This window comes from Dipodomys spectabilis, unplaced genomic scaffold, assembly GCF_019054845.1.
Source record: "Dipodomys spectabilis isolate Male_0828 unplaced genomic scaffold, ASM1905484v1 ptg000125l, whole genome shotgun sequence".
NCBI lineage: Eukaryota > Metazoa > Chordata > Mammalia > Rodentia > Heteromyidae > Dipodomys > Dipodomys spectabilis.
Window position 1 is genome coordinate 95,470 of NW_024870802.1, and position 242,002 is coordinate 337,471.

General features: G+C 44.2%; 4 protein-coding genes across 4 annotated transcripts; 2 read left to right on the forward strand and 2 right to left on the reverse strand.

Annotated features, from left to right (window-relative positions):
- The first annotated feature begins 15,736 nt into the window (after nucleotides 1-15,736).
- Nucleotides 15,737-76,619, forward strand: Pdzd8 (PDZ domain containing 8). The gene is made up of 5 exons (XM_042689126.1): nucleotides 15,737-16,803; nucleotides 38,980-39,102; nucleotides 54,626-54,728; nucleotides 69,012-69,174; nucleotides 70,846-76,619. The coding sequence occupies exons 1-5, from the start codon at nucleotides 15,923-15,925 to the stop codon at nucleotides 73,044-73,046; spliced, it is 3,471 nt and encodes a 1,156-aa protein (XP_042545060.1). The 5' UTR covers nucleotides 15,737-15,922; the 3' UTR covers nucleotides 73,047-76,619.
- A 64-nt stretch (nucleotides 76,620-76,683) lies between these two features.
- Slc18a2 (solute carrier family 18 member A2) lies at nucleotides 76,684-109,270 on the reverse strand. The gene is made up of 16 exons (XM_042689127.1): nucleotides 109,201-109,270; nucleotides 108,816-108,951; nucleotides 107,197-107,551; nucleotides 100,309-100,367; nucleotides 99,964-100,047; nucleotides 99,561-99,653; nucleotides 98,488-98,577; nucleotides 98,338-98,381; nucleotides 98,208-98,268; nucleotides 96,292-96,387; nucleotides 89,212-89,290; nucleotides 88,975-89,026; nucleotides 87,752-87,815; nucleotides 86,748-86,867; nucleotides 86,487-86,620; nucleotides 76,684-78,766 (listed from the first exon to the last, which is right to left on the reverse strand). The coding sequence occupies exons 2-16, from the start codon at nucleotides 108,934-108,936 to the stop codon at nucleotides 78,662-78,664; spliced, it is 1,557 nt and encodes a 518-aa protein (XP_042545061.1). The 5' UTR covers nucleotides 108,937-108,951; nucleotides 109,201-109,270; the 3' UTR covers nucleotides 76,684-78,661.
- An 18,247-nt stretch (nucleotides 109,271-127,517) lies between these two features.
- Kcnk18 (potassium two pore domain channel subfamily K member 18) lies at nucleotides 127,518-136,238 on the reverse strand. The gene is made up of 3 exons (XM_042689691.1): nucleotides 136,016-136,238; nucleotides 133,572-133,700; nucleotides 127,518-128,347 (listed from the first exon to the last, which is right to left on the reverse strand). Exons 1-3 carry the CDS (start codon nucleotides 136,236-136,238, stop codon nucleotides 127,518-127,520), a joined length of 1,182 nt encoding a protein of 393 aa, XP_042545625.1.
- A 38,047-nt stretch (nucleotides 136,239-174,285) lies between these two features.
- On the forward strand, nucleotides 174,286-178,192 carry Vax1 (ventral anterior homeobox 1). The gene is made up of 3 exons (XM_042689665.1): nucleotides 174,286-174,526; nucleotides 175,652-175,839; nucleotides 177,614-178,192. Exons 1-3 carry the CDS (start codon nucleotides 174,286-174,288, stop codon nucleotides 178,190-178,192), a joined length of 1,008 nt encoding a protein of 335 aa, XP_042545599.1.
- Nucleotides 178,193-242,002: the final 63,810 nt, after the last annotated feature.

Genomic DNA, 242,002 nt, shown 5'->3' on the forward strand with positions numbered 1-242,002 from the left:
TTTTTCTGAGGATTTTTGATCACGGACACTCGGGGAAAGGCTGGAGTTACCTATGCTAGCAAAAAAGTTGACAACATCATAGTCAATCATAGGAGGCAAGGTCATCAACCACTCATGAAATCAACTCCTCCCATCCTGTCTCATCGCTGGATGACTGTAGTTTTGCTACAATGTGTTAATGCTTTGAAAACAAGTATGCTCCCAGCCTGCCTGTCACTGACTATCCTACTCACCACAATATGTTCAGACAGGCCGCAGACAGCTGACAAGAAGCATATGTGTCTGCCCCCTCGTGCGTTCCTGTACATGGGTTCTCTCTAATCCATAATGGATATTCTTTGCTTGTCCCTCAGATTTTATTATTACAAGACACTTAATGTAAGTTTATGTTTCTATGAAAACAAAAACACTCTGAGATTTATTGAATTTGAAGTTCAGCCAGCAGCTGTCTTGGCAGAGCCAGATCCGATGGTTTTGCAGGCCTTCTATGGCCCACAGGCTGGACATTCCACACCTTGTTTTAGAGGGAACTGCACTCCATCTACTCCTTTATCCTGGGGGCCCGAGTCTGCACCAAGAGAAGCAGATCATCCTGTTTATCACAAGTTAGCCCACTGGTTCTTCAGACTATCTGGCTAAAAATACCTTTGGGAGTGATGATTCTTTATGTTTCTATGTGAGAGAAAACCTATGACAGGAAGGCAGTAGAAGATCTAGGCCCTTCTTCCCACTTCTTCAGCTATGGTTTTCCTAAAAAGATAGTTTTTTTTCTCTTTAATTAAGCACTGAACTTACATCTAGTTTTTTTTTTTTTTTTTCTGTTTTGACCCTGTGTCTATCATGATGCCAAATGTACTATTAGGAATGTTTTAATTTTTTAAAATCATGATTAGAGGAAGGGAATTCTTGACTTCACACACTAAATCTAATCCATGCAAGTTTGTTTTTTGTTTTGTTTTGGTCAATCGTGGGGCTTGAACTCTGGGCCTGGGCTCTGTCCCTGAGCCATTCAGCTCAAGGCTAGCATTCTACCACTTGAGCCACAGCACCATTTCTGGTTTTCTGGTGGCTTATTGGAGATAACACATGGACTTTTCTGCCTGAGCTGGCTTTGAACCACAATCCTCAAGTCTCAGCCTCCTGAGTAGCTAGGATCACAGCGGTTGAGCCACTGGCTCCCAGTACCATGTAAGTTTTATGTAGGAACTCTGAACTCTGAAGCAAGGCTGTAGCTGTGGGTGGTGGGAGTATGCAAAAGCCATTTCTAGTAGCCTTGTAGTTAAAAGTAAGATGAAATCATCCAGAGGGGATCCTTTGCAAAGTGTAGACCTGTGGCATAGCTTCAAAACAGAAAATTCCTAACCTGGGCACAGATAGCTCTTACCTGTAAATCCTAGCTACTCAAGAGGCTGAGATCTGAGGATCAAAGTTAAAAGCTAGCCCAGGTAGAAAAGTCCATGTAATTTTTCTTTCCAATTAACCACCCAAAAGCTAAAAGTGGTGTTGTAGCATAAGTGGTAAAGCAGAAGCCTTGAGTAGAAAAAATCAGGAGCAGTGCCCTGAGTTCAAACTGGCAGAAAGAAATAAAGAAAAAGAAAGAAAGAACGAAAGAAAGACGGAAGGCAGGAAGGCAAGAAAGAAAGAAAGAAAGGAAGAAAGAAAGAAAGAAAAAAGAAAAAGAGAGAGGGAGGGAGGGAGAGAGGGAGAGACAGAGGAAGGAAGGAGGGAGAGAGAGTGGGAGGAAGGGAGGAAGAAAGGGAAAAAAGGAGAGAAAGAGATAAAGAGAAGGAGAAAGAGAAAGAGAGAAAGATTGATTTTTAACCATCTTATTAGATTGAAACGATGTGTCCATTTTGTTCAGTGGGTAAGCAACCTGTACTAAGTGTGGTAGTGGGATATTGCCCTTAGTCAAACAACAAACAACAAACAAAAACCAGGTTTGACTCCTTTCCTTAACAAAGGGACCTCCCCACTACCCTCTAGCCCAATTGCATGGACTTTGGGGAAGAAGAACAAATAAGCAAATCTGTGGAAAGGACCCCACAGCCATCAGTCAAGAATGCTCTTAATTACTCTCATGCTGATGGGAGTGGCTATAAAAAGGTCTAGGGTCTAAAATGGGCCAGAGATCAATGTTCTTGTATCATGGCTTGGTTTCCCTTCAGTCTGAAGATATTTTGGTCTGAGCCAGGAAGTGAGCCAGTAAGGGTAAAAAACATCAGAAACCCATGAACCTCTTCCATCTATTGATCCAAAGGTAGCTGAGGATATAAAGAGCTTGAATGTGGTTTGAAGAAAATGGCTTCTGCGCAAATGAAAACAGAACTTCCTGGGGACTGAATGAGAGTCTAGGTCAATTTCTATAGAGTTCCAGGAAAAGACTAGTTTCAATAGCATGGCTTATTTAATCAATGCAATCAAGCATTCGAGAAAATTCAAGTCTCCAGACGGATCCCTTTTAAATATAGCTCTATAAGCTTCTTCTGAGTAAATCAATACCTGTCAATCCAATAATAATCCATTCTTCCCTTTGGTTTGTAAAAGAAAAACTAGTCCTTTGATATGATTGCAGGATTAATGGTTAGAAAATCTGTGTTCTTCTCCCCATAGGAATTTGTACATACAAAATTTACCCAAATCATTCATTCAATATGCTTTTAAAAACAAATATTTTAAGTAGTTGCACAGAGGTTCCAATTCAAAATGTGATTTTATGAGTACAATGCATCCTGATCAATATCAGCCCCTTTCTCTCAACCCCACCCATCCTCTCAATTTTCCTAATTCTATTTTCACATATATTACATTGAATGCATTCATCCATCCTTCTCTTTGACCATAACCCCTCCCCTACTCCTTCCCACCACAGATTCAGTCTTCCTGGTATTCATTTTCAACACACTTTGAATTCCTGAGCCTGGAGCTATAAAGGCAGATTAAGATTGCAGTCCCTGCCCTCAAAGAGCACAGTCAAGTCGGGGTGACAAACATGAGAGATAATGAAAGGACCTTGAGATGTAACCCAGGCAAGGATGGAGTATGCATTGACAACAATAAGAAACAGAGGGAAGAACAGGGTGGGGGAGTCAATAGAACATCTTCCGTAATAGACTAAAGGTGTGGCTAAAGTGGTCATGTACAGTCCTCTACCACTTATTAAGTATGACAAATACAAAAACAGACAGGGAAGCCATGCAAGATAACATTTTAAAAACACAGAAAGAGGGCTAGGAACTGGTGGCTCATACTTGTAATCCTAGCTCCTTGGGAGGCTGAGCTTGGGAGGACGAAGTTCAAGGCCCTTCTTGGCAGAAAAGTTTATGAGACTTCTTCATAAACAATGGTTGTGTACCAGTGGACCATGTTTGTCATCCTAGTTACATGGAGACTGAGATCAGAAAGATCCCACTTCCAGGCCAACCTGGACAGAAAAGTCTATAAAACTCAATGTACTCATTACTTGACTTATGTAACTATAACCTCTCTGTACATCAACTTCACAATAAGTTTTTTAATAAATAAAACATAAATTTAAAAAATCTCAACAGAAAGTACTTATTAACAGCTGGCACAGAAACAGAAGAAGTGGTTATTCAAGGTGGGAAGCAAAAAATTGAAGGATCACAGTCCAGGTGTGTGCCCAGACAGGAAGTCAGACCTTATTTCATGAACAGCCAACACCAAAAGGGCTAGGAATGGCTCAGAAGTAGAGGCCTTGCATAACAAGCACTGGCTCTAAATTGAAGTCCCAGTACTGCCAAAAAATAAAGAATAAGAAGCCAGGTGCTTGTAATCCTAGCTACTCAGGAGGCTGAGATCTGAGGATTACAGTTCAGAAAAAGTCTGTGAAACTTTTATCTCCAATAAACTACTCAGAAAAAAGCTGGAAGTGGCACTATGGCTCAAGTGGTAGAATGCTAGCCTTGAGCAAAAGCAGCTCAGGGACAGTGCCCATGCTCTGAGTTCAAGCCCCAAGACCAGCAAAATAAAATAAAATACAAAGAGAGGCCAGATCAGATCTTCTATGTATTGATTCAGAGTGTTACTAGATCTAATAGGTACCAGGTATATACTACTTGACATAACTCTTAGGGAGTTTGCATGCTGTTGAGATGAGACCAATAATAAAGTAAATGAAAATACCTTCAGATGATGACAAGTTGAAGGAAGGAGCTAATCTGGGAGATAAAGCAATGTCATGGGGTGTGGGAAACAGTTTTGAAAGAGAAGGCTCTTCTGACATTACAACTTTTGAAGACCTACCGTGTAGAAAGAACAGAGATGAGGACTGAGGTCCAGAATTTGGACTCTTATTCACAGAACTGAGGGAAGAAGTAATAGCAGCAAGGAAACCAAGAATAAATAATCAGAGATCTAAGACTTATTTTCAAATAGGATAGAGTAATGGAACTCAAAAGAAAAGGAGAATAAAAGAAAAGACATCACCTACATTCACTCACCCTTTATTTGGTAGTTTTCCTAGGAATACATCAAATTCATGGTTATGGATAGCAGATTGTTCTCAGCAATCTAATTCTTCTACTAATGAATGCATAAATAAATTGTATAGTCATACAGTACAATATTATTTGGCCATAGAAAAAGAATCAAGTACTGATACATGTTACTGGATTTCTGGGTGGAGTCCTTAGTTCTTGTGGCTCTGCAAAAGAAGAATTGAGTCAAGATGCAAAACCTAGCAAAAGTAATAACTGTTTATTGAAAGAAGCAAGATTACAGAGATGTAGGAATAGGAACTCAAAAGAAAGAGATACAGGAGGCGTGTCATCTCAAAGAAAAGATTGGCCCTCTGGCCTCTGATATTCCTTCCATTTGTTGGGGGAAAAAAGCCAGGTGCTATTGGCTTATACCTGTCATCCTAGAGATCTAAGGATTATGGTTTGAAGCTAGCCTGGCAGGAAAGTCCATGAAAATCCAACTAATCACCAAAAGGCTGAAAGTGGAACTCAGAGACAGTAAGTTGAAAGTTTGAGCTCAGGCCTTGAGTTCAAACTCTAGGACTGGTGTGTGTGTGTACCCACGTGTGTGCATGTGCCCGTGAGCGTGCACGCACACACACATGTGTAAAGTAATAAACTATTTGAATCTCTTCCCCATTTTTCTCCTCTTTGGGTAGGTTCTTTCCTATGATTGACATCTTGTTTTATAGCGAAGACCATTCTGCACATGCAATACCCATCACAGCCCAAGGAAAAATCTACAGAGAGAAATGGGAAGAAAAATCTACAACCACACACAGATTACAATGGACATGTTAATAACTCCCAAGACAAGTCCTGCTTACTCCACTGGTTTGATGTGAAGCCTAAGCAGTAGGACTTAGCAGCCCTTACCTTCTTTTCTAGAACTTGACAAGATGATGTATATAATTTCTGTGTAGCAAATTGTTTTGGCCTTACAAAATAATGAGTTGCTTGGCATTATAAAACACGTCTCTGCAGTTCCTTGGCTTACTGCTTGTGACTACCTGCTATCCATTACATGTATAACTGGGTAAATCTTAACATCATTATGCTAAGTTCAAGAAGCCAATCTCAAAAGACAATAAATATGGTTCCTTTTACATGGAAGTAGCCAGATGGGAATAAAATATTCACAAGGACAGAAAGTGATTAAGGACTTGCTGGGGTGGAAGAAAATAGGGAATGACTATTGATGGGTATATGGGTTTGTTTTTAGGGTGCTGAAAATGTTCTAAACTTAGATTGTGGTGATACAACTCTGAATATATTAAAAGCTACTGAACTGTACACCTTAAATGGATGTGTTTCATGGTATGTGAACAATGTCTCAAGAAAGCTGTTTAGAAATCTCATTAATCATAAAGATATTGTAACACAAACACTATCAATACGTTTGCTATACTACATGTTTTCTCATCTTATGACTCAAGGACCGTGAGGCACTTTTTCAACTTGGAGTAACCTCACAAAGCATGTTGGTCTTCAAAAGATGGACCGAGTCAGCACTTGGTAATTAGAGGCAGTCCAAAGTTCAGCAGTCAGGTTTTCACCCAATCAAAAAAGTAGGTCAGCAAATACTGCTTTATGACATCTTGTAACCTAAACTTTTAACACATGCTTATTAACCGAGGTTAATAAGACTTACATGTCTTTGGGGATAAAGCTGAAGTATAAGCAGGAAAAAGATGGTTAGCCAGGGGGTTCCACTGTATTTTTCTCTGCTCATGTTAATCATCTGGTTCCTTTGGAAGTGGGATGGAAAAGAACAAAGCTGTGTCATGACAAGCTCAGTGTGTGCACACAGGCGAAGCTGGCTGGGAACACTGATCTGCCACCTAGTAGCCATGCAACCTTGTACAAGCCACAATAACCTCTCTGTGTCTCCATTCCTGTCTCTGTAAAATGAGAATTCCAGTTTTTATTTATGGGCTTAGTGTGTTGTAATAGGCCCATAAACAGTGCCTGTATCTTAAAAGGCTGTTAGTAGATATTTATGAGTAGTTTTCTTGTGGTAATTTTTCCCTGACTTAAAAAAAAGTGTTGGCACTTTAACCAGGCCTTTATCCCTCTTTCTCACTAATTCTGTTCCCTTTTGATGTGTTTATTGCTAAGTTACTCATCCAAGTACTTTCCTGAAACTCTGCTATCAGTCAGGAAATTAAAAACTGAAGCACTTCATTGCCAAGTTCGAATTTCTTATCAAATGCAGCTGTACTTCTCCTTGGCAAAAGCATATCAAGTGCAGAGTCAATCGGAGAGCTGCTGAACCCCATCCTTCCCATCTGTGGTGAACAGAGAGGATCAGAAGCAGGAGGCACCCTACATTTCCTGGCTCCACGTTGCATTCTATGGCCCCATTCAGCCCAGAGATTCTTTAGAGGATAAGCACAAGTGTTTGCTCACAATGCAAACACCTCAGGGAATTCCCTTCCTACTGCTTTCTCCTGAGAGAGAGGAGGACCCTACAATATCTCTCTGTCTCTGTCTCTAATACACAAACATACAGACACAGATGCAAATTTGACAACATGATGTACCTCTGTCAAATGGCATTGGATAACATCACTACCTTAATTCTACACATCCATTCTTGCTCAGGGCATACTTTCCCACTTTCTTGTCTTTTGTCCTTTGCCATCTCCAAATGCTATGAAGGCTTGTGGGTTGCTCTTACAAATCTCAGAGATAGACACTGCTTTAGGGCACCCACAGCTGAAGAGGTAAAAGGCATCAGCAAGAAAAAAAGGGTGAATTCACTAAGTTTTCAGTTCCATCCTCACAGAGAACAGAAGTGAGACAGACCTGTATATAACAAAAGTGTCATTCCCTCTAATGTTGAGCATCTTTTTAGGGTTTTACTTGTGATTTATTTGTGATTCCTAAAGTACAAGTTAACACAAAACAAATGCACCTGCGTAGCTGAGGACACAATAACATTAAAAAATAATTTCACTCAAGTATTTTTGTAAGTCTGGGTATGATACAAGAGAATTGCAATGCTGAGTAATTACACTAAGAGAATGAATTCTACAAATGTGAATAGGTTTTCGGAAAAAGTATTTAAGATTTATTCCAATGTAAAATTTTGAAATAAAAGCCACAGATTTAAATAATTCTATTTAAAATTTTTATTTTGCCTTTCTAATATTAGTAACTTTCATGTTTAGAAAATACATTTTCTTCAACTGCTTATTTTTTTTTATTTTTTACTTACTTCTTTTATGCTTTTACAGAAATAAACTCAAATTTGTCCTTTTTAAATATAATGACTTGTTATTTTTAATCCTTTATGCAATCATTCTCAACAGCATTTAAATTATTTATGTAATCTAATCATAATTACACCATTAGTAATTTTTCTATCACACAATGAAAGAAAAAATAATGTATGGAATGTATAATTTGTGAAATATGTTTTTATCATTTATCCAAATATTTCTGATCCATCGATATAACACAATCACAATAAAAATTAAAGTTAGCTTTGTTATCAAAGTTATATTTGAGATTTTCCAGACTTTCCATCATATAAATAGTATTGTTTTCCAATTTTTAAAAACTTTGCCATTATAAAGTTCTATTTATCAGTAGAGGGAGAGAAGGCAAGTAACAGTTCAATTTATCATTTTAAACATTTAGATCATTTGTTGGATCAGCCCAAATGTTTAAATCAGACAATCAGATTGTTCTTTTCCTAAAGTTTAGGAAATGAATTTATTGAGAAGACACGTGTGCCAGACCTGTGTACTTTCTACATGTTCTCTCATTAGTCCTCCCAAGAATCCTTTGTAGTGACCCACTTTACCGAGAAGAAACTGAGGCTCAGAGCATTGAGACAAATTACTCAAGGTCGCATAACCACTAGGTCTAGGAACTAGGATCTGGCACTAGGAGGCCCAAGTCACTTCAGGAAAGAGGACGTGGGGAGAGCGACCTTGATGGCATCTCCTTGGGGGAACAGCACACATGCTTGGTCAGGGTGTTGGAAGGGAGGGCTTCACTGAAAGGCTGGTACCCTACCCTCCTTTGACTCCACCTTGTGATTAGAGATCTGATGTCACCTCCTGGGCACATTGCCCAGGCACCAAAGGCTACCAAGGGCCTGAATGGGAGGAAGAGTGTTAGTTTCAGCAATTCTTCATGATTTCCTGATCTCAACAATAAGCAGAAGGTGAAAATATCCACTTATTATTGTGTTCTTGAATGCTCAGACATGCTCAGCATGTCTCCTCCCTCTTTATCTCTTTTCCATATATAGCAAGTATAAATCAAGCTACCACCGTGTAGTAAGCACTATCGTAGATGCTGAACAAAACATACAGGGGCTTAGTCCTATGGAACTAGTCTGTGGGAAGAGAGACTGCAACCAACAATACTGAAAATTGTAACCATGCTAAATACTATGAAGGAGAGGTAGAGAGTGTTTAGAATGAGTACAATAGAGGAAGCTGGCTGGCTCTCAGGTATCAGGAGATGTGACATAGAAGCAGTGACCTGGTCTGGAGAATATGTCAGGTAGAGGATATAGTGAAGGTGGGGAGCCCTCAGGTTGAAGCAGGAAGATTGTGAGAGGAGGCCATTGAGGTTGGATGTGTATATGGGGCAAAGTGCCTCTACCACCTTCCCACTGCAACATAGGCACACTGTCCATTTTTGTAAATAAAGTTTTATTGGAACAGCCACACATGTTTGTTTGCTATAGTACTGCCTATAGCAACAACAGAACTGAATATTTCTATTGTCAGTGGAGGTCAATCCTCCCAAGCTCCACCAAGGACTGTGACACCTTTGTCCTAGCCGCAGTGGGACTCTATCACAGTATTTTAAGAAGGATAAGGATAGAGAATAAGAGAGTCCAAGTGCATGAAAAATATTTGGGAGCCCAGTATATATTTACATTGGCAAAATATCCCAAGTCAGGCTTTCCAAATATCCCTGTAAGGAATTGTAGGCTCCAATGCTTTCTTGCCTATGGCAAGTGGCCCCCATCAATTTCATTCTACATGCATTCTTATATTAGATCCTTTGTGAACAAGTGACAGAAGCATAGTATAAAAAAGCTATAGTATAAGAAAGGAATGTATTGGTTTATATAGTTGGGGAAAGACAGTAATGTGTTTTCAGAACCCCCCCCCAATAAAAGCAACAGAAAACAGAGCCTGCAGTACTTGACCCACATATTAGTAAGCCTGTCTCCATTTCCTCTCATTTTTACATGACCCTGCTTAGTTAACTGTGCAGGCTCCCATTGGATGACTTCAGATTCATATTCTCCCAGTTTAGACATCCAATAGAGAATTTGCTTCCTAAAGCCTGTGCATTCCTTTTGGGCTAGAATCTAATTGGCTTGAATCACACGCTCAATCTCACTAGAATAACTGATGTCAAACGAAATCCCTACTATAGACAAGCCTGCAGCATGGGTCTATGCATAAATCCAGGAAATGGGCCAGGAGTTGACAACTACAAAGGAACAATATAGAAGAGAAAAATGGAGTTACCAAAAGAAAGCAATGCTAATTTTTAAAAATTTGCTTCATTTGGACTCTCCTGGTGATTGATGACTGCTCTGAGATCAGTTGAGAGCAGTATATAACTATGTGACATATATCTGTTGGACACAACAGAGGCACGTCAGTTTTGAAGTTACTCAGATAAAGGTCAGTGGGGTACCACGATGAGTAGCAGTAAGCTGACCAATCAAATCTTCTCATTCTGAAATGTTAGGGGCTGGGCCAGCAACACAGGAAACGCACTTACACTCAGATTGATATTGTCCATGATACTTTGGAACATAGCTGGGTTTCTGCATGGCTCACTCCACATGCCAGAGTCCTCATGGCTTAAGAAAAGCCAGGCCCGGCATTTCCTAAGGAATATGCCTGTCTTCATTAGTTTAATCTGATGCCCTGGAAATTTCTTCATCTGACTTTTCAAGGGAAAATGTTTGGGTGGCTGGATTTCACAAATCAACAAAACAGCCACTCTTAACGTAGTGAATAAAACAGTTACCATAAGGATTTCCTTATCTGGAGAGATTGAAACTTCAGTGGATGGTCTGGGGACGTATAACCACAGGCTTTCTAGGAGAAGAGGATTAAGTGAAATCTAAGCACATAAAAATAGTAACCTATTAGGGGCTGGGAAGGTGGCTCAGTGGTAGAGCACTTGCCTTGCATGCATGAGGCCCTGGGTTCGATTCCTCAGCACCACATAAGAAAAAAAAAAAGCCGGAAGTGACGCTGTGGCTCAAGTGGTAGAGCGCTAGCCTTGAGCTGAAGAGCTGAGGAACAGCACCCAGGCCCAGAGTTCAGGCCCCACGACCGGACCCCCCCCCCCCCCCAAAAAAAAGTAACCTACTAGTAGTTGGGCAGATTGCTGGGTTCAAGTCTTGGCTGGGGGCCATAGGCAAATAAGTTCTTTTTCATTTGGAAAATTAATTTTCAAAATTATTCCTTTATCCTACAAAAAAGGAGTTGAAGCCAGATAGCAATATGGCTGAAGAGTGAGTGAGGTAGAGCATAGGAAATGAAGTTGACAGGTAACAAGCTTAATTTGACTTGGCAGCAGAAACAGGAAGGGAGTAAGGAAGGGAAGTTGGAGACAACTAGACCAACTACAATATACTAGTAGAAATTTAGGCACAAAAACGATTATGGCCCAAACTGGAGTAGTTTCAGGGAACAACAGAAGTAGAATGACTTGGAGAACAATTTAGGAGGAATATAAAAGCTAGTTAAGGCCACATCTATTTAAATGGGATCTGGGAACATGGCTCAAGTGGCAGAAAAGCTACCTAGCAAGCATGAGGCCCTGAGTTCAAACCCAAGTATTGCCAAAATAAACAAACAGATCACAGAATAGAATAGAATAGAATAGAATAGAATCTGGACACAGGCTAGTAATGCCAGCACTAGAAAAGTAGAGACAAGAGTATTGTGAATTTGAGGTCCGCCGGGGCTATATGCAGACCCTGTTTCAACAAGCTCTATTGGGAATGAGGTACTAGCCAAAGGGATTTGGCTAACAATGGTGAAAGAAGATGAATACGGTCGAAATAGATTGTTAACACGTACAAAAGTAGAATAATTTATATCCGTTGAAATTGCATTGGAAGGGGAAACGTGGGGACGATTGGTTGGAAGATACGATATACGTGCATGTAAACTAATGTATGCTAATAAAATAAGGGAAAAATGGGAACCTGTTTCAAAAAAAAAAGAAAGCAAAACAAAAAGAATCTGGCAGAACTGGCTATAGTTGTCCCAGGAAGGGAATGGATCAGAATTACTTTCTAAGAAGTCTTAAGCTTGAGGATTAACTCAGTTTGTGAAGGAGATTAAGCTTAGTTGAAATTGGTAGCCTCAAATGGAAGGACAGCTTTGAATTTGGCTGGTAGAATAAAGTATAAAGAAAGTAGAATGAGAAGTATCATTAGACTATCCTGAGAAAACTACTGATACTATTCCTCCACTTCTAATGGCACTGTAAGACTCCTCAGAAAGTTGGGAAGTCAGGTTTTATCTCCATTCCTAAAAGTACCACTCAAGGACAGGGACCAACCTATCCTAATTTGCCCAAGATTTTTCAAGTTTTCACATCAAAGGTCATCCTACACCCACAGGTTTCTTCAGGGAAGATTTTTTTTTTCTGTTACCACCTCAAGACACACAAGTATCTAGCAACTTTAAAGGGAAGTTTCTTTTGCTCTGAACCCAAACAGGGAAGTATATATAAAAGTTTACATTTACTTGATGTTCTTTATGGTGTTGTCAAGGAAAGGAAGGGTTTCAAGAAAGAAAGAATGATCCCTTTTTGTCAGAATTCTGATGAAAGACAGAGCCACAGGAAGTAACTGGGCCTCAGAAGAACCGGTTTCTTGGGGGTGAAGGGAAGCTGTTCAGGCAGAAGTAGTAGTATAACCAGTGGAGTGAATGGAAGGCAAAGAGGCTACCAGACAACTGGCTAGTCCTTTTAAAAGGCTGGATTCTGTTGAAAAAGAGTAGAAGCTGAAGGGTTTAATGTTGGATATTCCTTAAATTTTTGTCTTCACTTTTTAAAATAGAATGAAAGGAGAGTGGATAGATCCTGGAAGGCAGTAGATCTATAGTACCTGCTGGCTTGGGATATTCTTTTTCTTTCTCTCTCTCTCTCTTCTTTTGTTTCTGTTGTTATTTTTGTTGCCACTAAAGAAGCATAAAAAGATAGGACTGTTATGATTGTGAGCTTGAACATGCAGAGGAAGAAGTGGGCAAGGGTGAGAGACCTGAAACTGGTCAATATCTAAGGACATTTTTCTTGGAAATGGAAGCAGATGCTGGCTAGAATAACAGATAAAAGTATAGGGTTGGTTTGGTGCTCCAAGGGCCCTAATAAGAATGAAGACAACTGGCTTCCAGATGTAGAAGGAGTAGTCGAGTTGACAGTTGGATTATTCCAGCGTTGAGATTTTGCAGGTGGTAGAGATGATGGAAAGAAAACTAGTAATGTCACACTCTTGCTTTAATCTTTACAGACTTTAAGAAGAATAAAAGAATCTAGCCTCTCCCTGGAAATAAGCTCCATTGTAATTCAGTTGGCTTTACTTTGCTATCCTACCCCCATCTTTTTTCTCTTCTATTCATAAATATCAATTCTATTGACACTACCATCCAATCATCCTGCCTCAGTTTCCCTAAATTCTGCAGGACTTTCAACTTCTAAGCGTTTGCCTCCATCTGGCTAGAATACTTGTCTAATCGTCAAAGCAAAATTTCATCTGCCCCAGGAAGCCTCCCATCTTGCCCCCATCAAGTTAGAATCGCCAGTCATGCTTTCTCAACACCCTTCCTCAGAGAAACTGCCTCACCCAAGAGCTATGAGCCAATGGCCTCAATAATTGGATTACGGTGGCCAATTGGGGATTTTTTTTTTTCCAGAATTTGAGATTGAGCTAGCAGGCCACAGTGGGCAACAGAGACATGGGACTCTCTAGGTTCAGGTGCAGAACTAGTGCCTTCAGAGAATTCAAGCCTTAGTACCAGCATAAAACAACATAAAAAACAACAGGGAGGGAAAAAAAACACCTTCCTTCAAACACCTACTCAGAATCATGTTTTCAAAGTCAAAGCCAGTGGTTCTCAGACTTCTAAGTTCCTATGAACCAGCATTAATATTGCTAAATTTATATTCTCCCAAGAACTATTAAGGAAACAAAACTTCTATGAACACAGCCTTATTTCCTGACACCAAAATTATTGGATTACCACCTAAATACAAAATGCATTTGATTTCATAGTCATGATATTTTGATTTTCAAATATCAAAAAACACATTCCAGTATGTTAAATGATATTTAGCTCCATGCCTGGCATATGATAATCTTCTGTTTTATTATTGGTGTTTAATAAATGTGAATCATCTTTAACACCTTTATCTTTCCAAGGGGATTCCTGAGTTCCTTTGTGACTCTGGACTGTGATCCTGAAGATCAAGATTTCCTGAAGAACAGAATACGTAAATAAAAGACTAAGGAAATCTAGCATCCCCAGAGGTATTCTGAGGAGTAAGAAAGCAATGGGAGATGGGGCATAAGACTAAGTACTTATTACCACGAAGACTACCAACTTGCCTGTGGGAAGGAAAGTGGGTGGAGGATATTTTAGGATACACTCACATTTTAGGAGTCCACTCACATTTTTTTTCTTGAAGTACTGGAGTTAGAATCCAGACCTGGGGTTCACTTGGCTCACTGTTTGGTTGGTGCTCTGCCAGTTGAGCCACAGTTCCGATGTACAATTTGAGGTCTTCATATCTCATTAATATGAAGAGCTCCTCTACCAATTTGAAGAAAGTGTGTACAGTTCCCACTTGATACGTAACGCTGTGGAATCGAGAGAAAAACTTAAAAACAGAGAGTGACTATGAGAACAGAAGGTGCCAGCAGCTTACTGAAATCTCAGCCAGGTTTTGAATCTAGCAGCTCAGCAGACACCAGTATTATGTCTTCCTAGTAATAGAGCCATTCTGGTCTCAGACTTGGGAAGCCAATGGGTAAGGTGAGATCAGACTGGTTCCAAAGTTCTGAATCCACCCCAGCTGGATCAGAACTTTTGATTTTTGTTCTAGAATCACCCAGAATCAAGAGAATCCCTGGCTTGAAGATCTTTAAGGGTGAGACAAGAGGCATACCCTGATACGTCAGGATCACCTAGAAACGGCCTGAGGTTTAAGGCAGGACCTCTGTAAAACTAGTTCTGTAATGTCAGTATGGTCAGAGGGACAAAAGCATCTATGCAAAGTACCGAGGTCTCAGGAAAAATGCTAGGCAACCTGGATTCATTAACTTTATGACTGGGGTCAAAGGTGCAAAAGCCTCTTTCCCTGAACCCCTCTCTCAGCTCGGGAGCGCGGGGGGTGCAGATCAGCCTCCTTTAGCGATCTTGGTGTGAGGGTTGGGGTCGTGCCCACGAGCTGAGGGGTTCGGGGTTCGTGTCAGACAGACCAGGCTGCGCTGCGTGCCCAGGAGGGAGCAGGGGGTAAGAGGAGCTTGGTGTGAAGTCACTAATGCAACCTCCCGACAAATTCCTCCACTCAGCATGCTCCTTCCTCCCAGTTCTCAAGGAAACTTCTAGCTCCTTTCATAGTTAGCGGAAAGGTAGTCCCATCTTACGGCCTTTCCCTCCGTCCCTCCGTCCCCAGTGCTGGTCGGGAGGAGGGTGAGCCGTGGCGGTCTCTGGTCGGCTGGGGGCAGGCTCAGGTCCTGGGCGGCGCGGCCGGGCACAGGCAGCCGCCACCGCCGGCCGGGCTCCGGAGAAGGCGGGGGGACAGTGCGGTGGAAGGAACGCCACTGCAGGGAGAACAACGCTGCGCTGCGGAGGTAACGGGCTGGGACGCCGGCCAGCGGCGGGGGATGGGCGGCGTAGCGATAACGGGACGAGAGCGCCCGGACGTCCCAGTCAGAACTCCGAGCCTCCAACCAGTGCCCTCACGTAGCCTTCCAGCTGCCGGCCTCGCCTCCAGAAGTGACAGCCACGTGGGCCGCGACGCGCGCGGCCGCGAATGGAATGTGGGCGTGGGGTGGGGGGCGGGGCGGGCAGGGCGCCAGAGTGCCGAGGAGGGACCCGCGCGCCGCGCGCCCGGACGCCGGCTGCCTGGCGACGCTGCCGGGAGCGAGCACGTCCTTACGTCACGCGCCGCTCGTCCAATCGTCGGGGGCCAAGGGGAGGCGCTGTGCCCGCCTCCTCCCGCCCCCGCCGCCGCCACTAGCCGCCCCCGGGAGCGTCTGAAGAGGCGCGGGCCGCCGCACCGGCCGGAGTCCCCCGAACAGGCCGCGGGTCCCGACTCCGACGCCTGATGTCCTCAAGATGGAGGCCACGGGGGCGGTGGCGTGAAGAGAGCGGGGCTGCGGAAGAGGGGGCCCGGGTGGCGGCGGCGGCGGCGGCGGCGGCGGCGGCGGGATGGGGCTGCTGCTCATGATCCTGGCGTCGGCCGTGCTGGGCTCCTTCCTCACGCTGCTCGCCCAGTTTCTGCTGCTGTACCGCAGGCAGCCGGAGCCGCCGGCGGACGAGGCGGCCCGTGCGGGCGACGGCTTCCGCTACATCAAGCCGGTGCCGGGCCTGTCCCTGAGGGAGTACCTCTATGGCGGCGGCGGCGGCGGGGGCACCGAGGAGCCCGCCGGGGGCTCCCCCGAGGGCGGCGCGACCCCGGCCCCGGCCGCCGACCCCCCCTCCCCACCGACGCGGGAGACCTGCTACTTCCTCAACGCCACCATCCTGTTCCTGTTCCGGGAGCTGCGGGACACGGCGCTGGCCCGCCGCTGGGTCACCAAGAAGATCAAGGTGGAGTTCGAGGAGCTGCTGCAGACCAAGACGGCGGGGCGCCTGCTGGAGGGGCTGAGCCTGCGGGACGTGTTCCTGGGCGAGGCGGTGCCCTTCATCAAGACCATCCGGCTGGTGCGGCCCGTCGCGGCCTCGGCCGCCGGAGACCCCGACGGCCCCGAGGGGGAGGCGCTGCCCGCCACCTGCCCGGAGGAGCTGGCCTTCGAGGCGGAGGTGGAGTACAACGGGGGCTTCCACTTGGCCATCGACGTGGACCTGGTCTTCGGAAAGTCGGCTTACCTGTTCGTCAAGCTGTCCCGAGTGGTGGGGCGGCTGCGCTTCGTCTTCACCCGCGTGCCCTTCACCCACTGGTTCTTCTCCTTCGTCGAGGACCCGCTGATCGACTTCGAGGTGCGCTCGCAGTTCGAAGGGCGCCCCATGCCCCAGCTCACCTCCATCATTGTCAACCAGCTCAAGAAGATCATCAAGCGCAAGCACACCTTGCCCAGCTACAAGATCCGGTGCGGGGATGGCGCGGGGGAGCCGGGCAGAGATGGGGGGTGGACTCCGGGGTGCGGCGGGGTGTGGTGGAAAGGGAAGCCGGGCCTCCGGGGAGAGGGAAGGGCGAAGGACCCCTTGTGTGTCCGGCTCCTGCTTTCTGCAGGGCGCTCCCGGGTGCACAGGTAAGGTCCATAGCGCATGCTTTTTTCTCCTTCCCCCGCCGCAGTATAGTTTTCTGGCGCTGGAGGTCTCTCCGTGTGATCGGGGCTCTGGGGCACTCGGTGCTGCTACCTAGGCAGCTCCATCTCCCGGGGGTGATGAAAAGGAGCCCCGCCAGCCCGGGAGTCATCCCTGGGACTGTTGAGAAACTTCCCGTGAGCAGCGGCCTTGCAACAGCAGCGTGGGACCCCCGTTGAGAAATCGTTCATGAGCAGCGGACTGGCGTGAAGGGCGTGTATTTAGCGCTGCCACTGCGGCGGGGTTGGCTGCTGCTCTGGCAACTTTGAGGGCACAGGCAGCCGCACTGCAAAGGACTGCTGTCCGCAGGCGAAGTGCGGGGTGGGGGCCGCGCGATCTCAGTTCTGTCACTGCCCCGTGGGGCTAGGGTTTGTAGCAGATCTAGACTCTGCCCCTCAAGTGTCTTATTGGTGGTGTAAGGTCCTGGGCCTAGTGCTTGAAGCCACCGTGCCAGATTCCTGTGATAACCATAGGTAGTGGTCTTAAGTTCTACAGAGCCTTCCTACACCCGATGGCTTAATTTTATGTAACAAGCTGTTGTGATTTGTAGCTGGATTTTCCTTTACTATGGTAGAAATGGACTGGGAAAAGGGAGTTTTATAGGGTTAAAGCCTTCATCCACTTTGGTCTGGGAAGGCTTGTTGTAGGGATGTTAAAGTTCAAAGTTTAACATCTCTTTTAAACCAGCAGATTTTTTTCAGTTCTTCCTGACTTCCATCAATTTTGTGTTCATGAAAATGTTTGAACCTTTCGGATTTTGCCCATCATCATAGCAATCATGTATTAACCTACCTTAATGTCCTTTAGTAGAAGTTGAAGAGCCCTGTTTGTTAGCCCTGTTTTTCTACCACAGGTTCAAGCCACATCTTCCAGAAATGCTGTGGATTTAGAATGTATTTCTGCGTGGAGAGTGGGGCCTATGTACCCTACTAATTGTGCTTTGTTTAGATTATTAGCACACAGTGACAGTTTTAAGACTTGTCAGGAAAATTTAATTTGTAATGGAAATACTCCTACAGAGTTGCAAAAGAATAGTGAACTACTTGTTCACTATGTTTGGTTTCTACTTCTGTGAAATAGAACATACTTTGAAACCTACTTTTTTGCTCTGGAATATAAATAACTAAATTATAAATGAGTTCTACTGTTTAAGCTGCAAAATGCTTACTTATAGCAATGAAGCTAAGTCACTAGAAAAGTTGTGACATTGTGATAATCTATCACAGTGTCAATTCTGATGTTTTCTAGGTATCTTTTCAATTAATAACTTGAACTAAGTTATTTAGAGGGCAGTATCTGGGGTTTAAATTCAAGAGCTCCTATGTTTGTACTCTACCCCTTAAGCCACATCTCAGCCTTTTTTGCTTTAGTTGCTTTTTGGATAGGATCTTACATTTTGCCTAGATGGTTCTTGGACTGCTATCCTACAATATAGGCTTTTGCTGTAGTTGGGACTATAATTACATGATACCATATCCAGTTTGTTTGTTGAGCCTGAGGTCTTCCTGATGTGTGTGTGTATGTGTATGTGTGTACATTTGTGCATATGTGTATACCAGGGCTTGAAACACAGGGCTCACTCTCTAGCTTATCTTTTTTGCTCAAGCTGGTACTCTACCACTTGCACCACACTTCTACCTCCAAAGAAGTCTCTTACTTTATGATCTGTATCCTTGAACACAATAAGTATGGTAAAGCACAACATGACTTTCATTATGCTATTTTAGCTTCTAAATCTTTAGCACTAAATGATCATCTCCAAAAATGTATTAATTTGTGCTATTTATATTAGAGGGTATTTTCACCCATCAGTAGATGCTAGTTGGCAGATTTGGGGCGCTTTGTTCTGTGCTTGTTCATTTTCCGGGTTCTGAGACTTGAGAGCTGATAAAGAATAGACAGCTGCTTTCCACATAGAGTTTAGAATCTAGTAGATTCTAGAGTGGGAATAATGGGTTGAATTAACTAGGAAGCTGATTTTAGCTTAGTAAAGGAAAAACAGAAGTGTGAGGATGAAGACTGCCTTAGGAAGTGTCTGCTTGTTTGTATAGCCACTCTTTTAAATGGTTGGTAATGTTGAGCAGATCCAAGTTGCAGATGAGGGAATGAATTACAATACATCTAAGATGTGTCATCGGTCTCATAATGAGAATTAAAGTCACTGGTGTTGATGTAGATAAAGGAATGGAGCTCAGTACAAAATTTGCTTATAGTCACACAACTGTCAGTCAGGTGGTGAAACCTGGCTCTAATAAAATCAGGCTGCCTTTTAAAAAACTATTCTGTGTCATGTTAAGGATCCTTTGTTTTGAAGTATGCCATCAATGTAGTATATGTTGAATATCTTTCCAGTGTGACTTACTATTTATTACTATTATTTATTTATTTGCTGGTTCTGGGGCTTGAACTCAGGGCCTGAGCACTGTTTCTAAGCCTTTCTGAGCGCAAGGCTAGCACTCTACCATCTGAGCCACAGCGCCACTTCCACCTTTTTCTGTATATATGGTACTGAAGAATCCAACCCAGGGCTTCATGCATGCTAAGCAAGCACTCTACCACTAAGCCACATTCCCAGTCCCTAAAGCTTTTATTTCTTAAATTGTAAACTTTGAGAGGATCTTTTAAAAATTCAAATTATAAGATTAAGTCTTTGGGTCCTGTTCTAAATAGCACTTCTTTTTTAATCTAGCAGATTGTGTTTCCAAATAGAAGGTCTTGCAAGTTTATCCACTTTATCCATCTAATCTTCTTAGTAGAGCCAAGGTAGTAAAGAAAATTGTTTTGAATCTTAGGGCTTTTAGGGACTTTTAATTATTTTGTACAGAAATATCTCACCACTTAACATTGTTGTCACTTCTTCCCCCTTTGTTTTCCCTTTTCCATTTTATTAAAGTGAAGTGGCCTGACAGGAGTGCCCAGTCTCAGTGTTTCATCTAGAGATGCCCAAAGATACCTTTGGAAGGACCTACCTGATTGACACTTACATAACTAACACATTTTCTTTAGAAAAGATGGACTTTTACAAACTGAATTATAATATGCAGAAAATGTGTTTCTGATTTCTTAAAATCAGTTTTGAGTTTGATTTCTTAAAATTTTAAGTTTTTATTTTTTCTAAAAAAAATGTATTTAGTGTGTTAAAGTAGTAATATTTTTTTAAAATATTAACTCAAATTCACCGTCAAGAAAGATTACTGTTCACGTTCTTTAAAGTACATGGAGACTCTGATGTTAAGACTTGAGTAATAGTCCTTGGTCTCTTTTTTTCTTTCTTGTTTACAAATTATTTTTTTCAGTTCTGGATTGGACCCAGGGCTTTGTGTAGGCTAAGCAAACATTATTACCAGTGAGCTACATCTCTAGCTTCAAATGGTTTTGAATAGTGTTACATCCTCTCAAAAACTTTCAGAGTAAATTCACTGAAACCTGATAAAAATCATACAACCTGAAGTTTTAGTGTCATTTATTTATTCATTGACTCTTTCATTCTTTTCTTTAAAAATGTAACTAAGCAATTTTTTGAAGGGATTTTTCATTAGGTTAGAAAATACTTAATAGAGTTACTAATGCTGGGCACTGGTGGCTTATGCCTGTAACCCTAACTACTGAGGAGGCTGAGATCTGAGAATCACTGTTTGAAGCCAGCCCAGGCAGGAAAGTTTGTGACTCTTATCTCTAATTAACCACAAAAAGCTGGTGATGGAGATGTGGCTCAAGTGGTAAAGTGCTAGTCTTGAGGGTGGAGAAAAAAAAAACCACCTAAATTCCCTTAGTGATTATGGCACCCATAGTTATACTTAGATTTGTAGAGAATGTGACTAACATTGAAACTTCGAAATAGTAGAGACAATGACATTAGTCTTCTACTGGAATAATGATGTAATATAGTAGCTAATTCTTCAGTCTCTTGTGCTTTTTCTTGTACTGTTTATATCTCTTTGTAAATGGAATTACAAGATAATTTTTATAGAGAGGAATTATAAAGTCATAACAAATAGTTCTTTATTTTCAGTTAAGTGGTCACTGCAGACTACTGTACTAAGTGTTGTTAGTATTTTATGGGTGAGAGAAATGATTAGATGGTAGTTCATGCACTAACACTGGTTTATTTTTTAGGATAAACACATAATAAAAGCCATTATAATGGCATTGGATATATTTAAGACCTTCAGTTTGTGAGAAATAGGAAGAGGAAAAAATCAGTATCTCTGCTAAGACAATTAACTGATTACTTTGTTGTTACATATAGTATATATAGTAGAAGCATGTGTATGCAGGGCTCAGTACTTTCTGTAGAGTTTGACATCCACTGAGGTCTTGAGGTGAATCCACTGTAGATGACAGAGGACTGCTGTATAATATATTGTGACCTTAGAGCTTCCTTAGTACATATGAGTTTGGCATTAATTTTACTTCTTTGTTGTTGGATTTCCTGAAGCAGCTATGAATTACTGTGATTTAGATTTAGATGGAAAATAATTCATTGATAAATCTACTGTAAAAATGTGATTTATTCAGAGAGGAGAAGAGTAATTATGAGCACACTAAGGTCTAATCGGTTATGTATAAGTTAATTGACTGTCCCAGAAAGCTATAGGTTGTTCTTGCAAATAGCCCAAAACAGATCATTACAAAGTAGATTGAACTGGAAGAACATGTCTGATCAAACATTTCACACTGAAGTACAGGTCCATCTAACAGTCCATCTCCTTTCCTCTCAATTCATTCAAGCATTTTGTTATTCTTAAACCCCAAGCATGCTTTCAACAATGGGTCTGCCTTTCCTGTTCACTTCTCTGAAGTTTTGTTGTTGTTTTCTTTTCCCCACCAAAGGTTCACTGTACATCAACATTTCTGGATCCTTTTAATGCCACCGTTCAACATCTTACATTATTAAAATCTTGAAATTTTTTCCATTCAAATTTAGTGAAGTATATGAATATGTAGCTGATGTCTTTGTGCAGAAATTGCCCATATATTACATGCATAGTGATGAGTTTTAACAAAATTCAAGCATGTAAGTGAAATGATGTGATTTTGAACTTAGTCTCTAAAGAACACCTGTAATTTTGGATTTCTTAAAAGAATGTGTGGAATATATTTTAACTTTTTTTTTTTCAGTACTGAAGACTGAATCAAGGATCTTACCTACTTCTTGGAGCCCTTGAGCCATGCCCCAAACTCTTTAGTTTGCATTTTTGTTTCTGAAATAGGATCTCATCAACTTTGGGCTGTTCTCAAACTTTGTTCTTCCTACCTTCACCTCTCAAGTAACTGGGATTATAGATGTGCATTGCCCAGCAGTTTGTTTGCTTGTTTCAGTCCATGTCATTAAACATATTATAAGTAACACAGTATTATTGTAAAATCATTACTGAGGAATGAATGCCTCCTCTTTACCGAGTGCATGAACAACACACTCACATTCTATGCTGTTAATTGAAATTTCTAGCAGTTCACATGCTGATTTGTTTTGTCTTTTAACTTTTTAAAAAATATTTTTATTAAGTAGTTGTACAAAGAGTTTCATTTCCAGAAGTCAGGTAATGACTACAATGCATCTTGGTCAATATCACCCCTTCCATCATTCTTCCCCATCTTTTCCCATCTTATCCCTACCCTTGTTATATAGTTCAATTTTTACATAGTGTACATTGAATATAATGACTATATTTGCACAGCCTTTTTCCTTCCATTCAGGTACCCCCCATTTGTCTCCTGTCAGAATGTGTTTCAGCTTCTTGGTATTCATTTTGTTAAATTGTTCATTAGTTGTTCAAAGGAGTTACTCTGTTGAGCTCATCCCCTAAGTTTACTGTCCTTTAGTCAATTTGTGTGTATATGCATATAATGTTATATCTGTTATCACATGTTTATATTTTAAAACTAACTTGTACACATAAAAGAAAGCATGCCATTTATCTCTGACTTAGCATAATTTTTTCTAGGTCCATCGTTTCCCTGCAAATGACATAATTGTTCTTTCTAGTAGATGAGTAAAATTCCATATGAGTATATGTCCCACATTTTCTTGATCCACTCATCTTTTGTAGGGAATTTGGGCTGTTTCCCTATCTTGGCTTTTGTAAATAGTGCAGCAGTGATCAAGGATGGTCAAGTGTCTTTACTGTGTTGATTTGTTATATTCTGGGCAACATCTGCCCAAGAATGTTATTCCTGGATCACAGAGTAGTTCTGTGTTTTGTTTTGTTGAGGAATTCCTAAACTGCCTTCCAGAGTGCTTATACTAGTTAACATTCCCACCAATGGTGGGAATAAGGTTCCTTTTTCCTCACATCCCCACCAGCGTTCATCATCATTCATATTCTTGATGATAGCCAATTTTTACTGGGGAGAGTTGCAATCTCAATGTAGTTTTGATTTGTGTTTCCTTTATGGCCAGGGTTGTTGAGCATTTCCTGATGTATTTATTGGTCATTCTTGCTGCTGCTTCTGAGAAGTTTCTATTCAGTTCCTTTACCTACTTATTAATTGACTTATTGATTTTGGGGAGGGGGTTAGTTTCTTGAGCCCCTTGTGTATTCTGGATATTAGGCCCTTGTGGGATATAAAGCTGGTGAAGATCTCTCGTTCTGTACCTTTTCAGCTTAGTAACTATCTCAGGCAGAAACTTTTTAGATTGACGAAATTCCTACTGATTCTTTCCCAACTGTTATATTAGAATGTAATGATACTCCTTCTTATAGTAGTTTCAGCATTTCAGGCCTGACATTGAAGTCTTTGATCCATTCTGAGTTGATATTAGTGCAGAGTGACAAATAGGGGTCCAGTTACATCTGGCTGTCCAGTTTTCCCAACACCATTTGTTGAATAGGCTGTCTTTTCTCTAAGATATATGTCTGGCTTCTTTATCAAATACCAGATGGCTATAAGTATATCAGTTTGTTTCTGGATCTTCCAGTCTATTCTATTAGTTTTCAGACATGTTCTTGTGCCAGTTCTAAGCTGTTTATGTTTCTGTTTTAATTTCAGTGTCAAAGTCTGTATTGTCACCATATTACAACTGCTCCATAATTTGTACACATGAACAAAAAGCCAAATGGCTTTCTGAGATTCTAGGAACCTTGATTGTAAACATTTCCTATTTTTGTTGTTGTTGCTTATCCAGGCTTGAACTCAGGGCCTAGGCTAGTGCTCTACCACTGGCTTCTTAGTGGTTAATTGATGATAAGAGACCCACAGATTTTCCTGCCTAAGATGACTTCAAATCTTGATCCTCAGATCTCAGTCTCCTGAGTTGCTAGGATTACAGATATGAGCCACCAGAGCCCTGAAATATTTTCTATTCTTAAATGTTAATACCTGTAAGCCATAGATTATACTTTCTCTGGACTGATTGATGAAGGATAACAAAACTTGCTTTCATTAGCCTAGTGCATAATTTCCAGTTTGTGAAATCATCAGAATGCTTTAGAAAACATTTCTTATATTCTCTAATCGGCACTCATGTACTATAGGAAGAATACAACTAATGATATGGAAAGTAGGGTGCTAAAATATCTGGATTCTGATTTGTCTAACTAATGAAACAGCTAGAAAACTTTTACTCATTGTAATTTTTGTTGCTGTGCACTTAAAAATACTGTGATTAGTAAGAATAAACTAATTCTAGTTTTCTGTATTTATATTTATTTTTATTTACTTGGATCATTTGTAAGTTATGTACCTTAAATAGGTATTTGTGACCTGAATATATTTAGGACCAACTCTATATTCTACCTGTACAACCTATAGCTATGTGAGTACTATATTTTGATGTACAAGCGTACATAGTAGTATTGAGGAGATAATTTCTACTTAATAGCTGGACTATATATGTATGAGTATGTATTAGTACTACTAGAAATTGAGGATCTATATTTTGAAATTAACTTTTCTCCTTAGACAGTGGTTTCATTAAGACATCAGTATCCACTAAATAGTAAAGTTAGCGTTTGTGTCTTATGCTGTCCTTTTCACACAGTAGTTTTTCATACCAACTGGATTGCATGATTGATGATTGTTGTTGCTGGCCATACAGTCTTGCTACCCTGGACATTTGGTCACTCTAGTAAATAATTCAAAGCTTTTTAGTTCTTTGCAACTTGCTATGGCAGAAGTAAGCCATTTTAATATAGCTAATTTCATTTTATAATTATATAACAACGATATTTTGTTCTCGTCATTATTAAATGCAATGTTATTGTCTGTAAAATTTAGAACAGGTAATATTTTTCCATATATGGGTAGAATATTAGTTCTCCGTGTTCAACTCTTTGGATTTTAATCTGGAACAGAATGGCAAAATTGACACGGGAGCCATTAAAATGTTTATAATAAAACAAGGGTTTATAAGTGCTAGTGTGGTGTATAGTATGTCAGAATTTAGGTATTTTGAGACCAGTAAGATATTAAGAGAAAGTTTTAATTTGTAATAAACTCCCATATTATAAAATTATTCTAAATTACAGAATATATTTAGTAAATTACATAAAATTACTCAATACATTACTTCAAATATCTGAGTAAATTACTCAAAAATCATTGAACTTTTTAGTATTACAAAGTTAGGATTTGTTCAAGCCCCACGACCGACAAAAAAAAAAGTTAGGATGTGGACTCAAATTCTGAGAAGACTGTCAGCGAATAGAATTTAGTGAATCAGATTGTATGATAATAATTGTTGGAGCTCAGGAAATACTGTGTTCTTCATGTTTCTCCTGAAAGTAATTCAGCCTCTTCCCCTGAAGCCACTGTAGTTAGAAGGTTTCTGTTCTATTTCTTTAATTACTATTTGTTTATTTAGTATTTCTTGAGCAAATCGTGCAACTATTTTTTAGATAGATTAAAATAATTGTTTTTAAAGTTCTTAGACGAATTATAGAAATATAAGGTACAATATTTAAAACTCACTTCCCTATAATTTCTGCAGGTTGAATTTTTTCCTAGCAGGTCTAATATAGATTGCTCTCAGATATGCAGATACAAATTATCTTAAAAATGTTTTCATTTAGTAAGTTTCAACTTCAGTGAGATAATTATACAGTGAGTTATAAATATGTAGGTAACATTAAAGTTTTTTCTATTTCATAAGATGTTTTGCATTCACTTGGGTAGAGAAATGTTAGGAAAAAAACAACAGTTATAACCTTAAAATATTCATTTCCTTCATTATTTTTTTCCTTATTCCAAATCCTGACTTCATGTCTGAAATTAACCTTCCTCCCCCATTTACTTCTCTCCTTTCTTTGCCCTTTCTTTTTTCCCTTTTTTCTTTTCTTCCTTCCCTCTTCCTCTTCTTTTCCCCTCCTCCTTTCTTTCCTTCTCCCTTTTCTCTGTTGATTTCTTTAGAATCAATAAGTCATTCTAGTCCTTCAGTCAAGATAAACTTTAAATCTGTTAGAAATAATGGGCTTAAAGTATTAGATTGCAACTTATAATTTATAAAGAATTGCTATGATTAAGAATTATTCCAACTTTAACTCATTGGTTTTTGAAGTGTAGTTAAGGCATTCCTTTGAGTCACCTAGACTTTTACCTGGATTCTTTCCAGTCAAAACAATTCTCATAACAATACAAAAATGCATCATTATCATTCTCTTCAGAGTTTTCTAGAGTGGAGTTTTAGTCAAAGTAAAAGTGATAAAATCGTGACCCTGACAGCTAAGGAGATGTAAGCTTTTATATATCCTTATGTTGATAAATTGTATAATTTTAATTTCTCATAGGAAATATTAGTAGATGTAATCTATATAATCAACAGCTCTTTGGGGTTCTCAATAATTTAAGTATATAGGAATTCTAAGAACCACATGTTTGAGAACTAGTCTAACCTAGTTTGTTTTCATTATATATAACAGAAATACCTCAATTGTCTTGTTTTCTCAGTCAATTTTGGCAAACATTAGCTATAGACATTACTTTTTGTTGCTGTCTAGTATTGCTCATTGATCTTAGTGTTGTAAGGCGCTGAGGGTTTAGTGGACCTCTGCAGTTTTGCCTGTGCAGTTTACTGTGTAATCGCAAGCAAGACACTTGAACTTCCCCATGCTAAGTTTCCTCCTGTGGAAAATAAGCCTTATGATGCTGTGCATTGTTATGTATCATAGAGGATGTATACACGAGTATCATGTAAATTATAGAAGTGTTGGGAATAGATAAATTGGAAATTTCTTATATTCTCTTGATTCAAAGATACAGGTGTTGGTGGAGGCTAGTATAGTAGAATAGGACTTGAGATTTGCCCATTTTAGCTTTGTGAAAGCTGAGAATAGGCTATGGTAAGGGTTGCTCACTTTTTGTATTGTGGTAAACATAAAAGCATATGATATTGTCAGACATGTCAGAGAATTACTTTGGTTCCCTTGGCAACACATCTCATCATCTCATTTGATACCTTATCTTTCTGGTACATTGAGTATCAGTTAACATTGATTTACCTCTGAGTCTCCAGCTATTTGAGTTCTCTTATGTGGGATGAAGCCTGTATTACCACTTATGTTCAATGCATATATAAAGCCACTTAAGAACACTGTGAAGTGTTTTAGCTCTTGGTGGGACTTTTTGTTTGTTTTGTGATGCTGAGGATGGAACTCAAAGTCATTGCATAATGTTAGACAAATACTCTTACTACTGAGTTATATTCCCTGTACCAGATCTTTATTATTCTTACGCAAAATTAGAAGGTTAGAAATAAGTACTATTAAGGTAACTGTAACCCCTCTGTACAGTATTTTTACAATAAAAACATATTTAAAAAAATAAGTACTATTAAGGAAGTGAATGAGTAAGCTGGAGGGGAGTTGTTTATAACAGTAATAGATAATAGATAATAGATAAAACTAGGAAGCACAGTATTATTACTTTGTTCTCTTGCTTTGCAAGTTGGTACCATCACAAAGGACACACTTGGGATTTTTGTTTTGTTTTGTTTTGTTCTTAAAGCTGTTATAGTGACTGAAATCATGGCCCTGTTAATCTAAAGTCTGAGGAAGACAGAGCCGTGACTTGAGACTTGTCAATGTGAATGCTTCATCCTATCTATAGTCATTCTTTGTGGAGGGAACAAGTCTGCATTTTGACATGTCTATAGGAGGCCAACCTCCTGTAGGAAATAGTTCTAGAGCACCTCACTGTGCTGAATGCTTTGTGAGAAATTTCTCATGTACGTTATAGCAACTGTACAAGGTAGGGGCTATTGCTATATTGTAGTTTTACAGATAAAGAAAATGGCTTTCTCTCAAAGCCAAAAATAACTTATCTAAGTTCTCAAACCTAGTATTAGAGCTTAAATTCAAGACCAAGTAAGCCCTAGTACTTTAAACTGACTTACCAGAAAAAAGCAGAAAGGAAAGGTAGAAATCTTACAAAGTCCAAGAAAAAATATCAGAGGGAGACACAGATTAGGGGTAACACAGATCAGTGCCTTGTGCATCCTGGAAACATGGTTCGTGTTAATAGAGAGCCTGCCTAGTAAGTATGAGGCTTGATTTTAAACCTAGGCGTTGCCACTGCATGGGGGTGGGGCAGAGAAGCGGAATTAAGCAGAGAGGGGGTTAATGGCCAGCAATTCTACAGTCTATGATGGGGTGGGAGGCAGGGAGAGAAGGGAAAACCAAAGAGAAACAGAAGTAACTAAATGATTTCAGTTTCTGCTTTGGCCATATTATCTATATGTGTGTGTATGTTCATGTGTACTATCTTTTTAATCCTTGTAGTACCATAATAGTGGTATTTCATTTAAATATGAATAAGCACAAGTTCCAAAAGGTTAGATGGATTACATAATTTGAAAAAGTAGATCTGTGAGGAAACTCATGCTTTTATGTCCACTATACAGTTTTAAGAAGCAAAAGACTTTTTTTATTTGAACTTTTTATTATGAAAATTTTCAAATGTAGTTCAGAGGCCCAAAGAATAGTAACATAAACCTTTATGTACCTGTCATCTAACATTTTACTACTTTATTTACTTTTATTAGGAAAAAGTTTTAAGTCTCTATGAGACCTGTAAGTCAAAAAAATAATGTTGTATTTTGAAATACTTTTAAGCCTATAATCCTAGCTACTCAGGAGGCTGAGATCTGAGGATCATGGTACAAAGCTAGTCCAGGCAGGAAAGTCCAAGAGACTCTTATCTCCAATTAACCACCAGAAAACTGGAAGTGGTACTGTGGCTCAAGTGGTAGAGCGCTAACCTTGAGCTGAAGAGCTTAGGGACAGCACCCAGGCCCAGAGTTCAAGACCCATGACTAACCAAAAAAAGAAAAAACAAAAAACTTATTAAAATAATTTTATTTTTATTTATTTATTTTTGTTGGTTGTGGGGCCTGAACTCTGGGCCTGGGCCCTGTCCCTCTGCTCTTCAGTTCAAGGCTAATGCTCTACCACTTAAGCCACAGCGCCATTTCCGGCTTTTTCTGCTTATGTAGTACTGAGGAAGTGAACCCAGGATCTCATACATGTGAGGCAAGCAGTCTACCAGTGAGCTACCTTCCAGCCCCTAAAATATTTTTAAAGGTTTAAAGATCTTTGAATCAGAGGGAAAGAAAATGCTCTATAAAGTCTCAAATGACAATGACACAAAATTGTTATATAGATATTATAGTAATCTCTACCCCCTGTGAAAACTATTTGGTTATTTCTAATTTTCATCTTTCCCTTTTGTTTCTGCTTGACTCATTCATTCTTCATTAGGCAGAATATGAGAATATGGTGCTGTGTTCATTCTTTACTGAGCCCAAAAAAAGATTGTAGTATCTCACTTTGATAAGTCTTTTCATTCTCAAGAAATCTTTGTTGGAGGGCTGACATCTGAAAATTGTTCCAAGTTTAGCCTTAGACATAGGGAGAAGAGATGAAAATACATTGCTGAGTAGAAAAAAAATCACAAAAGAGTAGAATCAGGACTTCGTGGGCTATCTTTAGGAATTTAGTGAGGAAGCCAATTTGATAAACAAAAGGAGAGAAGAAAGAGCAGGCCTTGGGTGCTGTAACATCCTAGGAGCTCCTCTAGGTGCTGTACACTTATACATGCCAAACCTTTGTACTAGTTATTAAAAACTAGAAAAGGTTGAGCTCTTGTGGCTCACACTTGTAATCATTGCTATTCAGGAGGCTCAGATCTTAGAATCATGGTTCAAAGTCAGCCTGAGCAGGAAAATTCATGAGACTATTTCCAATAAGCTACCAAAAGCCAGAAGTGAAGCTATGGCTTAAAGTAGTAGACTAGGCCAGGTGCCAGTGGCTCACAGCTGTAATCTTAGCTACTCAGGAGGCTAAGATCTGAGGATCACAGTTCAAAGCCAGCCCGGGCAGGAAAATCTGTGAGGCTCTTATTTCCATTCCACCAGAAAACTGGAAGTGGTGCTGCGACTCAAGTGGTAGAGCATTAGCCTTGAGCTGAAGAGCTCAGGGACAGAGCCCAGGCCCAGAGTACAAGCCCCACTACTGACAAAAAAAAAAAAAAAAAAAGTAGACCACTAACCTTGAATAAAAGAAGTTCAGGGACAGGACCCAGGCCTTGAGTTAAAGCCCCAGGACTGGCACAAAGAAGAGACTTTGGTTTCCAAAAACTTTTTAAGGAAACACATTATCAAATATAGTTTTCTAAGTATGATGAATTCAACTTTTTAAGTAATTTTAAGTCCAGTGAAAATGTGTAACTACAAAGTGAAATCAAATGTCTAAGAGACCACTCATGTACATTACTCGTAACAGTCAAGATAGGCTCATCAATAGAAGAATAAGAGAAGGAAAATGTGGCACAAGTACAAATGAATGCTACTATTCAGTCTTAAAAGATGGAAGTCCTGTCTTTTAGGATAAAATTATTACCTTAAATGAAATAAGCCAGGTGTATAGTAAGAGAATAGCACCTTATTGAACTTAACATATGTGGAATCCGAAGTTGAAGTCATGCAAGTAAAGAGGAGAATGGGTGTTACCAGGGATTGTGATGGCTAGGGAGATACTGGTCAAAGGATACAAAATTTCAGTAGGACTATGGGGATGGCTCAAGTGGGAGAATGCTTGCCTAGCAAGTGAAGGCCCTGAATTCAAATCCCAGTATTGCAAACAAAATTTCAGTTAAGGATAGATTCAAGAAGTCTATTTTACAACATGGTAACTGTGTTCTTGACAATGATTGTACACTTTTTTTTTTTTTTTTTTTTGTCTGTCGTGGGGCTTGAACTCTGGGTTTGGGCACTGTCCCTGCACTCTTCAGCTCAAGGCAAGTGCTCTACCACTTGAGCCACAGCACCACTTCTGGTTTTCTGGTGGTTAATTGGAGATGAGTTTCACAGACTTTCCTGTCTGGGCTGGCTTTGAACCACGATCCTCAGATCTCAGCTTCCTGAGTAGCTAAGATTACAGGCGTGAGCCACCGGTGCCTGGTTAATGATTGTACTCTTGAACATAAATTGTATGTGTTCATACTGCAAAAAGTATAAAATATGTGAAATGAGGTATGTGTTAATGAATTCAGCCATTGTATAAAGCCTGTTGCATACATTAAATATATGCGATATTTTTGGTTAATTAAAAAAAGGCAAAAAGGAAGAATACTCTCACATTCATGTCAGAAGCATTTAATGAGTTGTTACAGATCAAACTCAGAACAATCCCTGGAACATAAATGCCAGGTGTTACTGTAGACATGCAGAGGGTCAGGGTTGGCCACAGAGATAATATGACTGCTAATGATATAACTTCACTTTTCACAGTCTGTGTTTCTCTGTAGAAAATAAAAGGATTGACCTAGATCATGTCTTTAAGATTTAGGAGATACTCATCTCTTTTATTCATTGATATACTTCATTTTTCTTAAATAGAGCCCAAGTGTTTTAAATATGCTATGGGGTGTGTGTGTGTGTGTGTGTGTGTGTGTGTGTGTGTGTGTGTGTGTGTGTGTGTGTGTGTGTGTGTGTGTGTGTGTGTGTGTGTGTGTGTGTGTGTGTGTGTGTGTGTGTGTGTGTGTGTGTGTGTGTGTGTGTGTGTGTGTTTACACAGGTGTGGAAGACAGAGCATGTCATGTGTATGTGTTCCTATATAAATGTGGGATAGATTTTTAGGGAGTGTTGACAGTACCTTAAAAGAGATACCGAAACTTTTAAGAATTCTTTTTGTGCTTAGCAAATAACATCTGTGTTACCTTGCAGGTTAGAAGGTGCTGGTTATGCATTTGTCTTACTTCATTAGTAACAAAACGAATTTTGAACTAGAAATTGAAGTAGAGGGAGACAAAAAGAATTTGAAGTCATATGATTTGTAAAGTGATACTATATATTTGTATTATTCTGTTTAATGTTTTTCATAATACCTTTCTTGACAAATCCTCATCTGATCCCCTGCTGAATAGATTTATTCTCCATTGAATAGGCTAATCCTTTTTTTTTTCTTACTAGCTCTTATTGCAGCATTTTTCTTATATTCTGCTGGAAACCGTCACATTTAATGCAGATATAGAAGCCTGACCAAACTCAAGAAGATCTGAACTTCAGCATTTTTTCTTTGTCTTTTTAATAATGTTTTTATTGAGATTAAGTGATTACATAAATTTCACAGTATTGTGGGATAGTGATAGTTAAAGTCACAAACACATTTTAACCTTCACAAGGCAGATTGTTATCATAGTCTAGAAAGTTTATGAATTCTATAAGCTTTGAAAATACAACTATTTCTTCCAAATCAGGTGATTACATACATTTCTTTCCTTTTGCTTAGTGTAAGCTGTTCCCTCTTTCCCTCTCATTCCCTCCCTCTCACAGCATATTTTTTATATTGGGTTTTCAATAACCTTTTTTTCTAAAGATCCCAGCGTTTACAAACAGTTTTACTTCTGCCATGTGATGTAGATGTCACCAGCTGGCATTCAGGGTGTTTTATAGAACAATATTGAAAGGACATCTGAGCAAAAACATATTTTAGATGTTACAAAAGATTTTCTCAGATTCATATATGAAAAGAGGGTTTGGCTTCTGGAGATGTAAAACAATCACTATCCTCCCTGCTCTGTCTAAAACTACTGCCCTGACCTTTAAGATCATGGAGGGTTTTTTTTTTTTCCTGTTTTGAACTGTCAAATCATACTGTGCATACTTAATTATTTCTTTATTTTGCCTGTCTACTTTGAACTAATCTCAACAATATGAGATTAGTTCATGTGGTTGGAAATAGGTATAATTCATTCGCGTTTACTGTGAGAATGTGCCTTAGGCTCACCATTCTTCTAATGATGGGCAGTGGGGTAGCAACATTCTTACACGTGTATCTTTTGAGGGGCATGAACTCTGGGCTTGGGCTCTGTCCCTGCACTCTTCAGCTCAAGGTGAGTGCTCTACCGCTTGAGCCACAGCACCACTTCTGGTTTTCTAGTGGTTTCTAGTGGTTTATTGGACTTTCCTGCCCAGGCTGGCTTTGAACCGTGATCCTCAGATCTCAGACTCCTGAGTAGCTAGTATTACAGGCGTGAGCCACCAGTACCTGGCCTCCCCAACATTTTATATCATCTGTTTTTGTTTTAGCTATTGCACATAATTTTCTTGATCAGTTGTGGTGTTTGAACTCAGGGCTGGCCTGGGCACTATCCCTGAGCTCTTTTTGCTCAAAGGCTAGAGCTCTACCATTCTGAGCCACCACATCACTTTCTGTTTTCTGGTGGTTAATTGGGAGATAAGAGTTTCTCACAGGCTTTCCTGCTTGGCCTGGCTCTGAACTGCCTCTTGAGTAGCTAGGAATACAGGCATGAGCTACCAGCATCCAGCTATTACACATTATTTAAAGGTCAAGTTGCACAGAAGATTTATAATAAAACTTGTCAGTTACCTCTATACCATCTACTTTCCTGTCATCAATCACACTCTAAGCAACTGTTTCTAATTATTTTTCTAACAACTATTAAGAGGCATTGGTTATGAGGACAAATTCTGAAGCTCAATTCCTTAGATTCCTGGCTCTACCACTTACTAGCCGTGTATCCTTGAATGAGTTATCCTTCTGTTTCCTCATCTATACTATACTCTCTGTTATACAGCTATACTCAGGGCCTCTCCCCTATGAATCACCGGCCCTATTTTGTTATTTTTCAGATAGAGCCTTGAGTTTTTGTCAGGTTCATTTCCTTCATTCTTGTTTTAAGCTCTCCTTTTGTGGGCATATGTTTTCTTGTTCTGTGTTCTCCCTGGACCTATTCCATATCTGTGTGATAGAAGAAAATGATTTGCAACCCTTTCCTTATCACACTATTGTGAGAACCAAGCACATTAATGTATGCAGAACCACAAGTTTCCTTGTCAGGTACCTTTACTCTAGATTTAGAAGCAGAAAATGGGTTTAAAAAATTCAACCTCAGCCAGGTACAGGGGATTCTCACCTGTAATCTTAGCTACTCAGGAGACTGAGATCTGAAGACTGTGGTTCAAAGCCAACACAGATAGCAAAGACCTTAAGACTCTTTATCTCCAATAAACTACTTTAAAAAGCTAGAAGAGGAGCTGTGGTTCAGGTGGTAGAGTGCTGACCTTGAGCAAAAGCAGCTCAAGTACAGAGCTCAGAGCCTGCGTTCAAGTCCCAGAGCTAGCAAAAGAAAAAAAAAAAATCAACTTCGTGGGCTATAGACCAAACTCGAGTTACACTGAGTTCTGTTACTGATTCAGTTGTCTCCTTTTATTTTCTGCAGATTCGTGTGTTTGAAGCCTTAAATCATCTGTGGCTGTATTTGAGATAGGCTTTTTTTGTTCATTTGTTTCCCTCTAAGTGTGTGATTGAAATGATAGCCTGGCAAGCTCAAGCCTCTGAGTTTAAGCTGCACTGTACACGTGTACACATACACACACACACACACACACACACACACACACACACACACACACACATACATACACGTGCGCATACTTTAGGACCTTGTCTCAAAAATCCAAAGGAGACACACACACACACACACACACACACACACACACACACACACGCACACACAGAGAGCATACTTTAGGACCTTGTCTCAAAAATCCCAAGGATACACACACACAAGCATACTTTAGGACCTTGTCTCAAAAATCCAAAGGACACACACACACACACACACACACACAGAGGCATACTTTAGGACCTTGTCTCCAAAATCTAAAGGTTGGGATTGCAGCTTGCCTACCATAATTATGCCCTGGCTTCAATCCCCTAGCACAGTAAAAAAATAAAAAAGAATAGGCCTTGGCAGTTGCCTAAATGGTGTTCTACCACATGGGCTATGCTTCTAGAATGTCTTTTTGCTGGTCATTTTTGAAGATGGAGTCTCACAGACTTTTCTAACAAGGCTGGCTTTGAATTACAGTCCTCTAGATCTCAGCCTCTTAAGTAGCTAGAATTGTAGGAGTGAAATCCTGGCATCCTGTTGATATTTTTAAAATTTTAGAGCAATAAAAAATTAATTTATTGTTGTTATTCTGATGGTACTGGGCTTTGAACTCATAACCTTGTGCTTACTAGACAAACACTCTACCACTTGTAGCCACATCTTTAGCCCTTTTTTGCTTTAGTTATTTTCCATGTCAGATCTTGTGTGCTTTTTGCTTAGGCTGGCCTTGGTCTGTAATTCTCCTACCTATACCTCTCAGGTAGCTTGGTAATTATAGGTATACTTCACCACCTCTAGCCTAGAGTGACAGATTTTTGTATGTTCCTCAGGAGTGGTAAGGCTTGTGTGTTAAAAACACTCATCTGTGATATAAATTCATATTGTAAATTTCCTGTGTTTTCTCCCTGTCTGAAACAAATGATTACTAATTAGTGTAGTAGTAGAGAAACTAAGGGGCTTTCTGCATTCTTCATTCAAAAAAGGACAAAGCACCAACCATCTGTGCACCTATTTGTTTCCTTCAGAAGTGTTTTCCTTTAATCCAGTTTACTCAAAAACCATAAAACAGCATTCCCTCTATCAATATCTTTCAGATATTTCTGAGAATATCGTATTTCCTACTTAGTGTTAGATTTTTATAAATCAGCTCCATATATACTCAAGTCCTTAAGTGGCAAAGCACTCTATCCAGGTATGTGAGAGGTATAGAGAATTGTGAAGCTAGGTCATATTGCAGCTTTCAAGACCTGAATGACTATAAGATAAAGCGGAGCGCACGCACGCACGCATGCATGCACACATACATACATATATCTACAGATTTTACACAGTAGCAGAACATACATACTAATTTTTCTACTTGTGTTTTTAGTGCCAGTAGTGAGGCTTGAACTCAGGCTCCTTGCTCTCTCCCTTGGCTCTTTCCACTCACAGCAGGCACTTTACTACTTGAGTCAACAGTTCTACTTCCAGCTTTTTGCTCGTGAACTGGAGATAAGTCTCTCAGATTTGCCTGCATTGGCTGGCTTCAAACCACAATCCTCAGATCTCACCCTCTTTTGGGTAGCTAGGATTAATATATGTGTGTATGTGTGCATGGGAGTTGATCAGGCTTTAAAGAGTAAAGAAAACTTCCAGTACCAAAAGCCTGAAGGGAAGATTATATAGTGAGAGTTACCTCCAGTGACTACCACTTGAGCTACAGTCTTTTTTTGCCATTAATTTTTCAGAAAGTATCTCCCTCTATTTTACTTATTTTCTGGAGGTACTGTGGTTATGAATTCATAGCCTCACATTCACTATGCTCTACTACTTGGCTACTATTCCCAGTCCCTTTCTGCAATGGTTATTTTTCAAGATAGGTTCTCATTTTATTCCTAGGCTGTGGTTTTCCTGTTTGTACTTTGCTTTGTCACTGGGATGTCAGGCACACACCCCTCTGCCCTAACAATTGTGTAACAGATTAACATTACCACACTCAGTCATTGGTTGAGATAGAGTCTCAAACTTTTATAGCCTGGCTGGTCTTAAACTGTGATGTCCCCCGATCTCTGCCTTGAGAGGCAGGATTATAGGCTTCAGCCCTGAACCTGGCTTTAGCTTGTTTTTGATATAATGTCACACTATTTTTTTTTGCCTTGAAACACATTCCTCTTACCTTTCCCTTCTTCATGGCTGAGATGACAGGTGTACTCCACCAAGCCCCCCCCCCCCTTTTTTTGTCGGTAGTGGAGCCTGGGCTTGGGCACTGTCCCTCAGCTCTTCAGCTCAATGCTAGTGCTCTACTACCTGAGCCATAGCGCCACTTCTGACTTTTTCTGCTTATGTGGTGCTGAGAAATTGAACCCAGGGCCTCATGCATGCAAGGCAAGCACTCTACCACTGAGCCACCTTCCCAGCCCCAGCCAAGCCCTTCTTGTTACACTTAATATTTTCTCCTGGTTTGGCTTCAAACTGCAATCTTCCTATCTAGGATTATAGGCGTGAGCCACTATGGCTGGCTGAAAAAAAATTTTTTTTAAATCAGGAGGCTATATGATTTGAAAGGTTAATTATAATATACATTGAATGTGAAACCAATAACTTCATATGGGGTGTGGGTGGGTGTCTTGCCATGTTGTCAGGCTAGTGTGCTAATCAAGTATAGCTGAGTATGTGTTTTGTTTTTGTTTTTGTTTTGTTTTGGTCATCAGTGGAAAGCCATGAGAACGTTTTATGCAGGCAGATGTCAAGTTTAGTACCCATGTGTAGGGTGAAGTGAAAACTAAACCTAAAGCCCAGTTTGCTTTTGCTTTAGTGGAGGAGTATGAGTTGTGTTTAAAATTAAGGTTACTTTAAAGCCTCCAATTTATAATTCAACACAAGTGTGTCTATAAAAACAAGAGTAATTGCTGGGCAATGGTGGCTCAAGCCAGCCCAGCAGGAAAGTCCATGAGTGAGACACTTATCTCCAGTAAACTACTCAGAAAAAGCTGGAAATGGCATTGTGGCTCAAGTGGTAAAGCACTAGCCTTGAGCACAGAGAGGCTCAGGACAGAGCCCAGGCCCTGAGTTTAAGCCCCAGGACCCACAAAAAACACAAAACAAAAAAATCAAGAGTAATAATAATGAACACATAACTGACTCAAGTATTTCATAGACAGAAGATGTTTTATAACTTGGGCCTTGATGGAGTTAGACTAGCTTGAATTCTGGTTTGGCCACTTTTCAAAGATTAGTAGTGTCTTAACCTTTCTAAGGTTCATATGGAGAGGGGTACTAGCAATATCACCTGCTCTGCAGTGTGAACATTAAGATAAAGTATGTGTCTTTGTTTCTGCTGTTTTTAATGTACTAAGTGATTTGTTTCTTTTGTATGTTCTTCCCCCATAATATAACCTGTTTTTACTGTATTTGATTCTGGTGTCCTGCATCTTGTATATACATTTTTCTAATTTGGGGAGGGAAAGGGAAATAACCAAATGTTGAAACAAGGATACAGGTTGACCCATTGTAACGATGAGATGTACAAAACACTATATTGAAAATGAACTTTACAACTGGAGGGAGGGAGGAGTTGGGGAGGTGGAGAAGGAAGGAATGGTAGGGGAAAAACAAAAGTGGGGGTAGCAATGCTCGACAGGTAACGTACTCATTACCTTACTCATGTATCTGTATAGTATCTTTACAATAAAAAATATATATTAAAAAAAAGATAAAGCACATGAAGCCATTAACCACTGCATGGCAAATAAATGTCCCCTGAATACCTTTGTTGTTCTTGACCACTACTGCTATTATTATTATCATTATGTAGTAATCGTTATTATTTTGTTTCTGTGGAACAATACGGCTGAATTTTTACCTTAAACTATAGAAACATTCTTCCCTTTTAGCATCCAAACCTCAGGGCCTACTGGCTGCCTTTAGATTATCCACTTCTTGTTTTGAATGGCCTGCCTTGTCAGTGGGGATATGCAACAAAACCCAGATTCCTGGGTGCTTCAGAGAGGTGCCATTTACTGCCAGTTATGAGAAAGAGTGGTAGGCTTTGCTTTTGTAGATGCTTTTTTTTTTTTAAATACAAATATATTCAGATATTTAGACTTCTTTTTGCTTTTTATTAGGTTTAAGCCGTTTTTTCCATACCAAACCTTGCAAGGATTTGAAGAAGATGAAGAGCATATCCATATACAACAATGGGCACTTACAGAAGGCCGTCTTAAAGTTACATTGTTAGAATGTAGCAGGTATGTTCTTTCTTTTGTTACTACACCAAGGGAAAAAAAGCACAATGGAAATATATTCAAAATATACTTGTGTTTATACTCTTTACTGTTTATTTGTGATATATTCTTAAGATGTAAATGTCATAAAAGTCCTTTCCAGCTTACAAAAATATAAACCATATTTTATAAAGTACTATACTGAGGGGCATTATGCAATCACTTTTGATTGCTTTCGATGCATAATTACTCTGTTGGCATATTTTAACTTATTTTGCCAATTGGAGATCTGTTCATAGTATGATAATTTTGAGAATTATGATAATTAGTAATGCCCACGAAAGTAGCAAAAACCAGACTTTCAACCCTGTACGTTGGAAATCATCTTGCCTAACCTCATTATTTTACCTCCAGAGTCCAAGGTATGTTCATTTCTTTCCTGAATTACTTACTACATTCTCTTTCTCACTTTTTTCTCTTAACATGTAGATATAACAGCCAGAATGACCTTTAAAATGCAAATCTAATTGCCACTCTCCTACTTAAAATTCTTAATAGTTTCCCCATCCCTCCCCCCCTTTCCTCTCACATCTGAGGAATTTATTGTATACAGCTCTCTTCCAGGGCCTGGCAGCTCACCTTCAGAGGGGGAGAGGGGCTCCATATAAGTAATCTCAGCAACAAGACCTCACAAAGCAGCACTCTACTAACAGTTACTATATAGTTTGGAGATAGGGCTACTCCATAAATGTATGAACAGGTGAAATCCTTTTATGAACAAACATCCATTGAAGAGAAAGATGACAACTCTTAATTCAGTCTTATACACAGCACTCTACAGTGATTGACAGAGTGGGCAGAGGTCAACATCCTTACTTGTCAGAGATCTGGATGGATGATGAGTGGGCCCATATGTTTGTCCACAAATAATGGGTACTCGGATACTGCCTATTTACAAGACCAACTACAAAGTGGGCAGTGTGTGTGTGTTTGTGTGTTCTGGAATTAGGAGGGGTGGTCTTTACATCATATTCTATGGTTGGTGGGCTCAGAGAGGGGTTATTTTGTGGAGATGATGACAGCCATCAAAAGGCTATAGAGATGGAGCACCTGGGCAAAGATGAGGATCAGGATCATGCTCACAAACAAAAGGCTGCTGGGCAATGCCTCACTAGCATCCCCTTCATGATCAGCTCTAGCTCATAACGGACATGGTAGGGTGCCATTGCCACTCTTGACTTTGTCATAGAAACTAGCCAGGGTACTGAAAATCGTGGTGCACAAGGTACTCATGATGTTGAAAAATGAATGAAGCATACTATTCTTACCTCAGACATGTCTGCAAGAACGTTGGAACAGAGATGGCAGACAGATGGGCACAGAAATGGGTGGCAGTCAAGGTCAAAGCACCTCCCCATTACTCTAAAGATGGGATCTAAATTCTCCTCTCCACCTACCAATGTCTGCTCCAACTTTTTTTCTCACTACTATTTGCCTATCCCCTTCATATGTAAGAAGGCTATCTAGGCTTTCTTAAGGGAAGGAAATGACAAAACTTCCTCTAAAATGGCCAGGTAGTAAAGGTTTTGGGCTTTGTAATGCACATGGTGTCTGCTGTACACCCCATCTCTGCTGTGTAGTGTAAAAGCAGTCTTAGACAACATGTAAATGAGTGGGCACTGCTGAGTGTTAGTAGCACTTTCAGGGAGCTTCACTGTGTTATGAAATGATCATTTGATTATCTTTCAACTATATAGAAATGTAAAAAACACTGGTAGTTGGCAAGGTGTACAAAGCAGGTATGGACTGGATTTGGACCACAGGTTGTAGTTCCTGGTTCCCTGCTTTGATATTTTGAAAATACCAAGCTCCTTATGTTGACTGCTATTTTCCTGATATATTCTCTGTTCCTTGAAACCAACCTTCCGTGGTAGAGCTCAAAAGCTATCTCCTTAATGTCTATGGATCACTCAAGTAAAAGTATGTTGTTCTTAGGCCACATTTGAGTACCTTTTTAAATCCTGAAGTGACTCAGATTATGCACCATCATGTTATAAAGTCTTATTGACAAGAAATTCTTTTATTGAAACAAAGATGAAATTGACATAGGCAAGGCTCAATGAAAAGCACCTGGCCTGGCAAGCAGGAGGCTCTTGGGTCAAACCCCACCCTGTACTGCTTCCCTGCAAAAAAAAAAAAGTCTAAAATGTGCTATATATCTTATAAAAGAAACCAAAGTATACTATAAAAAATTATTTTATAGTGTATTATAAAATTGACATAACAGTACTATTTCACATATTCAGAGAAAAGATAACTTCTTTTGCCTCAATGTTGCTGGTGGAGTTAAGAGTTGTTACCTTTATAGCCATTAAACCACTAACTCCTGTTGCCTTGGAGAAACTGAAGTCAGACATTATTTATGTCATATTTAATTGAGATCAGCGATATAAAGAAAAACATTAGGAATTATAATGTAACCTGCTTTATTTTAATAAGGAACATGGTATACTTAATCTTGAAAATATGTTAGAGCTGGGCGCTGGTGGTTCACGCCTGTAATCCTAGCTACTCAGGAGGCTGAGATCTGAGGATCGCGGTTCAAAGCCAGCCCGGGCAGGAAAGACCATGAGACTTTTATTTCTAATAAACTACGCAAAAAACTGAAAGTGGCACTGTAGCTCAAGTGGTAGAGCTAGTCTTGAGCTGAAGAGCTGAGGGACAGCGCCCAAGCCCTACAACTGACCAAAAAAAAAAAAAAAAGAAGAAAATGATATATTAGAAACTGGTAAAAATCTTCTGAGTTTATTTGGACAGGGGTCAAAGTAACAGCTAGATTTTTTTTTTTTTTTTTTGTCGGTCATGACCTGAACTCTGGGCCTGGGTGCTGTCCCTTGGCTCTTCAGCTCAATGCTAGTACTCTACCACTTTTGAGCCACAATGCCACTTCTGATTTTTCTGCTTATGTGGTGCTGAGGAATCGAACCCAGGGCCTCATGCATGCGAGGCAAGCACTCTACCTCTGAGCCACATTCTCAGCCCAAACAGCCAGATTTTTACTACAAATATTTTTACATTGTTTTGATTTTTATGACAATGTCACCTAGTCAAAAAACAAGTACAAGTTAATTTTAGAAAGAACACTGGAGTTGAAGGGGACAGCACAGAAAATAGTCTCTTTCATTCAGTCTTCTTATATTAGTTCTGTAAGCTTGGAATAGATAACTTATACTTTTTATCTAGGTCATGGCTTAATCTAGGGAACAAGTATGCTATCTGAAGAACTTTTTAGATACTATCTTTATAAATCCTAATGTATAAAATTCTGTGTTGTGCAGTGTTACTGTTTACATTCTTTAAAGATTATTTAAAAAGTGTTACTGAAGAGAATTAAGTTGCTATTCTCAACTCTCCTAGCTTTTTAAAATGTTGCTATTGAAGCTTGAACCTTGTTTTTAATATTCTTACTAAAACCTATCACATTCCTTAGTATAATTTTTTTTTTTTTGGTTGGTCATGGGGCTAGACCTCTGGGCCTGGGTGCTGTCCCTTGACTCTTTAGCTCAAGGCAAGTGCTCTGCCACTTGAGCCACAGCACCACTTCTGGTTTTCTGGTGGTTTATTATAGATGAGTCTCATGGACTTTTCTGCCCAGGCTGGCTTTGAACCTTGATCCTCAGATCTCAGCCTCCTGAGTAGCTAGGATTACAGGCATGAGCCACTAGCACCTGGCCTTAAAAATTTATTTTCCTTAGTATAAAAAATAAGAGCTGGCTCTTTAGGTAGATTCTAAATTTGGAAGATTCAAACTAAAGAGGAGATTCTACGAAGCATTCAGTTATTGTTTCAAATATAAATTCATCTTTTTTTGTGAAAATACCATACAGAGGGGTTACAATTACATGAGCAAGGTAATGAGTACATTTCTTATCAAGCATTGTTCTTTTATGGCTTATTGTCAATTCTGATGCAGTCAGTGACCCTAGGGAAGAGGGAAGAACAAATAGTAGGGTCTTTCTTTTTAGAGAAAGGACAAAAAATTGCTTACAAGTTCAAAATTTGGACATAAAAGTCTTAATATCTCTTGAAACTTTTTCTTGAAATAACTACTTAGCAATATGAAAAAACTTGACAAATAGAATGGCCAAAAACATTAAAACAATATAAGCTAATAAAAATTTAATGTTTCTAAATGCTGTGATAGGTTGAAGTTGTCTGGGTTTGTAGAATAAATGCTTATTAACATTTCTCTTGCTTGAACAAAATTTACTTAAATATCTTCACATTGTTAAATATCATGTGGATCAGTTACTGTTGCAGTTTTAGTTTACTATGTTTATAAATGCTTATTTCTTAAGCTTTTGAAAACTTGAATCAAATAAAGAACATAACTAGTATTTTTTCCCTCCAAAAGCAAGAGTAAAATATCATAAATATTATTCATAGTCAACTATAGTTCTTTGTGAGGACTGTTTTTTAATTATTAAGCCATTCATTTTGAAATAATGAAATGTTTCTTTGTAAGAATCTTTTAAATGCTTTTAAGCTGCTTTCAGTCATAAAAAAAAAGTATGTGTGAAGATTTTTATTGAACTTACCTGTTATAAAATTCTGAGAGTCAGTTTTACCAATGAGGAAATAAATTAGGAGCCATGATAAAATGCATTTTGAAATTATTAGAATAGACAACTAAAAAGTTTGTGTTTTAGAAGGCAGCATAAGGTGGGAATAATACAGGCATAGAAAGCATGGTGTTTACACCCTATCCTTGTGCCCATACTGTTGTGGCACAAGGCAAGTTCTACATATCTGTATCATGGTCAGGGGTGACATAAAAATAAACAGTAAAATAGAACACCACCCTACAGCTGCTGAAAAAATACAGGTTTTAGAATATGTGACTGAAGAAATGACCTTAATTAGTATCTCCTTCTACCTAAATAACATACTACTTTGGAATATGGAACCCTCACACAGCAAAACTATATAGCCTCTGCCTTCTTTCACTAGCCCTAATTTCTTCTTTCTAAAAGACACTAGTAACTAAACTACAGCCTTCCATTATAGCCCAAAGCAGTTAGCATTCAATGATTCTGCATCAACATAATCATTATATACAGTATTTATCCAAAACTGTGTTCTTCTTGGAATACTGGTTGTAAGAATTTGAACTTTACTAATTCAAAAGAATTTCATGTCTAATTACCTGAAGTATAATTTTGAATTTCCCAAGCAAAACATGGAAGTTGGAAGGCAAGTTTTTTTTTTTAATTGGTTCTAACCCTTCACTTTCATTGATTAGTTTTTACAAAGCAGTTATTCTATATGATTGCATAGTTTCTTGAGTTGACTGAAAGCTCTTTATTAACCACAGATATACTCAATTGCTATATTTGTAGTACTGCTGCTAAGAGGCTATATTATACAAGTCCTAGGCCTTGAACTCAGGGACAGGGACAGGCCTTTTGCATAGCTCTACTTCTAGCTTTTTTTAGTGATTAATTAGAGATAAGAGTCTCACCGACTTTCCTACTCAGGCTGGCTTCGAACCTTGATCCTCAGATTTCAGTCTCCTAAATAAGCCACCAGCCCTTGGCTACAATCATTCTTAAGATTTTGTTTTATTATTTTGTAATTTCTCATTTGCAGTTCATCTTCTATCGTAAAGGACTTGAGGTATTTGGCAAAGAAAACATACCTATTTGTAGTTAAATAGGAGGTAATTTACATTAAAAAAAAACTGCATAGAAGAGATTAATTTTCTTCCAACCATGGCAGCAAAAGAAACTTAGATTACTTAGTTCCCATTATCGTTTTTTTCAGAAAATTATTTTTATTTTAAAATTAACTTGTTTTGATTGACAAATTGTGTTTATCTTGTATAATGTGTTTTAAAGTATGTATATATTTTGATTTGGCTAAATTAAACTATTTAGCACATAGAATACCTCACACACTTTTTGATAACTGAGTTCTTTTTTTTTTTTTTTGGTCGGTCGTGGGGCTTGAACTCTGGGCCTGAGCACTGTCCCTCAGCTCAAGGCAAGCACTCTACCACTTGAGCTACAGTGCCACTTCTGGTTTTCTGAGTGTTTATTGGAGATAAGAGTTTCATGGACTTTCCTGCCTGGGTTGGCTTTGAACCTTGATCCTCAGATCTCAGCCTCCTGAGTAGCTAGGATTACAGGCATGAGCCACCAGCGCCTGGCTTAACTGAGTTCTTAAAGAAAAAAAAATTCTGGCTCTAGAATCTAAGAAGGATTTCTTAGGTAATCTTTTATAAGCCCTTGAATGTTCTAATGAATACTTGGGAAGCTGATTTTGTCAACTAGTTACACTTTTAAATCCAGTTGAAATTATTATTAGTGAAAGGTATGTGTGTAAAGTTTTGCTGTGTGTGAAACTCTAAAGCATTGTAATTACGTTGGTCTTACTTTAGGTAGAAGATACTAAGTATGGTCATTTCTTCACTTAAACTGTCCTAAAGTGTGTATATTCTCAGCAGCTTCCAGTGTGTGGTGTGATTGTTATTTTAATGGTTCCAAAATACTCACTTAAACTTTTTTATGTTAAATAATAAAAACAGAAAAACACAGTGTTGGCATTCTGTGTTTTCAAGAATCCTTCTTTGTCTCCATTTATCTATTATCATTGTGGACACATGGGTTCCAGTTTTTCTCAATGGTTATAGTATTTTACTGTCCTTATTTTAGTGTCTAAATATCCTCCAATTTGGCCAGTCAGAGTCTAGCTTTCAAACTGGCTTCTGTGTTTTTATGACATAATCTCATCTTTTGTGTGTTAATTCATTGAGAATTTTATTACTTTCCTGCTATAGCAGACAGTTACATGTTTATATTATCTCTGCATTCCTACTAAAATCAGCTATTTTTGTTTTTTTGCAGTCCTGATTCATTTTAGTAGAGAGTAGTGTTAGAAACCAAGATCTGAGCATTCAGGAAATGCATGTATGTATATGTGTATGTACATACATATAATTAACACACATAATTTAGGAATCATGAGATCACTCCTGCCACTCCTCCTGGTTTCCTTCTGTGTTTTTGGTCCTTGCCCTATTTAGTATTTCATGGCTCCCAAAGATTAGCACTTGTATCTATTTACGTAATCCTAGGCTACACTTAAATCATTTAAAACTTGATTTTTTCATACACATACAAAAAATTGCTTCATACAAATACTACAAGGAGTTCAGGATTCGTTTGCAATTTTTATGACTACCCAAAATTGATAGCAATTTAGTATGTTCATAAATTTCACTCCACTGCCTTTGTACTCCATCTCTTGTTATAGCCCTTAAAGCTTCAAGTTTCTGCTGTCAAAACTGCACCCACATTTCCCTGCAGACTTAACCCTAAGCTAGGCTTAGGTTGGATGTTGTCCTTACATGAGAAAACCACAAGCTAGCAATGTGTACCTTCCAGATGCAATTTTTATTCTGTGAGAGTTTGATTGACTATATTACTGCTGTTATATGAGGTATTAGCCACTTTTGTTTTAGATAGTGTTTTGCTTTTGTTTTCCTGTTGATTTTTATGCTGTTGTGGGAGGCTTGGGGAAGACAAACTGGACTTCGAACCCTGACATCCTTGTAGAAGAAGAAATAGTTTCACCTGATTATTACAGGCAGAAAGAAGTTCCCAATTATGGGCTGGGAAAGTGGCTCAGTGGTAGAGCGCTTGCCTTGCATCCATGAGGCCCTGGGTTCGATTCCTCAGCACCACATAAGCAAAAAGGAAAAAAAAAGCCGAAAGTGGCGCTGTGGCTCAAGTGGTAGAGCGCTAGCCTTGAGCTGAAGAGCTGAAGGACAGCACCCAGGCCCAGAGTTCAAGCCGCACGACCGGACCCAAAAAAAAAAAAAAAGAAGTTCCCAATTATGTGATTAAATGTTTCTTTTTCCTTTTTTTAAAAATTTTTCTTTTTTAAGAACAGTTTCACGATTGTAGTTCATGCTACATTAAACTCACTGTAATCTCAGGCTAGCCTCAAATTCCAGATCTTTCTGCCTCAGCCTCCTAAGTGTTGGAATTATAGGGGTATACCACCATCCTGGGCGAAATTATTTTTAAATGATAGTACTTTGTCCAGTTTCACATACTAAGTGAAACTGTCCCAAGATGTAAGTTTGATAGAAGGGAGAAATAAAAATCCTTTAGACAGCACTGTGTCATATTTTGTGAGATACGTAGTTCTTCATGGAAGACAGTTTATAAAAGTTTGAAATTCATTTACTGGAGGAGTTGACTTAGATGTTATATTCACAAAATATTTCTAGTCTGCATTTGTTTGTGAATGCCTTAAGACTTGGATAGGACAAATAATGCTTCATATGCTGTAAATGTTTTATGTTAAGAATAATAATGAGGGGGGACCAAGATGGCAATGGGGCAATAGGGAAACGTCACAGCTCCCCCAACCAAAAAGAAAGTTCTAGTTTCAACGCTTAATCTCCCCAAGAGATCAACAACAACAAAAGGACGACCACCCAGAGAAAAACAGGAGGCGGAAAAAAAAAAGAAAAAGAAGAATTTCAGAACAGAGAAGCGCGAAGACCCCTCCCTCAACCTTTACTGGCCACACGGCAGTGCGCCAAGCCACAGCCAGCCTGGCCCAGCGGGGGCTGCTGGAGTCCCAGAGACATAGGGGGCTATCTGCAGATCACCCACGCAGAAACCGCCTGAGGTACCGGTGTCCGCTGATCGCTACAAACAGAGAAACCTCCAAGCCAGGAGCTTGCACAAAGATCCCACCCCCCACCCCTCACTCTCCATCCAAGCCGAAAGGCTCCACCCCACCAAAGCCACTCGGCACCTTGGCAGGAACCCCAGAGCTACACTGGAGGCCCACAGAACACCAGAGCAGAAGACCTGTAAGGAACTGGTGCTGATCCAGAGAGCGCAAACAGACAAATCCCAGTGCTCAGAACCTGCACAGAGGCCCCCTCCCCCACCCCTCGGCCGGAGGCCCCGAGGCCCATCCCTTTGCAGACCGGAACAGCATCAACCAAGGCAGAAACACGCAGAGCCACCACCGCCCAGCCCAGCCCCCAACCACCTCAACTGAACTCTGATTGTAATGACAACCAATGATCTACATCACACAGACACAACTAGCTCCAGGGTGAGTACCCCGCAGGGGACAATGTATCCCTCAAGGGAGACCAGAGCTGGTGGGAATCCCCAGACCTTGACCCAGACTGCCTACCCCAACACCTGGACCACAGAACCCACTAAAACTGGGAACTGTTTGAGAACTCCACCAGCCCGTGGAGCACACTCAGCTGGCCAGGCTAGAGCAAGAGCCCCCCTGGAAGAGAGCTTTAATGCACAAGTCAGGAACAGTGCCCCTGGGTCAAGACACCCAACAGTGGAAGAAATTTGAACTGTGTACTCCAGGCTGCGTAACCTAGGGGGATACACAGCAGCACAGGTCTGACCTGCGTGCCCCAGGCTGGGGGCTGGGACCAGGCCTGGGATCTGGTGCCTGAGCAACACAACCAACTCCTCCCAACTGAAGTCAGAAGCTGAGCATATGCCTCAGCAGAAGGGAGAAAAACGGAACTGCACCCTTCTAAGCAATGCCTGGGTAATGGAAGAGATCAAAGAACAACTCAATGATAATGAAAACACATCACAAAGAAACTTGTGGAACACAGCAAAAGCAGTCCTGAGGGGCAAATTTATTGCCCTCAGTGCCCACATCAAGAAAATAGAGACAGACCAAGTAAATAATCTCATGTTGCAATTAAAACAGCTAGAAAAACATGAGAAAATGGAACCTAAAGTTACTAGAAGGAGACAGATAACCAAACTAAGAGCGGAGATTAATGAAATAGAGAATCGGAGAATCATAGCCAAAATTAACCAATTGGCGAGATTAATTTAAAAAAGAAGAGAGGAAACCCATATTAACAGGATTAGGGATGCCACGGGAAAAATCACAACACGTACCCAAGATATCCAAACAATTTTAATGGACTTTCAAAAGTTATACTCTCTAAAGTAAGAAAATCTGGCAGAAATGGATGCATTTTTAGAGAAATACAAGTTGCCCAAACTGAGCAAAGAAGAAGTAAATCAATTAAATAAGCCAATATCCTACAACGAGATACAGGAAGCAATCAGAAGTCTTCTAACAAAGATAAGCCCAGGACCAGATGGATTCACAACAGACTTCTATAAGAGCTTTAAAGAAGAACTAATACCCATACTCCTCAAGCTCTTCAGAGAAACAGAGAAAGAGGGAGCTAACCCAAACTCATTCTACAATGCCAATATCACACTCATCCCCAAACCAGGCAAAGACCCAACCAAAAAAGAATTACAGGCCAATTTCCTTGATGAACACAGATGCAAAGATCCTTAACAAAATTCTAGCTAACAGAATCCAGAAACACATTAAAAAAAATCATACACTACGACTAGGTAGGCTTCATCCCAGAGATGCAGGGATGGTTTAACATACCTAAGTCAATAAATGTAATCCAACACATCAACAGAGCCAAGGTCAAGAATCACATGATTATCTCCACAGATGCAGAAAAGGCCTTTGATAAAATTTAACATTCATTCATGCTAAAAGCTCTGGAGAAAATAGGAATAGAAGGAACATTTCTTAAAACAATAAAAGCCATTTATGACAGACCAGTAGCCAATATTATACTTAATGAGGAAAAGCTACAACCAGTTCTCCTAAAATCAGGAACAAGTTAAGGATGCCCACTGTCTCCACTCCTTTTCAGTATAGTCCTGGAACCCTTAGCCAGGGCAATAAAGCAAGAAAAAGACATTAAAGGGATTGCATAGGGAAAGAAGAATTTAAACTATCCCTTTTTGCAGATGACATGATACTATACATGATCCCAAAAACTCCATCCCCAAACTCTTAGAAATCATAAATCACTTCGGCAAACTAGCAGGATACAAAATCAACCCACAAAAATCAGTCACCTTCCTGTACACTGACAATGTACAAGCAGAGAGGGAAATAAAGGAAGCAACCCCATTCACAATAACCTCCCCCAAAATAAAACATTTAGGAATTAACCAAAGATGTAAAAGAACTAATGAAAACTATAAAAAAATTAAAGAAATTACAGAAGACACTGGGAAATAGAAAGACCTACCATGCTCTTGGATAGGCAGACCAAGTACAGTGAAAATAGCAATACTGCCAAAATTAATATACAAATATGCAATTCCTATTAAAATCCCAATGACATACATCTCTGAAATACAGAAAACAGTCCAAAAATTCATATGGAACAACAAAAGACCTAGAATAGCTAAAACAATTCTAGGGAATAAAGACAACATGGGAGTGATATCCATACCGAACTTCAAACTCTACTATATAGCCATAATAAAAACAGCATGGTACTGGCACAAAAACAGACCCAAAGACCAATGGAATAGAATAGAAGATCCAGAAATAAATCCATATGCCTACAGTCAGCTGATATTTGACAACTATCACAGGAAGGAACTTCCTGAACAGTCTCAGGGTCACAATAAATTGGAGAGAGACTCGACAAATGGGACTACCTTAAAATAAAAAGCTTCTGCACAGCTAAAGCTATTGCAACCAAGCTAGAAAGACAACCAACTAATTGGGAAAAAAAAAATATTTACCAGCAATATATCAGACAAGGGGTTAATATCCAGTATATACAGGGAACTCAAGAAATTAATCCCTCCCAAACCTAACAAACCAATTATTAAATGGGCAAGAGAACTAAAGAGAGACTTCTCAGAGGAAGAGATAAAAATGGCAAAGAAACACATGAGGAAATGTTCACCATCCCTGGTTGTGAAGGTAATGCAAATAAAGACAACCCTGAGATACCACCTTACCCCAGTCAGAATGGCCCACATCCTCACATCAGCCAACGACAAATGCCGGAGGGGATGTGGAGAAAGAGGAAGCCTATTACACTGATGGTGGGAATGTACACTTATACAACCACTTTGGAAAGCAGTCTGGAGGGTCTTCAGGAAGCTAAATATTGACCTCCCTTATGACCCAGTCATACCACTTCTAGGCATCTATCCTCAACAACAGGAACCAGTTTACGAGGACACATGCACCTCCATGTTTATTGCAGCACTGTTCACAATAGCCAGGATATGGAAACAACCCAGATGTCCCACCACAGATGAATGATCCAAAAATTGTGGTATCTATACACAATGGAATATTATGCAGCCATTAGAAATGACAAAATAATGGCATTTTCAGGGAAATGGATGGAGCTAGAAGAAATCATGTTGAGCAAGGTAAGCCAAGAGCAAAGAGACATGGTACACGGTCTCCCTGATAAGTGGATGTTAAATCCAAAATGTTAGGTGATACGACAAAATTAACAGGACTTAAGAAACAAAGGACTTCCACTCATCTGGTCGAATCACTACTAAATAACCCCATGCTGCTGATCACATGTATGGTATATATATATGTACACCGGAGGGGAACCAGGAAGATGATACGGAACTAGAGGGAATCAGGGAAAAACATATAACAGCGGGACCCATCAGCTGCACTGGACATTGACCAAAATGAGCTAAGCAACTTAATGGCAGTGATGGGAGGGAACAAGTGGGAAAGAGGGAACAGCTGATGGTATGCAAAACATAAGAAATGTACATACCACCCAATGTGGAAGAAATAACTATCGCAAAGCTCTTAGAACTCATAAATGTTATAGACGGTGATAGACAATTCGCTCCAGGAAAAGTTAGAATGTGTTTGTGACTTCAACTGAACATCACTATCCCACAATACTGTGAAATTTGGGAAATTATGTAACCACTTAATCACAATAAAAAATTTGAAAATAGAATAATATTAGAAACTGGGTGCTGGTGGCTCACACCTGTAATCCTAGCAACTCAGAAGGCTAAGATCTGAGGATCACAGTTAAAAGCAACCCAGGCAGGAAAGTCCATGAGACTCTTATCTCCAGTTAACCACCAGAAAATGGGAAGTGATGCTGTGGCTCAATTTGGTAGAGTACTAGCATTGAGCTCTTTTGGTCAAGCCCAGCAAATATTTCTGATATTTTAATGATTTTTTTCTTAGGAATCATTTGACTTAAATTATCCTGGGGGTGGAGGGTGGCAGGTGTACTGAAGTTTGAACTATGCAGGTGTTCTGCACTGAGCCATGCCTCCAATCCTTTTTTTTTGCACTGGTTTTTAGATAGGATTTTACTTCCTGATAAGCATGCATTTGGATTGTGATCTGCCTACTTTATGCTTCTTGTTGTAGCTGATGACAGGTCCCACCGCATACCTACCTATTCTTTGAGAAAGGGGTCTTACAAATATGCCTGAGCTAACCTCCAAATCCTGACCCTGCTGACTAACCTCCCCTGAGGCTGAGATTGCAGGTGGGAACTACTAGCCCCTGTCTTTTTCTTTTATAGAGTCTGTTATCAAATGACTATATCAGGTAAAAATCATTTTTACATTTTATTGAAATATACAATCTTGTCATAATACTTGTTTATAATAATAGGAAGTCAAGAATTTGTTATTTACTTTTCATTGTTTAGTTGAAGAGTTTATTCTTTCTGGGGAAAGAATAAAATATCCAAATGCATGGTTAGCATTCCATCCTCTGGATTGTCTTTTTATTGACATGATGGTGCCCTTTGGAGAACAAAAACAAATTAAATATTACTATTTATTAACATATGATATGTTCATGGTGGTTATGCATTTTGTGTCAAGCCAAATAAACCATTGCCTAGTCCTAGGTCAGAAAGTGTGTGTGTGTGTGTGTGTGTGTGTGTGTGTGTGTGTGTGTGTGTGTGTGTGTGTGTGTGTGTGTGTGTGTGTGTGTGTGTGTGTGTGTGTGTGTGTGTGTGTGTGTGTGTGTGTGTGTGTGTGTGTGTGTGTGTGTTCCTGAGCCTTGGATTGTGGCCTTATGCTTGCTTGGTTGACATTCTGCCACTTGAGCCACATCCCCAGCCCTACTTTTGCTCTGGCTGACCTCTACACATGATCCTTCAGCTCCCAGCCCCATGTACAGCTAGGATTACAAATGTAGCCATGGGCACCTAGCCAAAATTATTTTTACTGTGCTTTTTTTTAAAGGGTTTTATAGTTTTAATGCTTACATTTTGGTCTACAGTCATGTTTAGTTTTTGTTATGCTCTGTATTCCTATTTTAAGATGCACTTTTTAAAATACTATGAAAAATATGGAATAACTTATGGTTTCAAGGAGAATTCTACTTTCTCATTTCTGCCTCCTGAGTATTTAGTGAGGAGTTTGAGGCTGGTGTACTGCCTTGCTGTATGTAAAGGCACTGAGGTAGTTTATTTGTTGAACAGATGGTGGCAGCAGAGCTTTAGTGAATACAAATTCTAATTCTAAACTTCATATGGTAAAATTATGAATCTTCTTAATTTGTCTTCTTTTGGGTAATATGGCGATTAAACTACTTTAAGATTTCTTTTAAGATTTTTAAGAAGTGTTGAAATTTAGGGATTTTTTTTTCTGTTAATGTGTTCAGGCTTCTGTTTCTAAGTCCAGTTAGTGAGATAGGGACATGATTTTCTTGAAATTGTCATACTTAGGACCTGATTTTCTCAAGTTCCTCTAATGTATTTTTATCAGTTTTGTTCCATTTTCTCTTACCCATCATCCTTCTGTAGAGATAAATTAGTGGAGTAAAAGTCAAAATGTAGATTAATGCTAACTCATGCTTATTCCGGAAACAAGTGGGCAGATACAGTCTGCCCACTTGTGCATAGATAGTATATAAATGGGAAAAGCCTTGCTTTTCTTCAGTAATAAGAACTTTTATATTATCTTAAAATTGGACCTCACATGTCCTTTTAAACCTGAAATATAATAACACAATTAGGTAATACCATTATTCAGTTGTTTTCAAGATAATAATGGAAATAATGAACATTTTTGAGAACTTACTGTTTGCTAGCTCATATACTGCCTTGTGTATATTGCCTTCTTTTGGTCTCAAAATATTTCTCAAGTAAGTACTGTTTTGCCCCAATTTTCTAGAATGGGAAATGGGTTTAGAAAACTTAAGTAAAGTGCTTAGGATTACATTAGGGAATGGTATGTGTGTATATGTGTGTGTGTTTTCATTCATAAGCATTTGTACTTCCCTATGTTTAATTTTTACAGGTAGCATCCTATATATAGCACTCAGAAACTTATTTCTTTTAAATTTACAGCCTGTTTTGCAAATCTTAGATCTTGCTTACTACATAGAAAAATTTGACCAATTTCTTTAGTCATGAATAGATAACATCCCACTATTTAAATTAATATTCTTATTTGTTTGACTTTACTGAAAAGTAGAATACCACCTAATCACATGTAATTTTAAGTTTTGCTTCACTTTTCCACTAGAGGGTGTAGCAAGTGTATGATTTAATTTTTTCAATTTCTAAAACTGTGGTAGTAATAGAATACTATAGTCTTACTATAATGATGAAGAAAATTTTTTCTTTGTAGAATTGGCGTAATAGTCTTCTTCGGTTTTTGTATTGCAGGTTACTCATTTTTGGATCCTATGACAGAGAAGCAAATGTTCATTGCACACTTGAGCTAAGCAGTGGTGTTTGGGAAGAAAAGCAAAGGAGTTCTATTAAGACGGTATTTGCATAGTTTTACATTTATTTGTATAAACTTTTTACTCTACAAGCATGTTTTTATAAATATTTCTATATTCCTAGTTATTGTTGACCCTAAGCAATTATAAATAATTATGTCTTGTTAGCAGTACATCAGTAATATAATAAATCACATGAAGCTAGTTAATATTCAGACTGCATAAGAAACAATGTATGACCAGTTTTCCTTTTAGAGTTTTAAAATTTGATTTAGATAAGGGATTAGAAGGAAATAATTTTACTAAACACCTTACAAGGCATGTGAATTCATAGCATTCATTCAAAATACATTTTCATTGATTCAAAATTCAGCAGTATGTTTTGAGTACTTATTGCTAAGCACTCTTCCTTTAGCTGAGTTAACTGAGACAAGAAGAGACTATTGCTGTGGTACTGACGGGTTGCGAGGTGGCATAGGGAAGAAAACAGAGGGAAATGAATTACACTTTATATGATAAAATGAATAAACAAAAAAAAAAAGTGAGTATTATTTCCCAGGGATAGACAAAAAAAAAAGTGAGTATTATTTCCCAGGGATAGACAAATATTACCAAGAAAGCAGGGTTATGACAAAGGAGTTAGAAGTTAAGACAAATGATGCTTTTTAGATTTGGGAAAATGGGGGAGCTCCTCTACAGAGATGGCACTGGTTCAGGCTTGCCAAAATAACAGGACAAGCTAGGTGCCAGTGGCTCACGTCTATAACCTAGCTATTCAGGAGGCTGAGATCTGAGGATCGCGGTTCAAAGCCAGCCCAGGCAGGAAAGACCATGAGACTCTTATCTCCAGTAAACCACTCAGAAAACCAGAAGTGGTGCTGTGGCTCCAGTGATAGAGCACTTGCCTTAAGCTGAAGAGCTGACAAAAATAAAGTTGAGAGAAAGAAAGAAGAAAAGGAAGAAAGAAAGAAAGGAAGGAAGGAAGGAGCAAACAAACAAACAAGACACCCAATGAAATTTGAATTTCAGGAAAACAATAACTGCTTAGTATATATATGTCTCAGAATTTCAGGGTAACAGTCAAAATGCTGCTAAGTCTTTAATGAGAAATTATGGAGTATTTTTGTGAGTGGTCCTTTGACTTTTGAATTGTTTCTAATTTCTTGATATTATAATGAGCATCTGTACTTAAAAATTGGGTGGCATAAAATTCTCTTTAGAAATTGAACTATTTTGATCATAATGAAGTCGGAAGAAATAAAATTAAACTCACAAGGGAATATGGGCTCACTCACAGGGTTTAGAGTTCTCTCTCACAAGTAGAGTGCTGGTAAATATTTTGAATATGGTAGTGACATGGTCAAAATAGAAGTATAAGCTAGATGCTGATGGCTCATGCCTGTAATCCTAGCTACTCAGGAGACTGAGCTCTGAGGATTGCAAGTCAAAGCCAGCCTGTCAGAACTGTCTCCAAGACTGTTTATCCCCAATGGACCACCAAAAAGCTATAAGTGTAAACCTGTGCCTTCAGTGGTAGAGTGCTAGCCTTGAGTGAAATAGCTAAGGGACAGTGCCCAGGCCCTGAGTTCAAGCTCCAGTGCTCACATCTTTCCCCCAAATACACAGAAGTATAAGGAAGATTTCCTTAAGCAATTTGAAGCAGTTCCTCAGAGGAATAAAACATCAGTTTGAATGTAAGTACTATAACTACATAAAAAAGCATTGTTTTGTCTGGGTAAATTTTTAACTTAAATTTGAATTGGTCATAACTTGCCATTGCTGTTGGCATTTTCAACCTCCCTTATTTTATTGCAAAGATCTCATGAGATTAGACAGCTTTAATACCTTACAGCAAAGGTTAGTAAGATTTTAATCTTGAGTCATTAGCTTAGATCTTAGCATATGTCACAGGTAGTTTTCAAGAATGAGTTCAAGATTACTAATTACATATGGTGTTGAAAATGTCAACTGTGAGTTGTTACCGACATTATACTGCAAATATCTGAATTTAATAACCCTAGGGAAGAGAATTACTGTGTGTTTTGGGGGTTTTTTGGGTCCGGTCATGGGGCCTGAACTCTAGGTCTGGGCACTGTCCCTCAGCTCTTCAGCTCAAGGCTAGCGCTCTACCACTTGAGCCACAGCGCCACTTCCGGCTTTTTTTTTTTTTTTTTTTTTTTTTTTTTTGCTTATATAGTGCTGAGGAATTGAACCCAGGGCCTCAGGCATGCAAGGCAAGCACTCTACCACTGAGCCACCTTCCCAGCCCAATTACTGTGTTTTTTAAGGCAATATAAAACATCAGGGAATAGGACTTGATACTTTGGGATACATTGCAAATTTGAGTTGAAAAATAGTGCCTTGTTAAAAAAACAAGTGAAAACCTTTGAATTTAGAAGCTGCCTTTGTGATAGACCTTCTTTACATTAAATGTTTTTTGTTTTTTTTTGTCGGTCGTGGGGCTTGAACTCTGGGCCTGGGCGCTGTCCCTCAGCTCTTCAGCTCAAGGCGAGCGCTCTACCACTTGAGCTACAGCGCCACTTCCGGTTTTCTGGTGGTTTATTGGAGATAGGAGTCTCACGGTCTCTCCTGCCCGGGCTGGCTTTGAACCGCGATCCTCAGATCTCAGCCTCCTGAGTAGCTAGGATTACAGGCTTGAGCCACCAGAGCCCGGCTACATTAAATGTTTTTAAATGGTGACATTTGTTCAGCGAATTAGTCACTAATTGTACTGTATGTGAAAAAAGAAAAAAAACTTAATTTCTTCCATAGTCTATGCTCCTTTTTAAAGCATTCCATTGCTGCAATTAAAGAGCCTAGTTTCCTTCTCCATCATTCTTAGCATCAAGTTTTGTTCTGATGATTGCGTGATGTCTAATGCACCTCTGAGTATCCATCTTTCAAGAAAAAGGATAAGATATAAGGGCAGTCTAAAGGCATATGTCAGCCAGGTTTTAATCTTACATGCTTTTCTGGAAGTTCCTCCCAGGAATTTCCACCTAACATCTCACTGGCCAGATCTGGGTCATACAACAGAATGAAATATAAAAAGACATTTTTTTTCTAAAAGTAGAAAGCAAGAGAGAAGAATGGAGTTGAGAATGGCTTTAAGTGGCCAGGCTACAAGGAAACAATTAAAGTCTATTTTTCATGGCTTTTTATTTTCAAGGAAATTTTGCCATAATTGGAATATAAGGATTAAACAAAAAAGTGTCATATGTTTCCCCCCATCCCAAAAGTTTAAATTTCATGCTTACCTGTCTTGTTCACTCAGTTAGGGCTCTCCCATTTGACCCATGCCTCCAGCCTGACTCTTTGCTCGTTATTTGTGGAGATAGGTTATTTTGAAGTCTCACAGACTTCATTTCCCAGACTGATTTTAAACTGCCATCCTCCAGATCTCATCCTCATGAGTAGCTATGATTACAGGCATGAACCACCAGCACCCAGTAAAAAAATAATTTACCACATAGCCTACATAATGCCTATTTTAAAAATACCTAAAAATGCAAGAAAAGTTTGGAGAAAACGCATATATTCATGTCAGTGCCCCACTTAACTTATTTGTAAAATAGGATGAATTAGGTACTTGTTCATTCTTTAACAATAAATAAGGAATGATTCATCAGAATTCCAAAAAATATAATAGGTATAAATAAGGGAGACAGTAGGCTTTAACAACAACAAAAACAATAGAGGACAATTTTGCAAGAGATGATTTAGCTAATGCTAAAAACGCTTACTGCACGAAAAAAAGAATTCCATTTGTGATTTAAGTCCCCTGCAGTATTCAGTTTTAGTGGTGACAGTTTACTGCATTTTCACTAAGCAATATATTTAAGGAGTTTTCACATTTTGTAAGTTTCAGGCCAAAATATTTTGTTAATAAGCTATTATGAAACAACTATGTATCCATATAAGTGGTAGTGCTGATAAGTTAATATGACATATTAACACATAGTAACCCTTCCTCCTTATCTGAGATTTCCCTTTCTAAAATTTTCAGTTACTCATAGTCATCAAGAATGGTTAGTAAATTATGATGACATGTTTTGAGAGAAGGAGGGCAGGGCAGAGACCATATTCACCTAATTTTTATTATAGCTTATCATTCTACTAATATTTTATTTGTTAATATTCATATTTTATTGTTCCTAAGTGATAAATTAATTGTTATCACTGATAGGTATGTGTGGGAAAAATATAATGCTATAAATCTGTGGTTGGGTCCCTTATGTAGTTACAGGCATTAACTGGAGATCATGGACTATATCCTCTGCAGAAAAGAAGAAATTACTTAAGTTGTTATTGTGTGTAAAGCAGACAGATTACAAAATGTCACATTAGCACACATTCTTTCAAAGAGGACCATCCCAAATCTTGACCTTTCCTGCTCCAAGTTTTCCTCACCATCAATTACAACTGGCTTTAGGCATCCAGACTAAAATAGGTTGGTTATTAGTGCATTAATGCATCATTTTCTTTCCCTCCCTCTGTTACTGTTTTTGAATATTCTGTCTGTGCCTGTCTTCTACCATTTATCCACCAAGGCACCTGATTTTTCAAACTGATTTTTCTAATCTTTGTCTGTCTTAGAATGTTTGATGCCATTTGGGAAGAAGAGAAGGCATGAAGAAAATGGGGTATGGAACTTGTGAATCTGGGGGTTGTGTGGTAGAGGAAAAGGTTTGGGGGCCAGTGTAACAAACATGTAGATGTTCTTTTGGTCTGAACAGTAAAGGGGTATAAGGAGTTTTGATTTTAAAAAAAAAACAACCAAAAACCCACAACCACTTATGTGGTTTCTTTTTGTAGTGCTGGCAATCAAACCTCGGGCCCTATGCATACTGAACATGCACTCTGCAACTGAGCCCCCTATGCATACTGAACATGCACTCTGCAACTGAGCTCATCTCTAACCCTGCTGATACTGACCATATTCCGTTTCCTTCTAGCTATCACACTCTTCATTCAGATAGCAAATACCATTTGTAAAGACCAAGATGCTTTCTGCAGTTAGAGATAGAAGGTTAAAATCCAAACAAGGCACAGAGCCCAAAGTTCAAAGCTTCTTAGCAAACTTCAAAAAAAAAATGCAAACAACATACAAAAATGCAAAAAACATAAATAAAGATGTCACTCTCAAACAGTAAACATTAATGTTAATTTCGTCCTATTTTGAAATGGAGAAGAAATTGCAGAGGAAGCTTCTGAGTCTCTTCTATAGAGTATATGGGTGAAACAGAGATAGTAGAATGGTTATCTGCTCAGTATAAAGCAAAGAAAGAACTACCTCATGTCTTATGTAGCCCAATGTGCAGGTACCAGAGATAGCTCTGGTTATGGACTATTACCTCTAATTAACCAACAAAAAGCTGGAGGTCAGGAGGTGTGCCTTATGTGGCCAACTTTGAGCCAAAAAGCCAAGCAAGAGTGAAAGGCCCTGAGTTCAAGCCCCCGTACTGACACACAAGAGGAAGGGAAGAAAAGGGGGAAGGGAGTTACTTTGGAATTGACATAGGGAAAGATTTAAAATTACAGGGAGATTTGATTTGAATGTAGAAACCTTTCACCAAGCTTCCAGTTTCTTGATGCTCCAGCTCTTGACCTTTACTAATACCATCCCCTACCCACTCCTTGTCATTCCAGTCCAGGTTGGTAGTATCTTCTTACTCTTGCTAAAATGTCTTTTCCTCCCTGTCTGCTATTCCATACTTCATTCTTCTGTCACCAATATACATTTCCATTTAAAAATCTTGTGTGTCCAAAAACTCAATTGTTTTCCCTTTCCTGATCAGTGACTATAACATCAGTCCTTATTTCCTCTGGGAAACTTGTTCTTAAGTAGTACAAATATCCCTAGTAAATACTTGTTACAATGGTATTTTCATGGTAATTTGATCAAAGTTATCTCCAACAATATCTTCCATTTTAGCAGGTACTATACTTGTCTTTGCTCTGCATATTCAATAAATGTTTCTAGGAAGACAGCCTATCAAGACTCTTTCAGACCTTCAGAGTTTTGTATGACTTAGTATACTTTTGTCTCCTCCCTGCCTTTAAGGCTCTGTCTAACCCATTTTAACCAAATAAAAATCTTAGGGTAAAGATATCCACCAAAGGAGATTCGCTGCTTAATATTACCTTTGCAAAAAACCTGGAAGGCTTTGTTTTTATTTTTTGATGGTTCTGGGATTTGAACTTCAGGCATCTCAATTACTTAGCTTTTTTGATCAATTGGCACACTACCACTTGAGCCATACTTCTACCCTGGATTTTTGCTTATTAGTTGGAGATAAAAGTTCACAGACTTTTGTGTTCAAGCTGCCATCCTCAGAATCTTAGCTTCTGAGTAGCCAGAATTACGGTTTTGAGCTGCTGACACCTGTCAAAAACATGTTTTAAAGTGAGAATCTTGGTTTATATATCTAATACTACTAATGGTATAAGTATTTCTGGATTATTAAAAGTATCAAAAGAACTTCTTAAGTATGTATGTTATTTAGTGTAGACTAAATAAAATGAATTGGTGCAATCTAAAATTATACTGGCTTTACTTCTCTTTTAGTTTTGGAGAATTTTTAAAGTCTTGCTGAGTACAACAATGTCCATATCTGCCCACATAGTGTTTATTGTTCACAAAAAGAATTTAAAAGACCTCCCTAAAGAACTCTGATTTCAAGTAAGAACATCTGAGATGGACAAACTTATAAATAAATAAAGGCTGGATACCTCAGAGTTGGCATTTGTGTGTGCTTACTTAAGGCCAGATGCCTTTCAGGTAACATTTTGGTGTGCCTATTTAGCCATTTGCCATTTACAGTTTTAATCTTACCAAAAGGAAGAGAAAGATTTAAGCAAATAAAGCTTTTTTGAAAATGTCAGTTTTTATGAAAACTCTGGTTTAGTTCAATTTGATAGTGTTTGTGAATACAGTAGGGACTCAGTGAAATTTTAACCATGTATAATGTTTTATAATTTGGCTTAGATAGACTAAATGCCTTTGAGCTTTAATAGTAAATCCTAGGCAACTTCCACTCTTAAAATTCATCTTAGTTAAAAACGGGATATTGATTTTCTTTCTGTCACAGCATTTCTTACTTTCAGGATGATTACAAAATCCGTGAAAAGAGTAGGAGCTTAATGTTAAAATACAGAGGCATAAACTCTCCAAATCAAATCAGTAAAAGGCAGTTTAGGTAGAGAAACTAAATATGAAGGATGTCATTTTATGACCCTTCATTTCAAGGGACCATGAGCTTACTGTGTACATCAAATATTGGTATTAACATAGGGATACAGTAGTATGAGCATATTGAGTACCCAGTGAGTTGCCCAAGTTGGTTTTTAACTTGTGTAGAATGAGAGCCTCTTTTGCTTCTTCCTTCTATCTCCTCAAAACTCCAGTTTTTCTGGCTTCTGCTCTCCAAAATGACTCCTTTCCTAGAAGTATCCAAAGCCACAATGATTCTATTCCATTCCCTTGACAAGGGAAATTGCCATTCACCTCTACTAAAGCTCTTTCTCTCGCCAAATCATCTTTGACTTAACCCACTGATCAGTAAACATCACTGACTACCAACTATGCCACAGGTATTGTAAAGAAGAATTAGATGGGTTTAAGGACTTTCACTAAAGTCATGTTGTCAACCTGTAGTCTAGTTAAGACTCACATCCAGCTTCAAGTCACCTAAAGAAGTATTCTGATGAGATCAACGATCATTTTAAAAGCCTCCATGGCTATATTGTCTTGGGGAGTCACTTCTGTCGCCTAGTATTTGAAGCACTCTGTAACATAGTCCAAGATTTTATTCGTGTTCTAGCTTAAAAGTTCTTTTTTAGCTTTCAAGCAGGGAAAGGGAAGAACAGCAATAGCAGTACTTAATTCGCATTCTCATTAAATTAGTCTTTTTATTTTTTCCATAAAGTATTGTCCATTTTTGCACACAAATATTAAATGTGAGTAGAGTTTATACTGGGTTTGGGGAACAGACATGTTTCCCATATGTAAATTATTTCTCACCATTGGATTGGAGTAGACAGATAGTTGGTTGGATATCAAAGTTGTTTATACATAAATATGTTCTGTACTAGAGAGATAAGAATGTCTTATTAATTGATATAAATAAGACCACTTCTAGGTAATGCATTAAACTTCTTTAAGGGTTATCCAGTGATTATTGGCTTGTGTACAGATGGCTTGTTTTCTGAATGGATGATGTGTGAGTTAGCATTCATAAATTGATTACCAGTAAGAATGTTGTTAGTACACTGAAGTAAAAAAAAAATTAAGCATCAGGAGGAAAGAAAGCCTCCTTAAGCAGATCTTTCCCATTTTTGGTAAAATTGGATTTGCTCTCCAGCACTGCCAAAATATTTTTTTTTTGATTGTTGGTTCTTACCACTATATTGTTAAGCTACATTGAATTTTACCACTATATTGTGAAACTATATCATGTTTTTCTTAACCTATTTGAAAAAACAAGTTGTAAAATACAGCATAAAGCCCAAATAAAGTGTTAAACTTCAAAGTGCAACAAAAGGTGAAATAACAACACTGAAAATACAAAACCAAGAACAATAGATTAAACAAACTCCATTCCTGCCTTTTGGTAGTCATTATAACTTTCAAACTTGAGGAAATATGTATATTTTAAGAAATGGGCTATTTCTATAAGAAAAACTTTTTTAAGGAAATTAGTGTGGGCTATTTTTCCCCATTCAAAACAACTGAAGAAGACTGCAAAAGTAAACCATAGATAGAACTAAGTTTTCATAGAACTTTATAAACATATACTCATCACATACAGAATATACATGTATATTCTTCAAAGAACAAAACCAGGTCATTTGTTTTATATCTTGCCTTCTTCATTAGTTAACACTATCCTGAGGACATGCTTCTGTGTCCATGTATATACATACTCATCCCTTTTATGTCTGAGTGATATTGCATACCTTCATTTACTTAACTACTCACTTACTTTGATAGTCATTTAGAGTTTTTTTCTATTTTTGATGGTTTAATGAAATCTGTAATTAATGTGCATATACACATACATATTTGTCCCTTAAATCATGATTTGGCACACCTTCTCCATAAATACTTCAGGCACAACTACTTGATTCTGCTGTTTAATTTCTAATGCTGCTGTGGACAATACGTTGACAAATGCGCATGCTTACTTTCTAATAAAAATCAACCCATTGGTTATAACTTGCTGATTTAAATAGTTCCTTTATGGAAGTGGCGCTGTGGCTCAAGCGGTGGAGCGCTTGCCTTGAGCTGAGGAGTGCAGGGATAGTGCCCAAGCCTAGAGTTCAAGCCCCATGACCGCCAAAAAAAAAAAAAAAGTTCCTTTATATGCAAAAATAACAGGCTAATAATGATACTTTCAAACTTCATTCCCAGTAGGATGAGATAATATTATGCCAGGGTTAATTGTTAATTTTCTAACTTGATCATTATAATATGATTATGTAAGAGAATAGTTTTGTCAGGAAATACTCCAATATTTGGACAAAAGGAGCATACAAAATATTTTTCAAATGATTCAGGGGAAATATGACAGAGAAAACTAATGTAAAATGTTTGTCAGAAAATAAGGATTAAGAGATAAAGTGGAAATCTTTGTTAAGTTTTTGCAACTTTCTATTAGCTTAAAATTATTTCAAGATAAAAAAGTTGTTTATCTTAGCAGACATTAGTTGTACAAGGGGGTAGAGAACGCATTGTGACACGTCCTTCCATACTCAGATCAGAGCCAGCCCAGGCAGGAAGTTCTGTCAGACTCCTATCTCCAACAAACCACCAGAAAACCAGGAGTAGAACCGTGGCTCAAATTACTAGAACACCAGCCTTGAGCAAAAGAGCTCAGTGATGGTGCCAAAACCCTGAGTTCAAGCTCCACAACTGACATACACAAACAAACAAACAAATACTTTAAAAAAATTAATGCTATCTTTGGTTGGTGCCTGTGGCTCACACCTGTAATGCTAGCTAATCAAGAGACTTAAGATCTGTGGATTTGGTAGGAAAACACCCAGAAAAGTCCTTGAGACTCTTATTTCCAATTAACTACCAAAAAAGCTGGAAGTAGAGCTGTGGCTCAAGTGGGAAAGTGCTAGTCTTGAACAAAAAAGCTCAGGGACAACATCCAGGCTCTGAGTTCAAGCCCCTAAAAGTCTTCTGCTTCCTGAGTAAGGTATGAATCACCCTGCAGAAGTGGAGTAATACTATGTAAAGGTAAAGGCTCCTTGGTGATTCAGAATAAAGCTTATTTCTGTTTGACAAAGGAATAAAAAAGAGCAAGAGTGTGCCACTTACTTCTTCCATAACCTCAACCTTTGCTTGCTTTTCTTGGCTTTTTGTTTCAACAAATTTAAATTTGTTTCAACTCAAAACAATAGAGACTTCAATCAGATCTAAAAAGGAAAAATAAAGAAACCTGAGTTTTTTTTGTAAGGCAATCATTGAAATGTTAATTAGATTCCTATCAGCCTTTTGAACTTCCTCAAAGGATCATTGTTAATTCCTTAGATCTCTATATTAGTTGTACTTGTGTAATGGAGTTTACTTTTTCAGTGTATTTCTAGATCTTGTCTCTTTGTGACCAAAGAATGAAGTCCCAATTTATCAGTTGCTTTAAAGACTTGTTATCCGATGGCCGAGCTAATATTTTTTTTTGCGGGGAGTGGTGGGCAGTGCTGGTGTTTAAACTCTGGACCTTGAACTTCTTAGGCAGGCATTCTACCACTGAATCTCACTTCTAGCCTTTTTTGGGGGGAAGGGGGGTTGTTTTGCTTTGGAGGGTTTTTTTGTTTGTTTGTTTGACCCTACTTGTTTTTTGAGATAGGATTTTACTTCCAGTCCCAGGATTTCTCTTGAAGTACAGTCCTTCAGGTTGTCTCATGAACTTTTCTGCCCAGGCCAGCCTTGAACTATGATCCTACACTGATCTCAGCCTCCCAAGTAACTAGAATTGCAAGCATGAGCTACTGGTACCTGGTTGCCAAGCTGGTATTCTGTTTTGAGGAGCCTTCCTTCGATTTTTACCCAGAAGTCTTAAGGGAAAATTATGCAAGTGTCTATATTATGCTAGACATCTGTGCCCAGTTTCATTTGATTGTGACAAAAACTGTGTGGTAAATAGGGTTAACTTCTTTGCTGTGGTGGTTTTGATATGGCTTCAATATGTCTCCAAAGATTGTTATGTTGTAAACTTGGGTCTCCATTTTGGCAATGTGGAGATGATGAACTTTTAAGACATGGGTCCTAGTGAGGAGTCCTTAGGTCATAGAGCTGCCTTCAGAAGGCATTGGGGTAACTCCCAAGTGACTCTGTAATTTGCAAGTGGGGGAGCCCAGCCCCTGAATCATACTCTGGCTTCCTGTTTGGCTATGTGATCTTTATCCTACACATGTTCCCACTATAAGGAATATCTACTCTGGGGTCCTTACCAGAGGCTGATGCCAGTGCCCAGATGCTTTAAACCTCCCAACTGAACTCATTAAACCTCTCTTAAGGGAGGGGACAGTTCTGAGGTTTGAACTCAAGGTTTCTTTCCCTCCCTCCCCCCCTCTCTCTTTCTCTCTGTCTCTCTGTCTCTCTGTCTCTCTCTCTCGTCAGTTGTGAGGCTTGAACTCTGGGCCTGGGCACTGTCCCTGAGCTCTTCAGCTCAAGGCTAGTGCTCTACCACTTGAGCCACAGTTCTTCTTCCGGTTTTCTGGTGGTTAATTGGAAATGAGAGTCTCATGGACTTCCCTGCCCGGGCTGGCTTTGAATCAAGATTCTCAATCTCAGCCTTCTGAGTAGCTAGAATTACAGGTGTGAACACCAGCTCCCAGCTCTTATTTCTTATTAGTTAGCAGACCATTTCCCCTTACTTAGCTTGCAAGTTTAAGAACTGTTGTAGTTTATACCTTTATGAATTAAACTTTAATGAAAGGTCTTTGAGAAGTCCTATGGAAGTTGTTAGAAGTGTTTTTTTTGTTTGGGAGTTTTTTTGTTTTGTTTTGTTTTTTGCCAGTTCTGGGCTTGAACTCAGCTTGGGCACTGTCCCTGAGCTTCTTTTGTTCAAGGCTAGTGGTAGAGACACTTGAGCCACAGTGCCACTTCTGGCTTTCTCTGTTTATGTAGTACTGAGGAATCGAACCCAGGGCTTCATGAATGCTAGGCAAGCACTCTACCACTAAGCCACAATCCCAGCCGTTAGAAGTTTTTTATGCCGAGAAATAAAAGCAAGATAGCTGTCCTGTATTTTAGAGTTGTTCTTTCTTATAGCTGATTCTCTACCACTTGAACCATGACTTTAGTACAATTGTACTTTTTATGAAAAAGATGGTGTAATCACATGTGTATTTATATGAACCTTCATAGCTGCTAAGAGAGTTCCAAAGAAGGCATCTAATAGATAATCTTTATTCTGTAAGAATGATAGAACTGATGGAAGATGATCAAGAACCATGTGCCTTGGAAGCAAAGTATAGATTGTAAGCAGTTGAGGGTCCGGTGAAATATTTTAGCTTGGAAATATTTTAGTTTGCATCTTTTTTTTTCCTTTTCTGGAAATGAACCCAGGATGTTGTACTTGCTATGCAAGTACTTTGCCACTGAGCTACATACCAGCCCTAGCTTGTACCTTTGATGATGGTAAAACAGCCAGTGCTTAGACATAGATTGATAACAGGATGATCATTCAGAGACTCCTTATTTCATTTCTCTATGGTTTTTTTTTTCCATTCTTGAACCTACAAGGTTTTTTTTTTAAACATCTTGGAATTATGGTTTATAGAAATAACATTGTAAACAGAAATTGAGTAAGACCTAACAATTCTCATTAAGCTAGATGTTTCTTGTATTACCTTATGCCTAGTGTGTTTGGAAGGAAAGAGAATAAAGATGAATAAGAACATACGCTTTTTCTTGTGACTCATTTAACCTAATATAGATTGAGTTAGGGAGCACATCTCTAAAGGATAGGGATAATAAACTAGGTAATCTAGCCTACATCTTCAACAACCTTATTGCTTCCCATTGAGAAGTCATAGACATAAGAAAAATATTGAAGACATGGTATTTTATTTTAATCAGTGTTTTGAATGAGAACAAATAGTATATTTTTTAATTGACAGATGATGTTAATCTGGGGATCTATATTACTGATAAATTGGGTGATAGGTAACATTTATTTGAAAAACAATGATCTGAGTCCATTTGAACAGGGTACCATATTAATTGCTAATTCTAGAAAATGTAAACAAACTCTTTTCCTTTACTTCCCTCCAAACAAGAAAGTTAAATAATACAGTAACCCTTTCAAATCTTCAGAGAACTAGTTCCTCCCCGACTCAGCCAGCAGATGCTTAAGTTCCTTAATATAAAATGGCATAATATTTACACATAACCTATGCATATCTCCTGTGTGCTTTAAATGATCTCTAAATTGCTTAGAATAATAGTAAATGCAATATAATTTTCATACTGTGTTGTTTAAAATATAATGACAAGGAGAAGTTCATACATGTTTGACACAGATATATTTTTGGAACATTTTTTATATATTACTGGTTGAATATGTAGATTCAGAAAGACCAGTTATATACCATTCAAAGTGGTTTCTAGCTGGGCGCCAGTGGCTTACACCTGTAATCCTAGCTACTCAGGAGGCTGAGATCTGAGGATTATGGTTCAGAGCCAGCCTAGGCAGAAAGTCCATGAGACGCTTATCTCTAAATACCAAAAAAACAGAAATGGAGCTATAGGTCAAGCTATAGAGTGCTAGCCTTGAGCAAAAAGAACTCAGGGACAGTACCCAGGCCCTGAGTTGAAGCCCCAGGGCTAGCATTAAGCAAACAAAAAAAAGTGGTTTCCAAAGCACATCTAATGATGTAAGTTATTTTTATTGTATTTGAAGAAAGCAAGATACAGATTTATATTCAACATATATGATTATATTCACAATGTCAGCTTTGAGACAACTCAATTTTATTTTATATATATGAGAAAACAGAAAATATTACAGTTTTAAAGCATGTTTGCAAGTGGTTTTCTTTTCATTTTGCCTGTTTATTTCCAAATTTTCTACAGAGAGCATGGATCTTTAATAAGTCACATTGAAGACTTTCACTTTTTGATGGCTTACCTGTAGCCTAAGAGTTTATCAGTTTATATTGTTGCAGTGATTTCATCTTTTGTCTGTAACTATAGTCATCACATTGTACAAAAGTCACCGTCAGCTGTGGTGTTCTCAGTGTGTACTGTTACCTCACTCCACTGCTACAAATTCATTGGATCTGTTTTTATGTTTTTTTACCCTTTATCAAAGGTTGAATTGATAAAAGGGAATTTACAAAGTGTTGGACTTACACTTCGTCTTGTTCAGTCAACTGATGGGTATGGTGGACATGTCATAATTGAAACTGTGGCCCCAAACTCACCTGCTGCAATTGCAGATCTTCAGCGTGGAGATCGACTCATTGCCATTGGAGGTAATTATGCCAATATGTGCTATACTTTACATATATAGAGAAACTAAATGTAGAATTTGTCATCTCTTCCTGCTTCCTTATTTCTATACCATGTTACTTTTTGTTGCTGTTACTTTTATAAGGAAAGAAAGCAATAAGCGTAGTGTGGTGCCTTAAACCTATAATCTTAGCTAGGAGGCAGGGATTGAAGTTTGAGGCCAGACTAGGAAAAAAGGTTTCAAGACTCCATCTCAACCAATTGCTGTGCTGAGTGAATTGGATCTGTCATCCCCAGAGACATAGGGAAGTACAAGTAACAGGATTGCATTTCAGGCTGGCCTGGGCATAAGACGACTCCCTCCTCTGAAAAAAAAAAAAAAAACAATAGAAAATAGGGCTTGAGTAGGTAAAGCACAAGCCTAGCAAGCATGAGGCCCGGAGTTCAAGCTCCAGTATACAAAACAAAATAAAAAATACTAAACTAAGCAAAAATCTGAAGAAAATTTAAAATGTTCAAATTTGTCACTTTAGTTTTGTTATACTATAAATACTTTCAGGCCACTGTGTAATTTTCCTTCCCATCCCACCTTCTCTATATTTTTGTTGACTGTGAAAGTCGACCATCACCCTTCTGTACCACAACCTCTATCACCACTCTGAGCCTAAAATCAGCAGTATTAACACTTGTACCCACATTGGTTCAGACAAGAGAGGCGGGTTATTTGCTTGAATTTGTATGCCTAAGCAGTAGGGCTGAACTATGCACAGCTGTGAGAGCAGTGCACAGCTTGAAGTACCTACCCACCCATTGTAGTAGGCTAGTCTAGAGATGTCATCAACACGTGATTAGTCACAGCTGACCTTTTAAAGGCACTGTGATGTGTTCCTCCACAGCTCAGACAATAAATAAGGTAGAGCAGTTCCCAAATCAGAGAGCATTATCAATGGTAACATGTCACTGAAACTTGTCTTTGACTCAAATCCATTGTAACAATAAAATAGTAAAGAATGATTTAGTTATACACTTACAGCTCAACTAAGATAGTATTTTCACATAGACATCCCTCTGATCATGGCACAAAACAGGGCTTCTGTCACTTTCATGTATATTCCAGTTACCCAGCCTTGGTATTCAAAAGGGTGTTCCAGTTCAGAAGGCCTGGGGTTGGACCCGAGATTGTGCATCTATAACAAGCGCCCACAGGATGCTGGTACTGCTGGTCCCTAGACATTAGGAAAGGCATGGACTAGATCTCATCCATTACGTAGATTCCCCCCTCAACATCCCCTCAGCTGAAACTGCAATTCAGATTTTCAGTTTTTATATTCACAAATGCCCTGTTTGGGTTTTACCTATATGAGATTTTTAATGTCCCTTTTAGGATTTTGTTTTCATTTACTTAGTAGTAAATGTCTGCTCACATCTCATATTTGGTTAAAATATTTTTAACATTTGCTAAAATTATTGAGATATGAGACAGGTATAATACACATTCATTTTTAAAGTTAGTCTATTTCTTTTAATACATCATAAACTACCTAAGGTCAACAGATATTTCTCAAAAAATAAAGCTGTAGATAATTGCTTCGTTTATTTATTTTAAAAATATTTAGCAACAAAATTGGTAACAGTTGAAATAAGTAAATTTTTATTGCAGTAACTTAGGTTTTTCCTTTTAAATCCTTCATCAGGGGTGAAAATTACATCAACACTGCAAGTGTTGAAGCTTATCAAGCAGGCTGGTGACCGAGTCCTGGTATACTATGAAAGGCCTGTTGGTCAGAGTCATCAAAGCGCAATGCTGCAGGAGAATTTTGGCCATTTGGAAGAAAGCTATTTGCCAGGCGCATGCCAACCAGGCTATGAGGAGGAAGCTGCCGGGTTGGCAGTTGATGCTGAAAACAGAGACTTGGATTCTGAATTTGAAGACTTGGCCAGTGATGTTCGAGTACAAAATGAATTCAAGGATGAGGCACAGTCTTTAAGTCACAGTCCCAAACGTATTCCCACAACACTTTCTGTTAAACCACTTGGCGCTATATCACCAGTTTTAAACCGTAAATTAGTTGCAGGAAGTCATCCACCGCCACCAAAACTTCCATCCAAAGAAGGAAGTAAACCATCAGCCCTAAAACCTTCTGAGGTAACAGACTCAGCACAAGTGTCAAAACCCACCCAAGGACCTACTTTCAAACCTCCTGTGCCACCACGACCACAACTGAAAGTTCCTTTGCCTTCTGCAGACACCCCCACTCAGGCAGATCCGGATGTTGTTGAAAAGCCAGAAAAGGTGCTGCCACCTCCCCCTGCAGATAAATCTGCTGAAAAGCAAGCAAAGAGCATGGATCATGTAGAAGATGCACCTCCGTCTAAGCCATTTTCAGCCAAGCAAGAAGTGACAAAAGACTTCACTTCAGAAAGTTCCTGCCCTACTAAAGACAGTTCAGATGACCGCCAGACTTGGGAGTCATCAGAAATTCTCTATCGTAACAAGGTAGGAAAATGGACAAGAAGCAGAGCATCCTGTTTGTTTGACATAGATGCCTGCCACAGATACCTAAACATCGCATTGTGGTGCCGGGATCCTTTCAAGTTGGGGGGTCTCATCTGTTTGGGCCACATTAGTTTAAAACTTGAAGAGGTAGCTTTGGGGTGCCTAGCTACATCAAACATGGAGTACCTTTCAAAATTCAGGCTGGAAGCCCCTGCACCCAAGGCCATGGTCACAAGAACTGCTCTCCGTAATCTGAGTATGCAGAAGGGCTTCAATGATAAATTCTGCTTTGGTGACATTACTGTTCACTTCAAATATTTGAAGGAAGGAGAACCAGACCACCATGTAGTTACTAATGTAGAGAAAGAGAAAGAATTTCACGTGGTCGAAGAAGCTTCTGCCCTGCCTAAAGAGGAACACTTAGTTGGACAAACAGGCTCACCAGAAAATAAACATAGTTTCCAGGATACTCAGTTCCAAAACCCAACCTGGTGTGATTACTGTAAGAAAAAAGTTTGGACAAAAGCTGCTTCCCAATGTATGTTCTGTGCTTACGTTTGTCATAAAAAATGTCAAGAGAAGTGTCTAGCTGAGACTCCTCTGTGTGGAGCAACCGAGAGGAGAATGGACCGGGCCCTGAAAAACCTTAGACTGGAAGGACAGGAACCCCTCCTGGGCCTGCCTCCCCGTGCTGAAACCGAACCTAACAAGTCAGTCAATAAAACAACAGGTTTGACCAGGCACATTATCAATACTAGCTCTCGTTTGCTAAATTTGCGGCAAGTCTCTAAAACGCGCCTTGCAGAACCAGGAACTGATCTTGTAGATCCTTCACCAAAACATACACCCAACACATCAGACAACGAAGGCAGTGACACAGAAGTCTGTGGTCCCAACAGCCCTTCCAAACGGGGAAACAGTGCAGGAATAAAGTTAGTGCGAAAGGAAGGTGGGCTGGATGACAGTGTTTTCATTGCAGTTAAAGAAATTGGCCGTGATCTGTACAGAGGCTTGCCCACAGAGGAGAGGATCCAGAAGCTAGAGTTCATGTTGGATAAGCTGCAGAATGAAATTGATCAGGAGTTGGAACACAATAATTCCCTCGTTAGAGAAGAAAAAGAGACAAGTGATACCAGGAAAAAATCACTTCTTTCTGCTGCTTTGGTTAAATCAGGTGAAAGACTACAAGCTCTAACACTTCTAATGATTCACTACAGAGCAGGCATTGAAGATATTGAAACCTTAGAAAGTCTGTCATTAGACCAACACTCAAAAAAAATAAGCAAGTACACAGATGAAACAGAAGAAGATCTTGATAGTGAAATAAGCCAACTGATGGACTCTCAGCCATTCAGCAACATCTCCGATGACTTATTTGGCCCATCCGAGTCTGTGTAACAGATGGACTGTTTAAACTTTCATATGGTTGGGGACAAGGTACATCTATAGTACCACGAATGCAACCATGTTTCGATCTTCTCACAGTGCTCTGGCTTGCTTTCTCAGTTATTTGTTCCAGTAAGGACAAGGGTGTAAAAAGTTGTTTTCCAGCACAAATGTGACCAGCTCACCAAATTGTTTTGGGTTACATTTATAGCTATGCTTTTTTGGGTTTATACTGGGAATTGGTTTTTACTAATTTATTTTTAACTTTTTCTAATTATGTAATTATGTAAGTTTAATTCATGTTTATATATGTGTGATATCTCACTGTTATTTTCCTTCTTAGTTTCTGAATTCGTGTTAAATAGATTTTGTCCAACTTCTTGAAATCCTTTGATTTGCATCACGGTTATATAACAACAAATTTGCTGCATGCCCAAATTGACAACGGCAATCACTGAGGGAACAGGTTTTAATCTTCATTTTTTGTTAGAAAGTTTGTCAGCTCCACTTGCTTGAGATTTTTGTTGTTTTGGGCTTGGGGGTAACTTTGTTTTGTTTTGCCAAATGTAACACAAAAGCAGATGCTGCAGCTTTATTAATATGTTATGCTGATTTAGTAAAAAAAAAAAAACAACTTTTTTTTTTACATATTGCTTGCTTTCTGTGCTGTGGAAGTTTTTTCTAAAGCTTTTGTGCAGGTGAAGTATAGTAAAAGTAAAATGGTACAATGAAGAGCAAGATGTAATAGGGGATAAATATAATAGAGAGTTGGTGAGGAATTCTGTAAACGCTTCCTGAAAAACAGTAAGAGTAGGATTTTGAAATGCTTTCAGTGTATCAGTGCTTTCCCAAGCATTTAGGCTGATTTTTCATCTTCAGGTTTCCCGTAGGAAATAAAGCGTGTACAAGGATTTTTAAAATCTCAGAAGACTATTCTTAAAATGACTGTGTTGATAACTGGGTTTATTCTTTTCTAATTTTCATGTAGGAATATGAAGCAAAGGAGAAGAATCAAGCAAAACCTATTTATTGCTTTATCTGGTGTCTTAACAGGCTTTAAGGGAATGATGATCATTCTGAATACTTTGGTAATTCAGACTGTCTTAATTATTTATAAAAAGGAAACTAAAATAGTGTATATGGGAATTGATTTCTGAAAATAAAGTCTGCTCTCACACTGGGTCTATCTTATGGGTCCCAGTAATACACAACTGAGGGAAGATGTGAGCACTTGACCTCTCTTGGTATTCCTTAAAAGTCTGAGCCTGTTATATACCTATAAAATAGATAAGTATGTCATGTTTTTTTCCCTTTTGCTGATAACTGCTAAGATAAATTATACATAAACCAACATGAATTTTAAAGTAGGTGGAATAGCTCTTATGGTGGGCAGGAAAATGCATAGTGTAATAGCAAGGCTGTCCAGGCTTATACAGAGTGTAGTTCAAGCTCTTCCAATAATGAGCTGTGCAACTATAGGCAAGTCTCAGGAGGGCTTGGTGTGGCTGTTTCCCCATCTCTGAAGAGAGAAGAATCATACTTAAATACTCTGAACTACCTCACAGGATTGTTGTGAGGAAAAAACATAACTGCAAAAGCACTTAGCAAGCTACACAAATCAAAGCCATCATTTCTATGAGAAAAACATTTTTGAGGGTAGAAAAGTTTATTCCATTTTTAAACTCTATAGCCAACTTTCATTCCTATTATTTTACTAAGGGAAATCTTAGGGCACTCAATATCTTTCTTAGGTTTATAACGATAGTATATTGATGTAAGCTCTTTTTCACTGTTTATTTAAGCATGTTTGCCTTCTAAAAGAACACCCTCCTCATAGAAGACTTTCAACACCAAACTCACCAAAAACTAAAATGTATGCCCCCATAGCACATGCTTGAAATGATCTGCCCAACATATAACCGTGTTTCATCTTGTAAAAAGATAAGTTGGAAGATGAGTGTTGGTAAGTTGCTGGTGTTTACGGATTAAACCACAGATGTCTGAGTGATACCTAAGCATGCTTCTGAAACTGATGTGTTTGAAAGAGCTATAGAAATAATGCAGAACTTTGGTTTCCTAAGAATCTATTAATGTTTTAAAGTATTTAACTCTGCAGAAACACTGTTACGGGAAGCTCAGTAATGCTGCTAATGACATTTGTAAAATATACTGTTAGTGTAGTACGATATTTTTCTACCTTCTGGGAGGACAGTAGCAGGCATCACAGTTGTACTTTAGTGCAAGAGGGAACACTCAAAATAGCCTAGAGTATAGTAAGATATAAAGCTTCATGCTAAAAAGTTGTATTATATTACATTACTGATGTAATCTTGCTGCCATGCTATGTTATCAATAGCTTAAAATAATAATAAAGACTACCACAGGAAACAAGAATATCTTCATTTGATGACCTCTAAAAAACAAGGTGATTGCTGCATCTCTATAATAACCTTGCCTGGTATAATTTGGCCATGCAGCCAAGAGAACAGTCAACTTTTGCTAAACAAAATTGCAAAAGCAGTAAAGTTTAGTTGTTAACTTATTAGCTTATGAAATATATAGATTTGCTTCTGCTGTATAGTAATATACTATACATAAGACCCTGTTTCAAAAACAATCTATTTAAAATGTATTTTCTTCATTAGTATTTAGATGAATGGGTTTGACAGAAATGAGCACTAAGCATTACTTTACAGTTGTTATATACTACATCTCCATATTAGCCTCATTCTTCAGTATCACAACCAGCTGGAATATTATGTGGCTATTTTCTGATTCTGAGAGGAGGGAGTACTACCTGAATATTTTGGCAGTACTTTCAGGTTCTAAATTTAAGTATATCTACTTTAAGGCAGTTTGAAAATATTTCATCCTTACTAATAGTAAAAAATAAAATTGTAAGTTCCCTAAAAGTGAGTACATTTAATATCACTTTAACTTTAAAATATGTTACCTTAATTTCTAAACTGAGATAATAGTTTCCCTTACACAAGAAAGTGGAGGTTCCCTCATCTTTTTAGTCCTGGATGCCCTTTGAATTAAAACTGGACCCTCAGTCCTAGAAGCTGTACATATACATCCTATTCCAGAACTTCCAAGGCTCCAAAGACCCTTGTCTTACACAGCATTTGTCAAATGACTAGGCATTGTGGCTATTTTTATCAGACCATGATATACAGTAGTAACAAATAGAAATTAGGAGAAACAAGGAAAATACTCTTTCCACACATAATGTGACTGGTTGGATATTTCATTTGAAAACAAATTATGGGAAGACAAAAGGTATGGTTCACACTAACCTGCAGTGCCTTTTATCCAACCAATTCCTGCAAGCAAAATAGTTTAAGAAACTAATTAATATCCACAGTCAAAATAATACCTTACGAATATTATTCCAATAAGAATATTTGGTTTATGAAAAAATACAGGCAGACATAGTGTATTGGCCATAAGATTTATTAAGTAAACTAGCTTAAACATGAATAGGACAGATACACTTAGCAGTCAAATGGAAGCTGGATAGTCACTGCTACCTCATGGTTTTTGTGTCTGTATTATCAAGTACAAGCATAAAAAGCCACCTCTTTTTAAAAAAATGAATTCAGAGAGCTGTGTATTCTTTGTCCTGATACATACATAATTTCTTAAAACACCTGTTTTCAGAGTCTTATTAACCCAGACATTAGTCATATAAAAGACCTTAACTAAGGGTGTTTGGGTTTTTCCCAGATACAACATATATTTTGCTTCCCAAACAGCTCGGAGGGAACAAAATATATTTTTTCCCTAAGAATCAACAGCAGGTATATCTTTGCCAGTCACTCTTTAAGAAGAAGCTGAAGCCACAAAGGCAAAAATAGGAAGAACCTCAAACTTAAGAGAATCAATTTATAGCACTTGTTTTTAAGGCTTTTCTTTGAAGTAGAACAATGCTACCTTTTTTTTTTTAACCCATACAAGGAGCTCCTTCATTGCCACCTTCCAAAGTTGCAGACTTGTATAACTGTCCAATGTTATTGAATACAAAGCCTGTTGCTGTCAAACACACTGCACTTACACACCAGACTACAGAGCAACTACCACCCACACAAAAGCTTGATAAAGCTAAACTGTTGGCTGCTTTCCTAGAGAGTGTAATAGTTAATTTGATTGAAGAATATTCTAAAGTTCTGTGCTTCTTGATGTCCAAGTTAACACAAACACAATTTCAGCTTAGCAAAACTGACATTAGGAAATTTTTGTTCATGATTACACGACCGCAGAATCAACAAGCATTTGAAATATAGCCCCCCCACACACACACACATACACACACACACACACACACACAATCATCACATTCCTATCTTATACAAAGTGACGTAGATTGACTGTTCACAAACAGCATTTGCTGGTACACTGAAAATTCATCAATGTTGCCATGCTTAGAAAAGTTACACTACCTTGCACACAGATGATAAGGCAAACATATATTTTTAGATGTTTGGATGTTCTTTTCTCTCTGGGAAAGGCGATACACATCCTGGCCACCCAATTATCTTTTATCTGTTTTCCTAACATAATTAAAGACAAGTTCATTGATCTGTTTAAAACTTGCCTTCACACACTGGTGTCATTTTCCAGAGGCTAGAAAATAATAGCTGCAAACAATTTCAAAAGTAATAGATCCCTAGAAAAACACTCGGATGACCTGCATAGAGGTCATAGTTAAAAGTTTTATTTTTCAAGATATAGCAGCTACTAGTCTTGTAGGTTTCTTTTTCTAGAACTTGAACTAGGTGTTGATAAGCCTAACCATGCTTAGACAACCTTGACAGTTTAAGGTACAGATGCCCTACATTTTCACTCAATAAGACAAGCATGCGTCTTGAAAACTTGAAGTTCAAAACTACATTAGAGAGCTTTTCTCTACATTTAGAACATTGTTTTTCTCTGGATTTGTGTTCCTTTTTCTATGGATTTTGTGTTCCTTTCCAACCACATGACATAGAAACATAATTTACCACTTCCTCTCCAGGTGAGTGATTATAGAAAACAAATGCTGGTGAAGATTTATAACTCCAAAAGATGACTAACTCATTTTCTTGTCTTGCACTTGGGATAACTCAGTTTGTCTCAAAAATATATCAATACTAACTACAAGTTAACACTCTGTCAGTGTTGGTCCTTAACATGCTGTCTTAACATGGTTGTTTTTCAGACTTCTAGTTTCTTGTTGGAAAAGTCTCAGATAATGTGTGCTTTAAACACTCATTACCAATATTCAGAAAAAATAGATTTTTTTGTCCAAGTGTTTGTGAATGTAAGTTAAAAAATTATATTTGATTTGGATTCAAATATTTATAGATTTACAATATACCTATTTCGTCAAAATATATTGTATAATATTTAATAAAATCAAATACATAAAATAAAGTTTTCAACACTATTTATACAAACCACTAGAAAAGCCGCTTTTTCTTTATAAGGCTGTTGGCAGTCGTTCATAACCATGGAAAGAAAGAATCACCTTTGGTTGTTTTACTCTTTGCCAGGGATGGATGGTGTGTGACTAAGACAACTCTGCACGAGTCATTTCACTGGAAACACTTCTAATACAGTTAAACACTCCGATGACTTAGAGAGTCTCAGTCACTTTCAGATTCCTCATCATCGCCTAACGGGTAGGACTGGATATTATTCTGGGTGTACATTTTTGTTTTAACTGGGCAGTTGTGATCCATGAGAATAGCCTGGAAGAGAGCAGGGTGCAAGAACATTACTTGTTATGTAATGATAACCACTTTAACCCACTGCTTTTAAGCATTCCTAGTTTTAAAGCTCTGCCATAATCTGCTGTGATCATCCAGTCACTCAGCTCAATCCAGGTGCTCGTGATTCCATACTAAGTGAAAATTCCCGGCAACAGGGAATGGCAGAAGTCATCTCAGCAGTATTTTCATTATACCATTACACTCTACACTGGGGAGCCAAGTTAGGTGAGTTAGCGTTGAGAAGAGTTAGAATGTTGTAAATGGAGTCGCAGTCTACCCATACACTTCACTGCAACAGCACACTTCCAAAAGGTGGGTAAAGGGACTCAGTACAAACATGCAACAGCCTGAACTAAAATGCAATCCATTTGTAACCCTGGATCTGCTTCTGATGCCAACCATCAACACAGACCATTCTTATAATGTAAGACCATGTCACTGTCCCCTCGTAGGTCACTCCCTGTCCAAACATCCCAGAACACTTATTTTTCTGTACATGTATGCTCTAGGTCCTCTCTAGAACCTGGTGGTCCTCTGGCTCAAATGCATGGTTATCTTTTAACAAGCTTCATGCCTTTCTTTGTTGTTATTGATATATGAAATATAGTGTGACTACAATATATTTTTTTCCAACATTTAGTCAATCCTTTCAAGTGTCCAGAACCAAGCATGTACTCTGATAATACAGCTGCCATTTATCATGCCAGGCATAGGCCAAGCACTTTAGATGTAGTGCTTCAGCTTCACAGTTGCCCTGTGGAGTAGACTGAGAAAGAAGACAGGAGTAAAAGAACTTGACCACAGGACATGCTTCCATCTTCCTCAGTGTCCCAGGAGACTGGCTTCAAGACACACTCTTCATCAAGTCCCTTAAAGCAGTGTATTCACATGTAACATAGGCATATATGTATATCCTCTATACATTTTATTTTTTGTATGTGTGCCTGTACCAGGGCTTGAATTCAGATCCTGAGTCTGTCCCTTAGCTTTTTTGCTCAAGGCTAGCATTCTACCACTTGAGACACAGTTCTGCTTCCAGCTGTTTTGGTGGCTAATTACACCTGTAATCCTAGCTACTCAGGGGCTGAGATCTGAGGATCTTGGTTCAGAGCCAGCCTGGGCAGGAAAGTCCATGAAACTCATCTCCAATAAACCACCAGAAAACTAGAAGTGGCACTGTAGCTCAAGTGGTAGGGCGCTAGCCTTGAGCTGAAGAGCTGAAGGATAGCACTCAGGCCCAGAGTTCAAGTCCCATGACTAATTAAAAAAAAAATCTCATGGAGTTAATGTCCTATGCTGGCTTCAAACCTTGATCCTCATATTCTCATCCTCCTGAGTAGCTAAGGATTAAGGTGTGAGCCACCAGCACCCAGCCTGTTCTATAATGTATCTTTAGATAACTGACAGTATCCAATACAATCTAAACATGCTATGTAAATAGTTGTCATACTGTTATTTAGGAAACAATGAGCAAAGTACCTGTTGGTACACATTTCTTTTTCTGAATAATTTGTATCCAAGCTCAGTTTAATTCACAGATGCAGAACCTATGGATACACAGTGTTGACAGCCAGCTAGAATGGGGCAGAGGAGGCTAAGGCAGCCTCAGAACAGAGTCCACCCTGCCAACACAGGATGGCAGCTGCAGGAGTGCAGACAAGGGCAGTGGAAGGTCATGTGCAACTTGAATTCTCTCCCTCATCAGGTATGTCTCACACCATCCTCCTCCACACAAACTGTTCCCAGTACCTGTCAGCACCATTTGCGGATCTAAAGGGATTTAAATGTTTCTGGTATTGGTCTTGTTGCAATCTACCTTGGTGTCTGTGAGCTGCTTCTCCTGCACATGGGATACACGACTCCACTCAGTACTTAAGCTTTATTATTTCCCAGAAAATTCTCAAATGTCCTGAAGAAAAGGACTTCCTAGACCTCTGAGTCAGATTGGCAGCAGTGGACTTAACTGTTTCTGATTATGCTGCTTGCTGAGTGAATTGATTCCTGTATTTAATAGAGCCCAATTTCTAAAACTAATTGAGGCAACAGACACTGTACACCTGAACTGTTTCCCCATGTTACACAAAAGTTTAACCTTCTACTAACTATGATGTTCCTAGATTAGGATCTCACAAAGAAATGTTCCCAAAGAGCACTGTGGGGTAGAGCAGGTTAAAATGAAATTCCCAGTTCCTCTGTCATGTGACAGTGCTGTGGGAAGCTTCGAGAAACACTGCCGCAGTTACAAAGCAGGCTTGTAAGCAGTCATTCAACTAACAGGAGCTTCCAGGGCCCCTAGTAGGCACCTGTCCATCACTTCTTGTGTCACCAACTGAATTGTCCAAGTGAGAACTGGTCCTCCAAGCTCACAAGTGGATTGCTTACTGCCTGCTAGTTACACAGAGGAGGTGGGGGTTGGGAAGCTTGAAAGATAAAAGGATTTGAACAGCAAATTTGGTGGCAGATGAACAAAGCATGGATGATTTATCAAACACTTAAGCGAAACAGGGACACCAAGCCAGAAGATCACCAGTGATCTGATTACTAGGCAACATAAAACGTCCGCTGGGAAATCCTACCAGGACCAGGCTTTGCAAGGCCTACAATGCCAGCTGTGGGCTTTGGCCCTTACTCGGCTCGCAGGCAGCAAGATCATTGGAAAAAATGGCAGTTGATGCCTTCTTTACAATTACCTTCCATCTTTTCACCTATCTGCCATTATACCCTTGTATGTAATCTTCATAAATACCATTGGTCCTAGGGATAGACATGGACTATTAACTCCATAAAAACTGTGCATCAGGGAAAACATTCAGATAGCCTGATTAATTGGCATCACACAAACACAAATGATCGAAATTACCAATACAGCCAAACTGTATTTGTCAGGTAAATGAAATATTATTTAGGCTTTTAAAACCTAGTTTACTGGCTTCAGACCCTGTCCAAAAAGACAATAGTTGTACTTTCTTTTTTCAGGAAGTTACACATACTAAATCAGATGTATGTAATATTTCAGAAGTACCCTGAAAAGAGACATGAACAGCATCAAGTGGGTAAGTCGAGTATAGGAGAGACAATTGCCCATGGCCCACAGGTATGCAGGTAAAATAAATCTGCTCTCCACACACTGCAGTGGGAAAGAGGCAAAGCAACCTACAGCTGAAGAGGAAAGGGGAGGGTCTGGCACCTGAGGTGAGCAAAGTTCAGAAACTGAGAGCCCAGGCCCAGCCCCCACTGCATTCCATGCTCGTGTCAGACACAGAGTGGAACTGGAATTTGCAAGGCTGTGAAGACATGTCGCCCCACACGAAGCACTGAAGAACCACGAGTTCCATAATGTGTCTTTAAGTCTTAAGCTTTAAGTGAGTGCTCTAGTTTTAGAGACTTTGAAGGGTTCCAGCGTAGAGCAGAAGTTTTATTTTCTTTAGTATGACTAGAAAACACAGTGATGGCTTTGTATCCACTGTAGAAGTGCCCTCCAAGGGGACAAATGTCACCCAACAGAATTTAATATTCAGGGCATATCTGGTCTCATCTGCTTCTGGCTGTCCAGCCATGGTGTTCAGGAACCAAGGTTGTGGCTTAAAAGATCTCACAAAACCATCTGGTAGAAAGAACCTGAAATCTCCAAATCACCTCTTTTCCTGACCTGGCAACAACTAAAAACCAAGAGTAAGACTAGGTAGTTACTGGTAGCTTACATCTGTAATCCTAGCTGCCCAGAAAGAGGCTGAGATCAAAGCAGTTCAAAGCCAGACTGGGCAAGAAAGTCCCTAAGACTCTTATTCCAGTTTTAATCAACAAAAAGCTGAAAGTAGAACTGTGACTCCAGTGGTAGAACACCACCAGCTTTGAGAAAAAAAAAAAAAGGAAAAGCATCCAAACTCTTGAGTTCAAGCCCCAGTACTAGCACCTATACACACACACACAAAACTAAAAATACTTTTTAAAATAATTCTTCAGCCTGTAAAGGAAAATCCACACCAAAATGCAACTCTTCTCAACTGGGTTTTCGAGAGTTAATGACTGCCTGTGCATTGGTCTTCTCTCTGAATAGTTTTCCTCAAATGGCAGTGTTGATATTTCTTACACTTGAAGAGGGACTTGATTTGTATCACCCCCACTCCCACCCCCACTCTACCACCATGCTGCCTTGGTTGATAACACTGATAAAAAGAACAGAGATCCGGTAAACCAAATGGAAGAAAAACTCAAGTGCTCACAAACTAATTCATGATTCTATAACATGTGATCTGTGAGAATAGCATTGATTCTTGCAATACAGAACAGCTTAAGCTTAAACTCCTTTCACCAGGGTGCTGCTTAATGAAAGCATTCTTTGCTCAGGATGGATGCCTTCTTCTGGCTCAAATATCCCTTGCACTTGAGAGCTGCTAATTCTGGACACCAACCCTTGTCTGTGTTGGGCTTTCTCAAGTGAGTGGTAATGAATCCTTTCTCCCCCATGGCTCAGCTGTCCTGCTGCATGCCACCTTATCATTAGGTGCTATCGGCTTCCACCCGCTTTCTTCCTGCTCTGCTTGCACAATGAGCAGGCGGCAGCTGCTGGCCACCGCCCTCCAATGTTACTATTATGCCACTCAAATGGCATCCTCCATTATAGGCATCAATTATGGGCAGCAAGACACACATCTCACAATTTTAATGATTTATCTTGCTAGGCCCTTATTAAAGATGGTGGCATTTAACAGTGAAAGTGGCTTTCTGGAAAACTGATTCTTATGGCTTTGCCTTTCAGAATTGTCTCTTCCACTTCCTCCAGCATTTTTTAAATGAACTGAACACTGGTTCCGAAGCAGAAAGGGAAGGAGTCCAGAGGCCTGCCTTCTTCCATTTTGCAGAAAACTGTAGTGCCTGGTGGGCAGCACACCCCCGCCCCACTGTGCCCCCACCTCATGTATTTCCTCCATCAGCTCAGATAGGCTGTCATGCTGTCACCCACAGACAGATAACACACACACCCCCCACTACATCTGCTGCCTTAACCAGGGACTCCCGGCCAGCAATTCTGGTGCCTGTGTGGGAAAAGGAAGCTCTGACATTGCAAAGAGAAGTCAGGCAGGACATTGGGGGGTTCTGCTGAGTGAACGGGTCAGACTGAGCACCAGATAAACTAGGCAGAGTGAGTAGGAAATACTGAGACAGTAACACGTTTACTGAGCCTGGCAGAGGCCAAGCACCCTGATGAAGTCTATCATGTGATCCTCATTGTACTGCTCTGAGATCAGTGCTCTCATTAAGCCATGCAACAGAGGAAAAGACTAAGAACTATATAGATCCTACAAGGAGCGGCCCACAGTGTAGCTGCTCCAGGCCCATACCAGCCCCCTCCTTCCTCATGAGTCCGAACAGTCACCCAGGTGACAGAAGCATTTGCAGGTGATTCTGTTTGTCTGGTCAAAAAGGGGTGGAGGTAAACTTCATTCAACCTTAGTCAAATTGATAGGTAGCTCACGTGTCAGCTCTCCTCAGTGCTGTGCTGATAGTGTTCTGGCCCACTGGCCAACGTCCTCCGCTTCTCCAGCCACAGAAAGTAGTTGTGAGAATGGATATAGTGAGGCTATAGTGGAGTGGGAGTGGATAGAGAGAGGCCGGACACAGAAAGTCCCTGAGGAAAGGGAGCTAGAGATGCAGCAAGAGAAAGGAAAGGGGCCACCCCCACCCCAGGACCTCCACGGCACCTGCCCCCTTTCCTAGGGGTCCTATAGGTTGTGACAAACTCTAAGTTTGCTGGTTAAATCTCTTAACTCAAGGTACAAAGCCAAGGCTCAGAACTTGGTGTTTTTAAAATACAGTGTATGAATTAATGAACAATGGAAAAAATGCTCCCAAATGTAGGCTATGCATAAGCTAACTGGAGGCTGTGCCTTTAATTCCACTTTTGGGAGAAACCATCAGAGTGGTTCAGGAAAATGCCAAATCATGAAGACTCACTCGGTTCAAGTTTCAGAAGGACTGCCAATGTACTTCCAAGAGAATCTTACAGAGGAGCCCCACATGTGTTCAAGAACAGGGAAGTACCCTCTCCCTGTAGCTCCCCCCCCCGCACCCCCTCCCCCGCATCCCTTCCATGACAGTCTCCTTATAGTAGGATGAGCTCTCAGCACCGGTTCTTAAAAACCAGCGCATCACTCCCGGTTTGAGTGGTTACCACAAACACTTAGCTGCTTTGGGTTCGGTAAAGTACACACCATTGAAAGGGTATTCATTGCCATGGAGAAAAAAAAACCCACTGTTTGAACTTGTTCAAAAGAGGAACCCCACCTGCATTTTACATCTGGCTATGATTCTGTCATGAAGTTATAGAATAAACGGGTCTCTATGCTCAGGTGTATATCTCATGTATGTGCTCATATGTGTGCATATACACACACATACATGCCATGATTCTCCACAGGAAAAAACTTCTAAGATCATTACAGAATCTAGCATACAGCAAGGATAAGATATCAGCTATAACAATGTTGTCAGGGGAGGAGAAAAACCAGCAGCACCACAATGGCTGCTCTGGGGAAGCAGAAGAATTATGTTCAATATCAGCCAAAACAGAGAAAATCAAATTGAATTGCTCTTTTATATGCAGCTGATGAAGAAGCTATCCTGTGTGATGCTAATCTATGTAAAAAATAAATTGTATTCAAATTTATGTATTTACTTCTTGGGGTGAAAAAAATCTCTTTAAGACAATTGTGGCGGGTCACACATGTAATCTTATCTTCTCAGGAGCCTGAGACCAGGGAGATTGTGGCTTGAGGTCAACCCAAGGAAGAAGTTTGTGAGACCTCCATCTCAACAGAAAAAAAAAAATAGATGGTGCTATGTACCTGCCATCCTTGCTATTTGGGAAACATAAAATAGGAGGAACATGGTCCAAAGCTGGCCAGTCAAAAAGCGAGAGACCATATTTGAACAATGAAGCAAAAAGGTGGTTCAAGTGGTAGAGCATCTGCCTAGTAAGTATAAGGCCTTGAGTTCAAACCCTTAATACAGCTAAACAAAGAAAAAAATAACCATAAAAGTAGCTATGCAGATGTGGCTCATACCTAAAATCCTAACTATTCAGGAGGCTAAGATCTGTGGTTCAAAGCCAGCCCGGACAGAAAAGTCCATAAGACTCTTTTTTTTTTTTTCAGTCCAGTCGTGGGGCCTGAACTCTGGCCTTGGGTGCTGTCCCTCAGTTCTTCAGGTCAAGGCTAGCACTCTACCACTTGAGCCACAGCGCCACTTCCGGCTTTTTTCTTTTTGCTTATGTGGTGCTGAGGAATCGAACCCAGGGCCTCATGCATGCAAGGCAAGCGCTCTACCACTGAGCCACCTTCCGAGCCCCCATAAGACTCTTATCTCCAATAAACTACTCAGAAAAAGCTGGAAGTGGTGCTGTGGTTCAAGTAGTAGAGCACTAGCCTTGAGCAAAAAGAGACTCAGAGACAGTACTCAGGCCCTGCGTTCAAGACCCAGGACCTGCAAAAACAACAACAACAAATAAGAGTAGTATCAATCAAAGAAGTAACTTCCCTGTGTGGTTCAATCTAAACAGGAATTTTCACCATTTACATTTGGAAGTTTTGCCCCAAAGGAGCAAAAATATATTTTGTAGAGCTGAAACAAGAGGAATCAATCCAGATAGCCATATTTAGATGATCAGGAAATGCTTCATCACACCCTAAATTTTTCTTACCATTTTTTCTTCCTTGGCAGGTGGACTTCGAAGAAAAAAGCAAAGAGGAGCAAAAGCTATATCGATTATCCCGATAATTGTCATGAGCCATGGAAATCCAATGGCCTTCGCGATAGCACCACCAGCAGAAGGACCTTCCAGGAAACAGAGAATTAGACCAAGTGTGTCTTCTTGACCAAAGGATGAAAGTTTCAATCTTTTCAGAACTATTATCTATTCTGTACTGAGGTAAAAAGTCACTTGGAAAGCTAATGTTCTTACCTATAGCATAGCCCATACAGAAGGCCACATCCGCAATGGCGTACACACTCCCATAGACGGACACGTGCCGCAGGTCTACGAGGTAGCCCATGATAGGCATCATCGAGGAGTCCACCATCCCTGCAGACAGTCAGGGAACAGAGTATATACAAACTAACAGAAACCAATGGCTGGCTGCTGGTGGCTTCTGCCTGTAATCTTAGCAACTAGGGAGGCTGAGATTGGAGGATGGAGGTAGCAGTAGCCAGTCTGGGTAAACAAAACTATGAAACTGTTACCTCCAGAAAAACAGGAAATGGAGGTGAGGTGTGGCTCAAATGGTAGAGTTCTAACCTTAAGTGGAAAAAGCTAAGCAAGACTTGCAAGTCCCTGAGTTTAAGCCCCAGTACCGGCAAAAACCAACAAACAAACAACATGAATTGAATACCAGGGTCAGCTGCTCTGCTAGCTTCCCTCTGCCACTGCCACTTGCAAATCTCGCAGGAGCCTCCAGACAAGAAACCGTTCACTGAAGAGTCAGTGGATGGATTGAGGTTCTGGGGGTGGAGCCCTGTTAGACGATCATTTCCTTGCTCTGTGCTTTGCCTCACCTGGTCCCCACTGTTGTTCCGGTGAGGATAGCCAGTCCTGGTTGTCATACCTTGCCATTATCAGGATCCATCCCAGATGCAGGCCACAGGCTGCATGGCGCCCTGGCCCGCTTCCTGACACCATTTCCTCAGCCACTGGGGCCCCAGCAGCAGTCTCGCCTGCTTCTCCCCCATCCACACCCCACACAGGCCTCACACTCAGACTATGAGAGGTCCAAGGTAGAAGAAGTGGCCTTTTAAACAGCACTAGACTTCGGGAGAGAATGGCGAGGGTGAAGAAGCAAGTGTCTTTGCGTGTACTCTCCACGGGCCATCACTGAGCTATACCACATAGCAACCATCAGACGTCCCCTCACTCCAGAAGAGAAAAAAAAAAAGCAGTTTCACATGAGATCACAGGCTCATGTGACTTACCAATCGCAAAACCAACTCCAAAGTTGGGAGCAATGAGTCCATAGATGTTTTTTGCAAAAGGAATCTGAAAGAGGAAAACAATGTTATAGTAAAACAACGTCATCCAATGCTAAATCATCTTGAAAAAGTCTTAAGGATTTGTTTGCTCTGAGGCCTTAGTATGCTTGTTCCCTTCTGAGAAAAACAGGAGTGGGGGAAAGGATGGGTTTTGCCATTCGTATCTTTAAAAGATAAAGGCATGATGTACTTCATGCCTGTAATCCCAGCTACTCAGGAGATAGATTGAGAGAATCATGGTTGCAGGCCAGGCCAGGTAATACAAAATAGTGAGAACCTATCTCAATATACAAGCCTAGTATGGTGATTCATGTCTATAATACCAACTATATGAGAGGCATCAATAAGAGGATCCTGGTTCAAGGCCTTTCTGGGCAAAAACTTAAGACCCTTTCCAAAACAATAAGTAAACAAAAAAAAGCATGGCTCAGGTGATACAGCATCTGCCAAACGGGGGTTTGAGTTCAAATCCCAGTACTGTCACCCAGAAAAAAAACTTAAGATTTAATTATGTAATAAAACATCTGAAATATTGTCTGACTTCAGTTGCCCTCAAGTGTTTTAGGTGCTGTGATGTTTAACATAGTGGGGAGAGAAAACTTAAAGGTAAATTATGTCATAAAATATCCTAGCTACATACAATGCATCATGCCTATAATCCTCAGGAGACTGAGGTAAGGAGGACTGCAGTTCTAAGCCAACCCAGTCCCCTGCTCCCCCAGAAAAGTTTATGAGACTCCATGTCAACAGAAAAAACCCTCAGTAGCATGCACCTGCACCTGTCACCCCAGCTACAACAGGAAGTGTAAATAGAAAGATAGTCTAGGCCATCCCAGGTAAAAGAGTGAGACGCTGTCTGAAAAATAACCACAGCACAAAGAACCAAAGGAATGACTTATGCAGTAAAACACATGTCTAGTAAGTACAGTGCCCCCAAATAAAATTATATAACAAAACATCTTAAATAATGTATGACATAAAAATATTCCCACTGAAGAATATTGTTCACAAGTGTTTACAGTGGTCCTTACAAAATTAGGATAAAATGAAAGACATAAACATCCACAAAGTCGACTTGCTATAAAACTTGCTTAGTGAACCGCAACCAAAACAAAGTCCGGTCGATACCAGACCGCCCCCACTTGTCAAAAGCCATCTTTACTCACACATAAAATACTAATTCCAACGATTGTCATTCCCAGCAGAGCACAAAGCCACCTGTCCAAAGACAAATAATGCACATCAATAAATACACACTTAGGATGTTTTTTCCCCAATCCCAACTTTCAATGGAAATCAAGACAATGACTTGTAACAGCAAAGGCAGAAACATTTTGAACTTCTTCGGAGAATCACATCATTACTGGAATAGAGCAATGAACGCGGTTTTCATCTCATCTTACCTTCCCATTTTGTGTGCCAGTATCCCAAAAATATTGGTTCCAATGAGATAAGAGATACTCGCTGGCAAGAAAGCCACGCCTGTGAATTTATGAAAAGGACACCTTATCAGTTCTGATAGCAGTCACACGTCAGAAAAACTAATAATCATAGACACTGCACAGTTGATTCCAGCAGATGAAATGAAGCCCTGGGCCTGCACCCAAACAGCTAATATCCGGTGTCTGCCACCTCCATCCACATGGCTTATCCAGCCCAGAAAGCTGCTGAGCCATCCTCAAAATGAAAACCATTTCTCTATCAGCAGCTGCATCTCGTCTCCATCTCTGTCTGGTGGCAGCTTTACATGTGGACCAATGGGGGCAGCCTGACATCTATGTATGTGTCCCCATCCTCTTTGCAGTTCTGCGTGACAAGTCAGACACAGTCATTGAGAGAATTACAGGAAACAGATAAGCAAAAAGAAAACAGTCAAAATTATCCAACCCCCATGACTCAGACAGCTCAAATGATTTTACTCTTTCTTGAAATCTGATAATAAGGGACCTTTGGTGTCTGCAGGTATATAGTTCCCAGTAGACCACCACACATACTCAAGATACAGAGTTTAAACTACTGACAATAATGATCTGTGTGGTGCATATTCTTGGTCACATAATAATCCATGAATAAGGTAAGCTTGGATACCAGATTTCTTTGCCCATAAGCAGTCAAAGCTGCTTTGTCTGCACTGTTCCTGGGGACTTCAAGAGATGAGTTCCATGAACAAAAATCCCAAACTAAATCCTTCTAGCCCAGGGAATTCTGGGAAATAATAATGAAGAGCAATCTTATTTCATGTACCAGGGATTCATTTCTACCACACTTAGCAATAGGCAGTGGTCAAATAATTGTTCGGTGTAATCTCATTTAGCAAACATTTATGGTGGGCCTATGCCCAACCCAATGCCAGCCTGCAGCAGAGACAAATGACAACATGGCTCTCTGGTCACCACAGAAAGTGTCTGAAGGGAAGAATTAGATGGTGTTTGGACAGCGGTGTGGTCTTGTTAAGAATATAACAAAGCAACATAGGTACTGCAGGGGAATCCTGGATGGCAACTGCCCAGGATCCCCAAAGCAGGTAGGTGGTATTTAAACTTGATGCCCAGAAGCCGGGCACCTGTGGCTCACAGCTGTAATCCTAACTACTCAGGAGGCTGAGAGCTAAGGATCATGGTCCTTGGCCAGCCTGTGCAGGAAAGTCCGTGAGACTCCTATCTTCAATAAACCACCAGAAAACCAGAAGTGGCACTGTGGCTCAGGTGGTAGAGTGCCTTGAACTGAAGAGCTCAAAGACAGTACCCAGGCCCAGAGTTCAAGCCCCACAACCAACAAAAAGAAAGAAAGCAGCTGCCACTCCTCCAGCCCATCGCTGGGGCGTGAACTCTGGGGACCCGCACTTCCAGTACTTGAAGATCTGGGTTTTCTAGATAAACTGGAACTCTGGACTCTTGCATGGAATCTGATTTTAAATGTTGATAATTCACTTAAAAAAACACACACACACAAATGCTGTGCAGGCCAACACTGTATCGGCCAACCAAAAACAAAATCCTCCTGAAGGTTTGGACATGGCACACGGTCACACTGTCAAAGCCCCCAGTCAGCTCTAGTCAAAGGCAGTGGTCCCCAGAGCAGCCACAAAGGCCTACCCAGCGCCCCCCCCGCATTGAGTTGTGACTCCAGGGGCAAAGCCTAGGATGTGGCTGCAAAGCCAAAGCCTTCAGTGAGGACACAACAAGCTCTAGCAGGAGCCACCACGAAGCTCCATCTTCCCTGCCTGTGAATGAGGTGCCAAGCTCACAAGTGAGCCCCAGGTGCAGAGTGACCTTATTTTCCAGGGACAGCAAGGGGTCGATGGCGACAGAGTCCATCCCTAGATTCTCAAACCAAAAGAAAGCACTGGATTGGGAGCCTGAAATAAGAAGTTCACTTCAACTTCAACTTGTTCCCTGAGGCCTGAAGGGATCACTTCAACCTCCAAAAGCCCTACAAGAATTCACGCATTGGGAAGTGGCACTGTGGCTCAAGCAGTAGAGCGGTAGCCTTGAGCTAAAAGCTCAGGGACAGCAACCAAGCCCAGAGTTCAAGCCCCACAACCAACCAAAAAAAAAATTCACACACTTGTCCCATACACCTTACAGGACTAGAGAGTCAAGTTGTACGATAGGCCCTGGGTGAACAGCTCTTCCAGTCCCATTTCAGTCATTTCATGCATTCTTCCTATCTGGAACTGAGAGCCCTCACCTTGGCCCATACAAGAGAAGGTCACCTTGCTTTTGCTCTGAGTCCCAGGGCTGGCTCCCTGACTCTTTTGGACAGCTCTAACTATGGGACACCAAGCCCTCAACTCTCCCCTGTCACTTTTACCCACAGTCCTAGTTTACATCCAGAGCCATTAGAATAGCACAAGACTCTGCCCCATACCCAGTCTGGCCTGCCAGGGCCATTGCTCCCAGTGATGGTTCCCATCAAGTTCAACTTATTTACCTTCAAAATAGGATTCCTGGAGCAGACCCAGCCCCACCTCCCTTCAGCATTATCAGCTGGCCAATAAGCATCTGAGGAAGGAAAGGAGGACTGACTGCATCCTTCAGGGCTGGCTCCACAAGGGGTCCTCAGTCACCAGCTCCTCTTTCCCTCACCCCACCTGTGCCAGCCTCTCTGCAGTCCCCTTGCAATAATAGGACCATTAGGAGCTTGTAGCACACAGACCCCCTCTTGCTCTAGCCCCCTACCTCATCTTCACGGGAAGTTCTAACTGCAGAACAGGACTGTGCCTGTCGCCTCTGAAGAAACTGCACCATGTGCCTTTCAGACCATTATCTCTGCCCCCTGGGCATCTTTTGAATCTGCCACACACTAGCTGGCTTTATCCCTCCCACATTTCTATCTGTTGCGAAAGTAACAAGAATGAATTCTTGTGGAGTCAAGTCTCACTGAATTAGCTCTGGGGAACAGACCTTTTTCTGGTTCTTTTGGTCCACTTGTCTTAAATGAGAAGAAGAAAATACTACTGGCCTAGGTTGCTCTGGTCCAAGGATGGCAGTCTACTTGTCTTCTGGTATCCTCCGCTAGCACAGGAAAGCTCATGAAATCACAGCTGGCTAGGAACAGAAAGCCCTCTGCCTGGCAGACCAGTGTCTTTCCCTCCATTCCATTCTGTCTCACCATACTGCACTTAAGACAAATGGGCCAGAAGGAAGAGGCTGGCTCCATTCTTCTCTGCAGCCTGTCCCCCAGGGCCTTTGCTTTCCTTTGGGCTTCATCCTGAACTTGGCCCCTAAGCATCCAGATTGCCCAAGGGAGGTCATTTGATCTAGAACTTGAGGTAAAAGGAAAAAATTATTAATGGATTCTCTCTGAACTCATAACCCCGTCCTCCCAACCAGGTGGCAAAGGAAGAATTTGGGGTCACACTCACAAGGGTAGAGGTGGGCTGTCATCTCTTCCTCTCTTAGAAACTGGCTCAACCACAGTGATGTGTGTCACATGTGCAACGTGTGTCACCCAGCTAAACAGACTATTTAGCTCTGCTTCCTGATCTTTCTCCACAGAAGATGGGGAGGTCCAGAGGCAGAATGAGTTCTGAGACTCCCAAACAGCCAGAGCTGGCCTCGGCCACGGGGTCCTTTGTACTGCCCTGCACAACTTGAGGTGACCTCAGGCTTAGGGACCTACAGAATCTCTAGGCCCCAGTCCAAGAACCCCCTTCCATGGGGACTCAAACAGGTAAGAAAGGCAATTCTCTTAAGGGAAGGCAAGCCTGCCTCCAAGGCAATGCACTGACGTGCTGCAGAGAAGCCAGTGCAGGTGCAGCACAGCTCGGGAATCCGGGCAAGCCAGAGGCCTACGAGATGATCTCCACTGACATCCAGCCTCTGCTATCTCAGTCCTGCGGCCTGGGGCTCCTGGTTGACCTTAAAGACTTAATAGAGAAAGCCTCAGGCTCTGTCTGGAGAAGATGGGGGAGCGGAGCAGCTTAATGCTCTGCACACAGCCAGGACACATTCAATTAGGATCCTAAGTCAGTTACGTGGAGACATCCGAGCAGCTCTGCAGGTGAGAGCGTGCACGAAGCAAATACAAGGAGCTGGGCTGCACTCTGCAGACCACACTTGCACAGATGGAGCCTTGAAAACACCCAAGACCCAAGGCACCAAGGACCAGAGGGAAAGAGAAGCTGGGTAATGACCTATGAGGGACTGTTCCTGTCTTCTATGAAGGTGCTCCTGCGTACTGTTAGAAGCAAGCATCCCTCTCCCACCCAAGCCCCATGCTTGCAATAGAAGCCACTGAGGTTCTGAGGTTCTTCTTCCTTCCCAACTTCCAGGAAGGTCAGAACTGCATTTTCTGCCTAAGAAATGGCCTCAGTTTATCTTCCAGAATCCTTCCTCCTCCCCCGAATAAAGCTTGCTATTTGGGGCTTATTTGGGGTTTTGCTTTTCACCATAACTCACATCTTATGAAAATCATGCTTTGCAGGGTGCAGTTTGGTGGGTTTTAGTATAGTCACAAGATTGTGCAATCATTTCCACTACCGGAACCCAGAAGATTATCATCACCCCAAAAACAACTATCATGTCCATCTCTGCTCCACCCTATACTCCAGGCCCCTGACACTTTTTAATGATTGTTTAGTAAAAGAACCTCATCTCCAGTAACTACCAAAAGCTAGAAGAAGAGGTGTGGCTTAAGTGGTAGAGCACTAGCCATTAACAGAAAAGGCCAAATGAAAGTGTAAGCCCTGAGATTAAGCCCCAATACTGTAACTAAAAAACAAAAACCTGGAGCTAACCCAGATGTGAAAGAGTAGGGACTGGCTGAAAATGTATGACATGACTTTAAAATACAACAATATGCAGGCATTAGAAGGAATGATGGGGTGTGTATCCACTAAGCAAGGCAGAGTGAGTCTATAGGTTTTATTCTACTCATACCCTCAAACTCCTTTAAAATGTTAGTTGTGGGGCTGGGAAGGTGGCTCAGTGGTGCAGTGCTTGCCTTGCATGCATGAGGCCCTGGGTTCGATTCCTCAGCACCACGTAAGCAGAAAAAGCTGGAAGTGGCGCTATGGCTCCCATGGTAGAGCGTTAGTCTTGAGCCGAAGAGCTGAGGGACAGCGCTCAAGCTCAGAGTTCAGGCCCAACGTCCGACCAAAAAAATAAATAAAATGTTAGTTGTTGTTGTTTTTTTTTTTTTTTAAGCCAGGCACTGGTGGTTCATTCCTGTAATCCTGAGATCTTAAACTGAGATCTGAGGATTGTGATTCTAAGCCAGCATGGGCAAGAAGGTCTGTGAGATTCTTATCTCCAATTAACCACCAGAAAACTGGAAGTGGTGCTATGGCTCAAAGCGGCAGAGCACTAGCCCAGGCAGAGGACCTAGGCCCTGAGTTCAAGCCCCATAACCATGGGGGGAGAAGAGAGAGAGAGAGAGAGAGAGAGAGAGAGAGACAGAGAGAGAGAGCCTAAAAGATAAACATAGACCTTATTAAGATGTAATATTTTCCATTATATTTTAGTAAGATATAAAAGGAAAGACAGAATAAAAGAATGAAACTGTTCCAACATACAACTAAGTGGGATAAAAGAAAGGAAGGTTACATTTTAAAAAAATAGAAAAAGTTTCCCCAGAATTGAAAGAGGGGGTCTCTCCCCAAGTGATAACCCATCACATGCCCACAAAGACCCCACTGTGAGCCAGTCACCACTGCAGAGAGAGCCCACTATGGGAACACCCCTGGCCGCCTCAACACCACCACTGCGTGCCAGGAGACAACAGAATTGGTGGCCTCAAAAACCCAAGGAAAAGGGCTGGGAAGGTGGCTCAGTGGTAGAGTGCTTGCCTTGCATGTATGAGGCCTTGGGTTTGATTCCTCAGCAGAAAAAGCCGGAAGTGGCGCTGTGGGTCAAGTGGTAGAGTGCTCACTTTGAGCTGAAGAGCTGAGGGAGAGCGCCCAGGCCCAGAGTTCAGGCCCCATGACCAAACAAAAAACAAACAAACAAACAAAAAAGGAAAAATGATTTCCAACTAGAAATCACACAAGCTAAGCCAAGCAAGTACAAGGTAAAGGTGAAGATGGCTGCAGATACACAGCATCTCAGAGAGAGTGACAGACATGTACCACCTTTGCCAAAGCTGCAGAAAGATGTGTCCCTGGAAATGAAGGAGTAAACAAGAGAGAGGACACAGAAGTACACCAGAGGCAAAGAAGATGTCCAGATGATGGAGAGGAAAATCTCAACCTGATCTAGAGAGTGCCATGGACAGCTAGGACAATGTCCACAAATGAGCAAAACCACAAAAGGTTCAGGTGGGCTAACATACCTAACTGCACTTGAGAACTTTTATCTTGCCAGAGATTCTGAAAGATAGGTTCATGAATGGAAAAACAAGGCCATGACTAACTCCAGGGAAAAGGGGGGGAAAAAGTCAAAATGAAAAATTAATTAAAGCACTGTGTTTATACAGCTCAGCTAGAAGCAGTATTCACAAAGTCAATGATAAATGCTAACGTAACCAAAACACTTGACGCAATTAAAGGAGCCTCCCTTATCTGCATGGGACACTTTCCAAAACCCCCAACATATACCTGAAACTACAGATTATTACCAACTATTATTACACACTTCCTACATACATCATGTACACCTATAATAAAGTATAGTAGTAAGATTAACAATATTAACTAACAATTAAATAGTATGTCTTTATAATATATACAATATTTATATTTTAATATGATACGATATATTAATAATATATTTCATAAATATAGACCTTATTAAGATGTCATATTTTCTATTATATTTTAGTAAGATGTAAACAAGCATTCCATTCTCTGTATTTTTGGTACTTTCACATTTTATGTGAAACATTCATCAGGAATGATATAAAAGCTGGAACTAAGAGCTCTAGGCACTGAGTTCATTTAGAATTAAGCAACAGCAATTGCTTTGCCACCATGCTCAGTAGGGCTAGGCTGACAGGACCTGCCCTGGAAACAAAGTCTCTAGAATGAGAACCCCAGTCCTTACCCAGCTGCCACTTTCGAGAACACATGGTCTCCATCATCCAGATGGGCAAGGCGGGCTCCAGCATGGCAATCCCCATATTGGCAAAACAGATGGAGCCTTGAAGGGAAGAGTAAGGTTAGTGGGCTTCTGTTTCAGTATCACGTGACCTTGACCGTCTCCAAACATAGTCAAATGCCAATGCCCAGAGCTCAGCTATTAGAACTTCTACTTCCCTAAGAAAATGATCAGTGGCAAGCCCAGAGGATAACAATGGATGTTTATTCTAATCCTAAACAAGTAGAATCCCAGAATCAGTTTGGAGCTGAGGAGAGCCTCAGCAGCCATCAGGTTCAACCTACCCAACTTAATAGAGAATAAAAGGAGCTCCAGTTTGTGAGTGGAGGAAGCTGCTAGAGGCACCCAGCAGCGGAGCCGTTTTTAGATCACACACATACTGGGGCAACTGAGGCTCTTGTAAAGATGTTTTCTCATGCAATGAGCACAGACATGTCTCATGGTACCCTGAGATGCCAGAAAATCCAAGGGTTGTGTTGCATATGGTACAAATGTACTACCCATATAGGATACCTATGCAAACATTCATTATCACTCTGTCAAACAGACCCTTTATTAAAAAAAAAAATACAGCCACCTGGAAAAATACACACAAAACCGTCCTTTATCATTCTGGGAGCTTCCTGTGTTATGTTCTGTGGAACCTATAATTTGCTAGAACAAATTCAAAGAATATTGTGCAGCTGGGAAGGTGTACACATAATGAAGCAAGGTTTTTCATTCTCTGTGACATTTACAGGCAGAACACAGGAGTGATTGGGCTCTCTCCTCACCCACCTTGCTGCTAACCATCCCCCCTCCCACCACCCACAGACACCAAAAGCTGCGGCTAACTCTGCCAGTTAGTGTTTGGTACATCCTGATATTCCTTATATTCTGGCACTTCCCCTCAGCAGTAAGGCTCCTAAAAACCTAAGCTCGGGCTGCACAGACATGTCCAAGGGTCAAGGGGTCACATCTCTAGGACCCCATCCTCCACAATCCTCTTATCCCCAGCCCTGGGTTGCTACCTGCACCCTTAAGTCCCCATAGCACGATGAGGTTAGAGCATCAGTTTCTCCACCCTAAACAACTGTGTGTTACCCTCACCAAATCCATAGCACAAGGGTTTAAACACAGACAAACTGAAGCTCTGATTAAAGCTGAATTTAGAGACCCTCAGCTAGGGCAGGGTCCAGGATTCCTAGGCACCCCTAGCCCTCCTGGATGCCATAGTGCAAAGCTGCCCAGGGAGCAGCCCACAGCCAGGCCCTCCCGATGCCAGGGCCACCACCGGCCCTAACACTCAGGCCCCAGCGGCTCCTGCACAGACTGGGCCCTGGGAAAACAGCCACAGGCCTAGCAGGGAGGTCCTCATGGTCACTGGGGACAGTGACTAGAGAGATAATAGCCCATTCTCTCTCCTTTCACAATCAAGAACCCAAAGGTTTAACCTATCCCCAAAGGGTGCTTTGTAGTAAGGAGAGCAATCTCTGGACCCTCTGGAGCTCAATTCTGAGTCTCTATTCATACATTCCCATTGGAATCAATACCCACTCAAGACCCCTTCAGTGAAGGGGTCTTCTAGAAAGTTTAAGGCCAAACACGGATCACCTTTTAACACAGTCAGTGAGCAAGGTGAACTGAGACAGGGCCTCTTGTGGCATCGCATGAGCACTGCAGAGCACCATGCATGCCATTTATATTTACCCAAAAGGAACGGGACCTTGGCTGACAGACATGGCTGGGGAAAAAACCATTTCCTGAGTCAAAACATGCTGCCTCTTATATTCTTCTGGGGCCCCACATTTCCAGCAGCTCAGAGAAAATGGTGCTCTCCCTCTCCCCCCAGCACCCTGCCTCTGGCATCTCAGAAGCCCCACCTGCAGCGATGAGGATGTAGGGGTCCTTCAGCAGTGTGGTTAGGGGTGTCCCTTTCTGACTCTGTCAAGCAAAAACAGGGATTATGAGAGTCACTGGTATACTTCGGGGCCCTCACTGCCCAGCTCTTACCTCTGGCTGCACCCGGGATGGCTGGAGCACAAACAGCTGAACAGCTACAAGGGAAGAACACAGATGTCCATTCTCAGGACGCACACCTGGCCCAATCATGGGCAACACAGATGCCCAAGTCCCACCACCACGCTCCAGGACATTACTCACCTCCATCTAAGAGCACCAATGCAGCCAGCACCAGGAATGGGGCGGTCTTTCCCACAAACTCATAAAACACGCTCCCAAAGGGGGGTCCCACTGCAGGAAGAGAAAGGGTCTAGCCAGTCCTGGTAGACACATGCCCCTCCGCACAGGAGAACCTCCCTCCATTTATTCCTTATGTTTCCCTTTCTGCTTTGTTCCAAAACAGACTGGAATGCATGCCCACTGTTTCATTTGTTGTTGTTATTGTTGTTGTCAGTCATGGGTCTTGAACTCTGGGCCTGGGTTCTGTCCCTTAGCTCTTCAGCTCAAGGCTACTGCTCTACCACTTCAGCCCCAGCGCCACTTCTGGTTTTCTGAGTGGTTTATTGGAGATAAGAGTCTCATGGACTTTCCTGCCTGGGCTGGCTTTGAACTGTGATTCTCAGATCTCAGCCACCTGAGAAGCTAGGATTACAGGCGTGAGCCACCAGCGCTGGGCCCATGCCCACTGTTTTATTCAGTTAGTATCATGTTGCCTTTGCAGCCTCCTTCTGGGGGGCTTCTCCCTGAGAAATATGGAGAACAAAGGCTGAAGGTCAGAGGACCTGAGCCAGGCCCTGGCGCTGTGTTGCTTCCACAGCAGAATGGAGCAGGCTGGCTCCACCCACGCAGTGGGGGTGGAGGGCTTCAAGGAAGGAATGGCAAAGACAGGGAAAAGACCTGAACCTGCCTCAGGGAAGGGTTTGTCTCTGGCCTGAGATGTCAGCCAGGGCAGGTAGAAGACAGCAGACCAGAAAGAAGGTTCTTACAGACTCAAAGTCAGAACTTTGGAGAGAGAGGAGGTCCAGCAGATCACCATGTTCAGCCCTGTAATTTATATCTGGGCCCAGGGAGGTTTGGCACAGAGACCATGGGGAGCCCTGGCCCTTTTCCAAAACATCCACAAATGTAGGAAACAGAAAGGAGAGGGCTGGAGATTCTGTCCGTGGGAATGTACCCACAGCTCTACAGTGGCCAGGGCCCTGGGACTGGGCCCATCACTACTCAACGCCAGACAGGCCCTGACAGGCCCTGCATGCATGGTGGGCTCTACCCACCTAAGACCCCCATGGCCAGGCCTCCCAAGGCGATGCCCATGGCGTTGCCCCTCTCTTCGTCATCTGTGTACACACTGGCAAGCATGCCCATCCCTAAATAGGAGAAGACACTGTCAATACCAAGGCTCTTTGGAACTCCACAGATTCCATCCTTGTCCCCTCCCTTCCCTGGACTCCCTTACCCCTCCCCCCCGCTCCCGCGAGCCAGACCAGCATCTCCCCCTGAGCTTGTGGACCAGCTGGCTATGTGATTGGCTGAACCCCAAAGGAACACGAACACCTTCTAAAATCCTCCCCTCCAATACCTTGAGTGCCTAAATTTGCCCAGCTATTTTTGCAGGGGAGGGCAGTCTTCCTGGGTGTTGGGTGGTCTGCCCCCCCCAATGGGGGTTTTCACACCTACCAGCCACAGAAGAACAGGAGGAGCCGATGCCCTGCAGGGACCTGGCGATCAGCAGGAAGGCATAGCTGCTAGAGAAGGCAAACACTGCGAAGAAAAGAGCCACCCACCACCTGGAGGCCACGCCCCTGCGGGCAAGACCAGCCTGCCCAACAGGGGGATGTGTCTGCCCAGCCTGTCCCAAGAGGGGATGTGTTTCAAGTCCTCTGTTAAGTAAATACGCAGTCACATTCATGGTTTCTGCCCAGGAAGCCCTTCCCTGTGTTCCCTATAGGAACCCCCAAGTGTAGCCTGATTCCCAGCTGGTAGGAGGCACATCTCAGTGGAAGGTCAACATGCAGCACTTACTAATTGTAGAGATAAACATGATGCAAAATCCTGCAAACATGGGAATTGGATAGCCGATTCTGTAAAACACAAATGAAAATCTGGTGACTGTAGGGTTGTTGGTTTTTTCTAAGGCTTTAGATTGATTCTCCCCCATTTACCCTCCGGGATCAGATGGATAAGTGTTTGGGCGACTTTTCGAAAAATTCATATACTCGTCGTTTCCTATGTGACCTTTTAGTGTTTGACTGTCTTGGACTGTGAATACATTTACGGACTGCCACTCTGAACAGACATTTCTCTGGAATAAATGTTAACACAAAGCACATCCAAACCACACAGCCCTGATTTCTGCCTATTTTTGGTTATTACTCCTTTAATTACAGTCTTAGCTAGAATTCCCCCAAAGGAACGCTGAAATCAAATGACTGGTAAAAGGCTATTAAGTAATTCACCTGGCAGCAAAAAACAACAGCACTATGCGGAAAAGATGCTAGGATGTAAGATTTTTAAATTTGCCTTCTGCTGATCCCTGGGAGACCAGCCTAGAAAGATGGCCCTGTGTTCTGTGCAAGAGCTAAAAAATCAGCCAGGTGCAGGTGACTCACACCTGTAAGCCTAGCTACTCAGGAGGGTGAGAGCTGAAGATCATGGTTCAAAGTCAGCCCAGTCAGGGAAGTCCATGAATTCTTATTTCCAATTAATATATATATATAGAGAGAGAGAGAGAGACAGAGAGAGAGAGAGAGAGAGAGCTGTGACTCAAATGGTAGAGCACTAGCTTTGAGTTGAAAAAGCTCAGGGACAGTGCCCAGGCTCTGAGTTCAAGCCCCAAAACTAGCACACACACACACACACACACGCACACGCGCACACACGCACACGCGCACGCACACACACACACACAGAGGCAACCTAAACCACCCTATAAGACCATCACTTACACAGAGCTCTGCACCAGGCCAGTGGTGAGAAACCCTGGGTCTTCGAGGAGCCCAGAGCACTGAGGTATTATGGAAATTCCCCTGAGTCTCCCTCTCTTCCGTAAATTTGCCTGGATGAGACAGACAGACAGCGTGGTGCCTGCGTGAGCATGGCAGAGCCTCCTGGACACTCTGTGACACAAGGCAGGGCACACGCTGGCTAAGCTTCAGCCTGGGTGGGTTTCCTCCTACCCAGAATAGCCTGGAGCTTTTCAGGCTGCTTCTCCTCTCCCAAGATGCCTAGAACCTGAAGAGAACCACCTGTACTCAAGATAGAAGGCCAAGCAGGCTGAGCCTGAATGGGCTCTTCTAAACCAGGCTAGTTGCCCTGAAACTAGCAGGCAGGTCGCTTTGGATCCTCTCCATACTCTGGGGGGGAGGGGGTAGGAAAACTTGTCCCAATCATGTGGTAAGCATACTGTGGGTCATGTGTAGCAACATAGATGTGGGGAGGGGCCCAAGTTTGAGATGAAGGATCCCATCCCCCTGGAAACCATAGCGCTGTGTGCCTACACAAGGGAATGACTCCCTCTGGGAATTTAGCCAGGCAGGTGTTGAATAAGTGAATGGCAAGGCTGGAAGGAAAGACAGGCTGGTACCAGTCCACATGCTCCTCTTGAGATAAAGCAGCTCACCACATGTGCATGAAAACTGGATTCTCATGCTTCCCTCTCGTTGCTAGATACACAGGCCAGTACCTCCAACACTGGCCAAGCTCCGGCTAGGCTACCCAGAGGTCAACCTCAGGCAGGATCCTTCCTGGGTGCTCAGCCCCAGGACAAAGAAGATTCAGTGTAAGTCCTTACTGGGGCTCCAGCTCTGCCATCCCTGTACACCTGCCTCAGAAGGGGACTGTAAAGTGTCCTCAGGGCACCGAGCAATGGGTCAAACACCACCACCAGGTCTTCTTTCTTCCTCACAAAGTCTGCTAAATGGATGAGAACTCAAAGGACATTAGTAATAAAGGTCTGAATTGGCCTTCTCTCAATTCAACACCATCTCAATTAAAGTATTACTAGCAGAAGAGGCTCTGATTCAACAAACCTTTAACCAAACACTCCATTGTTATCCCCTTCTGAGTCACTTTCCATAAAGCTTCAGGGAGCAATTAATCCAATTTGACTAGAATAAAAATCATACATTAAGCCCCCAGATAAACATGAGAAACAATAAAAGCTATGCCAATTACAGGTACCTAATTGGTGGAGAAAACCTTTAGGTCCCTAAATGGTCCCTGGCAGGCACTAGTTTTTCTCTAAAGCTAACAAGGAGGTTGACTAATGCAGACTGGAATCTCAGCTTGCTAAGACCTCAGTTTTCCTTTATGTCAGTAAAGGACAAAAGCAAGAAACCCACAAGATATAAACCATTCCCAGATAAGCAAGAGTCACTGTCTGCTTTCCCTCATCTCCTAAAAGGTAAAGCAGGAAGTGAAAGATATTTTTAATTCGTTCAGAAATACAGAGATAGGAAGTCAATTTGTTAATGAAACAACAGTCTTGAGTTGGCTATGAGATCCACACAGGAGGCTCACAGGCCCTGAGTGTGTGTGTGAACTGGTGTGTGGCCTCAGGCCTGGGCCTGGTGTTAGTCCTGGACACACAGCTCCAGTGAGCTTCCCATCCCAGGAGAGTTGCTCTAAGTCCATGGCTGGTTTCTCCTGATTTCAAAGCGAAGACACTGCCACCATCTAGAACAGAAGATCCCTTTCCCAAACAGCTGGTTTCCCTGTCCACTGAGAGGCTGAAAAGGTCACTGCTTATTCTTACAAAGCCTACTGCAGACCAACCCAATGGTGCTGGAGAGAAAAAAAAACAAATAAATAACCCTGGTAAATTTCATAGAGGTTTCATGCCCTGTGGCTTCCTCCTTGTCATTCAGATGCTAGCAAAGATTTGTGAGGAAACATAACTGCTTTCAGATACATGAGGTAACTATGGAAATAAATTAAGCCAATGGCTGCTGCTGGCTTGATAAAAAGCAGACCCTCTAGACAGTGACAAGCTACGGAGGAAGTCAAGAGAGAGACAGCCCGCAGCAATGGCGGTGACTTTCTGCAGGCAGCAGCTGATCTGGAGGATCTCTTGGTTCTAGAGATGCAACTACCACTTAAACTTCACACCAAGTAAATGAAGACAAGGATGTCAAGTCCTGAGCTGGGATGCAGCTCAAATGTATGAGTGGCCCTGGGTTCAACTATTAGCATAGGAGGAAGGAAGGGAGGGAGGAAAAAGGGAAGAAGGGAGGAAAAGAGAAGAAGGGAATAAAAAGGAGAGAGGAAAGAATGGAGGAGAAGGGAAGGAGGGAGGGAAGAAAGGAGAAGGAGAGATAGAAGAAGGATCAGGGAGGGAGGGGCTACATCTTTATCTGACTTACTGAAGAGAGGATGGTAATGATGTTTTCACATTGTTATCTGTCTGAAATACCCATTTTAGATACATATATACCTAAAAATTACCTACTGGATCAAAATGATGACACACCTGCTAGCTCCTTTTGAATGGATCAAATAGTTCCTAGTTGAACAGTTCAACAAGAATTATAAAATAAGTCACACCAGCCCCAAGAAGGAAATTGAATTGACCAAGCCACCCTTAGTGGTTTATTGGACCTATGCCAACTCCATATTTCCAAATCAAAAGGTCCTTTGTTCCCTGTCTGGTAACGTAATTGCAGTGAATATACAGAACCTGGAAAGTAAATAAAACAAGAATAACATGTCAGCTTCTCAGCTGAATAAATACCCCCATGGAGCCAGAAGGTGTTATTTTGTGTCTTGCATTTGGCATGCGATCTTATCCCAATACTTAAAACAACGCGTAGAACCATCTGACAAAAGCCACTCAGCTGTCACTATCTTAAGCATGAACACAGGGGTCAGGGTGAGACTTGTGTGATGTGGGGTATTTCATCTCTCACACACAGGATCTCCAGGGGAGTGACTTTGACCGGCCTTATTCTAGGAGCTTCCCTATGTGTTCCTGGGAATGGACAGGCCAGACTCACTCACATCAGAGCTGGGAAAAGACTGTGTATTCCTGGGGTCAGGAACACATGGAAAGAAATCTGATTTTTTCCCCTCCCCTCCTGCCCCAGATTCTGTTAGCTAAAACTTTGTTTGTGCCTTTACCTGTCTGGCTTGGTTGGAGGAGAAGATAAAGATCCAAGAATATTCTTGACCTTCGTTCTTTATTGTGAATAGCCAAAAATAAGAACTCAATAATAGTAGGAAGGAGGGGAAGAAGAGAACCTTGGACCGAGCCTGGACATGAGCTGCAGCTAGAAATAAATGTTTTTCCTCCTGATGCACAAACTCCTTCCTCCCTCAAATGCTAGGACTATCCCAGAAGTGTCTGGTGAAGTATTCACAGGCTTTGGTGCTCTTTAACTAGGAAGAGGGGAGCCAACTTCCAAATGCTATTGTTCACACTCATTTACAGCACTGAAAATGCAACTTACAGGTGATGTTTTAACTCTTGTGTGACCAGAAACATTCATCGATTTTCAAATGCTGTTTTTATTAAACATACTTGTTGACCAACCCTGAGGATGTGAGTCATACCTTTCATTGGTATTTACAATGGCTCACAGAAAAGGTATAAAGATAGACTGTAGAAAAACATCATAGAAAGGCAAACCCCCCTTCTCTGATAATTTCCCTCTGAACTGAGAAGGAAAGCAATCTTTAAGTGCCCACAGGAGCCATAAGCCCCCAAATTCTTGTTGACTAGCATTAGAAAATATTGGAAAATTACAAACCACCATTAAGGTGACCACCTATTGTCAATCCTAAAAAGGGTTTGCATTTCCCTATTACTCGACAGTGCTAGATACTGGAGATCATTGTTTTTTAATGTGCTGGGTAACTAAGAAAACCAGATAGATGTTCACATTTGATCCTAGATAATTTCAAAATGGATCACCTACTGTAAGAATAGACTACATTTCACAAGCCACAAAGCAAAATGATGATTCCCTTGGAAGACAATCTTTTGGAGCCCAAGACATCAGCCTTGGGTGGCTGAAATCTCAAAGAAATGGGATATTTACTAAGGGAAAGGCCTTGCTGGTTCTTCCCGTGGTATAACCAAAGCATTCAAACCAAGAATGGCAGTGTTAAAATAAAAAAAAAAAGCAGTTCTTTTGCGATTTGCATTTGGAAGACTGGAACAGTTACATCATTTCAGGGAGTTTCTAAGTATTTCACAGTACCACTCCAGTCACTGGCAAGGCATTATTACAATCATGTCCTCAATTTTCCTGTGTAGTATTCGAGCTTGTTGGTTCTGTCAGAGTACAAAACCCTGAGCAGTTGTTCTGTAATTATACCAGATGCATTTTAAGAAGTGCTCTTAATTTGGGGTGGGGGGGGGGGGGGAGAGAGAAAAAGAAAAAGAAAAACAACCCTGCAACTCCCAAGGTCTGTTTGGTTTTGTCCTGGAGAATAGAGAAGCTACAGAATGTCACCTCCATGACGCTTCTCTGTGGGTGCACAATCAGCTTTCCCCGGGTTAATTTGTTTAGTGTGTTTGATGTGGCAGGCAGCCCTACACTACTGTTCTGCAGGACAGGAGGGCTGGCCGAGGCCTGCGATTGCTAACATGGATTCAATGACAGGCGTCCTTCATCTAACTGCAGCTAGAAATGTGTGCCTCCACCTCCCAGCACATCTGCAGCACCCTGATGTGGCCCCAAATGGCCAGTCATGAGGGAAGTTGAGATCTGCCACACCCTCTCTCTGAATGCTGGCCACCACCCCGGGCCAGGCCTCCACTCACTGAACCCCAACCCCACAGAAACACGGGGTTCTACTCTCACACCAGCCCTTTCCTGGCTCAATGTTCAATCAATGCTGGCAATAACATTTGAAGATGAGGCCACATTTTCTTTTTGCTTTCTGTTTTTCTGTGCTGCTACTTGGACTTGAATTCAGGACCTCAAGCTTCTGCTTGGCTTTTTCACTCAAGCCTGAGGCTCTACCTACCACTTGAGCCATCCCTCCACTTCTGGCTTTTTTTTTTTCTGGTTAATTGAAGATAAAAGAATCTGATTTATCTGCCTGGGATGGCTATGAGCTTCAATCTTCAGATCTCAGTCTTCTGAGTAGCCAGGATTATTGGCATGAGTCACTGGCAAAAGGCGACATTTTTTACTTTGCATTGAATGGTCACAAGTCAGACATTCTCTCTTGGTCCTCTCCCTCTGTTTGGCTCACTAACTCTTCTTCCTGGCCTTGGAATTTTAAGTTGCTCCACCATCACCCCCATCCTAAAACCTTATTCCTACCTGCTAAACACTAGGAGCCTTCAGCCTTGCCCAGCAGAGCCTTGCCCAGCCCTGCCTTTCCTAAGTCACCATTCCCTGCCATGTTCCTTCTCCCATCTCTCTAGTCTTTGTCTTTGCAGCTCTGGACTTTCCTGAAGGCAGGATTCTAAACACACTCCTCTCTACCATTTTTACCTTTCTGTCTATGGAGTAACCTGGTTCATCCCACTCCTAACTGTTTTGCAATGCTGGCTCTAAAAGAAGCTACCCTGGCTTTTGACAGCAGGATGAGAACAAGTCACATGACACATAGAATACCAGATGATGGCCCTGGTAGCTGCAGAGACCCTGCTGCCCAAGGGCAGTTGTGATCAGGATGCTTACAAAATCTGGCATTTGGACAGATTCAAAGCCTTGTTCTGTTTACTCATTCATCTTTGCTGTTTTAGTACTTCCTAAGCCAGGGAGAGAAGAAAGGAAGATGGAAAAGCAGAACAAATGGAAATCTCGGCTACTGTGGACACAGATATAAGGGTCAGGAGATGGGGGGAGGGGGGGGTCCTAACCTGCCCACCACTGATTCTCCACAGATGAGTGAGAAGCAGATGGCAAGGAATCATGAGTGAATCTGAATTTCTCCAACTCTATTCACCGGGCCTACCTGTTGGTCAGCAGCCCTATGAAAGGGTTGGTGAGGAGCTGGACGGTGGCTTTGGAAGCGAACAGCAGGCCGACTTGCACGTTTTCATTCAGGAGGTCTTTGTCTTCACTGGGACAGTCGGAAGGGGCGGTGGACGTGTTGGTCACCATGTGCAGGGTAGTGGTGGCTTTATGGGGCTGCCTCTTCAGATGGTCTCCGGTGCTGTTCCCAGTAACCATGGTAGAGTTGTCATAGTAGGAAAAGATGCTCTGGAAGCTTCCAGAGGTGGAGGCCAGGAGCACTGGACTGGGCGTCTGGACTTCTGTCACATTTTTCTCATGCTTAATGCTGTACAGGTAACTGGGAATGATGGGGACTGGGACAAGCGCAGAGCAAGACAGTGACAATCACATTTGACCTTCCCCAGAACAAAAGCCAGCCCAACTAAGGGTGCCTCAAAAGCCGAATGAGGTCAGAAAGCTGGCATGTGTGTCCCTGAAGCTGGCAGAGGCCTGGTGCCAGGCACATGCACTGAAGCGACCATGTGCACTGGTTGATTTCATATCACTTAGTAAATCAGGGGACCCAGCAAGGCCTCTGTGAGTCTCAGCTATTTTAAGGAGTAGCTGTTGTACTCCGGTGACTGGTCTCGGGGAATTGGGTCATTTGTCCTCTGGATCATATCTGAAGAGCAAAAACTGGTGTGAAATCAAGTCAATCAGTGCTTCCTACAAAGGCTCAGAGCCTTTTCAATGAAGGAGACTGAAATCTAGATGTCAGTACACACCTTAGAAGGAAAATAAAAAATTCTGTAGGACAGTAATACATTGGGAGTTCTGCAGCGGGCTAACTTTTCAAGCTATCTGTTACGTAAAAGAGAATCTGCAATGCTCCAGACAAGATGTAAGACTGAAGAATTCCTTAGGCTTCCATGAAAGGAAAAGGAAAACTGTTTAATGGAAGAGAAGCGTGGGCACATGAGAAGCAAGGGTGAATTCAAGACAAAGGGGACCCAGGTCCTTCTTCCTGAGCCAGCAGGTGCCCAAACAGCCCTGAGCCAAGCAAGCTCTGAGAGCTGTTGTGACACTAGCAGCCTGTGCTCACAGCGATGGAAAAACGACCGTGCTATTCATGTAAAAATAAAGTCGGTACCTTTTAAAAGATAAAGCATGTCACAGGCTTTTCTGTCCAGGGGGCTGCTTTTGAACTGTTTTATTTTATTCAAAACTCCATTTGAGGTTAAAGTCTCACTCCCACCTGTTCCAAACGCTCCCTCCCCGCGTCTGTCACCGATGGGCTGCGTGTAAATACCACCTCTCCCCCCCTTCCCCAAGGGGGGGTCTGGGGACTCCTGGCCTTTGGTCTTTGCACAGTTCTTATTCTAAAGCGCTACACTGGACTTGGAGAGCGGCCCCTCTTCCCCAGAAATCTTCCTCACTGTCGTGGAAGTGGGCAAAGAGAAGCCGAAATTATCAGGAGGAAACATAAGTTCTGGGTCTTATCGCATGTCAGTTTTTGACCTGGCCGCCAGGAAAGCCGAAGCCACAGGGCAGCTCCTCCGGGGAGCGCGGGGCTGCGGGCTGGGTTTCGCCTGGCCGGGGCGGGCAGGGGTGGCGGGGAGGGAGCCGGGCCGCACGTACCCACGACGGTGAGCAGCATGTTGTCCAGCAGCAGCGCGAGGAACACGATGAACAGGATGAGCTTCCTGGAGTGGCGGCTCTCGCGCAGCCAGCGGAGCGGCGCCAGCTCGCTCAGCGCCATGGCGGGGGAGCTGGGCTGCGGGCGGCGGCGCGCGGTCAGCCACGCGCCCCGCCCCGCCGTGGGTCCCAGCCCGCGCGCCCCGACAGCCGACCCCCACCGCAGCCTCCAGCGCCCGGGACGACGGCGCCCCGACGGCGCCCGCGGGCGCCACCCGGGAGCCGGGCCGCCGTCCCGACCCGCCGCGCGCCCAGTTCGAGAGGAGCTGCTTTGTTTTGGGGGGGAGATGGGGATCCTCCCCGGCCCCCTGCCGTCCGCGGAACGTACCTGGGGTCCCGGCCGCTGCTCACCGGGTTGCGCGCCCGCGTCGTCTCCGCCCGCGCCGCGGTGGGCTCGCTCCGTGGATCCCCGCGCCTCCGGCTCGCGGTCTCCGCCCGGGCGCCCGCAGCCGCCGGGTTTACCGGGTCCGCCTCTGACGTCACGGCCCGCGCGGAGCGGGGAGGCGGGGGGGGGGGGGGGGCGTCCGGCCTCCGCCCACCCCGCGCCATCGCCCGCACGCGCGGCGGCGGCGGCGCCCCGGGTCCCCGGGCGGGGCGGGGCGGGGCGGGGCGGGGCGGAGCAGGGCGGGGGATGCAGAGGAAAGGGGGGGGGGGGTCCTGAAGCCCAGGGCCAGAGGTCAAAGGTCCGGGGGAAGAGTGAAGGCCGGGGTGAGGAGGCCGGGGTCAAGCGCTGTCACACACACGCACACACACACCTTCGCACCCCTCCTTTCTCCTCTAGGCTGCAGCCCACGCAGGCGTGGAGTCCTGACGCCCTCGGGTGGGTGATGGGAACAAAGGAAAGGGGGGCCGTGGGAGTGGAGGGGCGAGCACCCCGAGCCTCAAGTCTGAGCGTCTTGGAGTTCTGGTGGACAGGACGGACAGACAGACAGCCGACCAGATGCACCTGTTTGGGGGCGGGGGAGGGGCGCGCCTATGCACACACGCACTCTTCCACGCACGCGTGCACACACACACTACAAAGTGAGCTTTGGACGCCCTTCCCCGGGCCAGGGGACGACTCTTGTCTTCTTGGAGATTCTCTTAAAAATCTGTATAGTCCCGTCCTTGTTTCTCGCAGAGGAATCTGACCTCGCTTTAGAAACATGGTCTGCGGTCAGCAGGCGTCCGCGCGAGGCCCGGCCCTCCTCTCCGTCCTCCCAGAGCGCCCTTGTGCTCCCCACCGCTGCCCTCCGATCCAGCGTGAAAGAGCTGGGTGGAGAGGTAAGTAGGTCAGTGGCAGCTGGAGGAAGAAGTCCCAGGGTGTGTGCAACTTAAATATTGAACGAGAGGAAGACGGAGACCCACTTAGGAAGAGGAAGCAGAAAGCAGTGCTTCAGAGGGGGCTGCATGTGGGGGGGGGGGCACCGAAGTGTGGGCTCTGGGCCTTCAGAACCGGACCAACCCCCCCCATTAGGATGCGCCATGACAGCGAGGGGCTTCTGCTGAGCTCTGGGGGCCAGGGGGCTCCCACCATTGCTGGAAGGAGAAGGTCATGGCGCTGCCTTCCCGGAACAGCTGGTCCTGCAGATCTGCCCAGCAAACACAATATGTATTGCTTCTCCTTGGGAGCCCAGAGTTCAGCCACCGGCTCCCCAGCCTGCAGCATCTTGTCTTTTGTCAGACACCAAGAGCAAAGAGGGCACAAAAGCAGCGCCAGGATTGGCTTTTCCCTTTAAAATTCAGTTTTTTGGACCGTGTGTAGCCACCTGGGATAGAGCAGTTGTTTGGAATAGACATGATTGGAGAGCCTCTAGCAGGAGTTAAACAAACATCCATGCGGGTCAATTTCACAAGTGATAGGCTTGCACTTTACAAGGCTCCTTTAACCTCACCTTGCTCACTTTCTCCCCTGTCCCTCCAGCCAATAACAGCTGCTCCCTCAGAGTGTGATGGAGACCACAGATGGAGCTCCCTCTCAATCCTTTCTCTGTTCTGGTGAAACTGGAAGGGATTGAATACAGGGAAGATGTGGAGTTTCCATAACCTTCTTTGGCAAAGGGAGGGCTGGTACTGCTGAGGTCTCCCCTCACCAAAGAACTAGGTAACACGGAAAATTAACTCCTCCCCAGATCAAACAAAGGGTGAGAACAGAAATGTGCAGAGCCATGTGGAGCGTGTCTGTGGTGCCCAGGCTGGCTATGGTGGGAGGAAGATGCTGGAGCTGGCAGAGAGCGGGGCATCAGGTAGGAAAGGCAGAAGCAGGAACAGAGCCCTATGACTCCCCAGCTCTTACAGAGATGCTCAGACACACTAGAATTCCCGAGAAATGTCAGCAAATGCAATGGAGACCCAGGGAACGGGAAGCAGGCTCATGCCATTTGGTGGCCAGAAGCGAGGAAACGGGGAGACTCTCCCCAAGTGGAATGGCCTTTCTGGAGAGCCATCAGAATCGTTGGGTCAACTTGCTCATCCAGCTATCTTTCTGGGTCTTTATTCACGCTGGGAGGCCACTTTAAATAGTTCCCTGAGCTTTGGGGTATCACCCAGTGGTAGAACACAAGGTCTAATGCTGTGGGAGGCCCTGGGAGGAAGAGGAGGAGGAGTTCCCCACGGTTCTCCTGAAGACAGGGATCTGGACCGCACACTCCCAACTGTCCCTGTTGAGCCCAGAATACTCACTGGACCCGCCAGAGGAGACCATAGCCCCCAGGGACTGCACCCCTTTTGCTGGAGGAGGGGGTCTTTCCCATTTGTGAATGGGTCCCTGGCCTGGCCCCTCAGTCCTAAGACCCTCAGGGCCGACTGCCTCAGCTAAACACTCTGAGAGAAAAACAAAGTTGCCTTCTAGACAGAGCTTTACAGGTATCATCACCAAGAATCCTTCAGCCAAGACCTCTGTCTGCTCATACCCTCCTGGTGTGCAAAGATGTGGGGTTAACAATGGCGTCAGTGGGTGCTCCACTCTGTGTGGCTGCTCAGGCTTGGGCGGGGCTGACTTAAGCACCTGGAGCAAGAATGCCCCTCCAGGCTGCTGTCTCTCCTACCTGGGCCCCAGAGAAACCCCACCCAGGTCCTCAGAAGATGAGGGGGTCAGTGCAGCAATGTCTGGGGGAGATGAGGTACGCAGGCAGTTTCTGGGTCCATCACAATAGCTCCCTGCCCCTGCCTTATTCCAATTTTTTCATTCTGAGTGATCCACCATGGTCCGAAAGCCTTAAACTGAAAACTCCAGAATGGCACAGCATAGCTGAGTAGCTTGCTAAAATCTTGGCCTGTTCTCTCTCCAGCCTAGGACATGAAGTACTCCCCTCACCCCCCACAATCCCGCACTACCCCCTCTCCTTCCTGCACACCCCTGCCTGTGAGTCACTTAATGGCCATCTTCGTCATCCTAGGACTGAGGCAGTGGCCCAGTGCTTGTGTCCAGGTGACCCTTATTTTTACTTAATAACAGCCCCAGGCTCAAGGCCATGACGCCGGCAGTCCAGATATGTCCAAGAGAGACTGTCAAGTGTTGCTTATGAATGTCAGATTGCAGGAAGAGGGTCTATAAAAAACAAGAGGGTCAAAGCACTTTGCTAATTTCAGATAAGACAATTCAAAGCAAAACTTTAAATAGAAACTCATACTAAGTGTGAGTTTTTCATAAAGAACAGAAAGACAAGAGTCATGTACCAATAATTAGGCTCAAAATAGACGAAATAGAAATGGGCAGGATTAGTTGGTAGCTCATGCTTGTAATCCTAGCTACTCAGGAAGCTGAAATATGAGGATTGAGGTTTGAAGTTAGCCTGGGCAGGAAAGTCCATGAGAGTCTTATCTCCAATTAACCAGCCAAAAGCTGGAAGTGAAGGTATAGCTCACATAGTAGAGCATCAGCCTTCAGTGAAGAAACTAAGGAACAACACTCAGGCCCTGGGTTCAAGGTCCACAACTGGCACCAGGAAAAAAAGGGGAGACAGAATTAAAAGGAGGAATGGACAATTTTCACAAAGTAGGGAAGCTGATCATTTTTTCCCAGCAATTGACAGAACTCAGAGCAAACAAGCAGACACAGATGATGGAAACTGAGGCACTGGCCACCTCAGTTTGATGGATGTGTATTTACCCTGAACTGTAGCAGACTTCACGTGCTTTTCCAGTAAACCCTCAAGGCCTTCAGCAGGATCTGTTTCATTTAATTAGAGGGCATTTTCCCCTCTTTACACCAAATCGAATTGCTGTTTAACATACATATAAAGAGACTAGCATTTTAAAAAGAAACAACGTGTTTCATTTCCCTGATTTTCTGAGATCTGTTTGGAAGTGTACTGCAAAACAAGAGCTTCTGTCTAAAAATTAACCAAATCAATTGTACCGACGTTCAGAGGGAATGGCAAGCAAATGTCAACTTACTTGAAAGATGCCTTGCTGTTGGCCAATGAAATTAGGGTGTAGATGCGCTGATTAAATAATCCAATCATGGAATTAACTGGCTTCATGCAGCCTTATCTGTGGCCCTCTGGGTTTGGCTGCTTTAAGAGCATCTCTGTCCTGTCTGAGGACATTTGCTCTAAGTGCAGGCTCAGGAGACAGACAGGGCTCCATGCACGTAGGCCTTCACCCTCCACTCTCTCTGCTGTGACTCTTTCAGCTGCTCCAGTGTCTGCCCCATCAGCCACCCAGGCTTCCCACAATGCACCCTTCTCACTGGCCACCAGACCTCCCAGGCACTACACTGCCACCTCTGCTCACACTTCATGTCACAGGTCATCAATGGGGCCCAATGGGACATGTCTCATCCAGCCCTGACCACTCTCCAGCTTCATTTGCCACGCCCACTATGGCCCTCTGGTTTATGATCTTTCTGATTGTCTTGGCTCTTTCATTGGCCTTGAGTATCTCCAGACTCATCTATGACTCAGCTGCCCTCTGCCTAGTAGGAGGTTCTTCTGAGCTCCCATTCTGTCTCTCACTGTTCATATACCCTGCTCTCCTTACTACCCCAGGGCCTTTGCTCTGGCCACACCTACAGTCTACAATGTCCTTTCCTCTTCCTCCTCTCCTGAGTTAATCTCCTATGTTCTTTCAGTCTTAGGTCAAGACACACAGATAGGTGGAAAGGAAATGGATGGCAAAGTATGTCTCCTGGGAGAAGAAAGTCTTCTCTAACCCCTTGAGTGTCACCTGCCCTATATTGGCAGGTCCCCAAGCCCTTTAATCCTGCCACTATGCATTATGATTGAACTTCTACTTATGTGGCTGTTGGGTTAATATCTGCTCCAAGTCCTGATCACAGCCGTGACCCAGAGCCTCCGGCTGCCACAAGCGAGCTCATCGAGTGAGAATTCTAAATGCCGCCATGGACTCCGGCTCCCTGCTCACTTTAGGCAAGGGACTCGCCATCTGAGGGTGACTAATGGGCGCTACCAGCAGGCATCCACCACCGTGGGCCCCTGGCCTTGCTGGCTGTGCCCTCCAAGACCCAGATGTGCCACATGCAGCCCAGCTCCCTCTCCATATAGCAGTGACTCCCTCCACCCTTCCTCACATCCCATCCCTCTACCAGCCCCCAAAGCCCACTTGATTGACCATGCAACAGGGATGCTGGCTCCACCTTCTAAAGCCCCCACTATGGACTGGTCCAGAATCCTGCCTCCCATCCATCCCTTGTGGATGTGTCTCCCTGCCCATGTCCTCTCCTGTCCCTCCTGACTCTTGTCCATGCCCAGACTGGTCATCTTCCTGGAATATTCTCCTGTGCTGACCCAGGGGAACCCAGCTAGGGGCAGAATGCCCAGAGCTGTCCCCTGGCCCCAGTTTCGCTGTCACAGGGGAAGTCTGCCTCGGCCAGTGCTCTATTGAAGTATGTCTTCCCTTGGATGTGGCGTTGAAATTTCTCTTCCCTTCTCTGGCCAGGTCATCTGTCACCTCTCAAGCTCTAGCAGCCCTGCACTAGCCTCCAGAAAATTCTAGATTTCCTATGTAGCTCATGCTATACTTCCACTAGACAGCACAGGAATGGCGCAGCGATGCCCACAGGGGCCTCTAGGAGTGTGAAATCTGATGGCTGCTGTTGGCACACACAAAATGGTGGCTCAGAAAGGGTCAGGCCTCTGCCTTGGCACTGAGCCGTGAGGCCAGGACAGCGAGAGCTGGAGCTCGGCTTCCTGGATCTTTGTGGCTTAGAAGCAGCTGATGTCTGGCACTTTTGAGTGCTGATAGATGGAGGCCAAGCAGCGGTCCTCAGCAGCAGAGGACTCAGAGGGACCCCAGACTTGAGACGCAGGTTGGTGGAGGCCACTCAAAGCTGTCTTCTCCCATTTGCTATGCCGACTGCACACCCAGACACCCACAGGGCAGAAGACATTAGTGGGGAATCGATAGTCCAATAGGGCAGGCTACAAAGATCCAAACCCAATTATGTTGTTTAGAAACTTGCTGTAACTAAAAGGCATCTGAGAAATCACTGTCACCATCTCTGAGGGGGAGAGAAAGCCAGTCATTATGTCCAATTGCATTTCTATCGACTGTTGTCTTGTGGAGGATGTGGGCTCCTGCACCCTAGTGTTTGGGTGTTGCAGGGGCACGTATGCATACACACACACAACACACACGCGCGCGCACACACACACACACACCTTTCTTTTGGGGGGAGATTTGGGGGGACGTTTCTGGCCCACCTAGTCACACAAGTGACCTGAGATGCTTTTGGCAGGGCCACTTTTAATTCTCACCTTGAAATTTAGGGTCTCACAACCCCAAGCCCACTTAGGATGGCAGAGCAGGAGAGACCCCCTCCAAGGCGGTGTGGAGGGACGCAGTGGCTCCTACAATCCCTCTGCCACAGGGTGGGAAAGACCTGCAGGTCCTGTAGGAAGTTGCAAGAGAGGCCGTTCCTGTGTCCCTGGGGTTGTCACCTAAGGCCTGCGGGAGCCTCCTGACTGAGCATCTACCACCGGGCCTAGTTGAGACAACACGGTAGCTCAGGGTTCCCTGCGGAAACATGGCACAGACGCTCTTCCTCCGCGCAACCCGAGCTCACCAGACAGCCGGACAGCCATGGGAGGAAAGCCGTGGGATTCAAAGGCTGAGCCACAGAAGAGGAGGATCCAGTCATGGGTGGATGCGCCACAGCGCCCCACCCCCAGTGCCACGCCCACCGGGCCCCCAGTGCCCCGCCCACCTGGCTCCACCCACAGAGCCCCGCCCACCGGTCCCACCCCAGTGCCCCGCCCACCGGCCCCACCCACAGAGCCCCACCCACCGGTCCCACCCCCAGTGCCCCGCCCACCGGCCCCACCCACAGAGCCCCACCCACCGGTCCCACCCCCAGTGCCCCGCCCACCGGCCCCACCCACAGAGCCCCACCCACCGGTCCCACCCCCCAGTGCCCCGCCCACCGGCCCCACCCACAGAGCCCCACCCACCGGTCCCACCCCAGTGCCCCGCCCACCGGCCCCACCCACAGAGCCCCACCCACCGGTCCCACCCCCCAGTGCCCCGCCCGCCGGCCCCACCCACAGAGCCCCACCCACCGGTCCCACCCACACCGGCCCCACCCACAGCGCCCCACCCCCAGTGCCACGCCCACCGGGCCCCCAGTGCCCCGCCTACCTGGCTCCACCCACAGAGCCCCGCCCACCGGTCCCACCCCCAGTGCCCCGCCCACCGGCCCCACCCCCAGAGCCCCACCCACCGGTCCCCCCAGTGCCCCGCCCACCGGCCCCACCCACAGAGCCCCACCCACCGGGCCCTACCCACAGGGCCCCGCCCACCGGTCCCACCCCAGTGCCCCGCCCGCCGGCCCCACCCACAGAGCCCCGCCCACCGGTCCTACCCCCAGTGCCCCGCCCACCGGCCCCACCCACAGAGCCCCACCCACCGGTCCCACCCCCCAGTGCCCCGCCCACCGGCCCCACCCACAGAGCCCCACCCACCGGTCCCACCCACACCGGCCCCACCCACAGAGCCCCACCCACCGGTCCCACCCCCAGTGCCCCGCCCACCGGCCCCACCTACAGAGCCCAGCCCACCGGGCCCTACCCACAGGGCCCCGCCCACCGGGCCCTACCCACAGTGCCTCGCCCACCTGGCCCCACCCCCAGTGCCCAGCCCACAAGGCCACATCCACAATGCCCCACCCACCGGGCCCCACCCACAGTGCCTGCTCACTGCACCCTGTCCACAGTGCCCCGCCCATAGGTCCCGCCCACACTGCCCTGCCCACCAAGCCCCACCCCCCAGAGCTCCGCCCACCAGGCCACATCCACAATGCTCCACCCACCGGGCCCCACCTCCAGTGCCCCGCCCACCTGGCCCCACCCCCAGTGCCCTGCCTACTGCACCATGTCCACAGAGCCTGCACACCAGGCCCCACCCACCGGGCCCCGCCCACCGGGCCCCGCCCACTCTCAGTACTGATTGACAGCTTGTTCTGGGGAGTGGAAGTGGCGGGTTTGTGAAGACCTCACTTCTCAGTTGAGATTTTCTGCCCTTCCATGCTTTTTAAAGATTTTTTTCCACCTGATGCTCCTGCTGTTCTTTTCTCCTACTTCCACTGGGAGGTAGATCATACAGACCAAAAAGAATGCAAATAATTAAAAAATAAATGCTCAGTGAACCCCAGGTCAGTGTAAAACCCCAGGAAAGGAACAAAAAGAGAGGGAGAAGCCCCAGCCTCTCCTTCAAGCACAATGCCCATCCCGCACTGTGGATTTTAGTAAACACCATTTGGAGACAAAACACATCAGTAATTGTTTTGTTTTGGTTTTTAAGTTTATTGTGCTTTTGCTTTGCTATGAGAGAGAAATCTTCACTTGCAAAAGGGGCAGGGCACAGAGGCTTACACGTTTAATCCCAGCTACTTGGGAGGTTGGGATTGAGTGGATGGTAGTTCAAAGCCAGCTGGGTGAGGCTCCTTCTCAACCAGTCAGTAGGCATTGTGGCACATACTTGTGATCCCAGCAAAGGTGGAGACAGGAAGATCATGACTTGAGGCCCACTCTGGCAAAAGCATGAAACCCTATCTGGGCAATAACTAAAGCAAAACAAAAAAGCTAGGAGTGGGACTTAAGTGTTAGAGCACCTGCCTAGCCAGGGGTCCATTTATCTTCCAGAACCTAAAGAACTGGCAATGAAGGTTTAGGCTTAAGAAGGAGTGAGATGGAGCCAAGGGATAGAAAGAAAGGGGTGAGGCCGGGGCCCTAAGCAAAATGGAGCTGGTGTCCTCGGACAGATTGGCAAGGGGCCCTGATATCCATCAGCCTAGAAGGTGGGGTGCCAGCCCCTTGCAGAGCCTTGGCCATGAAGCCCAGCTCTGGGTGGCACTGCTCTATAACTGGAATCTCTGCCCTTTGCCTTCCTCGAGCTTCTGGGAGCGACAGAAAGTGAATCCCAAAGAAATAACATAGCAGTCTCAGCCTAGGGGCAAACATGGCAGATTGGGCAGCATAGGCCAGATGTTTCCTTGCAGCTCCTTGGGTCAAGAGAGGGCAGCACCCCACCACCACCCCTGCCCCAACCCACATCAGGTCCCTGCCCTGCAGTGTCTGTGGTTTGGAGTTGCCATCGTCATCAGGGCATGGTGTCCCTGGGTCACTTGCTGGGAAGGAAGAGGCGGTGCTAGGAGGGGAGGCGCCTGGCCTCCCAGGAGTGCACAGGGCTTGCCGGCCATCATATCTGATGCCTGGTGGACAAACATGAGCTGAGAAGGCACAGTCGGAGTGTGTGAATGGCAGCTGGGCAGAGCTCTGGGAGGACAATGCTGTTCCTGACAAGTTCTAAGGGGGGTGGGAGGGGGCGTGGCTTGAGGCCCAGGTCTGCCAGCAGATACCTAGAAGGGAAGCCCTTGGTTGGCTGGGGGTTGGAGGGGGACAAGCAGCTCCCGCCCAGGGAGCCCTTTGCTTCATTTAAAATGAAGGCAGGTGTCCATACTCTACCCCTTGCAGGCCTGGGTGTCTGTGCTATTTACTGGCCCATGGGATCTGTAGTCCTCAACGGCAAAGAATATTCCATTTGGAGAAAACTTTAGGGAATTCTTGGCCACGTTTCTCATTTACATTCACACTTTTTTTTTTTTATGTCACAGGGAAGCTGAATATTTAAAACAGAGCAAAAGCTGGGGTGCTGGCCACACATGCCTGTACTCAGGAGGCTGAGATCTGGAGGATCATGGTTTGAAAGCCAGCTTTGGTAGAAAAGTTGTTGAGATTCCATTTCTAATTACCAAGCAAAACTCCTGGCTGGAAGTGGGGCTCAAGTGGTGAAGCGTCACTCATCAGCAAGAAAGCTGAGGGAGCTCATGAAATCTAGAGCATAATACTGGTATCAGCAAAAAAAAAAAAAAAGACAAAACAATAACAAAACCCCACACTAAACCAAAACTACTCGGGCCAAACAGGGATAGAAAAGTAGGATCTGCACTTGACCATTTTAGCAGTGTACACAGGGGAAACTGAGGCACAGAGTCAATCCTGACTGTTAATCCCTGTAGCATAAGAGGTCTAGTGAGTATCTTTTCCCCACTCAGGGATGGTGCTCTATCACTTGAACCACCGCTCTACTTCCGACTGGTCAGTCTTATTCTACACTGAATCCCCACTCCCACTTGGTTTGGTCCTGACATGTAATAGATGCTCAATAAATACTGATCTGGCAGGAGACAGGCAGGCAGTGCTCTGGCCTCTACACTGTCATCTCTGATTTTCTACAAACACAGCTACTTTTTAAAGAGACTAGAGGGGGCTTGGACCTCATGAAGGATCCTTAATGACCTGTGTTTGGATTTACAGTGCTTGAAAGGGGCTTATTCTCTGATCTAAATAGCAAGAATAAAAGCAGAGTCCTAAGAGGCTGGGGAGGATGAAAGGGGCCGCGATTTGCACCCAAGCCAGAGATGCTCTTTGTTGTCAGCATCCAAGTCAACTTCAAAGTTCTCTGCTCAATTGTGATGCATATCTATTGCCATGGCAACAACTGTGTGTGTGTGTGTGTGTGTGTGTGTGTGTGTGTGTGTGTGCCATCTCCCCCCCACCCCCATCACCTAGCCTGGTCAGCCTGCAGCCAGCCACAACTTCTGCCTAGCTTCAAGAGCACTGGGTGGGGACACAGGAGTCAGGGTCACCCACACAAGGCATGCCATAGAGCCTCAATCCAGGGGACAAGGAGTCTGACAGACATGCATGAGCATCCCCTGTGTGCTGCGCCGCCAAGTTCCTCCTCCAGAGCTATGACCCAGGGCCTGGTACCCAGAAGGTACTGGCCACAGTGCCTGCCTGAGTAAATGTAACCAGAATCACCTGGGATGCTTCTGAAATCAGCAAGTGCCCAGCTTCACCTGGGAAGCTTCTGAAATCAATCAGCAAGTGCCCAGCTTCACCTGGGACGCTTCTGAAATCAGCAAGTGCCCAGCTTCAGCTGGAAGCAGCGGCAGGCAGGCACCCCTCCACTAGTGGAGACAGAAAAGAAGGGAGTGAAGGCCGCCCTTCACTTCTAATGGGCTGGAGCTACCGTTAGAAGGCCGGAGCTGCCTCATAAGTTGGAGAGGTGAGAGGAGCTCTGGGCTGGGAGCATCTCAGTGGGTGGACGGCCGGGGATCTGGAACTGTGGGAGAAAGTCAGGGCTGGAGACAACATTTATATCCACCAGCGTGCTGAGAGCTGAGCAGGGAGAGAGTAAAGACAGACAAGAGGCAAAGGACACGCATCCCAGGCTACCTGGGACCAGACAGAGCACCAGGGGCTCTGTTTCAGGGGCTACAAGAAAATGACAGGGAAAGAGGCACTGGTGGCTCATGCCTGTAATCCTAGCTATTCAGGAGCCTGAGGTTTGAGAACCAAGGATCAAAGCTAGCTCAGGCAGATAAATCCAAGAGACTCATCTCCAATTATCCAGCAAAAAAAGCCAGTAGTGGAGGTGTGGTTCAACTGCTAGAACACCAGCCTTGAGTGCAAAAGCCAAGCAGGAGCACAAAGACCTGAGTTCAAGCTCCAGTGCAGGAACCAATTTTTTTAAAAAAGTAACAAGAGGGCTGGGAAGGTGGCTCAGTGGTAGAGCACTTGCCCTGCATGCATGAGGCCCTGAGTTCAATTCCTCAGCACTACATAAGCAGAAAAAGTCGGGAGTGGCGCTGTGGCTCAAGTGGTAGAGCGCTAGCCTTGAGCTGAAGAGCTGAGGGACAGCGCCCAGGCCCAGAGTTCAGGCCCACAACTGACAAAATAAAAAGTGACAAGAACAGTCTGGAGAAGCACAGGGGTACCCAAAGATCCCGTGGATACCAAGTGAACCTCTGTGGGATGTGGTCCCCACAGTGTGTGCTGGTTCCCATTTACGGGAGGGGCTTCCCACTCTACCTGGACCTGGAGACCCCAGGCCTCAGCAGGTCATATTGGAGTGTTACATGAGCCACTGCTAACTCTACCAGGCCCAGCCCTGGCCGTTTACCTTTATCCTCAGCCAGATGGTGGAGGAAGGGGGTGCCGGAGAGAGCTGAGTTCTGCCAGTGTGGCCTCCTAAACATAGCAAGGAGACAGCTGGGTGGATTTTTTTTCATTTGCACATTTGATCAAAAATGCCATGGTGCTCTCTGGACATTGTGTCTTTTGAGCCTCACAACAGTCCTTCAAGGTAGGTAACTTTGGGGGGGATGGGGAGTGAGGGATGGAGGTTGAATTCGGGGATGTATGCTTGCTTAGACAAGTGTTTTGCCATGTGAGCCAGGCCCCGAGTCACTTTGCTTTGAGGCTTGTTTTTTAGTTACTCTCTTGGGCTTCTTTTACCCAGGTTGATCTCAAACCAGGATCTTCCTCGCTCTGCCTCCTGAGCAGCTGGGATAGATGTTCACCACCACACCCGGACCAAGGTAAGCGCCATTTCTAGGACTATTTGACAAGTCAAGAAACTTGCTGACTGTTGGAGGCATGGCTGTGTTCACAGAGCACCAGCCAACAAGTGAAAGCGTCAGAAACTGAGTTGGAGTTCTAATCTCAAACCAAAAAGAAAAAAAGTTGCTGAGACTTGCACCTGACCAGAGAGCTTGTCTTTACCAGCGAAGATCTTTGTTTGTTTGTTTGTTTGTTTATTGTGAAAATACTGTACAGAGGGGTTACAGTTACATGAGCAAGGTAATGAGTACATTTCTTATCAAGCATTGTTGCCTCCTCCTTTTTTCCTCCTACCATCCCTTCCCCCCCACCTCCACAACTATACCCCCCCCCCCCGGCCTAAATTGTAAAGTTTGTTTTTCGACATAGCGTCTTCTACATCTCATTGTTGCAATGGGTCCACCTGTATCCAGCAAAGATCTTAATCACCCACCGCACTGCCCGGTCAGCATGGTGTTGAGGGGATGCTCTGGAGAAGGTTCTGGGCTGTCACTTTCTCTCTGGACATCTCTGGAAGATGACAAAAGCTAAAGCATGTCGTTTGTAGTTTGGGGTTTGAGCCATTCTTGTCAAACCTGCTGTCTGGTTTGCTCGATGGAAACTCCCCTGTACGGTTTTCTGTCTGGGAGTGGATGTGTGGCTAACACAGGCAGGGGCCTAGTGCTGATGGACAGGTGTCTGGGTCACCATCTGGAGAGGCCATTAGAAAGGCCAGCAGGATAAGTGGGAATCTGGTGCAAGGGGGACCCTCCCTGGGGACAGCATCCCCCCTCTCCCCATACATGTCCCTGGACCAGAGTGAGAAAAGAACATTTCCACACCTATGCCTTTAAGACCATCTCCTAAAAAAAAAAAAGACAAAATAACCCACTTGAAATTATTTATGAGCATGAATATTTATTTAGAATGAATTTTTAAAACCAAATAACAAACTTCACAACATTGACAAGTTCAAAACCACACCAGCCTGCCAACACATCCATAGGGCTCTCAGAACTCCCAGAATCCGCAAATAAGAGAGAGATCCTCAGCCAAAGTGTGGTCACCTTGCCCTTGACGGTTTATTAATGGCAGCCAGGAGAAATATAATCCTTCCTCCCAAGTTCTGCCTGCCAGAGCTTGGCCAGGCTTCTCAAAATTGGAGAAGGCAGGGAAGCTTCCAGAACTAATGATAAGCCCATCCCAGTGGTCTGGCACAAGCTGTCAGGGGCAAAGTCTTTGACCCAAACACCAGCCAGCCTCGACCATCTGGGTAGACTGGTGACTGGGATTTGTGCCAGCCACAGGTGTTCACTGAGGACTTCCTGTGTACCCTTCCTGTGTACCGGTGCAGCCAGGTCTCCTGGATCCCAGCCTGCCCATCCCCAGCGGTGCTCCCAGGAGGCCTAGCCTGCCCTGCCCTGTCTGTCCTGGGTCTACCCTAACACAGTAATACTCAAAGCCACTGGCTAGAACCACTCAGCTATGTGAGAAGCAAAAAGCAAAACCACAGCTCCGAGTTGGTGGACCTCACTCCCAAAGGCTGCAACACAGTGGGTTTCCCGCTGGCCAGGATCTGGATATGCTTGGAGCTCCAGAGTGTCCCCTATAAGCTGCCCCACCCCCAAAAAAATGCCAGAGGGAAAGGAGCCAATAGTGGAGGGAGTTACAGGACACTCTGATGAGCCGTGATGACTGGAGGGGTAACGTTTCACACACTGAGGTGGGCTGATAGGACCTGTGAGTTGAGGGGCAGAGGGTAGTGATGGAAAGTGCTCCTTCCCAGGCAGGGACAGAAGTAAGGACAAGAATCTGAGGTGACTGCCCTCCTTGGGGGACCACTGATGTCTGAATTTAGCGGAAAGTGCTATGGAATGCCCGTTTGTGTCCCTCTGTCCCCCTCAACCCTCCCAAACCTCATAGGTTTGGGAGCAGCACAGGACAGAGGCTGAGCTGTCACCTGCTGGTCCTATAAGAAGCTGATGCCACCTGCTGGTCCCTGAGCACAGCGTCCATGTGGTCTGGATGCGCCATCTGTTGGTCACTCAGGGAAGTGCATGCCTATTGCCTTGCCCCACTGGGAACCCTACAGGACACCAAGATTCTAATCCAGGTACAGGAAGGTCACAGATAAACAGTTTGGTGGGACAGGACATTTTTCTGCACTTATGGGTTGGAGAGACAGTAGGTGACCACCAAAATTACCCCTCCCCTCCAGATCCAGGAACTTCTAGGAAAACAGGCTCCCAAATTTGAGACGTGCACTTTGGTTAAGCTCAGACCCTTTAGCCACACCCATAGTGCTGCTAGCTGCTGGTCAATCTGGTGGGAATTCCCCCCTCCCACACACCCAAAACAGAGAAAAGATCCCAGGCTGGACAGGAAGCATCCTCCCATCACTAGGAGGATCTGTATTTGGAGAAGGTCAGGAAAGACTCCAACTCGAAATTTGCTGGAATTCCCGATGCAGGCCCCTCCAGCCCCCTTCCCCTGTCCAAAAGCTCTGCCCTCAATGCTCTATTTATGACAGAACCCTGCAACGTGGGGGTGGGAGGATTAAAAGGGGAGAGCGCAAGATGATGAAAAAGACCCGATTGGCTTATTTGGACACCTCAGAGTTGGATCATGACAAGGGATGGGACGTCATGACAGTCTTAGAGGAGAGGGCAGAAGTGTGGAGGAGACAAGAGTGACCAGGTCCAGGAGTCTGGCGACCCTGGTGAGAGGAGGTTAAAGGTAGATGGCATCTGGAAGGCAAGTCTTCATCCATTCCAGAAGGGAGAAGGGCACTTCAGGCTGGAAGAGCAGTTTGTGCCACCAGTTTGTGCTCTCAACTCTGGTGCCACATCGGAGATGCCCTGGAACCTTTGAGATGCCCCAGTGCCCAGATAGCAACCCTGGACCAGTGATGTCTGAATTTAGGGGGGGGAAATCTATAGAATGCCCATTTGTGTTCATCCCCACCCAAGACATTTATTGAAATTCTACCTCCCAAGGGAGGTGGGCCTTCTAGGGATTGATTCATTTTAGATGAGGTCAGAGGGGTGGGACACTGAGGATGGTTTTAGTGCCCTATGGAAAGAGAAATGGGACATGGGATCTCTGTGCTCAACCAGAAAGAAGGCCTTAGCCAGATCCTCACCTTTCTGTCTCTCTGTTCTTCTTCTTCCTGCCTTTTCAACCATGAGAAATCAATGGGTGATGATTTAGCCCCCTTGTCTATGGTAAAGTGTTATAATGGTTTGGATAGGAAATGTCCTCTCACAACACTCTAGTGTTGGGGGCTTGGGCTCTAGCTGGAGACACTCTTCAGAAGCAGTGGCTCATGAGGGCATTAACTTCATCAGTGAGTTAATTTGCTGATGAGTTTGTACTGAATGGGCCTATTAGGAGGTAGAGCCTGATTGGTGACCCACTGGGTGGGTATGTCTTTGAAGTATATATCTTGTCCCTGACCCTCACCCCCTCTCCTTCCTGGCCAACAATGTAGTGAGCAGCTCTGCTCTACCACACCATCACCACCATGATGTTCAACCACCTCACAGACCCAGACACACAAAGCCAAATGACCACGGACGGAAACCATGAGCCAAAACAAATCACTCCTCCTTGAAGTCGCTTTTCCTAGGCCTTGTATCACAGAGATGAAAAACGGATGACCACAGCTCAGTGATGAAGAGGAAGGATGGTGGGATTTGTGTGGAAGCTCCCAGGTGGCAGTGTGCCCTTAAAGCCGAGCGCCACAAATTCACATGCCTACACAGGGACGCAGGAGTAACCAGCCCAAGATGACGGCAATATAGGACACCTGAAATAAGGGTGAGAAATGAGGAGCAGAAAGTCATCTTGGGAAAGCTCTGTAGACCCATGGAAGAATTCTGAGCCACAAATGAGATGAGCAAAGAGAAGGACCTTTAGTTGTTCCTATCAAGTGGGGAGTGGCGGAGGGCTCAATGCTTGCTGTGATGAGGTCACTTGAGACAATTCACTTGTAGGTCTCTGAGGATACACTTGACTCCTCTTTGGATGGCCTGAGGCTGGGAAGCAGCACCAGTGAGTGTCTGTGGGTCTGAGGCTAGACCTTGTGCTCCTACTTGCATGGACATCCTAAATGCGTTTGGATTTGTGGTGGCTGTCATTTATTATTACTAGATCGTTGTAAAAGGGATTTTAATTCAACATGTCCGTTTATGAGCACAAATGCATCTTGATCAAAGTCATCCCTTTCCGTGTGTGGGTTGGAAGGACTTTGCTTCGGGATTTTGTGGTTTGAGGAATGGGACGCCACACAACCCCTCCGCCCTGGGACTGCTGTCTGAAATCCCATCGCTACTGTCATGCCATTCATTGGTTGTTGCTCATACTGTGTTAGCTCCATTCTCTGAGGTAGGTCTTCAAGGGATGAAGGGATGAAGAATCCATCATGGTGGGGAAGAGGAGGAGGCCTAAGCCCCTGGCAGTGACCAAAACCTAAGACAAAACAGTGAAGCCTTGAGAGACAGGCACTTTCCTTTCAAGCTTGAACCTCCTGCCGATCTACCTTGCTTCCCCCCATGGCATTGTCCACCATTTATCCAGAGACAAATGTGTGCTGACCACAGGACCTAGTTGATCTTTACAAAACTGTCAAAAAAGCAGTATGTAGTCATACAACATTTCTAAAAACCAAGAACAATGACAACTTCTAATAAGTAGCAAAAGAGGCATGCCTTTCCAGGAGTGTGCCAGCTTGCTCACCCCTGGCCAGGAGAGGCCCTGAGGCAATTGAAGGGGAATAGGTTCGGTGGGAGGCTCTCATAAAGGAGTGGGGAACAGGAATGGGGGGTGGAGATGGAGGAGGCTGCTACAGAGGTTCCAAACTACAGAGACACACACGGAGAGAACAGAGCATGCCCCAGAGCTGTCCTAGAAGATGGGCAAGGGAGAAAGCAGTGTCAATCCACTCCATTAGTCATTGAATGATGGCTCCCATTAGCCCCATTCATCATTGATTGAAGGCTCCTCCTTCTACCCGGCCTGGCGCAGGTTCATACTTTCAGTGGCCAAAGGCAGTCCTCAGCTAGGATGCCAGGACATATGGGTGGATGACCAATTTCCTCTGCACATGGCAACCCAAGGAGCAGTTCAACAGAGTATCACCCAGCGCCACCCCTTCCATGGACCGACCCGTCCATTCAGCCGGCAGCCTTCTTACAAGCCAGCTCACTCAAGAGGTGCCATCCGAGTGTCAGTTAGAAGCACAGCCTCCCAAGCCCTTGGGAACATGAGAGACAATTCATTGAGTCACCTTAGTAGCTGGGCCAGAGCTAGCCTTGCATGCATTCATGCAGTCATTCAAAAAGAGGTTGCTCAGGCTAACTCTCTCATCAAATAGCAGGGAGCAGTTCAGAAAGGAATTTTGGGTTTTGGGTTTTTTTTTTTTTTACATAGCTGAAAGAACATATTCCCAAAACAAAGATAATTTTTGTGACAAGCAAACCAACAACATCAAAAGATTGTTGCTTTCATCTGTTTAAAGTGGTGCTTTAAAAAAGCAGTCAGAGGTCTGTAGCTCAGTGGTAGAGTGTCTGCCTAGCATACACAAGGTCCTGAGTTCAATGCCCCAGGAACACAAGAAAATAACCCAAACTGCAGGCAGGGGAGTAAAGAGGGCTCAGAGTAAGGGTGATGGGTTTTCCTTCTGCCCTGAGGCAGATTGAACTTGGCCTTCATGCAGGATTGGTCTCCAAGCCAAGGTCTCAGACAACCAGCTCTGATGCCATAGGCTCTAGCCACACCGCCCAAGGCTCACCGTAGGTCTGTCATGAGAGACGAGGGAGCCTTACTTTCTCACAAGCTGGTAAAACTTTCCTCGTGCAAAGAACAGCATCAGGCTCTTGTAGATGTGAATGAGCCTGTTCTGCATCAGCTTGAAAGCAATGAACAGAATCTCCATCCCGATGATGATATAAATGGACAGGAAGAGGAAGAAATGAGGGTGCACTAACACAATGTCGCCAAAGCCGATGGTGGTCAGGGTGACGAAGCAGAAGTAGAAGGCATCCTCGAAGCCCAGCTCTGTCTCCCAGATGGGCAGGATGAGGGCCGCACAGGAAATGTAGGCGAAGACCACCAGCGCGATGACAGGGAGGGGGATGTCCAGCCTCTCCACCTGCCGGCCCACCTCGTCCAGGTTACTGATGATGGAGCAGGACAGCCGTCCCAGCATCAGCTCGGGGCAGGAGCTGCTTCTTTCCACGGCCCGCAGGGGTGGTTGCAACCTGTCCAGTTTCTCTCCTGCAACAAATCTCTCAAACAGCTCCATGTTGTAGCTTGGGGCTAAAGGACACCGGCCAGGCTTGGGGCCCTGGAGCTCCTCAGCCTCTATCACGATGTCAGGGACCACCAGGATGGGAGGCGTGGCCGCATCCTCGGGCCTCACCTCCTGCCTCTTCCTGCAGAGAAGCCGGGAGCAGCACCCAGAGGAGGAAGAGGATGACGAGCCAGGCAGGAAGGGGAGTGCTCGGAATCGATTATAAGACCTGGATAAGATCGTTGCCAGGATGTCACCTATGTCTGTGAGGACCAGGAACATCAAAGGGATGCCAAAGAGCGCGTAGAGCATGCACAAGAGCCTGCCAAGCCTGGTGACGGGGTACATGTGGCCGTAACCTGAAAGAGAACAGAGCCCAGGCTTGTGGTCTGCCCATTCCCCTCCCCTCTCCCCCAAACCTGCCACTTGTCCCTGATGGGACATTTCACACGTCAAGCTTAAAAAGAGACATCTCACCGGGTGCTAGTGGCCCATGCCTGTAGTTCTAGCTACTCAGGAGGTTGAGATCTGAAGAGGATCACAGTTCAAAGCCACTGGGGCAGCAAAGTCCAATGAGATGCTTATCTCCAATTAACCAGCAAGAGGCCAGAAGTAGAGCTGTGGCTCAAGTGGCACAGTGCCATCCTTGAGCAAAAAATGCTAAGGGACAGTGTCTGGGGCCTAAGTTCAAACCCCAGTACTGGGCACCAAAAAAAAAAGTAATTTCAATCTGGGAGCATAACTCAATGGTAAAATATATGTTTAAAGCTGGGCACTGGTGGCTCACGCCTGCAATCCTAGCAACTAAGGAGGCTGAGATCTGAGGATCATAGTTCAAAGCCAACCTAGGCAGGAAATTCCATGAGACTCTTATTTCCAGTAAACTACTCAAAAAAGCCAGAAGTGGTGCTGTGGCTCAAGAGGTATAACACTTGCCTTGAGTAGAAGAAGCTCAAAGATAGCACCCAGACCCCGAGTTCAAGCTCCAGGACCAGCCAAAAAAAATGCATAGCATTTGCAAGGTCTCAGGCTCAACCTGCAGCCAAAAAGTAAATGAATAAATAAAAATATTCGTTTCAAGCATCTGCCACTTGGCTGGCTTTATGGAGGGCCAAGGAGGATCAGAAGCAATTCCTATCCAGATGTTTGACTTGAAATGTCCTTAGCAGGGACAGACACCTGCTGGGGGTGAGGTCACTGTCTTCTACCCTGCTCAGTGTGTGTGGGTGCCACTCACCTGCAAGAACCCACCACCATCCTTTTCCTCTCAAAAGTGCTAGTACATGTGTGCATGAGTGTGTGCATGTGTGTGTACACACATGCACATATGTGTCAGTATGGGGCTTGAACTCAGGGCCTGGGAGCTGTCCCTTATTCACTGAAAGCTTGCTCTCTACCCCTTGAACCACAGCTCCACTTCCAAGGAGCTTATCTCCTCTGAAATGCCTGGCCCCTCAGCTGATTGGTGGTAACAATAGGTACTTATTATACGCCCATGGCGTGCACAGCAGTGCACATACCATTGCAGCAGTGTGCGTACAATTGCCTTCAGAGCCACTGTGGCAGGTGAGACAGATAGGTCATAAATGACCACAAAGCCATCATCACCCAGTGTCTGCAAGCTGATGGCCTTGGTTCAAGTCCCAGTGCTGCCACTTAGTAGTCTGCTCCTCCACCCTCAGGTTTTCACCTACTAGAGGGAGGGAGGAAGTGATTAATGCACTGTCCTTGTCTCTGAGCATTGGCTTTGGTTGAGTACAGATGGGAAAACCGAGGCACAGGATAATAAAATGCCTTGGTCCAGGGCATACACAAGCTCTCCAGGCTCCAGTCAGTGTTCCCCACTGTAATGAAATCCCATCACTGGGATGGGGCCTTTCCAGCAAAGGGAGGGGTGGGCCAGGGTCTCGGCACTCATGGGGGAGGACTGCTCCTTCCTCCTCTCCCCTCCCCATGCCCCAGGTGCAGAGGGTAGATACAGAAAGAGGGTAACCCAGCATGGGTACCCAGAACTTCAACCAACAGGGGGAAAGAGTCCGTGTTTAATGCCTGTGTTTAATTTGTGATGTCATAAAGGATGATTAATACAAAAGAATCAGCCCAATTATGTATATTAATTTGAAGGCAACTCCTAAGCAGGCTGAGTGCCAGTGCTCTTGGAGGCTCCGCTTCAGGCTCCGCCTGGCAGGGGAGGGTGAGGGTTGCGGGACGCCCTTGTCTCCTGGCCCCGGTGGGGGGCGGACCCTCAGAGGCTCTCACCAGACCCCTCACCTCTGTGTCAAAGTCCCCCACACTGCTTTGACTGGTCCCATGGGGCAACCCCTTGGAGACAGGGTTAGCTAGTGAGCATGTATTGAGTGCTTACTGCATGCATGAGAGACAAGGTAGATCCAAGATCCAACCTCCCTGAGCTTCCTTTGTGCCGTGAGGGGCAGACATTAGGGGAAGAACTACCTGTGTGGGTTTGTCATCCCAAATGGAGATCCCTCGCAACAAAGTAAGGACAGACTGTTCTCTGTGTCATTAGAACAAAGAAGAGACCATCCTGGATTGTAAACTCAGAGAAGTTTTCCTGATGAGGTGGCTCACACAGATGGAGAGAGGAACCAAGAATTAGCCAGCCATAGCCCCACATGCCAAAGGCTCCAGAGAAGCCTTTAGAAAGACTGTCCGTGTGGTGGGTAGTTAGCGTGCTGGGCATATGTCAAGGGAGTAAAAAGAGCGGAAATCCATCCTGCCATGCCCTTCGTGAGCTATGATCTTGATGCTGCTTTCCTGTGGAAGGAACTAAGAGATGGGCAGTGTGGTGGGTGGACTGCAGGGGCAGGGAGAGAGGGCAGGGTGCATCTGGGGAGGTGGGCAGGGTCTGGGGACCCTGAGGAGGGGGTGGTGTCTTGATCAGTATAGTGGGATGCACCCAACTGTTAATTCTCAGAATCTACAGCTCCCACCTGGTTTGGAAAGGGGCCTTTGTGGGTGCTGTGAGGGACTTTGAGATAAGCTGATCCTGGGTTACAGGTGCTCTTCAAACATGCTTGGGATCTGAGAGGATCCCAGACCCAGGGCCAGCATCCTTCTGGATGTCAGCAGCCAAGATGACACATAAATAGGGAGCTACTTCACCTTCAGATAGTGATTCCTCCCCCTCCCCCCCCCCCCCCCCCCCGCCGGTCTCATGCACTCCTAGGAAGATCGAGAGGGCTCCCCAGGAGTAACTAGTGACTCTCGTCTCCAGGATTGTGTCTACTAGGTAGATTTAATTTGCTGGGTTTTGGTTTGTTTTGTTTGCCAGTCCTGGGTCTTGAACTCAGGGCACTGTCCCTCAGCTCTTTTTGCTCAAGGCTAGCACTGTACCAGTTGAGCCACAGCTCCACTTCTGTCTTTTTGGTGGTTAAGTGGATATAAGAGTCTTACAGACTTTGCTGCCCAACTTGGCTTTGAACCCAGCTCCTCAAATCTCAGCCTCCTGAGTAACTAGGATTATAGGCATAAGTCACCAACACCTGGTCTGGTTAGATTTATTTTGATTCAGAGAAAGAGAAGATGGGGAAGGGAGAGAATATGTAAGATTCATAAAATACCTTTGAGAGCCAAAACTCTTGAATGCTGACCTTATTACCTGCATCTAATGGACAAGAACAGAGTTTAGTGACCTGTGTGGGGTCACTCAACCCACAGCTAACAAGGATCTGTACCCTTCCTATGCAAACTTTGCCCGTGTGCATGTCTGATCTAAGCTTCTCCTTGGCAAACATGAGAATGGAACATCCTAGACAAAGCCCCTTTATAGCTTTTGTGAGTGAGCCCTGTTTACAACCCAGTAGAGATGCTACCTTCCCAGAAAACATGCCCAGGAAGTGAGTCTCAGGGAAGACAGAGCTTTGCACAGGGAAGATCTTTACCCCAATTACCGAATGCTGAAATGCAGAATGGAGACGTATATGGTTTCCTCTAATGCACTGCTGCATTCTGATACCATCAGTTCATGTCCTCAGCCCCAGAATGTGTCAGAGCCCAAATACTTGCTTTTCTGCTCCCCACCAGAACGCCGGCCTGGCCAGATGGGAATGGCTGCAGGCGGCAGCCTCACACCTGCCAGGTGTCCCTTCTCCAGCATCAAGGCCAGGTATATGTCAGGTGGCCCAGAGAAGCAGGACAGGAAACAATAGTGGTTCCAGAGGGACCTTCAAACACCATATTGATTCCAGGGTGGTAATTACTGGGGCGCACACTGTCCTAATTGACTTGTGCAATGGGTAGTGGCTTTGCTTGCTTAAGACTTAAACGGAGCTAATGCATTTCCATTAGATCGGCGATTTGAAGCCTGTGCTCCCATTAGAACCACCTGGAGGGCCCTGAAAAAAAAAAAATACTGACGCCTGGGTCTGGCCCCTAGAGATTTCCATGTGATTAGTGGGGGAGGGAGGGCGGGCTGTGGTGATTCTGATTTGTGGCCAAGGCTGAGCCCCTGTGCACAGAACACATCAGCAGGCATTCTAATTCTACAGATCGGAAGGCTACGCCCCAGGGCTGATGGGACCTGGGAATTAATTTGCATTCCTAATGAGCTACCCAGTGCTTTGGAGGCTACTGATCCATAGCCACTGTGTGACAAGGATTGCAATAGGTGTGTGGTGCTGTTGCCTGCACAGCTGTTCGGTGGCTACAGCAGCAGTGGCCGCCGTGCTCTGATCTAGTGGAGCATCCCACCCAAGGGGCCACAGGGCGGAGGGAAGAATGCTTTCATTGGCTCTGCCTACGTTCCTGAAGGGGAGGGGGGCGGATGGTGAACTAACGCCATCCTCTGCATGTCTCTGCGTCTGTCTCACAGCTGCTGTCTGTCAGGACTACGTTACAGCAAAGCCTGCAGCCCTCACCTGCGGAAGGGGGGAGTCACAGCCTCTTCGGAGGCTCTTGTGAGGATGAGATGGGAGAAGGGATGGGAAGCGCGTTGGCACAGTGATGAAGCTTTTGTTCATAGGACTCGTGGCCATTTCCTATCCCCTGTCTCAGCCCTGGGCCCACCCGGGCCACAAGAGCTCATGGTCCATCACAGAGGACACGTGCGCGCTCCAAAAAGAAAACCCTAAATGTTCTCAGTGCTCAGCTGCCCCTTGGCGGGGCAGGTGCCGCTGTCCCCATCTCTGCTCTCGGAAGCCCCTGGGCACATCACAGTCACACCTGTGATCAGGCCTGAGCACTTCTGCCTGGCCCCCGAAGCCTGTGTTAGGGACCCTGCGTTCAGTCTGCTGGGTTCCCAGCCAGGTCAGACATGCGCTTTGCACCCAAGTGTTCAGTCTGGGGGGCAGGGGAGAGACAAGAAAGGCTGAGATGTGGTCCATGCCTTACACCTTGGGGCTTCTGCCTGATTTCAGGGCTTCACCATCTTCCGGAAGGATGCTGGCTACTGAATAGCCCTACTCAGTACCAGATCCCAAGCTGGAACCCAGCCTGCCTGCATCCCGGAGGCCTAGCATTGGCACCCAGCACCCCCCACCAAGTGATCCAAAGTGTCCCTCGTGGGTCTCCCAGGAAGGCTGCTGTGGTGGCGCAGGGCAGGCCCGCCCCGGCCTTCCCACTCACCCACAGTGCTGACCACCGTGCAGCAGAAAAACAGCGCGCTCAGGAAGGACCAGTCGCCGGGGGCCTTCAACCACTCTGGCTTTGCTTTCCGAAGATGCTCCTGCAGCTCCTTTGTTCTGCCTTCCACGACTCAAGAAGGAGAGAGAGAGAGAGAAGAAAAAAGAGGGAGAGAGAGAGAGGCCAGAGTGAAGCAGCGTGGGGGGGGTCCCACCCACGGGAAGGGGCGGGTCACCTCCAAGGAGCAGCCATGACAGGCCTGAGGTCCCCATCAACACCATAGCTTGGCCCAGATGCTTCTGTGACTCAAATCCTGCACTTGACAGGTCACTTGCGCTCAGACCTGGAATTGCTGGAACTTTCCAAACCTCCCATTTCAAAGAGGAGTTAAGTTCTGTCTCCTAGAATTTGAATAACTAAAAGCAAGCATGCGTTTAGGAAATTCAAACTGTATATGGACTCCAGAGCCAAGAGGCTTCTAGAGATGGCTTCAGATGGTTCTGTTGGCCTGGGCAGCCCATGGGCTTTGGGTCACTGCCTGCCAGACAAGGGTATGTTGAGGGGATGGAGCCAGACCTGGCACACAGGGAAGTTGCCACCTCTAAGCACCAGCCTGGGAGTCCAGACCCTGGCATCTAGACTCAGCTCAGACTCTGCCTACTTCCTGGAGCTATGGACAAGAGGCTGCTTTCTGTGTCTCAGTTTCCCCCTCTGCAAGGCCACATGATGTAAGAGGTTTTGGAGTCAGATGCCTGGATCAGTATCCCTGATTCCATTTTCCTAGTTTGTGAGCCTGGGCACAATGCTTAACCTCCTCATGCCTCATTTTCTTTCTTTGTCTTTCTCTCTCTCTCTCTTTCATTCTTTCTTGCTGGATTTGGGGCTTGAACTCAGGGCCTGGGCACTGTCCCTGAGCCTCTTTGTGTTCAAGGCTAACGCTCTACCATCTGAGTCACAGTGCTACTTCTGGCTTTTTTGAATAGTTTATTGGAGATAACCATCTCGTGGGAACTTTTCTGCTCAAACTGGCTTCAAACTGCAATCCTCAGATCTCAGCCTCCTGGTGAATAGCTAGGATTATAGTCATGAGCCACCGGCACCCAGCTTGCCTCAGTTTCTTAATCTGTAAAGTGGGGGTGATTCCTAGCCACGGTGAGGAGCCCTGGGGAGGCTGAAGCCGGATGCTGTGTGGTAAGGGTTTGGCTCAGGGCCTACATTAAACTAGCACTTTGGAGCCCTTCAACCCCATGAAAACCAGTATAAAAGGAGTTGGATCATCTCTAGCTTCTCCTGCTCTGCTCTACATCCAAGAAACCAACTCTCTAGCCCAACTTGGAGATCGTGCGTGAGTGGTCTGGGGAAGGGCCTGTCCATGCACATCTAGCCAGTCTGACCTGGTTTGGAAAGCCTTGACATTTCTAGGTTAGAGCAGCAGCCATGACATCTCCCACAGAGGAGACCTATGTGTGTCAGATGACAGGGGACCAGTCCCAAGACAGAGGGGTCTCTACTAGGACCAGCCTCTGGTCAGCCCCTAGCCAAATGAACTTATTCCCACAACAAGGCCCAGCTTGGGGTGGAGACAGCAAGCAGAGGGCTGAGGCCTGGCTATGCTTTATCTCGCCCTTTTCTTCCCCGTACTTTGGACGCCCTTAGTTTTCCTTTGTCTTTTATTTCTCCCCTCTCTCTTGGTTTCTCTTGATCTGTCGAATACAGCTTTGCAACTTTCCTTCAGGGAACACAGCAAAGAAACAAGCAACTAGATGAGTGAGAAACACCTGGGATTCTAGTTAAGTACCCATCCAGAAGCCTCAGTCCCTTGTCTGCTTTTGCTGGTCAGAGTCCCTGTGATTGGGAGGACGGAGATTGTGTGTTCCCTCACCATCCCCCAACGGGGACTGGTGAGAACCCTCCACGCTGGACCACACAGCAAGCTGGCCAAGCAACTGGTGCCAGCGCCAGCCTCCCAATTCACCTCCTAGGCCTCCCGGGAGCCCCTCACGGGGAAGGCCTTTAGAAAAGGAAGCAGAGAGGAGGGGCCTGGCTGCCAGCTCATGGTAGGAGCCAAGTCCAGTTTGTGTGATTTCTTCCATCCTAATCCCTGCTAGACAAATCTTCAGTTGGGCTGGCATCGTTCTGAAGAGCAGCTCTGCCCCTCATCTTTACCCAGCCCCTCCAATCTCTAACAGTCACTCTCCCCAGAGCTTTCCAGGCTGGTCAAGGCTGGGCCTTGACCAGGCTCAGGAAAGGAAACTGCCCTTTAAGAGCTACCTCTGAACAGCCACTAATCTCCCCCACTTCTCAGGGGACAAAACTGAGGCTCAGGGAGAAGTCACTTGCCTAAGTGACTTCCAAGACTGGGGAGAGTTCTGGCAGGTAGTTGAGAGAGCCAGCCTCCAGCCTCCACCCCTGGCGCTGAGGCCCACGCGTTCAGGGAAGGCACCTACCTGTCTGGTTGCACTGCAGGAGGAGGCACAACTCATTCAGATAATCCTTCAAGTTGGGGTCCTCTTTCTCCCCTGGGACGGGGTGGCCCTCAATGGCAGAGAAGAGGGCAGCACCCACCAAGGCGTAGGTCACCAGGCAACAGAGAAAACAGAAGCCAGGCAAGAGCTTCCCCAGGGCCTCGGGGCAGCACCTGTGGGCCTGTGGTGGTCCCTCAGCCTCCATCCTCTTGGAGTGTCCAGGGCTGGACAGAAGAGCCTGTGGAGGAAGCTGGAACAGACAGACCAGGCCTGGAGATGAAGGTGGGCGTGGCCGAGGCATGGCCAGGCTCCAGCACTAAGTGCATGGTGGATAAGCTTCCCCCAGGACCCAGGAAGCAGCCGGAACCCATCACGTTCAACTCATCAGAATTGCTCAGACGGCGCCCCCACGAGCGCCCCAAATTGCTATTGATTCCACTGGCCAGCCTTGGAGCGGCCATCAGGGGCCTTGGGAAGACGGAATCACAAGTATCATTTTGTGCACTGTTTGGCATTTCCCATCCGTGAAAGTACAGCATTGTATTTCCAGGTACCAGGTCTGATTTGGGGGTTTTAGCCAAGTGATTATCCATCCTTTTGAGGATTCTCTGTGACCCCCACCCCACACTTTGGTCTAGCTAGACCCCTTGCTCCACCATACCTGGTCTCCTGGCACACAATATAATCAGTGCAGCCCTTTGCTTTGAACAGGTCATCCGACTTGCTCCAACCCATTGGATGCTGATACACTCAATGCAAATGAAGGGCCTTGAAATGTGTCCATGTGACTGGATGTGCTCCTTGGTGCCTCATTTCTGCCATGAGGATAATGTGACCCAGTGGCACCCACCTTTGGATCCTCCTTCAAGAAAGGATTCCTGGTGGCTGGGAATGGAAGAGAACTTGCTTAGTATTGACTATAAGGTCCTGGGTCCCATCCCCAGCACCACAGAAGAAAAGGAAAAGATGAATGAATGAGTGAATGAATGAGGGTACTTTGAAGATCCTAGCATATGACAGCTCTGGCTTGTTCTTTCTATTAGTTCAGCTTTCCATCCTTCCTCAGTCGGTGATTGAAGAGGACAGTCATTGTTTGTTCATTTCTTTGCAGGAAGACTCTCCAAGCTGCTGTCTTGTCTACAGCCCTGATGGGCTACAGGATTCCATGAAGTCTCTCTGCAGTTGAGTTCCCTCTCCCAGATATCTGCCTTCTGCTTCCTTTCATTGGAGTAACACATTACTCCCGATACAGCTTTTGCCCTTCTGAGTCTCCCTCACCACATGCTTCCCAATCTGCCCTGGCGGACACCAGGAGTCATCTGAGAAAACACTGAGATTAGCCTGAGGGGCTGGGTTGCTCAACACCTAATGGAAGGAGACGGTATATGGACCACCTTTGGAGCAAGATGGCTGTCCAGTGAGTTGTTCAACTTGTCCCCAGTGGTGAGCTGGGGATGATCATTGCACATAGACTAGTACTATGATTCAGCCATTCGAAACACATCAGAGGAATAATGAATTCACGAATAATTGAGCTGGATGGCCATTCCAAAGTCACGTTGACCCCAGGCCAGCAAAACGAACACAACCTTATTACTGCCATGGTCTCAAGACTACAACTGGGACTGGAGGCCAGTGCCTTCCTTCTCTGTCCATCCCAACCTCCCCTAGCCTCTGTCTGCCCTTGACTAGTGTCTGGCTTGCCTGACGGCATGGTACAAATCCTGGGAATCTGGGCCTCGGCGGCCATGTCCTTTTGAGACTGGTGTTGTAATATGGTTTGGATATTATCTTCCCCAAAGGCTGGATCCCCAACTGTTGAACCCAGTGACTGGATCAGGAAGCTCCAACTTCACCCATGGGTTAATCCTTCCATAGGTTTGGAACGTGGTAGCGTTATGGGAGTCGGGGGGAGGTGAAGCCTACTTGAAGGAAGGTCACAGAGGAGTCATGCCTTTAAAGGTCTTGTCCTTCACCGCTGTCTCTCCCTCTCCTTCTCTCCCCCTCCTCTTTTCTCATTCCTCCTCTCCTCCTCTCTCTCCCTCTTTCCCCTCTTCTCTCCTTCTCCCTCTCCCTCCCATCCTTCTTCATCTCCTTTCTCTCTCTCTTACTCCCTCCCTCTTGCTCTCTCTCCCTACCTCCCGCTTTCCAGCTGCCATGATGTAAGCCGTGCACTGCCACTGCCATGATGTTCAGCCTCAACCCAGACCCAAAGCAATACAACGGCTGAACGTGGACTTAAAGCTCTTAAAGGGTGGGCCTGTTAAATGGTCTCTCCGTGATGAAGGTGTAACCCCGATTGATCATGCTTGTCCATTCCTAGACACAGTAGGGTAAGAAGTATCTAGAATAGCCCAGTGGGTCACCTGGGATCCACCCATGTCACATTCATCCCCCCTCTCACCAACAGCCCCTTACCCTGCTCAATCACAAATCATTCTCTTGCAGCTAACAAGAAGCCAAATATATACCTACATTTTTAACATGATATTGGTTCCTCAAGTCATGTTACAATCAATTCTATGCCAACTTTGTTTGTTTGTTTGCTGGTCCTGGGGCTTGAACTCAAGGCCTAGGCACTGTCCCTGAGCTTGTTTTTGCTCAAGCCTAGCACTCTACCACTTGAGCCACAGTGCCACTTCTGGCTTTATCTGAGTAGTTTGCTGGACATAGAGTCTCACAGACTTTCCTTCTCTGGTTGGCTTTGATCCACGATCCTCAGATCTCAGCCTCCCAAGTAGGATTACAGGCGTGAGCCACTGGTGCACAGCTTATAAGCCACTTTATATTAGTGGCCTTCAGGCTTAGCCACTTTAAGGTAGCACATGGAAGATGAAGAAACTGCCTAACACTACTTTCAAGTCATGAGGCCAAGAGGAAGGGGGCAGGCGGGCGGGCTACAGGATGGGTCTGACTGAAGACCGAACATAACAGAAGTTAGATTGATGAGCTTGAAGACAGTTAATAGATGAGGTCAAAATGGAGCAGTCATCCTCACACCTCCTGGAAAGACACATTACATGAGGAAAGGGTTGTTCGGAAACTGGACTCCCAACTGCAAAGGGCAGTGATCCTGGAGGGAGCCTGGAGCTGCCTAGCCCCGCTGCCTTCTGACAAAGTCCAGGTGAACTGGGAGAGGGAGCAGAGAGTCTGCAGAGACCAAAGCAGCAGGATGACCAGACCGGAGAGCACCAAGTTTATGAAGTGGGTGGGTGAGGGGGCAGGCATAAACATATTGCATAAATGTTAGTTTCCCTGGATGTGTTTGCATTCTGAAAAACCTCTTGCAAAGCATTCAGGATGGTTTTTAGAGTAAGGAGGGTTTCTGATATCTCCATGGTCAGTCAGTAAGGAAGACCTGACCCACCAGAAGAAGAGTCCTACCACAGCCCTGGCATCACACCAGAGAGGCCGCCTGCTGAGGGAGACTACAGACAGGGGCACTGTCCTCTGACCCTCTACAAAAAGCTAGGATAGCAGTTAATCGCAGCTGGACACTCGATTAACCATGGACCCATGTCAAGACTCTGCACAACTTAGATTTCCTCCCCGATGAGCTGAATTTTTAATGCTTTAATATTAGGAAAGTCCTGCCATCCAGAAAGTGAACAGATGTCCCAGCACACCAAGGGATCCACACAGTGCTGACCATTTCTGTGATCATTCCTTGCCATGAATAATTTACGCCATATACTGATCCCCTGTCCTTAAGGGCTTGGGTTAAAGGAGCCTGGAGTTTTCCACTGAGTGGGAACTTGGCCTTCCCCTTGGCACTTCCTGCCAGCAACATGCCTGGCTGCCAGCACCAGAGCACGGGGTTCTCTAACCAAAAGTATTTCACAGTGTAAGGACTTCTACATCATGCTCCTTTGTATCTTTGATTGAATGTAAATATGATGGGGGGGCGGGGAAAGGTAAATGAAGCATTTACAGTAGCAGCAAATCGGCCTGAGTGGGGATGGTGGGAAAGATGGGTGGTCCCAGTTCCATACTTCTTGTTACCCTCTGCCACATGACTTTGTGGGTATTAATATCCCTTTCCTTAAAACTGGGCTTGGGCATCGGACCTGCTTTAGCCAATGAGGTGCATTGGTGCTAGACACCCATGAAAGCAACATCTCAAGGACCTGTTGGTCCCAGCTACACAGGGCCCACTGGAACTCCTCTCCCTAAAGCAAAGGCAAATCAGCAAGCCCCAAAACTTAGGGTATATCTAAGGAATAAAAGAGATCATGGACCATGTTGTCTTCTTTTTTTAAAAATGTCTTCTTTTAAGGATACCTCTCTAGAGGTGGTTTTATTACAAAGTTGAAGGAGGTAAACAGATAAGTCATTTGACCTAATTGCTGACATGTGAGCCTTCCATGATAAGTATAGGTGACATTATCCAAAACCCCTTCATAAATCCTAGTTTATAAAGCTGGAACCCTCAAGCTGTAAACTCCCAAGTCCCTAACCTGCCACAAGGGGGCAATAGTGCCCAGGCAATGTCTCCTGTTTGAGCAAATTAATAAGGACATTCTTTTTTTTTTTTTTGTCAGTTGTGGGGCTTGAACTCTGGGCCTGAGCGCTGTCCCTCAGCTCTTCAGCTCAAGGCAAGCACTGTACCGCTTGAGCCACAGCACCATTTCGAGTTTTCTGGTGGTTTATTGGAGATAAGAGTTTCACGGACTTTCCTGCCTGAGCTGGCTTTGAACCATGATCGCAGCCTCAGATCGCAGCCTCCTCAGTAGCTAGGATTACAGGTGTGAGCCACCGGCGCCTGGCTTAATAAGGACATTCTTGAGTTGCAGATCCTGAATCTGGGATGTGGTAGCAAATATCCCCCCAGGCCATCCGTGTGTGTGTGTGTGTGTGTGTGTGTGTGTGTGTGTGTTTTGTCTTTTGTGGGGCCTGAACTCTGGGCCTGGGCACTGTCCCTTAGCTCTTCAGCTCAAGGCTAGCGCTCTACCACTTGAGCCTCAGCACCACTTCTGGCTTTTTCTGCTTACGTGATGCTGAGGAATCGAACCCAGAGCCTCATGCATGCAAGGCAAGCACTCTACCACTGAACCACCTTCCCAGCCCTTGTGTGTGTTTTAAAGAGAATATTTGAAGTGTGAAAGGTTCTTTGGATCCATCCTGGCTAGCCAGATTATTATACAAATCCTGACTTGGGTTCAGAGAAATCACGACTAGGCCAGAACCACAGAGGGGGACCTGGAACCCGGGTCTAGTGTTTACACAGCTGACGTTCTGCTCTCTTGAGCTTTTCCTGAATAGTGAGACTCGTGCTGTGTTGACAGGGGCCCGTCTGGCTATTCCTCTTGTAACACTCCTTCCTGCCCAGCCTCACCCTGGCTTCAACTCCCACCCCAGCTGCCCCTGGCTCTCATTCCTCAAACCAAATGCATTAGCTTTTCTAATCCTGGAGCTCCAGATCAGAGCTGGCGACTGGAGCTATGACAGGAACAACAGGCTGTCAGAGCCGCCACTGCATGTCAGGACCTATCATACTGCAGGGAAGCAGCTGATGCGGCCTTGGAGGAGCCCAGAGCTTCACCCTGTGATGTGCCTGGACCTAGAGTCCCATTGAGAAGCACATTGCTCAACAAGCTCCAGACCTACGCCGGTGGGGGGGAAGAGGGCACCCTGAAAATGACATAAGGAGCTGCCTTTTTTTGTGAGAATGAGGCCCCGTTTAGGAAGACAAACCAGATGCACCCCAGAGGCACAGCAGATTCATCCGCACAAACCAGTCACTCCCTGTGACACGTGAGCAATTCCAGGGAAATTGCAACTCTTTGGAATTTGAGCAGGAGGCCACCTGGCAGAGGGGAGAGCTATGCCTTCTCTTCCTTCTTACCAATTCTCCCACAGGCCTCTGGGAAGCCAAAGCCTTCACAAAATCCACAGCGGGATCATTTTCTGTGGCTGCCACCAGAGGGCGCAACAAGCACAGAGCTCTGTTGTTCCTGGCTTCTCAGGGTGGATGGATAGATAGGATGCTGCTCTCTGCCTCCAGTAGGCCCAAAGGCGAGTTTTAACTGCCCCACGGTTAAAAATCACGCCAATGTTGTGAAGATTCTGTGGTGGCTTGCTGCTGGATATGCAGAATTGCAGAATAGCTGCTGTTCCCATACAAGTTTCCTCATTTCCTACTTGAATGTTGTGACTCCCAATGCAATGTTCTGATTCCCAATGCAACAATCCTGCCTTTCTTTGAGAACCTGGGAATTGCTCTTTTCAAAGTTCAGCCTTGCTATCAACATCTGCTATCAACATCAAAGAAATTCCAGCCCAATCCTCCGCTTCCCTCTACCCTAAACTGTGCAAAGGTTGGACAAGCTGTGACGTCCAGGCTTTGACGTTAGAGCAGATTTACTTCTGGCTGCTGGATTCCTTGTACTCCTACTCACTGTATGCCCTCCTCTGATTTGGTGCTGAGCTGCAGCTCTGGGGCGATCTGCTGCCTGAAGAAGCCATGAAGAGCCTTTGGGAGGGGATGGTCTGTGCCATAAACCCTGCCTTTGATGCTTGTATTTTAGGATAGTTGAAATTCACCAGGTTTTCTCTTTTTTTTGTGCTCCTCCTGGGGCTTGAACTCAGGACCTTGGTGGCATCCCTGAGTTTTTGTTTTGCTCAAGGCTAACACTCTACCACTTGAGTCACAGCTCTATGTCTAGCTTTTTGGTGGTTCATTGAAGATAAGAGTCTTATTCTTTCCTGCCTGGGCTGGTTTTGAACCATGATCTTCAGATCTCAGCCTCCTGAGTAGCTGGGATTACAGGCGTGAGTCACAGGCAACCAGCTTCACCAGGTTTTCGTGAATGTTATCACATAACTGACCCAGCCACTTCCCCCCATTTCCAGGAGTATTTCTCCCCTGCAGAAATTGTCTTTCTTGTGTTCTTAGAAACAGCTGTGTGTGTGTGTGTGTGTGTGTGTGTGTGTGTGTGTGTGTGTGTAGCACTTTGGTCTTTGATTTTCATGCAGAAATCAAGGCCTACCCCACTGAGGGAGGCGGAGGAAATTGGCCCTGACTTTCAGATTTGAGGGTTCGGCACCGACTGCTATTGTCTGCTCCAGACTTGAAGAGGCCACTTGGCAATCAGAGGGGCGGACTTGCCCATATGGCAAGATACTATGATGAGTGATATTCACACTTTGAAACAGTTAGGGACCAGCAGGAGAAAAGCACTGCAGGGCCGAGTGTAGCTCCATGGTAGATGTCTTGCTTCGCATGGGAGGGACTCTGGACTCCATGCCTCGCACTGCAAATGAACAGAAATGAGTGCATCGGAGGAGATGGGACCCTCAAGAATGACATGTAGAAAGGCTTCCAGGAAGCCTCCCTGGCTTCTAGAAGACTGCACAACTGTCACCACTCTGGGTCGCACTCCGGTCAGTCCCCAGCCCACAGGCCAGGTGTCCCCGAGGTGGGGCCTTCTGACCCAGGCGCCTGTGGCACACACGGTGGGGCTGGACGATGCCCTGGGGGGCATCCGGTTCATGGCACCAGTGAGGTGAGTGCGTTCTCGTTCTTTGTGGGCAGAGTAGAAGACTCGGCCTGCTTGTCTGAAGTAGCGCCTTGTGTGGCTTCTGTGTAACCCTTCCGCCATGATTCCTGCCCACACCCCAGCAAGGATGTCATCTGAAGGGCCTGCGGCCATGGTCCCGGATTCTCCAGCTTCTCTGGCCAGCATCTCAGTCCCTAAGGGGTATTTTAGGTTTTGGCACACACACACACACACACACACACACAAATTTACTTCCCTCATGTCATTCTCCAACACACAAGTGAGGAAATAGAGGCCTGTCAGCCTCCTAGAGTCTCTGATGGAGGGGAGATGACATGTCAATCTACAGAGATGAGAGTCCCAAGACCAAAGTAGTGGCTTTACGAGCCAAGGCCATGGAGATGGCACAATGCTGAGGTGCCGCCATTGATCAAGCATCTGGACTGAACCCCGGGGGATCTCAAGGAAAACCCCTCATTTCCAGGATGGTGGGGCAAGGCACTGCCTCTGGCTGGTGTGCCAAGTAATGTCCTGGGTCACTTTGGGTGGGTGGAGAGCCTTGTGTTTGCCCCTCAACCTCCAGTCTGCTTTTTCCCGATACCTCTGTCTTTCCTGCGAGGATCCAGGACGTGGATGCTTGTGGTATCCATGTTTTACACCTGCTCACACGGACGCCACCACTCAGACTATTACTTTCCCTTCCTTGGTCTCAGAGGTTAGTCAGGGCAAAGGCATATGGTCCAATCAGAAGCACTGAGATTCCTACTGGGGTTGTCTGGAGGTAGTCACTCACTTTCAGTGCTTACACCTGGGATGATATAGGCCTAGACTGGCAGCAAATTTGACACCATGAGGAGCCTGAGAGACAGAGAATTGGATGTTGATCTCGGCATCATTGTGTAGTCCCACAAAGGCCTTTTTAAGAAATCTCTTGAGCCAGTTTGAGCTGACTCAGAGGTTTGACCCCAGGTCATGTCCTTGCCCCCACAAATACCAGCCATTCTGCTACCAAGGCATTCGTCCATTCGTAGAGGATTGGCTTGTTCTTGTCCGCATCTCTTGTCAAGAACAGGGAGCAGACAGGTTGATTCCTGACACAGGACACAGTACAAGGCCCTGTAGAAGGCCGCCAGCGACTTCGCTGTCTCCTTTTGTGTTTGGAAAAGGATAAGCTATGCTACCTGGCATCGAGGCCTTGTCTTACAGTCCAGAGCCCCTTCCTTGGGTACAAAATAAGAGGAACAGACCAAATCATCTCTACAAATCCAGCACCATGCTAACACTCCATTATACCTTTGCCCAGTCTTCAAGAAAACACAGAAACTGGTTTGATCAAGGAAGCATGGGCAGCTGGGTACTGTGGCTCACACCTAGCATCCTAGCTACTCAAGAGGTCGACACCTGGAGGATTACAATTCCAAGCTGGCTTGGCAGAATAGTCCATGAGACTCTGATCTCCTAATTAACCAGCAAAAAGCCACGCTGGAGGCTTGGCGCATGAGGTAAAGCACCTGTCAAGCAAGCTGAGCAAGGATAAGGCCCCGAGTTCAAGCCTTGGTACCTGGCAGGGTACCAAGAGGGCCCTCAGGCCATTGAGGAGAAGGCTGAAATTGATGAGCACATGGTTGATGGGGCCTACATGTGAGGATGTCCCATTCATAGCAACCCGAGACTTCCATCCAGAAGAGAATAAGGAGGGGCTAGTTCTGAGGCTCCTGGGGTCTATGGCCTGCCTTTTCTTCTTTGTCCCAGGCTTCACATATGCCTCCTCCAAGTCAGGAACACAAAAAAAAACACAAAAACAAGAGTGTTTCAGGGAAAACTTCTGCTTGTACCAAGATTCCCAGAAAATTGCATATGGAGCTCTGCGGAGATTGGCCGTGAGTAATTTGTTTTTTAAATAGCTCCGTTAGTTGGTCCACATTGTGTTTTTCATTCCACCAGAGCCTGAGGTGGCATTTCTTTTGTTTATAGTATTAGTGTTATATTATTGGTGATCTCATTGTTCTTGTTTGTGACATGTTTACCTCGGTGGGATGGTTATTGTGGGAGGCAAGTCGGGGGCCAATCTACCCACCAAACCTGCGGAAACGAAAGAAAAAGACTCCAATCCGTCCTGCGGGGTGCATATTACTCCTCTCTTGGATTGTTAAATTCTAATTATAGGCTGTTGGTCCCTGTTAGAACCATTTCTAAGCCTAAATGCTGTTCCGAGGCTGTCTTTTGGCAATAGGTGTGTTTCATTGCTATTGTTGTGTAAAACATAACATTTGTGCATTTGGAGGAGGAGAGCACTAACACGTCGGATAGAAAATAGGCTAAATATGACTAAAAATTGGGATTAGGGTATTAAAAAATTCTACTTCCGCCTTGGGGTTTATTTATGAGGAATTTCTGAGACTCCCAACACTGCAGCGCTCTTCTTTCAGATTGCAGCTCAAATGCCACCTCTTCGGGGAAGCAGTCTTGACGGCTGCTTAGGGGTTTGGGGTCAGCAGTGTCCCTGGCTTTCCCAGCTCTGGATCCCAGTGGGTCATTCCCTGGGGCAGGAGGGATTATCTGACTGTGTCTGTTCCCCAAGATGGCAGGCTGTAGAAAAGTCCCACTGGGCTCATGGCCGGCTAGTTTGTTGTATCTAACTCTAGGGCACTTCGAGAGTGTGTTGTGTGATTGTGTATGCGGTGTATAATCTGGCAATCTGGCATGACAGGCAACAAGCAAGGCGGGGGCGGGGGGGTTGGGGAGGATGCATAGTGAGTGTTAAGCAGAGTGAGGTTGAGCAACAAGTAGCTCATGAGACGTAAGCAGAACTCCAGGGGAAGATGAGGAAGTCAGCCACCTGTGAGTCCTGCGAAAGATGGCGGGAAGAACTGGGAAACGCAACAGAAGAAGCCGGAGGGTGAAGCACAGGTAGAGGGAAAAGATCAATCAGGCTACCTACCTCAGGGTGGATGGCTCCATTAGTCCTCCATCAACTGCCCATTGGGAAGGCCCTTGATGGCCCTGAATGTGCCCTGCCCAAGAAGCACAGCTAAGCCTTGCACTGTCCAGTGATCAATGGATGGGCTCCTGGGGCAGCTGAGAGAGCCAGTCCCTAGGGCTTTCTAATAGCAACATATGTGTCATTGCTTAGAGGACTTTCAGTCATTGGGCCCCTCCACTGACCCTTGGTGATGGTCCTTGTCACCCTGACATCAAAGGGGAAAGGAGGAAGAGAGAGGTGAACATGACGATGCGCCATCTCACATACCCAACAATCATGAGCCTCTCTTTCCTCTTGGCTCTCCCTGTGTTTTTATTTTATTCTGTAAATGGTGCTATTCAAGCCTCTAAACCTGATCTCTGAGCCTTTCTATTCCATCACTTCTGCCATAGCTTGCCAGATAGTACCTGGGGAGGTTAATCGATACAACAAATTAAAATCATGCTTTAGGGAGGGAAAAACATGAGAAGAACAAGGGAAGGGGTAACAATGTTCAACAAGAAATGTACTCATTACCTGACTTATGTAACTGTTAGCATCTTTACAATAAAACAAAAATTTTTTAAAAAGACTAAAATAATGCGTTGTGGGTTATCTACTATGCCTCCCGAAGAGGTGGGGGGTACGTTTATGCTTCTCTGCCCACCCCCAACCCCCCACACACAAAAAATAAGTCATTCAACAATTATCCATTGTGTTAGGGCTGAGGATGCAATGCTGTGAAAACAGCCGAGATCTCTGCCCTGGAGCAGCTGACAGCAACGGGAAGATGATCAGAGAATCACCCAGGTCAATGTAGAGACAATGGAAGTCCTGTGAAGAGAAAGCGGCATGCTCCTCTAAAAATATACAGCTCTTCCCACTCAGAAAGCGTTAGGGCAGAAGTGCTCCATGCAGAGGGCACAGCCTGTGCGAAGGCCACATAAGGAGACCCTGCCGCCAGCCATTCATTCAGCAGGCAGCGTGGCCTGTGCTCATCCCACACCGAAGGCAGTGCACAGGTGAGAGAGGCTAGCCCTGGACCAGATGAGCCCAGGGAGGCTGGGGCCTGAGGGAGGGAGGGGCTCCGTGGAGAGTGCTGAGCCCTCCCTGAGAATCCTCTCTCCCTCAGCCTGATGGTGAGCAGCTTCTCCACACACCTGAATGTTCATTTGGGAGCTCGTCTCTCCCAGATTGAAAGCTGACCTTCTGGGAACTGGGGCTGTAGCCCAACGATACAGTACCTGCTTAGCATGCAGAAACTGGGTTTCATTCCAACAAGAACTGAGAAAGGAGGAAGGTAGGAAGGGAAGGAAGGAAAGAAGAAAGGAAGGGAGGGAGGGAAGTAGGAGGGAGGAAAGAGAAAGAGAAAGAGAAAGAAGACAAAGAAAGAGAAAGAGAGAAAGGAAGATAAAGGAAGCCGAGTGCCGGTGGCTCACACCTGTAATCCTAGCTACTCAGGAGGCTGAGATCTGAGGATCGTGGTTCAAAGCCAGCCCGGGCAGAAAAGTCTGTGAGACTCTTATCTCCAATTAACCACCAGAAAACCAGAAGTGGTGCTATGGCTCAAGTGGTAGAGCACCTGCCTGAGGTGAGGAGCTCAGGGATAGAGTCCAGGCCCAGAGTTCAAGCTCCATGAACAATGAGAGAAAGAGAGAGAGAGAGAGAAAGAGAGAGGAAAGGGGAAGAAAGGGGAGGAGAAAAGAGGAGGAGGAGCAAGGAAAGAGAGGAGGAGGGGAAGGAAGCAGAAGGGGAGAAGGGAAAAGAAGAGAAGAGAAAACTGAGAAAACTGACTTTGTAGTGATCTCCCAAGCATCAGTGTCCTTGAGTTATTCATAAACCTTGATACTCACACTCAATTTTCAACTTATGGTAGTTTCTCACTGAGTTTCAGGTTTAAGAGAAGTAATTTTCTCTGGTCTCTTCTAAACTCTGCACAATGACAAATTACATTTGCTCTATTTGCACTAGCACTGAGTGAATGCTCAGAGAGAAGAGAAGCTGCAGCTCTAGTTACTCAGCTCAGTGACAACACAAGATTCAAATCCAAGTTGTTCGGGCCCTGGGGCTTCTTCGTGAAAACTCAGAGCACCAAGCAGGAAGTTGCTGGGCAGAGTCCCTGTTGACCTGGTGAAGCACTTGCTATTTGCAAATGAGACATTTCTAGGCCTCTTGTAGCTTTGTGGCTTTGCTAGTCTTTTGGTAATCCTGGTGGGATATACTTGTGAGCTGGATTCTGCTTCAATCCATCTGTGTGGATGGGGGAGACGGTGTGTGTGTTGGGGGCAGTGTAGGAGAGGCTAATGATGAGTTCATTGCCTGAAGGCTGGGTCTGGTGGCAAGGAGGTTAGAATGTCACCCCTTCCTTTGTGCACACTTGACATTTCCCACAAAATGTTTTCTGAACTAAGTTCTGGATCAAGTTCTAGGTCTGCTTCTGCTTCTTCTTCTTTTTTATCGGTCGTGGGGCCTGAACTCTGGGCCTGGGTGCTGTCCCTCAGCTCTTCAGCTCAAAGCTAGCGCTGTAACACTTGAACCACAGTGCCACATCCACTTTTTTCTGCTTATGTGGTGCTGAAGAATCGAACCCAGGGCCTCATGGATGCAAGGCAAGCACTCTACCACTGAGCCACCTTTCCAGCCCCCTGCTTCTTCATTTCTGTGTCTCATAGAAGTCCACAATTTTATTTCCTCCAGGAGAGGAAGTTGTGTGTGCCTGTTTCAAGAAGCTAAATTCTCAACAATGGATAGAGTGCCTTGAATGGATCAGGAGAGAAGAAGCCCTGGAACTCCAAGCCTTTCACTTCCTCCGGCTGCCTGGGCTATCTTGGGCCTCAGTATCTCATGCACTCAGCACACTGGCCAGCTAAAAGAACAATCCCCGAACCAATCCTGTCTTACTAATTCTGTGGGCAAGCGGACTCCCCTTTCCGACCTTCAGCATCGTCTGTAAAAAAAAAAAAAGTGTCATCCCAGGTACTGGTGGCTCACACCTGTAATCCATAGCTAGTCAGGAGGCTGAGATCTGAAGATCACAGTTAGTACCTGGGCAAGAAAAGTCCAAGAAAACTGGAAGTGGAGCTGTGTCTCCAAATGGTAGAACACTAGCCTTGAAAACTCAAAAACTAGCAGAAAACTCAAGGACAGCGCCTAGGTCCTGAGTTCAGGCCTATGATTGACAAAAAAGGAAGGAGGAGGAGAAGAAAGAAGAAGAGGAAAAGGAGAAAGATTGCAAAATTGGGGGGAGGGAGGCTCGACCTTGTGGCAGGGTCAGTGACCCCAGCTGGCAGCTGAGCATGTGGCTGGAACTCAGGAGCCCCAGGCTGGGGCAGTGCCGGTATTCCGGCTCCACCGTGGGTTTTGAATTGTTCTCAGGGAAGCTGATTCTCACATAGATCGGGCGGGTGGCATCTGGGGATACTGTGTGTGGCAGTGGATGGTGACAGAATAGTTGCAACTGTTTAGTTCATCCAACACAGGCCTAAAGCAGTGTGGGCTGAGGACCTTCTCTTTATGAGATCCAGATGTGCTCAGCTCTCCATCACTCTAGCTTGGATGTTGACAGTGGATGGTTCTCTTTTTCTCAGCTTCCATGCGGGTCTCAGAGCGGCCTGGGATGGGGTCAGCCCTCAACAGAACAGAGAGGGGACTCACCAGAGGCTGGCCGTCAGGGACCACCTGTGGGGTCAGGACTGTCGGGCCCATCACCGAAAACCCTGAGCCACCTTTGGATGATCTCTAGAGACGAGGCTGGGCCCTGTGTCCAGAGCTAAGGGTGTGGCTGGGGAAGAAGGGGGTGGAGGGGGTCCGCAGGTGGACCCCAGAGTGGAGGCCGAGGGGTGCGCTCCCGCGTGCTGCCGCCAGGGGGCGCCGAGCGCACGCCGCGCTGGCCCGGGCTGAAGGGTGCGGGAGGGAAGTAGAGAGCTGGGTCTGGAAGGGGTCTCCGCCAATGGGGTAACCGCAATGGGGTACCCTTGGCTCGGTCGTGGGAGAAGGGAGAACCCTGATTAGTACTGAGTGTACTCATTGGTGGGGAGAGGTCTGGCACCCAGAATCCCAGAGGAGAGTTCTTGATCTTCCCTGGGGCCCAGCAGGCCTGGGGTGCATCAAGCCCGTAGGTGGCGTCAGAGAGGCCCCTGGCCCTTGAGCCTCCAGAGAGGGGACAGGAGTGTGTCCCTCCCTGTGTGCTCCCGTGGGTCCCCGGTGTAAATGCTGCCAGGGGATTCAACAAGAGGGTGTCCAGGACAACGCTGGCCCTCTCTGGCCTTGCACACATCCCTGGCGGCGGAAGGAAGATTTGGTTTTTGAAAGTCCACGCTGTTTGATCCAGGGAGGTCACCCCGCTTCTCTGAGACTTGCCTCTAGGGTTAAACAAAAAAATGAGTCTTAAAATGTCAACCATTACTTCTGTCTGGGCCTGGTGAGATGAAATGGGATTTTCAGTGCGGTGACCCTTAGTCTGGGGCCCGCGAGCTAGGTGCGGGTTAGACAGCTGATGGAGACAAATGGAGGAAGAGAGGGCAAATACAGACCTTATATTCAATGCACATCTGTGAAAAATGGAGCCAAGTAACTGAAGAGGATGCATGGGGTCGGGAGAGATGAAGAGCATTGACCGAAAGGTATCCTTATAACCTTACTCATTGGGTTGAAACCCCTTTGTACAATTAAAGACAATTTAAAGAAATAATAAAGCCTCTGCCTTGAGGAACCCAGTGTGAGGCTGGAAGGGAGGACCAGGCTAGAATGGCTAGGACAGGAACTCTGGAATCTGTCCTTGGGCGCCTGAAGCGCAGAGCTCTGGGCAGGCTGGGTCTTGTGGCTCAGGAGGACTGGGCTCCCAGGGCTCCCAGGACTGCTGCTTTCTATCCCTGGGTGTAGGAGAGTCCGCACCACTTCCTTTCTTTGCAAAATCCAAGTGTCAAGGAAGGAGGTCTTCAAGTTGATGCTCATGAAAGAACTCGCATTCCCAGCTCCTAATGAGTCCTGTGGGCAAGCGTCCTCCATACCCGGGGCCTGTGTTCGTGATCTGCCTGCAGCCCCCACACCCCAACCTGCTCTCCTCAGCTGGGGCCAGCAGGAGGATCCCAGTTCCCTTTGGGGAGAAAACCTGAAGATCTAGAAAGGAGATCTGATACAGGCATTATCTGGAGGTCTTGATGTGGCCAGGAAAGAGAAAAGGGTTGTTATTTTCACCCAGGAAGGAGACCAGCCTCCAACAGGGGCAGTTTCTGTACTGGCTACCAGGGGGCAGTGCTGCGCAGGGAATGTCCTGCTCCAGCCAGGTCACCAGATCCCCTCCATTTCTCTAGGTCGCAGCAGAGATCCTCTAAGGGGCTTCCACCCCTAAACAGCCTCCTACCTCTAAAATGTGCCCCAGGGCCACCGCCCCTCCCTCCAGGGTGGTGCTCGCTGCGAGTGTCCTTGGCTGGGTTTGCTCAGTAAAGGCAGCTGCCACTGGCTTGATTTCAGCTATGAACTGGGCCCAAGAGAAGCCCATACTGGGCTGGAGAGGTGCCCTGATTGGGATATGCAGGCCGGGAACACAAGGATAGGGTGACATAAAGGATGACATTTGAAGGACTTTCTCAGCCTGGATTGCAGACACAGCTGTGGAGAGCAGAAGAAAACTGTGTGAAGTGGGCTGCCTTCATCCCATCTCTTTCTGGATGTATGTAGCGGTGGGTCCTGGGAAAGATCAGATTAAAGGCACAGGCCCATCCTTCATCACACAGAAGTCATCCAAGACAGGTGGACAGGGAGGGAGTGACCTTTCCACCAGGACCCTTCCCTGTCTCTTGGCTCTCCCCGAGAGCTGTGGCCACTACCCTCTGTCCTCTGTCCTGTCCTGGGGTGCAGGGGGGGAGGGTGGTGGAATTCAAGCTCTCCTGGCCCAGGGACTAGGGATGGGTCTAGGAAGTTAAGAAACATAGAAACCGGACCTGGTTCTCAGCCTCCTTTGGCTAGGATTTTTGCATTTCTTTTTGCCCCCTCCTTTGCGAGAAATAAAAAAAAAATTAAAAAGACAGCTGCCTGTCTGGTGTATGAATGTGAGTGGCTGTTCGTTCTCTGAAGAATTCACACTTTAAAATTGCCTTCTGTGATCCCAGGGGAAGAACTTATAAACCACCTTTATGTAATTTGAAACCATCAATAGTCCCTCTGTAAGGTTGTCTTTATTGTGGAAGTCAAGGTAATGATTTTGTCGCTGTTTAATTTCATCCCAATGTACAGTGTCGCTTTTATAGCTTTTCAACTGGCAAGTGAAAGGCGTCAATCTGGGGCCCTTTCTGTGGCCGATTAACAGTTTAAACTGGTTTCCTAACCCTGTCACAACTCTTGGGCTGATAAAACAGGATTTCTGGGGAGATATTAGCAAGTCCAAAAATAGATTGTGTTTTATGCCACAAAACTTGGGCATTTCTGAGCTCCTCTGGCAAAAAGAAACAAGTCCACAGGGGTGTGTGTGTGTGTGTGTGTGTGTGTGTGTGTGTGTGTGTGTGTGTGTTTCTCACCTCCAAAGAGAGAGATTTACAAGTGACTTTTCACCAGCCGTGTTGTGTCCGGGTTGTTACCATTATGACGATTACTGTCATAATCTCAGGAGAAAGTGCACAACCACCCGGCTGACCGCACGGAGAGGAAAATCAATGGGCTTGTGGGCGCGCCACGGACGGCCTTTTTGGAGGAAATGTCGCCCCGTGATTCCTGGGCTCAGCCTCGGGGCGCTGCCCCCTTTTACCCACGGAACCCAGTAGAAACAGCCTGCTTTCAGGCGAGAGTTCACAGAAGAAAGGATTTTTTTCCTGTGGACCCTGGGGAACGGTGTGCAGGAGAAATCAGGGAGAGAGAACGCAGGTGACCCAGAGACCACCCCCCATCCATCGCCCCCCGAGCCAGAAGCCAGACACGACCTTGTGAACGGTTTTTGTTCGTAATCGGGTGCAGGCCCCGGGAGCTGAGAGCTGGTGCCAGCCTGGGCGCTGCTTCTCTGATGCGAGGCAAACTGACCCTGGCAAGATCGGCCTTGCCCCCTGTCCCCCAAGACTACGTGGGTGCCAGTAGCGATGTTTAGAGGCCCAGCCTGCTCCCTCAGAGAAGCGGGAACCCCCTCCCTCCCAGGGGCTCCTAGGGGGCCTCAGCCACTGGGGTGATTGTCTTCCCCACCCCTCGGGGCGGGTGGCGGCAGTTCGGGGTCCCAGAGAGGGAGCAGCAGCTTCTGGGCTTCTCCAGGTGAGGGTGCGGCCGCCATGAGTTCGAATGCAGCCCCTTCCGTGAAGGCTGGAGGGCTGTGCCAGACGCCTGGGCGACAGGACCAGGCGGAACCCCAGTGGCAAAACCGGGGCGGGGTGGGGGAGACCCCCGAAGGCGCGCAGGGAGTCCAGACCCGCGGCCCAGCTGCTCCCAACCCTGGACCGGCCGGACGGGTGGCTCACTCGCTCGGCCACCTCTCGCCCCACGCAGAACCCCCGGACCCTGGCCTGCAGCCGCGGCCCCGCCCGCCGCGCCCCGGCCCGCAGCGCGCCCAGCCCGGGGAGCCTGCGCCCACGGGCCGCGGCGGGGCGCACCCCGGGCCCAGCGCGGGGACGGGGAGGGAAACGGGGTGCAGATCCCCGCCTACCCGCGGAGGCTGGGAGAGGAGGCTGGGGCCTGATCTGCAAGCCGGGGATGGAGGGGGACCCACCCAGGCTGCAGGTCCTGCGGGGGACCTCACGTAGCTCCGGGGTCTGCCCGCGGGCTCGGTCCTCTCCCCACCCCGATTCCACCCTCCGGCTTCCCCGAGCCCCTCTCGCTCCCTCGGCAACTCCTCTCCTCCCGACCCCGTCCTTCGCCCCCCTCCCATTATACATTCGTCGCCGACAGCCTCCCCCCCAACCACCCTACATCACCCCCAAATGTGAGCACGACTCAAACCCGTGTGCAGGTCCTGTCGCTTCTAGAAAAGGCAAATTTGATTCCCGGGGTGGATTATCTGTAGATCGGCTTCCCGAGAGCGTTCCCCCCCCCCCGCCGCCCCCAGCCCCCACCCCAAAAGGAAAGAAGTTCTCCGAAGTTGTAAGTCGGGGGACAGCGGGCTGTGCGCTCGGGCCACCGCGAGGCTGAGGGCGGGGGGCGCCTCCCCGCTGCCCCCCAGCCCGGGACCCGAGCCCCGGGCACCCACGTCGGAATCCTCCCTGGGTGGACTTCAGTCTTTGGAATATAACTGCCAGGGGGTGTTGGTGGTGTTGGTTGGCTGCTGTGTGGTTCTCTCTCCCCCTCCTTACCTAGTTGCTTGGTGTTTTCTAGCAGGAGGAGAGGGCAAAGGTAATCCCCGTGGCTTTCAGCCGAGCTAGGAACTAGCAGCCTGGAATTACAGCCACTGCCACCATCAAAAATGAAACTGTGTGTGGACATCTGTAACCCCGGCCATGTAATTGGGCGCAGTCAGAGAAAAGCCATTGCACAGGTGAAGGGCGCTTTACAATGGCCTCCCTGCCTTGAGTATTTTTTCTTCCTCCGAAATGGTCGAGAGGATTTATTTTATTTTATTTTACTGAATCACGACAAGACTGAAGGTTTCAACTTGGAAAGTTGTGGTTTAACCTCCGTCAGCGGAGGAAAACGACCGTGAGCACAAATTGCCTTTTAAGTGTATATTAAAGTGATGGTAACGTGTCTTTTTTTGTTTTCCGGGTTCCTTTTTTCTCTGCAGTTGTACACTTTCTACCTTTTCCCAATAGACTTTCTTGAAACTTGAAAACGGTCCCCAACAACTTTTCTTTTTTCCTGGAGAAATTTTTTACATGAAACATCAGGTTTCTGAGACCTTTTATTTTTAATTTAAAAGAAATTAAAAGAGGCAGAGGTGGTGTTGGAGTCTCACCCTTCACCGTCATCCATTTTCCTGCCAGAGTCTTCCAACGGGGTGTTCAAGATTTGCTCTGTGCATTTAGACCATTTCAGGAAAGAAACTTTCCATGCCTGGCGCTGGTTTGTTTGTTTGTTTGTTTGTTGACAAACCCTGGATCAGTCAGAGTTTTAGGCACCCCGGGGCTATCTAGGTGGCCAGGATTTGGGCTGTGAGATCCCAGCAAACGTGGGGGCAGTTTGACAAGAGAGGCAATAAATGTCTTCTAACCAGTCACGGAGGCTGAAACAAAATTGAAAACCGTAACCTTAGTGTTTTACAGGAAGCCTCTATACTGAGAAGGAGGAAGCATGGAGATGAGAATTGTGCAAAGCGTGTGTGTTTGTGCACTTTTACTACTGACAGCTATCCCTTTCGATGACCTTTACTTTCCATGGCCAGCTCTCTTGAGTATGAAGGTTTACCAAACAACTCTAATTTCAGCAACAACTTCAAGGGGTGTTTCCTAATCCACACTCTTACACTTTGATGTCTTTTAGCATTAGATTTTCAAATGAAAGAGTTGTTTTTATTTCCTGTCCCTAAGTAATTTTTGCTGTTTCCTCTTACTTTATCCCTGTGTTACTGGATCTCTTTGTTTATTCGTCTCTCCATTTAGTCTCTGGATGACATATTTCTGTGATGGTGATTTATGTCACTGACTACAGCTGATCCCTAACTTCCCCAGTTTTTGGTTTGTGTTTTTGTGGGTTTTTTTTTTTTCCTTAACCAAGAATTCCCTAATCTGTAGGGAAAGATTGATGTGTGTGAGGGGGTGGGGATGACATACAGGTAAATTAAAAGCAAAAACATTATTGCCTAATTTGTTTTCAAAGAAAAAAAGTACCAGATTCTTGAAATAAAAATGTATTGTCAACCCCAACGGATACGCAAGCTAGGATCCTTTTCTACTGGAGACTCGGTAAAACGTGTATAAATCACCCCAAAGTGATGTGTCTGAGGTCACATGCTTAGTTCTATTACTGTCTTTCTGCATCCTGCGTTTTCAGGAAACCTGATCTTAGAAGGGGAAGTGGAAAAGTTGGAAGGACACCGAGAGTGCTGAGATTAAATAATTCTCTTGTTGAAATGCTTGAAGGCAACCCCAGAAGCATACACGAGTATTTCCAGTCCTGTGTCAGCCCCAAAGAGAGAACATTTAGAATGGGGATGTGGGGGAAGATGGTAGTTACCATTTGTTTGAGTCAATTTCAATTTTTCCCCAAAGGGAGGAATAACTTGTAAAATGACTCAATAATGGGAGAGATGAATTGGACCTTGATTTTCTGAATGGTTTGTGTCCTAAACAGAGGCAGTGGAAGTTGGCAGGATGAAAGAATACTTGTATTCGGACTATTTTCCAGCCGTGGTGTAGAGTTTACATGGGTTATTCCACAGAAGCTTCCGTTCGCGGAAGGTCTACTTTGGCCCTGAAATTTTTTTAATGTAGTTTTGATTTTAAAATGAAAGGATATTTGTTCTTCCTCTGCAATTTCAACTGCTAAATCAATTCTCACTTTTGATCTGCTTGAAATCCTGAGGCATGAATTGGGTAGTGTCTACATTTTATATTATGTTACCTGGGAAGAAAGAAGAGGAAAAGGTAAGGATGACCTTCTGAATCACATGGGTTATTGCTTTCCTGCTTCAGGCATCCCTAATTGGTGCTTCCAAAATAAGCGCAGAACTTTACTGATAGAAAGGAAGTCAGTGTGGCGGAGGCCAAGCAACAGATGAGGACAAAGTGGGGACGGGTGGGGTGTTTTCAGCTAGGAACAAGGCAGCGGGATGCTGTGAGGGGAGTTCATGGGCTTCTGTTTGTCCAGGGGCTGCACAGTTAACATGGTTCCCCGAGACAAACTCAGAAGCAGCAGTTCAGGAACTGCAAGAACTAGTGGCTCACTTCATCCCATACTGTACCCACTCGCAACTCAGGTTACACCCGTGGCGAAGCACCTTCCAAAGCACAAACTTTTACAGCAGAATAGAAGCTGCTGGGAGGGCCCGGGTTCCAGGATCAACAGTTTTTGCTTTTTAAAAAAAGGAAGTAGTAGTTCAACCCCTTGTTTGTTTTTGCCTCAGCTTTTCCCTACCAGCGGGAGACCATTACCCACGACAATGTTCTATTCCGCTGTCATTATCTCCCACGGAACTAAAACAATGCTCTGTTTGGCCTCCCAGGCCAGGGGGGATTTGTTTGGCTCCTGCTTAAGCAGAGTTTCCGACTGAGTCTCTGACCCCATCACTTGATTTCCAGCAGGGATACCTAGCGACAATTTTTGTTTTAAATCTGTTATCTTGTGTTTTGTAATTTCATTTCTTTGAGAAATAGCTCAGAAACTCGATTCTCAATCAAGAAGAATCACATCGAGGCTGGGGGAAGAAGGTCTAAGTCAAGCTGCAGGAGCTCTGTAATTTAAATCAGCCAGCTAAGATTTATTTATGGCTGTCTTATTGTGGTATGTTGCTGCTGTTAGTACACTCTAAAAGAGTTTGTAATGTTTCATTGCTGAATTTCAGAGTCCAAAAGGCTAGAAACCACAGGGTCTCATATCTTCCATTAAACCATGGTGATTCCCTTCTGTTTCTTTCTAGACATATAAGCTCATTAAATGGATACATAGATAGATGGATAGATGGATAGGTACATACATACATACATACATACTTATATACATAGATGATAGGTAATGAAGCTAGAATAGATGACAGACAATGGCATATTTAAATTTTTCTAACATTCATGACAAACACTGGTGAACAGCAATTCTTTGGAGCCATTGTATTGTACTTGAGATCTTCCCCAAGAATAGAACAATCCCACTGATGATCTGTCATCATCATCTTCTCTGGGCACCAGCGCCCCTCGAACTTGCCCTGGAAAATGGTCCCTAGCTAACACAATACCAAGAACTGAAAGCTTTGTTTGTCCTAGAGCTTAAGGAGTTAGTAGGACACTGAAACTTTGTTTGTCATTGAACTTGGGGTCAAAACTAATTGTCAGCTTCACTCCAGTTGTCGCCATCACTTTTTATAGTCTTGCTTCTCTGTGAGTAACCTGAGAGGTTCAATGTAACAGCCGCATAGGATAAGAGGAGAGTTGTCCAAGACTGGCTACTTGAAGAGATGGAGCCTCATGCCAGCCAAGACCAAGATCTTAGGTAGAGTGATTTAGCTCTCTGAGAAGGTAAGGAATAGCTGTGGTTCTCAGCCGGCCCTGGGGGTCAAATGTACCCTTATTTGGCTAGCAGAGAGATGGTTCAGAGCTCAGGATAGGTTGGAGATCCAACCATTGATGGTGCTCAGCCACTCCCAGGAAGAAGAGCAGATGTGAAAGTACTACCTACCAACATGTTATTGTTTAAATGACCAGGGATAAGCAAGGCTTTCCGTATTCGTTTTTAGTGATCCACCCATGAACTGGGTGTACCATGAACTCAGCTGCTGATGGAAGATCTTCTTCTCCTGTCCTTCTCAATGGAAGATGCTCTCTGCAGATGGACATCCACCCATGCTACTCTGAGAGCCCAGGAAACTCATGTTCACTTAGTCAGTCTGAATGGATTATACATGTGTGGATACATTCTGCAAATCACAGAGGACTTCCCAGCCATAATGATTCCAGACACTGGCTTAAGTCTTATTATTGGGAATGGAAATCAGTTGGGCTGTCTTTGTGCCCAGCCATGAAACTCATGATTACCCACTTATTCTTTTGAGATCCATTTTTATACCCTTTGCTTTGTGTTTCCAGAACTATCCAAGTCTTCCTAGTACAAGGGCTGTGTTTACTTCATCTTTTTTTTTTTTTTTTCCAACAACAGTCTAGCCCTTTAACTCAGCAACCTGGCCACTATACATACAAGGGAGTGATGCTTGCTCTCAGAACTTGTGGTCCAGCATTGGGGGGGGGGGTATGCCTGGAGGGTAAATAGTGATGGAAAGCAAGGGGTGGCATCAAGATGATACGTGTGTGCGAGGCACTGGTGGCTCACGCCTGTAATCCTGGCTACTCAGGAGGTTGAGATCTCAGGATCACAGTTCAAAGCCAGCCTGCACAGGAAAGTCCATAAGACTCTTATCTCCAATTAACCACCAGAAAATCAGAAGTGGCACTAGGGTTCAAAGTAGTAGAGTAGTAGCCTTAAGCAAAAGCACTCAGAGACAGTGCCTAGACCCCAGTTCAAGCCCCATGACAGACAAGGAGGAGGAGCAGGAGCAGGAGGAGGAAGAGGAGCAGGAGGAGGAGGAGGAGCAGGAAGAGGAGGAGGAGGAAGAAGAAGGAGGAGGAGGAGGAGGAGGAGGAGGAGGAGGAGGAGGAGGAGGAAAAGGAAAAGGAGAAGAAGACGACTACAACTCCTCCTCCTCCTCCTCCTCCTCCTCTGACCTCACCTGATCCATCTGAAAAGCAGGGATCCTTCCTGCCCCACCCCCACTTCATAGGACTCTACTCAAGAAGATTGATTCAACAAGACAATCTGTAGATTTTTTTTTTTTTTTGCCAGTCCTGGGGCTTGAACTCAGGGCCTGGGCACTGTCCCTGAGCTTCTTTAGCTCAAGACTAGCACTCTACCACTTGAGTCAGAGCACCACTCCCAGCCTTTTCTGTTTATGTGGTACGGAGGAATTAAACCCAGAGCTTCATGTGTGCTAGGCAAGCACTCTACCACTAAGCCACATTCCCAGCCCTCTGTAGATGTTTTTGTCAACTATAAACCAACTATACAAAAAAAAAAAAAAAAGAGGGCTGGGCATGATGGCATAGGCTGCTGAGAAAGTAGAGGTAGAAAGATCCAGATCCAAGGCCAAGGCTGGCCTGAAGTCTAGTGCCCATTTGGATGTTTGCTTTGGGAAGTCATTTTCCTCTTTTGACTTGATTCCTTTCCTTTCTTCCTTCCTTCCTTTCTCCCTTCCTTCCTTCCTTCCTTCCTTCCTTCCTTCCCTTTCCTTTCTTTCTTTCTTCCTTTCTTCCTTATCAGTTTTATCAGCTCAACTCAAGGCCTGAGTGCTGTCCTTGAGCTCTTTTACTCAAGGCTAATAAGGCTCTACCATTTGAGCCATAGCTCCACTTCCAGTTTTCTGGTGGTGATTAATTGAATATAAGAGTCTCATGGACTTTCCTACCAGGGCTGGCTTTAAACCACAATTCTCAGATCTCAGCCTCCTGAGTAGCTAGGATTACAGGCATGAACCAATAATATATAATGTACCAGTCTTTATCAAATGATACAGCCAGAATTTGTGTAACCAGCATTGGGTGCACACACACCAACATCACTGAAGACTCTCAGAATACCTGCTCCTTTTGCACCCCCTGCTGCCTCTCCTCCCTCCCCCATAGACTCTTGCTGCCAAATCTGGCACTTCTCCTCTCTAGGGCCCTTTTAAGTTTAATAATAGCATTGTCGTTTCTCTTATGCTTGGTAATTTAATAAGGCTTCCAGACTCTAAGGTACTGGAATGGAACTCAGGGCTTTGCGCTTGCTAGGCAAGTGTACTTCCACTCTCTCCCTTCCTTGGCCCTTCCAGCTCTCCTCTGTTTCATTATTATTATTATCATAAAATGTTATTGTAAAGGTGATGTTCAGAGGGATTACAGTTACATAAGTCAGGTATTGAGTACATTTCCTTTTGAACAGTGTCACTCCCTCCCTCCCTCCCTCCCTCCCTCATTCCCTCCCAGTTTTTCTCCTCCTGACCCTGCTCCCTCCAAGTTGTATAGTTCATTTCCAACATAGTCTCTATAGTTCACCCTTTGTCCCACTCTCTCTTTTTTTTTATTGCGGGGGGTGGGGGGTCCGGTCGTGGGGCCTGAACTCTGGGCCTGGGCGCTGTCCCTCAGCTCTTCAGCTCAAGGCGAGTGCTCTACCACTTGAGCCACAGTGCCACTTCCGGCCTTTTTTTTTTTTCTTCTTATGTGGTGCTGAGGAATTGAACCCAGGGCCTCATGCATGCAAGGCGAGTGCTCTACCACTTGAGCCACAGTGCCACTTCTGGCCTTTTTTTTTTTTTCTTCTTATGTGGTGCTGAGGAATCGAACCCAGGGCCTCATGCATGCAAGGCAAGCGCTCTACCACTGAGCCACCTTCCCAGCCCAAGTCCCACCATTTCAGTGCTTCCTCTTCCCCTCCCCTAATCAGATAAACTTAACGCACAAGACAGTTCTGCCTGAGGGATTTTGCACTTGCCTTTCCTCTTCTTCCCTGGTCTCTCTATGTTTGGCCAAAATAATGCTAGTCATACCTTTGCTGCTGTGTGAAATTATCTACTTGACTGATGGATACTCTGTCTCTGCTCACCCTCCCTGGCTAGACGACAGAAGGCTGCATTCGTCTTTTCCATCACTGTGACTCTAGCTACTTCACAATGTGGCAACTAGTAGGTATTCCATAAATGAATGAATGGATGAAGTGTTCGCACCCCAATTCATAGGCTGAAAACCTGAATCCTGATGTGCTTGTGTTTGGAAGCAGAGCCTCTAGGAAGTAATGAAGGAAGGTTAATGAGATCATAAGGATGGGCTCCCGACCCAATATGGCTGGAATCCTCACAAGGACAGGAAGAGAAGCCAGAGAGCACTGGGAGGTGGTGGGCTACTGGACAAAACCAGAGCCAGTGGTTTCCTTTCATTGGAGTTTGTTTCACAGAATAGTATTTTATATGATCATCTGTCCATAGCTATTGAGCCTTTGCCCCTATTCCTATGCTAAGCCTCCTTTGACCTCTGTATGTTAATAACTAGGGTCCTAAATAATTTATCATGTCCTGGTTTTATTTATTAGTTTTGGTCAGTCAGTGTGTTCACTTGTAGATTTATAGGCACATTCTGGTTACCACAAATGAGGGAAACCATGCATGCTATGTTTCTTTGTATTTAGGAGGTCAGGGAAGCCACATAAAAGGTAGAACAAGGATGAACAAATACAACATTGATACTCACCAGACACCATGTAGAAAATGAACTGGATATCTTATAGGTAGAGATGGATTGGGAGAGAGTGATGGAAGAGGAAAAATGGTTCAAAAAGAATTGTACTGATTGTACCTGATTCATGTAACTGCAATCCCATCTGTATATCAACTACACAAAAACAGTTAGGAAAACAATCAAAGCCAGCACAAAGCAGAGTCCAAGAATTCTTTCACCACAAACCACAACTCACCCTCATGTGCATTTTCAACTGAATTTCTTCTGATTACTCCATAGATGAGTAGCAACCTCTCCCTTTCTTTTAAAAACGAATATGGAAAAGCATAAAAACAGGTGAGATAATTTATCCTTATTAAGAATGCAGTGAGGGGGCTGGGAATGTGGCTGAGTGGCAGAGCGCTTGCCCAGCGTGTGTGAGGCCCTGGGTTCAATTCCTCAGTACCACATAAACAAAATAATATTAATAAAATTATATTTTAAAAAGAAGAATGCATTGAGAGTCTGTAATCCTAGCTATTCAGGAGGCTGAGATCTAAAAATGGCAGTATGAAATCAAGCTGGGCAAAAAAGTCCCTGAGATTCTTATGTCTAATTAAGCACCCAAAAAGCCAGAAGTAGAGCTGTGGGTCAAGTAGTAGAGTACTAGGCTCAAGCAAAAAAAGCTCAATACAGTGCCCAGGCCCTAAGTTCAAGCCCCCAGGACACACACACACACACACACACACACACACACACACACACACACACACACACACACACAAAGATGCAGTAAGAGGCACTGCAGAGTCTCAGAACTATGTATATTTTTAAACATCATGCAGTAGAAAATAGTAATCAGATATTTGAATGGGCTGAAAGTCCTGATCTGCACTAGATGTACCCTCTTAATACAGGGTACCAAGGGGCGGGGCATCTACTCCCTGCATCTCCCTGGAAGCCCCTTTTTAAAGATGGGGAGGGTTTAGTTGGCTCACAAGACAACTTCCTTTTTCCTTCCTGTGTTCATCTTCCACAGGGCTCAGACACATCCTGCTTAGAAAAAGCCTTAAGGACAGGCACTGGGAGGACATAGGTTTGCAGGTTGCTGGTAGTCTGGTATTTGTGACTCGGTTGTGGGCCATCCATGCAGGGACTATGATATAACTCCTCCATCCACAGCTTCTAAGGACCTCAAACAACCAACCACACTCGGGTATTTAATCCCCCTCTACAGCTGTTTCAGAGCTGTGTATTCCTCTTTGTAAACATTATACCTTAATTTTATTAGCTTTTTCAGAGAATTCAAACAGATTAAAGAGGCTCAATTTTCCCTTTGAGAAGTCATGCTGATTTAATTAGTTAATGTTTGTAACGCAGTTTTGAAGAGGAAAAGTGCAAAGGAGTACTAAGTAGAGGGCTAGGACTTACTCAACAGATTGGATCTGAGCATTCTCCATCAATGCTATCTCTCTGGTCTCCTCCAGAGTCTGCGTTACTCATGAGCGTAGGACCATGGGTTTATTCCATAGAGACTGTTTCTGTCTCTTTTGGGGCCGCACTGGGTTCTAGTGGTCACAGTCACTACTCTTACAGCTAAGAACCTTTTCTTTCACATTTTGATTAGCAAATATTAATTGTACAGAGGGACTTTTCATTGGGATACTTCCATCCATGCATAAAATAGACTTTGACCATCTTCATTCCTTAGATTTCTTTTTTCTTCCCATCTCTATCTTTCTTGTAATTAAAAAATTGGGTTTCCGCCAGGCGCCAGTGGCTCACACTTGTAATCCTAGCTATTCTAGAGGCTGAGATCTGAGGATCGCAGTTCAAAGCCAGCCTAGGAAGGAAAGTGTGTGCGACTCTTCTCTCCAGTAAACCACCAGACAACTGGAAGTGGTTCTGTGGCTCAAGTGGGAGAGTGCTCACCTTGAGCTGAAGAGCTCAGGGACAGCGCCCAGGCCCACAGTTCAAGCCCCCCCCACCCCCCCCCCCCACACAAAGGGTTTTCTTATGACCCTTTTTATATTAGCCTACACTGTACTTTGATAATATTCTGCCACACTCACCATCTCTTTTCCTCTCTCCCATCACTCACTGGTTTCTTCCTTGGCTACTTCCCTCATCATGTATATGTCTGTTTCCTTCCTTTAGATTTAGCTTCCAAACATGAGAGAAAACATGAAGTATTTGTCTGAGTCTGGTGATCTCCAATTCCACCCATTTTTCTGCTAATGTCATCATTTCATCCTTCATGGCTAATATTGCATAGTATGTATATACACATTTTCTTTGTCCATTCATTTCCTGATGGATGTCTGTGCCGATTTCACACTTTGATGATTGTGAATAATGATGCTATGAACATGGAACCTGGGTGTAAAGGAATCTCCATTGTGTTGGCAGCTGAGAGTTTTGAGGGCTCTTACAACAAACATCTCTCCCAAGTAGCTTGGGATATTTTCCATGGTCTTCCTCCTCTATGCAAATGCTACTACATACCTATCATGTACCACACAGTTTTTTTTTTCTTGGGTCCCCTTTTCTTGCCTGGGCTAATTGTAGTTAGGTGACCTTGGAGGAGTCCTTTCATCTCCCAGCTTTCCTTCATCCCTTTGTCTGTGTTACAAGGAAACTCGCTTAAAAATCACTGGGAATTAACATCAGTCCATGTTTAATTCTGTCATTCTGCAAGTCCATCTCACCACAGAGAATGAAACACAGGTCTGTAGTGTCCACACAGCTCCCATATTGGTACAGTTACTTATGCCTTTCACCATGTCAGAGGCTTTCCCCTTCCAGTTGGTATGTATGACATGAGTGTCATTTTTATTTCTTTTATATTAGAATATTTCTCAAATGTTTAATATTCTTTCTGTCGCCTGAAATGAATGCCACTTAATCGCAAGGAGCCATCTTTCTGGAGCTCCTTGCCACTCTCTATTCTGCATTCAAGGCCTCAAGAGTACCTGAGATTGTCCTCACTAGCCTCTAAGAAAAGTGACCCTCCAAAGCAATGCGTTTTTAGAGTCACTTGGTTCTTGTCCCTCTCCAAGACTTGCTTTTGGTGTGTATTCTCACTGTCTTCAGCATTCCTGCCTCTCTCAGTACTTGCCCTTTGGATTTGCTGCCTCTAAGCTTCTGCTGGCCAGGAAATGGAAGAATTAGACTCAATAGAATTTGGCAGAAAAGTTAAGCATGAATGAGGGACAGAGAAGGTCTCATGTCAGCAAGGGATTTGATCTGAAATGTGCAGATTGTGATTTTTAGTGTCCTTTGCCCTCGTTTTCTTCCTTATCTGAGTGTGGCTGTCTTCTGGGTGGAGGGAGGTGTTGGGAAACAGGGGACTCTTGGCAAGTGATCCTGCCTCTTGAAGTGAAAATACTGCGCTTTTGCTTCAGGGAGTTCTTGGAGACCTGCATGGAGTAGATATCACTACCTGCTTGTTGAATAAATGGCTCCAGCTGCTTTTCAGGCGGTAAGGAATTTTTACAAAATGATGGGTTTAAAGATGTTTTGAAGCACAAATGTACTCCTGTTAGAAAGATACAAATTTGTAAGACAGATTTCCTAGAAAAACTCAAGGTTTTTTGTGATCTAGAAAATACTGTAATAAAATCATCCTTCTCCCAGAAAGCTTCACCTGGAGAATTTCAAAGAGCAGTCTCCAGTTACCTCAAGACTAGAATAAAACTGCTCCTTTGCATCTTTGTTGGTTTTATTTTTATTATTATTATCTTTAAGTAGCCGTACAAAGAGGTTTCAATTCAACATGGCAGTTTATGAGTACCATGCATCATTTTCCTTTCTTTCTCTTTCTCTCTCCCTTCTCTCCCCCCCCCCCCCCCCCCCCCGCTTATTTCTTTCTTCAGTTCTGAGGCTTGAACTCAGGGCCTGGGTGCTGTTCTTGAGCATTTGTGCTCAAATCTAGCACTCTACCACTTGAGCCACAGCTCCACTTCCAGCCTTTTGGGTATTTAATTGGAGATAAGAGTCTCAAGAACTTTCCTGCCCAGGCTGGGTCCGCAAGATCTCAGCCTCTTGAGCAGCTACAATTACAGGAATAAGCCACCAGTGCCCAGCATGTTCTGTCTGGCTTACTGTAGATAATGTTTGAAATAGAGAAAGAACAAAAGTAACTATATACTCTTCTTTAGAACTTCTTATTTCATGGAAGGTCCTAGAAAATTCTTTGGTTGCTATCATAGATTTTGGTGCCAGACAATCCTGGGTTAGAGACTAGAATGGATTTCTTTTTTAGCTTCAAGATTAGGGATAAAGCACAGGTATTTGTGTGTGTGTGTGTGTGTGTGTGTGTGTGTGTGTGTGTGTGTGTGTGTGTCGGTCTTGGTGCTCTAGATATCTAGATATTTTTTTTTTTTGGTCGGTCATGGGGCTTGAACTCTGGGCTTGGCCACTTTCCCTGAACTCTTCAGCTCAAGGCAAGCGCACTACTGCTTAAGCCACAGTGCCACTTCCGGTTTTCTAGTGGTTTTATTGGAGATAAGAGTCTCAAGGACTTTCCTGCCCAGGTTGGCTTTGAACCGTGATCCTCATATCTCAGCCTCCTGAGTAGCTAGGATTACAGGTGTGAGCCACCGGCACGCGGCTCCACCATATATATATATATATATATATATATATATATATATATATATTTTTTTTTTTTTTTTTTTTTTTTTTTTTTTTTGGGTCCGGTCATGGACCCTGAACTCTGGGCCTGGGCGCTGTCCCTCAGCTCTTCAGCTCAAGGCTAGCGCTCTACCACTTGAGCCACAGCGCCACTTCCGGCTTTTTTTCTTTTTGCTTATGTGGTGCTGAGGAATCGAACCCAGGGCCTCGAGCATGCAAGGCGAGCGCTCTACCACTGAGCCACCTTCCCAGCCCCTCCACCATATATTGTCTCAAGTCTTTGCTCTTTGGACAGCATGATTGGTTCATGGCAGGGTATATTCAACTGCAAGTTCACCCGGGATGGAACATCCAGAGGGTGTCGCGCACCTGACTGTGAGGTATTAGTAGTTAAGATATTCCAATCTTCCACGTAGTCTCTTTCCCCTAGGAGACTAGTCTGTCTTCCTTATAGCGGAGCAGTTGGCTTCCATGAGCAGCTATAGAACCATTTCTGGGCCTTCCCCAAGAGTCACTTCTCTCTCATTTTGTTGATTATAGTATGTCACATGCTAGTCAAATTCACTAAAGAATAGCCCATAGTTCTCGATGAGAGGAATAGCTAGGAATTCTTTGATGAGATGAATAGCAAGAAATTTACTGCCCTTTTTAAAATCCAGCTCAAAGGGTACCTGTCATTGCTCTGTCTCAAAGTGTTGTCACAAGAGTTCGAGGAGATAAGAACAGTTAGCATGTCCTTAGCAAATACTAGCTGCGTATGACTGCTATACAGTACTGAACCAATAGGAAGCCAAGTAGCTCTGCCACAAACTCCTTGGACCAATCAGGTGCCCTTGGCTGGCTCTTAGCTTCTCCTGGGCACTTCTGGTTCTGTCTACACAAAACTGGCCCTATAGGAAATATCCAAATAAGAACACTAATGGTAAATGTTTCTTAACAGTGTTATGCACTATTCTAAATACTAGTTATTTATAGCAACTAGAGCAAACCTTATTTTCCAGATAGACTACTGAGGCACAGTGAAGAAAAACCTGCCTAAAGCCATGTGCCTCATTATCTAATTGAGCTGGGATTTGAATTTATTTAATCAAAAACGTGACTCCAAAACCCACATTTGTTTGTTTGTTTTTGAGTAAGTGGGCCCATAGAACGAGTGAGTTACATCAGACTAAGACCCTCCTCCCAAATTTGTATGATGCTTCATTATACAAGATAAATAAATAATTGATAGTAGTTTCTTGGTACAAAATGCAAAGTTGGGAAATGAAGTCTAATTGCTTTAAATGTAAATAGAATACTTCAGGATGTCACTCTGAACACTGGCTAATTCTGAGCTCAAATGGGGAAGAATAACTTGGGTATATAGCTTCATTTTCCATTGTGAATATTCAGTATTGGTTCTTATTTCAATTTCTTCTCTATATCCCAACAATTTTCTGAAAAGTGAGGATACTATCAGATGAGAATGAATTCATGGGCGGCTTTCTTTGGAGATGAAAGTCTGTATTAATGACAAATATTCTGTTACTATAAAGAATCCTGATTTGTTGTTAGAAAGACTTAATTTCTGGTTGCCTCATCTCCTCTTAGCAATTCTTTTTTTATTTTAAAAACTAGAAGTTGAATGCTCTACTACTTGAGCCATGCCATCAGCCCTTTTAGCTTTTAGGTTTGTTTTTTTTTTTCAGATAGGGTCTTTTACTTTCACCCAGTGGCTTCAAACCTTGATCCTCTTACCTCTGCTTCCCTTGAATTTGGATTTTTATAAGCATACACAACAATCCACAGCTTTTTTCAAAGATAGAGTCTTGCCAGGCATCGGTGGTTCGCATCTACTCAGGAGACTGAGATCTGAGGATCACAGTTCAAAGCCAGCCCTGGCAGGAAAGTCTGTGAGACCCTTATCTCCAATAAACCACCAGAAAACCAGAAGTGACGCTGTGGTTCAAGTGGTAGAGTGCTCGCCTAGAGCTGAAGAGCTGAGGGATAGTGTTCAGGCCCAGAGTTCAAGCCCCATGACTGCCCCCCCGCAAAAAGATAAGAATCTCACTACCTTCCTGAACCATGATATTCCCATTTCTGCTGCCTGTGTAGCTGGGAGTACAGATGTGAGTCAGAAGATCATTTATTAATTTAAAATCACCTTGGTCAGAGGGTTGAATCCAGGGCCCTATTCATGCTAAGCACTTCAAAAAATTTTTTTTGCATTGTTTGGAATCACTGGGCTATGGTTTTGCTAGGCAACCACTTATCTACCCTCCGCCCCCGCCCCCCAAGCTCTGATACTTTTTTTGTGAGTGTAGAGAATTGGGCTTGAACTCAGGACCTGGGCACTCTCCCTTCAGTTTTCCATTCAAGACTGGTGCTCTACCATTTGAGTCACAACTCTACGTCCAGCTTTTTAGTCATTAATTGGAGACAAGAGTCTTATGGACTTTCCTGCCTTTACTGGCTTTGAACTGTGATCCTCAGATGGCAGCCTTCTGAGTAGTTAGGATTACAGGAGAGAGCCAGGAGTGCTCAGCTAAGCAATTGCTTTTGACACAATGTCCCCAACAATCAAGTGTGCAGTTCCTCAACCTACTTGTAGCCTAAGAGGATCTTTGATGTTCAGCCCTTATATTTCACTTCCTACTTCTTTGTGAAATTAAAGTCCTGCCTTTTGATACTATATCCAGAAGTAAGTGGGCAGAATTGGGGAATATGAAAATGGCCCCTCCCCACAAAACTCAGATTGTGATCCTATTCATTGATACCACATCCTTTCATGCAATCCCCCAAAGTACAATTCATCTTATTCTGGGAGGGTTCTGGGAGCCTGAGGTGGGAGTGTAGCTCGCTGTGTGTCAGAAAATGGTGAGGGTAGCACAGAGGTCCCCACTAACTAGTTGTCTAGTTGCTTTGTCTTTCCAGGTTCATTTTCCTCAACTGTCAAAGTCAAATGAAAGTTATAGAGTAGATGGTCTCTACAAATCCTTCCAGCTCTCCTGTTCTATTCTGGGTCTGTCTGCAGGGGCAGACAGCAGCGTGGGGGCTGGAAGGGCACTGGCGATGGAGGGAGGCAAATTTAGTTAAAAGAATAAAACACTTTCACCTGGAGCAGCCTTGTGTGTCCTCGTGAGTGCTGTGTGGGGCAGGCTTGTGTCAGCTTATCCAAATGATTGAGTGAGTCCCCTCCTTTCTTTGCAAGTAAACATGGAGCTTTGGTTTTCCTAGGAGCAGCAGCTGCTTTCCTGAAATTTCCATTGCAGAACTGTGTCCTCTGCTGTGTCCTCTCAGAAACCTGTCATGGTTTTTCTGGATGGATGCCCACAGAATTTTAATCCAGTCAGAGAGAGAGAGAGAGAGAGAGAGAGAGAGTAGGGACTGGGGAAGAGAGGTAAGAGAAGGGAAGGGAAGAGGAGAGGGGAGGAGAGGAAAGGGAGGAGAGGAGAGGAGAGGGGAGGAGAGGGGTGGAGAGGGGAGGAGGAGAGGAGAGGAAAGGAAAGGAAAGGAAAGGAAAGGAAAGGAAAGGAAAGGAAAAGCACTATGAAAATCTAAAAGCAAATCCAGGTTATAGGCTGTTTTTCATTTGATTGCTTTAGTAATGTCCAAGGCTTAGGGCCCAGAAGGACATCTCTGTAAACAGCATGGTTGGAGGCCAACCTGCAGTCAGGACTAGGGCCTGTGAGTTCCCTTAATGAACAGTTTGTCCTTGATTCAGGATGTAAAGGTGAACCCAAGTGCTTTAGAGGCAGCCTGAGTTTGCCACAGATGCCGACCTCTCCAGACATTAGTGGAAGTCTGTTTAATTAAACCAGATGTTTCTCCACACAGGATTCTCCAGGAATAGTCTGCATTTCAGAAAGTATGGGGTGTCACTGCCCTCAGAAAGCTTAGGGAGCCCCAACTTTAAAAAAAAGCTGGAATTCTCCTTTAATTTGGGGGACAACCCTGTGAAGCAGCCTGCTAATTCCTAGACATTATTCCAGCCTCCCCAGGAGGCAGATTTTACTCTCCTCAGATCAGCTTGATGTAGAGGAGCAATGCACCCAAAGACAGGCCCTTGACTAGAAATAAACATCACTGCGTGGCACTGATGGCCCCACTCTGTAATCCTAGCTAATCAGGAGACTGAGATCTGAGGATCACAGTTCAAAGTCATCTGGGGCAGGAAAGTCCATTCAGTGCTCATCTCTAAATAAGTGCGGGCAGAGCTGGAAGTAGAGGTGTGGCTGAAATGGGAGGGAACCAGTCAGACCCCTGAATTCAAGCCCAGAGGAGGGGGAAAGAGGAGGAGGAGGGGGGAAGGGAGAGGGGAAGGGGGAGGGGAAGGAGAAGGGGAGGGGAGGGGAGGAGGAAGGGGGAAGGAGGAGGAGGAGGGAAGGAGGAGGGGAAGTGGAGGGGAAGGGGGAGGGGAGGGGAGGAGGAAGGGAGAAGGGGGGAAGGAGGAGGAGGAGAAGAAAGGAGGAGAAGGAAGAAGAAGAAGAAGAAGAAGAAGAAGAAGAAGAAGAAGAAGAAGAAGAAGAAGAAGAAGAAGAAGAAGAAGAAGAAGAAGAAGAAGAAGGAGAAGAAGGAGAAGAAGGAGAAGAGGAGGAGGAGGAAGAAGAAGAAACATTATATATTAAAAACAAAAAGAACTTCGTGTTTCCAATACTATTTCATGATGGTTTGGACAAAAGCAATGAATATTGATGCTAAATAATCAGATTGCTGGAATTAACATTAAGGTGCTCAAAGCAAGGAGGGGTTGTAGCTGAGTTTCCATTCTTTCCCCCTTTAAAGTTGGGTGTAGTTACCTCTCCAAGAACTAAGATGACTAAGGGAATGTATGCATCCTGCAAATCAGTGTTCAATAAGGAGTTCCCACTTACAACAAAATACACCACTTCAGCCTTAGGGGGAAAACCCAGGGGCAAGGTCTCCCCACCGAGGGCCTAAAAGAGGAAGTGGGTTGGCTGGTTTTATTTTTAAAAGACTTTCTTCCAAGTCTTTAACCAGGCGGCACCGGTAAGGCTGGGGGTCAGGAGCCCCGGGGGTGGCCCGGGGGCCGGGGCTGTGGTGAGGGACTTCAGCGGGCACTGGGAACGCTCCATTCCCTGCGCACTGGACCTGGCGAGGTCCGCTGGCCCGGGGCCCCGCAGACCCCTGCAGCGCGGCGGGAGGGGCTGGGCGCAGCCGGGCCGGCAGCCGGCTCTCACAGCCCCGCGACCTTTCCAGGCCCGCTCGGCCCGCTGGGGACGGGGTCGCAGCCCTCGGAGGAGTCTGGAGGTGAGTGGCTGGGGGTCGCTCCGCGCAGGAAGTAACCGGAAAGTTGTCTGAATTTCCTCTCCCCGCCCCCCCCCCCCCAGCATCTTCAGAACAGGGCGGTCCTGGGGACTTCCCTCCTCCTCCCCGCGGGGGGGAGCAGCTTGGAATACCCCCCAACACTGAACAGACGAGCTCGAGGTGGGCCCACAGGGCCGCAAATGGCCCCCACGGGGACCGATTGGGGGGTTCACCCCCCGAGGGCAAGGAACGCGGGGTGCAGAGCGCGGAGACGGAGGCCCGGACGGGGCGGACGAGGGGCGGTGGATGGGGGGGAGCGGGGCGCGGAGCAGCCCCTCGGGGCCGCCACACACACTCACCCCCCCACGCCCCCAGCCCCCACTCCTCCTCCCCCGCCCACCTCCTCCCCATTCTTGGAATTGTGTGGAAAAATTCTCAGCCAAACCTCCCACCTCTCCTCTCCTACTCCCCCCCTTAAAGAACCCCCTTTCCTCCGGCGGCCCCCGCGCTCTTTGTGAATGAGGGCGGCGAGCGCGGCCCGGCCCTTCCCCCGCCCAGGAGCCACGCCAGACCGCCGCACTCAGAGGACTGTTTGTTAATAGTCCAATTAGATAATTGCCATCTTTCACTCTTTCTGCTCCGCATTTCCCATAAAGGAATGAATGGGGAGAGCAGCGTGGAGAGGGCTTCTGGCCCGGCAAGGTGACGAGAAGGGCTGGAGCATGCTCCTTGCACAAGGCCAGGCGCTTGAATTGAATCATTGTAGCCTAATCAATGCTCTTATTGGATTACTGGCTGTGGCTTTTCTCAAAGATATTGTAGCAGAGACAATGAAATAGCTAGGAGAAAACTTTTTTTTTTTTTTTTGGAAGCAGATCTCACAGTTGAGATTTTCTCTGGTTGCTTTGGGCTCTCTCTCTCTCTCTCTCTCTCTCTCTCTCTCTCTCTCTCTCTCTCTCTCTCTCTCTCTCTCTCCCTCTCTCCCTCCTCTCCACCCCCCCTCCTTTCACTCTTTCCCTCTCTCCTGCTGTACTCTGAGTACAAAGCTGCCCTTTGAATGGGCTTCTAGAGGTGCAGGCACGAAAGAAACCCAACTGGAACTCAATGGGGAGAGGTGGCCGTTTAAAGATGGCTGTCAGCTTCAGCTTCGTCGAGGTGTGCTGAGGAGTTGTCGCTTGGGGGAGAAGCTAGGCGTTTTCTTTTTGCTTTTTTTTTTTTGAAGTGTGGGGTGGGGGTGGGAGAGACTTTGGGGGGAAACTTTTTCTCCCTCCTTCTACCCACCTAGAGACAACCGCTTTCTTCTGCTGCGGGGTGTGCGAGGGGTCTTTCCCCCTTCCCCCCCTCCAGGCCCCCCTCTTTCAGCTCTCTCTGGCGAGGGTAGAGAAAGCCTCTGTAGCCAGTACGTGAGCAGGAGGGTCAAAGGCACAGGGAAAGTTAATAATGCCTGCTAATGGTACTAACAATTCAGGATGAATCTTGTCAAAAGTTTTTCTGGAAGTGTAGGTCTTTGATTGTTGTGTTTCCTGAAAGCAAGACCAATCATTTCCGTTTATTCACCGGCTAAACCCCTACTTGATTGGGGACAAGGACAGAAACCATCCATTACGATCTGATATATTATCCAAACAATTTAGTGTATTCATGAGGTAACCGAAACGTGGGGGCCGCGAAATTACCCGTAATCAATTGCCACGGCGAGTGTGTGCGTCCCCCGAGTGTCGGACAACTCCGCGCCGCCGTCGCAGTGGCGGGCGGGCGGGCGGGCGGGCGGGCGCCGCTGCCGTTCGGAGTTGCGCTGTTCGCTACCTGATCGCCGGGCTGGGGACACTGGACGTGCTCCGAGGACACCGGCGCTGACGAGGCGGCCTCCGCCGGGATCCGAGACCAGCCCCACCGCCGCTCCGCGGGTCCGGGACCAGCCCCGCCGCCGCTGACCCGCTGCTGGCCGCGGCCACCCCGCTCTGCCTTGCGCCTCTCGCCCGATCGAGCTCCAGGGCTGCGTTGGAGGGGTTTTGTTCCCCTTCGCCTCTTTCTTCCTTTTTTCCCCTCCTTCTTCTCCTTTCTCCTTTGTCCCTTTTCCCCCCCTTTCTTTTTGGTGTGTGTGTTGTTTTGCCTATGTTCGGGAAACCAGACAAAATGGACGTCCGGTGCCACTCGGACACCGAGGCCGCCCGGGTGTCCAAGAACGCGCACAAGGAGAGCCGGGAGCTGAAGGGCGCGGACGCGAGCCTCCCGGCCGCCTTCCTCAAGGAGCCGCAGGGCGCCTTTCCGGCGTCTGGCGCTGCTGAAGATTGTAACAAAAGTAAATCCAATTCGGCCGCCGACCCGGATTACTGCCGCCGGATCCTAGTCCGAGGTAGGGATGGGCAGGGCTGCGGGACGCGTCCTTGGGGAGGGGAGAACTCCGGGGTCTGAGCCGCGCGCGGACCCCGGCCCACGGGGAGGGGTGCTGGCTGGTACTTCGGAGAAAGTTACTGCCCCCCCCCCCATCCCGGGTCCCAGCGATCGCTGGGGAACTTGAGGCTCGAGCTCACCCGTGCGTGCTCTCCAGAGAGACCACGACCATCCAGCCCTGGCGGCGAGGGGCCCCTCGGCTACGGGGGAAATCGAGGGATTGCCGATGGAGCTGGCCGCCGAGCTGCAGCCTCCAACCTAGGAAAGGAAAGGGGATCTCCGGGGAGGTATCGGAACGTCCTAGCCCGGGAAGACCTGCGGGGAGCCAGCCAGCGGGCCCTGCGCCCTGGTGGACTAGAGCACCCAAGGGAGCACGGGGCGCGGGAGAGCAGCAGCCCATCACCCGCTACGGCCCCGGTCAGTGGGCGCGCAGGGCCAAGGGCCCTAGCGCTGCACGCCAGGCCAGGCCGCTGCGGCTCAACGCGGCCGAGCCGGGTTGTGGAGCGGCCTGACTTGGCTTGGCTCAACCCGCCTTACTAGGGGCGCCGCGCGCGCTCGGCCCCGGCAGAGGCGGCGGGGAGACCTGGCGCTGGCCGGAGCCGCCCTCACCAGCAGACAGCCGGGCCCCGCCGTCCGGAATTCCGTCCCTCCTCTTAGCGCTCCACCCGGACGAACTCGGGTCGGAGACTCAGGGGTGGGTGCGGGAATCGAGGGAGCGCAGGGTGCTCAACAGCCTGGAAGCAGCAGGGCGAGCGCTGGGCAGCAAGGGCACGCTCAGCCTCCAAGGGACCAAGGTCTCCCAGCCGAGTCTCCCCAGGCCTGAAGAAACTGACATTTTTGGGGGGTAAGGGGGGGGGTCCATCTATCTTCCCTCACCAAAGGGTCTGCAAAGACAAAGTCTCCTGTAGTCGATGGTGTAAAGTTAGGCCCGTTTGCCTCTTCCCAACACACCCAGTTGTTTTTGCTTCGCCACTGTCCACCCTCTTCCCTGGCTGCTTGAGACTGTGTACCCAAATCCAGCTGGGGCAAAGGACACGAAGGGAGATGGGAGGGTTCCAGTGGTTGACATTTATTTCCCTTTCCCCAGATGCCAAGGGGTCCATCCGAGAGATCATCCTGCCTAAGGGTTTGGACCTGGACCGGCCCAAGAGGACGCGCACGTCCTTCACGGCGGAGCAGCTGTACCGGCTGGAGATGGAGTTCCAGCGCTGCCAATACGTGGTGGGCCGGGAGCGGACCGAGCTCGCCCGGCAGCTCAACCTCTCCGAGACCCAGGTACCAGGCAGCCCGGCTGCTCACAGTTCCGCACCATCCTCTTTCTCCACCCGGCTTGTGCTCTCTCTCTCTCTCTGTCTCTGTCTCTGTCTCTCTCTCTCTCAATGCCAAGCCTGGCTTCGAACCCAGCCTCCCAGGGGAAGTAGAGGATGGGGGGGGGGGGATGTGAGTCAGGGCATAATAAAGGTCCTGGCCCGGGAGAGCCCCCCAAGTCTGATCTTTCTGGAATTACTTTCCAGGCCCGAGAATTTTTGGATAGTTTCTTCTCTACAAAGCAACGATTTTGGGTGGGGGGGACACCCCGATTTGGCCAGATTCCTAGTACCATTCCCCCTTTGAGGCTCTCAGTTTGCCAGGCAGCCAGGCCCACTCTGTAGGAAGTGGGATCCGGAAGGTATACAACTCACAGACAACCTTGCCTGTGAATATCTGGCTGGCATCTTGCCTTGAGTTCCTTCAAGTCTGGGGTTCTAAGAGGCCCCATTCTCTAGGCCAATGGTGTAAGGTTTGGGAGTAGAAGATCTGGAAAATTGAGACCCAGAACTACCAATTGTGCTTTCCGTTAAATCCATATGATGCTCCTTGAGCTGTGAAGCTGAGTATATGAGACCCGGGCCAGGAGTTACCATAGAGCTAGGAGTTTGACTCTGTGGAAGTCCTTTGGGGGCTAGCCAGGACACACCAGCTTGGGCTAGGTAAGACAGTCTTCCTACTGAGGACCAGTCTGTCTGCCAGTGCTAAGCACCAAGCAGGTGTGTGTGTTGGGCGTGGGAGGCATTTTAGGCCTGAAAACTAGGCTGCTGTGCGGAAGACCAAAGACAGAATAGACAGGAGGTTCTTTTTCAGTCTGAATTGGCATAGTAGAAATTCCTATTCTGTTAGCAACCTCTTAGTGCTCCAGAATCTAGATAGGATGTTTTTGCCACATAGCTACCATGCTAGGTTACCCTTAGGCTAGAAGAGGCACAGAGGTTGGGGGGGGGGGGAGGAAGGGAAAGAGGCTGTTTAAGTGTGGTGTTTCGTCTAGTCCTGTCCCCTGTCTTCCTCCCATGATTCCAAAATTTATGATGGAAAGCAGCAGACGCGGTAAATTAAAAGTACCACTCAAAGCCCCCTACCCAGTTGCTGGAGAGCTTTCTCCAACGCTTGGCCTGTAAAGTCCATCCTGCATTAGTTAGTCTGGCTACAGCCACCTTCCCTGCTTGCTGCCTGTTGCGTGTGTGTGTGTGTGTGTGTGTGTGTGTGTGTGTGTGTGTGTGTGTGTTCTTAACCTAATCCAGCAGCCTTCACCAGGGGCAGCACTTCTGGGGCTAAGTTTGAGCCCAACGAGCAATGAGCCTGGACCCAAGAAAGCTAAAAAAACAAAACAAAACAAAAACAAAACCAACACCTGCTGCCCGGCTTCGGGCCCACCCTGCTCCAGGCCTAGCACCCCTCCATGGGAACTTGGGGCTCAGGGATGGCGCTGATTCACCAGTCTGCGGGTCGGGCCCCGTGAGATCCTTCTGGTCCGCCCTCGCGTTAGCGCGGCGTTGAGTTTTTATTGTTTTGGTAACCGGTGCCGGCCCGGCCGGCCGCGGTCACCCGGAAGAGCAGCCGAGCGGAGCGGGGTCCCCTGGTGGCGGCGCTAGCTTCCTCCGGGCCCGGCGGGTCCGAGGCCCGCCCTGGGCGGCGGGGTGGGGCCCGAGGCGGGGGCGCCCCCCGGAGCCCGCGGTCGCTGACGCCCGTCTCTCCCGCCCCTCTCTGCCACCCTCCTCGCGCCCCCGGCGAGCAGGTGAAGGTCTGGTTCCAGAATCGCCGCACCAAGCAGAAGAAGGACCAGGGCAAGGACTCGGAGCTGCGCTCGGTGGTGTCGGAGACGGCGGCCACGTGCAGCGTCCTGCGGCTGCTGGAGCAGGGTCGCCTGCTGTCGCCGCCCGGGCTGCCCGCGCTGCTGCCGCCCTGCGCCACGGGCGCCCTGGGTTCGGCGCTGCGCGGGCCCAGCCTCCCCGCCCTGGGCGCGGGCGCCGCCGCGGGCTCGGCTGCCGCGGCCGCCGCCGCCACCGCGCCGGGCCCCGCGGGCGCCGCGTCCCAGCATCCGCCCGCCGTGGGCGGTGCTCCGGGCCCCGGGCCCGCCGGGCCGGGGGGACTGCACGCGGGAGCGGCGCCCGCGGCCCACGGCCTCTTCAGCCTGCCGGTGCCCTCCCTGCTCGGCTCCGTCGCCAGCCGCCTGTCCTCCGCCCCGTTGACAATGGCCGGTTCGCTAGCGGGAAATTTGCAAGAACTCTCAGCCCGGTACCTGAGCTCCTCGGCCTTCGAGCCTTACTCCCGGACCAACAATAAAGAAGGGGCCGAGAAAAAAGCGCTGGACTGATTTTAAGTGTTTCCCTGTATTTATATTTATAGTATCTATTGTGGTGATATTTATGGACTCGCGCGCGGTAGGCGCGCTGGGATTGTGCGGTGGCCTCCCGCTTCCTGCCAGGCCCCCGACAGCCGCGCCCTTCCCCGAGGCGCGGCTCCCGATCTCCTTTTACTTGAGCTCTTCTCCTCTCTCTGCCTGGCCTTCGTATCCCCCGCCTTCTCCCCAACTTCCTTCTCGATCCTGGAGCAATCCAAAGAATTGGGGGGGGGGGATGCCGGAATTAGCCAACCTGACGTCCCAAGCTATGCCCAGCCCTGGAAGAGAAAACGACCGGCTGTAAACCCGCAGCACGGGACCCCGCGCTCCCTCGGGCCTACGCGGTCGCAGTGGATCCGTCCTAGGAATATTTGAAGGAGGAAAGCTACGCGCAGCACCCCTTTACCTCCGCCTCCCCCCACCTGAAAAGGCTTGTAGGTTTCTTTAGATCAAGAAGACCTTTCTGCCTCTTGCCAGAATAACCCAGGGGCTTTTCTGAGAGCCCGGGGGCCCCTCTTTGAGGACCCCTGGGAACTTCCAACTTCCCTGGCCGGACAACCCCTGCCCCTGTGTCCGCCCCTAGAGGGTAAAACACCAATTCCCCACCCCCACCCTCCAGGAAATGCTCAACCAGAACACCAGAGCAGGGCAAAGGTGGTGATAACGATGATCTAATCAGCAATAAAGAGTATTAATTACTGTAGGAAACCTGAACTTTTTTTTTTTTTAATATTCGTGATAGTGGAGTTTGGAAGGTGTAAGAAAGGTTAGAGAACGCATCCCTGGCCAACGCGAAGTTAAAGTTCTAAATGTTGTGACTTCAGGCAGCAATTTAAAGAGGGAAAAGGAAAAGGAAAAGCCAAGGTCGTTAGTGAGAGAATCTTCAGCATCTTTTCTCCAAGGCTGTTTGGGAGGTAGTCTTTGCTTCCAGCTCCTCCCAGAGAGAAGCAAGGTGGCTGGTGACTGTCCCCAGACATAGCATGTGTGCTTTGCTCCCCAAGTCTCTCAGAAGCACAGCTCAGGGGCAAGATTGCTGGATTTGACCCGAATCAACCCGCATCGCCTCCTCTTCTCAAACGCGCAGGTTCCCAAACGCGTTCAAGCTTGCAGGAAACGCCTGGAGTTGGTTCTAAGGGGAGGGAGGACTTCAGTCAGAACGTCCTCGCTACCTGCCTGGCTGGTAGGTAGGGAAGAGAGCTCCTCCACGCCCCATTTTCAGGCTTGCAGTGGTTTCGAATGAGAACTTGATGCCGCCCAGCAACCGCAGTCCCCCCGCAGCCGCGGCCACCCGCATTTTAACCAAAACCTTAGACCCAGACGGTGAGGGGCCGCAGTGTCTAGAATGTATCTGTCCATCCGAAGCGAGCGCAAAACATTTTTAAAATAGTAACTTTATTGTAAATTATTTACGTCGGAAGCTTTTATTTTTCCTTTCTTCCCCCCTCCCCCTTTTTTTAGGCAAATAGTGAAGAAAATAACGATTCACACGCGGGTAGGCGTCACTGAATCCTGGCTACTAACTTTGTTCTGAATGTTTTGGATATCTGGATGTTTTGTATTTATGTGGTGAGAGTGAAATATATATATCTATGAAGATAATTGAGATGTATTTTTGTCTTATATTTAAAGGATTTTAAAAAATACTCCAAAAAAAAAAAAAAAGAAGAAGAAAAAGAAGAACCAGCAAATGGTATCGGCCTGGGAACTCCTGGGTGCAGGGGGCGGTGAACGGACCCTTTGGTCTGGTTCTGTGAGCTCCTTGGGATAAGGTTTGAGTGCACTATGTTCCTGGAGAGGCAGGGACACCTGGCTCTGAGGATCTGGTCCATTTCTTTGGGTATGTCAGTCTGTTTGTCCTCATGGTATCCATCCTCCTCACCCCTCTCTCCTTCCCCTTCCACTTGCCACTACACGTTTCTTGCTTAATTTAGAAATCATCTCTGAATAGGAACACAGTCAGTTTCTAGAGTTCCCCAGCAACATCATCTCAATTGGGATTTTGTGCAATCAAGGAACCCCGAAACAAGCAAGATTTTCTTCTGACTTAGGGCAAGTTTCTTCGCAAAGAGAAACTTGGAGGGAGCCAAAGAAAGACGTTTTATTTCCTAGAGGTGGGGGGTGACCTCGCCTTGCTCCTGGTCTCCGGACCTGCGAAGTAGTGGTGTGGTTTGGGATGGAGAGTCTCAAGATAAGATTGTGGGGATGCTGGGACTGTGGGGGGGGGGGGACACCAGCGCCCAGTGCCATTGCTTCCAGGTTGTGTGGCCTGGGCCATAGCAAGGGTGGTGGCCACAGCCATTGGGTCCTTCCTGTGGAAGCTGCACATCTAAATTTGTGGAGACCGCACAGCGCCCATACAAGCCGGGCTCCTCAAAATCCCCCACTCCTTTGTTGCGTGTGTTTGTACCCCCAATCTAAAGGAAACAGTGGCACAGTGTGGGCAGTGAAGTATTTAAAGTGAGTTGGGGTCCCCGGGGTCCCCTGAGTTCTCAGTTTGGCTAGGAGCAGAACAGCTGCCCACACACTTTGGCTTTTCTAAGTCACTGCGGATTCGTCAGTTTTGCGGGGTTTGATTTTTTTCCCTTCTTCTTCCAAGCTCTCTTCCCTTCCTGTCCTCCTCCCCTCTAATCTCTCCCTTACTTTCTCCTCCTCCCTCTGTCTGTTGCGTGCACCTTGCTCACACACACACACACACACTTAGATCTTGAGATTTTTTCCTCCTCGTGTCCCTGTTGTCTCAGGGACCAGGCTGTGGGTGACTCTGGGTCCAGTTTCAAGACTGGTGGCAGCAACCCTCCAGGAAGGGAGAAGTGGGGGGCGGGAGGACCGGGGAGGGGAGGAAGTTGGCATAATTTTACATAACAAAAAGAAACACAAAAATCCCAGCTTTGGGGTTCCTAAGAAGCCCAGCCTCTACTCCCAGGACATCCTGAAAGGAGGTCGCCTAGCAAATTCTCCCTTCCAGCCTTCCCCACGCTCCGCCCTGGCTTTCTACTTCCACCTGTCTCCTTTTAGCTCTCACCTCCTTTTCCTGGCATTGGGCAGGACTGCTGAGCTCTAAGCCTGCCACTCAGGGCACTGCCTAAAGAGCCCCTTCTGCCCAGAAAAAAAAAGAATCACTGTTTTAATTAAAAAAAAACATTTGTAGACAATTCCTTTAATTTTGGTGCTTGGGGTTGTTTACTCTCTTCTCCCAAGGGCTTCCAGCAAGCTCCCTTGGTTTCTGGAAACCTCTGGTGAGGCCTCGGGACTCCCAACTGGAGACTCACTGGATAGGGAGGGAGGAGGCGGTGGCTCCGGGGGCCGATGGCAGGCTGTGCCCCGGGGAAGGTGGGCGAGCTCCCGGGAGTCTCGGGAACAGCTGCAGGGTGGGTGGGCTAAGAAGAATCACAGATGCAGGGCTGCACAAAGCAACATCCAAGTTGTTTGAGAGCAGAAAAGAAAAGGAAAGAAAACCTTTCACCAAAGCCCTGTGGGTTTGTTTGGTGGTCAGGTTGGAGAAGGATGTGGGAAGCTGCTGAACTGGGCCATATGCGCACCTCCACCAGGGCTTAACCCTGAGCCACAGTGTATACTCCTAATGAGTAGCCTTTAAGCGACTCTTTTTGGTTTACAAATAGCATCTCACACATGCCATTCTTTGATTCATAATGGTAGCTTTGGGAGGTCCAGCCCCGTTTTTTAAAGATCTGCATACAGGATTGGAGCAAATGACTTGCTCAAAACCACATGGCTTGTCAGAACCACAAGATTATAAGCTCTCCCTAGGGCCAGGCCCTCCCCTTCCATTCCTTTCCCCCTTTTTTTCCTGTGTGCCCCTTTCCTTCCCTCTCTCCCTGATTTCTTCCTTCTTTCTCTTCGTAGTCAATTGGTGTCTGGCTCAAGCTACCTGAACTCACTAACTCATTTACATTCATAGTTGTCAACTTCCTTTTTTTTTTGTCGGTGTGGGACTTGAACTCTGGGCCTGGGTGCTGTCCCTCAGCTCTTCAGCTCAAGGCGAGCAAGCTACCACTTGAGCCACAGCGCCACTCCTGGTTTTCTAGTGGTTTATTGGAGATAAGAATCTCACAGCCTTTCCTGCCCGGGCTGGCTATGAACCATGATCCTCAGATCTCAACCTCCTGAGTAGCTAGGATTATAGGCATGAGTCACCAGTGCCCGGCTTCAACGTCCATTTTCAGTGCTCATTTGATTGTTTTACTTATTTTATTGCAGTGTAGAGGATTGAACTCAGGGCCTTCCCCACGTTAGGCCAGGGTTGTGCCATGTTCTACAATCCCAGCCCCTGCTAGCCCTCTTTCTACTATGACAACTACTGAGGCATCCTTGGTGAGGGGTTCTGACTTTGTTATTTCCATTTTCTTTCTTTCTTTTTTTTTTTTTTTTGGTCGGCCGTGGGGCTTGAACTCTGGACTGGGCGCTGTCCCTCGGCTCCTCAGCTCAAGGCGAGCGCTCTACCACTTGAGCTTCAGCGCCACGTCCGTTATTTCCATTTTCTTACCATCTAGTTGCCAGTATCACAACTCTTTCTTCCATGTCCTCTACAATAATATCTCTATTTACTTATTTTTTGTCGGTCATGGGGCCTGAAATCTGGGCCTGGGCGCTGTCACTTAGCTCAAGGCTAGCACTCTACTACTAGAGCCACAGCACCACTTCTGGCTTTTTCTGCTTATGTGGTGCTGAGGAATCGAACCCAGGGCCTCATATGCAAGGCAAGCACTCTACCATTGAACCACCTTCCCATCCCCAATATCTTTTATTTTTATGTATGTATGTATGTATGTATGTATGTATTTTTTGGTGCAGGTACTGAGATTGAACTCAGGGTCTTGAACTCAGGGCCTCATGGTCTGGCTTGGCCTTTTCTGCTCAAGGCTAGTGTTTGAGCCATGCCTTCACTTCTGGCTTTTTGCTGGTCCATTGGACATAAGAATCTCACAGACTTTTTTTGTCTGAATTGTCTTTAAACCACAATCCTCAGGTCTTAGCTTCCTAAGCAGCTAGAATTACAGCGTGAATGACCAGCACTGGCTCTGCTACTATGGCATCTCTATGTCCTGTGCAGGCTTTGTTCTTGTACTTCCTTAACCTTTTTTAAAATGGAGTTATGATATACACATGATAAACATATGTAGTGATAAAGCACAAGAAGCTTGAGTATACAAGTTGATGAATTTTATACATACACACACACACACAGACGCACTTGAATTGTTACAATGAAAGCCTTTTGTGAATCCCTCCCTCCCTCCTCTCTCTCTCTCTCTCTCTCTCTCTCTCTCTCTCTCTCTCTCTCTCTCTGTCATAGTGGGGCCTGAACTCTGAATTTGGGCGCTGTCCCTCAGCTCTTCAGCTCTAGGCTAGTGCTCTACCACTTGAGCCACAGCGCCACTTTCAGCCTTTTCTGCTTATGTGGTACTGAGGAATTGAACCCAGGGCCTCATGCATGCAAGACAAGCACTCTACCACCGAACCACCTTCACAGCCCTTTTCCTTCTCTCTTAAGCCATTTGATTGCAAACTCCTTCCCTGGCTAGCATCTTACTGGTGGTATTGGTCCACAGAAAACCTTTCCAGAAGTCTTTCTAAGGTTCCCCGATGGATTTAGAAGTGATATATCTCTGCCACCCACTGGCATCTTCTGTTTAAGTGACTTCATTAAGCAGCTCATCAGAACTTCAGTATTTATTAGGTCAAGTTTCTTCAAGGTTCTTCAAGATGCAGCCCGAAGACCATTTGCCTCAGAACCACGTGGGAACTGGTTAAAGTATATCTTCCTTAGTCTTAGATCTACTGGAAGACCCAGAACCTTTGGGGTTGGAGTTTCAGAAAGAACATTTTAAACAACTTTCCAAGGTGATTCTTTTCATCACTAACATTTGAGAGTCACTGCTTTAAATGGCAAACACTGTAAGCAGGGCAGTGCCTGGCATCAGGCCCAGGGCCTGGCCTCTGGGAGGAATACAATGAATGTTTGTTAAACAAAATTAATCTACTTTTTCTGACACAGTTTAGAGTTTCCTGGACCACAGTATACTACTGTAATTTAATACTACTTTTACACCTGGAAATCTTCACATTTCAGTCTTTTCACTTGAACTTGCATTCATTTTGATGGAGCAGGAAGGGAAAGAGGGAGTGACTTTGGTGGTTTTGCAGATTTCAGTGAAAGCCTTTTATAAACTCCCATAGGCCACCTTGTTGGGCCTGCTGCTGCTCTTTTTCAGGTTGGGTACTTGGGGAGGGTGGGAAGCGAACCCAGGTTTGCCAAAAGGCACTCAGATGCATACCCCTCCTGTCAGAGGGACTTGAGAGCTATGGAAGGAGCAAGGTCTCGAGCACCTGAAAACCTGGCATGGAGCACACGTGGAAACTGAAAATTACTTGGTAGTCTCTGATTAATCATTGATCAAAAGCATTTTTTTTCCAATCTCAAAGCATGTTTTGATTTTATTTTATGGATTAATTGCTTTTGTGTTGCTACTGGGACTTGAACTCAGGGCCTGGGCACTGTTCCTTAGCTTTTCTACTCAAGGATGGCACTCTATCATGTCAGCCACACTTCCACTTTCAGCTTTTTGCTAGTTTTAATTGAAGTTAAGAGTCTCGTGGACTCTCCTGCCCACACTGGCTTTGAACTGAATTGTCAGATCTCAGCTTCCTGGGTCTTTAGGATTATAAGCATAAGCCACTGATATCTGGTGTCAAACTCCATTTACTTAGTGGGGTTGAGTGACAATCAAACCTAGGGCCTCAATCATGCCAGGTAAGCACTGTACTACTGAGCTACATCCCAGCCCTTCCTTCTACCCTGAAAACAAAGTGTTGTGCCTTACCTGATAGTGTTGTATCCATCTTTAGGAATCACTCACATAATATATGTATGATATATACTTTTTGTTTGCTTTGTGCTGGTATCAAGGCTTGAACTCAGGGGCTTGCACTCTTGCTCAGCTTTCTTACTCACTGCTGGTAGTCTATAGCTTGATCCATGCCTCTAGGCTGACATTTTACTGGTTAATTGGAGATGGAGCTCAAAGACCTCTGCCCCAGGTAGCTCCATCCTCTAGGTCTCAGCCTTCTGAAAAGCTAAGATTATAGGCATGAGCCACTAGCTCCTGACTTGTACCATATATTCTTGAAGTTTTTTTTAATGTAAAACTTCATATGAAAATTTATATAAAAAGTTTGTAAAAACAGCAGCAATACTCACACATGTACACAACACACACACACACACACACACACACACACAATCCTCAAGTCTCCTAAAACTGAATAATGTGATTTGGTCCACAGAGGAAAAGCAATTCATCTCCATGGTTAATAGTTGTGAGCTATGGAAGTTAGAATTATTTGGGTTCAAATCTTAGATCTAGCACTTAATAGTATTCAGATACCTGTTCGAAGCCTGATTCCCTTCATGTGAAATGAAAACAATAATGATTCCTACCTCAAAAATAGTCATGAATGGGCTGGGAAGGTGGCTCAGTGGTAGAGCGCTTGCCTTGCATGCCTGAGGCCCTGGGTTCGACTCCTCAGCACCACATAAGCAAAAAGAAAAAAAAAAGCCGGAATAAGAAATGGCTATGTTAGTGACAACACACAGACTTCAGCCACAGCTCTGAGCTATCAGTTTTGGGGTACTGTCTCACTTGAAGAGAGCTAGTTTGCTCAAGCCATGTCCCCTTTCCCAGCGTGGCTTTTAAGGGCTGATAGATATGTCCATACAGCTGATCCTTGAGTCTCAGCATAAGCAGGGTCAGCCTATCTTCCAAACTCCCTGATGGATTGACTGAGATTTCTGTGGAGGAGCCACTGAGTTTGACTTCTCCTTCTGCCCAGTACTGCTTTCATTTCTCTCCCACAGTTGTCAAACTAGATGAACTCACTGGCAATTCTCCTTGCTCATCTCCTAAGCCATCTGGAATGAAATGGTATGGGAAAGAGTGTGCTAAGTGGTAGATATGGAGGGAAATCCCTGAGGACCTAGAGCCTTGGATGACTGAGAGCAAAGAGTGGGAGAAGAGGCAGGACTTGCAGGACCAATGCATCACACTTAGATTTTGCCATCAAGGTAATACTGAAGAGTCACTGAAAAGTTCTCCCATGGATATCATGAAATCATTGTAGTTCTTAGTGCAAGATGTCTGACATTTCAGGGCTAAGTCCAGGGAAAGCGATCTAGGAACAGCAGCACAAGGGTTTGGAGATAAAGACCTATTAATAATGAGTCTACTACCACAGGGACAAGACAGGGTGATGGTGGTGGTGGTGGTGGACCAGTGGGCTTTAGGCAGCAGAGAGGAAAAAGATTGTGGATTCAAGGCACTTTGCTGAGGCAAAGTCAGCTTATATTAGTGTCAGATTGGAGGTGACTGGTGATGGCACCGATTTCCAGATGAGGTCCAAGGAGAACTTTGAAACCATCTCCCTGGTATCAAAAAGGAAATGAGACGTGGAGCCTGAATGGTTTGGTGGGGTGCCCAATGCAGGGTTGGTTTGAGTCCAGAGAGGTGGTTGTGAGCTCCAGCAGAGGCACAGAATGTAAGGCAGGAGGACCCACAGATATCTCCGCCTTGCCTGGCTTCCATTCTCCCCACTTGCAGCTTAATTCCAGTCCCCGGCGTCTGTCTGCTCGCCACCTTTCTCCCCTGTGCACCTCTGTGATCCTGTAATTCAGCATTCATTCCATCATTGTTGGCCTGCTGGAAACCCTCTGTTTCTTTACAGAATAAAGATCTCGAGCCCTTTATTAGGTGGCTTTCTGCAATCTTTTTTGAACGTTCACTCAGCTATTGGATAGGGAATACAGGACATGGAATAGCTAATTGGTAGAATGAATGAGTGAGATATGTTTACAACAGCCTGATGTTTCTAGGGTATTTTGATACATTTACATACACACATCCCACTAATTTTAAGGTTCTTCTTTCACATAAATAAGCTTGTAGTATGCATGTTATTTTCTTTTTTTATTTAACAATGATTCTTGGAGATCTTGTTATGTCCTTGCTCACAGAAGTATTATTCCATTAAACTTGATACAAGATTTTATAGTATGAGTATATAGTAAAATTATTTAAGCTGGTTGCCTGTGGCTAATGCCTATAATCCTACTAACTCAGGAAGCTAACCTGAGGATTGAGGTTCAAAGCCAGTGGGGACAGGAAAGTCTGTGAGCCTCTTAACTCCATTTAATCACCAAAATGCCGGAAGTGGAGCTGTAGCTCAAGTGGTAGAGTGTTACTCTTGTCCAGAAATCTGAAGAACAGTGCCCAGTCCCTGAGTTCAAATCCCAGGGCTGGCACATGCACATGTGTACACACACACACACACACACACACACACACACACACACACACACACGTGAACATCTTTAGCCATGCACTGATTGAATATTTGTATATATGCTCAGTTCCTGCATCTTTTTCTATTCCTCTCCTTCGCTTTGCCTCTTTATCTCCCTTCCACTTCCCACCCCCCTCTTTTTTTGAATCAGGATCTCACTATGTAGCCCAGGCTAGCCTCAGATTCTCAATCCTCCTGCTTTAGCCTTCTGAATGTCAGGATTATGGGTCTGTGCCACCATGTCTGGTTACCCTCTTTTTCCTTTACAAACACATTTCTGATAGCATTCTTGAATTTTTGGTGCATATACTAATATTTCTATAAATAGAATTATAGGGTTTGAAAAATATATAATCATATATACATATAATTTTACTAAGTACTGTACAGTTTCACTCACAGTGTTTTGAAAATTACATCAGGCAATCTGTTACTCATTTGAGGCTCTGCTACGCTAACTTCTAAAAAGCTCTTGTTGAAAAGATATACAACACGATTCTCTGAAGATATTGCAAACACACAGGTTCAGTTAAATCTTCTTTCGAATCTGGAAATACTTATTTTCAAAGTTTAATTTTCAAGGCCTATGATTTAAAAAAAACAGAAAGGTCCTCTGCCCTCATTCTTGCCAGGCAGTCACCCGAAATTCTTTGGACTATTTTCCTCCTCCTTTTCCTTTCTCCTCCCTCTTTCCTCTTCCCTCCTCTCCTCCTCCTTCTCTTCCTCCAGTTCCTCCTCCTCCTTTATGCCAGTATTGGAGTTTGAACTCAGGGCCTCACACTCTTGTTTGGCTTTTTTTTGCTCAATTGTGGTGTTCTCCCACTTTAGCCATACCTCCACTTACAGCTTTTATTTTTCTGGTTAATTGTAAATAAGAGCCTCACAGACTTTTTTTGCCCCTGCTGACTTCAAATCACAATCCTCAGATCTCAGCCTCCTGTACTACTAGGATTATAGTCATACACCGCCAGATCCCAGCATGGAGGGGCTGTTTGATAGAGATAAGTGGCAGTGCAGATTCATCAGAGGAGAATTTACATCCTGCTAATGGGAGAGTGTGTGCCTAACTGCCACTCTGGCAGCTAACTGTGGTAAGTGAGGGTAAGAGTCTTGCTGACCAATATGTAGACTTACATTTCTTCCTCTTTGCTATTCATTCATTCATTCATTTGTTCATTCATTCACTCATATAATTCACGCTTTCTGGATCACTAGATCCAGAAAACCCATCTCTAATCTTCCAAGTAATGGAAGGGAAGTCCCCTGTTACTCTGGAATATGAGAGATGGGATCAAAGTGGGAGGATTCCAGTTACCTCTTTTATAGGGTGATCTTGTAATATGACACACAAAGTTCATTTGTTCTGATAGTTTATTTCATAGATTAGAAAGTGATTTCTTAGCTTTCTAAGATGAGTCATGGCCACTCGTGTGAAACAATAAACATCGTTGGGATGGGAGAATACAATGAGTTTCCATTCCTCCCTGTAGACTACAGAACCTACTTAAAAAAAAATGGTACTGGAGCTGGCACCAGTGGCTCATGCCTGTAATCCTAGCTACTCAAGAGGCTGAGATCTGAGGATCAGGGTTCAAAGCCAGCCTGAGCAAGAAAGTCTGTGAAACTCTTATTTCCAATAAACCACCAGGAAACCAGAAATAGCCCTGTTGCTCAAGTGGTAGAACGCTAGCCTTGAGCTGAAGAGCTGAGGGACAGCGCTCAGGCCCAGAGTTCAAGCCCATGACCGACAAAAAAAAAAAAAAAAGGTACTGGGAAATGAATTCAGGACTTTGTACTTGCTAGGTAAGAACTCTACCACTTGAGAGTCATAACCCCAGCAAGCCTTTACCATTAGATAGAGCAACCACTAAGTTTTATTGTGAAATGTTCTCTTCTTCTATTTGCGTGGCTCAAACAGCTGGCCTAGAGACTCTGAGACTCAGAGAATCCTGTGGTAAGAACCCTGTGTGATAATTCAAGAGCTATTCTCCTCCAGCTCAGCCAGTTGTTTCCCAGAAGGGAGAGATGCTGGGTGAGAAAAAGTCTCCACCCGGTTTGAAAACAGACAGGGAAGAACTCACTCCAAATGGAGCGATGAACGTAGCCTTCCATAACTCTGAGGAAAGGATCGGATGTTCACTCCTTGGTCGCATCTGTGCCCTCAGCACTCCAAGATCCGCCACACGCTCCTCACATTGAAGCCATGTGATGTTTCTCACATGAGTATGTGCTCTATTCCACCTCTACTCATGGCTCTTCACTGTGAGGATTAACATGGGGGGAAGTTCAGTATCCTTACATGCCTTTCCATGCTATTTATCACCCAGTCTTGGTGATTTCTGCTCCTGTGCATTTGTGCATTACAGTGTGGACCTTCACGCCTTTAACACCTTGTTCAACATATATACCAATCCTCCCAGTGACGAGAATGTGTTGCGCTATAAATTCACTCCTCCTCCACCCTCCCCCTCTAGATATCTTTTCTAGAGTCCTGTACTTGTCCTATTCTATCACTTATAATGCTTTAACACAATGATTATTTTGCATTCCCTGTTTTTCTGTAAGTTTTATAAGACTAGAAATAATCCCTGCATTATTCATCTTAGTTCAACCATTGACAGAGCACCTGGTTCATAGTAGGTATAAATAAATATTTGCTGAAAAGTTAGTGTGTGCGTGTATGTGTCCTAGGCCTGAGGTATTAATATTTGCTAATTAGAATCATACCCCTCCCATATTTATCTGTACATTCTTACATGAGAAATTTAGTGGGCAAAGCAAATTACAGCCCACTTTAAAGATACAGAACATGAGGCACAAGTAATCAGTGTCCAGGGAACAGAATGCAATTTCAACTTTGTTTTCCTCAGCCCTGCAATGCCACCTAAAGATCTAACACTGTTGAGTTTTGCTTATTGTCAGATGTGCTCTGTCCCTGAATTGGGTCCTAGTTTTTCATGGGCCAAAGTCCGTGAACACCTAGAACATCATACCTGAAGCTTGAAGATTTTTTTTTTTTTATTTCCTTTTCTTTGGTCATGGGGCTTGAACTCTGGGCCTGGGTGCTATCCCTGTGCTCTTTCACTCAAGGCTAGCGCTCTACCACTTTGAACCTCAGTGCCACTTCCTGTTTTCTGGTGGTTAATTGGAGATGAGTCTCATGGACTTTCCTGACTGTGCTGGCTTTGAACCCCGATCCTCAGATCTCAGCCTCCTGAGTAGCTAGGATTACAGGCATGAACCACAGCTCCCCGCTTAAGGCTTAGAACTTTTGCCTTACTTTCAGTGCATTTGGCACAGCCTTAAACATGCAAAATCACTAGTTGAACTGCCTTATTTATTTATTTAGTAATCTGGGCTTTCAGCTCAGGGACTCACATTGCTATGTGGGTGCTCTACTGCTGAGCCATGCCTCTAGCTCTGTTTTGCAATAGGCTCTGTCTGTTTATGAGATAGGGTCTTGTTTCCTGTCTAGGCTAGCCTAGATCTCCAAGGCTCTGTGCTTTTCATGAAAGAAGGACGACAGGCATTGCTACTGATTCCAGCTATTAGTTGAGAAGAGGTCTCATGAACTCTTTCTTTCCTGACTGGCCTTGGACTCTGGTCCTCCATCTCTTAGCCTTACAAGTAGCTAGGATTATAAGTGTAGTAAGTGCTTTAATTGTTAGTGTCGCTAATTAACAATTTAAGCAAATAGGTCCAGCGTTATCACTGTTTACTTGAATTTCTTTTTATTGCTTACATTGTAATTACCTGGTCTGATACACAGTGAGCACTTCAACATTCATCCACTGAGTTGAAAGTTATTTTTTAGGATAGCTTCTTTGGGTTCTTGTGATTTCATAAATATGAAAATAGGCCATAAAGAACATCTTGTTGATAAGGGTGAGATCTTATCACAGTTTTGATTTGCATTTCCCTGATTTTCAGTGGTATTGAGCATCTTTCTTTGTTTCTTTGTTTTTTTCTTTTCCTTGGTATTGAGTCATAGAAGTTCCTTAAATATTTGGAATATTACTCTTCTATTAGGTAAATAATTTATTTTAGCTCTCTTTTTATTAAATGGGTCATCTTTCCTTTGCTGTACAGAAACAGTTTATTTTAGCATACTCTGTTATTTAGTTTTTGTTTTCATTGCTTGTGTTTTAAAGGTTATACTCATAAAATCATTGCTAAGCTCAATGTCAAAATTTCTTCTATGTTTTATTGTAGGACTTTTGTGGTTTTTGTTTAAGTCTTTAATATATTCTGGGTTAATTTTTGTGTTAGAATAAGATAAGGGTCCAGTTTTATTCTTTTTCTATATGAGTATCAATTTTCTTTTCTTTTCTTTTTCTTTTTTTTTTTTTCTTTTGCCAGTCCTGGGGCCTGAACTCAGGGCCTGCGCGCTGTCCCTCAGCTCTTCAGCTCAAGGCTAGCGCCCTACCACTAGAGCCACAGTACCCCTTCCAGCTTTTTCTGCTTATGTGGTGCTGAGGAGTAGAACCCAGGGCCTCATGCATGTAAGGCAAGCACACTACCACTGAGCCACCTTCTTAGCCCCTGAGTATCAATTTTCTTAACACCATTCATTGATAAAACTTTACCCCATTGGCACTTTTGTTAAAGATTAATTAACCTCATACTCTGTTAAGAACCTCTATTGTCAAAAAAATCAAATATTAACAAGTGTTGGTAAGGGTGTGGAGTAAAGGGAATTCTTACATACTGTTGCCCAGAATTATAAATTGATAACTATGTAAGCTATGTAGTTATTATAACTATAACTATATAGCTGTAATTATAACTGTATAAATTATATATAAATTGATAGAAATAGAACTACCATGTGATCTGTGAATTGAGTCTGGAGGAATTGAAATCCATATTTTGAAGAGATAGCTGCCTTACCTATTCACTGCATTATTCACAGTAGTTAACATGTAGAAACATCCTTAGTGTCCATGGCTGGACATTAATCATTTGTACAATGAACAGGGCAACAATAGCTTAGATAGCTTGTGTCTACTGAGGGCTTGTTACATGGCAGAACCGAGTCTATATTTTACATCCATCCATCCATCCATATATCCATATATATATATATAGATATATAGGTAGCCAGACATATTGTATATGTATATAGTACACACATATAAAATAATGTAATGTATATTAGATATCATTTAGACATATATATATATCTTCTCCTTTGATTTCATATTATCTCTACAACTGAACTTCTACAATTATCTCCACTCCACAGATGAGGACACTAGATGGCCTGGAGGTAAAATGATTTTCCCATTAGTTTATAGTTAACAAAAGGTAGACAGAGGCAATCTCAAGCAAACCTTAGAAACTAAGCTCAGACCTCCATGCATTACATTGTGTTAGGGCTGTTGAGATGAGTAGAGGAGGTAATTAATCATGCCCTTAACCAGTGGTTGGCTTGTAGGAAAAATGGAAAGTGAAACACTTCCTGAAATGCTTTTGTGAGTGGTGATGTGTGTCACAATTTCAGTATGGATTTCTGGAAGAGTCTTGTAGTAGGATGAGGAATAGAAAGAGAGACCTAAAGTCAAGGCCCTTGGAGTATAAGGAGAGGTCCTAATTCTAGAGGTTCTGACAGAGCAGGGGATTGTAACACAGCTCTAACAGTCCAACCAGGATGTTTATGGACCTAGAGCACACAGGGAAACTGCTGCTTACTGTGGGAAAGGAAGGGAGGGAACATCCCCGAACACGGATGACAGATGACAGCTACCATTATCTTTTCTTCCCCAGCAACCATTTATTGGGCACTTCTACAAGACAAATACTTGTTCATAGTTACTTTTCATTCTCAGAACACTGCAAGGTAGGTATTATTGATGCTATTTTTTTCTGAATCAGGCTCAAAAGTAAAAGGCTTTTTCCTAAGAAATATGAGAGAGCATGATTAAGGTCTAATCCAGCTCTGCCTGAATGTAAAATTCATATTGGACCACAAACTTCAGTTTGAACTTTAGGACTGCCATGAATTTTCTGAAAATTGAGGGTCAATTTTGATGGGAGATGACCACCCTGAATAGATTCTCCCAGGAATCCCAGTGGGATCTCATTGTCCCAGAACGTTGGAAAGACCTTTACAAATGACAATCCTACCACCCTAGCTTCAGAGGAAGACAAGCCCAGATAAGGGAAAAGATTATGACTCAGTGGCAGAGCCAGTACTTGAATCCCATCCTCCTGACCCCTGGGCCACTGTATCTCTTGTTTACAAGCCTCCTAGGAGAGCAGCAACCACCCTGAGCATCATGGAAGAGTTGTAGCTCACTGAACCCCTCCTCTTTTCAAATATCTCTGCAAGGAGTTAACTAAGCTCCTCTGGAGGGAAATGAATGGTTTCTAGAACTAGGTACTCATTTTGTTGTTGTTGTTGTTACTGATACTGGGGTTTGAACTCAGAGCCTCACACTTGGTAAGCAGGCACTCTACCAGTTGAAGTTCCTTGACTGCATTTTCAGATAGGATCTCACATGTTTGCCCAGGCTGGCTGTAGACAGCCGTCCCATCAAATGGATGGGATGACAGATGTATAGCATCACATCTGACTTGTTTGTTGAGATGCAGTTTCACTACTCCACCCCCACTCCTCCTCCTCAGTTAGGCTGGCTTTGAATCCCCAACCTCCCAATCTTTGCCTCCTGAGCACTTGGAATTACAGATTTGAGCCATGGTATTCAGCATTAGCTGCTTCTTAATCAGTATTTGCTAAATGAGATTCCCTACTTGATTTTGAATCTTGATTCTATCACTTAGAGGTTCTGTTCTTGCAACCAGAGACAAACCTTTCTGATAAAAATAATCATATTGTTGTCTGGAAATGCAGAAGACAGAAGATATGATGGTCGAGACAAGCCCTGTTAGGCCCTGAGAGCTGCACCTGTCCTGCCATGGGACAGCAGTATTGCTCCAGCCTGCCTCGGTGGTTCCTCAGTGTCTCTAAGGTCCTATCCTGAATCTTAGCTTGGATCTTGTGTTTACAGACATTGGGTTCACTATTCTCATTTGCCTCCTTTGTAGCTTCCTTCTTGGCCTTCTTCAGTACCATGAGAACTGCTGACATTTTCTGCTCAATGGCCTTTCAGCTTTGCCCTCTCTAAGGTCAAATCCAAACTACGCCAGCATCATTGAGTGGCATTTGGAGGAGAGTTAGAATGAAAGGTTTGGGATTCTCCAAGAATACGCTTTCCCACTTCTGTTACTTTTCCAGAAAAAGTTGCTGTTTCTAGATTTTTTTTTTTAAAGCCCTCTGTAGTTTCATAGCTGATTGTGATAAATCTCTCAGGAATTAATGCCTATCTAACATTAGACCAATTGCCTAGAAATCATGACACTTATAAGAAACAGTCATCTCTTTATTGGAATGAAAACAAAGCATTCCAGAACCGATTTAAAATATATTCTTTTTAATTTTTAGAGGAAAAGAATTCTTTAAAGAGAATTGTCAACGATCAAAACTGGTTGATAAATCATACATGTAACTATGTAATTAAACATCTCCATTCAGAGACCTGCAATTAGAGCTCTTCGTCTACTTATTCGTAATGAATCATTCTTGCTAATATGCTAAGGAAGAGGAGAGTCAGAAAGAGAATTTTAATTTGAACTTTTCCATAACTTGGATCAAGAGGCAGTGGAAGAAGGATGTTGAGTCTACAGACAGGAGAGCTGGGTTCTAATTGTTCCAGTTGTTTCTTATTCACTGGGCTTTTGCCAAATCACTAAGCCTACCTCGACCTTTGTTTGCTCAGCTCTAAAGCAGAACGGTAAGAGCAACTCCAGACTATGATACTGAAGTCGTAATGAAAAGGGATGTGGTAAATTTTAAAGCATCGTGAGGTTCTGACGCTTGCTAAGGTATTGTGCCTTCTTTCTGTCTCTTAGCAGGTCAGGCCCTCTGTCGGTGGTAGGAGGAAAAGGCTTTAGTGTACAACATCAGCCATTGTGTAGCTAGCAAGAGAAATAAGGAGCCAGGGGCTTTGTTGACTATGAAATCACTGGAGGATCTGATGCAGACACCAGGAATGTATTAAGAGAACAGTCACGTGCTAAAAGGGTTAGGGCTTGGTGCAGGCCAGAGGCAGAGGCTCACAGGAGGTGTGACAGATGCTGGGGTGGTGGCTTTGTAGGTTCACATTTTTTTAAGAGATACTGCCCATTTGGACTTGCAGTGGTCACAGGGGATTGTGACAAGGACTTTGGGAGTTTGCAGGGTTCTGTTCTGAATCTCAGTATGAGGTCAGAGGCTAGGAATTGGGGCTTGAGTTCCAACAGAGTATCAGAGCCGGGACATACCTACAGATCATCTGACCGAAAAGGACCTTCCTCAGACTGTGGCTGGATGGCAGCATCAGGACCACCAGGAAACTGGCTAGCAATGCAAACATCCTCCCACCCTGCCACCAACCTTCCCAGTCAGCATTTCAGGCTTCTGCAATCTGTGGTTACACAAGCCCTCAGGTGACTTTAATGAATATCACAACCCTCATCCAGCCTCATGTTGTACAGCCTTGGGAGACTCTGAGCTGGGACCTGGCACACAGTAAACAGCATGTCCTCAAGCAACAGTGTTGATTCTATAACCCGAATTTGACTTTCTGGCTTCTGCTTGTCCTGTGACACCACATTATGTAGTGAGTCTGAAAACTCCAGGCTGCCTGGAAGTGCTGTTCTTCTCTTCTCTTCCAGCAACAACTGCTTCTGTTGCAATTGTTGGGCTGGGTTTTCAAGTGGATGGTGACATAGATCTCTCTGGTGGTGACAGAGGTTCAGTGCAATTGAATTTAGGTGACTTCAGGGTGCCATCCAAAAGAGAGTTGTGTTCTGAGGGATACAACCAGATGCCCCAGAGAAGAGAACTTAGTTGTGATAGTCATACTTGCCCTTTTAACTATCAGCAAAATCCAGTGTAAACCCAGGTACAGTCTACTTTTTTTTATGCCTTACTTTCTCCATCTGTAAAGTTGAAATTAGTGTGATTTTTCCCCCATTGATAATTGACAGAAACAGGATAATTATAAGGTAAGAGCCTCATAAAAAAGATTCTTGGCTATTAAAATTTAGTTTCATTTATTTTTGTGATGACAAATGTAATTCACATTACATAATGCCTTTAGAAAACTTTAGAAGAACATAAAATAGAACATTCAAAAATCACTCAGAATGTTGTTACTCAGAGAAGATCACTATTGATGGTTGATGAATTCTCTTCTGATGTGGAATTTGGATGAAAACAGTGTGGAATCAAAGATATCATCTGTGATCCTGGTGTTGGTGGCTGACACTTGTGCTCCTAGCTATTAATATACTCAGATCCGAAAGATCACGATTCAAGACAGATTCAAGTCAGGCCAGAAAAGTGTGCAAAAAGCAGAGCTGGAAGCCTGGCTCAAGTTGGAGAGGGCCATCCAAATGTATTCTAGCTGCTTCTAAATGTATTCTAGTCTTTGGTTAGATTATGTTGTTTTTTTTTTTTTTTTTGCCAGTCCTGGGGCCTGAACTCTGGGCCTGGGCGCTGTCCCTCAGCTCTTCAGCTGAAGGCGAGCGCTCTACTGCTTGAGCCACAGCATCACTTCCGGCTTTTTCTGTTTATGTGGTGCTGAGGAATCGAACCCAGGGCCTCATGCATGCAAGGCAAGCACTCTACCACTGAGCCACCTTCCCAGCCCCGGTTAGATTATGTTTAAACGTAGGCTGGGACATATATCTGGAAAGAAATAGGTAATTGTACATACTTTATAAACTGATTTGGAAATCGAGTGGTTGCTGGGGAGCTGATGCAGCTGTTCCCTGAGGTAGAGATGGTAGATGCAAGTCCCCCCAGTCCAGCTCCTGTGGTTGAGGTGGAACTGAGGCTTCAGGGGCAGGTTTCCAGAAGCGTCCTAGCTGTCTGTAGTCTGAGGAAGAGGCTGTTGAGATGATGCGGTCATTAATATCCTGGTCTTACATGTTTGTTGTTGCTTGTTTTCTTGATGATACTCATTCTGAATGAGGTGAAATCTGAATAGAGTTTTGGTTTTAATCTCCATAATGGTTAGAGATGTGAAACATTTTTTCATGTATTTACTGCCTAATTTTATCATTTCTTTTAAAAATGTTTATTTCAGTTGCCCATTTTATCTATCTATCTATCCATCCATCCAAGAGGGAGAGAGAGAGTATGTGTGTGTGCTAGGCAGGTACTCTTCTTCTTCTTTTTTTTTTGGGGGTCCTGTCATGGGGCCTGAACTCTGGGCCTGGGCGCTGTTCCTCAGCTCTTCAGCTCAAGGCTAGCGCTCTACCACTTGAGCCACAGCGCCACTTCCGGCTTTTTATTTCCTGCTCATGTGGTGCTGAGGAATCGAACCCAGGGCCTCATGCATGCAAGGCAAGCACTCTACCACTGAGCCACCTTCCCAGCCCCAGTACTCTACTTCTTGAATCAGGCTTCTAGCCTCTTTTTGCATTGGTTATTTTCAAGCTAGGATCTTGCTTTATGCTCCATTGTAACCTGGACTACAATGCTACCTATACATCCTTGTGTCACTAGTGATGGCAGTCACACACCACTGTACTCAACCATTGTGCTGTTCCCCATCACCTAGGATGACAAATGGGCTCTACCACACAGCCATAGGTTGAGATACAGTCCCATGAACATTTTGCCTTTGATGGCCTCAAACTTCAGTCTTCTAATCTCTACTTCCCAAGTAGCTAGGATTATAGGCTTGAACCACCACAGCTGGCAAGATTGTTTGTGTGTGTTTATTTTTTGAACTTTTAATATATCCTGGATATTAATCCTTTATCTGATGAATAGCTAGCGGAGATTTTTCTCCCATTCTAAAGGTTATCTCTTCACTCTGATTTTTGCTTTCTTTGCTATGTCGAAGTTTTTACTTCAATATAATGCTTTTGTCAGTTCTTGTTGTTATACTGTGAACCTTTTAGGTACTATTGTGCTGTTGAGATTTCTGAATTACAGGATGCGTTTCTGTCCCTGAAGAGTTGGCTGTATAATTGGGGACCTGATGTATTCACATAGATATATCACTACCAAATATGACACCTTCAGAGTAGGATTTCCATGGCTTTAAGTGTTGTTGTGGGTTTTGGTAATCTTGGGCAGCTTCCTGGGCAGGGAGGTAGATCTGGGCTGAGCTTGGGGAAGTGGGCAGCATGTAGTAGTGAAGTCCTGAGGTTGGGAGGGTGGCATGTGGTGTGTGTGTGTGTGTGTGTTGAGGGAGGGCAATGAGCCTGGCTGGAATCTAATCTAACTCCTGCAACTCCCATAGAGAGTCAGACATACTAGACTGGTCCTTCAGGAATTAGGATTATTTTGTGCCAGTACTGGGGCTTGAACTCAGGGCTTTATGCTCTTGCTTAGCTTTTTTGCTCAGGGCTGGTGCCCTACCACTTGATCCACAGCTCCACTTTCGGCTTCTTGCTAGTTAATTAGAGATAAGTGTCTTTCCGATTTGTCTCACTTGGCTGGCTTTGAATTATGATCCTCAGATCTCAGCCTCCTAAATATTTAGGATTATACATGTGAGCACCAGCGTCTGTCTACTTTGAGATTATTAATAGCAAGTAATTTGGAAGCTGTTGGTGACAAATAATTTTTATTGGTAATTACAAATTCATAGACAGTTACTATTATCAAGTTAAGGGTTAAAGCTTTCAGTGAATTCCACAGCTGCCTCTTGTCCTGTCTCCATAACTGTATGATGGAGGTCTTCTTATTCCCACCTTATGTGGGAAGCAGAGGTCTGTTGTGACTACAGGGCTAGGCAGGACCAGGAGTCAAGTGCACAAGCGCGCGCACACACCCACCCACCCACACACACCCACACCCACACCCCCCCCACACACACACAATGTACTTGCATGACAATACTCCTAACTGTCTGATCTGTGTCGTAATTATTAGGGTACAACAGTAGTGTTTCACCCCTCAGAACTGCTTCTCAGCTTATGTTTGCTCAAAATACGCCTCCTAGGCTAGGAATGGAAACTCTCAAAGCCCATAACTGGTAAGACAAAACTCATGTAAAAAAAAACTCGGATGACTTTGTTCTTATTTTGTTTCCATATGGTTTATTATTAGGTTCTATTTCTATTTGATAAAAAAAAAAGAAAAAGAAAAAAAGGAAAGAAAACGAAATAAACAAAGGCTTCAATTTTAAAAATTATTCTTCCAAAATAGCCCCGAGGAGGCAGGTGACAATACATTCAGGGATGTAGAGATGGGTCGCCTTGTCCTTTAATCAGATAATAGATGCGGCTGAAAAGGTAAAGGGTGCAGGGCCAGTAACGCTGAGCCACTCACCCATTGATGACTCAGGGATCTGTGGAGGTAAGTCCCATTAATGTTAATGGAAGTCACAAGTGTAATTCCTTCTTTTTCATCACTGAGAGAATGGAGCTTTATACTCCTGGGGTAATTATCGTACTGGCCCTGTTAAGTTTTCTCAGTTAACTTTTTCACCTGCCTTTCCTGCTTGGACCCTTAAGAAAGGAGCTGAATTCTTCTGTTCAAAAAGGAAAATTGCCAAAATATCTGAGAGGTGAAACAAATGTAACCAGATCCACTTGGTAGAGGGAAAGAAAGCAAGAGAACACTGGGACAGGAAGCTCAGGGGGTCCACGCCTGCTAATTTTCCCATCCCAGGAAGCATGCCATGGTTTGGATTTTCTAACAATACAGAGCTTTTCACTGGCAGCCCATTTCCTCAGGTATTTGAAGTGAGAGGAAGAGAAGTCCCTGAATGCTGGGTGGAATTAATTTTAGTGTGCGAGAATCAGGTAGTAATGCCTCAGCTTTTGCAGGGTCTAATAAAGAATTAATCTTGTTCTCTGCCTAAGGGAAGTGTTTTGGTATCTGAGATTTACTTTACAAGAATCAGAAGGAAGCGTTATGTTTCCATCCATTTGGGGTGGAGCATTTACCTGTTACACCAGGTGCTCTGGTTAGAGCATAGAGCAAGTCATCATCCGGGTCTTTCTTTTGCGTGTGGCTATTTTGAGGCTGAAGTCCAGGGCTCCACACATATTAGACAAGTGTTCTCTCTCCATCCTAGACCTTAGGATCGGGCACTGCCTGTTGCCTAGCTGGAGGAAGAAAGCTGGCCTACTAGTCTTGCTATGTAAACAAGTCTTTCTCTTTCTTTCTTTCTTTCTTTCCTCTCTTTCTCTTTCTTTCTTTCTTTCTTTCTTTTTCTTTCCTTCTTTTCCTTCTTTCTCTCTCTTCCTCCCCTCTCCTCTCCCCCCTCTTTCTCCCCTTTCTCTCTCCCTCTCCCTTCTGTTTTATGCCAATCCTAGGGTTTGAACACAGTGTCTGGGTACTATCCCTGAGCTTTTGTGCTCAAGGCTAGCACTGTACCACTTGAGTCACAGCTCCAGTTCTGACCTTTTTTGGTGTTTAATTGGAGATAAGAATTTCATAGACTTTCCTTCCTGAGCTGGGTTTGAACCATGATCCTCAGATCTCAGCCTCCCTGAGTAGATAGGATTACAGATTACAGGTGCGACACACCTGCTTCTGTTGACAAGTCGTTTTTAAAATGAAAGACTTCTCATTTAAAACGAGAGGCTTCCCCAAAGCCACCATTTCTGGGTAGCTTTACTTCCACCATTTAAAAATAGTTGTTTTTGTTTTTGTTTTGCCTACTGGGGAGGCAGAGGCCAACAGGATAGGAGCTCAAGACCAGCCCAGGCAAAAAGTTAGTAACACCTCATTCACAAGCAATAGCTGGACATGGAGCTGTGCACCAGTTATCCCAGATAGATGGGAGGATCTCCTAAAAGACCTGTGTAGGCAAAAATGTGAGGCGTCTTCAAAAAAATAACAGTGGCCTGAGAATGTGGCTCAAGTGGTAGAGTGCCTGCCTGGCAAGCATGAAGCCTTGAGTTCATATCCCAGTACCTATATATTTTGTAATTGTAAGTAGGAGAAAGGTGCACTTTGACAGGATGTTATTTTCGGAATTTATGACCTGCCTTGAACTTCCTTTATAATCGCCTAACTCAGCCCAGTACTTATTACAGAATCTAGAGTGAAGTTAAGTGTTTTCAACCAGTCAATGTTCCTTTAGATTTCTTTTACCCCAAAACCCTATTCTACCCTTGGAACACTGTGCCACTCTACCAACAAGCCCCTGTTTTGTCTTCCTGGAAGCTTGCAGAATAGTTCAGCTCCATTTTTTTTTTTTTAGTTGAGAATTCTTCACTGGTTTCTCGGAATTAAGAATTGAGATATTTTTCTTGGGCAGACATTCCCATCCTAGGGACACCAATACTGTGGATTCCAGAGCCAATAGCTGTTCATTTTCCAACTGTTCATTGTCCCTTGGATGTTGAACCATATGCTTCCAACTTGGGTTACTTCCTGAAGGCTTGTCACAGAAGACCGTTAGTCTATCCTTTTGTCTTTCAAGTATTCACAGCTAGGTTACTGGTGCATGTAGCTGCCTATTGCTGAAGCCCCATTCAGAGTAACTGTCAAAGTTTGGAGAAGACCCAGGTACAATGTTATGCAAGCTATTATCTCCAAAATAGCCTAGTACAGTGAAAAGAAAATCAGTGAGGATTTGGAAGACCTGAATTTGAGCAACTGTCAGCCATGGACGCTCCTTGTTTCAAAATCCTATCCATTTTTTACTGTGTTACGACCAACTTGATCCTCAAGTGTGAGTCTCAGTGTGCCACTTGAAGTTCTTCAGTGGTTTTACAATCTCCCTAGATGCCAGCCTAAAACCCCACGTCCTGCTGAGGCCCAAAAGGCCCTCTGGGATGTGAGATCATCCCGCCTACGCTCATCCTTACCACCTTGTTCTGTGTTACGCACTGCCTTGATTCGTTGTGGTTTGTCCCCTAGAGGTTCCTTTGTTAAAAACTCGATCCCTAGACTAGTGATATTAATGGGTGTTAGGCCTTTAAGGAGCCTAGTGGAAGGTGATGTACTGAGCCCTCTTTTGGCTCTGGCTCCCTGACTGCTCTGTGCTCCCTTCCTGAGGCCTCACAAGCACCAGAGGGAAGCCAGTGGCCTCCTTGAACTTCAGATGCTTGGTTGCTCAGATTTGCTTAGCAAACTGAATCTCTAGGAGTTCCAGCTCAGTAACAAAAGCTCTGAAAACCTTTTCCATTATCCACCCTTGGTAAGTGAACAGCAGCCAAACTGAATCCTATGCCTTGGCAAGACACATAATCCCAGTTTGTGCTTAGTTTTGAGAACTGGAAATCACACCTAGGGGATGTCATTCAGAGCATGGAGAATACTTGGTAAGTGATTACTAGCTATACACTCCACGCCAGCCTGTGCATATTTTGTTTTTGTTTTTGTTTTTTGTTTTGTCAGTCATGAGGCTTGAACTCTGGGCCTGGGTGCTGTCCCTCAGCTCTTCAGCTCAAGGCTAGTGCTCTAATACTTGAGCCACAGTGCCACTTCCAGTTTTCGGGTGGTTAATTGGTAATAAGAGCCTCACAGACTTTTCTGCTGGGGTAGCTTTGAACCATGATCCTCAGATCTCAGCCTCCTGAGTAGCCAGGATTACAGGCGTGAACCACTGGTGCCCAGCCTTGTTTTTTTCTTTTCTTTTTTTAGGTAAAAATCTCACTATGTAACCTAAGCTGGCCTTGACTTGTGTTCCTTCTGCCTCATCTTCCATAGTGCTGGGATTACATACCAGCCTGTGCTCTGGAGATATGCTTAGCTGTGGGAACCCTAGGGCTGCTTGGCTGCTTGGGGAAAACACCGACCATGTGATTACTGAGTGTCTGGCCTTCTGCAGTAATCTTGTCAAAAGATGGGAAGAGACCCTGTATTTATTCATCTTACAGCTTCCTGATAGGGCCTGTTATTTACCTCTTGGAATATATGTATCCTTTTGATCCTCTTAAGCTAGCCCAGGACAATCTGACCCTATCAAAGTGGAAATCCTATGAAAGGGGAGACATCGTTGGCTTAGACATGTCTGTCAGTTAAACTCATTCCTTAACCCATGGGGGTAGTTAGAATATTAATTATTTAATAAACAATATTCTGAGATATTACTACATCGGCATTTCTTCATCCATCACCCCAGTATCTGAAGGATGGAACTGGCACTTAGCTTTTCTGTGTCTCTTTCCATGCTGTTTATATGTAGGACCAACTACACTCAGGCTGGCTATGCAGAGATTGGTGCTCACAGTATGGACCTCAAGCCTGAAAAATGGTTTTAGTTCAATTGTTTGAAGTGACTGCTGTCAGTGAAGGAAAAGAAGAGTAAGGACATGTATATTCATTGACCATTTGTGTCAGAATTTTGCAAATGTGCCTGTAAAGGTTGGCTAAAAAGGCTAGGGTCTGGGGTCACACAGTCTCAATGATTCAATTCTGCCATTATAGCATGAAAACAGCCATAGATCACACATAAATCAGTGATTTATATAGCTGCATTCCAATAAAACTTTATTTGTAAAGGTGTGGGAGAGTGGAGGAGTGCTTGCTTAGTATACTCAAAGCCTGAGAAATCAGGGCAAAACAGGGATAGGTTCCAGACACAAGTCTGGAATCCCAGGATTTGGGAGGCAGAGACAGGAAGATCACAGTCTGAGTCAGCTTGGCCAAAACTAGTGAACCTCTATCTGAAAAACAAACTAGAAGCAAAAGCAGAGGATGAACTTCATGGGAGAGCACTTGCCAAGCAAGCACAAGACATGGCGTTCAATCCCTAGTATTGCCAAAAGTAACTAATATAAAGTGAAAGGAAAGATAAGGGGTTGGAGGAATGGCTCCATTAATAAAACACCAGCCAATGAGTGAAAGTGTCAGGTACCAAGTTCAAGTCCTGGTTTCAGACAAGAAAAACAAAACAAAACCACAAAACAAGTCGCTTTAATGGACACTCATTGTCTCCCCATCTGTATTTACTCTATTGAGGGTCAGTTACTTATCAATTGTTATGGGAGAGGTAAAGTAACTTCTCAGGAGCACTCAGCTTGGTAAGGGACAGAGTTGGATTTGTAATTTAGGCTTCAAAGATTAGAGAAAGGAAATGGTCAATAATGTTTAATTCAACCAATACTCACTGAGCATTTACCATATGCTAACACTAATGTCGGACGTTTGAAAATACTAGCATCTTTATATGTCACTTATCTCTAGTTCCTAGGAGGATTTTAAAGTCATTTGGAGCCAGGCCCCGGTGGCTCACACCTGTAATCCTTGCTACTCAGGAGACTGAGATCTGAGGACCACGGTTCAAAGCTAGCCTGGGCAGGAAAGTTTGTGAGAGTATTATCTCCAGTTAATCATTAGAAAAACAGAAGTGGTGCTGTGGCTCAAGTAGTAGAGCACTTGCCTTGAGCTGAAGAGCTGAGGACAGTGTCCAGGCCCAGAGTTCAAGCCCCACAACCGACCAAAAAAGTCATTTGGAGAGGTATCATTGTGGTGTGAGAGAATGTGAGTTTTAGACTCAGACAGGACTTGAACCCCACTGTATAGCAAGGTTGTGAATTGAGATGGGTATTTTATTTTATTTTATTTTTTTGTTGGTCGTGGTGCTTGAACTCTGGGCCTGGGCACTGTCCTTCAGTTCTTCAGCTCAAGGGAACACTCTACCCCTTGAGCCACAGCGCCACTTCTGGTTTTCTGAGTGGTTTACTGGAGATAAGAGTTTCATGGACTTTCCTGCCCAGGCTGGCTTTTAACCATGATCCTCGGATTTCAGCCTTCTGAGTAGCTAGGATTACAGGTGCAAGCTACCAGCACCCAGCTTGAGATGGTTATTTACAATCTAACTGGAGATGAAGTAGTTTGGTAGAAGCTAGGTCTTTACTAAGTTAATCTTCAATGATTTTTTCCATTTGAAGGGATGCACTCATATTCAGAGTACTTGAATATGCTCAATGGTGACAAGTATGGACATTTTTTTTTTTAATGCCATGCAACACTTTTAATGGCTTGTGAGAAAGAAGTTCATGACTCATCCAGGACCATGGTTGTTTGGAGAACTGTCTTTAAGGTTTCAGTACACTGTGGAGGTTCTATTTTGATGAAGGGTATCTCTCGATCCATAGTCTAGGTCATTTAACTACTCAAGTGTCTCTTAGAAGCACAATAGATCTGCTGTCTACCCATTTTCATGACTGTCCAGTTATGAGGACCCTGGCATCAGGCATGAAGCACTTCTCCCTAGATTGTTCTCTCTAAAGGCCCTTGACTCTCTCAGCCTCATCCACATCTGCTAACGGAGGAACTTCAGAAATTAGAAAAAATTCAAAGTAATGTAATTAAAAGTATATCTATTCTGGATCTTGGTTGAAAAATTTGCATTGTATGCAGTTTTGGTCATCCACAATCTCCATTTCTTTCTGCTTTTATCAGATGAAAGACAAGGTCCTTTGGCCCTAGAAGTTGATCTGTGAACTGTGTCAAAAACTTCACAACCTCACAATGGTCCATCATGCATTCCATTAGCATAATTTACCACCCAAGGTGCAAATGTGTAATCTCTAAATGAGCACAGGGTATAGATAGTATTTACAGTGTGTTAAGTGATTGTTGGTTTGACAGGTAGTAGAGAATTTTAAGTTTATGGTAAGAATTACTACTCTTTTTACCTTTTCTGCCAGCAACTGGGGGTTGGCATACAACTTTAAATGAAGCCATTTGAGTTGGGTACTGTACATCAACATCAACGAATGAGACCAAGCTATTCTAGCAGAGTCCTTGGGGGTCCCTTGGACCTCCCTATAGGATAGAAATCTGATTTTCATAAGCACACCAGTTTAGTTAGAATGGGTAAAACAATGTTACAACTAGTCAAGTCCAATTTCCAGGTTTCTGAGAAACAGTTTATGAACTCAAGCAATAAATGGAGAATATAAGAGTATCTCTCTCTCTCTCTGTTTCTGTGTGTGTGTGTGTGTGTGTGTGTGCGCGCACGCGCGCGCACGCGTTTGCGTGTGTAGCCTGGGTGTCTGGAGGACTTACTTCACTGGTATGAAAGCTTTGTAGGATTTCTCTAGGATCACCATGATGATCTTCCTCTTTTTTAATTCCCGAATTTAAAATGTGTTGGAATGTCTGCCGGCCTTTCACTCCCTCCTCAATGGACCCTTTAGTTTTTCACTCCAAGGTGTCCTTCTTCAGGGTGCCAGGTCAGGCTACCAAAACAGCTTCTAGGAGGGGATTAGGACCAATTAACATCTTTGTACACAAAAGCCACTGGCAGCTGAACAGGCAGCCCGGTGGCGGCTTCGTTGCTGCATTTTAAATAGGGGCCTTCTGTACTTGGGTTCAAGTAGGAAGAGGTGGGGAAAGTTTTTATTTATAATTGGAAATGCTGTTTTTTGGATAAAGTCTAATGAAAAGCAAAGCCCAGCTCAGAAGGATCTAAGAAACGCCATTTGCACGTTGGTCTGTATTGTCTGGGGTTCTAAGGCGGGTGTTCTCACAATGGAAACCCCTTTCTTGGCACATACTAGGATCCAGTGATGTTGGTTCCCTTAACAATTTTGTCCTCACATTCCTCTTGTTCTGTGTGTTTTGTTTTGTTTTGTTGAAAAAAAAAAAAAAGTTCAGCTGGATCTCAAGAAACAAAAAGGAGCTGCCCCAGATGATACATGGTCTTAAAAGCCAGTGGTCTTTTCATGAGAAACCTGTCATAAGGATACATGTACCACAAAATCTTTGTTTGGGGCAAAATAAAGTAGAGAGAGGCATTGTGTGAAATGTGTTTGTTTCTGGACCCTTTGGGTTGAGAGGGGTCGGTATTTTGTTTTAGGGTAGTAGTTGTCATTTCAGCACCATCCTCAAATTGTTTTTACTTCTTCCTGATAGACATAGTGTATCTTGTTTTTCAGAAACACTGGGATCAATAAAGATGTTAGAGTTAAACAGATTTTTTTTTGTGCCTCAAGTAATTGGGCAGAGTCTTAAAATGCATTCTGACTGGAATCTCTTAAGAAGAATGTTGTTAAGATGTAACAGGACCTGTGTCTGTAGTTGGGTGATGAGTTTTCAAATACATTTTAAAGCTCAAGGGCAAAGTAGGAGAGTTTTTGGTTTTTAAACCCATTTGGTATTATGACTCTCAGCTGCCTCGATTATAAGGCATGGATGGAAGGAAAGTTCTAGAAGCTGAAATGCTACTTTCAGAATCTTATCCAAAACACAACAGTAGGAATCCACGGAGGGACTTAATAACCTGAAAATAGAAATTAATTAGTAGGTGGTAGGTCCTAAGAAGGATCACATATTTACTGAGCCAAGGTAGGAAGTAAGAAAACGAAATATTTGATTTTCTCTTTTGTTATATATTTTGTTTTATGGAAAGAAACCAGGAAGAGAATAATATGCATTTCTCTTTCAATGGCTCGAATGGAAAAAAAATTTTTTTTTGAAAAAAAAAAGTCAGTCTCCTGGTCTCTAATCTAAATTATGGTCATTTTCAGTTTCCTGGGTTTTATACATAGCTCTAGATTCTTCTTAGGGAGATATTTTCGAAGCAAACCTTAATACAGTCTCAATGTGTGGTTCCCCCCCTGGGTTCTGGCTTCAGATACTGTATTGTGAGTCCTTAGACATGTTGAGTCCCCCTAATGTTAAATGGTAATTGCAGAAGTATATAGGTAGGGATGGAAACATTGTTATATTTTGTTCATTTTTCACACTTGAGCAGTTACCCTTTTCTCCCTCTTGCTGGATGCTTATTAGGGTATGAAATGCAGGTGTGTGGGAAATGGCTAGCGGACATTGACAGGTTATTTTGTTGGTCCCTGCCTAATTAGTAGCATAGTGGATGCACCCTGCTAGGCTTTAGTGTAGGGACAGCAGAGCTGGTCTGTTCTAATTTCCTCACGGCTTTGAGAGATTGACGGTTTACACAAAAAGCCAAGGCCCGAAGGAGGCCTGTGGTAACAATGAGCCTTCTTGCTTGTAGACACCACAGATGTGAGAGAGAGCTAGCTAGAAACAATTGGCTGACACTGTCTAATTGTCTCCTATGTCAGCGTCATTAATGTTTTCCCATGTAAAACTGAGAAGGCCAAGGTTGCCTCCTCCCTTTATTTCCAGGCACATGATTATGTAACTTACCGAGATTCAGATTAAGTGTTAATTGTATTTGTGCAATAAAGAAACTGAAGCTACCTTGGATGGAATGAATATGTGCTTAATTAATTTTGACGGCTTTTATCTTCATTACCTTTTGAATAATCCTTATCAGAATGAATAACGTGGGTGTCCCCCTTACGCCCCCCCCCCACTGGTAATGAAAAATCACAACTCTCTTTATGATAATATAGATTTACACTTCTTTCTGAGTTCACACCAGAGAAAGTAATGATGAGATTTTCTGATATTTGGGAAGCTTCCACGAGTATGTGAAGCGAGAATGGGATGTCCACAGAGTGTTTTAAAGGATCAACTCTGTTGTAGAAAGGAGAGACAGGAAAGTACAAGGCCACCCTGTGAAACGCCAAACTTGTGAAATGGTTTGAAGCATTTCTTCTGAGGAGGAGAAACCTAGAGAAATTGAAACCCTAGGAAAAATGAAAGATTAGACTGGAGTTCAACTTTTTTTTTTTTTTTGATAAGGGCTGGGGCCACAGCTCTTCTAGCTGGCCCTCTGTGGCCTCGAATCTGCCAAAGCTGACCTATTTCTTAGGTCTCCCAGGGGCAGCATCTTTAATCCAGCCTAGTGGTGTGGCATGCCACAATAGTGGCAGAGCCACAGAGCTGGGCCTGGGAGAAAGGCTGTCTGATTTCTTTATTATCTGGACAACTCTTGGATCAAGGAAGCTCTCGTATCCTAATTCTAAATTCAGGTAAAATACATCCAATTTGGGATTGGGAGGCATAGCAAATGCTTAGCATGCATGAGGCCCTGGTTCAGTTTCCAGCCCTGCTCCCCCCATACCCACTTGTGCACCCACACAAGCACATACATACACAATTTGATTTTCAAAAATAATCTCTTTGAGCCAGGCACTGGTGGCTCACACCTGTAACCCTCGCTCCTCAAGAGACGGACAGCCTAGGATCTCGATTTGAAAACATCTGTGAGGTTCTTTATCTCCAATTAACCACCAAAAGCCAGAAGTGGGGTTGTGGTTCAAGTGGTGGAGTGCTAGCTTTGAACATAAAAGTTAAAGAACAATGCCCAAGCTGAGTTCAAGCCTCAGCACCAGCACATGCCCCCCCCCCCCCCGCCCCCAACCCCTCACACACACACACACACAGAGCTCTTTGGATAGTTTCCTTCAAAAATAATTTTTCCCAGGAAAGCTCCACTTAGCCTCTGAACCTTTCAATTTTCCAGTTTTGTTACCTGAACACACAGTACTGTTGACAGGAACTGCTGGCCTTTGAGCTGGGATACATATATATGTGACTGTTTGGTTTTTCTATAGACCTTCCTTCCTTGGACCATGGTGCCAGGAAGCAACATGTGGTGAAGGCCTGGCATGTTTGGCCCAATCAGTTGTCCACTGTGGTTTCATAGAGATACATGACCAAAGATAGCCTGGGGTCATGGAAGTATGCACAGCCTTTAGGGGTAGGCGTGCATTTCAATCCATCCTCAGCCATTCTTAGCTGAGAGTTCAGCCCTTGCCTTTCCGAGTCTCAGTTTCTTCCTATTCAAAAGAGATATTGATAATGCTTTGCATAGTGGTCAGTAACAATAGTGACTAGGATGTGCTGGGCCAGGACCATCTGGTGGCCCCCAGATTATTTTAAGGGGGGAGCTGTTGCCCACTGAACTATATCTGCCTTGGGCCCCAGTCCTCTAAGGTTTCCAGTTGTGTCCCTGGGAACACGCGACTCAGTCTGGCAATGCTTATTTCTCACATGAAACATGGAGGTGAAATGACACATCCTCATCATGTTTCTGTGAGGACTAAGGGAGCCAACAATTCTAATGCTAATAATAATAATAGACATAGTGATTACTACGGACATTTATTGAAGGGGACTCAGTAATCAGCACTGTGGTAATTTTCTTTGTATTACCTCATTTAATGCATTCCACACAATCTGAAACATAATAAACATTTTGTACATATTTGCTGTTATTGTTGCACTTATTGAACTCAGGACCTGGCACTTGCTAGGTGGGTGCTCTACCACTTGAACCATGCCTCCAGCCTTCTTGTTGCATTTATGTATTTATTTATTTTATTTCTGTTGGTTGTGGGGCTTAAACTCAGGATCTAGGTACTGTCCCTGAACATCTTTGTACTCAAGGCTGGAGCTCTACCAACTGAGTCACAGCCCCTCTTCTGGTTTTTTGGGTGGTTAACTAGAGATAAGAGTCTCACAAGGACTTTTCTGCCTTGGCTGGTTTCAAACCACGATCCTCAGATCTCAGCCTCCTGAGTAGCTAGGCTTATAGGCGTGGGCCATTGGTGCCCGGCTTTGTTGCATTTGTTCTTGAGCTTCAAGTGTTGCTAAATTTTAGCTCAGTCAAATTCTTCATGAGTCTCTGTTAAGGAACCCAGATGAAACAATTCCGCAGCCAGGCATTGCTTATCTAGGATATTAAAAAAAAAAGTCTTACATCTGAAACCAACCATTTCTTTTAAAGCCTTTAGTCTTAGTCCCCTTTATCTACCCCTCCTGGTTTTTTTTTTTTAAATAAAATTCTGTTCTCTAAAGACATCATCAGAATGACACCCTGAATAAATCCATCCTTCTTCAGAAAATGGTAATTGCCCATGTCGATTTAGTCTGGCATATAAGCCGTCTGCATGAGCCTTTCTCTCAATGCCCTGGACCAGCTGGGCACGGCTGCCTTGTGATTGGCAGATCCTTCTACACTGGGTGCAGCCAGATGGGCCTAGAAAATGCCCTCCTCTCCCCTTTGTCTGCTTTGGCTTAACTTGCTTCAAGAGGGAATAAAGTTTTGCAGTTTTTAAACACTGGGCCTACATTTGTGCAGGTTGGTTTGTTTTAAAGGTAAAGAGACACGTTATTCCTGCAGGTTAATCCAACGCTCTCATTTGTTTAAAATTCTAGATGCAGGATATGGGAGGGCGGGAGCCAGAGGATCATAGCCCTTCACATGCAATGGCAGGATGGTTTCCGGTAGGCTGCTCTGGTTACCCAAACGAGGACCAAGGGCCAAGCCACCAGCCAACATTATGCTCACTTCCTTTCTCAGGGTCACTTAAACTAATGGTTTCAAATCAGAACAGAAAATGTTCCCTAAAGGTCAGTCATACGTATGTTACTGACACGAGTATAGAAAGTACAACTGTGAATGTAGGGAGTGCTATGTCTGGTCATGGTTATGTGTACAGGCTTTAGTGCCACATCAGGGTATTAGCTTAGAGAAGACACCTGCTCTGACATTTTCCTCAACTGTGCAAAGGAATTGAGAACCCCAACCTCATAGGGTTATTCTTAGGATTGAATGAGATACTACTGTGTGTGAAGCAGTGATCCCCAGGGGATGATAGGAATTAATAAGACATAGTCTTGCTGGAGGTGGAATTGTCTCGGTGGTGGAGCTCAGGCCCAGCACGTGTTCAATGTCCAGCATCACAAAGGAAAAGGTAAAAGAAAAGCAGACATAGCTTCTGCCTTCACAGACCAGATATGAGGTCACTTCCTTGTCACGTGGGAAGAACTCTAGGCTTCTTCCGGCAGGAGGTGGGGGAGAAAGGCTTCCTGGGAAGGACAGTTCTTGACTTTGGTCCTGATGACCAAGTCCTTCAGGTAAAGTGAGTCAAGGAACTCTTTTTTCCCAGTGACAGGGAGAACAGAAGCAAATACATGGTGAGCTGGTTACAGAAACTGTAAGAACTCTAAACCAAGTTGTTCTACCTCTCAGTCACATTGGTTTTTACATTCCCACCAGCAGTGTACAAGGATTCCAGTTTCTCCATATCAGTGCCAATATTTGTTGTTTTTCTGAGCAGCCATTACCAAACTTGAGTGTAAGTTGGTGTCTTACTGCAGTCCTGATTTGCATTTTCCTAATTATTAATTAGTTAATGTTGATCACCTTTTAATATGTTCATGGGCATTTTGTACATCTCTGAAGGAATACCTCAATTTAGAACTTGTACTTGGTGTGTGTGTGTGTGTGTGTGTGTGTGTGTGTGTGTGCGTGTGTGCGCGCCAGTCCTGGGGCTTGAACTAAGGACCGGGGCACTGTCCCTGAGGTTGTGCTCAAGGCTAGGGCTCTACCACTTACGCCACAGCACCAAGTCTGGCTTTTTGCTGGCTAATGGAAAATAAGAGTCTCATGAACTTTCCTGCCCAGCTGGGCTTTAAACCATGCTTCTCAGATGTCAACCTCCTGAGTAGCTAGGATCACAGGCATGAGACATGGTGCCAGTCAGGACTTACAGTTTATTATGTGTTACACAAAAAAGACCTTGTCTCATCCAAGATCATAAAATTTTTTCCCATATCTTTTCTTTAATAAAAGTTTAGCTTTGGAGTGTAAGTCTAGTAGTCTATTATTCATCTCTGAGTACATTTTGTTCCATGATACAAAGCAAGGGCTGAGAGCACATTCACAACTGTCCAATTGCTCCAACGACATTTTGAAAAGACTGCCTAGGGCTGGATGAGGTAGGAAATGCCTGTAATCTTACTACCCAAGGGGCAGAGGTCTGGATGTGGTTTGAGGCCAGCAAAAACATGTGATTGTATCTGAAAAATAGAATGGCTGGAGACATGGCTAAGGGGTAGAGTACTTGCAACTTGCATAAAGCCCTGAATTCAAGCCTCAGCACTAGCAAATGTAAGTGACTTTTACCTATATATTTTTCTATTTTAAGACTTCCTTGTATACTGTTAATCTATGGCTAGCCTTAGACTAATATCAGCCTTTCATTGTTATTGGTTTTTTCCCAGATAGATCTCTGGCCTTGAACTCTCTATGTTCCTTTCTTGGCTCTCTGAGTGTTGGGATTGCAGTCACCATGTCTGGCTCAATACTACACTGTTTGCATTACTATAAGCTTTATACTACTTCTTTAACTTAGGTAAATGCAAATTCAAGATGTAATATAAGGGCTTAGGTAAGTTTTCTAGCTATGGTTTTTGTTTTTGTTGTGTGTGTGTGTGTGTGTGTGTGTTTTCTGGTCGCTGTAGGTTCTTTGAACTTTGGTGTAGATCTTGAAATTGTAAGCTCATTGGGTACAAGCATTTCATTCCATCCCCTCACATCCCCTCTGTACCCCTTACCCAGCTAGTGAGGCCCATTTCCATGTTTGTTGACTGCTATGTTAGTGGGAACTGGTTGAGTATGTGGAATTAAACCCTTTGAGTTCTGGACTCTTAGGGATTGGGGTGGTCAGATGAAGATAAAGCTTTGTTACATAGATAGTAAAACTAAGGCCCAGGGAGATGGGCTGGCTTATCTGAGATCAGACAGCAAGTTAGAGTCAGGATTAGAATACAAGTCTTTGATTCACCTGCCTCTAACTACTTAGCACTGGGCTTATATAAGTTTTAAATTTATACAGCAGAGATAGAAGTTTGTCTTTAGTACCAGCATTCATCAATAATATGCCAGCTCCAGAGACAGCGAGCAATGGGACAGGATATATACATATATATATTCATGGTCTGTTAGGGTCTCCTTTTGTATTCTTCATGGAAAGTGCACCAGACAAGGCCAGTGTGTGTGTGTGTGTGTGTGTGTGTGTGTGTGTGTGTGTGTGTGTGGTCTAGGAAGTATTTCTAAAAGGAGGCCTTAGGCATGCATGCTTTAGTGGTTGACTTAAAGCAAATCAGGACCCGAGTCAACGTGATCAAAGACTCTGGCTAGAGACACAGCAATCATGGCATGCAAAGTAAACAGCCTGCACATTACAGGTGCTGCCGTCTGCACACCTGTACTGGAGGACTTGCTGAGTTCAGACATTCTAACTTTGTAATGGATGGCTGTGAAATTGACAAATTAGGGGGGAGGAAAGGGCATCTGTGCAAGCTTGTAGTTCACCCCAGAATGACTCAGCTTCTTCTTCCCTTCAGGCTATAATTTCAATTTCTTTTCTAATGGATGCATTGATATTTTGTGGGATTTTTTTTTTTTTGCTCACCCTATAGCCTACTGAAAATGTCCTTAGGGGAAATAAGGAGGTTAGAAGACATAATTGGAAAAGTAGCTTTTATGTGAATCACCTCTTTCCATATTAAAATTTAGGCAATATCCTATAATGGAACATTCCTAAATTTGCCATCTTACTATGATTGGGATAATGTTTCATTCTTTTAAAGTACTTTAACCTATAATTTTCAAACAAAAACAAATATTAATTACATTTGAAAGCATTAAAATGCACTATAAATCCTTTCTGGAAATATATTTCCCTGGTATTTTGTATTTGGACCTCAAGTAAGCAAATTTAGACTAATATGTAAATATCTATGCACTTAGCTCCAAAATTGCCTAGACCACAATCCTCCTATTTATGCTTCTGCTGTGGCTGTGATGACAGGTGTGTACCACTGCACACACCCAACTTTGATTACTTGAGTTGAGGTCTTCTGACTTTGCTCTGGCTGGCCACAAGTTTTGATCCGCTGGAACTCCATCTACTGAGTGGCTAGAATGACAGGTGGGAGCCACTATGCCAGGCTTCTTTCAGCTGGGTGTGACAGAGAAGAAATGCTGAATTACATGAGATATCAAAGTGTTGCTTTTCAAGCTATTGTCACAGTACCCAATTCCTGAGTTCAAGCCTCAGTGCCAGCAGAAAACAACTAACCACCATCACCATCTCCGCCACCAAAAATCCCATGGGACTCATGAGGTAAACTGTGTTAGGGGGAACATTGTCAGTGGCTTAGAAAAACAATAGCATAGTTTTATACATTAAATTGTTCAAAATACATAAATGTTACAATGCCTGTAGCACTTCACCTTGAAAAGGACCTGACGTTTGGGACAAATGTGGTGGTTCATGCTTGTAATCCCCACTACTTAAGAGGTAGAGCCAGATGAGTAAAAGCACCAAATACTATTTGTAAATCACCCCAAAGCAAGACTAGCTGGAAGCATGGTTCAAGTAATAAAGCACTAATAAGAATTTGGTCCTGAGTTTAAAAAACCAGTATCATTGAATACATACACACATACACACGCACACACACACAACTTGATATTTGCTTGTGGAAGTAGGTATTGGAAGAGCTATAGTTAGTGAACATACTAAGTCCTGGAAGGAAGGTTATCTGAAATTAGGCATAGTCTTTTCTTTTGTGCCAGTCCAGAGGCTTGAACTTAGGGCCTGGGCACTGTCTCTGAGATTTTGTGCTCAAAGCTAGTACTCTATCACTTGAGCTTTTTTTTTTTATACCACTTCTGGCTTTTTGGTGTTTAATTGAACATAAGAGTTTCACAGCCTTCCCAGCCTACACTGCCTTTGAACCATTATCCTCAGATCTCAACCTCCTAAATAGCTAGGATTATAGGCATGTGCTACCAGCACCTAGCTAACAAAATGCTTTTCTAAAAAAGTTTTTTCAAAGCTGATAATTCTCTAGCTACATTAAACAAGAAAAAAAACCCTATACAAATGGCCAATATTAGAAAGAAATGAGGACCCATCATGACTGATTTCATGGACATTAAAAGGATCATTATGGAATATTATTAACTATATGTCTACAAATGTGATAATGTTGATAAATGGACATATCCTTTGAAAGACACAATCTTCCAAAAGTCACTCACAGAGAAATAGACACTGAATAGACTTGGACCTATGAAAGAAATATTCATTTGTATTTTCCTGCATTGGGTTTATTCTTTAGTGCTTCTGTCTAGGATAATTTTCCTTCTGCCTTAAGTACTCCTATCAAAAGTGTAGGCCAAAGGTAGACACAATGGATCACAACAAGGAAGTTTATTATTCACAGGAAAGTAAGCACTGGGGTTCCCCAAATCAAGTGTTATTATCACGTGTCCAGCATTTACTCCTCTTATGGATATGGCTTTTTTGTTGTTGCTGTTGGTTATGGAGTTTGAACTAGGTGCTGTCCCTGATCTCTTCAGCTCAAGGCTAGTGCTCTACCACTTTGAGCCTCAGCACCACCTCTGATTTTCTGTGATTCATTGGCGATAAGAGTCTCATAGCCTTTCCTTCCCTGGGCTGGCTTTGAACTGCAATCCTCAGATCTCAGTCTCCTGAGTAGCTAGGATCACAGCATGAACCAATCAGCTAGATATGACATTTTAAAAGCTATAGTCAATGTCAAAGGCCACTAAATATCAGTTGTGGCCACAAGGTTGTGTGCCAGGAAAGAATTCATCTTTAGGAAGATGAGCAAAGGGACAGGAACCAGCACCTGTGTTGTCCATTTGGCTTCTTAGATGCAAGCCTGCGCTTTTGAGACCATCAGGTTATCAATAGGATGACTGTGCTTTGTCTAATGAAAAATGTGGATAACGATGCTGAGACCTGAGCTATGCTGGTTTGATTAGCTATCTTGTTCCATCTCTTCCTGTCTTGGCAGGGATTCTTCCCATGAGCACCCCATGGGTTATATCAATGTCCCATTGGACTGTAGCAGTGACCTGGTACTCATGACAGAGGATGTCTTTCATCTAGCACTCAGTCAAATGTCCAACTAGGCGTTTAAGCCATCAGCTACAGCATAAGAGTCAATGAAACTGTGACACACTTGGACTTAATGTCTCAGGAGAGCAAGGGGGATGGCTTTCCGTACAATGTGGCCCATTGTATGGACTGGCCTTAACCATTTCCCATCCATTGGGACTGGAGGGGTTCCTGCTGCCCAGTGGATGTCATCAGTTTTATTTTGGTCAAGTCACTAATAAACCAAGTCTGAGCAGCTTCTGGGAACTTTCTGAAATTAGAGACCCATGCCATGAAGCTAAATACTGCCCCAAAAGAATGACTCCTACCATAAAGAAGGAGTTTACATCAGTGAGACCCAGTTGAATGGGTCTTTCTCCTTTCTAATAGCTGGTGGCATCTGGGTGGGCCCAACATTTAGTTGTAATGTTTCTTGTTGCTCCTATATAAGGCATTAGGTTTCTACATGACCCAATAGCTGGCCAATGACTGTTTCTCAAATTATATTGGTGCTTTCCTGCATGAGGAAGGTAAGAACTTTGGGAAGAGGCTCCGATTCATGAAGTTGTCAGTAACAGGTATCTATAGATATAAAAGGGTTTTTAGGCCTTAAGGGTAGGACTTCTGAGGTAGTCTGCTGTATCATTTCTAGTGTAGCCTGCTGTTGAGGTCTCCAGCTAGATTTGGCAGCTCAAATTTTATCTAGTGTCCAACAACGTGCCTGGTGAAGCAGCTAGTTGCTGGCACACCAATAGCTCAAATGATGCCATGTGCCCTTTTTTAGTAGTGGGGTCCCTGTGCTTGAATGAACTTTCTTTGACTGTAAGTTAGGGATGGATCTTTGAGCTTCAGGCTGAATTGCTTCTAGGAATTGTGTTGGGTCTCTATTTTTCATTTCCTATTGAGATGATACTGAAATGATCCAGGGCTTTCATCTCCTGATGATCCTCCAGCCAATCTGGAATGACTCTGGCCCTCAGGCTTTGAATAGTTCTTTCCCTGGTCTTCCACAGGATTTCCCCAGCTTCAAGGAGCTTGTTTGAAGTTGGCTCCCATGTAGCCACTGATGAAGGAAATAAAAGGCGCGAGCTTGTTGTTGGACAGGATTTGGCTCTAGCTGAAAAGTCTAAAGTTCAGTCACAGGGGAGCCAGTCCGATGGCTCCCATTCACTCCTGCAACCTAAAACTCCAGTTTCCGCATTAGGACATTTCTACTAGAAGGGAAAAGGTGAGTGAAAATCATAGCACTGCCCCATTTTTAACTGTTTGAGATGTGTAAAATTCATGTCATGTGGACACAAGTAGCCCAGTGCTAACAGCCTGCCAGTGAACTGACCCAAACAGTCCCTACTCAGCCTATACCTGACTGTCATTTTCACCACCTAGTCAGCCATTGCTGCTATTTGTAACCTGTTCTCTACTTCAGTCTAGGACCTCTCAACTCACTTCCATGTAGCACCCCAAATTGGCTTTCTAGACTCTTAGTAGCCTTGTGAATCTCCTACCCAAGTTCCTTCAATATCTTTCATTGCCCTCAGGAAAAAGTCCAAGTTCTTTAACATAATTTATTTTCTGGACTCCTTCTGCCTTTCTCTATGCCTCATCTCCTATATATATGGTAATGCTATGATATTTAATAAAGTTATTAATCTTTGTGCTTTCAATTCTTCCTCTAATCCATGCTTTTCCTAGCTGATTTCCATTCTGCTTTCAAGTCTTCATTGGACCATCCATTACTACCTTTGATATCTTTCTGATCACTCCTAACCAAGACAAGTATATGCTCATTTTAATCTACTCTGTCCCCTAAACTTGCTCCATTATCACATAGTGTGATAATTTCCTCTTAATAACTAGTTTTCATGCCCCATTAGACTGGAAATTTCTTGAAGTCCCGGACTATGTTTGGCTTGGTCCCTCAATGCCTAGCAAAATGCCTGACACAAGGAAGGAAGATATCTAGTACTTACTGAATAAGAATATAAGGTAGGGAAGAAAAGGGAGGGGTCTTGTGCTTTCTCTGCAAGGTTGACTCAAAGGCTTTATCCTGCACAGTTGCTTTGTGATGTATACTAGAATCACCAGAAGACCCAGAGATGGAGCAGGGAATAGAAATGAACAGCCTTGTTTTGTCCAATTGGAAAGCTAGGGGATTCTCAGGATACAGAGAGGCAGAGTCCTAAATAGTGTGCTGGATCTCTTCAGATATAATTTTGCAACAGATACTTAAAAGCTACTTCTGCTGAACAGCACCAACTCCTTCCCTAGGCCTCTGAATTAACTACAAATAGAAGAAAAGCTAGGCATTCCACATTTTCTCCATTTTGTGTCTTTGCTCTAAGCAGTTCTTTCTGTAAACACTTTGAGACCACTTTTGAACCCAGGAAGGATATTACTTGTAGATGACATGATTACAAAGAGGGTTGAAGAAAACTGCCCCTCAAGGAAGGAGGGAAGGGGGGAGCAAGGAGTATAGTTGAGGACCAGGAGTATAATAGAAGGGTTGGAACAGATTGGGATGCAGTGTAAACAAATGTGGAGATAGAACAACACAATCATCTCCCGTATAACTAATATGAACCAATAAAAAAAGACCAAAAAACTGTTGGAATACCCCACCACATACCTGGACCAGGCCATGCTTTGATGAAGACAATTTAATAACCGTGCAGACCCCTCTTCCCCAATTCTTTGTCTGTTTAAACCTAAAGCTCATATCTGTCCATGGAAAATGTCTGAAGATAAACGGAAGTACTGTCTTCCTGTGGCACACTGTGACACATCACAAATCTTGTTGCCTTTACTGTATAGTGGGGTAAGTAGCTGGACCTGACATATGGAAAGCCAGAAGTTCACTCCTAGAACCTAAAACTCCAGTTTCAGCATTAGGACATTTCGACTAGAAGGGAAAAGGTAAGTGAAAATCATAGCACTGCCCCATTTTTAACTGATTGAAATGTGTAAAATTCATTGGGTCAATATTGTTTTGACTTACAAAGTGTAGGAGAGTCTTTTTTCTTCTAAGATATTAATGTTTTTCAATCCCCCAATCCCTAGAGGTGCTGAGGAATGAGCCCCCGAGCTGTATTTCTTCATTCCTTTGGTCCACAGCCTTCATTTTACCCAGAGTGGCTCCAGGTCACACGTAGCTGGTGCCATCTGCCTGTCTCCCCTGCAGACACGGGAGGGCAGTACAAAAGCAGGTTTATCTTCCCTGTACTTCTTATGTCTCTCCCTAGGTGTCATAAAAACTTCTACTCCTGCCCTGCCAAAAACTACATCTCTTCTTTCTACACTCACTTTCCTCGTCTTCTAATTAGCCCATCAGAAATGACACAAACTGCTGGAGTTGAAGCCCTGAAGTTCCCCAAAGGATAGAATTGAATTTATACATATCAACATTGTGCAAGAGAGGAACTAAGATTTGTGGTGGTACCACTAAAAGTCGATAATGCTGGAGTTGTGGGTTCTGAGAATCCTGAAAATTATGATCCTCTCCCAGGGAAGAGGCCACTGTGTCCAAATTCACAGCTAATTTCAGAGGACTCAGAAAACTCAAAGGATCTCTGCTGGATATGTTTGCTGAAGTACTTTTCTAAGTTCTGAGCTTTGAGTAACTAAGGAATGGTAAGGCTTAAAGGTGTTTCTACCTATGAATTTGTTATTAAAAATGAGATAAAAGTATTTTTTTAAAGTGCACCTCATCCCAGAGTTTGATTATATGCTTTGGCATGCGCTTTATTAATTTATGACACTGTCAGCACAAAGACTATTAGGGAGTACACATTAGGGTCATTTGGTATTTGCTGACAGTGGTTTGAGACCATTAGCTTTCTAATGAAAATATATGGACTCACCATTAGAAAAAAAAGAGAATTAGCTAAATTGAGCTAAAAGGGGGAAAACTATGTGCTTCAAACCAATATTTCCCAAATGCTGGGATTTTTTTTTGAACTATGGCTTTGTTCTCATCTTCCACCCTACCAGGGTCTTCCTCTGCCCTCCCTCACCCATCCCCCAAATTCTGATCTCTTCTATAGTGTCTGAGGAGCTTTCTGGCTGTGAGTAGCTGGAAAATCAGGGGAAGAACAATGCCTAGAAGATGGTAGTGATGATGCTTTTCTCAAGGGCCATGATGAAGGGCAAAGACACCCTTTGAACTGGCAGGAGCAGAGTGGATGTTTCCATACTCCTGCACAGGCAGGGATCTGGAACAATGACTGAATCATCTTCTAGCTATGACCTTCAGGGTTCATGTCAGGGTCCTGAGGCTGCAGGACAGACTGTTGAGAGGTTAGCACACCCTTTTCTTAGTATTAGGGATCATGAATGGAATCCAACAGGGAAGCAATTTTTATCCTTCTCCTCTGCAAGTACTTTCTCCTCTCTGGTCTGTGTGACACACTGATAATGCCTGATTGTTTAGTGACGCACCCATTTACTGACCACTGCAGGTCATCTAGCTGCTTAACTTCTCATCTATATATAACATGAAGAAATAACAGAGTTACCTCTGCTAGCTGTTGTGAGAGTTCAATGAAATGATGCATGTAATGAATTTAGTACAATGCCTGCTGCCAGTAAGCAGCTAATAAATATTTGCACCGTTGATCGTTAGATGGTCATCTAGTCTCCCTTACTAGAGAAAGATTTTTCCTGATCTACTCCCATCTTTGCTACAGAACTTATGCCTAATAAGTTTTTAGAATTACTCCTGAATGAATTACTAGATGAATGGCTGGCTGAATGAGGGAATGAATGAAATGGGTAGTGGGAGCTTTGGTAACAGGCTGGTGTCTCAGGGCTTTTATATAAGCTGGACTAGTTGACTGGACTCTGCTTCCTCTTGTCTGTGTATGGTTACTAACCATTTCTCATTGTTTAACTCGTACCTTAGCGCAACCACCTCAGAAAGTTCTCTGTGATAGCCCTGTCCCCCATGGGCTTCTTGGCCCTCAGCATACTGGATACATTCTCTCTTATTATCCTCCTATCATAGCATTTTTATTTATAAATATGTGATTTATAGATTATGAATATATTAAATATTTATTTTTAGCTATGATTATATCATTATTTCATAGTTATTTTCTCACTTGCCCATTATACAATAAGCTCTACTCTAACAGAGAACTGATTTGTTCCTTGATCCATAGAAAGATGGCATCGTCTAATATTCAGAGTTAGTATTTGAATCCATGCAATCTAACTTCAGAGCCTACTCGCATTCACATCTTAGCTCTGCCACTTACAAGCTGTGCGACCTGAGATAGGTTATTTACTCCTTATTTTATGTTTTGCATCTTCTAATTGTACTAATCATTTATCAGTCTTGAGATCCTGATAACTTGGGCTACTGCCCTGGGCCTTGTGCTGTAGAAAGAATATACAGCTCTGTGCTCTGTGTCCCATTCAGCAATCAGTTGCTAGGGCCAAAGGAATATGTCTACACTGCTTAGAGGCCTTACTTCTTATAAGTAAATGTCCAAGGTTCCTTGCTCAATAGATCTACATGCTGCAAAGCCAGGTTGGCTTTTGTCCAGGAACATCCTCTCTGTAACACTAGTGAGCATGCCCAGATGCTATGGAAACCAAGTGTCTGCTGTCTGCAGAGTGAAAGGTTGGGCAGAGCTTGTATGTTTGGACCAGGCTGCCCACATCTGCTGGTACAAAGCTTCTTGTGTGTTACAAGATGACATTGCAGATCAGAAGAGAGGGGTTGGCTAGAAAGGGCAGGGATAGAGCTCTCCACTTTATTCTTGCTGCTGTCCTGGCAAGATTTAGGGTCAAGCAAGACCTTCTAGATTGAGGACTTAACATGTTACACATAAAGCCCGTGGACAAATGCCTGACACAGTGTAAGTGGTCAATATATATTAACTATTAATGGTATGTACAGTTGGCTTAGTATAGGGCCTAGTGCTTAATAGATATTTTTCAAATACACAAGTAGCAGATAATTGGCTGAACAATAAACAATTCACTAATTGGGGTCCTGTGGTCCTATTGTTATGTAAAACTCATCCAGGTATTTGAACTGAAGTTTTTTTTTTTGGGGGGGGGGTCCAGTCATGGGGCCTGAACTCTGGGCCTGGGTGCTGTCCCTCAGCTCTTCAAGGCTAGTGCTCTACCACTTGAGCCACAGCGCCACTTCCGGCTTTTTTCTTTTTGCTTATGTGGTGCTGAGGAATCAAACCCAGGGCCTCATGCATGGAAGGCAAGCACTCTACCACTGAGCCACCTTCCCAGCCCTGAACTGAAGTTTTCTGCATTGATTTTTTTTGTAGTCGTAATTGGCTTAAAGTAAGAAATACTGATTTGACACCCACATCTTATCAAGAATAAAGTCTTTTCATCGAAAGATAGTATTTAGAAAGAGTTTCTATGAAAACCACAAGAATTTGAATTAATATGCTCTCAGATGATTCCTGTTAGCTCCACTAGACTTGCAGTGACATACATACTAGTAAGATTTGCAACAGAATTCTAGGTCTCAAGACAACTTCATTGGCTTTATGGCCGCCCAAAATACCATTATGATAAGTATTATGATAAGCAAAATAGCTGCCTATGTTATCTTACTTGAAGTCCCTAAATCTTAACACTGTTAATGATCCAGAACTAAGAGCCTCATGATCTAAATTGTTATGTATGCTCATTAACAAATAAAGATCATGAGTTTTAAAGACAGATCCGAATTTTAAAGGTAAATCATCTCAGTAGCTCACGTGCCAGTAGCTCATGTCTGTAATCCTAGCTACTCTGGAAGCCAAGATTTGAGGGTTCAAAGGTAACCTTTACAGAAAAGTTTGTGAGTATAAAAGCTGACTTGAAGCCTGAGTTCTGAGTTCAAGTACCAATACAGCACCAAGAAACAACAACAATAACAACAACACAAAAAGCAAATCTTGCATCCTACCAAACATTCTTTTCACTACCAAATTACTACTTAACAGGGTCACAAGCAGATTTTCTTTGACAATACAGTTACATGGAAGATACTAAGTGTATGCATTCAAATCTGATAAAGTGGTTCATCAATGCAATCTATCAGGCATGGGAAACAGCACAATCATGCATGAGAGAGAACACAGCAGATTATTCTTTAAAAAATGAGTGTTTAATCTAAACATTCATCTTGCTTAAACTTTGTAAAATGCCATTTTATCAAGTGGCACTTTTTATTCATGTAAGATAATTGCTGTTTTATTGTTATAGAAGGTAGGAAAATACAAGAAAAGTGTTCTAAAAATAAAATGAAGAAATTATATCATAGATTTGACTTCTTCAAACCTCTTTGGGAGAGAGAGGAAAAAAACCTCCAACCCTATTTTGGATCGAGCTGCCACAAGGGCTTGGGGGCTAGTGAAGACCAAGGCCCGCTCTCCTCTCCAGGTCTAATGTCTCCCCAGGACTCTTCTACTTCATTCCCACTTCCACCTCCTCTTAGACAAAAAGAGAAAGAGACAAGTATGGTGGCACATACTGGTAATGTTAGCTACTCGGGGTGGGCAGAGGCAGGAAGATCTCAAGTTAGAGGACAGCACAGTTAAAGTTTAAAAGACTCTATTTCAAAGGTATAAACAAAAGAACTGGGAGCCTGGCTCAATCTGCAGTACCAGAAGGTTGAGACTGAAGCTGGTACTTAATTCCAGTAAATCTGGAATGGCAAAGCTAAGAGGAGGCTTTACTTTGAAACCAGTATCTTGCTTCTACTCAGTTTGCTACACCAGGGGGACGCCGTTTGCCAGAACCTGAGAGGCCTCCACCTGTCCCCAAAGAGAATCTGCTTTACCCACTTTCCAAAATATAGAGACTTCATTTTAGTATTAGAAATAGCTCTGGAAAATGCTCATGGCTCTTGAGACAGGGACCACAATGACCAAAAGTGGTGATCAGGCATTGAATGACTAAGATGAATTAAATTATTGACAGTCACTTGGCTGGGCCTAGGAAAGATGAGAGAGGAAGAAAATGGCAGACAGAGGAGGAAAAAGGGCACCCAGGGATGGCCAATGGAGAGAGCGCAAAAGAAAATCCCCACCGGCTGTGATTGTAAACTAGAATCCAGAGTTTTGAAATTTTTTAGTCCAAGTAATAGACTCTGATGTGCATGGGAGTAGGGGAACCCACCAGAAGAGGAGAACAGAATATACCTCTACCCTTACTTAGTGATGGTTTGTAGCTCTTTAATAAACAAGTCCAGTATTGACTTCAAGGTCCATTATGCATCAAGGCAGCAGCTGAATTCTTTTTTTTTTTTTTTTTTGGCAGTTTGATTTTAAGACTTTCCTGTAGCTTTTAGTACTATTTTTTATTTTTTTTTTTGGATTCATCTTCATTAGGGATTTTAAAAGCAAAGGTCTTTGCTTACATTGAAAGTGCTACTTTTTCTAGCACCATAGTTCCTTGCTAATGGGTTTCTGAATACCATTTTCATTATTTAATTTTTACAGAACTCTACGGCCTTTATTATTACATTTGCCTTTGTAATAGGTACAATCTGTGGGCTACATGTTACGAGGCTTTAAATATTTTTCCTGTTTACCATTAATAAAAAATGGTTGCTGATTCATTTGCTTTGCAGAATAAATCATTACTTTGGTCCATGCTCAACAGAAAAAAATATGACACATATTATCTTCTGATTATATTCGCTAGCTATTTTGCTCAGCTATCTCTCTTTTCCTCCATACTAGTGAGGATTATAACGTTCCTTGGTTATGGAGTCAAAACAAGCAGAAAGAAGTACTGATCGGGCTTTTTACATTTAATAGTAATCATGACCCGCTTAAAAGTAATACAACACTTGACAGTTAACTTAGGGCCTTCACTCATATTAACTTGTTTGAATGAATCCCAAAGGGTATCCTAATTATCATCCTGTTTTAGAGATGTGACCTATACCAGCTTATATTGATAGAATGACTAAAGCTACTCTTTCTTTCAATCAGACTCCTGTTCCTATGCGGTTTCCCTAAATATTGAGGGTTTTTTTTAGGGTGTTAACCTCCAGTCCTCCCCCCACCCCCATCGTCTTTTCCTTTTCTTCTCATCCCAGAGCATTAGCCATTCCTCACTATTTCCTCTAAATAAAATTTTACAAGTATTGTCAATGGCTGAAGCCTGTAATCCTAGCTACTCAGGAGGCTGTGATCTAAGGGTCACAGTTCAAAGCCAGTCTGGACAGGAAAGTCCAGGAGATGTTTATCTCCAATTAACAAACAAAAAGTTAGAAGTGGAGCTGTGGCTCAAGTGATAGAGCACTACCCTTGAGCATAAAAGTTCAAGGATAGCACCTAGGCCCTAAGTTCAAGACCCAAGAGTGGTACTACATAAGAAAAAATAAATGCAAGTATTTTCAGTCAGGCACCAGTGGCTTATACTTGTAATATCAGCTACCTGGGAGGCTGAATACCAGATAATCATGGTTCAAGGTCAGTCCAAGCAAGTTTACAAGACCCCCCCTTTTCAATGTATATCTGATCTGATCTCAATTATTTATGCTTGCCATTCCAAGCTCTATGGGAGACTGAGATTAGGAGGATCATCTTCCAGGTTAGCCCAGGCAGACATGCCAATGGACTCCATCTCTACACAGGAAAGGTGGACAGAATGCTGTACTCCTGGGAATCCAGTAATGATGGGAAGCCTAGAGCTGGTGCATTGTAGCTCAGGTGAGCTCCCAGGTAAGAAGTAAAACTGAATCGTAAAAATAATCAGCAGAAACGAGGGCTAGAGTCATAGCTGAAGCAATAAAGCACCAACCTAGCAAGTGCTGCAGTCCCGAGTTCAAACTCTAGAACTGCCAAAAGCGGGGAGGGGAGGGGTTTGCAAATGTTTCAAATCTAAGAAAAGTAGAGACGACCATTTACTAAATTCCCCTGCACCCCTCACTCGGCTTCAGCAACTACTAGCACTTTGTATAATGTGACATCCCTCCTCTACCCCTGGGTCTTTACACTTGCTAGTACTTCAATATACATTTCATAAGCACTTTTAAAAATCATAACCTCCGTGTGCTCCTTATACCTAAGTAGAATTAGAAGCAGTTACTTAAGATCATTAAATAATGATAATTGAATCCAGATTAGAACAAGAATCGATGACTTCTCTTTTCGAGATATAAAGTCTTTCTGTGCTTTCTAGGCTGGCTTTGAACTCTTTTTTTTGAGGGGCCTGAACTCTGGGCCTGGGCGCTGTCCCTCAGCTCTTCAGCTCAAGGCTAGCACTCTACCACTTGAGCCACAGCTCCACTTCCGGCTTTTTTTCTTCTGCTTATGTGGTGCTGAGGAATCGAACCCAGGGCCTCATGCATGCAAGGCAAGCGCTCTACCACTGAGCCACCTTCCCAGCCCACTGAACTCTTGAAGTCAAAATATCTCCTGCTTCAACCTTCCCAGTGCTGGGACTACAGGTACCTGCCACCTTTCCAACTCAGAGTCAATGACTCCTAAACTGTTTGCCAGTTCTATCCCCTCCTGGCCAGGCGGGGAGGGTGCACACTTGAGTGTCTAACTGCCCTGTGAGAGCTCTGCCTTTCAGGCTCTTTGTGCTTCTAACTTGACTTCCTTTGTCCCCCAAACCTACCCCCTATCTTGTGTTGTCTCTCAGCAAAGATGAGGAACCTGGGGCCCATCTTTGTATGTCCACCTCACTCCCCTTCCACACCAAACACATTGCAAATGCTATGACTCCTATTTCCTCAATGTATTTTACATCCTTCCGTCTTCCTGGCCAGGCTCTTGGTTCCAGTCATTGTTTGCTCCCTGGATTGCTGCCACCGCCTCCTAAATGTTCCCTGCTTCTAGTTCTGCTTTGAAAAATATTTGCTGAATCTGTGGACGATGAACCAATAAGTGAATGAGCAGATGGATCGATAGATAACTACTATAGAAATTGAGGGTGATGTCATTGGAAGATTGGGGAGGGAAGACTGTAAACCTCTTTCCCAAGAAGCAAGGTTTTGTTTATTTGGTTTTTGGCACAATTGGTACATGAAATCAGGACCTTGTTCTTGCTAGGCAGGCTCTCTACCAGTTGAGCCATGCTGTAGCCCTCTTTTGTTTTAGACATTTGATACAGTTTTTTGGCCTAGTGCCAGCCTTGGTCTATGAGCCTTCTACCCAGCCTATGGGCTCCAATGAGGCTAAAAATTACAACTTGTCCTACCACACCTGGCTTATTTGTTGGGATGAGGTCTTGCTAATTTTTTTTTGATCCAAGCTGCCCTAGAACCTCAATTGTCCTAATCTTTGCTTACCAAGTAACTGAAATTACAGTGTAAGCCTCATAGCCCATCCAAGAGCAATGGTTCTCAAAAGCAAACCTCTTTGACAGGTTTCTTATCAGTTACATGTGCTATCTTGTGTGTAGCCTCTTCCTATATTATTTCCGATTTCCCTTAAGGAGACATGAAGAGCTGTTGGGTGGATGCTGTCCATTAGGCTAGCTTGATTAAGCAGGGTGATAAGCCGTGCTGATATTAGCAGAACTGAGAGAGGCATTAAAGTGAGTAAGAAAATTAATCAGGAAGCCTTTTAACAAAGGAGAGAGGCAAGAGTTTGCATGCTTCTGCTTTGAAAAACCTGTTTGCAGAGGTTCATTATGAATCTAATTGATTCAGCCCAAAGAACAGTCTTCTCAACACCACAGCTAGATACAGCTTTGGCCAGAAGTAGGAGAGGATTTAGGGGAGAACTGGTTGGAAAAGAAGTGGATGTCAAAGAGCTTTTCCAGTGAGAGGGCAGAATTTCTGCCCACAGGCAAAGCAGGACCCATGTCTCTGAGAACACATATGAAAAGCTGCATTCAATAATCTTTCTAGCCAGGCACTGGCGTCTCACGCCTATAATCCCAGTTACTCAGGAGGCTGAGATCTAAGGATAGTGGTTCAAAGCCAGTCTGGGCAGGAAAGTCTATGAGACCTTCTGCTTCGACACCAGAAAATTGGAAGTGGTGCTGTGGCTCAAAGTGATAGAGCTCTTGTCTTAAGCAGAAATTGCTCAGGGACAGGGTCAGGCCCCAAATTCAAGACCCATGGCTGACCAAAAAAAAAAAAAAACAAACACCTTTCTGGATTCCTTCTAACCCTTTCACATGTAGTTCATGGATGGTTTCAGTGTCATGGTATCCACTGGTAGCCATGATAAACTCGTGGTTGGAGCATCTCCTTGTGAGTCCAGCCTAGAACATCTGTCTTACCTAGTTCACTGAAGGTTGAATAAGAATATGTACCTCTCCATCTCCTTGTTTTGTGGCTTCCTAAGGGCAGTACTCAGTGAGACTTGTGGAAAAGAGAGAAATGAGCTGAACAGAGAGAAGCTAAATCACAGAACTGTCCTTCACTCTGAAGGGACATTTTTGTGTTAACCTTTTTCTTTTCTGTTGAGAGGTATGTTGTGGTTATTCTATTAGTTTAGTCTATGTTTGGAAAATAATTAAATCTTGGATTTGGAAACCTCAAGAAAGGTCACTTTGATAAAGTGGGGTGCAGGTGAAGCCTGAAGGTGACTGGGGGAAAAGGCCGTGGAGGGGGAAAGCACGTGTGAGATTGTCTCGTGGCAAGATGGAAGTTGGAGTATTTGAAGACATGAAAGGATCCTGAGAGGCAAAGAAAGAGGGCTCCCAGCTGGGTCTTGGGAAATGAGCAGGGACAAGATCATGTAGGATCCTGAAGCAACGCCAAGGCGCTAGCATTTTTTCCCCAAGACCAATAGGAAGTGGTATCACTTAATGGCAAGCGAGCACACCTAGCAACACCTACCTACACATTTCAACAGACCAAATTTAATTCAGGGGAAATGAACTAATGCTTCACACATCCTAGAGGCCTCAGGAGAATCAGATATTAATATGCCAAAACAACTTTGCACCCCATGGAGCTGGTGATACCATCAGACTGCAGAAGGACCTGTGTTAGATGGTCTGACTATGAAATAGGGGCCCTGGTGTTGAAACTGGGACCCTCAGATTCTGCTTAGCTTAGCTAAGGCGGCTGTGTGAAGCAGATAGGGAGTGAGGGTGGGGGATGGGGGTGAGGGAGGGCTCCTGGAGGGGACCTCCTCTTCTTTTGCTCTCCTGCCAATGTTTCTTATTAGCTCAGGCTAATTCATAGGATGTGTAATTCATAGACCCCCTAGCCATAGCATGGTGAAGTGGAGAAGAGAAGGATGGATATGGTACTCAGAGAAAATAATAGAGGTGAATTGGGAAGGATAAGAATCTCTGAACTGTAAAAGGGTTGGTATCATATTAGTGTCAAGTTCCCTTTTCTGGTGTCCACAAATACCATCTTTCTTTATGGGTAATGAATTCTCAATGGCTTACCCCCACAGCCTGTTGATCTTGCATCATCTTTCCAGTGGGTACCTGTGACTTAGATATGATAATCTGGTAGCCCTCGATCCCCCTTGTTAAAGATTATAGCACATTACAACAGCTTGGGCCAGCCTCACAACAAACCTATATGCGGGGAATGTTCCTATGCCCATTTTACAGCAAAGATGACCGAATCTGAAGGAAGCAATGGTACAAAATGTCAGCGACGATGTTTGATCTAGAACTTTCTGAACTAAAGTCTGTGCTAAACTGTCGTTTCCAGGCATCCAACTCAGAATTCCAGGGAGAGCTCCTCTCCATGAACTCCAAATATGAGTTGATGTCTAATTTCTTTTGTTGTTGTTGGCCTGGGTGCTGTCCCTGAGCTCTTTTGCTCAAGTATAGTGCTCTACCACTTTGACCACAGCTCTACTTCCAGTTCTCTAGTAGTTAATTGAAGAGTCTCATGGGCTTCTCTGCCTAGGTTGGCTTTGAACTGTGATCCTCTCAGCCTACTGAGTAGCTAGGATTGCAGTTGTGAGCCAACAGCACCTGGCTTCTAATTTCTTACTTGCAAGAAAATTCCTGGGAGATTTCTGGGCTAGCTGAGCAGCAGACATAGCACATAGGACTTTATTTTTACCAACAATACTGAAAAGCTAAGGAGAAACAACATGTTTACTGTGAACATTCTATTTTATCTACAAATTATACAGTTCTCCTCACAGAGAAAGAGATCTAAGATTTATCTCCATATTCAATGCTACTCTTTTGAGTTTCATTGTTAACCAGGTCATTATTATTATTTATTTTTGTTGTTGTGTGTTGGGAGCACACAATTGGGCTAAGAGATATGTTATGCAGATAATTTGATAAGTCCGCAAGGATTGGAAGGGAAAGGGATTTTTCTAAAAGGAGAGCTGCAGTTTCTTATTAGTTCCTATCTGACCCTTTTTCCACTTTTTTTTAAGGTTAACAGCAATGTAAAAGCTAAATAGTATTTCAAGCTCATTTAAATCTGAAGCCAATGCATAAAATACCATTATATTTTTCCTATAGTTCAACTCTGAGAGAAAAACACACATTAGTAAGTGAGTGCTATTTTCAAATGTAGCAGGAAATGTGTTTTGTAGAAGTAGGCCAATTGGTTGGTGTTGACTGTTGGGTTTCTCAGAGGCTTAAGTGGTGTGGCCTGCCCTTTTTGTAGAAAAGCTATTGAAAAAGGAACAGTAACCCAGACATTAAGTTTCAGGCAATATAATAACAGTGAGTTTGTCTTGAATATATGTGATAATGGCATATTAACATAACATGAACAATGCCAGCAGACCTTGACCATTTTGCTTAAAAATGTATTGAAGCTTCCTCCAAACTAGATTCCTATGCTAGTTCAGCATTCCTTGTATCATTATTATTTTTTAATGAGACGCAAGGCCTTGAATAGACTTATCTAGGCAGACATATTCTGTTTTAGCTCCTGCACCAAGGATTTTTTTTGTTGGAGTTGTCATTTTTTTCCTCTTGGTACTCCTATCAGAAACCATTGAAATTACTAAATGGTATCTGTTGATGCAATTGCCTGGGAGTCCCAGGAGGCTGTGCAGTGAACCTCAAGGCAATACATTTGTCAGGACAGTTGTCATCTGCTTGAAACAGAATGTCTTTGCTGTCCCATCTTAGATCCTTGAGGGAAAGTTCTTGGGTATTGTGCATATTTGTGATATATTTCCTTTGTTGATCTTCCCAAGGTAGCTTTTATATAAGCAAACCAGAGAGGAAAAAATACTACATTTCAGTATCTCTCAGTGTATTACTCTTAGAAGTCAACCACGTTCCAGGCTAAATGCAACTACTCATGTCTTGCATGGATGGAAGGAGAATGCCAAGTGTATCTATTGGCTTAGGGCAGAGGAACCATTCCCAAAGTGATTGCTTTCAGGGCGTCATTCTGAAAATATGACTCAGGACTCCCAAAGAGCTCTCGTTTTTCTTTTTCTTTCTTCTCTTCCTCAGCCACTTTACCAATTATTCTTCTATTTTTATTGACTACATCAATATTTTACAGAATAAAGAACCTTTTAATGTTCAACTACTGTTAGGTGTCTTCTGATCCTTTTCCATGTACAAATCTAAAGTGTTACACATTTAAGTCAGTAAACATAATGATTTATGTTGTAATTAACATTTTTTGATTCTCAAACTTTTTTTTTTTTTTTTTTTTTTTGTCGGTTGTGGGGCTTGACCTCAGGTCTGGGCACTGTCCCTGAACTTTTTTGCTCAAGGCTAGCATTCTACCACTTTGAGCCACAGTGCTACTTCCAGTTTTCTGGTGGTTATCTGGAGATAAAAGTCTCATGGACTTTCCTAACCAGACTGGCATCAAACCATGATCCTCAGACCTCAGCCTCTTGAGTAGCTAGGATTACAGGTGTAAGCCACCAGTGCCTAGCGATTCTCAAGCATTTATGCATACAAGTTTACATATATTAATATCATTTAATGGCCAGTTGTCAGTTTATGATAGTAATAGCAGTCTGACAAAAGGTAGCACTTTCTCAATCAAGGGGCTTTTTAAAAAAACTAATATGAAAGAAATAGCTAAAAACACCTTTCTACAAGTAGAATTTAAAAAAAAAAATGTGTGCCTGGGTATATGCTATTCAAATTGACAGTATATCAAGAACTCAGTAATAGAACTTTCTGTTCCTCTTCCTCCTCTTCCTCCTCCTCCTTTTGTTTTTTGAATAGTAGTAAGGTTTGAATTTATGACTTCATGCTTGCTCAGTTGGCTTGCTCAGCTTCTTTACTCAGCTGGTGCCCTACCACTTGAGCCATGCTTCCAGCCCTGCTTTTCAGTGGTTATTTTGGAGGGGGAAATCTAGCAGATGTTTCAACCTGGGCTAGTCTCAAATTGCTATCCTCTGAATCTTAGCCTCCTAAGTAGCTAAGGTTACAGGACTAAGCCCCGATGCCTGGCTTAGCTAAGGTTTTTGATCTTTACCGAAATCTAGCACAGATAAAAGCTTTAGTGGATAGTTGAGGAGTCTCACAGAGACTGAGAGACACATTCCTGGTCTTCTACCTTGTCCTTACGCCTGCCTCAATCTCACTGCCTCTTCATAGCTGACCATTAAATATGCTTTAAAGAGGGCAAAGTCCAATTGCATAATAGATCTGCCTGTCTAAAACATGATGATTAGTGCTAATGGTTAGGTATTACCTGGCATGCCTGTGTTCGGTTTACAGTAAAGAATGTCTACTTTTTATTAACTGTCCTTTTAGATATATTAGTGACTGTCACACCTGAATTATAACAAAGAAGCACTAGAGAAATTCAATGTGGGCGGCAAAATTCTTTGAAGAATAACTAGTTATAATTGGGGAGTCTGAACACATTTCAGAGTTGCACGTTTAATATGCAGTATGGTTAATTGCACTGTAATTACAGTATTTTAGAATGCCATGCTAAGTGTTTAATCCTTTTCAGGTTTGCCCTCCAATCAGTGGTCTGTCTTCATTTTCCAGATTGATGAAGTCTGCCTCAGAAAAAGGGGTAGGTAACAAGATTGTGCCTATGTGTGTAATCAGCTGGGAAAGTTATCAAATGCGTCTTTCCTATGTGGAATTTCTTTTTAATCATAGTTAGGGGCTTGGTAAGAATGAGAGTTGATTAGTTGGTTGCTGGCATAAGAAAATAATGAGTGATTATTTACCCAGATAAGTTATACTACAGTCATTCTTTGATCTGATTGAATTGGGGGGGGGAGTATTTACATTACCTCAGCACACAGTCCCACTTAATTTTATTCATAATGTTAATTATATACTCCAAGAGTTACTGCTGTGCTCTTGTTTATGGTGTTTACTATTAGGGTTTGTTTATGCTGTGAGGAGTTTTATGGCTTGCTCTTCTTACCATTACATTATTATGTTCTTCTTACCATTGTTAAGAAGCATCTGTGATGGTTGAGACCCAATCTTCTATAGTTTGTTCACAGTGATCCTGATGACATTTAATTTAGAAAAGAAAACTCAGTTCTGTTTCAGAGTGTTATTTAAGAGTACACCAATGAGCTGACTTTTAACGGTTTAACCACATATTCATTTTTAGTGTCTAGAGTTTTCTTTCTCTGCATACCCCTGAAAACTATTATTCATCCTTTCAGACTAGGATTGAAATTCCATTGTTTAAGGAAGCATATTCTAATTCTACCAGGGAGAGTTAATCCTTGTGTTTTCCATCTCCCTCCTGTAACTGAATATATATAGATCCAGCAGAGTATATTATAAGGTGTGTGCCAGTACTGGGACTTGAACTCAGGGGCTAAGTTCAAGGCAGGCACTCTACCACTTGAGCCAAACCTCTATTTCTAGCTTTTTGGTGATTAATTGGAGAAAAGTGCCTTATATGCTTTTCTGCCTTCTATCTCTTCTCAGATATTCAAGGTTAATCATGTCATTGCATGTATACTTCAGACCAGGTCAAATACTGTTCCATTGTATGAATATATTGTATCTTTTTTTAATCCATTTTGCCAATTGATGCACATTGAATTATTTTTATATTTTGGCTATCGTTAATAATACTATTACAAACATTCACATACACATTTTTGCCTGGGTACATGTTTTCTGTTATCCTTGGATATATGTGTGCCAGTGAAATTTCTGGATCTTATCGTAATTTGATGCTTAAACTTTTTTGTGTTGCTGCCAAGTCTTTTCCATAATGGCTATACTGCTGAGTGTAGTGATATACACTTATAGTCCCAGCTACATAGGAGGTGGAGAGATCACGGGATCCTAAAAGTTCAAGACTAGCGTCAACAATGTAGTGAGACCTTATTTGAAAACCAGCAAACAAATTCCAGGTAGTCACATGATTTTACATTCCAGCTGGTACCAAATGCTTCCAATTAATTCACGTTCTCTCCAATTTTTTACTTTGTCTGCCTCATTGGTTGCAACCACCTTAATGGGTAGTAGTACCTCTTGTGGCTTTTATTTGAATTTACCAAGTGATCCAGCATATTGAATACCTTTTCTGTGCTTATTGGATTGTCTAGTTTTTGACTTCCCATTTCTTTGATTTCTTGCAGTTTGATCTGATATGGTTAAGTGTAGAGTTTTTGTTATTTATTCAGCCTGGATTTTTTTTTCTGAGTTGCCTAAATTTACAGGTCAGTGTCTGTCATTAATTTTGGAAAATTATTAGTCATTATTACTTCAGATGTTTCTTCAATTCCTTCCTCTTTTTTAAATTGCCTTTTATTTATGTTTTTCAGTTTCATTCCGTCCTCAGTGATATCTGGCCTATAGATAAATGCCATCTCAGGTATTATTCATTTCTAATACATTAATTTTTCCTTCTAGCATTTCATTTTTATTCTTAGAGTTTCTATCTCTCTGTTGATAGTACACATTGTCCTTGTATGTTATTCCTTTTTCATATTAATCATTTATTTTAAATTCCCAGTCTGATAAATGCAAAATCAGAATATGTTGATAATGCTTATTTTGTATGTTTTAAGTTTGTAATGTTTTTTGTCTTTTAGTATTCCTGGTAATTTTTGTAAGTTTTTTTATTGTAAAAATACTGTACTCAGGGGTTATAGTTACATGAGCAAGGTAATGAGTACATTTCCTATCAAGCATTGTTGCTTCCTCCTTTGTTTTTCTGCTACCATCCCTTCCCTCCCACCTCTACAACTATACTCCCTGCCCCCCTCCCCACCTAAATTGTAAAGTTCATTTTTCAACATAGTGTCTTGCACATCTCATTGTTACAATGGGTCAACCTATATTCCTATTTAAGCATTTTGTTTTTTTCCCTTTTCCTCCTCAAATTAGAGAAGTGTATATACAAGATGCACGGCACCAACATCAAATACAGTGAAAACAGGGGTTATACTGTGGAGGAAGAACATACAATGCAACAAAAAATCACATGGTACATTATAAATACGTTAGAAACAATAGCAAGAAAGAAAAAACCACTTATGTCCCTATCTTGGGGTTCATTTCGCTTAACATCATCTTATCTGGTCATATGTACATAGCTTTCAACCTTTTATGCTTGTCTCAGATATATACTAGTTATTGCAGATAAGAGAAACCATGGGACCTATGTTTCTTTGGGCCTGGCTTACTTCACTTAACATAATTTTTCCAAGTCCTTCCATTTCCTAACAAATGGGGTAATGTCATTCTTTCTGATGGAGGCATAGAATTCCATTGTGTATATATACCACATTTTCTTGATCCATTCATCTACTGAGGGGCATCAGGGCTGGTTCCATATCTTAGCTATGGTAAATAATGCTGCAATAAACATAGTTGTGCTGGTAGCTTTAGTATGGTCTTGTTTGTGATCATTTGGATAAATGCCCAAAAGTGGGATAGCTGGGTCATAGGGGAGCTCTATGTGGAGTCTTTTGAGGAACCTCCATACTGCTTCCAAAGTGGTTGAACAAGTTTACACTCCCACCAACAATGCAGTAAGGTTCCCTTCTGTTCACATCCCCTCTAGTATCTGATGTTATTAGAATTCTTTATTATAGCCATTCTAACAGGGGTAAGGTTGGAATCTCAATGTTGTTTTGATTTGCATTTCTTTTATGGCTAGAGAGGTTGAGCATTTCTTCATGTGTCTATTGGCCATTCTTATTTCCTCTTCAGAGAAGTTTCTCTTTAAGTCTTTAGCCTACTTATTTTTTGTGTAGTTGTTTCTCTTTTTTTATTTTTATTTTTTTTTGTCAGTAGTGGGGCTTGAACTCTGGGCTAGGGCACTATCCCTGCGCTCTTCAGCTCAAGGTGAGCGCACCACTTCCAGTTTTCTAGTGGTTAATTGGAGATAAGAGTCTCACTGACTTTTCTGCCTGGGCTGGCTTTGAACGGTGATCCTCAGATCTCAGCCTCCTGAGTAGCTAGGATTACAGGCGTGAGCCACCGGCACCCGGCAGGGCAGTTGTTTCTTTGCGGATTTGTTGTTGGAGGATTTAATTTCTTGAGTTCCAGGTATATTTTAGATATGAGACCCTTGTCCATTGTGTGGTTAGTGAAGGTCTTCTCCCAATCCGTGGGCTTTCTATTGATCTTGCTAGCTATGTCCTTTGCCATGCAGAAGCTCTGCAGCTTCATGTAATCCCATTTGTCCAACCTTTCTTTGATTTGTTGTGTTTCTGGGTTTCTATTAAGAAAATTTTGACCTGTGCCAAGGAGACCTATGGTTTCTCTTATTCCTTCCTGTAATGTTTTATGGTATCTGCTTTGACTCCAATGTCTTTGATCCATTTGGAGTTGATTCTGGTGCAGGGTGATATATAAGGATCTATCTTTAATTTTCTACAGGTGATAAACCAATTTTGCCAGCACCATTTACTGAAGAGGCTGTCTTTCTTCCATTATATATTTATTTATCAAAGATTAGGTGGCTATTGGTCTGTGGGTTCATTTCTGGGTTTTCAATTCTATTCCACTGGTCCTCAGGTCTCTTCTTGTGCCGGTACCAAGCTATTTTGATTACTATGGCTTTGTAGTAGAGTTTGATTTTTTTTTTTTTGCCAGTCATGGGACCTGAACTCTGGGCCTGGGTGCTGTCCCCCAGATCTTCATCTCAAGGCTAGCACTCTACCACTTGAGCCACAGCGCCATTTCTGGCTTTTTCTGCTTATGTGGTACTGAGGAATCGAACCCAGGACCTCATGCATGCAAAGCAAGCACTCTACCACTGAGCCACCCTCCCAGCCCTAGAGTTTGAAATTTGGTATTTATATACCTCCAGCACTGTTCTTTCTGTTAAGGATTGTTTTTTGCTATTCAGGGTCTTTTGTTGTTCCATATGAATTTTTAGATTGCTTCTTCTATTTCATTGAAGAATGGTTGGGATATTGATAGGTATCACATTGAATTTGTAGATAACCTTGGGAAGTATTGCCATTTTCACGATGTTGATCCTTCCAATTCCTGGTAATTTTTTTGATCAAAGCTGGAAATGATGTACTGGGTAAAAATAACTGATGTAAAAGGCAGTTAGTGCCAGGCACTGGTAGTTTATGACACCAGATCTCATAGCTGAGATGTAAGGATCATGGTTCAAGGCCAGCCTGAGCAGAAAATTCTGTGAAACTCTTATCTCCAATTAACCACCAGAAAACCAGAAGTGGCACTGTAGCTCAAGCAACAGAGTGCTGGCCTTGATCAAAAGATCTCAGAGAGGGCTCTCAGGCCTGAAGTTCAAGCCCCATGACTGACCCAAAAAAAAGTATGAAGCTTATCTAACTAGAAGTTAGATTGAGTTTACTATTTTTTCATATCTGTAAATGTCAGATTTCTTCTAAGGTCATTTTTTATCTCCTCTGTTGTCTGTACATTTTTCTAAAAACTCCTTAAATAAGGTCTGAGGCATGAAATACGTTCTGTTGTAATCTCTGTTATTATACAGGAACTCTATATAATTTAGAAGTGGTCAAAATATGTGGGGAGATGGGAATTAGTTCATGATCCTATTATTAGGCCTTAGTTTTAGGCCTTAGTTTTTTAGGGAGTCTGCCCCTGTCCTGTGCCCTCATACATGTTTCTTAGTTTACCATCTTTGGTGAGTCAGAAAGGCTAGAGAGGTTTGGAGTTAGGTATTTCCTTTTCCTAAATTAGAAGCTACAGGGGTTGTGATAGTGGGTGTTTTTCTTTCCCTGTGTGGAAGACGGGAACAGGGTTGAGAAACCTAAGCAACTCCATTTTTACTTACCACCCCATCTCAGTTCTGCGACTTAACTCATGACCCACTCCAGCCCCAATGCCAGGAATTTATGACAGAAAGCCATGCACAAACAATTCTTGGAGCCATAGATGGTGTCTACTTAAGGCAGGTGTTTGCCCCTGAGTGACTTAGGGCTAAGAGTTTCAGTTAAAACCATATAATGTCCCAACCAACCGGTTCTTCAGAGCTCAGGGCGAAACATGCCATGCATACTGTTGGTCCATGTGTGACCCATAACCATCTGTGGTCAAGCTATGGAGCAAGGATATTTTTCTGTAAAGATCAACCAATCATATTTGCCCAGCTTAGCTTGCTTTAAATGTTAACCAATCATGTAATTTCTTATGTAAAAGTTCCTTAAAATCGTTTGTTCAATACTATAAAAAACGGTGCTGATTCTATGCTCGGGGCCTCTTAGCATCACCGGTTACCGAGTGTGCGGAGGACCAAGCTTGAGCTTGCAATAAACGACTCTTTGCTGTTTGCATTGATCGGTGGTCTCTGGTGGTCTGTGAGGGGGCATTCGAAAACGGAGTACTTCAGGGTGAGGTTGGGATTTCCGTTATCCTGGTCACGGGGGCTCTGGCAAAGTCCCAGCAGTCGGGTCTCTGATAAAATGCTTTCGCTAGGGTAAACGAATGTTCTGAATATATTCCAAAACAACTGCTTTTCTGTTTCTCTTTGGTGGAAGTATGGGGAATTTTCTTTCATTCTTTCTTTCCTCCCTCCCTCCCTCCCTCCTTCCCTCCCTCCCTCCCCCCTCCCTCCCTCCCTCCCTCCCTTCCTTCCTTCCTTCCTTCCTTCCTTCCTTCCTTCCTTCCTTCCTTCCTTCCTTCCTTCCTCTTCCTTCCTTCCTTGCTTCCTTCCTTCCTTCCTTCCTTTGTTCCTTTCTTTCTTTCTCTTTTGCCAGTCCTGAGGCTTGAACTCAGGGCCTGGGCACTGTCCCTGAGCTTCTTTTGCTCAAGGCTAGCACTCTACCACTTGAGTCACAGCACCACTTCCAGCTTTTTCTGTGTATGTGGAATTGAACCCAGGGCTTCATGCATGCTAGGCAAGCATTCTACCACATTCCCAGCCCATAAGGGGAATTTTCTTCAGTCTTACTGTGAAAACTTTGTAAGGCTCCTAAAGGTTAAAAACAAAAAACAAAAAAAGGGGCTCTTCTACCACATCTAGGCAGTATAAACAAGTATCAAGCCTATTTGTTCTGAATCTCCATTCATGAGTTACAGTTAAGTTTTCCCTACCTACTGTCTTCAGGGTCACTTTCTGTTCCTGGCTTACACTCAGCAAGTTGTGATTCTCTGTATCTCCCTCCCTCCCTCCCTCCCTCCCTCCCTCCCTTCCTCCCTCCCTCCCTTCCTCCCTCCTTCCCTCTTTCCCTCCCTTTCTTCCTTTCTTTCTTCCTTCCTTCCTTTTCTCTTTCTTTCTATCTCTCTTCCTTTCATTGTCATTTATTATTATTCTGTGGGCTTGAACTCAGGGCTCAAGTGCTGTCCCTGAGCTGCTTATTGCTCAAGGCTAGGCTCTACCACTTAAGCCAGAGCTCTACTTCTGGCTTTTTTTTTTTTTTTTGAGTAGTTTATTGAAAATAAGTATCTGACAGACTTTTCTGCTCAGGCTGGCTTTGAACATCAATTCTCAGAACTCAGTCTCCTGAGTAGCTAGGACTACAGATATGAGTCATCAGTGTCCAACTTTCATTGTTATTATTAAGAAGTTGTACAATGTTATTATTAAGGAGTTGTACAATTGTTATTTCTAAGCAGTTGTACATAAATCAGGTTATAATTACCGTGCTTCTTGGACAATGTTACCCCTCCTGTCCCTGTCCATAGTTACATAGTTCATTTTTTACATAGTGTATCATACTACTCTCACTAATTTTATGAGTGTTGGCTGTAGTGACTCCAGATTTCTGCCATGTCTGAGTATTTTTAGTTTCTCTATATTTTAATTTGTTAGGTTAGAATGACAACTTCCAAGCTTCTTATATGCTACATTCAAAGATTTCATTTTTAAAGGAGAGATTTTCCTGGATACATAATTCTTGGTTGACAGTCTTTTTTTTGTTACCATTATTGGATTTATTATTTATTATCTTTAAGTAGCTGTATAAAGGTGTTTCAATTAACAATGCAGTGCATCTTGATCCGTATCACCTCTTCCATCGTTTTCCCACCTTTCCCAAGCCCCCATCCTCTCTAGTTACATGATTCCGTTTTCACATATGTATACTACATACGCCTACCATTTGCCTCTCCATTGCTCTGTCACTCATTTATTAATTCCTCCAAAATTTTTCTCTGAGAACCAATTATATTGCTGGGTTTAGGGCCTTGTTCACAGTGGCTTGTTATCTGTTGGGGTTGGGGGCTAGCACAAACAAGCAAATAGGAAACAAAAAAGTCATCTAGGGTTCTGTGGGGGAGAGTGACTGTCTTCAGGGGTGTTGGGAAATAGATTGGAGAATAGAATCAGGAGTAGCCACCAGCAGACCTTTGGGAAGGAGGCAGATACAGGCAGCCGCAAATACAACTGGATACACAGAAGGGTGTGGTACATTTTTGTGACAGAACAATATCTTGAAGCACAATGGGGTGTGGTATGTTTTAACAACAGAATGAGGTCCCTGTGGCAAACCTAGGTAGTGGCTTCCCTGTCACAGTAGTGTTTTATTCTGATGGTAATAAAGGTTGGCAGCCTTTAATTCAGTGTCTTGAGACAATCTCCCCACGGAATCTGACCTCTCCCACTCATATTGAGAAATCAGCCATTAATCTTACTGAAGA

Bases quoted from the DNA above. Each gene is read 5' to 3' on its own strand.
- Pdzd8 (XM_042689126.1), top strand. From the start codon at position 15,923: ATGGGGCTGCTGCTCATGATCCTGGCGTCGGCCGTGCTGGGCTCCTTC. The intron at 16,804-38,979 runs GTGCGGGGATGG...GCTTTTTATTAG, and splicing joins TTGCCCAGCTACAAGATCCG to GTTTAAGCCGTTTTTTCCAT. The intron at 39,103-54,625 runs GTATGTTCTTTC...TTTGTATTGCAG, and splicing joins ACATTGTTAGAATGTAGCAG to GTTACTCATTTTTGGATCCT.
- Slc18a2 (XM_042689127.1), bottom strand. From the start codon at position 108,936: ATGGCGCTGAGCGAGCTGGCGCCGCTCCGCTGGCTGCGCGAGAGCCGC. The intron at 100,048-100,308 runs GTAAGTGCTGCA...TTTTCTTCGCAG, and splicing joins CATGTTTATCTCTACAATTA to TGTTTGCCTTCTCTAGCAGC. The intron at 86,621-86,747 runs GTAAGAACATTA...GTTTCCTGGAAG, and splicing joins CTGTATGGGCTATGCTATAG to GTCCTTCTGCTGGTGGTGCT.
- Kcnk18 (XM_042689691.1), bottom strand. From the start codon at position 136,238: ATGGAGGCTGAGGGACCACCACAGGCCCACAGGTGCTGCCCCGAGGCC. The intron at 133,701-136,015 runs GTAGGTGCCTTC...CTCCTTCTTGAG, and splicing joins CCTGCAGTGCAACCAGACAG to TCGTGGAAGGCAGAACAAAG. The intron at 128,348-133,571 runs GTGAGTGGGAAG...GTTCTCTTTCAG, and splicing joins CACGGTGGTCAGCACTGTGG to GTTACGGCCACATGTACCCC.
- Vax1 (XM_042689665.1), top strand. From the start codon at position 174,286: ATGTTCGGGAAACCAGACAAAATGGACGTCCGGTGCCACTCGGACACC. The intron at 174,527-175,651 runs GTAGGGATGGGC...CCCTTTCCCCAG, and splicing joins CCGCCGGATCCTAGTCCGAG to ATGCCAAGGGGTCCATCCGA. The intron at 175,840-177,613 runs GTACCAGGCAGC...CCCGGCGAGCAG, and splicing joins TCAACCTCTCCGAGACCCAG to GTGAAGGTCTGGTTCCAGAA.